The following is a 288358-nucleotide window of genomic DNA, read 5'->3' on the forward strand; positions in this document are numbered from 1 at the left end:
GTGCATTCCAGAGGCTCAAAAAAGGTTTGAGTAAAAAACTACCATTTTACTGAGAAGCTACCATTTTCAAAGTAGTACAGTGCTGGGTACTTTAAACATTTTGTTTAACCCCATGTATTTTTCGTTTTTTTATTTTTCCAGATAAATTAAGGGTCAGGAACTTGGTCAAGGTCAGCTACCTATGTAGTTAATCAATCTGAGCCCAGGTTGGTCCAATTCTACTACATCAGTAATGATTAATACCTAAATATGGGAAAAAACGTAAAACATACATTTAATGACTTTTAATACAAAAGAGCAAGAATTACAGTATACATAAGAAAAAAATCTGTCCCCACCTTTAGCTTGTTTAAGAGTGAGGGTCAAGACCATAAGCAGTGTCCCTGTCACAAAGTTTATGTTCTCTAGCTCCCTGACCTTTAAAGTTCAAGGTTGTGTAAAAGTAATCTGTACCAAGCTAGGATTACTGATTAACTACATCAGGGCTTCCAGCAGGTCTCCTACCTGTTAATTTAAGAGAAACAGAGTTGGAAGGGACCTTGGTTGGTGTCCTGACCCCAGTGCCTTCATATCCACATGAAATTGAGTCACACACAGCACAAGCCAGAACCCGGGTCTTTCGAGGCTCCATCCACCATTTTCACTGACCCATGTGTTTCTCTAGAGATGCCGCCACCAAAGTGCAGTCTATCTACTCTTGAGAGCTGGAATGCTCACTGTGACAGGGTTCCTCAGAATTCATGAAGCATGTGTTTTACAGACTATTGCCAAGGGATATGGAAACCACAGAAGACCTCTGAGCACTTGCCTGGGGACTTTGGCTTCTGTTCTGTATGCAGCCAGGAATCATCAGAGCTGTAATATAGCCAGCGTTGTGCTGTGGCTAGATTAACCTTGAAATCATTGGGAAGGCAGTGGGGCAAAGCAGAGAAATCAGCAAAGAGGCCATTACCATGTGTGTGTGGAAGCAGTGGGACTACAAAGGACTTGAGCATGACACAGTCTAAATGAAATATATATATACATATATATATATGTATTTTTTATTTTAACGGGGAAGAGCTCCAATTTTGGAGTGCAGCCTGATATGATATGGCCTTGGAGTACAAAGAAAGCCAGAGAGAATGTGTTTAGGGCTTTAAGAGGCTGCTGCACTACAGCAGGCCCAGGACACAGGCCTGAATGTGGGTGATGGTAACAGCAGTGACAAGGCAAGGATACAAGGCTGTGTGAGGAAAAATCAACAGTACTTGACCTGAATGAATGCAAAGGGTAAAGGTCAAAGTCCAGGACTGAAATTCTGAGTCTGAATGATGACAGCACTAACAGTGAGTAAATTCGTAAATGTGTTGAATGTGTGTTTTCAACTAGAATCAATTTGCTGTTCAGAGTCAACAGTGTCTGCTCATCTGTTATATTTCTGTTTATAACTAATTTCTAACATGTAAATATTACACATTCATTTTTAAGTATTCAGAAAAATGATTGGTCTCAATTTAAGTGGAAGAATCTATCTCAGAGATAGGTATATCATGTCACACCGAAATATTCACAATACACGAGCTAGGCAAAGCATTTCTAAAAGGCAGAAGTTAATTTCCGAAAAGTTAATGCTACCTAATCAGTAAAAACAAGAAGTACACAAAAACAAGTATTAAATAAAAGGTTTTGCTTTTATTTAAAATAAAATGCATTTATACAGTCTTTAAACCATGGATTATTGGACAATACTGGTAATCCACCCCTCCCTGGCACCCTTTTGGGCTATGTGAGCTAGGAATTTTCTGACTAGCACCAATGCAGATTGTAATAGCGCAAAAAACTAGAACATGGCCAGCCCAGGCATTAGAGTTAAGGACATTGTGGCAAATCATGACTATAATGAAGTCATTCTTAATTTAGCAGATACTAAAACTGCATATAATTAACTGCTACCAAATTGATATTTATATCTTTTAAAAGCATTTAATTAATGCAAAGATGCTATTATCTAAGCAATTTGCTAGCTGTGAGTAGTTTTTAAAAAACTGTACAATTTTATAAAATTTGTGTTTGTACATTAGTTACACAAAATGCATACTTCATAGACCTTTACTTCATATCGTAATGCAAAAGTTGCATATTTTAGGCAGACAGTGAATATGCTGGTGAATACTAAAAGTGTTGTAATACAATATGGTGTAAAAATAACACAAGACAATATACATGCTCACTGAGGGACAAAAACAAACCAAGCGTAAAGGACTAACAGCATTTCCTTCAAGGTCATTATTAAATATCAGGCATCTTTTGCAGGCCTCGATTTATGCAGGCGGAAAAAAAAAAAAATCAAATGGCTAGCAGGAGCAAGGTATTTTAAAACATGAGGTCAAATTAAATACACATTAAAACACATGCATTAAACATGATAAATAGACTTCATATAGTTTAAGCCCTGGATAGCTTTAAAGTAGATGGCTTGTTTCTTACAGTTTGGCTAGCTCAAATCAGTGATGTTTTCTTTCTGACTTGCCCACTACTTTAGTTTTCAATTCATGGCCCTAAGGAATGTGTGCCACATTCAACTGTCCATATATTGTATCACGATAGCAGATTAAAAGTCGTGCTTGTTAGTGCACATATTAACTGGTTTGGTAAGGCAAAAAAGTTTTCATGATAAAATGATAAATTTCAAGCTTACTTTATTAAGCAGCATATAACAACAGCTTTTAAAGTTAAATATGGCCATGGAGTTTCATTACACAGTACTTCCTACTCACACCCAACCACTGGTAAGTTTGTAGAACATCTCTTCATCTAAACTCTCATTTTGGTCTTTTGCACGTGTTGAGAGAAATATGTAGCCCCCAATGAATTCATGAACCACTTTGCAATCTACTTCAGTACAAATGAAGGACAATCGCACTTCATCTGCAAACTCTACGGTGACCTGGAACAAAGGCAAAGAACAATCAGGCCCAGTTAGACTCAAGCTGGCTGGGTCCATGCAATGCTTTTGTGTTGCTTTAGGTCTAGACTATGACGGAATACTTCTTGATATTCAAATAATTACTTTTTAAAAATCCTAAACTAGTAATGCCTTCAAGTCCAAAAGAAGAAAAGTTTACTAACCCAGGGATGGATTACCCAATAATCAAGGTACATATGGGCTTACCTGTGCTTATTTACTAATCTGTAGTGCACAATTTCATCTGTTTTTCACCACAGATGTGGTGAAACCCATGTGAAGCTGTGCACTACAATTAGTAAGTAAGCACAACGCAGCCCGTGGTGCTTTGCTTACTGGTTCATTTGCCCCTGACTAACCCTCCCCCACCTCCCTTTCTAGGACTGACTGTAAGGGATTTAGGTCATTAAGTTCCCAAATGGTCTCTGGTGGTTCAATTAATGAGAATGTCTCTCTTCAAGTCCTGGGAGAACACCAACTTCCTGTGTTTAATGCTTCAGATATGTAACCTTTAGGTGTCACGTTTGAATAGTCCAGAAATAAGAGATTCTATGGAGTGAACTGATAAACACAAGATGACCCTAAGACTCATTAGTAAAAGATTCTATTTATTTGAAATGATTGTCATGTATTCCGAAGCTAGGATGGCATAGTATATAGTGGTAAATGTGCCAGTTTTTAGAGCCCAAAGGATCTAAGTTTACATCCTGACTCTGTTACTTACCAAGTATGTGGCCATAGATACAGATAGCCCTTAGGCCTCTAAATTTTAGTGTCCTCAACTGTAAAGTAGGAATAATTTATCTAATTTATCTACCTTGCAAGGTTGTGGTGAGGTTTAGAGATAGGTTACAAATGTAAAACATCCAGAACCATGCCCGGTAGAAAGCAGGCAGTCCATAAGCAGAAGCTGTCACTGTTAGCAGAAGGGACCAATCCATTACGGAAAGAGAACCTTAGGAAAGATCAGGCAATATTCTAAGCAAATCATTATGACCTTACAATTTCAGCAGCTGGGCTAGTTATGAAATAAGTTTAAGTGAGGAAAGGAATAACCAACTATATTCTGAGGTTTAAGAGGTAATGGTACAAAAAATTTTCAGAATTTGTTTTTTTTCTTAATTTACTGATTTTTAAAGGACTATGATGGCGCAGTGGTTAAGTGCTACGGCTGCTAACCAAAGGGTTGGCAGTTTGAATCCGCCAGGCGCTCCTTGGAAACTCTACAGGGCAGTTCTACTCTGTCCTGTAGGGTCGCTATGAATCGGAATGGACTCGACGACACTGGGTTTGGTTTTACTTAAATATATCCAAATCACACTGTAACTAGGCTCACCATTTTTATTTCCCAGTTTACATTCCACTGTTTCATGTTGCTGAAACGCCACGTTTTAATTGCATCTCCTGTGCTGGCATCCATCCTAATCAGTCTGTTGTATGCAATTCCAATAAGTTCTTCTTTTTTGCCCCCTTGGAACCTATAACGACGTTAAAAAACATGCTTAATCTTCTCTCTCAAGAAACATGCTTACTCTTTTCCCTCAACACATGCTTTTTAATTCTAAAAAGTGCTGTTCTTGTATAAGTAAAAACGAATGTAACCAGAAACAAGACGCTGAGTTTTTAATGTAAAAATTTTAAGTAGAGAAAATACATTCTAACATTCTTTGAGTTTTACTGTAAAAACAGGTTACCAGCTCTAAGTAGACACACTTTAAGTGTCTGATATCTAATTTCGTGAAGTAGATTAAGTAAAAATCCAGATTCAGGATTACATACAGGTGTTTAGTAGAACCACTGACCTTGCAATGAAGTGTGTGATGCCAAATTCTGGCAGAGACTGCCAAGCTTGAATAAATCTCATCTTGGCTTCAATTAGACTCATCTGAGCTACATTTTGATGGGCTTCCAAGATTCTTGCTGTTATCTAAACATGATTAAATATCACCTTTACCATTAGATGTGATTCTACCATGAAAGAATAAAGTTAAAAAACTTAAAAGATTATACACCCCACCCTCCAAATCATGTACTGCGAAAGTTAAAATTAGAAAATATCTGATAAAGTAATGACTTTTCAAAATAAATACATCTCTTAATAGTATTTTTTGTTTCTTCATATACGGAAACTAAGATTAGGAATACAGAACCGTCACTGTTAAGACATACTCAATGTACACATGTATCTGATGCTACTATAGAACATACTATAATCCTGGTACGCATGATGAGTTTTAAATTCAGCTTCAAGATATATGATCAGAATGACCCTGAATATTAGCTTCTAGCAGGAATATTTGTTAGCAGCTTTAAAGTACTTAAAATCACCATAAACCTGTTGGGGTTGAGTCAATTCTGACTCATAGCAACCCTACAGGACAGAATAAAACTGCTCCATAGGGTTTTCAAGGCTGTTTTTTTTTTTTTTTTTTAATCATTACAGAAACAAACTGCCACATGTCGGCGGGTTGAATCACCGACCTTTCAGTTAGCAGCCAAGTGCTTAAGCACTGTGCTACCCAGGGTTCACCATAATAATTAAAAAAGTTTTCTAAAAGAATTGATGTTAGGTGCCGTTGAGTCAATTTTGACTCAAAGCAACCCCATGTGACAGAATAGAACCCCATAGGGTTTTAGGCCAAAATCTTTATGGAAGCGGAACGCCAGGTTTTCCTCCCATGGAGGTTCTGGGTGGGTTAAAAAAGCCAACATTTCGGTTAGTAGCCAAGCACTTAAGTGTTGTGGCACCAGGACTCCTTTTAAAAATCATTAGAAGTTAATTTTCAAATTTAAATTATATTTATTTTGGGGTGACTGCTTCCACAAGAGGCGGGGAAGGATTAATTAATCTGTGAGGGGAGGTTGTGACTAGGGTTTTAAACATTTAAAAAATTTTTTTGTTTTTTTTTTTGGTAAATGTGGAGAACTTACCAAATCTCTTATATAGCCTGGCTGTAGATGGCAATGCGAGGAAAGAAAAAGAAAGCAGAAAGAAAAAAAAAGGCGATCAGAAAAAAATGGCAATGAAGCAAAGAAAAAGTTGTGGTCACCTGCAACCCAAAATTCCAGCCAAAAATCATGCAAAAAATGACTTTAGATGGAAACCAGGCAAAGTAAATGCAAGCATGAAAATGAAAATGAGGAAGGAGCAATTACTTTCAATTCAGAATACTGAGAAACACTCCACATTATTTTAGAATGTTAAGAGTTACTAGAATTAAGTGTAGACATAAAATAGAGCAAATAACTCTGCCCCCCTTACATACCAGTTCTTACTAGTTAAAGCTAATTGCCTTAGTAGCAAAACCAAAATTAATATTCAAAACCCTTAAATGTTGTCTTGGATTTAGTGACCGAATATGACTCATGCACTGCTTTTCAGAAATAAGTCGAAGTTGAGGGCAAAAAATAAGTCCAACGACCATACTATTTACACAAGAAAAGCAAAGTCCTCAATTACCATCTGCTTTTTACATCCTTTTTCCTGGAAGGGAAAATAAAGAGATGCCACACACTAAACTAGGAACTATGGCTAAAATGTGTTAGTCTATCTCAATTTGAGTTAACATAGATTAAAAATGTAGAACTTTTCTATAAAATTTTAAAATTCAATTTGGGAGTCATACTCATTTAAAAATATTCACAACAAATAATTAACTGAATACACGTACGTTGTTATTAGCTCCTGCTCATGGTGATCCCATGTACAACAGAACGAAACACTGCTCGGTCCTGCCCCATCCCCACCAACTGTTGGGAATCAGACCATTTGATCCATAGCATGATTTTTGGGCGCAGATCGCCAGGCCTTTCTTCCTGGTCTTAGTCTGGAAGCTCTGCTGAAACGTGTTCAGCAGCATAGCAACACGCAGGCCTCCACTGACACAGCGTGGTGGCTGTACATGAGGTGCATTGGGGACTACGGCCAACAACCAGCACAGCATCTGACACACAGTAGCAACAAAACTAGCAGCACTTACAGGCTGTTCTCAGAGGGTACTGGCCGTGTATTATTGCCCTGGCACCTAGTAAGTCTAGTCAGGGAAAGGGATTAAAAGAGAATGTGCATTTCGTAAGATGCCAACGTGGAAGATAAGATGCCAACGTGGAAGATAAGATGCCTTAGCAGGATCCTGAAGCATGGACCCCACATGTACCGCCCTCCTGTCAGTTAAAGATGAGTAAGACATGACCTTCATCCTTAGGAGAAGTTTTCATTGACCATTTAGTCCAGAACTCAGATGGAAAACTATATAATTTTAAAGTGAACACTATCATTTTAAAGGCTTCTGGTAAAATAAGTCAATACATATCTTTGATAGCTAAACCAATGTTTGGCAATCCTCACAATTAATTCTGTAAGCTTTTTTTTCCCTGGAATCAACTCGACGGCACTGGGTTTACCTGATAGTGAAATGATAAAATTGCTAAGATTTGAAACTCACTGTCTTTAAGGGCAAATGAATTCACTTTTACAAACCAGTTTTTTTTACAAGTAACTTTAAGTGAAATAACTAAGAGTAAAAAATGAAATTGATACTTGATTCACTTTCCCTTTTTAACTTACAATCTGCATTCCACAAAACTCCCCAGGGCAGCATTTCCTCCATTCCTTACTACTCCCACATCGTAGAACTGTGGGATAAACAATTCCCATGTAGCTTACACAACCTCTGAAACTTAAAGACTTTGTGACTAAAACTTCTGCACAATTCCACTTCTGAACAATTCCAACTAAGTGATTTCAGACCCATATAAATTAACATATTTAAAGTATATTAAGGAATTAATGTTCTGGGTATTTCATTAGGCTTTTTCAGTATGTTTTAAAATTATTCCTTAAAGATAAAAATGAAACTAGATAAAAATAAAATACTTATTTTAAAGGTTTTCTTTTCCCTCCCTAAAATGAAGCCTTTTCCCTTTTATGGCATGATGTTTGATGTGGAGAATACCGAGGGCTATCCCAAGTGAAATTCCCCTGCAAAGGGCCTTTTATGTTGTACTGACGAACCATTTTCCTAAACAGCAATCCTTTTATGGTATTACTTTCCAGGAAAGGAATTCTAAACAGAGGGGACAGAAACAGTGAATTCCAGTGAGGTAATTTACCAAACTTCTGTCACCTTATACAAATTGTGGTTAGATCTTGACTGCTGATGTAAATAAAAGAATATGTTAAAATGTAGTAAATGTATGAACCCCTGTAAAGTGTATTTCCAATGCTAGAAAAGTTCATTTAGACAGCATGAATAGGTACTGTAGATTTGTCGGGAAATGTTGGCTGTTTTATATCACCTTTACTTAGTAATTACATAACGAATAAAATTGAATGAATTAAGGAACACAAAGCATTAAGACACTGAAATGTTTTTTCCTCAGGTTGTTTAGAATAAACATGCTTCCAACCACTATAGTAATTATCTGTCCTACTAAAGATATAAATCTTTTAAAAAATGACCAATTTAAACTGACTTAAGGCTATTTCCTATTTTTATTCTAACTACCTCTAACAGAATTGACTAAAAAGTTTTGCTTAAGAAAGAAAACTAAGTTTGCTTATGTCTGCAATTATAAAACAAACAAGCAGAGTAGATGCAGTAAAATGAATCGAGTACCTGCTTGTTCTTGTACTTTTTTAGATAGCGAGGGGACACCAGACATTCAGGATTTATATCAGTTGCGATCTGCTCTGGTATTAACTGAGGATCTGGGTTTAAATGCTGCATCTTCAGAAACGAAAGAATGTTTTGAACTTCCAAGTTATAAGAACTGTCCGCCATGGTCTTGCCTTTGGAAGCTAACCTGCAAGCTGCCATCCAGTGTGCATACTGCTTTTCCTATTGAAAAGAAAATAGTGATGTATCACATGATGGGTCTTTTGAGTGTTAAAATATAAGGATGACTGGTCAATTTCACTTAGGAATCAAAGAATATTATGGTTTACATTTTAATTGGAAAACTTACATTGTCGCAACGAAGCCAGATTTCATTCATGCCCTCTGCAACTGGAATCAGGAGTTTAATGTTAAATTTCTGGCCTGAAATGTTTACATCTGGGGTAACTTCACATCCTGTAACAAAAGATAACTCCGTTATTAAAACAAACTAATTTACTTTTAAGAAATTCCAAACCGATATACAACCTTCATTTTATGACATCTTAACATGTTGAATTTTGCTGTTATGACATCTATAAATCAAGGACTAAATTCTTCATGCACAGAAATTTTGTTTGAGGTGGATGTCTGATGTAAACATTCTATTCTGATCACAATCTCTAATCCTCCTAAGCCGCTTCAAACTCTTTGAGTGACCCTATCTTGCAACCCTGCCCCTCAGTGTTCTCATCTGCACCATGTTTTCACCTCTCCCTTCTCCAGTCTGGACCCTATACATTGGATATAATCTCCAGCTGTCTTTAGACTCAACTGTCTTTGCATTATATCCACTCAGCAAAACCTTAACCTTAGCTCAATCTAAGCATCTATCTTTTACTTGCCTATACTCAGTCTGCTTAGCATTGCAAAAATATCACAGAACTAAACAAATAGGTTTTACTAGAAACTCATGGATCCCAAATCACCGGGCTCTCGAAACTGGCAACCCTTCTGTGTTTATCAACACGTTGTCAGGAATGTCTACTGTATTTTTATACAAATAATGCGCACCTTCTACGTTTGTTTGCCAACCGCACCCTCCCCCATGAGGTATTTTCATAAGTGCTGCTATGCCAATTTTTTTTTACATGTTGCTGTATTTAAAAAAATTAGCATAGCACACGTAAATTCCTCATGGAGGGAGGGTGCAGCTGGCAAACAAACACAGAAAGTGTGTTATTAGTGTAAAAACATTGTATTTCAAACCTCAAATCTCCTACAATGCTGCTCACTCTCAGGGGACACCTAACCTCTTCTCAAAGAAAATGAGACCCATGAGATAAAAAGTCCCTCAGCTTCGTGCCACCACAGCAGATGAAACTAGCTGCCTTTGCTTCCACGCTGATGCGCATCCCTCCTCCTGGAGCTCTCCTATCCAAATGGACTCTACCATCTCAGGAATCTTGCTCCATGGAGGAGATCTTCTCTTGCATACTGAACTTCTTTTTCTCTACTGTCACTTTTCCATTGGCCTTTAACTTGCATCTCTCCTATTTTAGACACCACCTTTCCCGTCCACGTTACACCTGCCTCTTTCTTCCCTCTTCCTCATCATAGATAAAAAAAAAAAAAAAAAAATTTTTTTTTTAATCTAAGGTTCATTAAAAAGCTGTCTTTGTTTCCTATTCTCAATGACTGTACTTTGCCCTCCATACTCAACTCTGTTGAACTTTAAAATTAAAAAGTTTTGTGCAGCAAAGTTTTTTATCAGGAAAATGAAGAGACAGAATGGGAGAAAATATGTGCAAATCATTTATCTGATAAGGGTTTAACATTCAGAGTATACAGGAACTCATACAACTCCACAAAAAGAAACAACCCAATTTGAAAAATGGGCAAAGGACTTGAATAGACATTTTACCAAAGATATACAAATGGCTAATAACTAATAAGCACATGAAAAGATGCTCAACATCATTAATATTAAAAACCAGACCAGCTGCTGTTGAGTCGACTCCAACTCATGGCAACCCCATGGTGTCAGAGCAGAACTGTGCTCCAAAGAGTTTTTTTTCTTCGTTATGATTAAAATATACACATTTGCCAATTCAATAATTTCTACATGTTATAATTCAGTGACACTGATTACATTCTTCATGTTGTGCAAGCCAGTATTGCTAGCTTTTTTCAAATTATTCTACCACCATTAACATAAACTCAATGCTCCTGTCCCCATCCCTCCCAACACTGATAACCACGAATTATCTCTGGTTTCTATATATTACAGTGACTGCATCATGTGCACAGAGTAGAACTGCTCTATAGGGTTTTCTTGAGTGTAATCTTTACAGAAGCACATTGCCAGGTCTTTCTTCCACAGTGCTGGTGGATGGGTTCGAACTGCCAATCTTTAGGTTAGCAGTTGAGTACAAACCATTTGTACTCCCCAGGGACCATCCGAGTCATCACAAGTTGGAAATGACTCAACGACAACCGGTTTTATGTAGATTGCTTTATTTGAAATAAGTGAAATTGCATGGGTATTTCGTCTGAGACTGACTTATTTCCCACAGCATTATGTTTTCAAGGTTCATCCATGTTATAGCACACACCAGGACCTCATTTCTCTTTATTGTTGTTGCTGTTAGGTGCCATCGAGTCTGTTCCAACTCAGAGTAACTCTATCTAAAACAGAACGAAACACTGCTAGGACCTGTGCCATTCTCATAATCATTATGCTTGAGCTCATTGTTGTAGCCAATGTGTCAATCCATCTTGTTGAGGGGGCGTCCTCTTTTTTGATGACCCTCTACTTTACCAAGCATGATGTCCTTCTCCAGAGACTGGTCCCTCCTGATAACATGTCCCAAGTACACTATATGAAGTCACACCATCCTTGTTTCTAAGGAGCATTCTGGATGTACTTCCAAGACAGACTCGTTCGTTATTCTGGCAGTCTACGGTATATTCAATATTCTTCGCCAACATCATAATTCAAAGGCATCAATTCTTCTTCTGTCTTCCTTATTCATTGTTCAGCTTTTGCATGCACGTGAGGCAAATGAAAACACCATGGTCTGGGTCAGGTGTACCTTAGTCCTTAAAGTGACATCTTTGCTTTTTAACACTTTAAAGAAGTCTTTTGCAGCAGATTTGCCCAAATGCAATGAGTTGTTTGACTTCTTGACTGCCGCTTTCGTGGGTGTTGATTGTAGATTCAAGTAAAATGAAATCCTAGACAACTTCAATCTTTTCTCCGTTTATCATGATGTTCTTATTGGTCCAGTTGTGAAGATTTTTGTTTTATGCTGAGTTGTAATCCATACTGAAGGCTGTAGTCTTTGATCTTCAAGTCTTCACTTTCTGAAAGCAAGGATTTGTCTTCTGCATAGCTCAGATTGTTAATAAGTCTTTCTCCAATCCTGATGCAGCATTCTCCTTCATATAGTCCAATTTCTCTGATTATTTGCTAAGAATATGGATTGAATAAGTATGGTAAGAGGATATAACCCTGATGCACACCTCTCCTGATTTTAAACCACTCAGTATCCCCTTGCTCTGCTCGAACGACTTCCTCTCGATCTACGTACAAGTTCCTCATGAGCACAGTTACGTGTTGTGGAACTCTCATCCTTTGCAATGTTATCCATAATGTGTTATGATCCACACAGTTAAATGCCTTTGCTAGTCAATAAAACACAGGTAAACATCTTTCTGGTATTCTTTTCCTTCCAGCCAAGATTCATCGGACATCAGGATTCATATCTCTGGTTCCATGTCCTTTTCTGAATCTGGCTTGAATTTCTGGCAGTTCCCTGTCGATGTACTGCTTACAACCACTTTTGAATAATCGTCAGCAAAATTTTACTTAAGTATGATATTAATGGTATTGTTTGGTAATTTCCACATTCTGTTGGTTCACCTTTCTTTGGAATGGGCACAGACGGATATCTTCCAGGCTGCTGGCCAGGGAGCTATCTTCCAACAGAGTGAGCACTTCCAGCACTGCATGCATTTGTTGAAACATCCCTACTGGTATTTCGTCAATTCCTGGAGCCTTCTTTTTTACCAATGCCTTCAGTGCAGCTTGGACTTCTTCCTTCAGTACCATTGGTTCTTGATCATATGCTACCTCCTGAAATGGCTGAATGTCAACCAATTTTTTTGGTACAATGACTGTGTATTCCTTCTATCTTCTTTAGATGCTTCTTGTGTCACTCAATATTTTGCCCATAGAATTCTTCAATATTGCAACTCGAGGCTTGAATTTTTTCTTCAGTTCTTCAGCTTGAGAAATGCCAAATGTATTCTTTCCTTTTGGTTTTCTAACTCTAGGTCTTTGCGCATTTCGATACAATACTTAGTCTTCTCAAGGCGCCCTTGAAGTTTTCTGTCCAGCACTCTTGCTGCATCATTTCTTCCTTTCGCTTTAGCTATTCTGCATTCGAGAGCAAGCTACAGAGTCTCCTCTGAGATCCATCTTTGTCTTTTCTTTCCTGTCTTCTCAATGACCTAGCTTTCTTCATGTATGATGTCCTTGCTGTCATTCTGCAACTCATCTGGTTTCAGGTCATTAGTGTGCAATGTGTCAAATCTATTCTTGGGATGGTCTCTACATTCAAAAGGGATATACACAAGGTAGTACTTTGGCTTTTGTGGACTTGTTCTAATTTTCTTCAGTTTCCACTTGAACTTGCATATGAGCAATTGATGTTCTGTTCCGCAGCTGGACCCTGGCCTTGTTCTGACTGATGATAAAGCTTTTACATTGTCTCTTTCCACAGATGTAGTTGATTTGATTCATGCGTATTCATCTGGTGAGATCCACATGTATAGTTATTGTTTATGTTGTTGAAAAAAAGGTATTTCAAACGAACAGATAATTGGTCTTGCAAAATTCTATCATGCACTCTCTGGTGCTGTTTCTATTACCAAGGTCATATTGTCCAACTACTGTTCCCTCTTCACTGTTTCCAACTTTCGTACTGAAATCAGTAACTATCAATGCATCTTGATTGTATGTTTGATCAATTTCAGACTGCAGAAGTTGGTAAAAATCTTCAATTTCATCTTTGGCCTTAGTGGTTGGTATGTGAATTTGAGTAATAGTCATATTTACTAGTTGTCCTTGTACGTGTATGGATGTTATCCTATCACTGACAGCGTTTATTTCATAAAAGCTCCTGAAATTTTTTGGACAATGATTATGACTCCACTGCTCTACGATGTCATTCCCAGCATAGTAGACTGTATGACTCAAAATGGCCAGTACCAATTCATTTCAGCTCACTAATGCCTACAGTATCAATCTTTATACATTCCATTTCATTCTTGAAGACTTCCAATTTTTCTAGATTCATACTTCGTACATTCCATGTTCCTATTAATAGATGTCTGCAGCTGGTTCTTCTCATTTTGAGTCATGCCACATCAGCAAATGAAGGTCCCGAAAGCTTGATTCTGTCCATATCATTAAGGTCAACTCTACTTTGAGGAGGCATCTCTTCCCCCATCGTATTGAGTGCCTTCCAACTTGAGGGACTCAACTTCTAACACTATATAAGACAATGTTTCACTGCTATTCATGAGGTTTTCACTGGCCAATTTTTTTCAGAAGCAGACCGTCAGGTCCTTCTTCCTAGTCTTAGTCTGGAAGCTCAGCTGAAATCTCTCTACTATGGGTGACCCTGCTGGTATTTAAAATACTGGTGGCATAGTTTCCAGCATTACAGCAACATGCAAGCTACCACAGTAGGTGTTTCTTTTTATGGCTGAGTACTATTCCATTATATGTACATCGCACATTTTATTTATCCATTCTTCTGTTGACAGACATTTCAGTTGTTTCCACATTTTGCCTGTTGTGAAAAGTCCTGTAATGAACACTGATGTATGTATTCCACAGTTTTTTGCAAATAGCTTGCCAGGCCTTTCTTCTGAGGTGTCCCTGGGTGGACTCAAACTTCCAGTCTTTCAGTTAGCAGCCAAGTGCATTAACAGTTTGCACTACCCAGGGACTCCAACCTAGCTGCTGCTGAGTCGATTCCAACTCATGGTGACCCCATGTGGGTGAGAACACAACTGTGGTCTAGGTTTTCAGTGGCTGATTTTTGGGAGTAGATCACCAGGCCTTTCTTCCAAGGTGCTTCTGGGTGGACTTGAACAGTTAATACACTCAGCTGCTAACCAAAAGGTTAACTGGTTGGGCCACCCAAAGACTCCATTAGTCATTGTTGATGTGTGCCATCAAGTCGATTTCGACTCTCACAGAAATCCTATGGGGCGGAGTAGAACTGCCCCATAGGGTTTCCTAGGCTGTAATCTTTATAGGAACCCTGGTGATGCAGTAGTTAAGCACTCAGCTGCTAACCAAAAGGTCAAACAAACCAGCTGCTCTACAGGAGAAAGATGTGGTAGTCTTCTTCCATAAAGATTACTGCCTTGGAAACCCTACGGGGTAGTTCTGCTCTGTCCTACAGCATCACTATGAGTCAGAAATGCCTCGATGGCGCGCAACAACAGTTCTTACAGGAGCAGGCTGTTGGTCTTTTCTCCCATGGAGCCACTGATGAATCTGAACTGCCAACCTCTTGGTTAGCCAAGTACTTAACCATTGTATCAGGGATCCTTGCATTAGGCATTAAAAACCCAAAACCCATTGCCATTGATTCAGCCTCACAGCGACCTTATAGGACACACTATACCAACAGGGTGTCCAAGGAGTGGCTGGTGGACTCACACTGCCAGCCTTTTGGTCAGCAGCTGTCGCTCTTAACCCCTGTGCCACCAGGGCTCCTGCTGTAGTCATTAAGGAGCCACAAATCAAAACCACAATGAGATACCACTTCACACCACTAGGGTGCCCATTATCAGAAAAAGGAAAAATGACAAGTGCTGGCGAGGATTTGGAGAAATTAGAGCCCTCGTCCATTGCTGGTAGAATTGTAAAATGGTAAAACCACTGTGGAAAACAGTATGGCAGTTCATCAAAAAGTTAAACGTATGAAGGATAAATATCATATGAAACCACTATTATAAGAACTCCAGAAAACGTTTAAACACAGAAGAAAACATTCTCTGATGGTTATGAGGGTGGGGAAGGAGGGAGAGGGGAGTTAACTAGATAGTAGACAAGAATTATCTTGGGTGAAGGGAAGGACAACACACAATATAGGGGAAGTCAGCACAACTAGACTACATCAAAAAGCTAACAAATTTCCTGAACACAACCAAACATTTTGAGGGAAAAAGTAGCAGTGGCAGAGGTCTGGGAACCATGGTTTCAGAGGATATCTACGTCAACTGGCATAACAAAATTTGTTAAAGAAAACGTTCTGCATCCCACTTTGTTGAGTGGCATCTGGGGTCTTACAAGCTAGCAAACAGCCATCTAAGATGCATCAATTGGTCCTAACCCACTTGGAGCAAAGGAGAATGAAAAACACCAAAGACACAAGGGAAATATGAGCCCAAGAGACAGAAAAGTCCACAGAAACCAGAAACTCCATTGGCCTGAGACTGGAAGAAGTGGATGGTGCCCAGCTACTACCAATGACTGCCCTGACAGGAAACACAACAGAGAATCCCTGATGCAGAAGGAGAAAACTGGGATGCAGCACTCAAAATCATGTAAGAAGACCAGACTTAATGGTCTGACTGAGACTGGAGGGACCCCAGAGGATATGGTCCCTGGACTCTCTGTTAGCCCAGAACTAAAACCATTCCCAAAGTGAACTCTGCAAACAAAGATTAGACTGGACCATGAGACATAAAATGATGCTGGTGAGGAGTGTCGTTCTTTACATGAGACTATATGGGCAGCTCCTGTCTGGAGGTGAGATGAGACGGTAGAGGGGCACAGGAGCTTGCTGAATGGACACAGGAAATAGAGGGTGGAAAGAAGTGTGCTGTCACATCATAGGGAGAGCAACTAGGGTCAAATAACAATGTGTGTATATGTCTTTCTATGAGAAACTGATGTGAATTGTGAACTTTCACTTAAAGCACAATAAAAAAAGAAAAAAAAAAGTGTTCTGCATCCCACCTTGGTGAGTGGCGTCTGGGGTCTTAAAACATTGCAAGTGGCAATGTAAAATGCATCAATTGGTCCCAACCCACCTGGAGCAAAGGAGAATGAAGAACACCAAAGACACATGGAAAATATTAGCCCAAGAGATCAAAGGGCCACATAAACCAGAGACTCCATTGGCCTGAGACCAGAAGAACTAGATGGTGCTCGGCTACCACCAATAACCACCCTGACTGGGAACACAACAGAGAGCCTGTGACAGAGCAGAAGAAAACGGGTGCAGAACTCAAATTCACGTAAAAAGACCAAACTTCATGGTCTGATCGAGACTGAAGGAACCCGCAGAAGACACGGCCCCCAGACTCTCTGTTAACCCAGAACTAAAACCATTCCTGAAGCCAACTCTTCAGACAAAGATTAGACTGGACTATAAAACGTAAAATACTTGTGAAGAGTGATGCTTCTTAGTTCAAGTAAATACTTAGACTATATGCACAGCTCCTGCTGGGAGGCAAGATGAGAAGGCAGAATGGGATAGGAGCTGGTTGAGCGGACATGGGAAATCCGGGGTGAAAGGGGGGAGCGTGCTGTCACATTATAGGGATTGCAACTAGGGTCACATAACAATATCTGTATAAATTTTTGTATGACAAACTAACTTGAGCTGCAAACTTTCACCTGAAGCACAATTAAAAAAAAAAAAAAAAACTACCATGAGACCCTGCAATTCCAATCTTAGGTATATACCCAGAAGAAATGAAAGCAGGAAAAGCAGAGATACTTGTACACCAATATTCATCGCAGCATTACTCACAATAGCCAAAAGGTAGTGTCCGTTAACAGGTGAAAGGATAAACAAAATATAATATATATATACAAGAAAAAATTAAGCTTTAAAATGAAGTTCTAATACTTGCTATGATATAGATGAACACTGAAAATATTACGCTGAATTAAGTCAGACAAAAGGACAAATATTAGATGATCCTACTTCCATGAAATATCTAGAATAGGCAAATGCATAGAGACAAAAGTTTATTAGTGGTTATCAATGGCTAGGGAGAGAGGGGAGTTACTGCTTACGCAGTACTGAGTTCCTGTTTGGGGTGATGAAAAAATTTTAGAAATGGATAGTATTGATGGTTGTACAACACGGTGAATGCAATTTATGTCACAGAATTAATACACTTAAAAATGGTTTAAACAGCAAATTTTGTGTTATAGTCCACCATCATTCCAAGGCTCTCCTTACCTCTTAGGTTCATTTGATGAGCTGGTGTGCCACTGGATTCTTCTTTGCTTTTATAGCAAGAAATAGATGTATCTTTAAAGGTGCACCAGTACTGCTTATAACCTTTTAGAGTTAGTTTTTTTGGCCTGTGTCAAATAGAATTAAGAGAAAAACCATTTTTGAAGTAACTTTATCAATGCTAACTACCACAGAATATACGCTACTGCATAAAAAAAAAAAAAAAACTGCATAGCTGAGTTTTAAAAGCCCGAGGCCAAGTTTTACATATGCTGAATTCAGTTCCCTTTGGCCAGAATCTTATATTCAATGTTGCTCCTATTTATCTGCCCCTCCTTTCTAAATCTAACCTATCTACTCAGGAAGATCGCACACACAGTAAGCCAGCAGCAGAAACGAGTAGGGCCAACATTCTAGTACTTCTGTCAGTTGTATCCATTTCACCTACCATGGAAAGGACAGGAAAAGAAAGGTAACTTCAATTTTTGGCAGTTTCCTAGGTCCCATAATTATCTGCAGGTTCATGGGTGTGCTGTAGGGCTACCTGTGGCGCCTGTGTTTAGTTGGCATGATTGGAAGAGGGGGAAGTACTTACAGCCCTCGGGGATATATCTCAGTGGTGACATCAACTTGCTATTTCAATGTCAAACACAGGTGACAGAGCCATGTGGAAAGGGGATAAGGAAAGTACAGGTAGACAAAAAGGCATATTAAGGGAGAAGGAAAAGGGGGTAGGGTAGTAGCATCTGAAATCTTGCACTTATCTCAGAAATGTTTCATATTTTGAGCTGTTTTATATTCGGCTACATTGAATGATTTATTCCATAATGCCTTTAAACCTTACGTAGTAGAAAAAAGTATATTCCACATCACCTCTTTTCCTTTTCCCTCTCCCTTAATTCCCAGCTCTCTTGATTCTGTGGAATATGGCTGCATTGATTGTTTACAAGTCTAAATAAGATACCCTGGAACCTTACTATAATATGCCTCATGAACAATTCAATAGAATCTGGGGCTCTGAACAAGCCCACTGGAAGTAACAGGTCATTACTTACTGCTGTCACCTGAGGACCTGGACAGAATGCTTTATACTAATATGCCACTGCAGTTCTATGTTTCAGCTTCTCTAGGATACAATCTAGGTTTCACAATTTTTTTTAAAGAAAAATGTTTATCAGATGAAAAAGCTTAATGAGTAGTATGCCTAATTTGTTAAAGATGGTTATTTTCTCAAATTATACTTTTGGTATTTATTTAATTGGTAAATACCATCTTTTACAATGCATTTGTCAAACTTAAGTGAATTTCAATAATGGGAACATGACTGTGTAACACTTATTCATTAACACTTGGGATCCTTTCCTTTTTTGTACTTACTTGAAAACTTTAATATAGTCAGCAAGTTCAGGAATGGAAGTGATGTCACCCTAGGAAGAGTTAAATCATTAAAGAAAATTTTTTTTAATTTGCAATTTTTTTCTGTTTAGTATCTGATAATCAAGAATCAGTTTATTTAGTAAGCAAAATAGAATTACATAAAATGCAGACCATAAAGATAAGGCCATATGGATCATATGATCATATGGACTGTACCATTTTCAAATGGCAGAAAAAGCTAATAAAAATAGCAATTTATATAACCCAGAGGAATATATTATGATATTACTTCTAATACAATCAAAACTGTAGTTGGACATGGCAATTTTTCAAATCATAACCGCCCTAAGTGTTTTCTTTAAAACAAAAAACCCACTGCCGTTGAGTTGATTCGAACTCACAGTGGCCCTACAGGACAGAGGAGAACTACCCCATACGGTTTCCAAAGCTGTGATCATTACAGAAGCAGACTACCACATCTTCCTCTCACAGAGCCGCTGTTGGGTTCAAGCCACTGACCTTTCGGTTAGCAGCTGAGCACTTAACCACCGCACCACTGGGGCTCCTTCCACAGTAACTAATTCCTAAGCTTTAAAAACCAAGCTTAGCATTTAAAATTTTTCCTGAGGCCTATATTCTCTCCTTTTCTGTAATATTTCAAATGTGTGTGTCACTAAATTTACTTAAGGTTTTTACAATGGCTTGAGATTAGGCCTTCCTCTGCAGAAATGTTCTTCCACTTCTAAAAGAATGTACAGAGTATCAGAGTAAGGATCTATCTTTACTGTGTTGGGAGCAATAGAGACTTAAAGTACAACATTCATTAAAAAATTTTCTCTGAAAGTTCCTGAAAACTCAATGTCTGACTTCTCTAAAGCATTAAGTGTTGTTCCCCATCCTGTTTGTGAGAACCTAATCTACAAAGAGACAAGCATCAAACCTAAAGTCACTGTTCAAACAATGCTTAGACACCATCGACTCAAATTAGTAGGTAAAAAGATTGACCCTACCAAAATTGTTGATGTTTTACCCCCTTCCAAAGTAATCTCCAGGTCTGAAAGGGCAGCATCAACTTCATCGACTTCTTTGTCACTGTTGTTCAAATGATTCTCTGATGTCATGATTGACAGCTTATTGATATGATACTAAAACCAGAAATGACATTTCATTAAAATGACTGTAATAACTGTAAAACAACTTTAAAAGGCAATTATTATCTATGTTGAACACTGTTCATGACCTGATTTTAAAAGATAAGTGTACAGGAACTAGAACAATAAGAAAATCAAGGGTACAGCACCAGAAATCAATGTCCTAGGCAGAGTAATAAACATTTTTCACAGGATGTTGGGTCTCTGGACATACACCAATGTGAATTACTAGTTTGGGAGGCCTTGGGACTTAACTGACACTTTTCCACTAAGCTCTGGATGAGCAGCGATATTCCCTGTGCCTAGAACAGGGCCTCGTTATCAATGAATATTGAATGAATGAACAGAATATGCAGAAGGTCTTTTGTAGAAATGGTTAACTTTGATTACATTAAGACTAAAAGTGATCACCATTATGTTGAAAGCTAAACTTCGCTTTTCCCGCATCTTCACTTCAAGCTGCAATTATGCCAGATGGTGTTTACATTCTCAGTTACATAAGAATGATAAAGATGGATTATGTGTGAAGACACATACACATGAGTAGTGAGTGGTAATCGCCACCTCTACATATAAACAGAAAAATCTTTGAGTATAAAAATAACTAGTCACTGCTTTTAGATGGGAGTCCCTGAGTGGTGCAAACGGTCAACGCACTTGGCTGCTACCTGAAAGGTCCGTTTTGTTTTAAAGCATTTAGCTTAAAATCCACCCAAAATCACTTGGGAAGAAAGGCCAAGTGATCTACTTCTGAAAAATATGCTACTGAAAATCCTGTGGGGCACGGTTCCATGCTGACACACACGGGTCGCCACGATTCGGCATCAAATCAACAGCAAGTGGTCGCTGCTTTTAAGCACATTTGGGTAAGTGACTTAGAACAATTAATAATTTATTAGGATTCGGTCTAAATCTTAGAATTTACAAAGAAGCAATTAGACCTCAGGTACATTTCAAAGCACTAAGTAACACGCTCCAAATTCTTGAAATATTCATTCACTCAATACAATCTATTCAAGGGAGTATTTAATGAACTAATCTGAGGCCAAATAATTATCAATGTTTCTCTGTGTTTTAAGACTTAGTGAATTTATGATGAATAGTCTTTGGCTGTACCTTTAAAAACCAAACTGTTTCTGTCGAGTTGACTCTGACTCATAGTGACCCTATAGGACAGAGCAGAACTGCCCCAGGGGGTTTCCAAGGAGCGGCTAGTGGATTTGAACTGCTGACCTTTTGGTTTGCAGCTGAGCTCTTAAAACACTATACCACCAAAGCTCTAGGTATACCTTTAAAAAAAAAAAAAAAAGTTGTGCCAAAATGAGATCCATACAGTAGTAGAAGCTTCCATGTTCACAAATCATGGGAAACAAGGTAGGCTGGGGCCCTCAGTCAGTGGGCCCTCAATTCAGAGTATATTAAGAATCATATGCAGAGTAGGTTAAAAATACAGATCTCTAGGTTTACCCCAGAGATTTTGATTTAGTAAATCTGGGGTCCAACTTAGAGTGTTACTACTAAGTGCCTTAGGTGATGCTGATGCAAAAGGTCTTTAGGAGTCATACTTGGAGAAAACCTGGCTGTGAATGTCATAAAATCCAGCTTGGCTTTGAAAGATGCATGGGACATCTGTTAAAAATTACACTACATACTTGGATCTAAATGCTTTTAAAACAATGTTACTAACTTACCCACTTTTTATCCAGTTTCTCACTTTGAATAAATTTTCTTTTTATTATTGGTTTACCTATATTTCTTTTACAGGAGGAACCAGAAGCCCCAAGGGGAGGATAGTTTCGAGTCTAGGCTATTTCTCAGACAAAAAATATTACGTATTTCCTTACCATACTTCCAAACAGTTTTCTGGTACTAGGTGGCTTTCTATGGCCTTCAGGTCAGTCTCTGTGATGCCTTCTAACAACTCAGTGTATCTGCTGTCTAAAATTCTATTACATCTAGATTTAGGAGGGATATGCTTTGAGACCATTCAGTCTCCATAAATTAACTGAGGTATTTCTACTGTACTAAAATAGAATCTCCGCTATGTATTAGTGGGCTGGGGGCTGCTGCAGAACTTTCTGTAAAAACACCACGATGTATACGCTCATCCAACATTCTTTTTTGAGCATCTACTATGTGCCAGGCATTGTATGTATCTGTTGACTTTTTAAAAAAATGCATTACTTTTATAATTAAAAAAAAAAAAAAGGATAAAATGAAGCACAATATAATAAACCTTTGGTCTTTAATATATTTTACATGTAGTATTCTTCTGATACGGGTCAAACTTCCACTGGAAAATTAGAAGCCCTTTTTCAAAGTGAGAAAGATATAGGTAGAAAGTCATAACCAAAGGATGGACTCTCAATATAGCTGCTCCGTAATTCAACTCAAGAAATTCTTCAGTGAGTCTGAATGATCTGGAAACACAATAGGATTCTTAGGCAGTTGACTCCCCTCTTTAAATCCAGTCTCTAGAAAAGTGAGTACACTAATCCATTTGTCAACAATGATTTCCCTGCTTCTGCTTCCTCTCGACTTCCTTCTTGCATCATGTAAACTAAGGAAAAATCAGCTGTTCTTGTCCTATAAAGGATTTTTTAACTGAAAATATTTTCTAGGTACATAAAAACATTTAGAGGATTGAGACCATTTTGTTTTCTAATGAAAAAATAATGGAATCACTTTTATGTCATAACTCAATGTCAACTTTGCTTCCTGTACTTTTGTTATTTAAACAACATTAAATTTACCAGAACTTTAGGCAAAACCAGAATTCTACCATAATTCTTAAGCTGGTAGTCACTGGACCACAGTATCTCTTAAGAATGTTGACTAGTGGACAGTGAAGTAACTAGAGGAGTATGGAATGCATCCCCTGACAATGGCAGAGAGGGTGACACCAAAACGACCCTAGGGTCCACGGCACTGCCGGTGGAGGGGCCATGAAGGCAGTGGTATCACTTGGATCAAATGTCACCCATCAGTCACTAGGGTTGATGTCACCGAGGGCAGTAACTTGTCACCAACCCCCTTCACACTCCCTCTCCCCGTCACCTGCCAGTCAGGGTGGGCTGCAGGACCAAGGTGACCACCAATGGGTGGAGAGAAGATCTACACCTTGGCCAATGGGGAGGGCAGGAGCTGCTGGGACAGGGCCAGGGCTGCCCAGCCCTGTGGAGGGGTGGGTTTGCCAGCTGGCCCCATCCTTCCCAGGCGGGACTGTGTGTGTGTGTGTGACACTGAGTTACCACACAGGGTGACACCAAACGTAATGATGCCACTGCTTGTGCTTCCCTCCAAAGCCATTTTAAAGGGAGCAGTGGTAATGAAGCATACAATTCATTTTTTAAACAGATACCACCATCCATAATTCTGAAGCAGAGGGTATGCAAGGACCACACTTGGAGGAACATTGGTTTAATCTAAGGAAAACAGAAACTACTCATTTCTTTAAGTTCTTTATGTAATTTTATCTCCAAGGAAAAGGAGGTGGGAGACTAGTTTTTCCCTTACAGAACACAGATAAGTAACTACTAAGTATGCCACTGAAGTCTTAAGAAAAAAAATTCACCTAAATTCACATACTTTTTGTTTTCCTAAGTACTCACTTTCTACACAGCGAAAAGTAAATGCTATCTATCAAAAAACTACTGGGATTACTTTGCCACTTCACTATTTAAAAATAGTCCCCTGCCATTTCCCACCAAAAGTCCCATTTACCAATTCTCTCAACTACCTGCAAAGCTGCAAACATCATCATTTCTTCTTCTGTGCATTCAATTTCTTCTAGGAGAATAGCCCATTTGGCTTGCTCATAAAGTTGATTAATTCTGATTGCATCATACTGCAGCAAAAAAGACACAGTGCATATGTAATATATCTTAAACACTCAAATGTATGAAAATTCCAAATATTCATATTTAAAGCTTAACAAGAGAAATTTAACATATAAATTTTTTCTTGGATTTTTATTCACTATCAAGTACCCAATTATAAAAAAGACAGGTCCCTGTAGGGTTTTCACACATTACCCACATCCAGTCTTCTATTAAAGGTAACATTAAAATATGCCAAAAGATAATTTATTATTCAGTATTAGAAATGGGTACTGTATATGAATTTCCAGGGAAATAGCCATTAGATATTATAGTCCTTAACATAAAAAAACCACCACTTGTCTATCAGTTCATTGTACTGTGGTGGCTTACGTGTTCTTGTGATGCTTGAAACTCTGCCATCAGTATTTCAAATACACGCAGGGTCACTTATGGTAGAAAGGTTTCAGCAGAACTTCCAGACAAAGACAGACTAGGAAGAAGGACATGACGATCTACTTCTTAAAAAGTTGGCTATTAAAAGCCTTATGAATAGCAGCGAAACACTGTGTGATAACAGCACTGGAAGATCAGATCCTCAGGTTGGAAGGCCCTCAAAATACGAGTGGGGAAGAGCCGCTTCCTCAAAGTAGAGTTGATGTTAATGACATGTATGGAGTCAAGCTTTGGGGACCTTCATTTGCTGATGTGGCATGATTCAAAATGAGAATAAATAGCTGCAAACACTCATTAATAAGTGGAACATGGACTGTACTAGGTACGAATCTAGAAAAACTGAAAGTTGCCAAAAATGAAATGGAATGCATAAAGACCAATATCCTAGGCATTAGTGACCTGAAATGGACTGGTATTGGCCATTTCAAATCAAGCATACGGTCTACTACGCCGGCAATGAAAAACTGAAGAGCAATGGGCATCACATTCTTTATCAAAAAGAACGTTTCAAGATCTGTCCTGAAGTAAAAAGGCTGTAGGTGATAGGATAATATCCATATACCTACAAGGAAGGTCAGTTTATATGACTATTATGCAAATTTACGCACCAACCACTAAGGCCAAAGATGAAGAAATTGAAGATTTTTATCAAATTCTGCAGTCTGAAATTGATCAAACATGCAATCAAGATGCACTGAGAATTACTGGTGATTGGAATGAGAAAGTCAGAAACAAAGAAGGATCAGCAGTTGGAAAATACAGACTTGGTAACAGAAACAAAACCGAAGCACACATGATAGAATTTTGCAAGACCAACAATCTGTTTATTGGAAATACCGTTTTTCAACAACATAAACAGTTACTATACACATGGACCTCACCAGATAGAACACACAGGAATCAAACTGACTACATCTGTGGAAAGAGACAATGGAGAAGCTCAGTATCATCAGTGAGAACAAGGCCAGGGGTCGACTATGGAACAGATCTTCAGTTGCTCATATGTAAATCTAAGCTGAAGCTGAAGAAAAGTAGAACAAGTCCACATCTAATCTTCTATTAAAGATAACACTAAGATAAATGCTTTTGGTTGAGCTAAAGTACAACCTCTTTGAGTATATCCCACCTGAATTTAGAGACCATCTCAAGAACAGATTTGATACATTAAACATTAGATTAATGGCTGAAGACCAGATGAGTTGTGGGATGACATCAAGGACGTTATACATGAAGAAACCATAAGGTCATCGAAAAGAAAACAAAGACAAAAACGGATGTCAGAAAAGGCTCTGAAATTTGCTCTTGAATGTGGAGTAGCTAAAGCAAATGGAAAAAATGATGAAGTAAAGGAGATGAACCGAAGATTTCAAAGGGTGGCTTGGGAAGACAAGATAAAATATCATAATGGAATGTGTAAAGACCTGAAATTAGAAAATCAAACGGGAAGAACATGCTCAACATTTCTCAAGTTGAAAGAACTGAAGAAAAAATTCAAGCCTCAAGTTGCAATAGTGAAGGATTCTATGCGCAAAATATTGAATGACGCAAGAAGCATCAAAGAAAATGGAAGGAATATACAGGGTCACTGTACCAAAAAGAATTGGTCAACATTCAACGATTTCAGGAGGCAGCATATGATCAAGAACAATGGTACTGAAACAAGGAGTCCAAGCTGCACTGAAGGTATTGTTGAAAAACAAGGCTCCAGGAACTGACCAAGTACCAACTGAGATGTTAACAGATGCATGCAATGCTGGAAGCACTCACTTGTCTATGCTAAAAAACTTGGAAGACAACTACCTGGCCAACCGAATGGAAGAGATCCGTATCTGTGCCCATTCTAGAAACAGGTGATCCAACAGAATGCAGAAATTATTGAAAAATTTCATTATTATCACACACGAGGAACATTTCGGCTGAAGATAATTCAACAATGGCTGCAGTAGTACACTGACAGGGAACTGCCAAAAATTCAAGCTGGATTCACAAAAGGACATGGAACAAGGGATATCACTGCTGATGTTAGATGGGTCTTGACTGAAAGCAGAGAATACCAAAAAGATGTTTACTTGTGTTTTACTGACTTATGCAAAGGCATTCAACTGTGTGGATCATAACAAATTATGGATAACACTGCAAAGAATGGCAACTCCAGAACACTTGATTCTTGTCACGTGGAATCTACACATGACTAAGCAGTCATCTGAACAGAACAACGGAATACCAAGTGGTTTTAAATCAGGAAAAGTGTGCATCAGGATTGTATCCTTTCACCATTCTCATTCAACCTGGATGCTTAGCAAATAACCTGAGAAGCCAGACTATGTGAAGAATGCAGCATTAGAATTGGAAGACTCATTAACAACCTGTGATAAATGCAGATGATACAACCGTGCTTGCTTGAAGTGAAAAGGACTTGAAGCACTCACTGATGAAGATCAAAGACTACAGGCTTCTGTACGGATTACACCTCAACATAAAGAAAATGAAAATCCTGACAATTGAACCAATAAGCAACATCATGATAAGCGAAGAAAATATTGAATTAAGGATTTCATTTTACTTAGATGCACAATCAATGCCCATGGAAGAAATCAAACGACATATTGCATTGGGCAAATCTTCTGCATAAGATCTCTTTAGAGTATTCAAAAGCAAAGATGTCACTTTGAGAACTAAGGTGTGCCTGACCCAAGCCACGGTATTTTCAATTGCTTTGTATGCATGCAAAAATTCGCCAATGAATAAGGATGATCAAAGGAGAAGCGATGCATTTGAATTATGGTGTTGTTAAAGAATACTGAATATACCATGGACTGCTAGAACAAACAAGTCTGTCCTGGAGGAAGTATAGCCAGAATGCTCCTTAGAACAAAGAATGGTGAGACTTCATCTCACGTACTTTGGAAATGGCATCAGGAGGGACCATTCCCTGGAGAAGGACATCACGCTTGGTTAAGGAGAGAGTCAACAAAAAAGAGGAAGACCCTCAGTGAGATGGACTGACATAGTGGCTGCAACAATGGCTCAAACATAGCAATGATTATGAGGATGGCTCAGGACCAGGCAGTATTCCGTTCTGTTGTACATATGGTCGCTATGGGTTGGAACCAACTTGAGGGCAACTAACAACAACGCAAAAAATCTAACTTGAAGGCGTTAAAGTACTATTGAGTGCTTTTCAGTATGCTTATTGCATCGGGCCATACTAAAATGATGTGATCAGAGAGTGATTCAAGTGTGTTTGGTAACATCTTGCTCACTGTGGAAAAGCTTACCCAAACAAAGCAGCAGGTCTTAGAAATAAGCTATCATTTTAAGTACCCAAAATAGAGAGTATGTTTATTTTATACTTTGTGGAAAATAATTTACTTATGGATTTATCCATTTAAGAACCAGCCAAACCAAACCCACCGCTTTCGAGTTGATTCTGACTCATAGTAACCCCACAGGGTTTCCAAGGCTGTAAATCTCTACGGAAGCAGACTGCCACATCTTTCTCCCGTGGAGCTGCTGGTAGTTTCTAACTGCCAGCCTTTCAGTTAGCAGTCGACTGCTTTAACCACTGTGCCACAAAGGCTCCTTTAATAAAGAACAGTAACATCTTTATTAAAATACTTTCTTAGGATGTTGACAAAATACATGCCACCTCTCCCCAAATATAACTTTGTTCCTAAAACTGCTTTGGGTTTTACTAAAATTGGATATGATATTACCTTAAAGTAGAGTAAAAATATTTTTACAGTTCTATTACATAGACATTACTCTTTTATAAAGAATTAATCACATACTAAAACATTGTAAATTGGTAAGAGGGGACCCAAGAGAAGTGTTTTCCCCAGGATGATAGGGAAGAAAAGGATCTAACCCTCTGTGCCAAGTCTTTTCTGGGGGAAAAAATTCAGATCTCTAATAGCAAATTCCAATTTTATCAGAAAAGCAAAGCACAGATGATGCCAAACAGTGAAAACATATCCCAAACAAAGGCTGCTTATTACATAGAGAGAAATGTAAACCTTAAAAACATGTGATTAAAAATTTTTTATACCAAGATCTTTTGGTATATAATTAGAAATATGAAATAGAAATATGAATATGAAATATAAATAGAAATATGAAAGTAAGTGAAAAAGGTAATCGTTCAGGAAAAAAAAATTAACCTAAAGTACAATTGAAACAAGGTGTACAAAAAACTAACTTTACTAATTTTTTAGTACACACACACAAAAAAAAACCCCAAAAACTGTTGCTGTTGAGTCCATTCCGACTCATAGTAACCCTACAGGGCAGACCAGAAGTACCCCCATGGGTTTATAAGGAGCAGCTGGTGGATTTGAACTGCCAACCTTCTGGTTAGTAGCTGTAGCTCTTAATCACTGTGCCACCAGTGGTCCAATAGTACCTTTAAAACACAAAAAATAAAGTAAAAAAAAAATCTTAAAAAAAAAGTTTAAACAATGGACTTATGTAAATTACTAACACCTCTGCCTTAAAGCTTTGGGTTTTTAATGTTATTCAAGACTTGCTATATAAAAATAATTCCTTACCCACTAACTTCCAGAAACAAATATCCACATAAACTGAACAAATCAACAAACCAAAAAAAGGAAAGAAACAAAATCCCTCTAAACCCTCGGTACCTTGGGATTCAAATCAAAAAAGCTGTAATACTTGAATCGGAGCAGCAAGGCCTCATTTTCCTTCACATCTTGTTCCATGAGAGATCTTGATGAATCAAGCCACCTGGTTAAATTAACAACAGTGAAAGATAGAGTTAATACAATACTTCTATCTCTAGTCAGATACAGAAATTCTTCAAACGTATATTTTAAAACTTACCCTTGGTTGATTTTTGCTTTATCGAGAAGAGCTTGAGGCTTGAACATTTTGGCCAAGATTTCTGGTGATGTGATTGGTTGACTGACGGCAAGTATACCGGGATTGCCTTCTGACAAAGCACTGTCACCAAACCAAGCAGAGGTTGGTGACAAGGGACTTCCATCATTAGCATCGTAAGTGGGGGTCATGGTTTTACTATAGAGTCCTGGGCTTGAATATATACTTCCTAATAAGTAACATGAAAAACAGGTAGTAAGCACGAAGTACAGAATCTTAGTTTTCAATAATAAATGCTCTAATGATATATAAAGCACATTGTGAAACACAAGCTTCGTTCTGGAAAGAAAGCTTAGTACATTATTCTACCTGTCTCGAAAACATGTAAAATTAACATAAATCTATGTATATAACATTAGAACACGTAATAACATACCATTAAGAACAGAATTAGGCTGGTGGAAATTCTGGGGAAAAAAATCAGTTCAAGAGAATTAGGAGGTAAGTTAAGGATATAGCTGAAGTAGACAGACCAACACTTTGTTTTTAATTGTGGCAAGGCTCACCTTTCAGAGGGCCAATGTAAAGAACATCAGTGCCTATAGGAAAGGAAAGAAAGGAATTCAGAAGGTAAAGGAAAGGCAACAATAGAGGACAGCAACAAAAGAATGAAAATGAAAGGAAACGTGAGAAAAAGAAAAAAAAGTTTCCTAATTGTGAATCATAAACTGAAGTACATCAAGTGGGTTTACGACTAAAGAACAACCTCGCAAGCTACAACAACTTTGTCCAGTTCACTGGACTCTGGTCTAGCCCCTACTGACAAACATGTCCACAACATTTATCACCCTTTGAAGTCCACACTGTTTAAGACAGTTCAACGTAACTGAATAAACTCACATGAACCAAGAGAACAATCCTGTTTTCTCAGTGAGTAGCTAAACTGGTTCTGTCAGGTTTACAAATACAGAAAGAGGCTAAGAAAGGTACATTTTACAATTAATCTCATGAAGAATGGGTATTGTCTTATTTATCTTCCAATAGCTCAGTATGACAGTGCTGGGCATACAGCAGAGATCATATATAAGTAAAAATTTGTTCAATTAGTCTGATGATGCAGCCTCCTTTGTTTAAATTACAATTAAAGAGATTGGGTTTAATTCAGACTTTTTAAAAAGTTCAAAATGACAGTTATTAAGTAAAAGCACTTAGCGCCCCCCCGTCCTAACTCTGTTGATATTTTGTCCTTTAGTCATAATTAAAAAAAAAAAGCATGTAATAGGTAGAACATGTTAATGGATGATGGAAAGAGAATAGCTTATTCTCTTACTGAATTTTAGGAATATGCTTAGGAACCCCTCTATTCCTCTGTATTTCTTTTTTCTCATGTGATAAGAGAATTATCTGTGAAAAAGTGGTAGTTAATGCTAAAGATTTCTGTAGTTGCCATGCTAGAACAAAAAAAGCGACCTCTTCTTGGCCACAGACTATCTGATTTATGTCTCTAATATGTGTTCTTCCAATGCTAGTACTGAAAGAACTTGTAGAATGTAACACTGTTCACCAGGCAGTAAGGAATATTGTGAACTCTCCTTTTATAGGATTTAAAAAAGAATAAAGGAATACTGGGATATTTATTCATGACTTTGTTTAAAAGCTGGAACCTGAAACTAGACTGATATTTTTCAAACTTACTACACCTGTGTGGCACCTTTGTGAAAGGGTTAACTGGGCACCCAGACCTACTAAAAGGGCTGAAAACATTACTACAGCTCAGCTGGGCAAAAAATAATTCTGCAAAAGAGAGTACACATGTAGATAACATGTGGAAACTCATTAACTTTTATCATGCAGTGGCAGAATCTTCTAATTATTTATTTCAAAGATCTACTAAATAAATCTTTTTATTAAGAATGCCAGAATATGGAAGATTTGTTCCTAGTGTAATGAAATTACTATTTAGAGTGAAAACTGACAATTTTCTTTATAAAGTTTCTAGAACAAACAAAAAACATGTTCTCCTAAATCACATATTTACTGGAATCAGCCACCCACCCAAATCTCTTCCCTCTGAACTTTTACACAGTGTGTACAGTCTGTCTACATTTTGCATATTATCATTTCACAGTTCTAATTTGTTCTTGTTCAGCACTACATGGTACTAACTCATCAAATGTTCCCAACAACCCTATTATTCTCATCTTGGTTGAGAAAAATGAAGCACAGAGCAGCTAAATAACTTGTCCAAAGGGTCAAGAGCTAGTAAGTTGCAGAGCCAACCTATTAATCAGGCATATGGGCTGCAGCTACACAAACTGCCTCCCATGTATCCTTACTTATTCCCAATTGGTGTGCAATTATTTGTTTAGAGTTTTGTTACCGACGTTACTGTTGCCATTACAGTGTGTCAATAAACATTTTTTGTACTTATTTCCCAATTCTAGCAGCATTGCTGGGTCAGAGGGTACGTGTATTTTAAATTCCTTTTAAATCTCAGTTGGGTATCAACCCCAACTAGCACGGTTTACAATTTAAAATTTAAAACAGATTTGAAGCAGAAGGGATAAAGTGAAGTAGCATACAGGTTTTTGCTGCTACAGCATTCCTATGAAATCTTTCATAAGCCAAAATGGCGTAAAGACAAGACGCAATTACCACTAATTTAACTCATTGCCATGAAGTCAGTTCTAATTCACAGGGACCCAATCGGACAGAGTAGAACTATCCCACAGTGTTTCCAAGGAGCTGGTGGATTCGAACTGCTGACCTTTTAGTTAGCAGCAGGGCTCTTATCCACCACACCATAAAACCTAAAATAATGCCAACATATAATAAAAACTGAGATGCTGAGTGAGCAGGTAAAGTTAGTCTCCAGGGAAGGAGCTTGGTGATACCCCTCACACTCAGCGCGCTGCAAAACAAATGCTAAAGGCTATCTCTGCTTTTCACCTCTTTTCTTAAAAGCAAATATCCTCTTCAGATTTCTTTTGATAAACAAAAATAGGTGCTTTCCTAAGTCTTTACTAAAAGTGAAGTGGTGTAAAACAAACTTTCAGAAAGCGGGGAATGCCAGTATTTAGTTTACCTGGCAACAAAAAAAGATTGCTGAACTACACGGAAGGACGACCAAGAAACCAAAAAAAGGGGAAATAAAGAGTTTTGCGCCATTCTACATATTGAATTGTTTGCAAAAAAAAAACTGTAGCACCAACCAGTAAAAAGGTCTTAAAAACCCTAGTTGCACCTGAGTATGGATATATTTTAACACAGTAAAGTGTACCTGATAACTCAGTTATTATAAACTGTACTCTCATACATATCCTTTCTATAAGAGAATACACTAAAGCAACACATTTAAAAAAATTTTCCATCAAAATACCTATCTTATACCATTCATAAAAACAAACTACAGGTAAATGAAAACATAAGTATAAGAATAATAAAAATACTGAAAGATCTAAAACATTCAATACTGGGAAGAATGTACGAAAGGAACATTTTCATATAACGTTGATGGGAGTGTAAAACCACAGAAGCTTTGTAGTAGACAGAAATATTAGACACCACCTACGTAGAGAAACAGGTAAAGATACTTTTCCTGTATGGAAAACTCTGAAGCCATTTATAAGAACTAGGGAAACCTCAGGAGCCCTGGTGGCTCAGTGGTTAAAAGTGCTTGACCGCTAACCAAAAGGTCAGTAGCTCAAACCTACCAGCCACTCACTCCGCAGGAGAAAGATGTAGCAGTCTGCTTCCATAAAGATTTACAGCCTTGGAAACCCTAAGGGCAGTTCTACTCTGTCCTTCAGGATCACTGAGTCAACAGCAGGGAGTTTGCTTTTTTTGGTAGGGAGGTCTCTATGTTCTGACACAGAAAGATCACCAAAACATTGTTCAGTAAAAAAAGCAAGTTACAGGACAATATACAATATATATTAAGATCTTATGTATTAAAAAAAAAAAACTAGACATGCAATATATTCCCACATATGTATATAAGCACATATAAAGGGTACTGGTAAAATGTACTCCAAATTTATACAACATAATTTTACATAGCAGTCAAGAAAAGTTGCTTCTTGGGAGGGAGTGCTCGGGCCGTTCAGGAATAGCACAAAGATGGAACCATCACAAAGGCGCGAGTTAGTGCCTAAAGTAGAGGTTAGCTTCTAAAGGCAACGTATAACGCAGGACACAATCAAAATTATCCTTGAAAAATCTCTTAAATAGCTATAAACTACACTATCATTGAGCACCATATGAAGTGCAGCAAAAGCCCTTTTAATCACTTCACAGACATCTGTTTTATCTATTCACCTCAATACCAAACCAAAACCAAACCCGTTACCGTTGAGCTGATTCCGACTCACGGCAACCCTACAGGACAGAGTAGAACTGCCTCAAAGGGTTTCCATGGAGTGGCTGGTGGATTCGAACTGCCGACCTTTTGGTTAGCAGCCATACCTCTTAACCACTTCGCCACCAGGGTTCCCATTCACCTCAACAGTCCCTCTATAAAAACCATCACAACACCTTAAAATTTCCAACTGGTAAATAATTGTAAACCTACCGTTTATGTCAGTTTTATTTGTTACTGTAATTTAACTGACGTGAGAACCATAAATACAAAAGGAAAGTTGTAGCTCCTGCGATAGCTAAAGTTGAAGATTCTGAAAATGTGATGAACAGTAGCTAAAATAACATGTTGAATTAGTTGTTGTCCAAGAATTAAAAAGGAAGGAGAAGTAAGGGATGGAAAACATCTCTAGATTTTAGACTCTGTACTCAGATTGCTTCACAAAGGCTCTGAACTTTCACTCAACTTTAAAGACACCTGAACTGGAAATCAAAGAACATGGACTACAGATGTGGTTTATGTGAGAAAGATTCAAAACTCCAACCAGCAGGCCCATACTAAGAGAAAAGGCCATTAGCCCTATATGAAGCTGCTGACAAATGTATATTTATGCTTTCAAGATAAACTGTTTAAGATATGAATATACCTTTTCATATTCTCTGCTTTATCTGACTTTGTCAAAAACCCAACCAAAAACTGTCCCTTTTGGTTGCAAAAAACAGTTTCTACTGTATCTTTAAATAGCAGAATCACATGCTCACAACTGGTATGTCCACAGTTCAAGCAGCAATGTAGGAGGCTAGGGAAACTGTTTCCTCATTAGCAAAATGAAGATAGTATTTAATCCTTACCAAGAGCCTACAGTAAAAGAGCCTACAGTAGGAATATCTGTAAAACACTGAGCATGGTGTCTATCATCTCAAAGACATCATGTATGGAGATAGAGGACCTGTTGCTATTTATTATGGACACAATATAGAACTGAGCTTATTTTCCAGTATTTGGTCCAATAAATGACTAGAGTGCTAACACATTATAAAAGTAGATAGCTAATATTTCTTTTAAAAATTGTTAGTTTTTACTTGTATATGGCACTCAGTGGACTTTTTCCCTACAGATCATCAGTCTTCCATATATCACTATCTTGGTATACTTTTTTTTTTTTTATTAACTTTTATTGAGCTTCAAGTGAATGTTTACAAATCAAGTCAGTCTGTCACATATAAGTTTATATACATCTTACTCCGTACTCCCACTTGCTCTCCCCCTAATGAGTCAGCCCTTCCAGTCTCTCCTTTCGTGACAATTTTGCCAGCTTCCAACTCTCTCTATCCTCCCATGCCCCCTCCAGACAGGAGATGCCAACACAATCTCAAGTGTCCACCTGATATAATTAGCTCACTCTTCATGAGCATCTCTCTCCTACCCACTGTCCAGTCCCTTTCATGTCTGATGAGTTGTCTTCGGGAATGGTTCCTGTCCTGGGCCAACAGAAGGTTTGGGGACCATGACCGCCGAGATTCCTCTAGTCTCAGTCAGACCATTAAGTATGGTCTTTTTATGAGAATTTGGGGTCTGCATCCCACTGATCTCCTGCTCCCTCAGGGGTTCTCTATCGTGCTCCCTGTCAGGGCAGTCATCCATTGTGGCCAGGCACCACCTAGTTCTTCTGGTCTCAGGATGATGTAAGTCTCTGGTTCATGTGGCCCTTTCTGTCTCTTGGGCTCTTAGTTGTCGTGTGACCTTGGTGTTCTTCATTCTCCTTTGCTCCAGGTGGGTTGAGACCAATTGATGCATCTTAGATGGCTGCTTGTTAGCATTTAAGACCCCAGACACCACATTTCAAAGTGGGATGCAGAATGTTTTCATAATAGACTTATTTTGCCAATTGACTTAGAAGTCCCCTTAAACCATGGTTCCCAAACCCCCGCCCTTGCTCCGCTGACCTTTGAAGCATTCATTTTATCCCGGAAACTTCTTTGCTTTTGGTCCAGTCCAATTGAGCTGACCTTCCATGTATTGAGTGTTGTTTGGTATACTTTTTAAGATTTAGCATTTCATATGAATTTGTTGGAATGCCTCAATTTTTTTTTTCTTTTCATTAAACTGCTTGGATATAGACAACTAAAATCTATTTTTAGTTCTCTCACTCAAAATACAATCACTTCAGACAGAAGACAAGTACATAGTTTATGGCTCCAGTCATATGAGTTTCAAAAACAGGCAGCACTAATCTGTGGTGATAGAGGCAAGAAGTGGTTATATTTGTGGGACAAGATAGAGGGACATGTCATGCTACATCATGACCTGGGTAGGTACAATGATGTGTATGTATATGTAAAGATTCATCCATCTGTAATTTAAAATTTCTTTACTTCATTGTATGTAAAACCTCAATTTAAAAACAAACAAAAACCCTGTTAGTCCAAAAGATATTTGACCTTCATCTTAAGTCATCAACTTCTTAATCTCCACACTGCCTTCCCTTAAAGCACTGTATAAAATCTCTCTTCTTTGCAATTCTAACATGAATCCTGTCTGATTACAATCAAACAAAATCATCCTATAAATATACTTTTATATGTAGTTCTGAGAATTAAATGAGTTTTCATTTAAACTATAAAATAACTGAAAGCACGGATTGTGTATACTGTCCAATGCCTTTATAAGTAGAAACTCATGTCTGAATCAAATTCAAAACTAATGTTATCCTAAGGATAAGCATGTTCTTTTACCTCCTGCTCAGTCTGTAGGCTTTTACCACTGTTCCCAACCTTTCCCCTCATTCCTTCTTTCACATTTATTGACTGGAAGCAAATGTCACATTCTTCCTAAAATAATGATTTGTTCATTTTGTAATATGCTCAGAAACCAATGGCTCTACAATGAACTAGTCTAAATTCCTAAGCCTGTCAATAAAAACTCTCCAATTTGGTTCCAAACTACCTTGTAGGTCTTCCCCCCATGAATTGTCTCAAATGGTCTATACGCGTGCCTTGTACTTTTTTTCTGTTTTGGGGCCAGGACATTCTTTGTCAGTATGATTCTTTCTGTTTAGATTGCCTTTTCTTCCCATCAAAATCCTATCTACCAGAACTTAAAAGCTTAATTTACAAACCTACTTCTTCAGTCCATAAAAATGAATATAACCTATTTGGGATTAATCATTTTATTTTCTGAATTTTTTAAACCTTATTTTCTACAATGTTCATTTGGCATTTCTGTAATCCCTCTTAAATATGATAACTACTCTATCAAGTAGCCTGCAAATTACTTAGGAGTCCGTGGGCAGCATAAACGGTTACGTACTTGGCTACTAACCAAACGGTTGGTGGTTCAAATATACCCAGAGGCACCTTAGAAAAAAGCCTTGGCAACCTAATTCCAAAGGATCACAGCCATTGAATACAGTTCTATTTTGAAACACGTGATGTTGCCCTAAGTCAGAATTAATTCAATAGCAACTGGTATAAATTACTTAAGAATAGGGACTGTTTTATTTCTTGTAAGGAACCTGTGGTACAGTTAAACACTCGGCTGCTAACTGAAAGGCCAGTGGTTCAAACCCACCAGCCATCCCACAGGGAAAAGACGTGCCAGTCTGCTTCCATAAAGATTTACGGCCTAGGAAACACTATACGGCAGTTCTACCCTGTCCTATAGGGTCAGTGTGAGTCAGAATTGACTTGATGGCCCTGAGTTTTTTTTCTTTCCATCTTCCAAAATGCAATCAGTACATGACTAAGTACAGAAAAGTTACAAGGTCTTTGTCCTTAGAAGTTCCTAAGCTTATTGTGCCATAACTTCTTCATTCTTAAAATGTGGAACTACTCTTCAAAAGGTTGTTGTGAGAATTAAATGAGTTGCCATGGGTAAAAGTACATGGAATAGTTCTGGGCATACCTTAAGTACTATGTAAGTGCTATTACATCCACCACCAAAGAGCTTATAAAGCCAGGAATGAACTAAATCAGTAAAAATTAGGTATTTGCTGAGGGACCCACCCTAAGAAATGAATTTATAAATGTGTAGCCAATTCTGGGTAGCTGATGGAAGCATAGGAAACTGTACTGTATGGTCTAGGACTAACTGAACTACATAACTTAACCAGTCATCTAGCTACCCAACAAGGTATCTCCTACATCCGCGTCAAATGCTAAATGCTAAGTTAGATTCTGATAATAAAGAGGTAAAAAGACAGTCCCTTCGTGCAGGGAGCTTACAATTATTACAGGAGCAATTCTTAGAGGAAAAGAAGGTAGAGAGGCAAAGGCAGCAGCATGTACAAAGCACAGAGAAGGTTTTAAAAAGTAACCTGACAGAATAAGAACACATTAAACTAAATAGTAGTGGTTTTCACAGAACACAGAAAAAAGGAACTAAATACTTAAAATTGTTCAATTTCTGCAAAGCAAAGAACTAAGCCCAGTTAAGGTACTGTTCCTTTTTTGACTCTTTTTCCTCAGCAGAGAACTAGCCTTCATTATTGTTGGTACAACTATTAACACTTGACATGAGAATCTGCACATGATAGATACTGGTGACACTGACAGTGACTTGATGATTGAAAAAAAAAGATGCTACGGAATTTTTTTTTAAACTTGTACCATTCTCATGACCTCAGTGATCTATTTACCCAGCTATCAAGAAGACACAGGCACCTAGCTCGTCTTTCTCACACTGAGTTCTTGTTTAGTCAAAGTCTCACCTGATCCAGGAGTGATAAGAGGTCCCTCTAATTCAAGTGCCTCATCTTCAGACTGGTCATCTAGCTTTTTCTTTTTTTTCTTTGTTGGATCTCTGGGTTTTTTCAAGAGAGAAAGTTCTTCAGGGTGTCTGATATCTGTTAAGATTTAAAAAAAAAAAGCTTATTTTACTAGAACAGAGGAAAATGGAAACACTTTACACTTGGTAAATCTATTGATCTATTTTCAGATAAGAATCTAGAATTTCCTTCTGTGTACACGTGCTTTTGTTTTCTGTTTTGATGCCACGCAAAAGTTATAACTATATAATACAACGACTTCAAAGTGCAGAGAGATAACCATCTGCTGGGGTGACAAAAGAAAATATTAGAATCCTTATTTTTATTATTTTTTTTTTTACCTAAAACAGTTAAGAAAGAAATTAAGTTTTACAGTATACGGCACCCCTCACTCATTCTGTGTGTCAGGAGAGCTACATGATACATGCGGTAAAGGTAATGGTAATACTTTCACATCACTGTCAAAGCTCAAAATTTTAAATGATTCAAATTTTTCTGTCTCCTATGGAATGACTACAGGTTTCTGTGTTTGTGTATATCCTCTTTGTCTTCATGTAAGGAGTATGGTAAGAAGTAAAATGATTAAAAGGAAAGCAGCAAAAGAAACCAGAGAAGGCTTAAATAGATATATATTACATTACGTTATATATTTTATATATGTATTACATACCATGTTTGTGAATTTCCAAGACTCAATATTGTTAAGATATCAATTCTCCTCAAATTGAAGTAAAGATTCAATAGAGTCCCAGTCAAAATTCGAACTACTTTTTTGGTAGAAAATGACAAGCTGATTTTAAGATGTATAAAGAACTGAGAATACCCCAAGAACAGTGAAAAAAAAAATTAAGAAGACCAAAGTTAGAGGATTTACACTACCTGATTTTAAGACATAAAGTAACAGCAATGAAGACAGTATGGTTACTGGCTAAATGACAGACATATGTATCAACGGAACAGAAAACAGGGCCCCAAAATAGACCTCTAGATAGAAGTGGTCACTTATTTTCAACAGTTCTAGAACAATTACCGATTTGTATGTGAAAAGAGCATTAGCCCTTACCTAAAATATGCAAAAAGTAACACTAAATGGATCATAGATGTAAATGTAACAGCAAAAACTACAAAACTTCTAGAAAACATAAGTAGACAAATATTTCCTAGATAAGTCACAAAAAGAACCATAAAAATTTTCTTTTTAAAAAATAAAAAATCTGCGCTTTGAAATATACTACTGAGAAAGCCAAACCGTGTAATAAAATATTCATAATACATATATGTATATACGACAAACGTATCCAGAATATATACAGAACTCTTAAAAACGCAACAGTAAGAAGAAAAATGGGCTAAAGGTTTGGACAGGCACTTCACAAAAGAACATATAAGAATGGCCAAGAAGCACATGAAATGATCCTCAACATGATTAGTCACTGAGGAGATGCAAATTAAAACCACGATGATACAGCTTTACATGGTATCAGTGTGACTAAAATTAAAATACCAAGCGTTGGTGAAAATGTGGAAGAACTGGTACTCTCATATCCATCTGGTAGGAATGTAAAATGGCACAATTTTTTGAAAAAGTTTGACAATTTCTTATAAAGTTAAACATATACCTGCCATAAAAATACGACCCAGATATTCTACTCAATAAATATTCTTGAATATTTATTCAAGAAAAATAAAAAGTATGTTTATAATCGCTTTATTCAAAAAGCCAAAACTGGAAACAACCCATATGGATAAATAAAATGCAATATTTTCATATCAACAGAACTCACACAATGGAAGACTGCTGTTAGTTGCCCTCAAGTTTACTCCAAGTTATGGTGACCTTATGTATAATAGAACAGAACAGAACATTGCCTGGCCCTGTGCTATCTTCCAGCACTGTATCAGACAATAGTCCACAGGCATTCATAGTTTTCACTGCCTAGGTCTTTTCTTCCTAGTCAGTCTGTAAGCTCTGCTGAAACCTATCTACCGTTGGTGACCTTGCTGGTATTTGAGATTCCAGTGACAGAGCTTCCAGCATCACAGAATCATGTAAGCCACCACAGTATGACAAGACAAACCGACGGTTAAGTGGTGGAATGGAATACTATTCAACAGCAAAAACAAACAAACTACTGATACATGCAGTAGCAGGATGAATCTCATAATCATTATACTAAGTGGAAGAAGCCAGAAAAGAGTATATACTGTACTGAACGAATCCATGAATATAAATTCCAGAAAATGCTAATTTATAGAGACAAAAAAGCAGGTCAATAGTTGTCTGGAGTAGAAGTTTGAAGGGTGATGGAAGTAAACATTCCACATCCTGATCATGGTGGTTTCAAAGGTCTGAACATTTGTCAGAACTCATCAAACTGTGCACTTTTAAGTGGGTGCATTTTATGGTACATCAATTATATCACAATAAAGCTGATTAAACAAAGAGTGTGATGAGAGAGAGAGCCAAGAAAAAAAAAATCAGCAGAAAGGAGAAACTGTCTATATATCATAATGTTTGGTGGCTGTGGTGCTATGGCTCCGGAACCAGGAGGCAGAAAGAGAGAACTGTAACACTGAAGGTGGCAGAAGCGCGGTGGGGTTCCCGGCTCAGGAGCAAGAAAGCTGCGTGCCTTTGAGCAGGAGGCTTGCTGAAAGAGTAGGGTGCCTTTGGGAACTTGAGCTGAATGCCTTAGGGCCGAGGCTTACTGACGGAGTGGGGTGCCTCAGGACACTTGTCGGCAGAGCTTAAACGAGCTTTGTAAATACTCACCTGAGCAGGGCAGAGGTCCAGGGACCAGAGGGAGGTGTGCCTGCCGGCATGGCTAAGAAGAGGCTGCCCTGATAGAAGAACCGTATCCTCAGTGTTCCTAAACTTGAGCTGTAACCTGTTACTTCCCTAATAAACCTCATAACTGTGAGTATGGTCTGTGAGTTATTACTGAACCCAGCAGAGAAGTAGAGAGTGCCATGGGAGGGACAGTTGGTATGAGAACCGGTAAAGATGGCAGAGAGAGGAGGTATGTCTGACCTCTGTCTCATAGGAAAGAGCCTTGGGCTATTGATTCTCCTTGTAAAGTTCGTGGAGGTCAGATGCCGTCTTCACGCCATACGTCACATTACGAACAGAAAAGGCAACAAAATGCAAGTTACTGTATACCTTGTAATGCCACAGATTGCTAAATTACTGGAGCAAAATATAACACGTAGCAGTCTGTACCTTCAGGAGCCCACAACAACTACTAGATTCAACCTAGTATTATAACCTGAAGTTACAGTATTTGTAGGTGACCTGAAATTAAGACCAACCCTACTGCTGTAAAGCTGATGAGGCACAATTTAAGTAAGCCAAACTACCTGGATTCAAAAATCCCAGCTCCACCATTTACTAACTATGTGACTTTGGGCTACTTATTCAGCCTATATTTCCTATCTGTAAAATGAGGAAAACAACAGCACCTTAGGAGGCTGTTGTGAATATCAAATGATTGACATGCAGAAATTTCTTTGAATACAGCCTGGCATAAAATAAGTGCTTTATCAGTATTACGTATTAATACTTTCCTCAAATTATAAAAAAAAATACAATCATGGTAGAAATTTGGAAATGACAAAAAAGTATAAATAGTGGAATCATCTAAAATTTGTTTTTGTAGAATGGAATATGACTATGTAAATAAGCATAATATTCTGCTGGTAAATATAATTTAACCGTTCTTCCAGTATATTGAGCTCATCATGAACAGTGGTTCTACAAACATCTGTATATGTACTTTTTTTCCATATTTTATTTCCTTAGAAATTCACTGGGGTGGAATTTACTGGATCAAAAGCTATAATAATTTTAAGTCATATTTTCTAACTTTCAGAATGGAGCCGTCTTGCTCCACTTTTGTGCCAGTAAAAGTGGAGCAAGATAGGCACATGTGCTATTTCTTTTTAAAACTTTGCTCATTTGAAAAACATTATTTTTCTTATCTCCTTGTCTTACTTTACATTTTTATTAGTAGTGATGTTATATATTTTCTCAGAGGTTTTTAACCATTGATATTTCTATCCTTGCTCATTTTTAATGATTTTTGTCTGTCTGTTGGCTGAGCATTACTATTAGGAATACTCTGTCACACTGTTACAATTATGTAGATGCAGAAACTCCAAAAAAAAAAAAAAAAGCCTTTGAACTATACATTTAATTAACAGAATTGAATCATTTCCTAGACCACTTTTAAAAGGAACAAGATTTAACATACAAGAGAGCTAATGTATGAGTTGCACTTTCAATTCTCAGTGTCCCTTCAGTTTTAAATGCCACACGGCTAAGCCATACTGGGAGAAAAGGAGGCATTAGAGAACTTCAAGCCTCTGAATAATCAGTATATATACTGTTTCAGCATTAAATGGGAGCAGGATGGTGATCATAACCTCTCTCTTCACCCATTCAACCCCCAAAGTAAATCATGTACACTGTGAAAAATCCAAAAAGTACAGAAGAACATAAAAATGAACCACAGCTGACAGATACGACGTGCTTCTGTCACAACTCACAATTCACATTTAGTGGGAGAAGGGAAAGCAAGCATGTATAATTTGAACAAGCCTACCAAATAGATCTGGTATGTCCCCCACAGCTTGAGAATCACCTCACTACATGATTCATACTTAGAGATTTTTGTTCATAAGTCATTTCCTGCCCAGCCCCCAAACCAGCTATTAATACAATTAGAAGAGTGAATACTGATAACATTCAGGCATAAGTATATGAAGTAGTTCTTAAATAGATGTGTTCTTGAGAATTGCTTGGTATCTGTGAGGGGTGGGGTACTAGAGCCAACTGGGAACCCCTACTAATACCAAAATTCCTGAATGCTCAAGCCCTTGTATAAAATGGTGTACTATTTACATATGGACACCCTGGTGGCATAGTGGTTACGAGCTACAGCGCTAACCAAAACATCAGCAGTTTGAAACCACCAGGCGCTCCCTGGAAACTGTAAGGGGCAGTTCTACCCTGTCCTATAGGGTTGCTATGTGCTGCAATTGACTCAACAGCAACGGGCTTGGCGGTTTTTTGTATTTGCATATAACCTATGCACATCTTCCTGTATACTTTAAATCATCTCTAGATTACTTCTAATATCTTAATACAATGTAAATGCTACGTAAATAGTTGTTTCATCACAACTGAAGACCTGTTCTAGAAGGTAGCCCTTCTTTCTAGGAATTTTTTGAGCTCTCCTAGGAACACTGATGCTGCCTGGGCCATCAGTGATGCTGATTATCCCATGATCTTGAAGTTCTGGAGCCTGCAGCACTTTACACAGGTAGCCAGCCTCCTGTACTAGCCTTAAACACCTTCCTCTCTCGCTTGCCTCAACCTCCTCACACTTTAGCCTCTGCAGGATTGCTCTGACTGCTTCATAGCTTTTTAGGAGCCATTTTGCATAATAAGGGTGCATGCAAGTGTCAAACGAAGGAGACAGCAGGTGAACAATGCTCAAACAACGAGCGCTGGAAAGAGAGACTGAGGATCTGTGAAATGGTGGGAGGCTACAACAGGGTATGCCCACACATCACTTCATTCACATGGAATCACGGTAGTGCTTGGTGCACGGCAAATTCAAGTTTTTCTTTTTGGAATCTTCCCCCCCCGCCCCGAATATTTTCGATCCACGGTTGGTTGAATCTGCAGGTATGGAGGGCCTTCTATAATATGACAATCAACCCAATTAAAAGAAAAAAGGGCAAAGGATTTGAACAGATACTTCACCAAAGAAGAAACATGGCTGGCAAATAAGCACCTGAAAAGATGCTCAACATCACTAGTCATTAGGCAATACAAACTGAAACCACAAGGAGATACTACTACACATCCACTAAAAAAGCTAAAAATAAAACAGTGGAAAGGACACGGAAGCAAAGGGAACTCTCAAGTAATGCTGGTCAGAATGCAAAATGGTACAACCACTTAGGAAAGCAATCTGGCTATTTCTTACAAAGTTAAACACCCATTTACCACATCCCAGGAATCCAACTCATAGGTATTCATCCAACACAAATGAAAACTAGGTTTACTCAAAGACCTGTAAGTGAATGGTCACAGAAGCTTTATTCACAACAGCCAAAAACTGGAAAGAACCCAAATGCCCTTCAACTGGCAAATAAATAAAATATATGGTGGTATATCCAGACAACATACTTAGCAATAAAATGAAACGAATTGATACAATAACCTTGGATGAATGTCAGAAGCATTTTGCTAAGTAAAAGAAGCCGTACACATTTTAGAAAAGGCAAAAACTAGAGTGAAAGAAGGCAGATCAGAGGTTGCCAGGTGCTGGGAGGGGAAACAGGACTACCTTGCAAAGAGGCAAGAGAAAACTTTTTAGGATGATGCAACTGTTGTATATCATGATTCTGGTGATTGTTACATGACTATACGCATTTGTCAAAACTCACTGAATTCTACCCTTAAAATGACTTTACCTTAAATTACACCTATTCAATAAACCTGACCAAAATATAAGTAAAATTAAAAAACATAGCCTATTAAGCCCCTAAACCCACTGCCATCCAGTCGATTCCGACCCATAGTGACCCTATAGGACAGACTAGAACTGCCCCATAGAGTTTCCAAGGAATGCCTGGCAGATTTGAACTGCTGACCTCTTGGTTAACAGCCGTACCACTTTAACCACTATGCCACCAGGGTTTCCATTAAGCCCCTAGGTAATCTTATGCAAAATATCACTGAGCCTTTCACTCAGTTTGATTAACTAGACATTTACGAAAGTAGCTGTGGCATATCTGCTGGCAGGCTAATTCACCAGCCATTTCTCAAACTTCTCCTTTGTTTGCCTCCAGTATAAGGAAATTGGATGAGTTAAATAAATATCCATGTTTTCTCAGTTGTCCTTGCAGCTAGGGATGGCCATATGATCCAAGGTGGGCCAATAAGATGTGAGGGGAGCTTTGAGTTAAGTTTTGCTTTAGTGGTAAGACACAGGTATGAGAGAAGAACTCAGTAGCTCCTTTGCCTCCTGGATACAGCTATATGCCTGAGGTTCTAGGAGCCATTTTATAAACATAAAGCCAAGCCAACATGCTGAGGGTGGGGAACTAAACGATTGAAAGAGTCTGTCCTTGGAGACACAACTGAATAACCGAATTCCTGTAACCACTTTTTCAAGGTTTCTCACATACCTTCTTCTTATGTGAAAAACTAAGTTCTTATTTGTTTAAAACCAAAAAACCAAACCCACTGCTGTCGAGTCGATTCCAACTCATAGCGACCCTACAGGACAGAGTAGAACTGCCCCATAGAGCATCCAAGGAGCGCCTGGCAGATTCAAACTGCCGACCTCTTTGGTTAGCAGCCGTAGCACTTAACCACTATGCCACCAGGGTTTCCTTATTTGTTTAAAAAAAAAAAAAAATTTTTTTTTTTTTTAAGCTACTGCTAAATGTGGATTTCTGTAGCCAAAAGCACTACTAACTAATAAAGGGCTAAACGTATATGGAGAGAAATAGTTTGGGAAGAAAGTAACAAACTTTAAGCAATTTTTTAGAATCAAGAGAAAGTATAATCTCTCCCTTAGGGGTAGAGACAGGATAGATAGAAAGCCCAAAAAGTGGTTTAAGTGATTCTCCGTTTCCTTTTCATCTTTATAGAAAAATAAATCTTTACTGTTACTTGGAAAACAAACCTTTTGTATTAAAGTTCTTAGATACAACTTATCTAAATCAAATTACTTTTATAATTAAAAAAGTAAAAACATACTAAGCTTCAGTTAATCGGAGTTCTGTTCCACTACCACCGCCATGTTTCTCTATTTTTACCAAATACAGAGTCTTCTTCACAAGGGTAGGACAGAGATAGGAAAAATGTTAATTAATTAGTATATGTGTCTAATGCCACTATCAGAAAGATCCAAATTACATGTTCTACTGACATGGAATGGTACTAGTCTTCAGTAAAGAATGTGTTCTTTTATAGCCATCTGTATCAATTAAACTTTGGGAGAAAAAAAAATTCCGTTTCCTTTTATAAAGTTCTTCATTTGCCAAGCTTGCATGCTAGAATACATGATACATAAAAGAATCTGGCATGCTTTGCCAACAAATGTGTTTCTTTCAAAAAGGAAAAGGAAAAAGGAAACTTCAATTAAAACCTTATTTAATCATTACACAGAAGCATTTTTTAAATTTATTATAAAAGAAAACCAAGATAATTTTTACCAAAAACAAACAAACCAAGGAAATTTGTCATTATTTAGCAAAATCAGTTACTTCCCTTTAAAAAAAAAAAAGTTGCATTCTGCCTGTCTTGCATCACTGTCCTTTTTCAGGAGCTAGCTTACTCTTCACATTCCTTGACAATCTTGGCTAACAATATGTTTTGGTAGTATTGGAAATTTCCTCACCTTTCTTTCTGAGTTCTAATTCTATTGCTCTTACAGTGAGCAAGAGCCAGAAGAGTAGACAACACAGGAGAGTTTAATCACGGTGACCAGTACTCAAGTGAGTTCACTGTAATTTGGGGAAACAGTCAATTGCCTGGCTTGAATATTAAGTAACCTAAAATAGTTAACAGAAAAAACAATTATTCCTGGAAAGACTAACCAAATATACCATCACTTCAGTGTTCAATTTCTAGCAGTGAAAAGAAAACACACCACTAGAGTAGCGTCTCCCAATAACTAAATTCAGGTTGGCAAACTTTCTGCAATGGGCCAGATAGTAAATATTTCAGAATTTGCCAGTCTATTCAAATCTGCTGCTATGGTATGAAAGCAACTATACACGACATGTAAGTGAACGAGCACAGCTGTGTTCCAATAGAATTATACTTATGGACACTGGAATATGAATTTCAGATCATTTTCACATGTCACAAAATACTACTTTTCTTTTGATTTTTAACCATTTAAAAATGTAAAAGTCATTCTTAGTTAATGAGCCATAAAAAAAGGGCAGTAGGCCAGCTGGCCAATCTTGCCTTTCCATTTTCCTAATACAGAAAACATTTTTATCATGTTTCCAAAGAATAATTAATAGCAATAAGAACAGTGTAATAAAAGCCTAGCATTATATTTAATTTAAGAGTTTAGAATTATTATTTAAGGCCAATTAGGAGTTTATTTCTGTAATTAAGCTCCAACTTGAATCATTATTTCTAGTAAGTGGAGCTTCATGCCTGAGAGTCTTTCTGGTTTTCTACAAATGGTGAACCTGTCTTACGACCCCTGCTGTGCAGATGGGACTGTGATATCCACCCCCACCCTACCCCTGAATTCTCCACGATACTAAGCAGACTGCAGCACAGAACCTGCTCCCAGATAAGGCAACTTCCCTGTAGTGCTGCCAGCTGACTAAGGCATCTATCTATTCCCACATGTTAAATACCTACTTGAACTCTCACCTATTGTCAATCACCAAACTCTCTGGTCACCTGAATTGTACAAACCACCTGGATTTCTGAAACCTGTGCCCTCAGTACTTACTCCTTCAAGTTAGACATGTCTGATCAGTAAAGCTCAACCTCTTTTGTTTTGCACAATTTCGTTCAAGTGTCTTAGTCCCTGCTTTTTAACATATGTACAAATAAAATTACCACTCATTAAAATTCTCTTCTGCAAGCAAGACTTTCAGCCTTACAACCTATTAGAATATTATGTAAACTCCCACCCATTACTGATGGTAATTCACAGGCCCTTAACAACTGTAAAACTGTTTAGAGGAAATCTAATTTAACCGCCCAATGAAACAGAAAGCCCCTGAACATTCTGTAATAAATTACTATTTTCATATATACAATTCCAACGATAGGAAATTAATCTTTATTTACATGTTTCTTTTATTCAATTTAATTTTTAATAAGGTCACGTCCTAGACTGAGAATACGAAGATGGAAGGACATGGTTGTGACCTGAGTATCAAAAGCTAAATGTTTTTGCTCCCCAAATGGAAAATAGCTTTCTTTTCATAAAAACATTACATGCTGAGTTTTTTTTTTTTAAATAAAATCAATTTCAAAAGAATAAAGTAGTGGAAATAAAAAAGAGCACTAGAAATTAAATGAATAGCTACTGAGGATAGCCTGTTATTATCCCTATGCAAATATATTTTAACGTAAGCAAGACACTACATACATTAGGTACTATACCTAGTAGTTGGTATGTTGAGAACTTACTGAGTGCCCTGTACTTTATGCTAGTTCTGAGGATATGCTATTGTGAACCACACGGACCTAATCACTGCCTTCATGGAACTTAAGTTTTTCACTCCGTGTGTCATACACACCTTTCAAGTTCCAAAACTCTGCACAATCACCTTTAAAAGATACAATAACGGACAAAGCATAATGCTCCACTGAAGGCCATTTGTTTCCAGTTTTTTGACAACTTTTTGTGTAAAGGGGCAGATGGTAAATATTTTAGGCTTTGTAGGCCATACAGTCTCTGTTGCAACTACTCAACATTGGCGGTTCTAGCATAAAAACAGACACAGACACCATGGAAGTGAATGAGCATAGCTGTGTTCCAATAAAACTTTATTTACAAAAACAGACACTGGGCTAATTTTGGATCTTAGTTTGTCCACAACCTAAACCAGCCTGCTATCTTCATCTCTGAATTTGTCCTATTAGTTATTCTAGAAATGGAACCGTGTGTCAAAGGATGGTAAACACATTTTAAGTTTTGATAAATACTGCCAAATAGCCCAAGAAGGTTTTACCAATTTATAATCCCAAAAGACTGTTGTATGTGTGCATGTATGTATGAGCATGGGAAAAAAAAAATCAGCTAAAGAGTAGAAAGTATACTCATTATTTAAGTATCCTTTGTCCAGATCTTCCTTCCACATCTTTTCAGCTATCTTAAATCTTAAAAAGATACATGAATACACAAAACATAATTTAACTGTTTTCCCCTCAGTTTTTGCAATTAATAGTCTACAGCACCAACAGTCAAAATGTTCAAGTTACTTCCTTCTTAGAAGCCATCCCCTTCTTGTTGGGGTTTTCAAGCACCTTTAATAGCTGACCAACAATGTAAAAGGCCATGCTGGCTGAGGGCCTAAAACAAACACACTGATGACATCTTTCCCTCGTCTCTGCCCAATACACACTTTTAATCAAGCCTGTGGTAGTGTATAGATTATTATTATTATTTTTTAAAAGGCAACATATAACATCTTTGATATTAATATAAACTGAGACAACATCTACAGAAGATACCTGATGGGGCAACAATTTCTAATGTCAGTAATATCAAAAACAAAACAAACTGGAGAAGGTGAATTTGCAGAGGAGCAGAATATATATGTTGTCTTCAATTTCTCCACACAGATTGCCTATTAATTTGCAAGGGGGAAAAGAGTAACCCTACAGTGAAAAAAACCAAGCTTTGCCTTGACCAGATAATGACAAATAACATCACCAGTGACAGGCAGGTGAACACTGTATATGTGATTCCCTGAGATGGACATAACGTTATTTACATAATATTCTGGCTATGGATGTATTACCTAAATCTAATCACAAGGAAACAAACATAAATGAGCAATAGTCTATTAAAAAATAAAAACGAACTAGTTTGTACTCTTCAAAAATGTCAATGCCAAGAAGGACAAAGAAAGCGTGAGTTACTATGGGGGGCACCAGAGAGAACGGACAACAAAATCCAAGATCCCGTACTGGAAGGAAAATGCTATAAAGGGCGTTGATGGTGCAAACGTCAAAACTGGAGCATGGATGTTAAGTGTCATATACTACTTTTATCAATGTTGTATTTTCTCAATTTGGTAACTATGGTTAGGTAAGAAAGTATCTTTAATCTTAGAAAATATACACTACGTTATTAACGCGTAAAAGAGCATAATTAATCTGCTTTCAAATGTTCAGAAAAGAAATTATACATGCACTGAGAGAATAAAACAACGTGGCAAAATGTCAAAACTGGTGAATCTGGGTAAAAGGTATACATAAAAAAAAGAGTTCTGTAATTTTTAAGTTTGAAATTATTTCAAAATAAATATTTAAAGAAAGGAATGAATAAAAACTATTCTTTACCATTCTAATCGAATGATTTTCCAGGATGCTTCTGTTTTTTTCTGTTAGATTTTAAAACAGTTGATGCTACTCACAAATATCCCCTGAGAGCTCATTCATCCGTTCATTTTCCCAGCTTTGGTTACTATCACTCTTGTATTACAACCTAATAATATGAGTTCAGTCCTCATCAATTGTCCCATGACATTTTTAGCTGGTATGTCCCATCACATTTTAAAATATGTTCAAAACCAGTTGTATGAAGTAAAATAAAATAAATTTAGAAAGACAGAAAGGAGGAAAGATGGGGGCGTGTCAAATGACTCAGAAGCCAATCTGAAAGTGCGCCCAATGGCCAAAGCTAGAACAATGTGAACAACAAAATAATGATAAAAATGATAGTACTGGATTAAACCAAAAGAACACCAATTTGAGTAAGTCTGTCTTTGTAAAAGGATTCCAAATAATATATGTAGAAAGAATAAGAGAACTATTAAAAAAAAAAAAAAAAAAAGCACCATTAGAACACCACAGCAATAACCGCTGCAGGCAAGGTGATTATGCTAAAATTAGTAGGTGAAACTTAAAAACAATATTTGCATAGCCCCAAAGTATCTCTACCAAAATATTTATTAACTATTGTGTTAGTTTTAACATATGTAGATGAATTCTTTGATACTCCTTTCTCCGAGAAGTGGAACTTCATTCCCTTCCTTTTGAATGCTGGCAGTCTTGTTAATGACACACTTTTAAGAAATGGACTGTTAAAAAGGAAAAAATACTAACTTTACAGTGGAGAAACGTGGAAGACACTACCTTTACCAAGTGATCATGACCAACATCACCAGTGACAAGCAACACTGATATGGTGTACACCTGATGTGATGTGATGACAAGGGCACTTCACCTCTGTGGTACACGTACCATACATTCACAACTTCAGTCTAATCATGAGAAAACAGACAAACCCAAATTTAGGAACAACTACAAAATAACTGACCAAAAGAATCAAGGTCATGGAAAAAAGGAAAGATTTCCAAAACTGTCACAGACTGGAAAAGACTAAGGCGGTATGATGACTAAATACAACATGTATCTTAGATTAGAAATCCTGAGAACAGAAAAGAAGCATTAGTGAAAAAACTAGTGAAATATGAAAAAAGTCTACAGTTTAACACTGGTAATGGTAAACACTTAGTTTTGATAAAATGTGCTGTGTTTACATAAGATATTAACACTGGGAGACGCTAGGTGAAAAGCATAAGAAGCTCTCTCTCCTACCTTTATAACTCTTCAGTAATTCTGAAGTTACTTTGAAATAAGAACCTAAAAAAAAAGTTGTATCATCTATTCATAAATCAAGTTTCTCTCCTAACTTCTTTGTGTAAGAGAGTATCACCATTCTTCTTATAATCTAAATTTCAAACTTTGCAGATACAAAATTTTAGTATGATGAAGAGACCCCAGGGTTAAAACGGGACAATATAACCCATTGCACAGATGAGTAGAGTGCTCTCACTGGCACTATGCTACTCTGCTCTTAAAAGCTGCCTATGGCTGCCACGTAACTAGAATGGACTGCTTCAGCTTATTTAAGTCACTAGTTTCTCAGAGTCCCAGGATAACTTCTGATGGGCATGTTATGTGGGGTCTGGCCAACTGCCTGCACCCCAGCTGTGAGGAGGTCTGGGGACAACTGGTCTTTTTGGTTTACAGACAGAGAGTTAGGCAGGCTGTGTCTCACACCATGACTCATAAGGTAGAAAATCTCCAAAACACAGGTAGAGACTTAGAGGTGTTAGGTAGCCAAAATAAATAAATAAAACAATAATAAAAGATAAAACCCACTACAAGTATATTTAGGAAGGAGGCATAAATATTATTTGTGTAACAACTTGAAAATCCTAATGCTCAACACTTAACCTCATTTTTATAGTACAGTGGAGACTAAATGATGTGTAAAACATCAGTAGGAAAAATCGATGAGATTTGGTGATTGCACGTGGGCAATGAAGATTAGGTATAAATCACAGTATGGTATAAAGAGCTATGAGTTAGGGCACTTAGGTTGGTTTTGTCACTCTGCAAGACTTTGGGCAAGTCACTCCCTGAGCTCCATCTGATTAAAATCTCACATACATTTATAGTTTAAAACCATAAACAAGCAACAAACAACTCCCAAAACACAACAAGTATTAAACATAATGTAAATTTTTAAAATGTTAGAGGCATTCCCATTAAACTCAAGAACAATACAATATTCACGATCACTACTACTATTCAACACTGTACTAGAGGTCTGATCAAATTCAAGAAGACAAATATGATGTACGAAAATTGGAAAAAGAGGGAAAACTTATTTGCAAGAAATAATGATCACTTACATAGAAAATACAAGGGAGTCAATAGTTAAATTATTAGAATTCATTAAGAGTTCAGCAAGGTATTACAGATCAAATTAAAAGAAAAAAATCAACAGCATTCTTACAAAAAACTGTATCCAATTAGAAAAAATATAAAGCATCTAGAAATAAACCTAAAAAAAAAAAAAAAGTATAATACTTTTTTGGATAAAATTATATAACTTTATTCAAGGACATAAAAGACCACTTCAAGAAATGGACAGATAAGGTGTATGTAAGTTCTTATGTGAGAGACTGACCTGATTTGTAAACTTTCACTTAAAGCACAATAAAAATTATTAAAAAAAAAAAAAAAAGGACAGATAGGCCTTGTTCACAGAGGGGAAGATTCTACAGAAAAATAGAGGCGGGGCCAACTTGGCACCCCAGAAGAACACACCATGCAGTCCCTCTGTAGCAAACACCTGAAAAACTAAGTGAAGCAGATATAAATGTCAATCCTGAACCCTGAGCGTCAAATGAAGGAATAAAGAACTAGATCAAACCCTGAGTGGAATAAGAAACTGACAGAAAACAGAATGAAGGGACATGGAGGTCCCCTACCAGCTAATACAGCACAGTGTCACCATCTTGGAACACAGACAGCAATAACCCAGGACAGGGTGTACTGGAAGACAACTCCACAGAGCTCTCCACAGAGGACAAAGCACCTGGTAACCAGAGGAACATGCTTTCCCACCCCCAACCTACATCATGGCAGTCCCCACACCTGGGGTCTACAACATGTTATAAGCTCCTGTCTCAGCCTGTCCTACGCCCTCCTGCTGTGCAATTTTTTTCCTGTTTCTTCCTTTCTCCCTCCCACCTAGCCCTATATGCTACTTCTACCCCTCCTGCCAACCCCCACCAGGCTGCCACAGCTACAGGGTCACCAGCCCACTGCTGCGCTGGGTCTGCACCACCCCCACCCACCAACTTCTTCCACACCACAAGTTGTTTTTTTGCTTTTTTGTCTTTCTCCCTCCTACCCAGCCCCGTACATCACCTCCCCTCCCTTCCCACTGGCCCTAGGGTCTGCCCTTCCCCCACTCACAGGCCCCAAACATGCTGCCAGTTTTATTTATTTTTCCTTTTCTTTTTCCCTCCCACATAGTCCTGTACACCACCTTCCCCTACCCCATGACCCCAACCACACTAATGCGGATAGTAAACCACCGGATCACTGCTACCCCAGGTCTACCCCACCCCCAGCCATAAACTCCCACAGTGCAAATTTTTTTTCTTCTCTTTCCCCCCTCTCACCTAGCCCTGTAAGCAACCTCCCTCTCCCTTCCCAAGGGCCACTAGATCTCCCCCACCACCACCTGCCAGCCCAAACCGTGTTGCCATTTTTTTCCTTCCTTCCTTTTCTTCCTTCCTCCCACCCTTCCTGTTAGTCCCCTGCTGCATGGCTGCGGATAAAGTAACACCAACCTGTTGCTGCCCCAGGTCCACCTTGCACCCACTTGCCAGCCCCTACCGTGCAGTCATTTATTTATTTTTTGTTCTTTCTACCCTACCCCCCCACCTAATCCTGTATGTCACCAGCCCTTACCTCCTGCCAGCCCACAGGTCTGTCCCACAACCCACCCAATCTTTTTTTTCTCTCTTTCCTTTCTCCCCTCACCTAGACCTGTATGCCACCTCTACCCCCTTCTCACTGGCCCCTGCCACGCCACAGCAGCTAGAGCATCCCTGGTGCACAGGCCTGTCACCACACTGGGACCACACTGCCCTTACCCTCCTGTCACTCCACCAGCTACCGAATGGTATGAAGTGAGCCCGTACCACTCCCCGTCTGACATCCCTGCCCATCTGGCGATGAGCTGTGAATGCTCCCACACTGCTGCTGAACCAACATAGGGCAGACTGCACCTGCCCAGTCCACCCTCAGCCACCTCGCCAAACCAGTGTACAGTGAAGTAGGTTTGCATTGCCTGCTGCTGCCTGAACACCCAGGCAAGGTGGTGGGCTATTGTGCCCATGGAGGAGCAAGCAGCAAAGCAAGTCTGGCCTACCTTGACATAGCAAACAAAACAGCAAGAGGAAACAAATGACATATGATCAATAAATAAAATAATACCTTAATGTCTCAAAGACAGCAGACATATCAAAACATATAAAAACAAGCCAAGATGACTCAAGCCAATGACCAAAATAAAGAATAAGATAAACTTCCAGAGCAGAAGAGGCAGTGGAATTACCGATATGAAGAGATTGGGAAAGAAATCAAGGAAAGCACAGACAAAATCAAATAAAAAACAGAAAACAATAATAGAAAACTTAGGCAAAATCAGAGAAAACATAGCCAGAATCAAGGAAAAAACAGAAAAGGCAATAAAAGAATTCAGAAAAATAATACAAGAATATAACATCAAAATAAATAATCAGAAGTTATACAAAAACAGCAACTAGAAATACAAAAGATAAACAACAAAATTTCAGAAATGGACACCTCGATAGGTTTTAGGAGCATATTTGAAATAATGGAAGACAGAATCAGTGAGACTGAAGACTAATCCATGGACACCACTTTGTTTGAGGAATCAGAAAAGAATAAAGAAAACCTAAGAATTATGTGAGACATAATTGAGAGCAAAAATTTGTGAGTGACTGGAATTCCAGAACAGGGAGAGAAAAATGGAAACCATAAAAAAGACTGTTGAAGAAAAAGGTGACTATCCAAGAAGCTCAACGAACCCCATATAGGATAAACCTGAAAGGAAAGTAATCAAGACATATAATCATACTTGCCAAAAGCAAAGACAAGGAATTCTGAGCAGCTCAAGAGAAACTAAAAGTCACTTATAAAGGGGAAACAATTTAAGACTAAACTCTGATTACTTGGCAGAAACTATGCAGGCAAGGAGTCAATGGGATGACATAAAAAACCTGAAAGAAAAAAAACAAAACAAAACTAACAACCAAGACTAATATATTGTGCAAAATGCTCTCTCAAATAAGATGGTGATATTAGGATATTTCTAGATAAACAGAAATTAAGACAGTATATCAAAAACAATCCAAACTTACAACATCAGACAACAATCGGAGGTTAGGTCACAGGACAGCATCAGCCAGGTACCAACCTAGGTAAATAACTCAATAATCAAATAAAGCTAAAAGAATTAAAACAGGGAAACGACATCAATTTATAAATGTCAGCAAAGTCAAAACAATTTAAAGGAACAACATAGGTATAGAATCGTCAAATGGAAAGGAAGTCAAGGCTATATCAAATAATAAAAGACTGGTTCAAACTCAGGAAGATGGGGGTAAATTTCAAGGTAACCACAAAGAAAGTTAACAAACCTACTCATCAAAATTAAAAAAAGAAGAAAAACATAAAGACTCAGTAAACACAAAATCTGTAATAATGAAAGAAAAGAAAATCCAAAAAAAAAAAAAAAGGAACTCAATACAGAAAGTACGAGGCACAAAGAAAATGTCAGCACCTCACACACACAAAACAACACTGTAACAGGAATAAATTCATACCTATTGATAACCACAGCAAATATCAATGACTTAAATATATCCATAAAGAGACAAAGAATGGACCAAAAAAAAACAAACAAAAAAAACTCACAACCCATCAATATGCTATCTATAAAACACACAGCTTACACAAAGACATAAATATATTAAAAATCAAAGGATGGAAAAAAAAATATGCTAAGCAAATAAAAACCAAAAAACAGCAGGAGTGGCAATACTAACCTCTACTAAAATAGACTTTAAGGCAAAATCCGCCATAAAAGACAAGGAAGGACATTATATGATGATTAAGGGACAACCTACCAAAAAGATATAACCTTAATAAATACCTACGCACCCAATGACAGGACTCTGTAATACATAAAACAACTTCTAATACCACTAAAAAGAGAACTAAACAGTTCCACAATAACAGTAAGAGACTTCAGCACACCCCTCGGTAAAGAGAACATCTAGAAGGAAACTCAACAAACATAGAGAAGGTCTAAAGGTGACATTCAACCAACTTGACCTTACAGACATAGAACACTCCACTCAACACCAGCAAAGTATACATTCTTTTGCAATGCACATGAAACATTCTCCAAAACAGACCACATTTTAGGCCACAAAGCAACCCTCAATGAAACTGAGAGAGCTAATCACAATGCCATAAAAATCAGTAACGGGAAGAGAAAGAAAAACAAATACAAGGAAACTGAATAACACATTGCTTAAAAACAACTTAGCAACAGGAGAAATCAAAGGAGGAATAAAAAAAATTCCCAGAATCAAATAACAATGAAAACACATACTGAGACCTTTGGGATACAGGAAAGGCATTGCTCAGAGGCCAATTTATAGCAATAAATGTACACATCAAAAAAGAAGAATGGGCCCAAATCAAAATGTTAGCTCTACAACTTGAACAAACTGAAAGACAAAAGCAAAAGAGGCCCATAGCCAACAGAAGAAAGGATAAAGAACAGAAATAGAGAATGGCAAAACAACATACAGAATCAACAAGACCAAAAGTTGGTTCTTTGATAAGTTGAACAAAATCAACAAACTATGGGCAAAACTGACAAAAGAAAAACAGGACAGAAAGCAAATAACCCAAATAAGAAATGAGATGGGATATTACAACAGACCAACTGAAATAAAAAGGATCATAACAGAATACTATCAAAAATTGTACAACAAATTTGAGGTCCTAGACAAAATAAAATGGATAAATTTCTAGAAACACACTACCTACCTAAACTAACACAAATTGCAGTTGAAAATCTGAAGAGACCCATTACGAGATGTTGAAGAGGTAATAAAAAAACTTCCAACAACAAAAAAAAACCCTAGCCTGGACAGCTTCACTGAAAAATTCTACCAAACATTCAGAGAAGAGCTCGCACCGATACTACTCAAACTATTTCAGAATAAAAAAGAAAGGAATATTCCCAAATTCATTCTATGAAGTCAGCATAACCCTGATACCAAAGGCAGGCAAAGACACCACAAAAAAAGAAAATTACAGACCAATATCTCTCATGAATACAGATGCAAAAATTCTCAATGAAATTCTAGCTAATAGAATTCAGCATCATTATCAAAACATATTACACCACAACCAAGTGGAATTCATACCAGGTATGCAGGGATGGTTGAATGTAAGAAAATCAATCAACGTAATCCTCTACATAAATAGAACGAAAAAAAAGAATCACATGATCACCTTGATCAACACAGAAATTAGATTTGATAAAGTCCAGCACCCATTCCTGATAAAAACTCTCAATAAAATACAAATAGAACGGAAATTCCCCAACATAAAAAAGGGCATCTATAAAAAATCAACAACTAACATCATTCTCAACAGGAAGTGGCTGAAAGCATTTCCTGACAACGGGACTAAGACAAGGATGCCGTTTACCACCAGTCCAACTTAACATCTTGTTTGCTAGGAAGTCCTAGCTAGAACAATTATAAGGCATGAAAAAGAAAGGGCATCCAAACTGGAAAGGAAGAAGTAAAACTATTCCTATTCAAAGATGATATGATATGATCCCATACATAAAGAACCCCAAAGACTCCACAAGAAAACTACTGAAACTAATAGTTTCAGCAGAGAAGTAGAAGACTGACATGCAAAAATCAACTGGACTCCTATATACCAACAAAAAGAACCCTGAAAAGGAAATCAGGGCAACAATAACATTTGTAATAGTCCTTAAAAAGATAAAATACTTGGGAATAAATCTAAGCAGTGACAGAAAAGACCTATACAAAAAATACTACAAAACACTACTGCAAGAAACCAAAAGTCAAAAAACACACCATGCTCATGGATAGGAACAGTCAACATTGTGAAAATGTCAATTCTACTCAAACCAATCTACAATTACAATGCAACTGTGATCCAAACATCAACAACATTTTTTAACGAGACAGGAAAACTAATCACCAACTTTATATGGAAAGAAAAGAGGCCTGGGATAAGCAAAGCATTACAGAAGAAAAAGAGCAAAGTAACAGAGGGGCCCTACACTACCTGATCTCAGAACCTATTGTAGTCCAAACAGCCTAGTACTAGTATAAGGACAGACATACAGACCAATGGAAAAGAACTGAGAACCCAGACATAAAGCCACCCACCTAGGGTCACCCAATCACTGACAAGGGATCAAAGTCCATTAAATGGGGGAAAAGATAGTCTTTTTAACAAATGGTGGAGGCAAAACTGGATGCCCATCTGTAAAAAAATGAAACAGGACCCATACCTCACACCATACACAAAACTAACTCAGGATGTATCAAAGACCTAAATATAAAACCTAAAATGATAAAGATACCGGAAGAAAAAAATAGGGAACATGCTGGGGGCACTAATACACAGCATAAATTCAATATAAACCACAACCAACAACACACAAACACCCAAAGATAAACTAAATAATTGGGAGCTCCTAAAAATTAAACATTTATGCTCATCAAAAGACTTCACCAAAAGAGAAAAGAGAGAATCTACAAACTGGAAGAAAATTTTCGACTGTGACATATTTGACAAAGGTCTAATCTCTAAAATCTGTAGAATACTTTTAACACCTCAACAACAAATGACAAATAATCCAACTAAAAAAGGGGCAAAGGATATGAACAGACACTTCACCTAAGAAGACATTCAGGCACTAACAGACACAGGAGGAAATGTTCGTGTCACTATCATTAACCCTTACAGGTACGCAAATCAAAATTACAATGAGATACCATCTCATCCTGACATTACTGGCATGAAAAGAAAAAAAAAAAAAAAAAACAGAAAATAACAAATGCTCAACAAGTTACGGGGAGACTGGAACTCTTACGCACTGCTGGTGGGAATGCAAAATAGTACAACCACTATGGAAAACAGTATGATGTCTCCACAAAAAGCTAGAAAGAGAAATACCGTAAGATCCAGCAATCCATTTCCTAGGAATATAACCTAGCGAAATGAGTGGTCACATGAATAGATATATGCACACCCATGTTCAGTGCAGCATTATTCACAACAGCAAAAGACAGAAACAACCTAAATGACCATCGACAGATGAGCGGATAAACAAATTATGGTACATATACACAACAGAATACTACGCAACAATAATGAACAATGATGATTCTGCAAAACATCTCACAACATGGATGAATCTGGAAGGCATTATTATGCTGAGTAAAATAAGTCAATCACTCAATCACGAAATGACAAATACTGTATGAGACCACTATTGTAAGAATTCAAAAAATGGTTTACACACAGAAAAAAGCACTCTTTGATGGTTACTAGAGTGGGTAGGTATTGGGTGGGGAGGGGAAATCACCAACTAGATAGCTGACAAGTAGCAACTTTATGAAGGGAAAGACAACACACAATATAGGGGGAAGTCAGCACAACTTGACCAAGGCCAAGTCACAGAAGCTTCCTAGACACATCTGAACACCTTGAGGAACTGAGCTGCTGGGGCTGAGGGCTGGGGACCATGGTCTTGGGAGACATCTAGGTCAACTGGTATACCATAGTTCATAAAGAAAATGTCCTCTATCCTACTTTGTTGAGTGGCTTCTGGGGTCTTAAAAGCTTGGGAGTGGTCATCTAAGACACATCTATTGGTCCCATCCTGTTTGGAGCAAAGGAGAATGAGAAAACCAAAGACACAAGGAAATTGTTAGTCCAAAGGCCTATAAAAGAAAGAGTAACACACACGAAGAACGTGCTTCTTAGTTCATTCAAGTATACGAGACAAAATGGGAAATACTTGCCCAAAAGCAAAGATGAAAAGGCAGGAAGGGACAGAAAAACAGGACAAATCGACACTGGGAACAATGGGTAGAATGGAAAAGGGGGAGAGTGTTGACACAATGTGGGCACTGCAACTCACATCACAAAACAATCTGTGTATAAATTTTTGAATGAGAAACTAATTTGCACTGTAAACTTTCACCTAAAGCACAATAAAATTAACATAATAAAAATAAAATCTCTCCATGTTAATGTATATATTCAAGGCAAGACCTTGGGCACTGCCAATCAATCACTGTGGAATTTTTTTTGGAAATTAACAAACTGATTCCAATTTTCACACAGACTTGTACACAGCTCCAAAAGCAACCAAGTCAATTCTGAAAAAGAACAAGGAAAGGGTACTTTCCCCAGCAGATAAAAAGATTTATTATAAAGCTACAGAAATTCAAATAGTATGGTATTTACATAAGAAAAAATATATTAATGAAAAAGAGTAGAAATTCCAGAAACAAAAGCCTACACAACATGGAACGTTGGTATATGACCGGACTGACATTACAGATACGTGGGAGAAAGGTCCCTGGTGGTACAAAACGTTTGCACTCAGCTGCTCACCAAAAAGTTGGCAGTTCAAACTCACCCAGCAGCACTGCAGAACAGTCCTGGTAATCTGCTGGTAATCACAGCCAAGAAGACCTATGGAGCATCTGTACTCTGTAACAGATGGGGTCTCTCCAAAGTCACACACCAGCAACACAACAAAAACAGAATCAACAAAAACAAATATGTGGAGAAATCACGGACAATTCCGTTAAGTGTTGGCTAGAATGGTAGACTATTTGTACTTCGTAAAACATGCAAAAGTATATTCCAGGTAGACTAAAGAGTTAAATATGAAAAGCAGAATTTTAAAACTAAAAGAATATAAATGATGCCTATAATTCAGTATACAAAAAGTTTTCATAAACAATACTCCCCCCCCCCAAAAAATCCCGCAAAGCTAATTTTTATAGCTTCTATATTACAAATAAAATCATGAACAAAGGTTAAAAACAAGGAACAGATTGGGAGAAATTACTTACAACACATGTAACTTTCAAAAATTAGAATTTACAAAGAACTCCTAAAATCGATAGCCAAAGATAAAAGGAAAACGAGCAATTGAGGTAAATACGCAGTTTAAAAAAAGAAACTGAGATGGCCAACAAAGATATAAAGGCACTCTAAACTTTATACTGTAGTTTTCCAAAGAGAGAAGCAAACACTAAAATGTGAAGTATTCAAGTGTCAGTGAGACTGTCAGGCAATAAGTATTTTTATATGCTGCTGGCTAGTTAGAATGTAAATTGGCATAACCACTTGCGAAAGAAATTTGACAGTACGCTGCGAAATGAATTATGTGTATACTTAAAACACTCAAGAAAAATTCTTGCACATATGTATAAAATTGTATTAAAAATACCCAGACAGCAACGGCAACATCATATACTGTTTATGGACATATACACACAAAGACTAAGATACACATGTACACGTGTGTGTGTGTGTGTGTGTGTGTGTATTTTTTTGATATTTTTTAAAAGTACTGAACCTGTTGCCATTGAGCTGATTCCGACTCATAGCGACCCTATAGGACAGAGTAGAACTGCCCCACAGGGTTTCCAAGGAGAGGCCAGTGGGTTCGGACTGCCGACCTTTCAGTTGGTAGCTGAGCTTTTAACCACTGCAGCACCAGGGCTCTTTTAAGGTACCGAAAGCATACAGAATAAATTTATGACAGTAGCTGCTTTGTGAAGGGAAGTTAGGAGACTTAGACTCAGGAGCTTTGTATGGTCTTGCCTTAAAAAAATTTGGCAAGGAAAACTTGTCCGAAGCAAGGTCACAGAAGTTCCACAAACACATCCAAACTCCGTGAGGGATCAAATTACTGGGCTGAGGGCTGTGGGGACCATGGTCTCAGGAAACATCTAGCTTAACTGGTACAACATAGTTTATAAAGAAAATGTTCTACAATTCTACTCTGGTGAGTGGTGTCTGGGATCTTAAAAGCCTGTGAGTGGCCATCTCATCCCATCTGGAGCAAGGGAGAATGAAGAAAACCAAAGACACAAGGGAAGTATTAGGCCAAAGGACTAATGGACCACAACTACCACAGCCTCCACCAGACCGAGTCCAATACAACTAGATGGTACCCAGTTACCACCACTGACTGCTCTTACAGGGTTCACAACAGAGGGTTCTGAAGAGAGTTGGAGAAAAATGTAGAAAAAAATTCTAACTCACACACACACACAGAAGACCAGACTTACTGGTCTGACAGAGACTGAAGAAACTCCGAGAGCAAGGCCCCTGGACACCCTTTTAACTCGACACTGAAGTCACTCCTGAGGTTCACCCTTCAGCCAAAGATTAGACAGGCCCATAAAACAAAACAAGACTGAATGGGCACACCAGCCCAGGGGCAAGGATGAAAAGGCAGGAGGAGACAGGAAAACTGGTAAGAGGGAACCCAAGGTCGAGAAGGGGAGAGTGGTGACATGTCGTGGGGTTGGCAACCAATGTCACAGAACAATATGCACATTAGTTTTTAAATGAAAAACTAGTGTGCTCTGCAAACTTTCATCTAAAGTACAATAAAAGTAAAAAAAAAGCTGGCAAAATGACAAAAATATTAACAGCTATTAATTCTAGATAATGAAAATTAATTGTACTTTTCTCTACATTATTTCTGTTTTCTTAAAAATGCCATTAAATACAAAAGGCATTATTTTTCCAATGGCATTAGATCAAAATGGTAACTTAAAATCTACCCATATTTTCCCTCCCACCCCAAATCCTCTGAAATGACAGAAAAAGATACTTAAAAATTGAGGGTGAGGGTAGAAAGTCCTAACACCGCTAGAAAACAAGAAAAATCACAGTAAGAGGGCCAAAAATGATGAGTGATCCTTAAAAGACAAACAAGTTACAAACGCTCAAAGAAAGAGACGGTCTAAACCATACACAAGAGACGGAAGAGGATCTGATTCCTCCAAACTCTAAGTCAACAATCATAAAGGGCAGGAGAGGGTCCTGGATTGAGGGGAAAACAGTCACAGCTGCTCCACGCCATCCTCAGCTAGTGTTTGAGACATTGCACAGGAGCCAACATTTGCTCGTAGGCTACAGCCATGAATGTGTGGCTAATGACAGCAAGAAGACTGTGAGCCCCTGTAACTATCCCAAACCAAAGACTTTCAAGTATTTTCAACGATAAGAAAAAAAAAAAAGCTCACTGCAGCATCTTCTTTAGTAGCAGCAGTAATTGTGTACCATCGAGTCCATTCCAACTCGCAGCGACCCTACAGGACCAAGCAGAATTGCCCCACAGGGTTTCCTACGCTGTAATATTTACAGGAGGAGATCATCACATCTTTTCTCCCATGGCGCCACTGGTGGGTTCGAATCGCTGACCTTTTGGTTAGTAGTTGAGTGCGTAACCATTGTTCCACCAGGGTTCCTTTCTTTAATAGTGAAACAACCTAAATGTCCGCTAATAGGGAAATCAGGGTGTAAATAGTACATCTAAACTGTGAATTATCGTGAGACAGTTTAAAAAAATAATTTCTAAGACAGTACTGAGCAAGAAAAAATATATACACAATGGTCCAATTTATGAAAAAAAAAAACAAAAAATCTAATATATGTGAATAAATCATATAAATAAATGAACAGAAAAACACCAAACTGTTGACAATGGTTACTTATGGGGAGGAAAACCTTCCTACTTCTGTATTGTTATTCTTCTACAACAAAGGGTATATTCATAAATTACTAGTATAATTTTAAAACACAACATATGCTTAAAAAGCTATAGTCTATTTGAAAAACAAATATGAAAAAGCATGAAGCATTTTTAACCAAGAATTTTAAAAAAGAACAAATTCATTAAAGAGAGCCACGTACTACTAGTGATGATAATAGTTTACATTTTCTCCAACGGTTGGCTACTTTCTGTCATACGACATAACCGGGTCAGCCTAAAGTAATCCACAGCTCATCTCAGAAAGTACAAACAATTACTATGAAAGTGCTCGAATTGTAGCCTGGTTAAGGTATACAACACTCATAGCCATGTCCTTTGGAGCTGTGCCAGGCCTTCAATGAAGGAAGTGACTATGAGCCCCTGAAATTACTAAAATCAAATAGTGGCTCATGTGAAGGAAAGAGTGCAAAAGCCATATATTCATCTCAAAATAATGCCTGTTCTGTAGAACTACATAATAATTTAAAATATTTGATCTAATTCTAGCAAGGAAAGAATCTCTACTAGATTCCTTTTTTCCACCTCAATCCAGTATTTATTTATCCTAAATCAACATAAAAACTTTAAAGAATAAAGTACAGTTTTCACACGCGTATACACAGATATCTCAACCCAATTCCCAGCCCTTGGGATAAGCTAAATGTCAGTTATCAGTCATGTAAACATCATCACAACTCATAATTTACAGAAAGAATGTATCTGATACTTACTAAATGTCTTACAGATGTCAGAAACTGCTTTGAAGACTCTATCAGAGAAATTCACTTTCACCTTCACATACTTCATGTTGGGAAGTTGTAGACGGAGCAATTTGTGCTGAGGAGTGAACTGAAGCTTAGCATCTGCTTGAATACCGTACTTATCCAAGGTCCAGTGCGTTTTAAGAAGCCAAGTTCTCTTCTTTTCCCACCAGAGAGCGTGGTCAGACCAATCTTTTTTTACATCTATAAAAAGGAAACAGTAAACAAACAAGACCCATAAGAATCAACAAGGCTACCCTGAGAGAAATTAAAAGCAGAAAACTAATTAGGTACTTAACGTAAGTAATTAATTAAATACCAAGTGCCTGTTATACGATAGATTATACACACAAATACAGAGCCAAGAAAAAACACTCTCTTGCCCGGAAAAGCCAGTATACAAGGTAGCTGAGGCAGAATACACAGGATAACTAATAATGCTATGTCCCATACAATAAGAAACATGTGGATGACAGAGAGAGTAAATACTCTCTGTAGTTGTTTAGAAAACAAACAGAACCCTGGGGGCTAGAATGGGAAGGGTTAATAAAGAAGCAGCATTGGTGGATTTTGAGCCTAACTTGAAGAATGGATAACACTCTGATGATAAAGTAGGTGAGAAAAGCTGGGGTTTATGAGGTCAGAGCCATGTGTAAAGGTGGGTAAAAACCAGCTGCCATGGAATCAATTTCAACTCATGGCAGCCCCGTGTCTGTCAGAGTAGAATTGTGCTCCATAGGGTTTTCAATGGCTAATTTTTCAGAAGTAGATTGCCAGGTCTTTTTGCAAGGTGCCTCTGGGAGGACTCAAACCATCAAGCTTAACCATCTGCACCACTCAGGGACTCCAATAAAGTGGGCAAGGGATGGTAAAAAGATCGGGAACAAGTAAATAAAAAACAATATCCTGGGTGAAGGAAAAGAGCATAGAAAAGAAAACACCCACGAGTACATGCTATAACCTAATAAAGAGCTTTTAAAAAAAAAAACAAACACCCCAACCATACATGCTTTCCCAAATACATTCCAAGAAAAGTATGTAAAAACATCACACTGTCCAACTTTTTTCTCTTCCACATATTTTGGTACAGGTGTAAAAGGAAACATTAAAAACTAACAGCTTTATGCAAGCAAATAAACTGAAATCAAATAAAGAAAACAATGTTATTTACATAAGATTTAGCTATCCACAGATAAAGCAGATCTAACAATAAACTTACAGCAGTAAAATCCAACTTCGCCAAGTTTTAGAAGCAATAAAAGTAAAGACTTTTTGGATCAATTATATTTTAAACTTACTAAGAGCCAAAAAAGAAAGAAACTGGTGTTTCAAAAACAAGAACAGCAGCCAAACAAAGCCTTCTAGGGCAAGAAAGGAGGATATAAAAACCCTGAAGAATATCTTTGCATATAAAAAAACTATTGTCATGATTCTTGTATAAAGCTCATTTTAATGTAACAGTGGCTTTTAAAAATTGACAATTTATCAACTACCCTGAATCTTAAATTATTTTCCAGGCAGAATCTGCAGAATGACATTTGAAAATAACATCTAATCTGGCTCACAGAAGACAACCATGGTTGGAATCTTCCTATACAGTGGGTTTGCTTTCCGCAGTGGTCTCAGTTACCTGCGGTCAACCACAGTCTGAAAATATTAAATGGAAAATTCCAGAAATAAACAATTCATAAGTTTAAAATTGTGCTACTTTTTGAGTAGTGTGATGAAATCTTGTACTGTCCCACTTCGTCCCACCCAGATGTGAATCATCCCTTTGTCCAGCATATCCAAGCTTTACCTGCTACCCACTCGTTAGTTACTTAGTAGCCACCTAGGTTACCAAATCGACTGCTGTAGTATCACAGTGCTTGTGTTCCCAGTAACTGGGTGACGGCCATCTTGTTTATGAAATGGCTCCACCAATGCTTTAGCCCAGAAGTGAAACTGCTATAACAATTGTTATAATTGTTCTATTTTTAGTTATTACTGTTAATCTCTTACAGTGCCTAATTTATAAATTATCATAGGCTCCTATGTACAGGAAAAAATATAGTACATATAGGGTTCAGCACTATCCGTGGTTTCAGGCATCCACTGGGGGTCTTGGAACGTGTCCCCCGCAGATAAGGGGAGACTACCATACAATAAAGTAATTGGTTACACATATTACAGATGATATACTTTTCTCTTTAAGAATAGAGAATTACCAAGGGCAGAAAATTTGCAAAGACTAACAAAGGTTGAGACTTGTCACTTCTGCTGTACACTGTGTCCATGTCAACCATTACGGAAGTTAAGTCACACACTCCTAGTAGGGGGGACATGGGAGGGAGAGAGCTGTATCCTGCTAATAGTAACATGATACAATCTGTAAGCACTGACTTATATTGTTTGGGTTCCGCCAAAAGCCAACCCTAAAATAAGAACTTGGGTGCAAGTAGTTTATTGTGAGGGGAGTGGTAGTAGCCCATGAAGCACATCTGAGGGAGGTGGGAAAACTGAGACAGGATAGAAAGAAAAGTCAATAAAGGGTTTATAAATTGCTATAGACAGTAGTAAGGCAAAAGATATGTAACGACATAAGAAAAGACAGACTCAAATAATATGGCCCAGCAGTGAAGCGTTAAAATTCAGATGCACAGACACCAACCTGACAAGGCGCTAACAGCTCTGTGAAATAAAATTTACAGGTAAACTTTTTATTACAGAGGCAATTAGCCACCAATCACAAAAGTTAAAACACTATACTGTGCAGTGCGAAAAAAGACTATTGGTCAAGAATCTGATATCTCAGTCAAAATTAAATAAATGGATGCCATTACTGACACAAGGGTTGGCAAACAATTTATGTATGACCCAAGTGCCAAATCTTGCCTACCTCCTGCTTTTGAATGGCTTACCACCTAAGAATGGTTTTTCTATTTTTAAATGGGGGATCAAAAGAATAGTATTTTGTGGCTGAAAAAAAGTTTTTTTTTAATTTTATATGCTTTTTATATAACATTCAACTTTCATTATTCATAACTAGTTTCACAAACACAATCCTGGAAGATGAGCCTCTCAGGTTGGAATGCACTCAAAATATGAATGAAGAAGAACTGCCTCCTCAAAGTAGAGTTGACTTTAATGACGCGGATGGAGTCAGGCTTTCAGGACCTTCATTTGCTGGTGTGGCATGACCAAAATGAGAAGAAACAGCTGCAAACATCCATTAATACTCAGAAACTGTAATGTATAAAATGTAAATCTAAGAGAACTGGAAGTCTTCAAAAATGAAATGGAATGCATAAAGATTGATATCCTAGCATTAGTGAGCTGATTTGTACTGATATTGGCCATTAAGAATTGGACAGTCATACGGTATACCATGTGGGGAAAGACAAATTGAAGAGGAATGACATTGCATTCATCATCTAAAAGAACATTTCAAGATCCATCCTAAAGTACAAAGCTGTCGGTGATAGGATAATATCCATATGCCCACAAGGAAGACCAGTTAATACAATTATTATTCAAATTTATGACAACCACTTTTGCTGAAGATGAAGAAACTGAAGAATTTTACAAAATTCTGCAGTCTGAAATTGATCGGACACATAATCAAGATGCATTAGGAATTACTGGTGACTGGAATGTGAAAGGTGAAAACAAAGAAGATCAGCAGTTGGAAAACTTGGCCCTGGTGACAGAAATAACACCAGAGACAACATGACAGAATTTTGCAAGATTAATGACTTATTCATTGCAAATACCTTTTCAACAAAATAAATAGCAATTATACATGTAGACCTCACCAAACAATACACAGGAATCAAACTGACTACATGTGTGGAAACAAAGGATAGAGAAGCTCAATATCAACAGTCAGAACAAGGCCAGGGGCTGACTGCAGAATAGACCATCAATTGCTCATATGCAAGTTCTAGGTGAAACTCAAGAAAATTAAAACCAGTCCGTGAGAGTTGAAGTACAACCTTGAGTATGTCCCACCTGAATTTAGAAACCACCTCAAGAACAGATTTGAAGCAAATCAACCAAAGACAACACGAGTTGTGGAATGACATCAAGGACATCAGACGTGAAGAAAGCAAAGGTCATCAAAAAAAGTCAGGAAACAAAGACCAAAATGGATGTCAGAAGAGTCTCTGAAACTTGCTCTTGACTGTACAGTAGTTAAAGTGAATGAAGAAATGATGCAAGTAAAAGAGCTCAACAGAAGATTTCAAAGAGCAGCTCAAGAAGAAAAAGTAAAGTATTATAATGAAATGTGCCAAGACCTGGAGTCAGAAAACCAAAAGGAAGAATACGGTAGGAATTTCTCAAGTGGAAAGATCTAAAGAAAAAATTCAAACCTTGAGTTGCAATACTGAAGGATTCTACGGGCAAAAAGTTGAATGATGCAGAAAGCATCAAAAGAAGATAGAAGGAATACAGTGTCACTGTACCAAAGGAATTGGTCGACGTTCAACTATTTCAAGAGGTAGCATATGATCAAGAACCAACAGAACTGACTGAAGTTCAAGCTGCACTGAAGGCACAGGCAAAAAACAAGGCTCCAAAAATTGATGTGTTTCAACAAACACATGCAATACTAGAAGTGCTCACTCATCTATGCCAAGAAATGTGGAACACAGCTATCTGGCCAAACAACTGGAAGACACCCATATTTGTGCCATTCCAAACAAAGGTGATCCAACAGAATAAGGAAATTATTGAACAATATCACTAATATCTTACACAAGTAAAATTCTGCTGAAGATAATTCAACAACAGTTGCACCAGTACATCAACAGAGAACTGCCAGAGATTCAGGCCGGATTCAGAAAATGACCTGGAATGAGGGTATCATTGATGCTGCCAGATGGATCTTGGCTGAAAGCAGAGAATACCACAAAGAGTTTACCTGTGTTTTATTGGCTGTGCAAAGGTATTCAACTGTGTGGGTCGTAACAAATTATGCATAATATTGTGAAGAATGGGGATTCCGGAATGCTTCACTGTGCTCATGAGGAACCTGTACATAGAAATCCTTGATAACTTCAATATTTTCTGTTTATCATGATGTTGCTTACTGGTCCAGTTGTGAGGATTTTCATTGAGGTATAATACATACTGAAGGCTGTAGTCTTTGGTCTTCATCAGTAAGTACTTTAAGTGTTCTTAGCTTTCAGCTAGCACAACAGTGTCATCTGTATATCATAAAACCCAAACCCATTGCCATCGAGTCGATTTCCAACTCATAGTGACCCTACAGGACAGAGTAGAACTGCCCCATAGAGTTTCCAAGGAGCGCCTGGTGAATTTGAACTGCGGAGCTTTCTGGTTTACAGCTGTGGCACTTAACCACTACACCACTAGGGTTTTCCTGTATTTCATAGGTTGTTAATAAGTCTTCCCCCAATCTGATGCCACATTCTTCTTCATATAGTCCAGCGTCTCGGATTATTTGTTCACCATATAGATTGACGTATGGTGAAAGGATACAGCCATGAAGCATACTTTGCCTGATTTTAAACCATACATTATCTCCTCGTTGTCTGAAAAACTGCCTCTTGGTCTATGTAGAGATTCCACACGAGCCAATGAAGTGCTCTGCAATTCTCATTCTTCAAAATGTTATCCAAAATTTGTTATGATTCACACAGTCGAATGTCTTTGCATAGTCAATAAGACACAGGTAAACATCTTTCTGCTATTCTCTGCTTTCAACCAGTATCCATCTGACACCAGCAATGATATCCCTTGTTCCAGGTCCTCTTCTGAATCTGGCTTAATCTCTGGCAGTTCCCTGTCGATGTTCTGCTGCCAAGTGCTTTTTGAATGATCTTTGGCAAAAATTTTGCACGTGTGTGATATTGTTCGATAATTTCCACATTCTGTTGGATCACCTGTCTTTGGAATGGGCACAAACATGGATCTTTTCCAGTTAGTTGGCCTGGTAGCTGTCTTCCAAGTTTCTTGGCATAGATGAATGAGTGCTTTTAGCATTGCATGTGTTTGCTCAAACATCTCAATTGGTATTCAGTAAACTCCTGGAGGCTTGTTTTTCACCAATGCTGTCAGCACAGCTTGGACTTCTTCATTCAGTACCATCTGTTCTTGTATCATATATAACCTCCTGAAATGGCTGAACGTTGACCAATTCTTTTCGGTACTGTGTGTTCCTTCTATCTTCTTTTGATGCTTCCTGCGTTGTCCAATATTTTGTCTGTAGAATCCTTCAATGTTGTAACAAGAGGCTTGAATTTTTTCTTCAGTTGTTTCAGCTTGAGAAATGCCAAGCGTGTTCTCCGCTTTTCATTTTCTAATTCCAGGTCTTTGCACATTTCACTAAACTTTATCTTCTCGAGCCACCCTTTGAAATCTTCTGAACAGCCCTTTCACTTTATCATTTCTTCCTTTCACTTCAGCTACTCTATGTGCAAGAACAATTAATGCTGACTACCAATCTAGTCAGCACTAATTACATAGTCACTACTACTGAATAAGAACATCTCACAGGGTCTATATAACATTCATTAATTCAACAAATATCTATTAAGCACCTGTGTGTGCAAGAAGGCACTGTTCTATTACAGAGATACAGTGACAAAGAGAACAAAGTTCCTGTATCTTTCCAAAAAGGGCAATGTGACTCAAGTGGAGTGAGTGAGGTACAGAGATTAGTAGAAGATGGTATCAGAGAGCTAGGTAGGAGCCTTGTAGATCAAGGAAAATTGTTCACATTTTATTATGAATATGAAGGAAGCCACTGCAGCATGGTTCTCAGCTTGATTTCACATTAGAATTACATACGCAGCTTTTTAAAAATACCAAAACTTTTACACACCCGAACCAAATGTATCAGAATTTCTAGGTGTGAGTCTGAAAATTTGTTTTAAGAAGAGGAGTGACTTATATTCCAAAATCATCACTGATCATTTTAAAAAACTGCAGGGGGCAGAAGAGGGCCTGTGCAAGAGTGAAACTGGAAGACTGTGCAAGGTAAGAAATTAACGTGGGAGCGAAAATGATGAAAGCTTGAACTGCAATGGTTGCGAGGTGAAGAAGGAGAGATAAAGAATATACAAAACTTTTCCTAGATATTTTTCTATAATGAGGGGCAGAATGAGTGGTAGATGAACAGAAAGTGGATAGTGGATCCAAGGAGTAGTTTCAGTTTTGTTTTTAAGGAGGGAAAGCTATTTTAGCATTATTTAAACATAGGTGGGAATGATCCCATAAAGCTTAAAAACATTTATAATTATTATCATTCTTTTGTTTCATACTATGTGTCTTATGTATATAAGTATATTACCGTAAATACTATATATATATTTATATACATAGTATATACATACATATACTATGTGTCTTAAGTATCTAAATGAATATACTTCCACATCAAGGCAAGAATTTATTCTATTTAAAGGTACCAAAAATGAAGTACTAATTGAGAACCACTCACCTAGGGAAACATACCAGCCAAATGCACATCAAAAAGCTCTGAGCTGTGTGTGTGTGCGTGTGCACGTCCGCAGGAGTATATTTCAATGCAAAAGCTCTTGAAAGCACCCAAATTTATCTATTACTTCTTAGCTTACCTCTACAGCGGCAAGTTAAACCATAACACGCTATGCAACTGTAACTTGTATAATCACTATGGGCAGAATAGATTTCATATATCAACTCATATATTTAAGTATTCCTCTAGACAGAGTAGAAGCATTAAAAAAAAAATGATGCTGACTTTAAAGGAAAGCAGACATCTATAAATAATTATACCATTAAGCAAAGGAAAACACTATCAGGTCAGTAATGGTTCATTTTTAGTGTATGGTATCAGGATTGTGAAAGGAAGTTATTGAAATTCTCTGCATATTCTAAAGCTTTAGAATAGCTTTTCACGTCCCAATCTGGGACCCAGACCATGTTCTAAATAAACATTTTCACTTTTCAGAATGGCAAGCTTGGTGTTTCAAACCTGCATTAAGCAAATGAATGCCTCTCTCTCTCTATCTCACACACACACACACACACACACACACACACACACGCTATTGAAGTGTATACTTCAAATGAGTGAATTGCATGGTAAAGGAATAATCTTAATAAAGCTGTTTAAAAACAAACACACAGAAAAATGCCATTGTGTATTCTATGAACAGAAAGACGACTTGGGGTATTGCCACTGAGGGCAGCATATACAAATATTGCTTATTCCACCAAACTGCTTTTGGTATCACAGCTTTCAGCCACTCCGTAAGTCACAAAAGCAAAGAAATAAAATATTTCAAAAAGATTTTTGCTGCACATAAAATATTATGCCCCTCTTTACAATGACAGCCAGCTTATCCTCTAGAAAATTTAAGCACAGAGAAGAGGATACTACTGAAAACACCCCCTTTAATCTTTTTCTAACAGGATCATCAATTCTACTGTTTTGGTAATGACTTCTTAAATGGAGTTGTTTTCCTTTAAAAGTTTTTAAAATGAAATTCTTTAAAATGTTTAGAAAAATAATAAATAAAAAGTTAATCAAATAACATTCTTTTTCTTAAGTATCCACATTTAAAAAATAAATAACTTTTATACCAACAGTTTGGAATGAAGAGGAAACAAGATATTTTTAAGTGGCTTAATTAGATTTTAGTTGTGAATATTTAGAAAATATTCATTCAGGAAAAAAATATAAAATTTGTTCAGCATACTCACAACTTCCATAAATCATAAGCTGTATGTATTAGGTAATCTTTGATAAGGTGACACTTCATTTTGACTCAGAAAAAGTTTCTGAGCACAAACCTTATTTCTGGTAGACATCTATTTTTGTATTTTGCTAATATCATAACACTTTGTTTCTTTTGTGTCAGAATCCTTTCGAACCCCAAACGATAACAGCGTAACCGTCAAAGAGTTTTAGCCTGTCTCTACTGATGGTAAAGAACACGACAACCCTAGTGTACTCGTAGTAAAGCTACTCAGCAGGTGGTCCGACATCATCACAAACAAGTCACGCAGACTGACCAGACAACATAAGCCAGTGACCTCCTGACTTCCAAAATACACTTTCAAACTCTTCCCCCCCTCATGCCATTTACGTATATCACCTAATCACTCATCTACCAAACTTAGAGGAATTCCCCTCCTTCATTTCACAACCAGACAGACTGAAACAATTACTGTAAAGTTATGGTCAATGGGGCCCGCAACACTATCAGGTCATCTTGTTATGTTTCTCTGGTTCCCCACTATATTTCAAATTTTTCAGCCCCCCTCAAGCTCCCAAGGATCTTCCTCCTTCTTGGTAGACAACCATGGATTCTACTTCACAAAAATAGAGAAGCCAGATTAGAACTATCTCACCTTCGTGCCCATCAAATCTACAAACCTACTTGCATCTTGTACCCACACAGGCCTCTTGCCTTTGTGTTACGGTCCTATCCTTCCCACCTTCCCAGGAACCCATACTGTCTCCTTACTGTCTCCCTAAGGTGACTGAGTCCATTCCCATGGCTTTAAATGGCACCTACTCATCTTCCATCCTAATTTTTATCTCCAGTCCAACTTTCTGCTCAGAGTGCTAGCTTATATATCCTACTGCCTATCCCACATCTCCCCCTTGGTATCTTACAGGCATCTCAGAAGAATATAACCAAATCCGAACCCAATTTTCACTCTTTCCCTATTGCTACTAAATAGCACCATCGATCCAGTTGTTCAAGCCAGAAATCTTAAAGTCATGGATTCTTCTTTTTCTCTTTCCTGTATCTATCAGCAAACCCTGTCAGTTCCAATTCCAAAGTCCTCACTTCACTCTCTGCTGGCACCACCCTCTGGTCATCAACATCTCTTCCACTGAATACTGGGACAGACTCCTAGCTGGTCTCCCTGATTCTGCTCAGCATTCTCCAACAACAGCCAAAGCGATCTTCTGTTCAACCCTTTCATGTCATTCCCTGCCGAAAATCTTTTTCAACAGCTTCCAACTAAGAATAAAATCCAAACATCTTATCATGCTCTACAAAGCCACACATAATATGGCCCATCTACTCTTCCAAACTTATCCTGTGCTGCTTTTCCTCTCCTCCTGCCACATAGCCTTCATTTAGTTCCAAGAACAGTCTAAGTAAGCTCTTTCCTGCCTCGGTGCCCTTGCACATGCTATTCTACTCTTTGAATATGTAATTCCCTCTCATCTTTCAGATTTTAGCTTAAATTCCATGTCCTCTGAGAAGCCTTTCTTAACCACTCTGCCTAAAATGAGCCCTCCAATTTCGTATGCATCCCCCATTATTATCTATCACAGTGCCATGGGATACCACACTTACCAAATTTGTATCCATTCTGTTTACAGTTCATCGTGGGGAGGGGTGTGTTTCTTCCCCAGACTATAATCCCTGATTGAGAAGACAGGGGCAACGTCAATCTTAATCACTATTGCATCTCTAGCACCTAGCACTGTGCTGGGCATACAACAAATATTTGATAAATGAATAAATCTCATTTTGAAAAGTTTAAAGATCCCTCATTACTCCAAGAAAACATTAATCCCAATTGGGAAATTATTTTTAAATAATCAATAAAAATAATGTAAACTATTTAAGCTTTTAGTTGTATATTTGAAAAATCCATTTATCTTCTTCACCTTCAGAGTTAAAATATGTTTCTACCACATTAACTAGACAACTGGCAGAGACTGCCCTAGACACGGGAAGTCAAACTGAAACAACTTCCTCTTCTCTCTCACATCTTCTAAAAAACACAAATTCTTTCATTCGAGACAATCCCCACTGTACAAAATGATTATGTTCCCTTCCTTAATTTGGCATCTGCCATTCGTATCTCAGGGTCCCACGTTGACTCCACACAGGTGACAGAGGACGACTAGTAATCCTGAAGGCAAAGGGCTATAACAGAGACTAACATTCTGGTAAGAGTTCCACAAACTTTTCAAGTAAAGTCTGACATTACCTGACCTCAGTGAAGCTTGCTTAGTTTGTGGCTTTCCTCCCCCAGTATCACAGGAATGCTATGAAGCCTATGCACATTAGAAAAATAAGTAAGCTGCCATCAAGTTGATTCCAACTCACGGCAACCCCACGTCTATGAGAGTAAACTGTACTCCGGAGGATTTTCCATGGCTGATTTCTTGAAAGAAGATCACCAGGCCCTTCTTCAGAGGTACCTCTGGGTAGACTCAAACCTCTAACATTTTGGTTAGCAGTGGGAAATGAAAAGGTACACAGAATCAATGCAATCTGAATTCTTCTTAGACATAAGGAAATTAGGTCCTATGGGGTTAAGTGACTTGCCTGAGGACCAACATTTCCTCCGTGGTCAAGAACCGAATCAAGTTCTTAGAAATCTAAAAGATATGTTAACTGAATAGAAGTGGTCGGCTCAAAAAATGGTTTAACAGACTAAATTTATGTTCACCTAGCTCTGTCTAAGGTAAACAAGCACTGCTCCAAAGGCACAGAGCAATCCTGTCACCACAGATTGCTATTGTTGTCTGGGGCTATTTCATTAGGGTTCCCCAGAATTACGGCGAAATAATCACTCAAACCATTCCATTTCGCAGTTGTGATACTATCATACATTGGAATGTCAATTTACTGCTAATAATGGACCCTGTCACTCACCATACACTTAGCAGTTCATCACCAAGAAGCTAATCAATTTGAACTACCCCAAGAAAGATTATTAGACCTGAAAATTAAGGACTGGACCATGAAAATTTTAACTCAAGCAAGGGAGGGCTGGTCCTAAGTGGCCCTGCCTGGAACCAGTCAACACTAACAAATCATCAGTTCACACCCAAAACACAAAATGTGAAGTAATATTTTTATTATGTCTGTTAACTGATTTAATAGTAGCAACTACAAACTATAAACTCAAGAAGATCAGGGTTAGCAGCTATGTAACAATTTGAAGAATGCATATACTAACACGGAAAATTAAACTGACCTTTATAGCAACTGAAATACATAGACAGCTATCAATGCAAAGAAGCAATTTAGAAAAAAACTTAAATAATGTAACCACTTTAGGTGTTATATTGGAAATTAGAGACACATGTTAATATAAAATGAATGCTCCATTATCTAAAAATAATTGGGATACCTTCCAAGTCATTCCTCTCTTAAGACTGTTCATTGGTAATCAGATTATTCTACAGAGACCAGGAATAAATTCCTAAATTAATCTTATTTCGAAGGGGCTGCCCTGTCCTTCCAGAACTACCTCTTATCCTAGGGGACAATTCCCAAATGAATTCACGGCAGTGCAATGTATAGCCCTATCACCTAAGACTTAATTGAAGTTTTTATAACATGGTTATTAGTTTACCAAAAAGATATGTATTCTTGACTTCCCACAGCTATGAAAACCAGAAAAAGAATGCTTTAAAAAAGAAAAAACAGCCCAACTCAATTTAGCTGACATCTAATTTTGTACTCTGCTGGACCTTACACTCCCTTGTGGAGTTATTATTAATCAATAAAGTGAAAAAAAGAACACTGGCAATGAAACATGCAAATATTTCATAACGTCAGTAACTGTCTCTTGCCCCACCCCCATCCTATGCAGCAAATTAAGGGGAAGACTATATGCAGTACTTAAAGTGCTCTGCTGATAACCAAAAGGTCAGTGGTTCGAACCCACCAGCCGCTCTATGGGGGCAAGATGTGGTAGTCTGCTTCCATAAAGATTTACAGTCCTCCAACCGTTCTAACCAGAGACACAATAGAAGGTCCTGGATAGAAACGGAGAAAAGTGTACAGCAAAACTCAAACTCCTAAAAAAAGGCCAGATTCACTGGACCGACAGAGTCTAGAGAAACCTCAGAGACTATCACCCGAAGATACCCTTTGAACTTGGAACCAAAGCCATGCCCAGAGGTCTCCTTTCAGGCAAATAACAGACTGGCTTATAAAATAAAAGTTACCACTCGTGAATACTGTGCTTCCTTAAATAACCAACTACATGAGACCCAATGGTCAACATTTACCCTAAAACAAAGGTGAGATGCCAAAGAAGGGCAGGGAAGTTAGATTAATGGAAATGGAACCAAAAAAAAAGAAATAATGAGAATGTTCACACATTGCGAAAAATATAACCAATGTCATGGAACAAGCTGTATAAAAATTGTTAAATGGTAACCTAATTTGCTATATAAACTGTCACCTAAAACACAATAAAATATGGGGGGGGGAGATTTACAGCCTTGGAAACCCTGTGGGACAGATCTACTCCGTCCTATAAGGCCACTATGAGTCGAAATCGACTCTACAGCAATGGATTGGTTTCACACCAAGGTCACCACAAACAGTAATTAATATGTAATCTTTGAAATTAAATCTCTCTCTCCAAGTCATATTTTACTTCTTCCTCTCTCCGTTTTTCTTTCCATTAAAGAACTAGCTGTTAAAACTGTCCCTTCCTCTCCTTTCACACAGCCTTAGTTCAGGTTATCAACATCTCTTGCCTGGACTACTACAATCCTGTTTTTTACAACCATTATCAGAGTTATCTATTAGAGCACAAATCTGATCATTTTACCTCCCTACTTTAAAAGTTTTCAAGTCTCTGTTGCTAAAAACAAACAAACAAACAAAAAACCCAAACCTGTTGCTACCGAGCTGATTCCAACTCACAGCAACCCTATAGGACAGAGAACTGCCCCATAGGGTTTCCAAGGAGCATGTGGGGGATTGAACTGCTGAATTTTGGTTAGCAGCCAAACACTTAACCAGCGCACCACCAGGGCCCACTCTGTTGGTAAAGTGGTTTATAATCCCTTAGCAGGTTATTCAAATCTTTATCTGTGCCCCAAATCTCCTTTAGCTAGGGCCCCGAGCCATCCCCCAGTACACCTCATGTTCTGGCTTCCTAAACTACTTAGGGCATAATTTGGCATTTTGGGCCTCCTTGCTCAGATACCCTTCCCTTCCAGCTTTGTCAAGCTGGTAAAATTCTACACAAGAATATCTCAACCATTATCATCTCCCAGTCTTCACTGACCTACCTGTCAAAGCAGTAAGGACACTCAGCACTCTAAATAAAATCACACTTCATTATTTTTTATGTAACTAACTCCCTTCCTAGACTAGAGGTCCCTTGAGGGCAAGGGCGTTTGATCTTATCCTGTATCTCAAAGGCAGAGTCCAGGGCCTGGCACATGGAATTAAACCAACAGATACATGTAATATACAGAAATGTGTTATGGGGAATTAGCTCAAGTGACAGAGTGCTTGCTTAGCATGTGAGAGGTAGTGGGATCAATGACCACATTCTCCAGATTTTGCACTCTGGAAACCCTGGTGGCACAGTGGTTAAGCGCTACAGCTGCTAACCAAAAGGTTGGCAGTTTGAATCTACCAGGCACTCCTTGAAACTCTACGGGGCAGTTCTATTCTGTCCTATAGGGTCGCTATGAGCTGGAATCGACTCGATGGCAAAGGGTTCGGGTTTTGGTATACAGAAATGTGCACAGATATTCAATGAGAAAAAATTACAAATGTTCTGTGACCTTCAAATTTTTTTTTTCAAACATTAAAAACTCTTGCTCTCTCTTAAAACCTCGAGAGTGGCCATCTATGATACATCTATCCATCTCATTCCACTGGAATAAGGGAGAATGGAAAAAAAAAAAAAAAAAGAAAGAAACAATTAGTCCAAAGGATCAATGGACCACATGAACCTCAGCTTCTACCAGCCTGAGCCCAGAAAAAAAGGAACTAGGTGGTATCCGGCTACCCCTACCTACCACTCTGCAGAGATCACAATACAGAGTCCTGGACATAGTGGAAGAAAAAAATGAAATTCACAAAAAAGACCACACTTACTGGTCTGACAGCGACCAGAGAAACCCTATAGTCTGTAGTTCCCTGACACTCTTCTAACTCAGAAATGAAGCCACTCCCAAAGTTCACCTTTCAGCCAAATATCAGACAGGGCTATAAAACAAAAAATAACGCCTGTGAGAACATGCTCCTTGGATCGATCAAGTATACAAGACCAAATGCGCAACACCTGCCCCAAAGCAAAGATGAGAAGGCAGGAAGGGGCAGGAAAAGCAGGCGAATGAAAACAGGGAACCCGGGTGGAAAGGCTGAGAGTGCTTACACACTGTGTGGTTTACATTCAATGTCACAAAACAATTTGTGTATTAATTTTTGAATGAGAAGCTAATTTGCTCTGTAAACTTTCACCTAAAGCACAATAAAATGTTAAAAAAAAAATCAGTTACAAATGTATAAGGAAATTTAAAAAGTGGTAAAACTAATATTTACCGTATTTAAGTTGTTTTACTTTCATTTTAAACATATTTAAATTACACTATAATTAAAAAATTAGAAACTGAGAAGTAAAGTTCTATTTCTTTTTAAGAATGTTAACAAGAGTAGCTCGCTCTCTTTTGGGCTTCCTGGGTTGGTGAGAACATCCATGCCTGAGAGGGTGCTGCCTGCCTCTGTGAACAACGGAAGCCTAGTGCTGCCGGGACCTCTCCCAGACCTTGCCTGATATATCTCTTCACTTGTATCCTTCCTGGTTATAATAAATGGATAACCTTCTTCTTCCTATGTTGTTGTTGTTAGGTGCCATCAAGTCGGTTCCAACTCATAGCAACCCTATGTATAAGAGAATGGAACAACACCTGGTCCTGCGCCATCCTCACAATCCTTATGTTTGACCCCGTTATTGCAGCCATTGTGTCAATCTATCTCATCGAGGGTCTTCCTCTTTTTTGCTGACCCCATACCAAGCATGATATCCTTCTCCAAGGACTGGTTCCTCCTGATAACATGTCCAAATTACATGAGACGAAGTCCTGCCATTCTCGCTTCCGAGGAGCACTCTGGCTTTACTTCTTCCAAGACAGACTTGTTGGTTCTTCCGGGGGGGTGTGGGGGGGGGGGTCCATGATACATTCAATATTCTTCACCAACACCATAATTCAAAGGCATCAATTCTTCTTCACTCTTGCTTATTCACTGTCCAGTTTTTGCATGTCTATGAGGCGACTGAAAATACCATGGCTTGAATCTGGCACACCTTAGTCCTCAAAATGACATCTCTGCTTTTTAACATTTTAAAGAGGTCTTTTGCAGCAGATTTGCCCAATGCAATATGTCATTTGATTTCCTGACTGTTGCTTCCATGGACATTGATTATGGCTCCAAGTAAAATGAAATCCTTGACAACTTCAGTATTTTCTCCATTTATTATATGTTGCTTACTGGTCCAGTTGTGAGGATTGTTTTATGTTGAGGTGTAATACATACTGAGGCTGTACTCTCTGATCCTTATCAGTAAGTACTTCAAGTCCTCTTCACTTTCAGCAAACAAGGTTGTGTTATCTGTGTATCACAGGTTTTTCATAAGTCTTCCACCAATCCTGATGTCACATTCTTCTTCACATAGTCCAGCTTCTTGGATTATTTTCTCAGCACACATGGTGAGAGGATACAACCCTGCTACACAACTTTCTTCATTTTAAACCATGCAGCATTCCCTTTCTCCGTTTGAATGACTGCCTCTTGGTCTATGTACAAGTTCTGCATTATCACAATTAAGTGTTCTGGAATTCCCATTCTTTGCAATGTTATCCATAATTTGTTATGATCCACGCAGTTGAATGTCTTTGCACAGATCATTAAAGTTGTGTGTCAACCTGGCTGGGCCATGTTTCTCAGTGGTAAGGCAGTTATGATGCAGTCTGTCAGTCATATGATGATGTGACTACTTCCATGATGAGATCTGATATGATGTGATCACCTACATGGTGAGATCTGCTGTGAGTGGCCAATCAGTTGAAAAGGAGTTTCCTGGGGGGTGTGGCCTGCATCTAATATAGGTGGACTCTGTGGCAAGACTCGAGGGCTTTTTGCTTGCTCTGGATCCTGCAGCTGGCTCCTGTTCATCTGAGCTTCAGTTCTTGGGACTTGAGTTAGCAGTTTACCTGCAGTCTTGCCTGCCGATCTTGGGCTCACCAGCCCCTGTGGCTATGTGAATCAGGAGAAGCGTCCTGCCTGACCTAAGGACTTAGGATGTTCCAGCTTCTACAACCACACGAGCCATTTCCTTGATATAAATCTCTCTGTATAAATATTTGTACGGTTTGCTGGTTTTGCTTCTCTAGAGAGCCCAGCCTAAGACAGCCAATGAAATACAGGTAATCATCTTTCTGGTATTCTCTGCTTTCAGCCAACGTCCATCTGATATCAGCAATGATATCCCTTGTTCCACGTCCTTTTCTGAATCTGGCTTGAATTTCTGGCAGTTCCCTGTCGATGTACTGCTGAACGGCTTCTGAATGATCTTCAGCAAAATTTTACTTGCATGTGATATTAATGACACTGATAATTTCCACATTCAGTTGGATCACCTTTCTTAGGAATGGGCACATATATGGATCTCTTCCAGCCAAGGGGCAGGAGAGCTGTCTTCCAAATTTCTCGGCACACACAAGTGACCACCTCCAGGGCCGCATCCATTTGTTGTAACATCTCAACTGGTATTCCGTCTATTAATAAATATAATAAATGAGTAACTCTTCCTATACCAATTGTCTTCCAGGTTTCAAAAAATTCTAAATGAAACAAGAGAGACCACCCATAAGGGATCAACTATTGGAGAAAGAGAGCATGTCAGGTGAAGGGTCACTGAGGGTATGGCTCTTGGTGAGATAACTGACACAATGGTCCCATAATGGACTCAAACAGGCAAGAGAGCCTAAGGATGATACAGGACTAGGCAACATTTCATTCCATTGTATATAAGATTGCCATGATTGAAGTCAACTCAACAGCAGCTCTATGTATCTCTCTATTCTAGCTTTACTTCTACTTTTGCCCCTCCTCCCAGCCACTTCAGTAATAATTATTTTAAAAAAAAGAAAAAAAATATTTTTTTGTAAAACCAAAAAAAAAAGTAGTTTGAATAGCACCTGTTTTCTCTGCCTTGGCAAAATGTCATAGCCATTTCTAAGTCTGGATCAGTTTCCAGTATTTTATCCTTTGTACTTTCAACATCACAATGTATCTCTGAGAGTTCCCTTAATGTACAGTTTTTTGGTTGGCATCACTTCCTCTGGGACATCTTCATCCTCTTCATCACAACCACTTTCCTCATTTTTGTCAAAAAGTTTGCCTTCACTGAATTCCTCTTCCTGCCTATGTAGTAACTCTCCAATGGCAGCAGTGTCAACATTCCCAGGGCAGCTTTTCATCTACAACGCTAATTTACACTTTATTGAAATTCACTTCCAACCTTACTACTTTCTGGTTTTTGCTGCACTTCTATTTTTGTTGGTCAATTCCCTCTTTCAATTATCTATGTTTATAAAATATCAAGTGAGTTTATTACTGAAGACAGCACAACTATACACTTTGCTGCCTACGTGTGAACTAACATGCATGGTAACCAATCATGGGCAGATTCTGAAATAAATGACATTACTGGTCACTAATCAGGAGGTACATCTATTGTTTATGTGGTGATCAGTGAAGAGCTAGCAGCACAGTTTGTACTTTATGTAATTACTCACAGTAAAAACATCAAGATAACTAAAATGTAAACCATGTTTGCGGGACAACTGGTGTTATTTAACTGAACAATGGTTACTAAAATACATGCACATTGGAACCATGAAAAGCATAAAATTGTCCCAAAATCTTGTGTGATGTTCTATTTCCAAAATAATAATCTGTTAGCAGATCTGTAAACTACTTCAAATTTATATAGGTATTAATCCCCATCATTCAAATTTCCGACATATATCAATTAAAGTATCCTATGCAACTTCAGCTTAAGAAAACTTATTATTTTACATTAAGATTTCAATGACTGACTAAAGTAGATGGATTGCCCAATTACAGAAAACATTTAGTAATAGAACTTCTCACAAAAAGTGACAAATCATGTTATTTCTTCCACATAGTTAACTGATAGAAAATTTGGGGTTTCACTTTTCAAAACAAAAGAGGTCAATTAAGTTTACAAATCACCTTCTGAAGTTACAAATCTAAAATAATGTCTACGAATCTCAATTTATTATTTGATATTTTTCATTATTTGATAACTCCAGGTAGTTGGGAATCTTTATCAAACCACATAAGTCATGCAAGCAATTACAGAGGGCACACAGATAGAAGGTATGCCAACTATTCACTTTTAAGGGAGTTAGTAACTTTCTGTCCAATCCTCAAGGCTTACTACTAATTTGGCTCTACTTGGCTCAGTTCCAAGACTGAACTCAGAGCCCATTCAATGTCACGAAGCTTGTAAGTAATGAATACAGTATTCAAACCCAGGCAACCTAGCTTCAGGGAACATGTTCAGAGGTATCAGAACCATTTATCAGAATTTAACAAAATTATATAGAAAGAATTTCTCGTTAAACACTATGTAAATAAAATGAAAATAAATCAATTAGCTGGAATACTTCAATCCAAAATTCAAGTTAATGTTTTAGATTTACTGTAAGTATGTGGAGGACAACTATGGGTAACATTCTATTGAGCTCTTACTATAGGCCTTCTGCTAACTACCAGAGATTCTGTTCATCCTTTTAACACCATGTTATTTGGTTCTTATATGAACTCCAAGGAACAGGTAAGGAAACTAAAATTAACATAGATTAAATAATCAAGAGAGGTTACAATAACTTGCCCAAGGTCATATGTAACTAGTAAGTAGACTTGTCTTAGACTAAGTTCTTCACCCACTAACAAAGTTCATCTTTTAAAGAAGGCATTTGTCTAAGCCAGAATATTAAATTTATGGAAATACTCTCATTTTTGCATGGTTTATAATTTGCTCATGTTGGAGCATAAAATCTATGGCTTCTAAAACATCTTCATACTTCCTTTGAAATATCACTAATAGTGATGGCACAATAACACAATAAAGTTAGAATACATTTTTACCATGATAAAGTTAGCACTACTCAGCTTGCCCATATAAAAGGAACATTCTCAATCTTTTATAAAATACTCTTGTTTCTCTAGAAGGGGAAATTTTACAGACTGCTAAAATAGCTTGGACTGCAATCATCATTATCATAACTACATTTAAAAACCCTATTCTACACACTTTCTATGTACTAACTAACATAATTCTTACAACAGTCCCATAATGCAGGTACTATTACTATCCCCATTTTACAAATGAGGAAACAGACACCTAGAGGTAGGTCACACAGCCCCTGGTCACATAGGTAGCATATGGTAAAACTAGAATTTCGATACAGGTGGGCTACCCCACCTCCCACCCCCAGTCTGTGCTCCATAATAAGAGTATCCTATCACAGCACAAGAATTCACCAACATCTTGCATAAAACCTTTAAAACTGATACAGCAATAGCTGGCTTTTTAAAATTTATTTTTAATTTCGATGGTCATGAAATTCTTAAACTAAACCCAGGACCTGCAGCACTGAATTAAGCAGGAAGCACTCATCTAATAGACAACTCCATCTACAGTCAATAGTGCTGGCACTTTATTAGTGTTTTATTCATAACCCTGAATGTTCTATTAAGAAAAAAAATCAAAAGCATCATTACAGTGATGCTTTGAAATTACAATTGATCTTTAAAATACCTAATGTATTTTTTAGTTATATTTTATTTACATTTTTTAGTTATAGCATGGTATAAAATTAAGATAGCTAAATACCTTCTTGGCCAACTGACTTGAAGAGAGCCATATTTATGCCTATTTCCAAGAAAAGTGATCCAATTGAATATGGAAATTATAGAATATCATTAATATCATATGCAAGCAAAATTTTGCTGAAGATCATTCAAAAACGGCTGCAGCAGTACATTGACAGGGAATAGCCAGAAATTCAGGCCGGTTTCAGAAGAGGACGTGGGACCAGGGATGCCACTGCTGATGTCAGATGGATCTTGACTGAAAGCAGAAAATACCAGAAGGATATTTACCTGTGTTTTATTGACTATGCAAAGGCATTTGACTGTGTGGATTATAACCAATTATGGATAACATTGGGAAGAAGAGGAATTCCAGAACACTTAATTGTGCTCATGAGGAACCTTTACACAGATCAAGAGGCAGTTGTTTGGACAGAACAAGGGGATACTAACTGGTTTAAAGTCAGGAAAGGTGTGTGTCAGGGTTGTATTCTATCACCATACCTATTCAATCTGTATGCTGAGCAAATAATCCGAGAAGCTGGACTATATGAAGAATGGGGCATCACGGTTGGAGGAAGACTCATTAACAACCTGCGTTATGCAGATGACACAACCTTGCTTGCTGAAAGTGAAGAGGACTTGAAGCACTTACTAGTGAAAAGATCAAAGACCACAGCCTTCAGTATGGATTGCACCTCAACATAAAGAAAACAAAAATCCTCACAACTGGACCAATGAGCAACATCATGATAAATGGAGAAAAGACTGAAGTTGTCAAGGATTTCATTTTCCTTGGATCCACAATCAACAGCCATGGAAGCAGCAGTCAAGAAATCAAAAGACTCATTGCATTGGGTAAATCTGCTGCAAAGGACCTCTTGAAAGTGTTGAAGAGCAAAGATGTCACCTTGAAGACTAAGGTGTGCCTGACCCAAGCCATGGTATTTTCAACTGCATCATATGCATGTCAAAGCTGGACAATGAATACGGAAGACTGCAGAAGAACTGACGCCTTTGAGTTGTGGTGTTGGGGAAGAATATTGAATATACCATGGGCTGCCAAAAGAACTAACAAATCTGTCTTGGAAGTACAACCAGAATGCTCCTCAGAAGCAAGGATGGCGAGACTGCGTCTTACATACTTTGGACATGTTGTCAGGAGGGTTCAGTCCCTGGAGAAGGACATCACGCTTGGCAGAGTACAGGGTCGGCGGAAAAGAGGAAGGACCCTCAACAAGGTGGACTGACACAGTGGCTGGAACAATGAGTTCAAGCATAGCAACGATTGTGAGGATGGCTCAGGACCGGGCAGTGTTTCATTCTGTTGTGCACAGGGTCGCTATGAGTCAGAACCAACTCGATGGCACCTAACAACAACAACAACAACAACAACAACAGATACCTAAGAAATGATTCCTTATAGAGTCTAAACCTCTTTTGGGCTAGAGACTGTCAGTTCACTAACCTTGAAACCTGAAAAAGGGTCACTCCAAGGATGCGCTGAAGATGGCTGGTCCTTATATAACTAGATAATAGATGCCTGAGTCTGAAAACTGAATGAGGAAAGGAAAACCAAATGTAAACCTCACTTTGTAATCATTTACTGCTTATTCCCTTCTCTCTTCCTATATGATGACTTTCTATGAAGCAGAATTATTGAAAGTTGAGAGAAAATGCCAGAAGGTATAATTTTCAAAACATTTTACTATGTAACTCTAGTTGAGTTCGCTATGAATAATTAAGTATAATATACTCAACAAGTGAAAGGAGAGGAACATTTAGATATGACCACAACAGTACTGTTTTAGAATGATACTTCTGGTTTACAGAGTTCCCACATTTGAAGAACTTTCAAGTAACTCTAGCGCATCACAAAGGGAGCAAACCTAGATGATGGTTATTCTGTAGTTATCTATGCAGTACAGATTAGGAAACAGATTCTGAACACTGAAAAACCTGCCGAAAAAAGTCACACAGTTTTAAGCGGCACAGCTAGGATCTGGACCTAGACTTACCTAATTCTTTCTACATCATTCTACACAATAAACCTTAAAATCTTTCTTTCATTATTCCAAGATGCTTCATTTTAGGTCCACTTTTAGGAACAAATTTCTAGAAACCTGTTTTCTAGTTAACTGACAATAAATTTGACTCTTCATTGAACTACTATTTTATATCACAGATTCTACCAAATTAAAACTAATTACATCATTTTAAAATGATATGATGCACTTATTGCCTTGATACATGATCAATTCTATACTTCAGATTTTTTTTTCAGTATTGATCAACTATTTTATAATTGTATCAAAATATTTTAAGCGATTCAAGATACTCCAGGTTAAGATATTTAAGACATTCTTATATGTAATCTCTTTTATTCCATGCTTAAATGGCAGCCTCTCAATGAGGCCTTCCCTGGCCATCTTGTTTAAAATTGCAACTCCCTCCCCGAATCTACAACACTCCTCATACTTCTTTTTTTCATAGCATCATCACCTTCTAATTTATTACATAATTTACTATTTTTTGATGTTTACCTATTTTAAGTTTTGTTATGGAATATTTTAAACAAATGCATATAGAAATATTATAGTAAACCCTTAGGTATCCATCATTCAGGTTCTACAATTACCATAGTCTGTTCATGCTGATTTTTTTTAAAATAATTTTTATTGTGCTTTAAATGAAAGTTTACAAATCAAGTCAGTCTCTCACATATAAACTTATATACACCTTACTACATACTCCCATTTACTCTCCCCCAATGAGTCAGCCTACTCCCTCCTTCCAGTCTCTCCTTTCGTGACCATTTTGTTAGTTTCTAACCCCCTCTACCCTCCAGACAGGAGATGCCAACAAAGTCTCAAGTGTCCACCTGATTCAAGTAGCTCACTCCTCATCAGCAACTGTCTCCAACCCATTGTCCAGTCCAATCCACATCTGACAAGTTGGTTTTGGGAATGGTTCCTGTTCTGAGCCAAAAGAAGGTTTGGGGAGTGTGACTGCTGGGGTCCTTCTAGTCTCAGGCAGACCATTAAGTCTGGTCTTTTTATGAGAATTTGGGGTCTGCATCCCACTGCTCTCCTGCTCCCTCAGGGGTTCTCTGTTGTGTTCCCTGTCAGGGCAGTCATTGGTTGTGGCCAGGCACCATCTAGTTCTTCTGGTCTCAGGATAATGTAGCCTCTAGTTCACGTAGCCCTGTCTCTTGGGCTCATAATTACCTTGTGAGCTTGGTGTTCTTCATTCTCCTTTGCTCCAGGTGGGTTGAGACTCATTGATGCATCTTAGATGGCCAACTTCTAGCATTTAAGACCCCACACGCCACACTTCAAAGTGGGATGCAGAATGTTTTCTTAATAGATTTTTATTTTGCCAACTGACTTAGATGCCCCCTGAAGCCACAGTCCCCAAACCCCTGCCACTGCTTGGCTGACCTTTCAAGCGTTCAGTTTATTCAGGAAACTTTTTTGCTTTTGGTTTAGTCCAGTCATGCTGACCTCCCCTGTATTGAGTATTGTCCTTCCATTTACCTCAAGTAGTTCAAATATTTTTAATACATAAAAATAAACAATTTATAAAACTTAAGAAGACAAAATCTTTGTGGCCTTGAGTAAGCAAAGATTTTTTACATATAGTCAAAAAAGCAAAATCTATAGAAGAAAAAATGTTGATAAATTAGACTTTATCAAAATCACAAACTTTTGCTCTTTGAAAGACACTGTGTTAAGAAAATGAAGATAAGCCATAGACTGGGAGGAATTATTTGCAAAACACATTAGCTGATAAAACACTTGTATCTAGAATATATGAAGAACTTTTAAAACTCAAGACACACACACAGGGAAACAACATAAATTAATCTCAAATGTATTACGCTAAATCCAAGAAACCAGACTCGAAAAGGCTATAAGTATACCATGCCACTGATAAGACATTCTAGAAAAGGCAAAACTATAGGAACAGAAAACAGAGCAATGGCTTTCAGATGTGGTTAAGAGGAGGGGTTGATTACAAAGGAGCGTAAGAAAATGTCTTGGGTGCTGGAAAAGTTCTTTATCTCGATGGTGGTAGTGTTTACATGACTATATGCATTTGTCAGAACTCAGCATTATTATAAAAAGGGTGAATTTTACTGTATGTAAATTATACCTCAATAAGCCTAACATTTAAGAAAAAAAATTAACAATTACGCAAATGATTTAAAAATAAATTGTAATGAGTATGATGTAGCCACAAATCCAAGTATACAATGTCACATCTCTTAATTTTTAAAAATTCTTTCAGAATATTTATTTACCTCTTCACACTGAGCATGCATATGTATATTTTTAACATATTATGGCATCGACATTCTTAAATTTTATTTCAGTAAGATAATTATCATTTAATGAGAAGCTAGTTTGTTCTGTACACCATCTAAAGTGCAATTAAAAAATAATTATCATTTCAATAAAAATACTGCATACATTAGTCTTCTGAAACCACTTTCACTAGTTTCTAAACAGGCTGATGTTTTTTTGTGTTTGTGTGTGCTTTAAGTGAAAGTTTACAAATCAAGTCAGTCTCTCATACAAAAATTTATATACTCCTTGCTATGTACGCCTAGTTGATCTCCCCCTAATGAGACGGTACACTCCTCCTCTCCACCCTGTATTCCCCGTGTCCATTCAACCAGCTCCTGTCCCCCTCTGCCTTCTCATCTCCCCTCCAGACAGAAGCTGCCCACATAGTCTCACGTGTCTACTTGAGCCAAGAAGCTCACTCCTCACCAGTATCATTTTCTGTCTTACAGTGCAGTCCAAACCCTGTCTGAGGAGTTGGCTTTGGGAATGGTTCCAGTCTTGTCTAATAGAAGGTCTGGGGACCATGACCTCTGGGGTCCTTCTAGTCTCCGTCAGACGATTAAGCCTGGTCTTTTTACAAGAATTTGAGGTCTGCATCCCACTGTTCTCCTGCTCCATCAGTGATTCTCCGAGTTGTGTTCCCTGTCAGGCCCATCATTGGTCACAGCAAGGCACCATCTAGTTCTTCTGGTCTCAGGCTGATGTAGTCTCTGATTAATGTGGCCCTTTCTGTCTCTTGTGCTCATAATTACCATGCGTCTTTGGTGTTCTTCATTCTTCTTTGCCCCAGGTGGGTTAAGACCAATTGATGCTTCTTAGATGGCCACTTGCTAGCATTTAAGACCCCAGACGCCCTCACCAAAGTGGGACGCAGAATGTTTTAATACATTTTGTTGCCCATTGACCTAGATGTCCCATGAAACCATGGTCCCTAGACCCTGGCCCCTGCTACTCTGGCCTTCGAAGCGTTCCGTTGTATTCAGGCAACTTCTTTGCTTTTGGTTTAGTCCAGTTGTGCTGACCTTGCCTGCACTGTATGTTTTTCCCTTCACCTAAAATAGTTCTTGTCTACTATCTAATTAGTGAATACCACTTCTCTCTCCCTCCCTCCCCACCCTCGTAACCATCAAAGAATATTTTTTTCTGTGTTTAAACTATTTCTTGAGTTCTTATAATAGTGGTCTCATACAGTATTTGTCCTTTTGTGACTGATTAATTTCACTCAGCATAATGCCTTCCGGTTTCTTCTATGTTATGAGATGTTTCACAGATTCATCGTTGTTCTTTATTATTGCATGGTATTCCATTGTGTGAATATACCTTAATTTATTTATCCATTCATCCGCTGATGGGCACCCTGGTTGCTTCCAACTTTTTGCTATTGTCAACGGTGCTGCATGGGTGTGCATATATCTGTTCTTGTAAAAGCTCTTGTTTCTCTAGGATATATTCCAAGGAGTGGGATTGCTGGATTGTATCATAGTTCTACTTCTAGTTTTTTAAGGAAGTGCCAAATCAATTTCCAAAGTGGTTGTACCATTTTACATTTCCACCAGGAGGGTATAAGTGGTCCAGTCTCTCCACAACCTCTCCAACATTTATTATTTTGTGTCTTCTGGATTAATCCCAGCCTTGTTGGAGTGAAATGGTATCTCACTGCAGTTTTGATTTGCATTTCTCTAAAGGCTAACGATTGTTGAGCATTTCCTCATGTATCTGCTAGCTGCCTGATAAATGGGCCAATGTTTTTTATATGCCAAGAAACAAATTTTTTATCATTCCTTTGTTACAACTGAATTTTAAAAATTGCTCTTATAAATTGTACTAAGGAGAGAATTTACTACTGAAACCTTCATGGTTATAAATTTTTCAAATCCCTGGAATACCATCATCTACTTAGTGACCCACTGCATTTCAGAAATCTTGTGAAAACAGTAATTAAACAGCTCCTTGTTACATTACAGAGGCAGGAGTGTATGTACGTGTGTTTGGAAAGGGAGTGTGGGGGTGGAATGATAGCTATTTTTCTTGTTTAGGGGGTGGGAACACAGTCAAACTAAACTAAAGCAGTCCCAAACTAAACTTCTTTTAAGGATTACAATTACCCACTGTTAATGTTGGAACCTGTTAAATATTCTAGATTTCAATTCCCCCTCTTCCTTTTTACTTCAGTTGGTATATTAAGAGACTTTACATGCCACTCTCATTTGTACAGCACTAATTGTTTATATGAAAGGTGCTCTGGTGGCTCCTAGCTGCTTACTAACTGAAAGGCTGGAAAGGTTGATGGTTCAAACCCACCTCACAGCTCTGCGGGAGAAAGACCTGGTAATTCTGCTTTCGTAAAGACTACAGCCAAGAAAACCTTACAGGGCAGTTCTACTCTGCCACACAGGGGTGCTGTAAGTCAGAATTGACTCAACGGCACTCAAGAACAATTGTTTATATAAAGCATTTTGACGTGTATTATCTCATTTGATCATCACCAAAAGTTATGAGAAAGTTTTTTTTTTTTTTAAATCTCCGTTTTACAGAAGTCAAAACATGTTCGGAAGGTTGAATTACTTGTCCAAAGATTACACAAACCATCAAGCGGCCAGGTCAGAATTTGAATTTAGATCTTCTGACTTCAACTAGAGACACGCTGCCTTTTACTAGTCTGTGCATCCATTAGCACCTACTATAGTCTGATGACAGCCGACACTAAGGGACATCTATACCCAATGATGTCTAAAATGTAATGAATAGTTTATTTAATGGTAAGGTAAAAAGAAAATTGAACTTTAAGGATAAAGTATATAAAAAATAACCTACAAAAATATCATAAGTGAAATTTGTACCGATAAAGAATCTTACATGTAAAAAAAAAAAAAGGTAAAAGAATGTCTCGAAAAACAAAGAAAGGATCTATAGGGTAGTCAAAGCCAGAACTTCTCTAGAGGATTGGCCATAATGTCTGGAAACAAATACTATTATTTAACATATACGTTAAAACCAATAAACAATATACAGGTAGTCCCCAACTTGTGACGTATTTAAGTTACAATGAGCCACCACTTACGGCCATCTGGCCTTTTTTGAACATCTTATCATTTTTTTTTTTCATTAGCAATGTGTACTACATACAATGTTGCAGTGTGTAATCTGTTGATGTTATCATTCTCACACCAAGCCCCAAAGAAAAATATAGATCGGATTTATAAAGACACTGATAATAAAAAGCAACAATAATGAGAAAAAAAAACGGTATTCAACTTATGTCAGACCTGGCTTATGGAAGAGTCAGAATCAACGTAGGACAGGATTATCAGAACGGAACCCCATCATAAGTCTGGGACTATCTGTATATATAAATACATTCTGCTGTGGTTCCAGAATTGGTGCCCACTCTGTAGATAAAATGGGACTAAAAGAGATAGGTGACACTAAATGAAAAGTAAGATCGTGAATGAGGAAAAACAAAGGCCATCACTGGAACAACTGACAAAATTTGAATATGAATGCATATTAGACAATATGTTGTGGTTCCTGGATTTGCTAACTGTAACGCAGTTATGTAAGAAAAGGTTCTTGTTCTTAGGTGATGCATATGTAAGTATTTAGGGATGAAAACTCATGGTATCTGCACCTACTGAAAGAATTCAGTAAAAAAGTGTGTGTTATGTATAGAAGGGAGAAATCAAATGGCAAAATGCTAACTGGTGATCTAGATGATTATACAGTGTTCACTGTATTATTCTCAAACTTTCTTCTAAGTGTGAAATTGCAAAAAAAAAAACTTGAAGAAAAGAGGTAAAACTTTAAATATTTTCTTCAATACTTATTAGACATTTCCAACAAGGTCTTTTGTAAGCAACTGAATAAACAGGTATATTCTTTTAAAGTGTCTACATAAATAAACTCTAGTTGCAATCAAATAGTATTTGCTGACTTAAAAAAAAAAAAGCATAAACACAGCACGAACCAACACGTAAAGTATCCAGGAATAGCTCAAGGAATAGCCCATGCTTTACTAGATGACACAGTGGTTAAACTGCTTGGCTGCTACGCGAGAGGCTGGTGGTTCAAACCCACCAGCAGCTCCATGGGAGAAAGATGTGGCAGTCGCCTCCATAAAGATTAGCCTTCGAAACCCTACAGGGCAGTTCTACTATGTCCTATTGACTCACTGGCAACAGGATTTTTTTTTTTGGTTTATGAAGATTACAGTAAAATTTACATACTATCTTCTATTTTTATGGAACTTAATATTTGCTGAGAAAAAATTCAATAGCCATTTCCTATAGATAGTTAACAGCATGGATTTAACCAAGACCTGATTCATCGTTAAGTGTTTTTCCCAAGCCCTCACGAGATTTTTAAAATTTTTTTATCATCTTTGTATGGTTTTTTCACCCTGAATGCAGCAAAGGTACATCATTTAGATATTTCCATGGGTTCAGCCATAAGCCCTCAGAGGGAAATATTAGGAATTTCAATAGTCTAGACACCATTCAACTACATAAGTATATGGCTTCCTCAGGGAGAAGAAAGCGTGAGCACAAGAAGGAAACTGTCCAGTTAAATATGCCTCTCTCCCTGTGCACATCTTGCCAAAGCTCTGATCATAAAGTTTCAAGTATTTTTTGCAAAATAAAGTCCTTAATGTAAGCCAACTTCTTCACCTGGTGCTCAGCTAGAGAACCTTGTTTCTGTTCTACTGTTGAAGAGGGAAAAACTAGCTATGGTGCACTTCTGTGCAACGATGGAATGAACATACCGTACTTAATAGGCACTTCGGAAGATTTTTAAAGGGTAATTTTGACAAAAATCCTTTTCTCTTTTTTTAATAATGTGTGCTAACTTCACAACCTTACTCAACTGTAAAATGCACTACGACATAAAGATTCTATTTCATCATTACGGCAAGGACATAACACGTTTTAAAGCAAGGCTGACTTCTTTCTAAAGACTGAAAAATTACATTCAGAAACACACTCCTCAAATGTTCTAAGTCAACTCCATAAATTTATTTTTAGTTATTACTGAGTCCCTCAACTTGCATTTTTTTTCCCTAGATTATTATTTGGCCTAATCTAACCCAACCCCTATAATTTCTTCTACTCATAGAATCTGAGCTAGAAGAAACCTAGAAATCAAGTCACCTAGTCTGCTGTCCAAGCTCACGGAGGTTCGAAGTTTTCATTCAGTGAGCTCTGTTATAACAAATTCCTTATTCTCCATCTAAAATAAAAATTTTATAGAAAGATAAAGATTTGATTGTACACAGCTTACAAAAAGATCGTTTTTATAAGGTGATACTAGAAAGCAGTGAAATAATCCACTGAGAATTAAAACTAAGCATCTCTTTAATATTTAGAATCTGCAATGCTAAGATCTGAATCCCATCAAGTAGAATGGTTTTGCTTACTATTTCTCCAGTGGAACATCATGGAATTCCTAAAACTGGGCTTCTTCTTTACATTTTGAATTATTTTAGCATTTTATTCTCTGCCATTTTATATTTTATAATCCTTATCCCTGCTTCTTTATATTTTAACTCTTTTCTTTTAATAAAAAAATATAACTTAAATCCTAACTCACAAAAAAAAGACCAGGCTTACTAGCCTGACAGAGACTGGAGAAACCCCAAGGGTATGGCCCCTGGACACACTTTCAGCTCAGTAATGAAGTCACTCCTGAGGGTCACCCTTCAGGCAAAGATCAGACAGGCCCATAAAACAAAATGCGAGAAAGGGGCACACGAGCCCAGGGGCATGGACTAGAAGGCAGGAGGGGACAGACAGGAAAGCTGGTAATAGGGAACCCAAGATCGAGAAGGGAGAGCGCTGACATGTCGTGGGGTTGTTAACGAATGTCATAAAATATGTGTACTGTTTAATGAGAAGATAGTTTGTTCTGTAAACCTTCATTTAAAGTACAATAGAAGATATATACATAAATTTAAACATGTTTAAAATGTTCCTTAAGCGCAAAAAAAAAAAAAAATTTAAGATTCTATTTAAAGCTTTCAGTCTGACTTTTTAACAGATAAAAAGGATGTAATTCCCTAAAACCCACTACTTCAGGCACACATTCTTTATTCTCTTTTAAAAAATGAATACAATGACAAACATGTTTTGTATTAATATTTAAAGGGAACTTTCAGATCTTTGCGTTAGAGCAATAAATCACCGATTCATGTTTTAATGACCTTCACAGAAGTATAGAAGTTCTATACGAAATACTAAATACAAAGATATTGCTGACACATACTAAGAAGTATCATTTACTTTTTTGACGTGCTTAATTACTTTCAAGTGCCAAACTTACTGATCTGTGTCACAAGCTTTTTTGATCACAGATCTCTTTAAGAAACTAATGAAAGGTTAAGTATCCTCTTCCCAGAAAGTTCCACATTTGCGCAAACACACACAATTTTAACACAATGTTCAGAAGGGGTTCTTATAGGATCTACCAACCCCCAGGGAAATAACTGTTGCCACTAAACATTATATGAAAATATTAATGCTTTTGGTATTTGTACAACCTCTGATGAGAATAAGGTTTTTATCAGATCTGCCGTTTTTAAGTCATGGAGTTTAAAGACCGATGAATGCTGCTGCACCTTCAGTCGTAACTGTCCCAAGACCACAGTAACCTAGTTCTGTTAATTGTCCATTACTGCTCTGCAGCCCAATGAGACATGAGACCCTGTGCCATCTCATTCCTACTGTGATCTCCACCTCTTACCATCTAGACTCTGCAAGCTGCTTTGATCTACTTTAGCCACTGTTAACAAGCAGCCATCCAGTCTGCTCTTTATTACCTTCAGTGACACAACTCACAGGACATTCTGGTTTTAGGCAAGTCTTAAGAATTAAAAAGTTCTTTTCTAATTTGATTAGCCTCGTTTACAGAAGTCTTAAATGCTACCCTACTGAATTTCTCCTCTATTTACTTGCCAGTAGGTAACAAAATAGTCTGCAATTGAAAGTATCTATCCTTTTTTTTTTTAAAACCAGGAGCCAAAAATCTCATTTACAAGCTCTACTTCTACAAAAACAGGAAAGTCAGAACTATGCTGAAAAGCACTTTCTAACTGGAAGACAAAACACACAAAAGATAGTACTAGTTCAATTCCAGAAAGATGCAAAGCCTTGAGCATTACGCTCTTCTTTTAAGGTCTGCCTACATGGGATCAAACTGACAACGGCAACTAAAGATTAAATAGGAAACTTAGGGTGAGTTTATGTTAACAGAGGAGGAACACGGAGAAAGGGGCTCAGAATGCTTGTGCAACTCGAAAAATGGAATCAATGTCACTGAACTGCACATGTAGAAACTTGAATTGGTGTATGTTTTTGCTGTGTATATTCTCAACAACAAAATAAATTACTAAAAAAAGAAAGATGCAAGGTTTCCATATGCACAGCATTTCCTACCTCATTGGGCTTCTTGTCACTGCATAAAAAAAATTAAAAATGCATCAGCATTAGAAGATTAAGATTACAGTCACTTAAAAACATTAATTCTGTCTGTCAATAGTTTATTCTCTTTATTACTATTTGTGCCTATGATTCTGTGATAAACAACTGTAATCAATGCAATATAAATATAGTATAAGCCATTATTTATTCATTAGACAAGACCTGGCTTTTGGGAACTAAAAGTTGTCTCATTCACCTTCAACAGCTCCTTTTTTGCAATAGAAAAAAAACTCCTACCGAAACTAGTTTATTAATAAACTCCATTAATCATATATAAAGCAATTTCTGATACAAACACCTGATTCCCTTGAAAACAAAGTAAAAATTATATTCGATACTTTTTTTTTTCCTTAAATAATTTCACACCAGTGCTGGACAAAAAAAGATCCAAAAATATTTTTCAAACTATGATTAAGGTTTAATCAAATCAGATCTGAACAATGTCAACCAACAGTTAACTGGCTTGACAATACAGAGAAATCTTATTTTCAAAGGGCTACTCAGGAGGTCTCTCTTTCCTGGGCTGTCTCAGGGAGCCAAACAATGCACAATCCTAAGGAGGCTACCTTCTAAGAACCTACTCTTCGGTCCTTCAATAATTAAACTTCCTGCAAGGGCACAAAGCAGATCCACCTAACTGAATTCTGCTTATTTTGCAATGGGGCTTCAGAGCACTGTATTTCAGTAAGTTTATATGGTAGGTATAAAATACTCTTAGTAAGATATCCATGTCCCAATACATAACAAGTTCTCTACTTTTCCAGAGTGGCTTGAAGAATGAATACTATGTTTTATAAAACAAACAAACAAACAACAGGTTAAGAAAACAACAATACCTTGTCACAGTTGTATTATATACAAGAGACACATTAAAGCCCAGGAAGACAGTCCTCTGAGCACTTTCTACAATAAAATCGTCTAACGAGTCATTTTAGTTGATTCTCCCAAGTGAAAACGGTTTCATCCAACACAAACGAAATATGTAAGCACAAAAACTTCTTACACGTTATATGGTAGGATACTTACAGCTGTATCAGATCAGTCTAGTATACATTTGCACTCAAGCAAATACTGTCAATCTCGAATTAAAGTCTGCTTCTTAACACAAAGGCTTTCCCTAGCTTGTTATTAATATAAAATTGGACGCTGGAAAGAGCGTACTTCAAGAAGGGATTATAGATACCAAGTTTGTCCCACCCACCCCTTGTAAGGTTGGATGACGTGAACATTTAAATATACTTCACCACGTAGTAACACAACTATATATATATATATATATATATATATATAAACCAAACCCATCAGCATCGAGTCGATTCAAACAACTGTAGATAAATTCATACTGGCCCGAGAAGTTGCACATACCCAAGAACAGTTTATTCTTAAACAGATTTTACATCATCCCCAACACCAAATGTCACCAACATTCAGGTACACTGAAGATAAATAAGTAATGGATAGCCATGGCCTGTAATATCACCCTCCCAACATCCACTTGAACACTTTTCTCATTTTTTTTAACGTGAAGTACGAAAATGTAAAGAATTAAGTTTTCCCTCGTGATGACGTAATTACGTTTCTAATTGGGAGGTCCTGATCACTACTTTATGAAAATTTCCGAGAATAACAAAACAAGATGCAAAAGACCAAAGCTCTAAATACTGAAAGATTTACATTTTTTGAAAACAGTATTTGCGGGATGCCGGGAGTTCCAAAATCCACCCCTCCCCCCGCTGTAAGTCTCTTTCCTCTCCCGCCCCCCGCCCCCCCCCAAAGCCTGGGAAGTCTTGATACTTAGGCGCCGCTGGGGCTGTACTCACCGAGTTTTTCCACCAACTTGAGCATCACCCCTCCAATGTGCACCTCCCCGGTCACTCTCAGAGTGACATCGCGGTTCAGATCCGTCACATGGACGCTCAGTTCCCACGTCCCATCCGCATAGCAGCCATCTGGCATCCTTATCCCGTCCAGAGCCATGGCTCCTTCCTGCGAGCGGGGAGGAAATGGCTCTTGTAAGCGTCACTCCCCCAAAGGAAGGCAAATTCCCCCGAATTCACACAGTGGGCCGTGGGGTGGAAGAGGGTGGAGGCCGCGAGGGTTTCCGTGCAAATTCGGAAACGAGCGGGAGCGCGGTCGGGCGGCGGGCAGCGCGGCGGGCAGCGCGGCGGGCAGGACTGCGCCCTTTCCCCGCGGCCGCGCCGCGCGCCCGCCCCGTAGCGGCCCAGCCCCCGCCTAGCGGACCACCGGGGACTTCACCTGCCGGCCGCACCCTGGCCCGGAGACGCCGCCCGCGGACTCAACGTTCCTCCTCCCCACCCGCGCTCCCCGTCAGCTACCAGCCGGGACCCCGGCCTCTCACCGCGCGCTCCTGGCGCTCCCGGCCTGGGGCTCACCCAACAGGCGCGGGGGCGGCGGCTCGCTGGGCGGCGTCCCTCTCCGGCGGCCGAAGCGCTGCCTCCCGGCCCGAGCGGCTAATGGAGTCCTGTGGTCGCGGCCCCTCGCTGGGCTCTCCGCGCCCCACCCCCTCTCCCCGCCCCTTCTGTCCGAATCCGGCTCGGGCTGGGCGCGCCAGGGCCGTCCTCCTCCGCCCCGCAGAGCCGCCCGGAGCGGGTCGGGCCGGCCTCGCCCCCTACCGCCACCCTCCCCCGCGGCCGAGCTCGGGAGAGGGGACAGCGCGGACGCCGGGCTGGGGGCGGGGCAGGGCGGCGCGCGCGGCAGGGGTGGGAGCTGCGCGGGGGAGGCGGGGGGCGCCGGCCGCTGCAGCAATCTCGGCCCCGCGGAGCCGCTGCCCTTTTATGGAAATGAAGGACCCGGCGCAGGGATTGCATCCAACATCCGGGCTCTCGGCGGCGGGACCTGAGGAGGGGGAGCTTAGGAGGCAGCTCCGGTCTCCCCCCGGGGTGCGAGTGAGCTCGCCTCTGCCAGCGGGGCTACGGCTTTGCGAGGGCCCGTGGCAGTGGGTGTCTGTGCTTCCAGCCGGAGGAGGGGGTTTGTCCATGAGACATGGCAGAGGAAATTTTCAGGGCAAAGTCGATTTCAGGGAACAAAGTCCCCCGCCCCCTCCCCAGACCTCGAGCTAGTCTGTAAGTCTCGGCCCGGTGAAGGATGCCGGACCCCAGGAGCTGGAGAGAGGGGTTTGGGATGTAAAAACTTTAAAAAGCAAATGCCCAAGCCAGCTCCACGAACGTGCCACAAAAGAATGAGAAAACCCAGAGGGAGGTGAACCACAAAAATTGCTTTATGAGCAGTGTCCGACACAATCAGCAACTCCTATGGGACTCCCAGGAGCTTGCGTGCGCTCTTAACCCATTCTGAAGTTGGGACAAGATGCGAAGCCAAGTAAGTCCTACGATGCTCTTGCTTGAGCAAAGTTAATTAATTGTTAATTGATTAAAATAAAATTCAGGGCTGTGGGTTTTACTCAGAAACAGTTTGCCCAGCTTCCTCGGGTCTTTGTATTTGTGTATTTTTATATGCAGTTAAGAATAGTCTACTAAATGAATATACATCCTCTACCCCACCCTCAGCCACGCCTTGAAGGAATTTTAATAGCACTGGCAGGTACAGGGACAAGCTAAAGAGCCTTACCTGCTGAAGATTGACTAGTGATGGAGAAATGGTCCTGCTTCCCACTTGACTCCCACTTCCCCCATCTACTGTTGCGTACTGTTGAGGGGACTGGAATCAGAAACAGCAAGTCAGGGAAACTGCCTCGCTAGCAAACGCAAGCCTCAAAAACTCTGTGTCAGGAAGACTCAGATAAGATATCCTAGGTTTCTGGAAAAGACCCCAGTTTTAAAATCCCGTCTTCTCAGCTGTCTCAAATACTTCGAAGAGGAAGCCACCAGGCAAATAACCTTTTGTTCATCAACAAATGGAAAAGAGATTGGAAATCATAGAAAAGGGGTGGGACCCATAAAGAAGTGAAAGGAAAGCAGCAAAATTTAGTCAGATGCCAGAGGTTTGGCACAAAAAATAAGGAAAACCACTACAGCGTTTTCAACTAGTCATCATGGAGAAATTGATGCCTCAAGTCTCTAGTCACTCCACTCTCCAGTTATTTCTTCTCAAGAAAGTTCAAAATAGTTCGCTTGGAAGCAAAATAGGGATGTTCACAGAGAAGGGGATGTTTATGTAAATTATGGTGTTGAAAATATATACGAAAGCTTTTTAAATAAAATAGAGAATCACTTGTTAATGTAAAAAAAATGTAGAAAACTGTATACACGCAGCTGTATAATCACAAGCTTATCTGTTTTTAAATATTCAGAGAAAAAGACTGGAAAGAAATACACCAAAATGTTAAGAATCTGCTTTTGGTGATGAGATCATGGGTAATTTTTTTTCTTCTATTCTTTACTTGCTACAAACTGAAAATCTTTGCATCCAGGATTTTTCTACCACCTTGAATTGCATCCAGCATTTCAGTGTCTTTGTACATACGATTACACTCTAAGTGATACAACTGATAGAGCAGCTACTGGACTCCTGGGCAGGAATTTCAGAAGTTTGTGTTTTTTAATATCCCCCCCTCCCCAAATATGAGTTCAAATTCTATGCATTGTCTGCAAACTTACAAATAGCCTGGCACAAAGAAAATCAGTAACAAATGATTGCGAGGAAAACATGCAAATCAACATAAATGTCAAAGAACCAGATCTGTCCCATGGAGAAATCTCATTATTGGGGAAATATCCACTTTTAAAATTTATAGCTTTGTTTATTTTTTTCCCCACCTCATTCCAAATTTCCGGTAATGTATAAGAGTGCATAAACTATAAGATAGCATACATTGCAAACGGCATGAAACAAGAAAAAAAGCAGGGAGGGGTAGAGATTTTAAATGGAGCTGGGAAAGAGGCTAAAAATTATACCTTGATGACTTTCACACGTCCTCCAGGAAGCTCCAAATAACTACCCGTTCTCAAACACACCTTTCTAGAACCAAAAATATCCATCACCTTTCTTAATCTTCCCCTTCCTTTAGACAAAATTGTCCTGTCTCAGAAACCCTTTTTCAATACTCAGGTTTCCACGTTTTTGTTCTTTTCTTATTCTCCAGTGAGAATTACTTTCTAAACAGCCTCCTACCATAGTGTTTATTGCCCTCTGACAACTGTCTGTCTTTAATCCACTTCTATGAATGTTCCCTATGTTTAATGACAGAAGGGGAGATAAATACTGTAAATAACTGCCCTGTTTCTCAACATTCAAAATAGCTTAAATATAGCTTTATCAGAGATTTTTACCAGCTTTAATAAGTTAGCAGTTTGAGCAGTATAATGCACAGGAAAACAGTGACCCTCAGTCAAGTACCATTGGGAAATAATTAGATTAGGATGGGTACAGCTGGTCCCTTTAGGCCTTCTTTTTGAGTATTTCAGACTGTTGCTTGATTTGAATATTAAAGAGAAGTCAGACTCTGAAACTCTGTTTTTTTTTCCTAGTTTATTAAGCAAAGCGTTCAAGTGTATTTCTTAAATGTTTACTTCTACCTAAAGTTTCCCAATGTAGAATCTTATCTGAAATCCCCTACTAGAGCCTCTAAGATAATGCAATACTTGTGGTACTTACATCATACTGAAAAGTAGCCGAGAACTCCAGTGTTTGGAAGAACAGCTCAAGCATTGAAAGCAGCAATATCCAAATAAGGTACCAAGCACTGGACTTAGATTTAGACCAAATGATATCTCACAGATCTGCCGTCAAATGCAGCCCTCGGGCTTGGTCATCCTGGGGTTGACTTCAGCTTTTTTGCTGAGCCTACTTAGATTGTGCTTTATATTTCTAAAAAGTTAATACAAAATATTACAACTATTGGGTTTGAAAGAAAGACAGATTGGGGGTAGGAGAAAGTAAGAGGGGGTTTGTGTGAGTGTAAATGTGTAAAGGGGAGAGGATTAAAAATACAATATGAGGCCAGCAAGATGAAATGCAAGGAATTATTCCTATTAAATACCAGGTGAACAGCATTCTCTCTCTGTTTCAAGGATTATTAAGAATGGGACATACTAGTAAAGCAACTAAGGAGATAGAAAGCAAGAGGCATGAGGCGTGAGCTAAGAATGGCAAGGAAGGTTATAAAAAAAAAAAAAAAAGGAAGGTTATAGAGGCCGCTTGTTTTGATAGAAGCGGGCAGTAGCTATAATCATCAAGAAAATGACTGGCAAACTGAGAAACAAGGAAGATTTGCTATGAGTAGGGCTGCTTTCCTGGAGCCCTGGTGGCGCAGTGGTTAAAATCTACGGCGACTAATCAAAAAATCAGCAGTTCGAATCCACCAGCTGCTCCTTGGAAACCCTATGAGGCAGTCCTGTAGGGTCTCTACGAGTTGGAATTGACTCAAAGGCAATGGGTTTTGGTTTTTTTGGAGGGTTGTTTTCACCACAGACTAAAAGAATGTTGAGATAACAATTACATCTCTACTTCAAGGGAAAAGAAATGTACGGCTTTTGTTTAGCGTTTTCTGCTCTAGATTACAGAAAGCTCTTTGTAGAAAACTGCACTGGGTAATACTTCAGGGCGTGTGTGTGTGTGTGTGTGTGTGTGTGTGTGTGTGTGTGTTAGAATTTCCCCTGATTTAAGTTTGAATACCAGACCATTTTGTGAAATGTTCTGAACCCTGAAAAAAAAACAAAATGCTCACACATATACTCACACAAAGTGCTAATTATGAGTTTAGCACAGTACAGAACACCGAGACAGACATGTAGACATGTAACACATGCCATATTATCTTAAGGAGCACCTATCTAATGAAGCAGGTTTATATTGAAAACATCAGAAGAAATATCCACATGTAAACAATGAAGTCAGATGCCTACCTCACACCATATACAAAAATTAACTCCAAATGGATCATGAGCCTAACTGTAAGCTGAAAAACTATAAAATTCTTAGAAGAAAACACAAGAATAAATCTTTGTGATCTTAGATTAGGCAATGGTTTCATAGATAAGATACCAAGTCACAAGCAACAAAAGAAATAATAAATAAAATTTTATCAAAATTAGAAACTTTTATTCTTTAAGAATTGCATCAAGATAGAGAAAAGACGACCCACAGAATGAGAGACTTCACCAAAATTTTAAAAATTATATTTCAAGAATAGCATCAAAATAGAGAAAAGACCTGCAAAATGAAAAAAAAAATTGTAAATCATAAATCTTAGAAGGGGTGTCTAGAATATATAGAAAACTATTACAACTCAACAGTAAGAAGACAACCCAATTAAAAATGGTCAAAGGATCTGAATAGACAATACACCAGAGACATACAAATGGCCAATAAGCACATGAAAAGTTGCTCAACATCTTTAGTCATTGTTGTAAAAAGATGAATAATAACAAGTGTTGGTAAGGATGTAGAGAAATTGGAACCCTCATACTTAGCTGACGGGAATGTAAAAAGTGTAGCTCCCTTGGAAAACAGTCTGGCAGCTCCTCAAAAAGTTAAACATAGAGTTACTACACCAAAACCAACCCAAACCTGTTGCTGTTGAGTCAATTCCGACTCATAGTGATGCTACAGTACAAAGTAGAACTGTCCCATGGGGATTCCAAGGAGCGGCTGGTAGATTCAAAGTGCTGATCATTCGGTTAGCAACCAAATGCTTAACCACTGCACCACCAGGGCCCCAGAGTTACTATATGAACCAGCAATTCCATTCTTAAGGAATATACAGAGAAAAGAAAACACATGTTCACACAAAATTTGTACATGAATGTTTATAGTAACATTATTCATAATTGCCCAAAAGTAGAAACCCAAACGTCCATCAACTGAATGGATAAACAAATTGTGGTATATTCATATAATGCAGTATTATTCAGTCATAAAAAGGAATAAAGTGTCCATATATGCTAAATGAAAGAAGTCAGGCACAGAAGTCCACATATTGTATGATTCTATTCATGTGAAATGTCCAGAGTAGGCAAATCCATACAGACAGAAGGTAGATCAATGGTTGCCAGGGCCTGGGGAGGGGCGGGGGTAGGAAGGGACTGCTAATGGTTTGAGGTTTCTTCAGGGGCTGATGAAAATGCTCTGGAATCATACAGCGGTGATGGTTCCACAACCACCAAATTGTATACATCAAAAGAGTGAACTTAATGGTATGTGAATTACAGCTCAATAAAGCTGTTATTTAAAAAATGATTCATTAAAAGCAGGAGAAAAACTCAATGGATCTAAAGACTAAATTGTAAAGTACAGATTCATTTTGAGGACTGTGATTATCTATTCTCTGAAAGAAGTTGTTCATCAGTGAAGTCACAGTTTTATGAAAAAGGTAAAGCTAGGCAGACCCCGAAGGAGTAGATGGATTGAGACCTATTGAGAGGAAGATGAGAAATCATAAGGCAGAAGTGAGCACAGTGAGGAAAAAACGTGGAGGAAATGCTCTGGGGAAGAGTGAGGATTGAATGAGGCCAGGCCAGGGAAGATGGAAGTTTAGACTCTGAGGTAGAAAATAGGAAGACATTTAAAAGTTGGTGCACAGTAGTATCGTCATGAAAGCAATGTTCAAATAAGATTAATCTGGTAAAATGTGCATGAATTAAAAGAGCTAAGGACTAGAATCCCAAACATTGATCTGAATCTGCTCATAAACCAAACGTACGAAAAAGCTTTTGGCTTGATAAGGTAAGCAATAGGAGGTGGGTGAAGGGTGGTAGTGAAAGGAATGTCACAAGAATTATTTTTAAAAACTTCTGAGCATTTTTGATGTTTCAGGTGCCTGTGGGGGGCACTTTAAATGTTCCTCACAATAACCTGGAGTTATTATTTTTATCCTTATTTAACTGATGGTTATCTGGTTATACGTTGTTGTGTGCCATCCAGTCGATTCTGACACAGCAACCCTGTAGGACAGTAGAACGGCCCCCATAGGATTTCATAGGCTGTAATCTTTATGAAACTCCTTGCCGTGCAGTCGATTCCAACTCATAGCGACCCTATAGGACAAAGTAAAACTACCTCATAGGGTTTTCCCCATAGGATTTCCAAGGAGCAGCTGGTGGATTTGAACTGCAGACCTTTTGGTAAGCAGCTGAGTTCTATAGGTTGCTATGAGTCACAGTTGACCTGACGGCAACGGGGTTTGGTTTTTTGGTAACCTGTATGGGAGCTGATCACCAGTTTTTTCCTCCTGACCTTTTGGTTAGTAGTCTCCATTAAGCATTGTGTCACCAGGGCTCCTTATCTGGTTATATAACTTGTCCTAAATTACACAGCTGGTATGTGGAAGAACTGGGATTAGAAACTAGGTCTGAAGCGAAGGTCTTAAATTCTTCGAAGTTTTCACGTGACCACTTGGGTGAACAGAACAGTGGAGTGACTAAACTGGGAAATGGAAGTTGCGAGGAGCTCTTCAGGGAGCAGAAGAAAGATAGGGAGTTTTTTAAAAGAAATACTGAACCTATGGAAACATTTAGAGGGCAATTAGATAAACAAGGCTGGCAGCCTTGTGAAAGGATCAGATGACACAGAAAAGTCATTCACATAGAGGCCAGCCTAAATGGGTAGTTCAAACCCCCCAAATAGGACTGACCTTGGGGTGACAGCGCCTCAAAGGCAGAAGCAGGAAGAAGTAATTTAAGGTGATAAAGAGGAAGAAGGCAGCTAAGGTAATAAAAGGAAAAGAAAGAGGTTAGTTCAGTGTCAGGCAAACCAAAAAAAAAAGGGAAAAGAAAAAGCGATTTCAAGAAGGAAAGGGTGGTCAGCAGTATCAAATGACAGAGAGAAGTCCAGGAGAATAAACAGTGATTGAGGAACATGAGGACCACCAGGAGAACGTAACTGTTAACCTCACAGAGGACAATTTATAGCCTCCTGAAGTTTTCGAGGAACCCCTGGTGGTGTAGTAGTTAAGTGCTACAGCTGCTAACCAAAAGGTCAGCAGTTTGAATCCACCAGGTGCTCCTTGGAAACCCTAAGGGGCAGTTTTACTTTGTCCTATAGGGTCACTATGAGTCAGAACTCACCTGAAGACACTGGGTTTTTTTTGTTTTTGTTTTTTTTAAGTTTTCAATGAGTTAAAGAAGAAAAATGGAAGTTTGTCAGTGAAAGGAAAGCAAGAAATAGGATGCTAATTTGGTGGTGCAGCAGGAGTAAACACACTTTTTCAAAATGAAGGAGACCTGAGTACAAGTTAAGACTACGGGAAATATAGGGGGGACTGGGGTTTCCATGAGTCGGGGGACTACTTGACAGCTAATGACAACAAATCAAAACCAAGATACCTTACTAGAATAAAACAAAGATTCATGGGAAATTGGAGTAGCCCTGACAAGCCGGAAGAAATATACCGGTTTGCAAGGATAGGCCTTAACCATCTTGTAAAAGTAGAAAGGTGAAGCAGGATAAAGTAAGTCACTCCGTAAACGTATTTAAAGAAATCCAGTCAATATTAGTCAATGAGAGGGTGGGGTTGGTTGGGTTATTGTGCTGCTCAGATGGATGCCCTCCCAGGAGGTCGAATCTGGGCCAGGATGTAAGAGAGGAAGGATGTGATTGAGAGATTATTTCAGTATGACTCTGGCCCAGATTCAGAGCCTGATAAGACAAAACCAATGGTGACAGCACAGATGCCAATTTGCCCAGCCCAGTGGTGTTGCTGGGGGTCAGCTAGGCTGGGCAGCCACTTGCAAGTCAATGGAAGGCCACAGGTCAGAGAGGTCAGTCCCCACAGCTGCCTTCACTAGTCAATTTCTACAACACAACAGTAACTTGGACCTGGACCTGGACCTGGACCTGGACCTGATCCGTGTTTCCTTGTTAATAAACACACTAGGCTCCCCTCTGGCTTTCAGTGTTATTTGTTGTCTGGCAGGTAAACTGCTGACTCCCAACGCCCATTCTGAGAAATGATCCCTACATTTTGTCCTGTGTATCTGTCCTCTTCAAATGCATAAGCCCTCTATTCTTCCAAACTAGAAGTTGCAGTTCCACTAAAAGAGCCAAACCAGAAAAACACCTACAATTCCAATTGCCCCAGGCCAACTCAGTCCAACTTGGAGGGACAAAAGTGTTTTTTATCTACTAGCTCTAAAGAAGGTGCTTTCAGGTGAGAGCGAACTAACTAGCAGCTGAACATCGCCATCTGGTGCCTGGGAGGTGTCACTGCAAATGCTTTCTCTCCCTTCCTTGAACCAAAGTCAACGAATAATTCATTAAGAACTTAGTAAGCAAATGGAAAAAGTGTCCCTGCACCTATTAAAAGATAATCTCTCCATTTTGGATTCCAGCCTCTCTTTAGAACTGCACCCTTAGAGTATACACTCTCTTCCCACATCATCAGTTTTTCCTGCTGCATCTGATTCTCCCCTTGCTTCCAGATCTTCCCAACACCATAACTCTCACGCTTTTAAAGAAAAAAAGAAAATTCTCTATTGATCACACAGATCCCTCCACTACCCATTTACTGCAATTGTCCTCTTGAACAAAACACTCAAAAGACATGCCTATAGGCAACATCTCCAGTTCCTCAATTTTAAATTACTTTTCAACTCACACCCAGTTGAATCTCTTGCCATTACTCCACTGAACCTCTTCTTATTACCAATGACTTCCATGTTGCAAAACAAATGGTGCCGTTTCCATCCTCTTCTTGCTCAACCCCTCAGCAGCATTTGACAGTTGTTCACTCTCGCCTTCTAAATGCTCACCCCTCTTGGACTCTGTGGAAATCACCATCTCCTTGTTTGTCTTCGAAATCTCTGGCCTCTGTTTTCAATCTCCTTTGTTGGTTCCTTCTCCACTACCTGTCTTTAAAGTCAGTGTGCTGTAGAACGCTTTCAGGACTTCTCTTTTTCTCTGTATGCATTCTCTCCCTAGATGTTCTCCATCTATCTGAAGGCTTAAAGTACTATCTCTATGCTGATAATTCCTAAATCTCTGGCCCTTTCCTTGAAGCTCCAGACTTGTAGATACATGTGTAATAGGCATTCAAAACTAACATATACCAGAGGAAACTCTGACTTTTTTTTTCCTCCAATATTTGTATCTCCTCCTGTATTACCCATCTCAGTAAATGAGCCATTTGCTCAACCAAACACTAGGAGTTAGCCTTGATTTTCCACTTTCTTTCATTGCCCTGCCCACTCCAATGACTAATTTAACACCGAGTCCTGCTGGTCTATCTCTAAAATAGATCCCAAATTGATCCACTTCTCTCCATCTTCACTGTTGCTGCCTTCTCACTTGGATTATTTATTCAATAGCCTCCTAAGCGGTCTCCCAGGTATTTCCCTCCCCAGTTCATTTTCTACACAGGAGCCAGAGTGCTCCTTTAATTATGTGAATATTCACATCACAATTTTACCCCTGTCTGAAATCACCCAGTAGCTTTCCATCACACTTAGGATAAAAATTCAACTCATTACCATGGCTTCAAAGACATCGCATAATCTGGCCCCAACCTACCTCTCTGACTTACTGCTCACCCAGTCACACAATCCTCCTTATTCTTCCATCTTAGCATTTGCCATTCCTCCTGCCTGGAAAGTTTTTCCCTGGCTCTTCCCCATGACTCTATTTTTCATCCCCAAAGTCACCTCCTCGGGAAATCTTAGCAGCCCTTCCCTCACCCCATAGTTATTTTGTATTTCTTCATCTGTTTTTTTCTTCCATGAAACTTACCAAAACTTTGAAATTTTCTTGTTCAGTTGTCTCTATCCCATCCAGCCTTCCTCTGCCACTAGAGTATACGCTCCAGGAAGGGAGGGACCTTTCCCTTCCAGCATGATACATATAGCTCATGGGGCACCGTATTGCAGTCCATGTGGACAGAGCTCTCTCTGGCTGCAGCCCTGACCTTATCCCTCCTGTTCATAGCCATATCCTCAGCACCTAGCACAGCACCTGCCACATAGCAGATGCTCAATAAATATTTGTTGAACGGATGAAAGAATGAAAGGTAGTGTGCCATACGATCCCATATGCAAGTCTTAGAGCCACGCCTCCGAGAAACTTAAACTGTAGAGACCATTAGAACGAAGAGTAAAAACATCACATATAAGTATTGATGTGTTTTTCAGGTCCACATGCGTATTTAGTAGCCTTGAGCCTCTGAGTTTTGTGCTGTTGACAAGTACAGCCAAATCTCGTTATAAAATCATCTGAACACTGAATCAGCCAACACGGAACCAACCTAGTTCTACCTCAGCTGGGAACCAACGTCTCTGGCAACACAAGTTTTCTGCTGTTTTGTTGGTGAATGACCAGGAAAGAGGCAGGAGTATTGATTATGTGGTTACACATAAATGTTAGTGAGTAGCCCAATTTGTAAACACAATCCCAAATAATGAAGATCGATGTATCAATGTACATGGACACTGTCCTCATCTTCACACAAGGAGTGTCCGTTTAAGAATATGAGTTTGAATTTAAGCTACGGTTTTTTTTCCTCCCATTTTAAAAAACCATTCTCCAATCTTCTCCACTGTCCTTGAACTATGTACTCTTGTGCCTTCCAACCTAACGTCACTCCTCACTCGCCCACGACTTCATTTTCTACTTCCCATTGAAAATTGAAGCTATCAGAGCAGAACTTACACTACTGAGCCTTCAGTCCTACCGGTATCTTCATGAGATATCCGCTCCTCCTTTCCTGCCTTTAGGCAGAGGAGGTTTCCATGTTCTTCTCTAAGATTAATCCATCTGTGTCCTGCATCTTGTTTGCTCCTATCATCGATTAGTAAATTCTCAATTATTCTTCTTCACTGTCTTCAGGCTCCTTAACCCAGAGACTTCTTGTCAGCATTTAAACATGCTCAAGTCTTTTCTCATCCTTAGGAAGGCCCAATGGAGATGCCTGAAAGGAAGCCCTTCCTGAACTTCACTATCTCCTTATTTCTGTTCTTCACTCCATAGCCAAACTTCTCAAAAGCATTTTAAGCATCACCTATATTGATAGGGCCCTGGTGGAGCAGTGGTTAGGAGCTGTTCTGCTAATCAGATGGTCAGCAGTTCCAATCCACCAGCTGCTCCTTGGACACCCTATGGGGCAGTTCTATTTTGTACCATAGGGTTGCTATGAGTCGGAATCAATTCGACAGCAACAGGTTTGGTTTTGGTTTATATATTCACAGTCTCCATTTCCTTACTCTCTTATTATTGAACCCACTTCATCCTTGTTTCTGCCTCCTTACTCCACTGAAACGGCTCTTATTGGGGTCCTGAATTGCCTCTATGTCACTAAATTGAAAGGGCATTTTTGACTCTCATTTTACTTGATTTCTTGACAGCTTTTTGATACTGGTAATCACTCCCTCTTTGCCGCATTTCCCTTGCCTCCTATGACAACATATTTTCCTGGTCTTCCCCTGCTTCTTCTCAGACTCCTTTGCCAGCTTATCTTCCTCATCATAGCCATTATTTGCTGGAGTCTTTGAGGCTCTGTCTGAATCCCTTTCTCTTCTCACTCGGGGATCTCTCTCTAAGGGTCTCATCCAGGTTCATATCCTCAATATCAGCTATTTGCTAATAACTCCCAAATTTAAATCATCAACCCAGATCGTTCTCTGAGCTCCAGTCTTGTGTATCTAATTTTTATTCCAGTTCTGTACTTGGATGCCCCACGTGAACCTTAAACTCAACATGCACACTACTGAAACCTGGGTCTTTTCTCACAGGTGTGGCTCCTCAATCCGACTACACAGACCAGAAATTTAGAAGTCATCCTTGGTACTTTTCTCACCGTGCTCTTCTTAATCCATCATATATGTTGGTTGGTTTTATTGCCTACACATTTACTGTTGGTTTTATTGCCTACGTATTTACTAAATCCATCATCCACTTCTTTCTATCTCTTCTGCTATCACCTTAGTCCAAGCCATCATTGTCTGGCATCTGGATTTGCAGTAGAAGCCTTAAAGGGGCCCCACATCTTCCTTGCCTTTTCTAGTGTTCTCAACACTGCAGCCAGAATAAAAATTTAAACAATGCAAACTTGATCAGACCACTCCCCCATTTAAAACCAATGCCTTCCTCTTTCTTTTAGGAAAAAGACCAAAATCCTTAACATGTCCCCAGAGCCCCATATGATCTGATTCTTGAACACTTTGCCAGCCTCATCTTGTTCTACTCTCCCTCCTCCCTTTAAAAAAAATTTTTTTTGTGGTAAAATATATATATATATTAATACAACTTGTCATATAATTTGCCATTTTATCCATGTTTAAGGATACATTTCAGTGACATTAATCGCATGCACAGTGCTGTACAACCATCACCACTATCTTTTTCTAAAACTTTTTTATCACCGTAGGGTGATTCTATTCAGCTATATGCACCCCCTTCTAATGGAGTCAGTTTTGCTCTTCCCCAAAGCATGCTGGGGATGAATTTGGGATGGACTTGGGCTAAGGTACATGGCCAGGAGTGTCGTGACTGGGCTGGTGGCCAAGGCCAAGGAACACCTTAGCAATAAGAAGGAAAACATCTGGGCCTGGACGTGAAGCCCCTGAGAATGTTGACTGCCCAAGGATGTAGGAGAAAAACAGTGAGCCTTGGTCCCAGCTGGAACAGTATATAAGCTTGTGCCCCCTCCTAGGTGGTTGCAGAGTGCCAAACTGGTCCATCTGTTGCACTGGGCTGACAGTCAGGTAAGTAAGCTTCCCGATAAAACATATGTCATGATCACTGGTTCCAGAGTCTTTGGTCTCTTGGAGATGCTGCTGAACTTGGGTTCAGGTGCCACTGAGTTGTTACGAAACAATCACCAACCACAAACAGAAACTAAGTACCCTTCAAGCAGTAACTATCCCTTACTCTCTCAATCTAGCCGTTGATAAGCACTAATCTACCTTTGACTCTCTGCATTTACCTATTCTAGGTATTTCGTATATGTGGAATCATACAATATTTGTCCTTTTGTATCTTATTTGTTTCATTGAGCAGAATGTTTTCAAGGTCCATCCATGTCATAGCATAAATCAGAACAGCACTTGTTTTCATGTGTATGTACTACATTTTATTTATCCATTCATCTGTTGATGGACACTTTGATTATTTCCATCTTTTTGCTATTCTGAATAATGCTTTTATGAACATTGGTGTACAAGTGTCTGTTTGAGTCCTTGTTTTAAAGTCTTTTGGGTATGTACCTAGGAATGAAATTGCTGGGTCATATCATTCTATTCAACTTTCTGAGGAATCCCCAAACTGTTTTCCACAGAGGTGGCACCATTTTATATTCCCACTGGCAATGTACCCTTACCAACACTTGTTATTTTCTTTTGGCATGTTCAGTGAAGTTTCTTTTTATTTTATTTTTTTACTATGCTTTAAGCGAAAGTTTACAAATCAAGTCAGTCTCTCATACAAAAATTTATATATACCTTGCTATGTACTCCCAGTTGCTCTCACCTTAATGAGACAGCACACTCCTTCTCTCTACCTGTATTCCCCATGTCCATTCAGTCAGCCTCAGTCTCCCTCTACCTTCTCATCTCCCCTCCATATAGGAGCTGCCCACATAGTCTCATGTGTCTACTTGAGCCAAGAAGCTCATTCCTCACCAGTATCATTTTCTGTCTTATAGTCCAGTCCAATCCCTGTCTGAAGAGTTGACTTTGGGAATGGTTCCGGTCTTGGGCTAACAGAAGGCCTGTGGGCTATGACCTCTGGAGGCCTTCTAGTCTCAGTCAAACTATTAAGTCTGGTCTTTTCATGAGAAATTGAGAACTGCATCCCACAGCTCTCCTGCCAACACTTGTTATTTTCTGCTTTTTTATTTAGTGGGTGTGAAAGGAGCCTTGGTGGTGCAATGGTTAAGCACTCAGCTGCTAACCAAAAGGTTGGCGGTTTGAACCCACTCAGCTGCTCTGCAAAAGACCTGGCTCAGTGAGAGAAAAATTACAGCCAAGAAAACCCTATGGGGCAGTTTTACTCTGTCACATGAGGTCAATATGAGTCAGAATTGACTCCATGGCACCCAGCAACAATAGTGGATGCAAAGTTGTACCTTATGGTGGTTTTAGCTTACATTTACCCAATGACTAAGGACCTTGAGGATCTTTTCATGTGCTTATGGGCCACCTGCGTATCTTCTTTGGAGAAATGTCTATTTAAGTCCTCTGCCGTTTTTTAATTATCTTTTTGCGGTTGAGTTGTAGGAGTTCTTTATATATCCTGGACATTGAACTCTTATCAGATATATGATTTACAAATATTTCCCCCCATTCCGTAGGTTGTCTTTTGACTTTCTTGATAAAGATCTTTGATGTACATCTTCATTCCTTCTGAAATCCCCTTTCAGTTTGTTTAACCGTGCTTACTCCCTCCTGCCTCATTCCACCTCTCTTAAGTACTTTGCATAGGAAGTTCCTCTACCTAAACAAGTGTCTACTTTGTCTACTTAATGACTCTCATCCCTTAAATATGTAGTAATACTGCTAAACAGCCCTGGTGGCGCATTGGTTAAAAGCTCCACTGCTAATCCAAACCTTCGAAGAAGAAAGATGTGGCAGTCTGCTTCCATAAAGATTACAGCCTAGGAAACCCTATGGGACGGTTCTACTATGCACACAGGATGTTACCACGAGTCAGCAATGGTTCTTTTTTGTTTTTTTTTCAGTGGATACTGCTGACGTCTCAGCCCCACAGCTGGCGTAGAACTGATTCTCACAGTGCTGTCCCTGAATCGGCAGCATCAACATCATCTGGAACTTGTTAGAAATGCAAATTTCTTAGGGTGGGGTCTTGAAATCTGTGTTTCATCAAGCCCTCCAAGTGATTCTGATAGTTTGATAACCATTGGCCTATACTGTTGTTAGATTATACAATAAAAGTTCTTGTTGTTGTTGTTAGCTGTCATCCAGTCAATTCTGACACGTGGTGACCCCATGAGTGCACAGTAGAACGTGCACCATACAGGGTTTCCAAGTCTGTGACCTTTTGGAAGCAGACACCAAGCTTGTCTTCCTAGGCACCTCTGGGTGGGCTGGGTGGGTTCTAACTGCCAACCTTTCGGTTAGTAATACCACTTAGCCACCAGAGCCTATAATGTCCTCATAAGCTTTTTGTCTCTCTGCCTAAGGGGGAGGCTGCTAGTGCTAAAGACTTAACCTCCCCCCCACCCCCCCGTGACCCTTAACTAGTGAGGGACAGGAGCTGGTGGATAAATATTCACATCCCTTAGTGAGACTTTCTGCAGGATCTCTCAGACAGTTCCCAGCAGGACTGAGCCCTAGATACCCACAGTGGTACTCACTCATTTAAAAAACCAAACCAGTTGCCGACTCCATTCAGACCCATAGTGACTCCATGTGTTGTAGAGTAGAACTGTGCTCTGTAGGGTTTTCAAGGCTGTGATCTTTTAGAAGCAGATCGCCAGGTCTTTCTACCGAGGCACCTCTGGGTGTGTTCAAACAGCCTACCTTTCTGTTAGAAGTCAACCACTTACTTAGTGGACCTATTATGGGTTTTCCTCTCTTCTCTGTCTCCCTTCCCTACTCCTTCACAGTGCTTTCTGAGGTCACCTCTCAAATACATCACTGATGCCCAAATTCTTGTCTCAGGCTAGGCTTTTGGGAGAGATCAACCGAAGACACACAATGCAAATACTCCATGCAAAGGATGCTTTCTCTCACCCACCAAACTATATCAGTTCCCTGTTACGTGCTCTTTTTTGCCCTGCTCTTGTGTATCGAGTCAGAATCGACTCGGCAGCACTGGGTCTGGGCTTTCTTGTGTATCACAGCATTTATCAGTTTGTAATCAGGTATTTATGTGATCCTTTGATTAATGGCCAATACCCCTACTTTGAAGGAATGAATAGTGTCTATTTTGCTGCTGCCCCCCAGCCCCCCCTCAACTGTTCTCAACATCTACTCTCAACACCTACCAGAGCCTGGTACAAAAATAGACCCCCAGTAAATATTTGTTGAATGAATGATTGAATGGATGGATAGTGTTCTTTCGCATATGACTTGCATAAGGGCTATCTGAGAAGTCCTCAGATTCTTAGTCATCTTCATGCCATCTACATTTTGGCATTTTTTAATTTTACATTCCTTCTAGTTTTCTTTTTCATTCATGTTTAGGACAATGTCATTCTCCATGTAATGCTACTACTCTACCTTAATAGTCTATATTTTAAAGTGTTTCTCTTCCAACTAAAACATTTGCCCTCATAGCCTAACTACAGACATGTCTCCTTTTGTAACAAGCCATAATTTTCCTTGACATCTATCCGTAAAGTCTATAAAAGCTTTCAATCACAGGTTTCCATTGGTCTTCTCACTTCTAAAGGAGGTGAACATATCGATAAACATTAAATAATTTTGCATTTCTGAGAGTTAATCAGCCCTTACACGTGGGTCATCGTAAGTTAGAATCAACTCGACGGCAACTGGTTTGATTTTATAAATAGTACATTCTTTTGTGAGAAAATGGGAAACTTCTTTCCCCTTCTTTACCTATCTCTATTGTCTCCATACCCCAAGGGAGGAGCTGCTGATCTATCGAGCCCAGATTATTAGTTTTGTTAATGGGTAGGGTTACTGTACTTTGGAGTCCCTGGGTGGCACAAATGCTTAAGAGCTTGACTACTAACCTAAATGCTGGCAGTTGAAACCCACCCAGAGACACCTCAGAAATAAAGCCTGGTGATCTACTTCTGAAAGGTCACAGTCTGGGAAACCCTATGGAGCAGCTCTACTCTGCATACAAGATGTCATCATGAGTCAGAATTGACACGAGGCAACTAACAACAACAACATGGTACTTTACAGTTTGCGCCTACATACCGCCTGCTTTTTTCTGTGGTAAGTACAGCATATTTTAAGACATTTAACCATTTCAGGAGGTAGCATATAATCAAGAACCGATGGTACTGAAGGAAGAGGTCCAAACTGCATGGAAAATGGCGAAAAACAAGGCCCCAGGAATTGGTGGAATACCAATCGAGATGTTTCAACAAATGGATGCAGCTCTAGAAGTGCTCACTCATCTATGCAAAAGAATTTGGAAGACAGCTACCTGGCTAATTGACTGGAAGACATCCATATTTTTACCCACTCCAAAAAAAGGCGATCCAACAGAATGTGGAAATTATTGAACAATATCATTAATATCACATGCAAGTAAAATTTTTCTGAAGATCATTCAAAAGTGACTGCAACAGTATATTGACAGGGACATGCTAGAAATTCAACCCAGATTCAGAAGAGGATATGGAACAAGGGATATTATTGCCGACGTCAGATAGATCATGGCTGAAAGCAGACAATACCGGAAAGATGTTTAACTGTATTTTACTGACTATGCAAAGGCATTTGACTGTGTGGATCATAACAAATTGTGGATAACATGGTGAAGAATGAGAATTCCAGAACACTTAATTGTGCTTACGAAGAATCTGTACTTAGATAGAGACAGTCTTTTGAACAGAACAAGAGGATGCTGCGTGGTTTAAAGTTAAGAAAGGTGTGCATCACTGTTATATCCTTTGACCATACTTTTTCAATCTCTATGCTGAGCAAATAACCCAAGGAGCTGGACTATATGAAGAAGAACGTGGCATCAGGATTGGAGGAAGACTCGTTAACAACCTGAGATATGTAGATGACACAACCTTGCTTGCTGAAAGTGAAGAGGACTTAAAGCACTTACTAATGAAAATCAAAGGCCACAGGCTTCGGTATGGATTACACCTCAGCATAAAGAAAACAACTGGATCGATAAGCAACATGAGGATAAATAGAGAAAAGATTGAAATTGTCAAGGATTTCATTTCACTTGGGTTCACAATCAACGCCCATTGAAGCAGCAGTCGAGAAATAAAAAGATGTATTGCATTGAGCAAATCTGCCGCAAAAGACTTATTTAAACTGTTGAAAAGCAAAGATGTCACTTTGAGGACTAAGGTGCACCTGACTCAAGCCATGGTGTTTTCAAATGCCTCATATGCATGTAAAAGCTGCATAAAGAAGACCAAAGAAGAATTGATACCCTTGAACTATGGTGTTGGTGAAGAATATTGAATATACCATGAACTGCTGGAAGAACGAACAAATCTGTCTTTGAAGAAGTACAGCCAGAATGTTCATTAGAAGCAAGGATGGCAAGACTTCATCTCACATACTTTGGACATGTTATCAGGAGGGACCAGTCCCTGGAGAAGGATATCATGCTTGGTGAAGTAGAGGGTCAGTGAAAAAGAGGAAGACCCTCAACGAGATGGACTGACACAGTGGTTGCAACAATGGGCTCGAACAACAACGATGGTAAGGATGGCGCACAATCAGGCAGTGTTTGCTTCTGTTGTACACAGGGTGCATATGAGCGGGAATCAACTTGATGGCACCTAACACCAAAGACAAGAAGTCAGGCTCACTAACTTTCCTCCCTTTCATTCCGTGAGGCTTGGTGTTACAGAGGCTTGGGCTTCTTTTATGGGGAAGGGGAGAGAGGGAACAGGAGATCTCACCTAGACCTGAAACTGAAGCCACAGTCTTCAATCCAGCCAGAGACCTTCCCCCTCCTCCCTTCCTCTTTGTGGGAGTATCTAGTGCTTGCTCAGCTATTAATGAAGTAGAACTTTGTTTTGCATTTGGCTCTTTTTTTTTTTTTTTTTCATGTGGCTGAAACCAGGTGAGTATGAAGGATGGGTGGCAGTGCAGGGTTTGGGCATTCCTGGGTTTCTGGTTTAGTACACTGAAAATCAAATGAAAATCTTACCTCCAACCTCTAATAACACAGTTGTTTCTTCAGTAACTCTCCATAGCAATTTCAGAGTTAACGCCATATGGGTTTTGCCTCTTGGCAGAATCTTTAAAATAAATAATAGAAAAGCCCCAATAAGTCTGTCTCCCCAAAACCAGAACAGGATCATTTCCTACATTAGGCCCATCTACTGTTTTATCTGATTTAATTTTTAATATTTTGGATGATGACTTTCACAATTTCCCCAAGGAGACCATTTCATAATTTAATATTTATCTCCCAGACAAGGGAGTGTTTCCAGTAATCAAACCAAATTTTTAAATTTCATCTTGTTCTCTTGGAGATTAAGTATTTCCCCTCTGTGAAAGTTAAAATTTTTAAAAATGGTATTAGTATACCAGTGATATCCCAGTATATGATCTATTTCTTTTGTCTCTTCAAAGAAATTAATACCCCTAACCATATGTTTTTATTGCTTTTCTGAACACCTGCCATTTATTTCCTATTCTTCTTTTATTACCTATATGAACTAACTTTCTACTTGTGGTTTCATTCTTGTTTTTTAATGGAACTGTTGCCTCTGAACTCTAACGTATAAAGTGATTTTAAATGATGAAAAAGTGACAATAACCTTATTACAGTTGTATTAATTCAAGGGTGGTATTCAAATATTTAATGACTGGCATGGGCACTGGAGCCCAAGGAATGTCACCAAGCTTTTTGTACTCCCACATCATGTCATCCTGAAACTTCAGCATATTGACCTGAGATACTCACAAAATCTGCCTTTAACAAGTCATGACATCTAAACCTGACATTTGGGTTCCAGGTACAATTTCTTACTATGCTACCTGTGCCAAAGTAAAGATGCAAGATGGTACCAAACAGTACTATGAGCACCCATGTGTCCTTTGCTTAGATTCACTAATTGTAAATTTTGTAAATTTCCTTTATCTCTTTCTCATATTCCCATGAATATATTTTGCTGAAAGGAGAATGAAGAACACCAAAGACACAAGGTAATTATGAGCCCAGGGGGCAGAGAGGGCCACAGAAAGCAGAGACTACATTAGCCTGAGACCAGAAGAACTAGATGGTGCCCGGGAGGGAGGGAGGGAGAAGGGTCTTCACTAATTAGGTAGTAGATAAGAATTATTGTCAAGGATTTCATTTTACTTGGATCCACAATCAACAGCCATGGAAGCAGCAGTCAAGAAATCAAAAGACGCATTGCATTGGGCAAATCTGCTGCAAAGGACCTCTTCAAAGTATTGAAGAGCAAAGATGTCACCCTGAAGACTAAGGTGCACCTGACCCAAGCCATGGTATTTTCAATCACATCATATGCATGTGAAAGCTGGACAATGAATAAGGAAGACCGAAGAAAAATTGACACCTTTGAATTGTTGTGTTGGCGAAGAATATTGAATATACCATGGACTGCCAAAAGAACGAACAAATCTGTCTTGGAAGAAGTGCAGCCAGAATGCTCCCTTAGAGGCAAGGATGGCGAGACTGCGTCTTACATACTTTGGACATATTGTCAGGAGGGATCAGTCCCCGGAGAAGGACATCATGCTTGGCAGAGTACAGGGTCAGCAGAAAAGAGGAAGACCCTCAACAAGGTGGATTGACACAGTGGCTGCAACAATGAGCTCAAGCATAACAACGAATGTAAAGATGGCACAGAACCGGGCAGGGTTTCGTTCTGTTGTGCATAGGGTTGCTACGAGTCGGAACCGACTCGACGGCACTTAATAAGAACAACAACAGCAAGAATTATTTTAGGTGAAGGGAAAGACAACACACAATACAGGAGAGGTCAGCACAACTGGACTAAACTAAAAGCAAAGAAGTTTCCCAAATAAACTGAATGCTTTCAAGGCCAGTGTAGCAGGGGCAGGGCTTTGGGGGCCGTGGTTTCAAGGGCATCTAAGTCAATTGGCGTAATAAAATCTATTAAGAAAACATTCTGCGTCCCACTTTGGAGAGTGGCTTCTGGGGTCTTAGATGCTAGCAAGTGGCCATCTAAGGTGCATCAACTGGTCTCAACCCACCTGGAGCAAAGGAGAATGAAGAACACCAAAGACACAGGTAATTATGAGCCCAAGAGACAGAAAGTACCACATAAACCAGAGACTACATCATCCTGAGACCAGAAGAACTACATGGTGCCTGGCTACAACCAATGACTGCCCTGACAGGGAACACAACAGAGAACCCCTGAGGGAGCAGGTGAGCAGTGGAATGCAGACCCCAAATTCTGGTAAAAAGACCAGACTTAATGGTCTGACTGAGACTAGAAGGACTCCGGAGGTCATGGTCCCCAGACCTTCTGTTAGCCCAAGACAGGAACCATTCCCAAAGCCAACTCTTCAGACAGGGATTGGACTGGACTATGGGATAGAAAATTATACTGGGGAAGAATGAGCTTCTTGGCTCAAGTAGACACATGAGACTATGTGGGCATCTCCTGTCTTAAGGGGAGACTAGAGGGTAGAGGGGGTCAGAAGCTGGCCAAATGGACACGAAAAGAGAGAATGGAGGGAAGGAGTGTGCTCTCTCATTAGGGGTAGAGCAGTTAGGAGTATATAGCGAGGTGTTTAAAGATTTTTGTATGAGAGTCTGACTTGATTTGTAAACTTTCACTTAAAGCACAATAAATATTAAAAAAAAATATATATATATATATTGTTGAATCATTGGAAATTCCATTCCTAAATACTATAGCATGCTGTTCCAAAAACAAGAACTTTTTTTTTTGTGTGTGAATACTATGATGCTCTGCCCAGATCCTCCTTCAGGAATGAATGACTTACTCCCCCATATTTTTCGAGTGCCATTGGCAGATAGCCCTTAGCTGTTGGCCTTCTTTGGAAATTGTCTTGGCTGCAAAAAGATTCCTGGCCCAAGGTCACACCCTTCCCCAGGGCCATTTGCATTCATTAGTTGATAGATGTGGAGGTATAAAAGCCTCGACTCCTCAACTCAGGACAACTCTGAGCTCCCCATGGGGTCAGCTGAGACCTTTGCTGAGACTGCATTGCAGCCCAAACTCTCTCTCTGCCCAATCCTGCTTTATTTTTCTTCCTTTCTCTTCTATAGGTCTTGATGAAAAGCACTTCCTCTAAAATTGCTGCATACTCATCTTCATTTCAGAGTCTGCTTCCCAGGAAACCCAACCAGCACATTTGGTGCCAGTAGTGGTTTGAGAGGCCAGAAGTAATATTATCAGTTTTAGTGACTCATGATGGTTAAAAAGTACTCTCTCATGTCTTCCTTAAAACTCACCTGTTTCAGCAGTCTCCAAGACATATTAAGTGGAAAAAGCAAGACAGACAAATATTGTATATTGGGAGCTTCCATCTGTGAAAAAAGAAACAGAAGAATACATTTACGTATATACTTATATATGCATAGAATATCTTTGTAAGGAAATACAAGAAGCCCATGGTTGCCTCTGGATGAAAAGATCAGGGGCCTGGGTACGTGGGACTGACTTTTCACTGTATGCCCTTTGATATGGTTCTATTTTTTATCATGTACTGTATGATTTTTTTTTTTTTTTTTTAAGGCTAGAAAAAAAATAAGACAAAATGGTAATGATTGCCAGTTCTGGGTACCAGGAATATGGGTTTTGTTTTATCACCTGCAATTTTCTGTAGTTGTAAAAGTTAAAGTTTCTAAAACGAAAGACCCACCTGCTTCAATTTAATTTATTTCTTCCTGTGGGCAGAGGAACCGTCCTATGTATTGAAACACTTCATTTACTTGAACAGAGTAATCAAATAATTTCTTAGCCTTTTCTTCCATAAAGAAATTTAAACTTTCATTGTAACAACTTATTATGTATCAATTTGATTATCTCTGTCACTTTCCTTAGAACCCTAAGCACATTCACTACACCTTTTTCAAACTGTAGTTATCAAAACGAGAGACATGATGTTGTCTTCCAAAGCATCAGACCTAAACTATGCGTGGGACGGTGCTGATTTTTTACTAATGGCCCAACCTGGCAGAGTCATGTTCAGCTAATGCTCAATGATCTATATTCAATGTGAGCATAATCTGAAACTTTGATTAATCTGTTGGGATTTTTCTTGATTAAGAAAGTAAATAAGGTCCACAAAACTAGGTTTATCCTGCTGAGCTTATCAAAGAGGGCATACTCTCTGTGGGCAGGCAGAGCTGGAAGAGGAGAAAGAAGGGGCTGAGATAGGTGTAGATAGTTGCTTTCCCAAACTCACTATCACATCATTCGGGCCTCCTCCTGTTGAGCAGAAAGTAAGGGTGTGTAGATAATGGTTCCTACCTCATAGAGTTGTTACTGGGATTAAATATGCTAATACAGATAAAGTACTTAGAAGAGAACCACGCAGAGCCAGGCATATGGTATGTGCTCAATAAATGTTAGATATTCTTATCTTTGCATCCCCAATACTTAGCACTGTACCCGCCATGTAGTAGATGCCTGGTCAATGTTCATTCACTCATGCATTCAGCTACAGAGTCAACCATTTATTTATTTGTTATGGGTAGAATGCATCTTATCCACTCCCCTGGTTTTACAATCTTGTATACTTACTGCACTCTTTATTCCTTCCCAACCTGACTGGTGAGCTTGGGAAAGGTCCCAAGGGCAGTGGAGGAGGGGGGGGTGGGCACAGCCATTTCACTCCTCTTGGATATTCTGTTCTTCTCTCAGGAGGTGAGTTCAGTGAGGGACCTTCCCCACATGGGAGCCCTAAGTTTTCCAGCATAGCCAGTGACTGGGTAAATGAAGCCGTGTAATTCTGGGATTCTTTATTGGGTATACCAATGTTACTGCACAACTAAGCCTCATTTTCAACAACTCTATTGGTCATAAAACTGATAATTTGACTACCTCCTGCTTGTTTCCACCATGTCTTATCTCTCTGTTGGTTCTAAACCCCAGCAGGAGAAAGAGGTCTTATTTATTGATCCCCACTCAAACTCCAACATCATTTAATATTCTTGTGCTAAGTGCTGTGGAAGAGAAAGATGAGCTCTGAAGGAAGAATCAGAGCAAATTCGGAGAAGAAGGTATGGTAAAGATTTCCAGGTTAAAGGACAATGGCCCTGTGGTAGGTGAGGCATGCAGGTATGAGAGCTTGAAAGAAGACCATGGGGGTTGAATGGAGAGAGTGAGAGGGAATGTAGATCAAATGAGGGCTGATGTTGTAGGTAGAAAACAAACAAACAAGCAAGCAAGCAAGGAAGCAAGCAAGCAAGCAAACAAACAAACACACCAAACCCATTGCCATTAAGTTGATTCTGACTTACAGCAACCCTATAGGACAGAGTAGAACTGCCCCATAGTGTTTTCAAGGAGCCCTTGGGGGATTCAAACTGATGACCTCTTGGTTAGCTGGTGGACACTCAAACGCTGGGCCACCAAGGCCCTGGGGGGCCAAATTTCTTCTAATAGCGGTGGTGAAGCCATTAGAGAACATCGTATTTTGAATTATCTATTTGGCTACTCTGTGGAAAAATGCCTTTTAGGAGACTAAAATGGATGTAGGTGAATCAGGAAGAGACAAATCCAGAGAATGTAAGATCTCTGTGTGAACTGAAGTGAAGGGGGTAAATAGGAAAAGAGGAGGACAGATTTGAGAGATAGTTAGAAGGGAAAGTTGCCAAAACTTGGTGATAGATTAGACATGGGTAGTAAGAAAGATACGGAAGTGTCAAAATAACTCCTGCATTTTCAGCTTGTGTAACTGAGTGAATAAGAAGCACCACTCACTAATATCAGGAGCAGCAGAAGATCAGGCTTTAAGGAGGAGATTATGAACTCCATTTTGACATGTTGAGTCTATGGTGCCTTTGAGACTTCCAAATGGACATGTTAAGAAGGCATTGGATGTGTGGATCTAGAGTTCAGGCCTGGGCTGAAGCTCTATACATTTGTGAGTGTAAAAATGGCATGGGGATAGTGTCTGACCTTCTCCAACTTCACAAGGGGAAGGAGAATCAAGGTCAACAGCCCAAGGCTGATTCTTATGAGGCAGAGGTCAGATGTGCCTCTTCTCTCCACCATCTTTACCAATTATGACACCAACTGTCCCTTCCACGACACAATCTACTTCTCTGCTGAGTTCAATAATTCATCGCAATGGCCAAACAGAACTCACAGACAATACTCACGATTATGGGTTTTCAGGAGAAGTAACAGGTTACAATTCAGGTTCAGGAATGCTCAAGATACAGTTCTTCCATCAGGACAGTCTCTTCCCAGCTGTGCAGAAGGCACACTTCTCTCTGGCCCCTTGGCCTCTCCCCCACTCAGGGAAGTATTACAAAGCCCTTTTAGCTCTGCTAGTAAGTGCCCAGAGGCACCCCACTCTACCAGGAAGCCTCGGCCCAAAAGCACTCAGCTTTCTTGCTCTGTGGGCTGGGAAGCTCATTGCACCAGCATCTCCTGCCAGTCTCTCCTGCCTATCTCTCTTGCTGCCATTTCTCTGCCACCATTTCTCGCTGTTTTCAGTGTTACAGCTCTCTCTCGGTCTCCTGGTTCTAGGAGATTTTCCATATACCTTATTAGCATGGTCCCACCCAATCGTTTGGTGGGAGTTACAAGACCATGGCAAAAAAGGCCACACAAAAGCAATCCATCATACCGCAGTGAGTGATTGCAATATATATATAATAATTAAAGACGAGGGTGTGGATAAGATCTAAGGAGAAAGTGTAGATCGAGAAGAGAATCTGGCCCAAGACTGGGCCCTGGGGCTCTCCAACTAAAGGTCAGATAGAGGAGGTGCAACTGACAGAACAGGCTGAGAAGAAGCAGCCACAGAGGTGGCAGTAAAGCAGAAGAATGTGGAGAAGAAAGCCAAGGAAAGAGAGTGTTTCAAGAGAATATTTGTTGCACTGAACTGAAGATTTACCAAATGACTCTGCCTCATCCATCCTAATGTTTATCTCTTTTTATCCAGGTTCTCAGAAGTTGTTTTAATTTTTGTTCATTACCTATGCTGGAAAACACCTCGCCTCACATTCTGTGTGCTCAATGCTTGCTAAAAGCCAACTGTATTCAAGTTTTCTGAGATTTATTTAGCATTAGTTCCTCAACTTCAGGGAAGAGAGCGAAATCCTGTAGCTTTGTAGGCAGGACTCCTCAAGGAGCAAATAATAGGTGGAAAACAAAGCAAGCTCCAAAGCTCTGGAAACTTGATGGGCTACACCAACTGAACAGGATGGGAATGGTAAAAGAAAACTGTTTGTAAATATATACAGAGAGAGAGAGAGAGAGAGAGCGCACACTCCCTGGTGGTACAAAGGTTAAGAGTTACAGCTACTAACCAAAAGGTTGGCAGTTCGAATCTAACAGCTGCTCCTTGGAAACCCTATGATGGAGTCCTATTATGTCCAGTACGGTTGCTACCAGTTGGAATTGACTTGGCAGCAATGGGTTTGGTTTTTGGAATATATACATACATATGTGTGTGTATAGCATTTAGGCGTTTGAATTTTATGATGAGGAGCTGCTCCAAATACAACATTTACAGCCCTTGAGACCCTGCTCACAGGGTATATCTCAGTAGCAATAGCTCATAACACAGTAGGGAGTCCTTGTTTTGGGAAAGGCACATAACAGTGAAGAGCTGTTATGGGGTTACAGAGGCCTCGAGTGAGAAGGCAGGTAAAATGACATCTACTCACATATTTTCAACATGTCTGAATGACGCTTACTAGGAATATGAATAAGAATTGGGGCACAGCTCCCCTTTCTCCTTTTTTTTGGCCCAAGGCTTTTTGGGAGTCATAATAGTGCCAGTCATCAACAGTCTGAGGTGTTTTCTGTAGATGTTTGTAGTTATTAAAGCAAGAACTGTAGAAAGGAATATATGACTAGTTGTAAGCTTCCTGAGAGCTGGAACTTCGTTTTGTTCAGCACTAGAAACACAGCACCTGGTGTAGAGTAGGGGCTCGATACGTATGTGTTGGGTGAAGGAATGAATGAATGGGAGGTGGTCTTCACTGATTATTACATAAACAGGAAACTATGTTTTCAACTGAAATAGGGCCACTGAGATTGTGCCCCCTGCCAGGGACGAAAATGTGGAAAATCACGTGGAGTTTGCTAAAGCCCATGGATCCTCTCCATTCTGTCTCTTTCTGTTCGCCCAGTGTGCAAACGGCAGCACCTGATTAACTCCTCAGTTGGTGTCACACCCACTAATGAGAAGGCAAGAAGAAAAACCACAGAGAAGAACTAGCACAAGCTTTGCACACTGTAGACACTTAGCAATGATTTTTGACTTGCTTATGAAAGACTATTTGACACTATCAAGGTATTCAAGGTTTTGCCTTCTACGATACATCACAAACTAGTTAAGGCCTCTGTAGTGCTGCTTTGCTGTAGCAGTTTCTGAGAACTAATACATTCCCAAAAATTGAAGAAAGGCCAACTTAACTTCTTTCTGAATAAAGGATGAAAGGGATGATCTTGAAAATTATGAAGCTAGCAGCAATACTTTGAAAAGTTATGCAATAAACTGGCAAAATATCAATTTAGAAATGCTGAGAAGAGAACAAAGTATAAGATATGGTTTTGAAACAAATGATCCTTGCTCGATTCATTGAATCTCCTCCTTTGGCAGATAAGCCTGGTTGAAGGAAAAACCCCAAAAAACCAAACCCGTTGCCATAGAGTCAAGTCTGAGCCCTGGTGGAACAGTGGCTAAGTGTTTGGCTGCTAACCAAAAGGTCGGCAGTTCAAATCTACCAGCCGCTCCTTGGAAACCCTATGGGGTAGTTCTACTCTGTCTTATACGGTCACTATGAGTTGGTTGAAGGAAAAGAAACAATAAATTAAAAAAAAAAAATTTAACCTGTCAAAAGTTTTCATTTTATGTGTATAACAATTTAAAATGAGAAAAATGTACTCTAGGCAGATATACTGGTAGGAGGATTAAACTCTAAGAAGAATCATTGTCAACTGGATACCATGGAGAGGCCAAGGAGAGTCGGAATGTTAACCAAAAGCCGAACCCACTGCTGTCAAGTTGATTGTGATCCATAGACCTTCTAGGGCACAGTAGAACTACCCCATAAGGTAGCTCAGCTCCTAACCACTGCACTGCCAGGGCTCCCTCCTTCAGCAGTGATTCACTCTAATTTAGACCTCTAATATTACTTCCATCTTTTTCTTTTATTTTCTTAAATCAGAAAAAGATCTACTTGGAAAGTATAAAATAAACATGTGAGGACATAAGATAAAAGAGAGTATCTTACTGCTTTAAACGTTTCAATCTTTAGGCTTGACAAGAAAGGTTTGGCCAATGCCATTGCAGCCTGGCTGAGCATTCTGCCTCCGAGGCCCTGGGGGTCCAGCCCTCCTGACTTAAGACGTGTCTGTGTCTTACAGGTTTGGTCTTGAGCCCAGGCATTGTCTAGGCTGAGTGGCTTCATAATGATTCCCACCACCCTCCTTGGAGGAAATGATATGCTGAACCCTGTCCCTTTTTATAAACATCTGCTGAAATCAATGTACTAGCATTCCAAATAATATTAAGAGCGTTACTGATCATCAGAATTACCAAAAGCCTTTAAGAAAGCTCCAGTAGTATTCAATTGGCCCCTTTCAACTCATTACTCTGCCCTCCAGCAGATGTAGCACATGCCATGCCTGAGGGCTATCCTCACTTGGCAATCTATGGATTCAATTGTGTCCCCCCAAATTTATGTTACAGTCCTAACCTCTGGTACCTGTAAATGTGACTCTGTTTGGAAATAGAGTTTTTGCAGATGTTATCAGTTACCATCAGGTAATACTGGAGTAGAGTGGGTCCTAATCCCAGCTAAGTGGTGTCTCTGTAAAGGAAGAGAAGAAACAGAAAGACACAGCAGGAAGACAGCCATGTGATGACAGAGGCAGAGATTGGAGTGCAAGATACAAGACAAGGAACCCAAAGGATTGCTGGGAGCTACCAGAAGCTAAGAGAGAGGCTTGGAACAGATTCTTCCTTTGAGCCCCCAGGAGGAACCAATCCTATCGATACTTTGATTTTGGACTTCTAATCTCCAGAAGATTTAGCTTTGAGGACTAAGGGGCACCTGCCCAAACAATGGTATTTTCAACTGCCTGATATGCATGGGAAAGCTGGACAATGAATAAGGAAGACCAGAGAAGTATCGATGCCTTTGAATTTACAGTGTTGGTGAAAGATGTTGAATATATCATGGACTGCCAGAACAATAACAAATCTGTATTGGAAGAAGCACAGCCAGAATGCTCCTTAGAAGGGAGGATGATGAGGCTTGGTCTTACATACTTTGGACATGGTACCAGGAGGGACCAGTCCCTGGAGAAGGACACCATGCTTGGTAAAGTAGAGAATCAATGAAAGAGAGGAAGAACCTCAACAAGATGGACTGACACAGTAGCCGCAACAATGGTCTCAAGCACAATGATTGTGAGGATGGGTCAGGACTGGGCATTCTGTTGTACACAGGGTTGCTATGAGGTTTTCATTCTGTTGTACATAGGGTTGCTATGAGTTGGAACTGACTCGACAGCCCCTAACAACAACGACGACAATCTCTCCAGAACTCTGAGACAATAAATCCCTGTTCTTACAAGGCACCTAGTTTGTGATATTTTGTTACCACAGCTCTAGGAAACTAATACAGCAAACATCCCAACCAGCCCAGCACCGGACCTAGCCACATAAGAGGGGTAGCTGAATGGAGTTTCTCTATCGGTCAAATGGAACGCCAGCCTCCACAGCAGCAGATCTGTGCCAGATAAACATACACTATCCCACACATGTCTATTCTGTACTGGGGAGTAGCCAAGGAACCCCCAAGCGACCGCTCAGCTCTAGAATGAGCAGGTCTTGAAACTAACACATTTTTCCTGCCTCAAAGGCCCTTGGTACTGTAATTGCAGGTAGACATGCTGAAATCTGCCCCTTTTTATACACCTCTGGTGAAAACAATGCATCAGCACCCCAAATAATATTAAAAGCATTACTGATCATCAGAAGTACCAAAATGATGAGCTTTTTCCCAAGGGGAATTCCAGAATGCTGGTTTGTCCAAATGACCTTGGCAGAAATTGCAAAGTTTACACATACGCTGCCTGCTCCATTTAAATGAACTCATACCCTGCTATATCGTCCAACATTCTTATGGATAATTGCCCAGAAATGAACTCATAAAGTTAAATAACTTTTCAGACCATTGATCTATTCTGTAACCTTAATTTACCCTTTAGCAAATGTTACATATTGGTTAACCCACAGATTAAACGTTTTTTGAAATAAAACGCAAAGTCAAAAAGTTAAAAGAATTGTACACCGACTCATACCAAAATTGAATGTGCATTATTATAAACACTATTTACAAAAAAAGGATTAGAAGTAACTCATATGTTTATCAATAAAGGCCTAGTTCATACTGGAATACTATGCAGCTGTACAAAAGAATGAAGAAGCAAGTTATGAGCAGGTAAGAAGAGGTTTCCAAAACATATCAAATAAAAAAAAGCAAAGTTCAGAAAATATGTAAACCATGCCATGCTTCGGTAAAAAAGGGAGAAACGTAAGAATGTATATTTGCATTTGTCTGGATATGCATTAAACAACTCTAGAACTAAGTATATGTAAGAAATTAAGAACAGTAATTATCTATGTAGTTTGGGAACTGGGCAAATGAGAGACATGGATTGAGGTGGGGAGAGACTTTTCACTATATAGCTTTTTATTCTTTTTGGTTTTGACAGGTGAGAATGTGTTACCTACTCAAACAATCTAAATTTTTTCAAAAAGAATAAATGTGTATAACAGCAAGGCTTCATTAATTCATATCCTACTTGTCTTAGCTTCCTAGTGCTGCTGTAACAGACATACCATAAGTTGGTAGCTTTAAAGAATAAAAATTTATTTCCTCACAGTTTAGAAAGCTAAAAATCTGAATTCAAGTCACTAGCTATGCAGAAAGGCTCTCTCTGTCCGCTTCTGTAGCCCTGGGGTTCCTTGGTGATCTTCACACGGCATCTGTCTTCCCTAGTTGGTGCTTCTTGTCTCTGTGTCTACATTGCTCCTTAAAACTCAGAAGTGATTAGGTTTATGATACGCTTTACACTGATATGGCCTCATTAACATAACCAAGAAAATCTTATTCCCAAATGTATTTACATGCACAGATATTAAAAACAAACAAAAGAAACCAAATTTGTTGCCACCTAGTCCATCTCAACTCATAGCAACCCTAAAGGACAGAGTAGAACTATCCCATAGTTTCCTACTCTGTGATCCTTAGGGAAGAAGATTGCCACATCTTTCTCCCAGTGAGAGGTTGGTGGGTTCAAACTGCCAACCTTTCAGTTGCAGATGAATGCGTAACCACTACACAGCCAGGGTTCCTTATCCACAGGTGTAAGGGTTAGGATTCCAACACATATTTTGGGGTAACACAACTCAATCCGTAACACTACTCATTGGGAATTAGTGGTGAGTTGAACACGTTAAAGGCGAGGTGATGAGTCATCTCTTCATTCCATGGGGAGGAGGGAGGTGTAGAGGCCCTGGAAGAGAAACAGGACTCTTTCATTCTTCCTCCAAGTTTGCAGATTTTGTAGCGAGGTGAATGGGAAGAGAAGAGGGACATGTCCCCACTTCTACCACAGTTTTACCTAGGTTCCCTACAGGAATTTCAGTGTACCTACTGGTTTTTAACAAAAGCCTAAAACCACTGGAAACGTGTCTTAGGCTGGGTTCTCTAGAGAAGCAAAACCAGTAAAGCATATAAATATCTATATAGAGATATTTGTATAAACGAAATGGTTCATGTGGTTGTAGAGATTGGAATGTCCCAAATTGTGGGTCAGGCTGGAGGCTTCTCCTGATTCACATAGCCACGGGGGCTGGAGAACCCAAGATGGGCACGTCAGACATCAGGGCTCTTATTATAGGCTGCAAAGACCAACAAATTCCAAGATTGGCAGGCAAGGCTGCAGGTAAACTGCTAGCTCAAGTCCCAAGAACCAGAGATTAGATGACTAGGAGCCAGCTGCACGATTCAGAACAAGTGAAAGCCCATGAGCCTTGCTAAAATGTCCACTTATATTCGACACAGGTCACATGCCCAAGGAATCTCCCTTTCAATTGATTGGCTACTCATAGCAGATTCCATCATGGACGTGATCACATTATGTCAAATCTCATCATGGAAGTGATCATATCATCACATGACTGCCCAACTACATCATAAGTGCCAAACCACTGAAAATCATGGCCCAGCCAAGTTGACACACAACCATAACGATCCTAAGACTTATGCATTCAACAAACATTTATTAAGTAACAAAAAGGGCAGTGGTTCAAACTTACCAGCTGCTCCGTCGGAGAAATACATAAAATATACCCTTGGAAATCCAATGCGGCAGTTTTACGCTGTCCTACAGAGTAGCTATGAGTTGATAACGGACCCAACAGCAATGTGTTATAGGGATACAGAGTCCCTGGGTGGTGCAAACAGTTAATGTGCTTTGAGTCCACCCAGAGACACCTCAGAAGAAGGAGTCAAAAGGCTGATGTTTTAGGTCTATGCAGAGGTACCTTGGAAGAAAGGCCTGGCTATCTACTTCTGAAAAAATCAGCCACTGAGAACCCTATGGAGCACAGTTCTACTCAGGCAGAGATGGAGTTGCCATAAGTCGTGGTAGAGCTCAGCGATTCTCCTGGCTTATGTGTTGAGGGAGGAGTGACAGTGGCAGTCGGGGAACACAATGCTGGAGAGAAGGCAGGGGCCAGATTATGCAGGGCCTTGAATGCCAGGCTAAGGACTTAGAAAATTTGCCTGTGAATTATTACTGACTAAAATTATTCATTTTCTCCATCACGTGTCTGTCAATTTGTCGTACTGTGGTGGCTTACATGTTGCTGTGCTGCTGGAAGTTATGCCACCGGTATTTCAAATACCAGGAGAACATAGAGTAGCTAAAGTGAAAGGAAGTAATAATGAAGTAAAAGCTAAACAGAAGATTTCAATGAGTGGCTCAAGAAGACAAAATATAATATTATAATGAGATACGCAAAGACCTGGAGTTAGAAAACCAAAAGGGAAGAACACGCTTGGCATTTCTCAAGCTGAAGGAAAAATTCGAGCCTCGAATTGCAATACTGAAGGATTCTACAAACAAAATATTGAATAAAGCAGGAAGCATCAAAAGGAGATAGAAAGAATACACAGAGTCACTGTAGCAAAAAGAATTGATCAACATTCAACCATTTCAGGAGGTAGCATATGATCAAGAACCTATGGTTCACTAGAGCTAATAGAGGAATTTAGCAAAAGTTGCAGGGTACGAGGTCAACAAACAAAAATCGGTTGGGTTTCTATACACCAGCCATGAGAAATGTGAAAGGGAAATTAGGGAAACGATTCTGTTTACAATAGCAACTAAGAGAATAAAATACCTAGGAATAAATCTAACCAGGGATGCGAAGGACATGTATGATGAAAATCATAAAACACTGCTGAAAGAGATTAAAGAAGACTTAAATAAAGGAAAGAAGTTCCGTGTTCATGGATTGGAAGGCTTAATATTGTTAAGATGTCAATACTACCCAAGTGATCTACAGATTCAACAAAATCCTTATCAAAATTCCAATAATCTTCTTTACAGAAGTAGAAAAACCAATCCTTAACGTTTTATGGAATGGTAAGAGGCCCTGAATAGCTAAAACAATGTTGAAAGAGAACGAAGAACCAATCACATTTCCTGATTTTAAAACATATTATACAGCTACGGTAATCAAAACAGCCTGGTACTGGTATAACAATAGACATAGAGATGAATGGAATAGAACTGAAAGTCCAGAAATAAACCCACACATCTATGGTCAACTGATTTTTGATAAGTGTGTTAAGCCCATTCGATGGAGAAAGAAGAGTCTCTTCAATAAATGGTGCTGGAAAAATTGGATTTCCACATGCAGAAAAAGGAAACAGAATCCATGCCTCACACCATACAAGAAAACAAATTAAAAATCGATAAAGGATCTAAATGTGCAAGCTGAAACTATAGAATTCTTAGAAGAACAAGCAGAAGCAATGCTGTCGGGCCTAACTTGTAACAATGAATTATCTAATAAAATAACAAAAGCACAAACTGCAAAAGACAAAATGAATAGGATCTCATAAAAATTAAAAACCTTTGTTCATCAAAAGGCTTTACCAAAGAAGTGAAAAGATAAGTTACTAACTGGGAGAATATCTTCGGAAAAGAATCTAATAACCAAAAATATGTAAAACTTACAAGTTAACAACAAAAAGACAAATAACCCAACCATAAAATGGGAAAAGGAAATGAATAGACATTTGACCAGAGATAACATTCAAATGGTCACCAAACACTTGAAAAGATGCTCAGTGTCATTAGCCATCAGAGAGATGCAAATCAAAATCACAATGAGATATCACTTCACTCCCACTACGATGGCTAAGAAAAAGGAAACAAACAAACCAGAAAATAACAAATGTTGGCAAGGATGTGGGAAAATTTGAACCCTTATCCATTGCTGGTGGGGATACAAAATGGTAGAGCTATTGTGGAAAACAGTGTGGCAGTTCCTCACAAAACTAAAAATAGAACTACCATATGAACCAGCAATTGCACTTATAGGTATATACTCAAAAGACTTGAAAGCAGAGACTCAAACAGAGGCTTGTACACCAGTGTTCATTGCAGCACTATTCACAATAGCCAGAAAGTGGAAATAACCTAAATGCCCATCATAGATGAATGGATAAACAAAATGTCGTACATACGTACAATGGAATACTAATCAGGCAGTAGGGAAAATGAAATTTGATATATGCTATGGTATGTATGGGGCTTAAAGACATCATGTTTAGTGAAATAAGCCAATCACAAAAGGACAAATATTGTATGACCTCACTTAGATAAAAAGACAAGAAAAGGCAAATGTATAGAGACCAGAGTTTATTAGTGGTTACCAAGGGTGAGAGGCAGGAGAAAAAGGGGGTTAACAGTGATGGAAAATTCCCATTGATTAAAGGTAGGGTTGCACAAATAGATTATTGTAATTGCTGTCGATAAGTTGTACACCTGTAAAAAAAATTGAGCTGTCAGAAGTTGTGCATGAAATATATTTACAAAAAAAAAAAAAAAAGAATAGTTGCTGAGGCTGCTTATGTACAACCAAACAACTCATGGGGTTTGGTTTCTTGGTTTGGAGGTTTAGGAAAATGGTTTCATGGGACATCCCAGTTAATTGGCATAATAATGTGTTTAGTGCTTCTGCTCTGCCTCCTAGTTCATTGTGTAGTGCTAAGGTCTTAAAAGCTTGCAAGCAGACATCCAAGGCTCAAGAATTGGTCTGTATTCACCTGCAGCAACAGAGGAAGAAGGAGAGTCAGGAATAGGAGGAGGATATGGAATGTGTGGTTAATTTCCTCATGAACAACTGCGTCCTCAGCCATGGAACCAGAAGAACTAGATAACGCCCAGTTACCATTACTGAATATTTTGATCAAAGATTCCATAGACAAATCCTGATCAAAAGGGGGAAAATGCTGAACAGAATTTTGAATTCTCATGGACTCTAGACTGTTTGGAGCCATGGAGGTTGGATGAACCCCTGAAATTATTGCCCTAAGATAATCTTTAAGCCTTAAACCAAAAATATCCCCTGAAATCATCGTAAAACTGAACAATAGCTCAGCTTAACTAGGAAAAAAGGTCTGCCTTGAGCATACAAGATTTTAAGAACTATCAATATGGGATCAAATTGCCAACAGGCAACTGGAAAGATTAGATAGGAACTTCAGGGGGCAGTGAGTTTATGTTAATGAGGGAGGAACAACTCAGAGGAGGAAGGTAAAAATGGTTGCATAACTTCATATGGAAGGAAAAGAGGCCCCAGGTAAGTAAAGCATTACTGAAAAAGAAGAACAAAGTGGGAGGCCTCACTCTACCTGATTTTAGAACCTATTATACTGCCACAGTAGTCAAAACAGCCTGGTACTGGTACAACAGATACGTAGACCAATGGAACAGAATTGAGAATCCAGACATAAATCCATCCACATATGAGCAGCTGATATTTGACAAAGGCCCAAAGCCAATTAAGTGGGGAAAAGACAGTGTTTTTAACAAACAGTGCTGGCGTAACTGGATATCCATCTGCAAAAAAATGAAACAAGACGCATACCTCACACCATGCACAAAAATGAACTCGAAATGGATCAAAGACCTAAATACAAAATCTAAAAAATAAAGATCATGGAAGAAAAAACAGGGACAACGCTAAGAGCCCTAATGCTGGCATAAACAGGGTACAAAACATTACTAACAATGCAGAAGAGAAACTAGATAACTGGGAGCTCGTAAAAATCAAGCACCTGTGCTCATCCAAAGACTTCATCAAAAGAGTAAAAGATTACCTACAGACTGGGAAAATGTTTTCAGCTATGACATTTCCGATCAGCGCCTGATCTCTAAAATCTACATGATACTGCAAAAACTCAACTACAAAAAGACAAATAACCCAATCAGAAACTTGGCAAAGGATATGAACAGGCATTTCACTAAAGATACATGAGGAAATGCTCACAATCATTAGCCATTAGAGAAATGCAAATCAAAACTACAATGAGATACCATCTCACTCCAACAAGGCTGGCATTAATCCAAAACACACAAAATAATAAATGTTGGAGAGGTTGTGGAGAGACTGGAACACTTATACAATGCTGGTGGGAATGTAAAATGATGCAACCACTTCGGAAATCAATTTGGCACTTCCTTAAAAAACTAGAAATAGAACTACCATATGATCCAGCAATCCCACTCTTTGGAATATATCCTAGAGAAATAAGAGCCTTTATCCGAATAGATATATGCACACCCATCTTCACTGCAGCACTGTTTACAATAGTAAAAAGATGGAAGCAACCAAGGTGCCCATCAACGGATAAACAGATAAATAAATCATGGTATATCCACACAATGGAATATTATCCATCAATAAAGAACAATGATGAATCCGCGAAACATTTCGTAACATGGAGGAATCTGGAAGGCATCATGCTGAGTGAAGTTAGTCGGTTGCAAAAGGACAAATATTGTGTAAGACCACTATTATAAGAACTTGAGAAATAGTGTAAACAGAGAAGAAAATATTCTTTGATGGTTACTAGACGGGGGAGGGAGGGAAGTAGGTAGAGAGGTTTTCACTAATTAGATAGTCGATAAGAACTATTTTAGGTGTAGGGAAGGACAACACACAATACAGGAGAGGTCAGCACACTGGACTAAACCAAAAGCAAAGAAGTTTCCTGAATAAACTGAACACTTCAAAGGCCAGCGTAGCAGGGGCAGGGGTTTGGGGACATGGTTTCAGGGGACATCTAAGTCAATTGGCATGATAAAATCCATTAAGAAAACATTCTGTATCCCACTTTGGAGAGTGGTGTCTGGGGTCTTAAATGCTGGCAAGCAGCCATCTAAGATGCATCGATTGGTCTCAACCCACCTGGAGCAAAGAAGAATGAAGAACACCAAAGACACAAGGTAATTACGAGTCCAAGAGACAGAAAGGGCCACATAAACCAGAGACTACGTCAGCCTGAGACCAGAAGAACTAGATGGTACCCAGCTACAACTGATGACTGCCCTGACAGGGAACACAACAGAGAACCCCTGAGGGAGCAGGTGAGCAGTGAGATGCAGACCCCAAATTCTGGTAAAAAGATCAGATTTAATGGTCTGACTGAGACTGAAATGACCCCAAAGGTCATGGTCCCCAGACCTTCTATTAGCCCAAGACAGGAACCATTCTCGGAGTCAACTCTTCAGACACGGATTGGACTGGACTATGGGATAGAAAGTAATACTGGTGAGGAATGAACTGCTTGGATCAAGTAGACACATGAGACTATGTTGGCATCTCCTGTCTGAAGTTTGGATGAGAGGGTAGAGTGGGTCAGAAGCTGGCTGAATGGACATGAAAAGGGAGAGTGGAGGGAAGGAATGTTCTGTCTCATTAGGGGGAGAGCAATTAGGAGTATATAGCAAGGTGTTTATAAATTTTTGTATGAGAGTCCGAATTGACTTGTAAACTTTCACTTAAAGCACGATAAAAAAAAAAAAAAAAGAATGGTTGCACAACTTGAAGAATGTAATCAATGTCACTAAATTGTACATGTAGAAAAAAAAAGAAGAGACTATAGTACTGAAGGAAGAAGTCCAAGTTATACTGAAGGCATTGGTGAAAATTGCCATGCATACTGCAGTGCATGGACAAATCACTAAACAGATGAATTAGCCAAGGATGTCAAATTTTAATATCAAAGTTTATAGGTGCTCATGGTCTTGGGGAATATCTAGCTCAATTAGCATAACAGTTTATAAAGAATATGTTTTACAGTCTACTTTGGTGAGTAGCTTCTGGGGTCTTAAAAGCCTGTGAGCGGCCATCTAGGATACCCCACTCTCTCACCCCTCCAGGAGCAAGGAAGAAGGAAGAAAGCTAAAGATGCAAGTGAAAGATTAGTCCGAAGGACTAACGGACCACATCTACCACAGCCTCCTCCATACTGAGTCCAGAACAACTAGATTGTGCCCAGCTACCAGCACTGATTGCTCTGACAGGGATCACAATTGAGGGTCCCTGACAGAGCTGGAGAAAAATGTACAACAAAATTCTAACTCAAAAACAAAGACCAGACTTGCTGGCCTGACAGAGACTGGAGAAACACTGAGAGTATGGCCCCTGGACACCCTTTCAGCTCAGTAATGAGGTCACTCCTGAGGTTCACCCTTCAGGCAAAGATTGAACAGGCTCATGAAAAAAAAAAAAAACAAGACTAAAGGGGCACACCAGCCCTGGGGCAGGATCTGGAAGGCAGGAGGGAACAGGAAAGCTGGTAATACAGAACCCAGGGTTGAGAAGGGAGAGTGCTGACATGTCCTGGGGTTGTTAACCAATGTCATAGAACAATGTGTGTAGTAACTGTTTGGTGAGAAACTAGTTCGTCCTGTAAGCCTTCATCTAAAGTACAATTAAAAAAAAAAAAATTATAAGTCCTGTATTTTACTTCCCTTTCAGTAAACCTTCTCTCTGCTTCCGATTTATTTGTTTTTGGCGGTTGTCTTCCTCCCTTGGCATATGTAATTAACCCAATTAGGTCTTTAGAAGTTGCTAAGAGAACATCAAAAATATACCACCAATAATCAAAGAAGTCAATAGCATAAGGGGACGAAACTATTCAGTTTAAAAGGCCTGGAACTATAGTTACAGTATTATAATATAGTCCATCGTGGATCCATTGGCAACACTAATAATCCATATGACTCTAATTGTACATTTTGCATGCTGTCCTCTTGAAGCTTCCCTGGCCTCCGCAGCATGTTACTGCACCCATCATAGTGAATCACTCTCACTTATTTACATCTCTGCCACCATCTTGAGAGCAGGCTCCCTGCTTTAGTGCTTTTATCCTTAGCCTCTAATGCATTACAAGGCAATACATTTGAATGAAAGAATGAATAAATATTAATGACTGAAATTTTATTTTGGGTCTTCAGAAGTACTTACTAATCAAGACAGAACAATAATCATTACCCTTAGCTGTAACATTCACATGTTATCTGGTCTGTTTTCTATTAAAAAAAAAAAAAAAAGGTATGTGTTCTGGGGTCATTGTTCCCCCATCCCAAAAAAAAAAAAAAAATAATCTAGGTGTAACAATCATTAACAACATGTTCTAACTTTCATTCAGCCATATTTAGGGAGGTGCAAATATGCCCTAACAATCCAAACAAAGTTATAGGAAAGAAATTAAACAAGTGGAGAAAGAAAAAATTGATTTGCAAACAGATTCAGGTCATAGCAACATAACGAAGCACTACTGTTTGGCAAATCATTACGAGTAGTATCATTTTTTTTTTTTGTAAAAACATATTAATAGCTTGATAGATGTTTGATTTTGGTTACGGAGTTGTTGGCTAAAAGATACTTTTATGTAACTCTGTGGAAACCACATCACAGTTTATAGAAGAAATAGGAACTCCATGTTGTTTCTTTTCTCAATTGTCTGGATGTGTATGTTGGATTTAAGAAAGCAAGAAAGGCACAAGGTAAAATTTCAAATAGCCCAAGAGGGTATAAACCCATTGCCACTGAGTCAATTCCAACTTATAGTGACCTTATAGGACAGAGTAGAATTGCCCCATAGGGTTCCAAGGAGTGGCTGGTGGATTTGAACTGCTGACCTTTTGGTTAGCAGCCTGAGCTCTTAATCACTGAGCCACCAGGGCTCCCAAAAGGGTATATATTTTTAAATGTCCCCCTCCAACATTTTCCTCCATCATGTCGCCTTTGGAAACCCTGGTGGTGCAGTGGTTAAGTGCTACAGCTGCTAACCAAAGTATTGGCAGTTCAAATCCACCAGGCACCCCTTGGAAACTCTATGGGGCAGTTCTATTCTGTCCTATAGGGTCACTATGAGTTGGAATTGACACGATGGCAAGGGGTTTGGGTTTTTGTTTGTTTGTTTGTTTGTTTAGTCCCCTTTACCAGGAGTGTCTAATGATATGATTTCTTGTATACCCTTAGAGAGAATTTTTTAGCATATAGAAGCAAAGTTCTTTTTACAAAGTTATACTCGACGGCACTGGGGGTTTTATATGTAGTTACCAATATGACTTTAAAGGATTTTTATTTTGCATATAGGATCATAAAATGACCTTAGATACCTGATTTGTATGTAAGTTAAGGAAATGATCCTTATCGATCACTTATAATTTGAGGTCCAAGGGACAGGGTCTCAAAGAAATGCTTAAACTCCCATATGTAGAAAAACCACAAGTTCCTACCTGGCCTGCCACCCAGGACCTGGGATTCCCCTAGATCTCCAAGGAGCTGGTCCAGACGGATATTTCACTCTAGATGATGTGAACCAGGTATCCCTCTGAAAGACATCAAAGAGTCGGGTCTCTATTCTGGAATTGCCTCCCTCTTCCCCTCTCTCCTCTTCTTCCCTACAGCTATTTACTGAATGCTTCCCATATGCTGAGAGGAAACCCTGGTGGCATAGTGGTTAAGTGCTACAGCTGCTAACCAAAAGGTCGGCAGTTCGAATCTGCCAGGCGCTCCTTGGAAGCTCTATGGGGCAGTTCTACTCTGTCCCATAGGGTCGCTATGAGTCGGAATCGACTTGATGACATTGGGTTTGGTTTTTGGTTTGTGTACCATATGCTGGAGCCCTGGTGGTGCAGTGGTTAAGAGCTCAGGCTACTAACCAAAAGATTGGCAGTTCAAATCCACCAGCAGCTCCTTGGAAACCCTGTGGGGCAAGTTCTACCGTGACCTGTAGGGTCACTATGAGTCAGTATCAACTCAACAGCAGTGGATTTTTGTTTACTCTATGTCAGGCATAAGTCTAGGGTGCTGGAAATTTAGCAGCAAGTAAAACAAAGTTCCTGCCTGTATTAGTTTCTTAGGGCTGCCATAGCGAAGTATTTTAAACAACAGAAATTTATTGTCTCACAGTTCTGGAGGCTAGCAATATAAAACCAGGGTGTGACAGGGCCGTGTTCCCCCCAAGGCTCCAGGGGGGGATCCTTTCTTGTCTCTCCCAGCTTTGGTGCCCCAGGTGTTTCTTGGCATTCCTTGGCTTGTAGATGGCTTTATTGTTAACATGGTCATATTCCTTCTGTGTGTCTTTCTGTATCTGTTTTTTTTTTTTATAAGGATGCCCCTTAAATTGGATTAGGACCCACCCTACCCTGGTTTGACCTCATGTTAAGTGATAACATCTTCAAAACTCTATTTCTAAACAAGGTCATATTCACAGATCCCAAGGTTAGGACTTCAGCATATCTTTTTGGGGACATGGTTCAATCCATAACACTGCTTTTATGAAGTCAATATTTTAGTAGGGAGACAAATTATAAACAAATGAAACCTAATACATCAGGTGGTGATAAGTGCTATAAAAAAATAATGCAGAGGAAGGGGATAGAGAATGATGCTATTTTAGATAGGATGGGTGCAAGAAGCCTCTCTGATGAGCAGCAATCTGAATGAAAGAGGAGGAAAGCCATGCAGTGATCCCTGGCAGAGGGAACAAGTGCAAAGGTCCTGTGGTGATTTAAAAAAATACATCCTCAAATCCTTTGATACTCTTCAAGAGGTGGAACTTAACTCCCCTCTTCTTGAGCATGGGCTGAATTTGAAGTGAATACAATTTGGCTGAAATGATGGTATGTCACTTCCGAGATTAAGTTTTAAAAAGATTGCAGCTTCCATCTAGGGCACTCATTTTCTTTCAAACAACTCTCCCTTGGGAAAGTCAGATGTTAGGAGAGCTGTTCAATGCTCTTTGGAGAGGCCCATGTGGCAAGGAACTGAGGGCAGTGTCTGGCTAATATCAGAGAGGAAACAAGGTCCTAAATCCAAACACCCATGAGGAACTGAGGTCTACCAAAAACCGTAGAGTTTAGAAACGGATCCTCCCACAGTTTAGTCTTCAGATGAAATTGCAGCAGCGGCTGAAAGCTTAACTGCCATCTCATTGGAGACCTTGAGTCAGAACCACCCAGCTAAGCCAGTCCTGGCTTTCTGACCCTCAAAAACTTTATCATAAATGTTTGTTGTTTTAAGCTGCCAAGTGTTAGTATGTTATGCAGCTATATATAGCTAGTACAGGCTCTGAGGCTTCAGCTTGCTTGCCAAGTTTGAGGAATAGTGAGGAACCCAATGTGGGGGGAACAAAGTGAACAAGAGGGAGAGAGGTAGATAATGAGAACAAATGGATGACTAGCTCAGGTAAGGTCTTGCGTGTCACAGTAAAGACTCTGGTTTCTAACTGAATGAGAGGGAGGCAGTATTGCAGAGTTTTGAGCAGAAGAGTGACATGATAAAAGGATACATACATGTGGTAGGACGGACTATATGGGGGAGTGTTGAATCTAGGGGACCACTGGGAGGCTACGACAACAGAGGAAGTTGCTTCGATTAGAGAGGTAGTGGTAAAGATGGTGAGAGCTGAGTGGGCTCTGTGTATATTTTGATGGTGAAACTCATCATAAAGGAAAGAATGACACATTTCTGAGGCTGGACTTAAGCTAGAGTTAGGATAATTCTAGAAAATTCAGGGGGAAAGATGCAGTAACAAAATTGGTTTCCAAAGCATCTTGCAGCTCTTTTCTTTGTCTTTTCAGTTTCTTGGAGAGCCTCTTGTCCTTGTATCTTCATGTCCTTTGTTCCTTTCCTCCTTTCTACCTATTAAAATCTCCTCCCAGGGAAGAATCTATGGAACTTGTTCCCAGTAGGGTGTAAATAATTGATGAGACAAAAATCAATGGCATTGCCCTGCACTAGCAATAAACAACTGGAAAATAGAAAATGAGATACCTTTCATGATAGCAACAAAAACAATTAAAGTATCTAGGAATTAACAAAAAATACCCTAGAACCATACAAAAAATATTTTAAAACTTTATTAAAGGACATGAAAGAAGATCTGCATAAATTATATGCTCACAAACAGAATGACTTAATATAAAAATGCAGGTTCTCCAAATTAATCTATAAATTAAATTTAGTCTCCATCAAAATGGCAGCTAGATCTTTTTTTTTTTGAGAAACATTGAAAACTCTAAAATTTATTTGGAAAAATAAGGCCATGAATTAGCTAAGTCTATTTTGAAAAAGAAGGGCAAAAGTGGGTATTTAAAACTACTAAGCCATGGTAACTGAAACATGATACTTCTGGTTCAAGAACAAACGGACAATTGGAACAAAATAGATGGCTCAGAGAGCTGTGGTTTTATTGGAAATTACTTCCTATACGTCAGTGGGGGAAAGGACAGACTGCTTGATAGATGGGAAAATTTGTTCACTATATAGAGAAAAATATAACCGAATCCCTACTTACTACATGAACAAATGTTGGCTCCAAGATGAATTAAAGACTAATTGTCAAAGTTATCATGAAGCAAATTAAAAAAATATATAGATTGTGACCCATGTATGGAGAAGGGTTTTTTTAAATCGCTAAAAGTACAAACCATAAGATGAAAAAGTAACAGATATGATTGACATTGTTGTGGTTGCCCCTTCTGCTCACCCACCTTCGTGGTCATCTGCTCAGACAGTTTTATCAGGCCCAACTTAGGAAGCTCTTCAGAATGGACTCCTCTGCTGATGGGTAAACTTAGCTAGATTTTTTTCTGCCTCTCCCTGCTCTTGTCCATAGCATTAGTCCAAAGGCTTGTTCCCCTTGTGATTCTAAAATGACTGCCAATAGCAATTGTGGTTACATGATTCCTCTTTTGCATCCCCTGGGCAAGAGAGAGAGAGAAAGCACCCTTCAGCCAAAGATTAGACAAGTCCATAAAACAAAACGAGACTAGATGAGCACACCAGCCCAGGGGCAAAGATGAGAAGGCAGGAGGGGACAGGAAAGCTGGTTATGGGGAATCTAAAGTCGAGACCGGGAAAGTGTTGACATGTGGGGGGTTGGCAACCGACGTCATAAAACAAAATGTATATTAATTGTTTAATGAGAAGTTAGTTTTGTTCTGTAAACCTTCATTTAAAGTACAATAAAAAAAAAACAAAAAACAAGAGAGAGAGAGAAAGTCCTGATGAGCCACCTCACTTCACATGCCTGCCTTGGATCAGTATCGCCGAGGGGAGGATCATGCGCCGTTTGGCTCAGGTCCCTGAATCAAACATTGAAAAAGGGGTGGATTACTGAAATTGGGTTAGGCCATTCAGAGCCCATTCCTTGAGTAGGGGTAGAGCACCTTCCCCTAAATCTCCTGGGCTGCATGTGGAGGTGTTGGATGCCTGAATAAAGTTGGAGTTCTGTTAGGAAGGAAGGAAAAAGGGATGGATACTGAATGGGCAACAAAAGTGACAACTACAAACCCTAATCTACAATACGTGAGCAGGGGCTGCCAGATTCAGTAAGACCAGTGAGGACTGGTGAAGACACCAGAAAGGGACATCTCCAGTGTGGGTCTTAGACAAATCCTCCCAAGTGATATGCCAGGAGGAGGAACTCAGCGATCCCTTGTTAGAAATAACGGGGCCAGGATGTATAAGCAAGAGTTTCCAGCTGGCACCGAGGAATGGCAAGGGAGGTGCGGTTGACTGAAGAAATGCACGTTATTGCTATACTTGCAGGAAGCAGTCTGTCAGTGAAGCAGGGTAGAAAAAACCCAAAGAACTCTATGGATTGTGACTAGCCCTGCAGTTGTTGATCATGACTAATTAGAGAGAAGAAAAGGCTAAAGCATCACACACACACATGCACACGTGGCTTTTAAATTTGGGTAAATATGCTCATCCTCACTCGAAACAAGAATCCAAATTAAAATTACAATGAGTACCATTTTTTAACCTATCAGACTGGCAAAGGTAAAAAGAAAGCTGGATAACGCTGCTGATAATACTGCTGAGGAACAGGGGAAATGGGCGCTCAAGCTCTCATACAAAGCACCCTCATAAGCAAGTATAAATTGGGTAATCTCTATGGAGGACAATTTGACAAGATATCTATCAAAGTGTCAGATTTTGACATAGCAATTCCACTTCCACGAAGTTTTCCAACATGCATACTTGCTTGTGATATATGTTCAAAGATATTTACTGAAGCACTCTTTGTAACAGGGGTAGACTGAAATAGCATGCTTATTAGCAGGATACTGTTTAACCATTCAGCTAAAATGAACAAATAAACAAGGCAGCCCTGTACTGATACGGAACAATTTCCAAGGTGGTTCAAAGAAAAGCAAAGAGTTGAAACGTTGTGTAATATATGCTACTTGTATAAAAATTTTTACATGTATTGAACATGTTTGTACATGCAAAGAACATTTCTGGAAAAATACACAAGAAACAAGTAATAGCAGTTGCTTCTGGGATGGATAGCTATGCGGCTGGGGTGGGCAGAAGCAGGAGGGACACTTATTTTTTATTCTATTCCCTTTTGAATATTTTGAATTTTTGTACCTTATCAATATATCCTCTACTCATAATTATTAATAAAAATTAAAAAGAGAAACTTTAAAACCCAAATGCTATCTCTAGGTTTTAAAAGGAAGGAGTACTTTCAGGCAGAGAGAAGAACAAGTAAATGCCCCCTCTGTTGGCATAAAAAGAGACTGCCCACTGCATTTTTAAGTACATCTTAAAATAGTGTGTTGGAAAGTTCAGTGGGCTCAGCCCTTTATGATTGTTGGTTACAGGATTGTCAGGGATCATTTTCCAGGAGTCCACTATAATCCAGAAGGTTGTGCTCCTTGTGAAAATTTTTAGGATTTAGAGAATGTGGCTTGAAAAGCTGACAGGCCTAGATCAAAGCAGGTGGGAACACTTCAGCTATTTTCTCCTTGTTTTCTTTCCTCATTCCTATGGGTGCTACCACTTCTCTCTCCTGGGTCCTGTGGCGACTGACCCCTCCTCCCTGCCCCCTCTCCAAGCCTGAAACAGCCCTTGCTGGCACCTCTCTGCAGCTGTGACTAACTGCAGAATGCTTCACATTCTGGGATGTTCGGCAGGGCTTTGGGTCTCCCCTGTGGCTCCGAGCGCTAGGCAAGTTGAAAGGGAGGAAAAAAAGAGGCCTCACAGCTGCCAAAACATTTCAGGGATGAGAGGAAAAATTGTTAGGAAAACTGAGAAGACTTTGTGCCGGGGGAAGGACTCCAGCCAGCCTCTCCCTCCTTTGGGCCTGTTGGTAACTTGAGCAGGGTGAGGGGGGCCTAGGGGTTGAGTCAGCTGGAGTGTCCAGGCCCCAGTGAACCTCCATTCACAGATCCCTAAAGCACTACATGTCGCCTTTGGGAGACCATCTCCATCTGTCCGTGAAGGACTGGACTGAGGTCACTCTGGAAAGCAGAAATGTTGGTTTGTCTCATTCAGAAATGTTGCTTGTCTCAAATACTCCAAACCAAAACCCAGTGCCGTGGAGTTGATTCCGACTCATAGCGACCCTATAGGACAGAGTAGAACTGCCCCATAGAGTTTCCAAGGGGCACCTGGTGGATTTGAACTGCCGACCTTTTGGTTAGCAGCTGTAGCTCTTAACCACTATGCCACCAGGGTTTCCATCTCAAATATTAGTTTACCTTTAATTCACCGGAAATATTTCATTAGCTTATTCTTCTTCCCCACCACTTTCAGTTGTACAGAGTTTATATCTAGGTCAGGGGAAGATTAACAGGTAAGCGAGGTAGACACAGGCTTACTTGTGTTTACTTACTAATCATAACAGGTGAAATTGTGCACTATAGATTAGTAAGTAAACACAAGTAAGCCTGTGTCTACCTGGCTTATTGGGTAATCTGTCCCTGATTCAGGTCAATTGACAACTACTTTTTTTTAAAAAACATTAGTGCTTTTTATGTTGAAGTTCTTTATGTAAATGACAAACTGCCCAGGTTAATTAAACCAAGAGGGGTGAGAGTTAGGGGAAAGGAAAAGCCTTTCCCATTCACCCCCATCTTCATTTCCTCCCTGTTCCCCAAGTTTAAAACAAACTTTGTCGCGGTAAATTTATTTATAATAAAATGCACTTATTTTAAGTGTTCATTTTGATGAATTTTGGCAAATGTATACACCCATATAAGGCATAATTTGAAACTATCAGTTTAGTAGGTATGAACCCAATGAAATATATATTATTTGGGGAGTGAAGAGGGAAGCAACAGTATTTAATATTCACCCATATTGACCTAACCCCATGGGTGTGACAACATCATATGTTAAGGCTCCTTTGCTGTCAATAAATAATATTATTTAATTTTACTTGGATTTCACAGAAGAAAATTTGGATTTAATAGAAAACAAAATTGAAGTGCAATGGAAAGAATTACTAAATTGCAAATAATTTTTTTCTTGATAAGAAATGTAAACTCCTAAAAGGACTAAGATTAAGGAGAGATTTTGAAAGTGTTATTTTTTTTTAAAAAGTGTTTCAGTTTTATACATTGATTGACCCCTTTTACGAAACATGATCATAACATTCCCATATCTTCTCCCATTTTCACATCCCCTCTTCTCAATTCTGATGTCATCTTTATATTGATAAATTCGTGACAATAACATTCTCTTTAGTGACAGTCCAACAGTTTATTCTTGGTCTATATTCAGATGGATTTGGTGTTCACCAAAAGTCTTTTATATGGCTTCTCTGTTCTTTGTTCCTTATTTGAATTCATCTCTTAATTGCCAGGATATAATGGTTAAGTAGTTTTTTGGAGAGAAACTCATGGTTGCTGTGTTTCCTGAGTTTGTTCATGTTTGGGAAAGTCTGTTACTGCCTTTCAAACTGAATGACAACTTATTTGGATAAAATATTTTTGCATTACAGTCCTTTAGTCATTGCTCCATTGTCTTTTGTCATTGAATGCTATGGTAAAAAAATTCTGAGGTCAGTCTGACCCCTGCAGATAATTTGATATTGTTGGTCTGAATGCCTGAAAAATTTTGTTTACCTTTGAATTTCAATAGCTAGCTCAGTATTGTTGAATTTTTCTAAAACTCAGTGTGGTCTTTAATTCTGCGGATTCACTTTTGTTTCAGGGTTATTCTCTTGTATCATGTCTTTGAAGACTTTTTCTGTTCAATTTGTTGGGCTTTCTACTTCAAGAATACCATTTATCATTATATTAGATAATATTTATCTAGTCCCCACTACCTACCCTCTTCTTTTTACTTTTTTTAATCTTAGTGGTTTTTTTTTTTAAATCTGCATTTACTGTGATTACTTCAAGCCATGTTCTATGTCAATAATTCAAGTTTTAGCTATTTCTACTCTATCCCTTGCTGTTTTTATTAGTTTTATAATTACGTTTTGTCCTCATTTTGTTACAGGGTGGCTATGAGTCGGAATCAACTCGATGGTACTGGGTTTGGTTTTTGGGTTTTTTGTTTCTTTCAGCTCATTCTGCTTTTTTTCTTATTATAGGATATTTAAGTTCTTGCCTTATTTAATTCATGTTCTTGAAATGTTTTGTAAAGCATTTTGTAAGACATTTCCTTGTCTCTAGGATTATCCTAAGCTGGGTCTTTTGTCTATCATGTTCATGCTCTTTTCCTTTCTTTGATTTTTTAAAAAAGTGTATTTGTAAAATTGCTTTGCCTTTTTTTTTTTTCATTCTGCTCACACTCTTATCTAGGTTTTCTACTTTCTATTTGCTTCACACAGAATACATCTTACTCTAAAAATACCTGAAAATAGCACAACTTTTTTTTCCCTCTCCATACCAGTATGAGGGCTGGAAATTTTGTATCTTTACACTTTTCTGTGATTTGAGGTGATGACGGGGTGGTGGAGGTAGACATCAGCTGAGGCAATATGCAGTCTTGGTTAGAATATTTGGGCTCTGCTTTCCTGAAATTTTATTAAATATTCTGTACCAGTTTTATTTCATACAGTTGGAGGTTGTAGCCTATTCTTGGCGAGGGGAAGAAAAGGATATTCCTGGGTTTAGGAGTATTTAACAATTAAGATTAATCGTTTTAACTGGAGTTTAATAATTAGAAATGTTTTAATAATTAGAACTGTTTAATAAGGGATGGCTTGTGAGGCTTACTTAGCAATTACTTACTGAAATTTGTGGCATTTGGCTAAGCCTCTCTCCTTGATTATTGTAAGTAGGTATTTATTTTACTGTTTTTAAAACCTATGTGTTCATTTCACTGAACAGTGGGGTACTGTTTTTACTTGAAAGTCTCTAATAGCCTCTATTTTTTAAATGCTAAAAATAATTTTTATATTGAAAAATTTCACACTTATAGAAAAATGGCAAGAATAGCCTCTCTAAGCCGTGGGAGAGTAAATTGTCATGGAGTTTACCTCCTTGATGTGGTATGAAAATTCCTCTTACACGGTATCATCTGGAATGAGATAGGAAAATCTGATTTCTTCCTTAATTATACTTATTCTAATAAGACCAATAAGAAAAAAAGTAAAAAGAAAAGACATTAGAAGAACATAATATGTGAAGTTAATATTTCCAAAAAGTTCAAAAATTTCCTTTTTAGTTCTCATTACCTTTTGGATATGAAGAATACAAAATTTGTGCTTCAAATCCTTGTTGTCTGACCTTATTATCTTCATAAGTCTAACTGGACAGACACTGTTAATATAATTTTCTTTATTGAAAGGTTTGATAGATTGGTAAATAAGAGCACTGGTATAAATCTAGTGTATCCTTATTTTTGCAAGACATCTAACAAAATCTTTCTTAATATCTCTTATTTAAGTGGCAGGATGGAAGGTGTGTACTGGTGATTGGGCAGTTAGGAGAACCATAACTGTTTACATTACCATTCTCTGAAGATTAACACATGGTCCTCAAACCTGAGGGAAGCTGGGTCATAATGTTTACTTCTGACTCTATCCTAGGCAACACTTTGACTAAGTCTGTAGGAACACAAAAGACTTGATTAGAAAGTTTGTAGCAGCAGAAACCTGGGAATGAAACTCACTACATGATAGAATCATTACTTGAAAGATATTATATTCTTAAGTGATGAGTCCAAATGACAAAACAAAAATGTATATGTAGTAGATGTTAATAATTTTGACTGCCCAGCATGCAAATGCTTCCTATTTGAGGGGGAGAGGGGGCCTTAAGATAATAATAGGGAAGTAAGCTTGCCCTCTGCTAAGGAGGCCAAAAGGGCAGATATAACCCCTGTATTGTGAGTGAGGACAGGACCAGGGCAGAGTCAGTCAAATGCTGCCACCTGGGACTTCAATCCTGAGGGAGTGAGGGACAAGGCTCAGGTCAGTTAGGGGTGTCTCAGGGTGGCTCTAAGGGGAGGAGAGTCTGGAAGAGTAGAGGTGCATGCCCAGTGACAGCAGGGCCAAACACAGAAGTGGTATTTGTCCAGTGGTGGTGATATCAGCCTTGGGGTGGTGAATGCCCTGCCAGTGAGTGGTACGTTCTTGCTCTATGGCAATAGTCCATCTGGGTCTTGAGTCCCTTGAGTCCTATCTGATCCATTTCTGCCTTTCTTTGCTTATAGGAGCTACCAGGTATCCATCTATTATAGATTGAATTGTTCCCTCCCCCTCCTCCCCCCAAATATATGTTGAAATCCTAACCCTCCTTCTATGAATATGACCTTGTTTTGGAAATAGGGTCTTTGAAGATGCTAACATGAGGTCATATAGAAGTAGGCTGGGTCCTAATCCCATCTGAATGGCATCCTATAAAAGAGAAGAAACACTGAGAAACAGAGGGAATATGGCCATATGAAAATGGAGTTACACTGCAGCTATAAGCCAAGGAACACTAGAGGCTACCAAAAGCCTGCAGAGAAATCATGGCCCTGCTGAAACCCTGAATTCAAAGTACTAGCCTCCAGGTGGTGAGACAATAAATTTCTGTTCTTTTAAGTCACACAATTTGTGGTACTTTGTTATGGCAGCCCTAGGAAACTAATATACCATCCAATACATCCCATTTCTGCTTAAGTTAACTGTAGCTGGTTTCTGTTATTTACAATGAAGAACCTTCACAGGTACAATAATTTTTGAGTTCAGGATCCAAAAATCAGCTGAGGATGTAATGGGTGTCAGTGTGGTGACATGGCTGCCAGAGGCATACAGTGGGCAAGACAAAGGAGGTGAGAGGTCTATTTCTTCATTCTTCTGCTCTTGTCTAACTACAACTGCAGTATACTTTCTTGTTCAAAGTGTTTCATTTATGGGAAACAGGGACAAACTGGAGTGCATAGAGTGGGAGACTAACCAGGAAGGTGATAAGTCTTTATCTATGGACCTGGAGAAATTTGACTTACAAAGGCCTGGTGATATGCTTCTGAAAATTAGTCAATGAAAACCCTATGGATCACAGAATATTGACCGAGACTACAACAAGTTGCTGCTTTGGACACATCATCGGAAAGGATTAATCACTGGAAAGGACATTATGTTTGGTAAAGTGGAGAGTCTGTGAAGGTGAGGGAAACCTTCAATGAGATGGATTGACATAATGGCTGCAATGGACTCAAACATACCAACAATCATGAAGATGGCACAGGACTGGGCAATGTTTCATTTTACTATACATGTTTTTTTGGGTGGTGGTCATCATAAGTTGGAGCCAACTTGATGACTGCTCACAACCACCACCACCACCATGATAATTTTATAAAAATGTAATGGTACAAAGACAGATGTAAATGGCCTTATAAATAGAACATCTCAGATACAAGCCCTGTGTGGATATCACAAAAATTGAGAGATGAAAATTTCCAGATAGGACTAAAAAGGAAAATGAGTGTTGTTTGGACTAACTTCTACCACTAGTAGGATGATCCTAAGAAGAGAACTTCCTTGGTTCAGGCCAATCAGACTAGCAAACACTCCCCTTTCTGAGCTCTTCCTTCATGGGATGCGGATATCTTCCTTTTTGTCAGTATTCATAAAATAATTAGCTAGTTATTCCAGAGAATCACAATGTTTGTCTCATTCCAAAATCCAGATATCTCCCCTTTTCCTTTGGAAAAGAAATATAAAATCTAATTTTACTAAAATATTCTAAAGGTATATTGTATTCTTATCTACACTGACATTTCAAGTTGAGTTAAAGACTGTTAAAAGAAAATTGCTTTGCCTTCTGGTTTCTAATATGTTCAAACGAGTAATAAGGCAATAATCCTGTTCTTTCATTGCAGTATCATGACAAATCTAAGGCCATTTCCATCACCAGAGTGTCACTGAGGATAATGTACAATTATTTTCAATGAACTATTTCAAGTAAGAAACAATAAAAACTTAGTTTATATGTTTATATTTATATTAATTGTACATATTGTACATTTCTTCCAGCTTCTATGTGAAATCATTGAAATAATTAAGGATATTTTGCATTTGCAAGAAATAAAAACTTAGCAATCAAAATCCCTGAAGGTAATTAAATTCTTTGGTTGGCTTGTATATAAACTTGTTCAACCACTCCCAGGACCCAGTGGCAACAAGGACTGAGAGAAGTTGTGGGGAAATGGAGGCCTCCTCACCTTCTACTCTCCTTGGCAGAGCACACAGGATCAAGGCTTCTCCCTGGGAAATACTGGGTACTGAATACTGGCAGGATTTGGAGAGCCAAACAAGAGCTCCATTGAGGCTTATAAGGGCTGCTACAAGTAATGTCTGCTGTAAGGATCCTTCTGACTACTGACTACTGAGCATGCATATTAACCAGCTTAACTCTTGTTCCTTGTTTTTGCAGTTATGGCTAGACATCTGGGTTGAGCCATCCCCTACTTCTCCCTATCTGTTCCTAGCACCTAGGACAGTTACAAGAACATAGTGAATGACTCGGGTTGCATTTAATCAAAAGGAATACAATTAATTGATCTATAATATGAAAACCATACACAAATGGAAAATAAAAACAAATTAATAGATGGGTCAACTTTTTGGTAGGGAGAGAAGCTAAGTATATGTTTTTCCTTTATTTTCACATTATAGCTTGAATGATTGTATAACATTTCATTAAGAATTAAGGGGTCACCATGAATCAGAACCACCTGCTCATCTGTCAGTTTGTCATACTGTGTTGGCTTGTGTGTTGCTGTGATGATGAAAGCTATGCCACTGGTATTTCAAATGTCAGCAGGGTTACCCATGGTGGACAGGTTTCAGTGGAGCTTCCAGACTAAGACAGACTAGGAAGAAGGATCTGGTGATCTACTTCTAAAAATATTGGCCAGTGAAAACCTTATAAATAGCAGAACATTGTCTGTTATAGTGCTCAAGGATGAGCCCCTCAGGTTGATGGCACTCAAAATACGACTGGGGAAGAGCTGCCTCCTCAAAGTAGACTCGACCTTAATGACATGGATGTAGTCAAGCTTTCAGAACCTTCATTTGCTGATATGGCATGACTGAAAATGAAAAGAAACAGCTGCAAACATTTGTTAATAATCAGAACATGGAATGTATGAGGTATGAATGTAGGGAAATTGGAGGTCATCAGAAATGAAATGGAACTCATAAAGATCAATATTCTAGGCATTAGTGAGCTTAAATGGACTGGTATCGGCCATTTTCAATCAAACAGTCATATAGTCGTCTATGCTGGGAATGACAAATTGAAGAGGAATGACATCACATTCTTTGTCAAAAAGAACATTTCAAGATCTTTTGTGAAGTACAACCCTGTCAGTGATAGGATAATATCCATATGCCTACAAGGAAGACCAGTTAATACGACTATTATTCAAATTTATGCACCAACCCCTAAGGCCAAAAAAATGAAGAGACTGAAGATTTTTACCAGCTTCTGCAGCCTAAATTGATCAAATATGCAATCAAGGTGCACTGATAATTACTAGTGATTGGGTCGCAAAAGTTGGAAACAAAGAAGGACTGGTAGTTGGAAAATATGGCCTTGGTGATAGAAACATGCTGAAGATCACATCATAGAATTTTGCAAAACCAACGACCATTTTATTGAAAATACCTTCTTTTCAACAACATAAATGGCAACCATACATGTGGACCTCGCTGGATACACAGGAATCAAATCGACTATATTTGTGGAAAGAGACGATGGAAAAGCTCAATATCATCAGTCAGAACAAGTCCGGGGCCAACTGCAGAACAGACCACCAATTGTTCATTAACAAGTTCATGTTGAAGCTGGAGAAAATTAAAACAAGCCTACGAGAGTCAAAGCACGACCTTGAATATATCCTACCCAAATTTAGAGTCCATCTCAAGAATAAATTTGACGCATTGAACACTAATAACCAAAGACCAGATGAGTTGTGGGAAGACATCAAGGACATCATACATGAAGAAAACAGAAGATCATTAAAAAGACAGGAAAGAAAGAAAAAAACAAAATGGATTTCAGAAGAGACTGAAACTTGCTCTCGGATGTAGAGTAGCTAAAGTGAATGAAAGAAATAATGCAGTAAAACAGCTGAGCAGAAGATTTCAAAGGGTAGCTTGAGAAGACAAAGTAAGTATTATAATGAAATGTACAAAGAGCTGGAGTTAAAAAACCAATAGAGAAGAACATATTTAGCATTATTCAAGCTGAAAGAACTGAAGAAAAAATTCGAGCCTCCAGTTGCAATATTGAGTGATTCTATGGGCAAAATATTGAAAAAATGCAGGAAACATCAAAAGAAGATGGAAGGAATACACAGAGTCACTGTACCAAAAAGATTTGGTTGACATTCAACCATTTCAGGAGGTAGCATATGATCAAGAGCTGGTGGTACTGGAGGAAAAAAATCCAAGCTGCACTGAAGGCACTGGCGAAAAACAAGCCTCCAGGAATTGAGGGAACAGCAATTGAGATATTTCAAAAAAGGGATGCCACACTGGAAGTGCTTATTTGTCTATGCCAAGAAATTTGGAAGACAGCTATTTGGCCAAGTGACAGCAAGAGATCCATATTTGTGCCCATTCCAAAGAAAGGTGATACAACACAATGTGGAAATTAGTGAACAATATCACTTTTTTTTAATCACTAATATTACACACAAGTAAAATTTTGATGAAGATCATTCAAAAGTGGTTGCAGCAGTACATTCACAGGGAACTGGCAGAAATTCAAGCCAGATTCAGAAAAGGAAGTGGAACAAACAAGGTATATCATTGCTGATGTCAGATAGATCTTGGCTAAAAGCAAAGAATAGCAAAAGATTTTACCTGTGTTTTACTGACTATGTAAAGACATTCGACTGTGCAGATCATAACAAATTGTGGATAACATTGAAAAGAATGGGAATTCCAGAACACTTAATTGTGCTCATGTGGAACCTGTACATAGACCGAGAGGCAATCATTCAAGCAGAACAAGGGGATACTGTGTGGTTTAACATCAGAAAAGGTGTGTGTCACGGTTGTATCCTTTCACCGAATTTATTCAATCTGTATGCTGAACAAATAATCTGAGAAGCCGGACTATATGAAGAAGAACTGGGCATCAGCGTTGGAGGAAGACTCATTAACAAACTGTAATATGCAAATGACACAACCTTGGTTGCAGAAAATGAAAAGGAGTTGAAGGAATTACTGATGAAAATCAAAGAGTACAGCCTGCAGTATGGATTACACCTCATCATAAAGAAAACAAAAATCCTCACAACTGGATCGATAAGCAACATCCTGATAAATTGAGAAAAGATTGAAGTTGTCAAGGATTTCATTTTACTTGGATCCATAATCAATGCCCTTGGAAACAGCAGTCAAGAAATCAATCAACGTATTTCACTGGGCAAATCTGCTGCAACACTTTAAGTGTTAAAAAGCAAAGACGTCACTTTGGGAACTAAGGTGTGCCTGATCCAATCCATGGTATTTTCAATTGCCTTACATGCATGTGAAAGCTGGACAATGAATAAAGAAGACCGAAGAAGAATTGATGCTTTTGAATTATGGTGTTGGCGAAGAATATTGACTATACCATGGACTTCCGGAAGAAAGAACAAATTTGTCTCGGAAGAAGTACAGCCAGAACATTCTTTAGAAGGGTGGATGGCAAGACTTTGTCTGATGTACTTTGGACATTTTATCAGGAGGACCAGTCCCTGGGGAAGAATATCATGCTTGGTAAAGTAGAGGGTCAGTGAAAAAGAGGAAGACCGTCAACAAGATGGATTGACACACTGGCTGTAACAATGTGCTCAAACATGCAACGATTGTGGGAAATGGCTCAGGACCAGGCATTTTTTCGTTCTGTTGTACATAGGGTTGCTGTGAGTTGGAGCCGATTCAATAGCACCTGACAATAACAACTTGAGTGAGAATCAAGCTGACAGCAACTAACAAAACAACAACAGCAAAAGGAACAGAGGAAGGCTAGTTTAAACAAATCCAATTAAAAGGGCATCTTTTTTAGCCCTATTGTCACACTAGGTTTGCTGCTTAGGAAAAATAGAATTTTCAATAATCCCAGAATCAAATACAAAACAAACTTTTAATTAGATTTACCCCAAGAAAGAAAAAGAATTAAGAACTTCGTTTTTTCTTACTAAACTCTCTTGCTCTCTCTCTTAATTCTTCATATACAGGGCAACAGAAATGGAATATTAATTTTTATTTTTTTAAGGAGTTTCCAAAATGCAAGGGAAGGCATGATTGGCTTTATTGTACCTAATACAGCAAAAGGAAAGAATGAATAAAGATAAAAGTAGGCATTAAAATTTAGATAATGAAACAATGACAGTACTAATAAAGAAACACCTGCCCCCCCCGAAAAAAAAACAGCAAGGTTGATCGTTATCCCATTTTTTTAATGGTTAAAGCATGTGTACTAAAAATAGAAAATGAAAATGAATAATCACACAGTGACATAGAGGAAATGAAGACTTCTAAAAGACAATTTTACTCAGCTCTATGCAAATAAAACATTTTAAAACGCATCAAATGAATGATTTCGTAGTAAAATATGAACCGCCAACACTGTCCCCAGAAGAGAGAGAAAATTGAAACATATAATTACCACGAGAGAAATATGGGAAGTTGTTACCTTCCCTATAAAATATAAACAGATAAATAACGCCCTAGCCACTGATGATTTTACTAGTCAATTCTACCAACTTTTAAGTAACAGATGACACCAGTTGCTCTGGCGTATGCAGAAGAGAAATGCCTCCAGAGTCTTACGATGAAGCCAGCCCAGAGCTAATACCAAAACCTGACCAAGGTAATAAAAATAAATAAATAAAAAACCACAGACCAATAACCAGTAAAAACCAGTTGGCTGTCAAGCTGATTCCAACTCATGGTGACCCCATGTGTTTCCGAGTAGAACCGCACTGCCATGGTTTTCAATGGCTGTGCTCTTTTGGAAGCATATTGCCAGGCCTTTCTTCTGAAGGGCCTCTAGTTGGAAGCAAAAAGCCAACTTTTCGGTTAGCAGCTGTGCACTTAACCATTTGCACCACCCAGGGATTCTACCACAGACCAACAACTCTTAGGAATATCACTGTAAAGACTCCAAAGAATGTATTGGCAAACAGATCCAACATCGCATAAATAGAAAAGCACACCACGATAAAGTAAGATTCATATAAGTAATGCAAAGATGATTCCATTTGAGAAATATACCTGTATAATTCATATTAAAATCATACTATTGTCTCCATAAATGTGAAAAAGCATCTGAAAATTTTAACCATTCTTGCTTAAAATGCTTAATAAAATAGGAATATGTTAATATATCTATCTGTCTATCTATCTCCCAATCACAAAGTCTGTGATTAATAGGGAAATACTAGGGCATTCCCATTAAAGTCAGACAGATACAAGGATGTCTAATATCACCACTATAACTAACCATCGTTCTGGATGTAATTGCCTATGTAATTAAAAAAAAATGTAATTAGACAAGATAAATAAGATGTATAAAAACTGGAAAGATAGAGTTAATCATTATTTTCAGATGATATAACTGCGTACCTAGAAAACGCAAGTCAATTACCTGAAAAAGTAGGACAATGAAAGTATTCACCAATTATGAACAAAGTTAATATACAGAAACCACTAGCTTTCCTCTTAGAAAAACTATGTGAAATTGCCAATATCTAACTTTCTTTGACTTACAGAAATAGCAATTTTATATGATTCAATCTAACATATACAAACAGCAACCACTGAGGAAACAATGGATAAAAGAAGCCATTTATAATGGGCATAAAAAAGACAAAATGCCTTGGGATAAAATTCAGAAAACTTCCGTACAAAGAAAACTTCCAAAAGCTCTAAGGGACACAAAACCTAAATGGACAAGTATACCTTTTCTCAGAAAGGAGGCTTCAATGTCAATAAAGATGTCTGCTTTCTCCCAATTTATCTAGAAATTTAATACAATCCCAATGAAAACACCAAGACAAATTTTTTAGAAGCAGAAAAACAATTTTAAAGATCTTATTGGAAAAAAAAGTAACGGTGAAGAGCCTTACTTAAAAAAGAGGACAATAATGAGGGAAGGAAGACCAATCTATAAGAGGTAGTATACAAGATAGTATAACATAAAACTGCAGTAATTTACAGCGTGTTTTGTGAATGAAGTCAGTGGAATAGATTTGAGAACCCAGTAATAGATGTATACATGAAGAATTTTAGCATGATAAAAGTGGCATCTTAAGTAAACAGGGAAAAGATTGATTGGACAGTTAACTGAATGGCCATCTGAAAAAAATAAAAATGAGATGGTATCCCTGCTTCGCTATACCAAAATAAATTTGAGATAGATCAACAAAAATTTAAATGTAAACAAACTAATTAATAAACGCTCTAGGAAAAAACACAGGATCCATAGACACATCCAAACTCCCTGAGGGGCCAAATTACTGGGCTGAGGGCTGTGGGGACTATGGTCTATGGGAACATCTAGCTCCATTGGCACGACATGGTTTATAAAGGAAATGTTCTACATTCTACTTTGGTGAGTAGCGTCTAGGGTCTTAAAAGCCTGTGAGCAGCCATCTGAGATACTCCACTTGTCCCACCCCATCTGGAGCAAGGGAGAATGAAGAAAACCAAAGACACAAGGGAAAGATTAGTCGAAAGGACTAATGGATCACAACTACCACAGCCTCCACCAGACTGAGTCCAGCACAACTAGTTGGTGCCCAGCAACTACGACCAAATGAATGCTCTGACGGGGATCACAATAGAGGATCCTGGACAGAGCTGGAGAAAAATGTAGAACAAAATTCTAACTCACACACACACCCACAAAAGACCAGACTTACTGGTCTGACAGCCTGGAGAAACCTGGAGAGTATGGACCACAGACACCCTTTTAACTCAGTAATGAAGTCACTTCTGAGGTTCACCCTTCAGCCAAAGATTAGACAGGCCCATGAAATAAAACGAGACTAAATGGGCACACCAGCCTAGGGGCAAGGATGAGAAGGCAGGAGGGGACAGAAAAGCTGGTAATGGGGAACCTAAGGTGGAGAAGGGGAGAGCCTTGACATGTCATGGGGTTGGCAACCAATGTCACAAAACAATATGTGTATTGTCTAATGAGAAACTAGTTTGCTCTGTAAACTTTCATCTAAAGTACAATAAAAATTTATTTTTAAAAAATGGGAGGATTTTTATGAGTAATGTTTAGGGAATTCTTTGGAGAAAGAATTTAACAAGTTTTTTGGAAGAAACAAGTATTAAACATAGTTTAGGAGAAATTAAATCAAACTAAACCAAACCCATTGCCCTTGAGTCTATTCTGACTCCTAGCGACCCTATAGGACAGAGTAGAATGGCTCCACAGGGTTTCCAAAGAGCGCCTGGTGGGTTTGAAGCATCAACCTTTTGGTTAGCAGCCAGAGCTTAACCGCTGAGGAACCAGAAGAAATTCCTGCTGCGTCGAGTCGATTCTGACTCATAGTGACCCTATAGGACAGAGTAGAACCGCCCCGTGGACTTTCCAAGAAGCGTCTGGTGGATTCAAACTGCCACCCTTTGGTCAGCAGCCATGGCTTTTAACCACATGCCACCAGGGTTTCCCAGGAGTTAGAGGCCTTAAAAGCCTGATTTCCTGCCCAAGAGTTGGAGACTGGGTTAGTTAAAACCTCTGAAAGTTTAGTTTTAGAGGAGGGAGTGGGAAATGCTGTGTACTCCTTTTGTGCCTATGTAGTGCTGTAGATATACACATGTATCACTTACTTTACAGTCTCATTGTTTGAGTCTTTACTGGAGGGAAGTATAACCCAGAAGTCAATTGAAAATCAAAGGAAATTAGCTTGAACTCACCTGTCCCTCCTCAGGGGAATCTGGGCAATTGATCATTTTTCCAGTTACCTCAGGATTGGAAGAACTACTTTATAAACTGCTTTGACTTTCTATTGCCATTACTGTTCTGCATTGCTTTGTCCCAAGAGAGCGATATCAGACCTTTTCCCTTCATCCTTTCTCAAAACATCACTCACACGAGGCATTTATGTATGGAGCAAAGTTTACTGAAGATTGCTTGGTTTCCTTTTCCCTTAGACGCCCTTTTTGCAGTTTTCTACCCTCCTGAGCTCCTTACCTTAGGGTTTTTTACCCACCAGCTCAATCCCCCCTTTACATGTAAGACCATGTTGCTCTCCTCCTCCTTAGTTCCAGTCCTAGGACTTAGCAAGTCCCAGGATTCATTGGTTCATTTTATAAACAATGGCTCATCTAAGGAGGTGTGAACCTTTAATAGCACAGTGAAGAACTGGCAAAGGCTTTTCTTTTTATCCTCTTTGTGTGAGGTGGTGCAGTGGTTAAGCATTTCAAATCCACCATCCACTCCTTGGAAGCCCTATGGAGCAGTTCTACTGTCCTCCTATAGGGTCGCTATGAGTCAGATTTGACTCGATGGCAATGGGTTTGGTTCTTTTTTTTCTGTGTGAAGAAGGGAGATGATATTTCCCCACTGATAGAAATTATTCCACTGTCCTTCGAAGGCAGAAATGGCTATAGTCTGTTTTGGTTTTTAGTAATTTAAGTAATTTTTCTCTATCATAGAACTTTGCCAATGTTGTAGGTAAAACATGTTATCTCATTGTAGGTTAGATACTTCTTGCTGAATCATTTGAAACGTCATCTTTACCATACACTAAATTGCCCAGTATTTCATCTACTTTCGGACTTTGTAGTCTATTCCATTGAGCTCTTTCGTCTCTTCATATATTATTACTATACTGTTTTGATCACAGTGGCTTTATAATTATGTTTTACTGTATAGTAGGTCTAACCCTCCTCATTACTTCGCCATCCTTACCCCCCAAATTTCCTGGTCACTCTTGTTTACTCTGTATGAACTTGAGAAACAGATTGACTGGTTTTAAAAAAAAAAAAATCCTGTTGAATTTTTACTGGGATTGCATCACATTAATAGATTAGAGACTAGTCCTCACTTTTTAAAGCTTATTATTATTGAAGGCTTACCATTTCTTGTGAATTGTATCTTCCTTGTGCTTATAAAAACAATGCCTTAAATAAAATGTTATCTTATTAATTCTTCACAGCAACCTTGAAAAACAGGGCAGATAGAAGGCAAGGGGTTAATTAGCCCAAGATTATATTTGGTAGAAAGTCTGAATCCAGTTTTCTATCTACAATTTTATAATGCCTCAGTAGTAGATTTTATGCAAATTAAAAAACAAACTACTAAGGGTTAAATTTTCCTATTGCAAAAAACTAGCAATATGCAAGCACAATTGTGCAGTGTATTTCTTGCTTGATGATCTGTGGCAAAGCACTGTGGAATGTGTTCCAATCATGGAGTAAAAATTTCAAAAGAATTTTGAAACCGGAGTTGGCCTTAATGTTGTACAATGACACTCAGGATCTTGGTCCATTTCCCAGATTTTCTCCTTTTGGTCTTCTTGCAAGTTTGTCATGCCTAGGAAATTGCTGAATATGGTACTTGGATCAATGACACCCTAAATGTGGCATTGGGATCAATGGCTCTTGTCTGCCCAAGGGTTTTGGGACTATAATTTTTAGACATAAATGCCATTGTAAGTAAGCTCTCTACAGAACTGGTGCTCAGGAAGACTTGGCACTGGCGTGCAAACAGGAAGGGCAGTTTGTGAGTTGACTATGGAGAAAACAAATATCTTGAGAATGTTCTTTTGTGAATATTGAGTTGCATACCTGGGCACACTGGAGTTTCAGCTGGAGGATCTTTAAGTCTTTAAATAAAGATCTAATGGATTTAAAACTATCTTTAATGCCTCCTTAACAAACAGCCACTCACTAAAAGTTAGCCAGGTCTTGATAAACTCACAGCTGATTAACTGCAGCAATCTGGGCGCCTCCTACCTTCACCCTATGTCAGTTAACATGGGGAGAACTAAAAATCTGCGTTAGTAACTGAATAGTTATGACACAATATGTGTTGACATACATCTGAGTGCATTTTTGGATTACACTTCTAAAGCAAATATTGTACTTGTCATTTTGCATTAATCAACACTCCTCTTATTGCCATATGTAATTAGGAGCTGAATTATGTAAGATATTTAAAAAATGTATATCAGCATGATATACGTACCTAGATAAGTGTCTATCAGTATGATATACATACGTACATAATGTCTATCTTCTGCCATAAATGTGAACATTCTTTAGCTTGTCTCTCTGCAACAAAGACTACTGTGTTCTAAACTAGAATGTTACGCACGAATCTGAATAGTGTACGGTTTACTGAATGCTCAGCCTGTTTAGTGACGTAACCAAAAAGTAGTACAAAGGCTAAAAGCAGAATTTGGAGCAAGTTCCAAGCAATGAAGTTAAAGGCATATGGATGATGAAATATTTAATTATTAAGGCAGAGACCAGGTTATAAAATCTGGGTAGCAAAAATATAAAGGGGAGCTGCGAATGGAATAGCTGTTCAGTTCAACAATCTCACTGGTCTATTGAGCAATAAGATTGTTACTAAGCTTCTGAATTAGACCTCTCTGATAGAGAAGTCTCATGGTTGTGATGGTGTCCTCTATCACTCACCTTTTATTCCCACTATAATGACAACACCTTGGGCTATAAATATTATTTATACAGGAGAAATTAATGAAAGGTGAGGCAAAACGGGCAGCAAAAGAGTAATGCAATAAATTAAGCATATGACATACATTACAAAAACAGGAAAATGACGTTACACAAATTTCATGATTCTTTTTGTCAATTTGTCTCAACCAAGTTCTAGGAGGACTACTTTTTACAAACATGACTGTGATCCCGAGTCTTGAAATTTGCCTTAATTATTATTAAATGCTGCGGTTACAGGCCTCAGCAAATCTCAGATGAATGAAAGTCTGAGAGTCTTAAAGCCTCTCAGTGAAATACAAAACACGATTTAAAGTAAAGGTAATTCCAGTTCCTTTGATGACAATTTATGGACTCCTGAGGGACCTCGGTACAGCCGAGAACTTGAGTGCCTTAGTTATATATATACATACACACATGTACAATTAAATATATACATATATGTATATTATATAAACGTATACGCATACATGTATATACAGACATATGTGTGTATAATGACTCCAGAGAACTGTTTGGAAAATTTTAGGGTCTCAATTCTGGAAAACACTTCACATTGTTAAAAATGTGTTTCCAGGATGATTCTATGACAGATTACAATATGTGATAGTTTCAGATTTCTTAAACCTAGGTAATACGGATTGACCAGTTCCGGGACTACTTTACTCCTAAGTAAGAATATTTAGCTGCTGTCTGTCCTGGAGGAATACAGGAAAGGTTATATTCATTGGGCAAACTCACTTGTCAAGACACCAGCCATTTAGCCCAAAGCCCTGAAGGAGGCAAAGCAGAGAATGATCACCTGGTTCACTCTTTCTTGTTAAATATGTGTATTTCTCTCTCACTTGGAAGTGTTGAGGTTATTTTTACCAGCAATCCAGACCAGAAGCAGGGGAGTAGGCTAGAATCTTGGCTGAGTTACAATCATCGGGCTGCTACCTACAGATATTTATGTGGAGTCTGGTTTCAAGGCCCATCTCGAATGCTTTCACACACATTAAACTGGAAGGCGCAGCAGAGCACACGGTTAAGCATATACACACTGTGGCTCCACCATCATCTCTTAGTTGTGTGACTGTGGTCTGGCTACCAAACCTTTCTGTGCCTTGTTTCCTTATAGTATAATAAGGGCTAGCAACAGTATCTACCTAATAAGGGTATTGTGAGCATTAAATTAGGTAATACATCTAAAGCACCTTGAACAGTGCTAGGTAGATAGCAAACCTTCAATATAAGATTTATTGATTGTAATAAAAGCTATAAGACTGAGAATTTAATAAATTTAGCAAGCTAGTAAGCTCCCATTCCTATGTATATAGACATATCCTTAAATATTTTTACAGTTGATAGGTGAAAAATTTAGGCAGAATCCTTTGAAATGGGTGGTGGTAGCAAATCTTTAGACCATCAGTCTAATTGAGAAAAATGCCCATGGCTTTAATGTAATTGTTAGAAATGAATGTTCATCAATTTGGCATTACTATGAAGAGCCTGACTCGCCCCTCAAACAAGCTGCCCCAGCTCTTCCTGGTGCTTAAGTAACTTTTCACCGTCACTACCTGTGAGAGCATTTCCTTCCCAGGCTCTTTGTTGTGTTGTTCTATTCCTTTCTCCACGAAAGTCATCTTTAGCATAATATGTGATCAGTTTCCATCAGAGACAAAAGTTTTGTGTTCAGGAGTGACACATTTAGATATTGGTAGAAACTGGTGATCCTCAGTCTCCAAAAAAATTGCGTTCCTAAAGTTAATAGCTATTTATTTGAAACTTGGACTACATCCCCTCCTTTAAAAACAAAATACGGCAACAAAGTGTTATAGTGTCTCTCACAAAAGCAAATTAATTGGCCAACTACCTTGAACCCCATCTTTTTCTTCTTTCCTTGTTTTCCCTTCCATTATGTTTCTGTTGCAGGGTGGCTAAATCATAAATTACTGGCTGGTATAGAGAGAAAATCATCTGCAGCTGGAAGGCATTAGGCAAACACTAGGAATGTGTTTGAATACTGTTTTCAAAGTAAGTAAAAGTTCAACAAATGGAAAACAAGAAAGAAAAAGAAAAATGAAACAAAACAAAAAACCCGGAACCAGTTGAGGGGAGAGCAAGTGGAAAGGCAGAGAGATATGAACATGCACTGTTCAGGGAACAGCCAGAGTTAGATGTTACTTTGGGGCACAAGTTGGGGAGTGCCTATAAGTATAAATATCAAATATCTCATTAGGCATTTTAGTTTGGCATAGGCCAATACAACAGACTTTTTAAAATAGTAAACTCAAGTTCTATTTTCAAGTTCATCCCATCAGTACACTTCCCACCCTTCTGCCCCACCCCAGCATGGTACGGTACCAAAACCAGTTCCCATCCAGTCGATTCTGACTCATGGCAACCCCATGTGTGCCAGAGTAGAACTGTGCTCCCTAGGGTTCTCAGTGGCTGATTTTTTGGAAGTAGATTGTCAGGTCTTTCTTCCGAGGTGCCTCTGGGTGGACTCAAACTTCCAGCCTTTGTTAGCAGCCAGCTCATTAACTGTTTGCACCACCCAGGGACTCCAGTGTGGTACAAGAGCTACTGATCTTGCTTTCTTTGATTATAGAAAAAGCCTCTTGGTTCCACTTAGGGTTACCTTTCCTCAAGGCTTCTCCCAGCTTAGCACTTCCCTTGAACTGTGGTCACATAATTTTCCCACTAGAATGTAAACTACATGAGGGCAAGGATTTTTAAATTATTTTATTCATGGTTATTCCCAGCACTTAGCACACAGTACCAGTCTAGACATAATTCAATAAGTCGTAGAGGGTCAAACGGTCATTAAGATACGCTTCCTAACTTTAAAAAGTTTGCAAACAAGTGGGAAAGCGGTGTGTAATCAAACCCCAAATCAAAGCAACTATAGAGGTATACACTGTTAGTGGGGGCTCACAGGTAGTAACTAATGTCAACCAGGAGAATGAGGAAGGGCTTCACAAGACATTGTCCACAGACAGAATTTCATTAAAATTAGGGATGTGGAGGTTATTCTTGGTTGAACCATTAACTTGAACTCTTTTGGATCCAAGAGACAGAAACACATCCCAAAATAATTTAAACAAATAAAAATAGTGTAACAGGGAAATCTGGGGGTGACATTTGCTTCCATTCTCCAGGACGTCTTGGCCCTGCTCATCCATGTGGCCTTCCTTCTCTCTCATGGCAGATGGCCATCATCCATGTCGCAGGAGGAAGAGGTGGAATGTGGTTACAGATGGCTTCATGCTCATCCCATGTGCCACAAGATTTTGTTTAACGGCCAAAGAAGGCTATCTGCATCTGGACACCTACAAATAAAATCTTAGGGAAGGCCTCGGTCTTCTCTAGTTTGGGTCATGTGCCTAACTCTGGGCTAATTAATCATTGTGGCTCATGAAGTGGGAAATATGGTCTGGCCCGAGTCATGACCCATCTCCTGGCCATGGGTAAAGATAGCACCATCACTGGGACTCATGCATAGGAGAAAATAATATTAACCAGGGGTGGGAAAGGGTGCATGAAGAAAGACTTCTATGGGATTGGTAGCCCCATTAGAATCAGAGTAGGTAAGGCTAGTGCAGTGCTTCCTAAGGAAGCGGGGAGGATTGGACCCAAAAGGAGTGAAAATAGGATGCTGGGAAGACAAAAACATGTCACCACAATGACAAAAGTGCAAGGCATTTGTAGGTGAATAGCATGTAGTTTGCTGTGACATATATAGTCTGACTGCTGGGAACAGGGGGTAGAAGGTCAGGCAGGGTGGGTTGTGGGGAAACTTGAATAAATGAAGCCATCAAAAGGCTTTGATTGAAAAAATGGTGTGCTCAGACCTGTACCACCGTATTTCCCCTTTCTCAGAAACACAGAGCACAGACTCTGGGTTAACTTTCTTGCATTAAACTGCCAAACTATCATGACCATGTACCAAGTCTCTTTCCTTCCGCACATTTTTGCCTTATTCTGAATTGTCCACTCAGTGTTCCACCTCAATTCTGCAATGTGGCCACTATATTCAAGTCGTTTATTTTCCAATCTAGGGTCAATATCACTTTAGGGAATTACTTTCGTTTAGCACTGGAAATTCCTGGACTCATACAACACATATCTAAAACACTCTACTTTTTAGTCACTCTGGAATGGACCAACAGGGGCCCTGGCTGGTGCAGTAGTTAAGAGCTACAGCTGCTAACCAAAAGGTTGCCAGTTGAAATCCACCAGCCGCTCCTTGGAAACCCTATGGGTGGCTCCACTCGGTCCTACAGGGTCATTATGGGTCAGAATTGACTTGATGGCAACGTTTTTTTTTTTTTTTTTTTGCACCAACCAAAGGGTGAGGGAATGGGAAGGTTAAGTGGAAATGTACTTGGTCCAAATCTGCATGGTTTCTTAGGGTTAATTTTCTATCAGCTACCACATATTTAGGTTAGCCTAAAAACTTAGGAATTATGGTTATCTCTTGAGTTCTAGACAGAGGAATTGTGAATGGGTTATACTCTGTAAGATTATAATGTGCCGCTGTAGCCACCAACCTTCCTAGAACAGGGTGTAGTAGCCATAGACAGCTCACTACTAGGTAGATCTTAAGATCTTCCAATCATCATAAACCCTTTGGGAATCTTATCACAGACTGGGTAGGATCAGGACTATGCTCCCTAGAATGCTCGTAACAGCCTAGTCTTTGGGGTTGTTTACTGTAGGGCACAATCACCTGTTCCTGAGAATTGGCAGGGCTGGGTAAAATAGTACCTGACAACTTAAGAGGGTGTTCATCTCATTGACGGTCATTTAATTCAACCAAAAGAAGGAACTTTAGGGGGATACTGGAACTAGGGGTAAGGGAGAGAGAAAACAAATAGATCTGTTCAGCCAGAGAAACACAGTAAAATCCAAGAGAAAACACTACCTTTACCTCTTGCTCCCTTGAAAGTGTTAAATGCGCACGCACCAAAGTTCAAACTGAGAATATGCTGAACCGGACAATGCTAGAAGTCAAGGTTATAAGGTTTTTTTTTTTTTTTTTTTTTTAACCATTCAAGCAGATCACTGCAGAGACAGAACAGAAATAATGCATGCTTTTTTTCAGTAAAGTTGGAGATGCTGAGAAAATCAACTTGCCATGACTACAAAAAACAAGAGATAGCGAAAGAAAGAAAAACCAAAAAAGCCTTCTAAGAGTTGTTAGTTATTAATGCAGTCACTGAGAGAATTTAGTGCTGTTAGGGAGAGTGAACATACAGAAAGTGGCACAGAAGTTGAAAGAAAGGAAACAGTTCAAGGCTCTCAGGAAAGTCACAGTGCTAGCTGCTTCTGAGAAATGTACAACCTGAGAGCAAAATGCAAAAAATCTCCCGGGCTCTTACTAGAAGAGTAGGGATTTATTGTGACAGTCTTAGAACCAGAAAATGGTTATTTTTTTTAATCACAAAGGTCACGAGAAATCAATTAAGTATTTTTAGAGAGCATGCAGAGATGGTGGTGGGTGTGGGTGTGGGTGTAGTCAAGGGAATGAGTGGTGCCCATAGACATTCGATATATCTTCCAGGAAAAGGCATTAAAGGTGAAGTATTAACATTTGTTTACCATCTTACTCCAACGGAAGACCAGATGTAATCTTCCTAAAGAAAAATTTCCCAACATATCCTGACAACTGTAGGGTGGGGAGGAAACAAGTTGCACCCTGTTATGTATAAATGAAAAACCATAAGGTAACAGACAATACTAAGCACATTCCCACTCCTATTCAAACACAAAGGCAGAGGAAAAGTTTATCCTAGCCATCTGCCAAGAGATTATCTTTGGGGAACACACACACACAAATTAACAACAAAAACTCTTTTTCTATTTCCAAAAATTCCAGCAGTTAACTTTTAAATTTTTATCAGTTAACCTAAGTTGGAACAGTTTTAGAAGTGACCTACTTGTCATGAATTGAGGCCAATTATGGAAAGAAATGAAAAGGAATATTAAACATTTAACATGGCAACTTGTTTCCCTGTCAAGTTAGCATTTGTCATCAAAATGGGGAACTAACAAAATTTTCCTTTTTGCTCTTGCCTTTCCTTTTTCCTGGGTATTTTGACTCTGAGCCATGTAAAGAAGTTTGTCCAGGCCTGGTAGGACCCTCTGCCGTGAGGGCCTGAGAAGAAAGGAGGAAGACCAACTGGGAAAGAACTCAAACCTACAGACATTTGTCAAGTGCTTGGTGCAAGTAAAGCATCAAGTTATAAACATGGGGGGAAGGGAGAGGCACGAAAAATGAAGAGAGACAGTTTCTCCCCTGCAGGAGTTCCCCGTCTATTAGAGCAAACAGTAGTGGTACAACAGGCATAGCTGGGAATCAGGGGACTAGGTTCTAATTCTGGCTCTGTCACTGGCTGGACATGTGATCATACAGGGTGTGAGCGGTCATTTGTAAAATGAAGGATTTTCATGTGAGGGGATGAAACTCTGTAATATGAGAGAATTAAATCTGATCAGCATTTCTCTAAGTATATTCCTAAGTCACATGCAATACTCTAATAAAAAAAAAAGTCTTGTTAATCAAGTTTGGAAAAACATATACCATAAACCCCATACCCAAAATAGATTCACAATGCATTCAGTATATCAAAGCTTCCAAAGCTCTGCTATTAAGAAACCTTTTTAATTTGGCATTTCCCAAATCTATTTTCTGAAGTGACATCTATTAACATCTGTAGAATATGTTTTGGAAAATGATCTCTACATCCCTTCCAGCTTTCAAATTCTACTATTGCTAACGGTGTTTTTCCTTTGAGATTCCATCCCTTCCTCCTTTGCCTCTGCGTTTATTTGGTCTTTCACTGAGTCTTTGGGCTGCACCCAAAAGGCCACTCCTTACTTTACTTTCCACTACCTTTATTGCTATTTAAACCTTTCGTGAAACTGTAACATGTGATTCCGACTCATGGCAACCCCATGTGCACAGAGTAGAACTGCTCCCTAGGGTTTTCAAGGCTGTGACATTTTGGAAACAGATCGCCAGGTCTATCCTCAGAGGTGTACCTGGGTGGGTTCCAACCACCAAATCTTTCTCGACTACTAGCTGAGTGCTTAACTGTTGGTTGAGTGCTTAACTGTTGGCACTACCCACTCTAAAATCCCTGCAAATTGTGAAATTTTATGAATTTTTTGAAAATTATCACAAGCATCAACTGAAGACTGAAACAGGTTGTGTAAGATCCAGGTAGTCACCATCAGTCACTTGTTGTTAGGTGCCATCAAGTTGGCTCTGACTCATTGCAATCCCACATACAGCAGTACGCACTGTTGCCCAGTCCTGAACCATCCTATCGTTGCCATGTTTGAGCCCATTGTTCCAGCCACTGTGCCAATTCATCTTGTTGAGGCTTTTCCTTTTTTTTTTTTTTGCTGACCCTTTACTTTACCAAACATGATATCCTTTTCAAGGGGTTGGTCCCTCCTGAAAACATGTCCAAAGTATGTGAGATGGCCTTGCCATATGAATGTTTGAGATGAAATTCTATATCCTGCCATTCTGTACAATGCTCTAGGTTCCATACTATCAATATTTCCTTGGCAACTTCCCTTCCCCTTGACTAACCCAAAAGGAAAATGTAGGGAGACAACCTGAGTTGTACTGGCTTCCTAGATCCAACATAGATCTAACAGAGATAAGCATTCAGTGGGGATGATACCTACCAAATTTGCTGTTTGTAGATACAAGTTGTTTTTTTTTAAACATATGTATTCTAAAATGTTAGGGAACTACTCGTACTTCCCATATCTAACCATAAAATGGAAACCCTGGTGGCATGGTGGTTAAGAGCTATGGCTGCTAACCAGAAGGTCAGCAGTTCAAATCCACCAAGTGCTCCTTAGAAACCATATGGGGCACTTCTACTCTGTCCTATAAGGTTGTTATGAGTCAGAATGGACTCTACGGCAATGGGTTAACAATAAAATCCTCCATGCGTCTGTCAGTTTGTCAAACTGTGGGGGCTTGCATGTTGCTGTGATGGAAGGATGGGATATCATTACCGATGTTAGATGGATCATGACTGAAAGCAAAGCATACCAGAAAGATGTTTACCTGTATTTTATTGACTGTGCATTTAACTGTGTGGACTGTAACAAATTACGGATAACATTGTGAAGAATGGGAATTCCAGAACACTTGATCGTGCTCATGAGAAACCTGTGCTTAGACGAAGAGGCAGTTGTTCGAACAGAATAAGGGTATACTGAGTGGTTTAAAATCAGGAAAGGTGTGCGTCAGGATTGTATCCTTTCACCATACTTATTCAATCTGTATTCTGGGCAAATAATCTGAGAAGCTGGACTATATGAAGGTTGGGGCATCAGGATTGGAGGAAGACTCATTAACAACCTGTGATATGCAGATGACATAACCTTGCTTGCTGAAAGTGAAGAGAACTTGAAGCACTTACTGATGAAGATCAAAAACCACAGCCTTCAGTATAAATTACTCAACATAAAGAAAACAAAAATCCTCATATAACTGGACCGATACGCAACATCACGATAAACAGAGAAAAGATCGAAGGTGTCAAGAATTTCATTTTACTTGGATCCACAATCAACACCCATGGAAGCAGCAGTTAAGAAATCAAAACAACACATGGCACTGGGCAAATCTGCTGCAAAAGGTCTCTTTAAAGTGTTAAAAAGTAAAGATGTCACTTTAAGGACTAAGGTGCACCTGACCCAAGCCATGGTGTTTTCAATCACCTCAGAAGCATGTGAAAGCTGGACAATGAATAAGGAAGACCAAAGAAAAATCGATGCCTTTGAATTATGGTTTTGGTGAAGAATACTGAATATACCATGGACTGCCAGAAGAACGAATCTGTCTTGAAATAAGTACAGCCAGAACGCTCATTAGAAGTGAGAATGGTGAGACTTCAACTCACACACTTTGGACATGTTATCAGGAGGGAACAGTCCCTGGAAAAGGATGTCATGCTTGGTAAGGTAGATGGTCAGTGAAAAAGAGGAAGACCTTCGATGAGATGCACTGACCCTGTGGCTGCAACAATGGGTTCCAGCATAACAATGATTGTGAGGATGGCACAGGACCAGGCAGTGTTTCGTTCTGTTGTGCACAGGGTTGCTATGAGTCAGAATCAACTTGACAGGCCTAACAACAACAACCATAAAATATTTAATGCATGTGTTCCAAGTTCAGCCAGACAACCATCAGGTTTCTATCCGTGAAGGCATCAGTAATAACAGGATTCCTGGTAGAAGGCTTCAGGGCCCAGGAATGACAGTACAATCAGGATGAGAGATGGAAAACTTGAGAATAATCACAGAAGTCAAGTATCTAATACTCAGATGGGTTTAGTCAAATTCTAGTTTCCTTTTTCAGTATATAATCACTACATTCTCTTTTTAGCTGTCTTGACCCTGGCTTTAATACCGTCTTTGGCCTCATTTGTAACAAGATTATTCAAAAATAGTTCTAAATATACACTCAAATTGGTTTTCTCAATTGTCAAAATGCCTTAGTCATTAATAGTGAAGACAGAAATACAGTACTGACCAATCTAATCAATCAGAAAGAAATATAATTATTTTTCTCTACTATAGACCTGTTTATAGACCTTACAGTAAAAATCTGTTGGTCTGGTCTGACTCCACCTCGAGGGGTTCAGGTGCTATCACTATCACTGCAACGAATGGTTGAACTAGCTGTGACACTACATGGATGATTTCTTTTCCTCTCTCTATATTTTGCAAGAAATGCCAAGCTGGGTGGGGAATGGATGAATACATGCTTATAGACTACGATGCTTCAGGCCCAACAGGAAAACAGACTGAGGATTAATGTCTGAGGGCTTCTATTGAACATATTCAGTTTGAGTATTTAAAAAAGCTAACAGATGCTGTTTAATAGGAAGAAGTAAAACATGTAAGATTCCTAAGGCTTGTTTCACATATAAAGGAGTAGTTGCTGGAAAAACCAGTATATTTTGTGATTATATCCTAAATTACAACAACACTGGATTATAAAATAAGCCCAATTACTACCAAAAATAACCCAGCAAAAACCCAGTGCCATCCAGTCGATTCCGACTCATAGCAACCCTATAGGACAGAGAACTGCCCCACATAAGGTAATAAACTAATAAAAGGCCTTAGCAAAGGCAAATTTTAAACTAAAAAGGCAAGACTTAACCCAAAGACATTCTCCTTATTCTAACCTTCAATAACTTTTGGGAACCTAAGTAGCTTAAAACTGAATGATCTACCCAATACTCAAGAGAATCAGCCTAGTATGTATGCAAAATAGAGAATACAATTTTAATGGTATAAAAAATATAACTTTTTAGCCAATTTAGTACTTGCTAGAAAAAAGTTGCAAAACGCTACTTAGCTTCTAAATCAAGTCAGAATTACACATACTCTGTATACTACTTGAATATATACAAACACATCCCATGACAACAAGCAGAGACACGGAAACAAGAAGAGTACCATAACATCAAAACCACTCTCTCTCTTGATGAAATAATGTATTGGTGGAAAAACAAAACACCTGCCTGGTAGCTCAGAAGGTCTCATTTTGAAATGGGATTTTGGATGATGTCCTTTCCAACAATTAAAATGAAACGAAAGATTAAATTTGATTTTGTTTTCTCCAATGAAAAAAGGGAACAGATACATTCCTATGGCTCTGAGAACCTACTTTTCTTCTTATTCAATGATACTAAATCAAAAGATGTGATAGACTTCCTCTCTTCTCAGGTAAAAAGGGCTCTTCACATTCTAATGGTGAAGGATCAGTACCATAAAGCTTTTGGGCATTTCAGTGTCACATCACCCAAAACAACATATGCTCAAGTACCTTTAGTGATACAGTCATACGACATGAGCTTAATTTTCCTGAGAACTAAATTAGACCTATGAAATAAACAGGTTATGAAAATGATCTGAGTTCACAGGAATCTCTAAATTTGAAATCAAGATTACTTCAGCTTTGCTAAGACCTGATTAAAAGCCTTTAAAGGCAAGAGTTAGTGAGTCACGTACTTGGTCATGGAAGTTTAGGATTTTTTTAAACACTAAAAAGAAGTGTTTTATTTTGTGCAAACTCAATTAAAGGCCTAAAGAGACAAGAGTACTGATGGTCCAGAGTAAAAGCTACAGTAAGCCACAGACTCTACTTTCTTATAAAGAAAGGAGTAATGAGATGTGCAATGGATCAGCTTTGCTCCCAGTTTGAGAATGATTACTGGAAAACTAAGAAAATTCTTACAAGACAAGCAAAGACAGCACCTTAAGTGGAATCTAGTGGGAGCCACTCAGAAGTGAGGGTTGGTCATGGCAGAGATGGCTGCTAATCCCCTCTAAGCATTTCTTTGTGTCTGACAGCCCAAGAATGCGTAAGACAAGTGGGGTAAGATATTGGCTTCCTAGCCATTTCTCCAAACCATGGATTGCAACTTCTATTATTATTACTGTTTACAAACTTGTAAGAGGTCACCTGTGAATTATTCGTCACTGAATAGCATATAGAAGAATACAGTCTGACTTCAATCTTAGCTCTTCTGATCTGCTATGTAATCTAATTCAAGGCACTTAAATATTTGGTGTCTTAGTTTATTAACATGTAACATGAGAATAACACTCATTTACTTACCTCCTGGAGCTACTACATAGACTACTGAATGTATACTTTTTAAAGCACTTTGAGCTCCTCAGATGAAAAGCACTGCGGAAGCAATTATAGTTGAAGGAAACCCGCCCAGTGCTCCAGAAGCCTGATCTACCGTGCCTTACTTCTCCATCATGTTTTCCTAAACATTTTAAAAATAAAATTTGTTAGTGGCACTCTATCCCTTCATTTATGTTAATTGTTTGGCACATGACTATGTATACATTTAAAATAATTGTCACACTCCATACTCCAAAGAAATTTACTAATTTTTCCATAAAGTTAATGTACCCATTTTGGATTACTGGGTTGAGTTTACTTTAGCTTTCTCTGAGGTACATGTGACATAATAAAAAGTTTATTTTTTTTCAGAATAACTGAACTAATGTTATTTGTGTGAAACCACAAGTTTTTAATGAAAAAAATACTGAAGGTATGCCACAGTGTCTATATATTCATCTGAAGAGTACAAAGATGGAGTTCTGAGAAAAAAGGGTCTTAACACCATAGAAAATAAATGTGGTTCTTAAATTATGTTCAAAGGAAACAGTAAAAAATATGTAATGTTTCATACGCTGAAATAAACAGAGATAATAAATTATAAATACAGTAGTTCAAATATTGTTTCTTTTTTAGCATTAGTTTTCCTAAAGTTAAATTCAAAACATTTTAAATCTGTTATACTGCATTTTCAATTAAATAGTGGAAATGGAAGCTTTCATAGAAATCTAAAACAATATCACCTTGTGATCTTTACATAGAATACACTGGACCTTGGCCATTTTAGATTTACAACATATTTTGGTTAATACATTAGATCCAACCCATTAGTATACTTTTACATTTGGAAAAAATGAGATCGTGATTTATACTGTTTACATGCAGTTCGCCCAAACCTTTCCCACTTCTAGGTCTTGCTTGATGCTCTGCAAAGGGTTCCGTCAGATTCATCATCAAAATGATTAAAACCATAAATAACTCCTTTTGGTCTGAAAGTTTCTTTCTTTCCTTTTTTTAAATAAAATAAGGTGCTTTTAAATTCAAATATTCCTTGTCCTAAACAAAAGTGAAACATATTTAACTGGAAATTTCCACGTCCTGACACACATATTTTAACAGGAAAAAAATCAGTTTGGGGCCATTAATGTCCTTCAAGAGTTCAGATTGGATCTAAATTGGGCTTTGCATCATTATCGTGCTCCTGTTTGTACATGAAGGTTAAAAGAAAGAGGGCAACATCCAAGGATGACCAATAGGCAGTGTGCGATGTGACGGCTGACCAATAGCGGCTCTCCACCAGGCCTTCTCTGAGTTCAAAATCAATCCTGTGATCCAGTTCCACTAAAAAAAAAAAAAAAAAGTTAAACAAATAAATAGTCTAGTAAGATCTGTTCTACATAGACCTATTAGAGAGTAAAAATTCAGGCAGTAGAAGTGATTCTAACCGCCTTTTTTCTTCAAATAATTTTCCACTCTAATCTTATAGGGAAAAAAAACACTCAAAAGAATCTCAATAGCTCAGGACTCTCTCTGGTGGAGTCTTTTCCTATGCTCTGGTCAATATGGCTCATTGACTTAACAAAAGAGAAAAACAAAAAATTAATTTGCTTGCAACATGGATCATAGAGTATATTTGGAGTCAAAAGGCAGGCCTCAAATCCTGGCTTTATGACTTAATCTTTGTGCCTAATCTGTAAAATAAGGAAAACATTTCCTCAAAGATTGGTGCAATGATGCTGCGGGAGTACAACAGATTACTCAACAGCTCCTTAATCAGTGAGGCCTATGACTCTCTGGGTGGTGAAAACTGTTAATGATCTCAGCTGCTAACTAAAAGGTTGGAGGTTCGGTTCTACCCAGAGGGACCTCAGAAGAAAAAAAGCCAAAAGGCTGGAGGTTCAATTCTACCCAGAGGCACCTCAGAAGAAAGGCCTGGTTATCTACCAAAAAAAATCACTCACTGAAAAACCTAAGGAGCAGAGTTCTACTCTGACACCATGGGGTTGCCATGAGCTGGAGATGACTTGAAAGTAACTGGTTTTGTATAGCAACTGGCTCTGTGGGAGGCACGTTAGAAGATAACCATCTTTTTATAGTCGCAGACTGTTTCCTTATCCACTAGGCTAAGTTCCTCAGTGGCAGGCACCATACACCCTAGTCTGCATCCCATTAGTGCCCAAGACTGTGCTTGGAACAGACAAGTGCTCCTATAAATGTTTTAAAAAAGAAGAATCCATTGGGTGGCTAGGGAAGTTAAACTGGGAGAAATAGTGATTCTTGGAAGGAAAGACTTTGCTTATAACACTGCTGTCCTCAAACAATTCAGTGAATTAAATCATCTTTTCTAAAATCCAGAGTTCTTGCAATCCCTGTTAGAAAAGATTATGTCAGCAAATCAAGGCTATAAAAGAATCTCAGTGGTTTCACTTAATGTATCCTTAGAGGTAAACATTTAGAAAGTGATTATCTGATCTTTAGGAAGGCCTTTAAAACTGTCAAGGGGCCATATACTATTTTGAAAGGTCTACCTTAAAAACAAAACAGAACAAAACACTCAAACCATTACCGTTCAGACACTTCACAGTCTGTCCTTTGTTTAGCGTGCCAAAGATGTAAAAGGTAAAAGCCAGCAAAATTAAGAAGGGGACTGGAGAAAAAATTGGGTTTTGCTTCACACTGGGAATTTGGTAATCACACATGAGGCAATCATGATACACTCTAGGGAATGATATATAAACGTTTAGCTACATGCTTATTAAACAGATATTTTGTGAAAATGCCATTTGGTGATTTAAAAATGCTTATACAGTTGTTACTTTTCAATTATGCTTTTCTGGGAATGAATGTCCATGGATCTATGTACACATTTTCAGAGGTTTTACGAGGTATAAATACCAATTAGGCCATAAAACACTTGTAAAATACACTGAGATATGCTTTTACAAAAGTTTTTTAAACTCTATTTTTTCTCATTTAAGTTACAATAAGCTAATCCCTAACAGGCCAAAAAGCTTAAATCATCATGTGGACCTGTGGGGTAATGCCCCCATCTTTTATCTTTTGCATGCCATACACCGTTTGTGTTAGATTCGTAGGTATATTCTGGCACAACAGATGGGAAGATGAAAAAGGAAGAGGGAATTGGAATTCTCAAGCATGATGAAGAAGAATCAAGACGAAGTTAGTTAAAAAGAAAAAAGAAGGAATAAGAGGAAAAACAGAAGACATGAGAAACATATGTGTTAATATTGGTGAAGACCACCAAGTTACAGTTTCTAAGAATTCACTTTTGAATGCCCCGGTATAATGTCATCCTAGTCCAACAATCTTGGCTTGAATTATTGTGTTTTAAAGCCAAAGAAAGGGAGATTTTTCCTATTATAACAAGTGTTACTCTGCTTTGATTTTATGTCCCGGGAATTTATTCTTAATATGCTATTACTGTGGTGCAAACTTGCCTTTCATGTAATAGTCACTCAAACTTTAAATTTAATTATTGTCCTATTATATAGCATGTGCCCTTGTCATTCTTAACACCTATAGGGTATAATCAATGATATTAACTAGATTAGCCCTCCCATCCCTTTCTATTATCTTTAGGTTGTCCCCATGAAAATGGGAATTAGGTAGCCAGCTTGTACCTGATAAACTTGTTACAAGCCTATCATCCTTAAAAGTTTACTGCAGGCAGTTTGGCTGCCAGTGCAGTTGACCTTACATTATCTTGGTTTTGCAGGTGGATAGATGGTACGGGGTGGGCAAATGTCCCATCTTCTCCTTCCCGTTCATGTACATCACAGAATTCCCAAGGGACTGAGGTTCAACGTGGCAACATCACTCTCTATGTGCTGTAAGATCTGATCTTGGCTTAAGTAGATCCAAATCTACATGGAGTTGTCTTGGGCCTACTTTCTCATTATTACATATTGAGAATGGGTGACCCCATGCAGGCTGGTAGTTTCCCCCTAGCTTCTCTCACTGAGTTGGGTCAAAGAGAAAGAACACAGAATCATCATTTCTTCTTCTATCTGTCTCTTGAGTAGCTAAGTGCTAGAATCACTCTATCCATAAAGAGAAGAACAAGGTTCTTGAACAGTTGAAGAGATGTAAAAATGAGAAAGACAGCTGGTTTTTAACAATCACCAGGAGTTTGCTTATGTTGTTTTAAAACATTAATTTTTTTTGACGGGGGGAGTGATGCATATAGGCACATTGCCCCCACCCCCCAAAGGTGAATGTTCGCAATCCACATATTGTGAAAGGAAGCTGCCATTAGTAATGTGCTTTCATTACGGAATACTTCTGCACACAAGGCTCGTCAACATGCACAAGGTATTAAAGAATAATTAATATATATAAATAGAAAATAAGCATCTTTGTATTATAACATGTACTAATTGGTCAGGTTTTTAATACAAAAACTTAACCAAAGCATCTGAACTTCCCTGAAGAGAAATTTTAAAAAATTTAATGAATCTTAAAAGTTATCTTATTTGTAAGTAACAATTATGGTCATAATTACATGATTTTTGGCTCCAGGCAGACATCAAGAAAAGTACTTAAAGTACCAGCAGAGGATACACTGATTATGTTTCCAAATGATTGGTAAAACATTCACTCATAGTAAGAAAGATGATATTCAGAGTTCTTGTTGGCAAATTATGCCTTATTTTGTGCTGCCTCAGAGCAACTATACATTTTATGTGGTGAAGCGTTTGATAGTCAAGGAATATTTGCTTTAAAATTATCATCGTTTCAAATATATTTAGGAATACTCTCCTCCAACTAGCCTTTATCTTAAAAAGGTAACAAAGACTCTAAAACAAGTTTAGTTGTCATATCTGCCAAAAAATATTTTCTAACACCCATTTACCCATACAGACACTGAAACACCTAACATTTGACAACAGATAGACTATGTGGGAAAACAGGGACTCTACAGGTAAATCTTGAATACAAACAACTCCAGAGATGGCCAGATTTGTTGGGCCCTCCACAGTCTGGTTTAACAAACTTTGCCAGTCTTATTGAGAACTACTCCTCTCTACTCACCCTTGGCTCTTCTCAAGAAAACTAACTTATGGGTCTCTACATACTCCATGCTTCCCACCTCTGTGCTTTTGCTCATGCTGTTTCTTCTCCCTGCAATGTGTTCTCATTTCTGCATGTCCAAATTCTACTTCTTCCTCATAGCCTTTCATGACTTCTCCAGCTGAAAGCAGTTTCTCATTCCTCAGTCCTTTATCTGCACTGCTCTTATGTAGCTTATCACATTTAAAAAAAAAATCACATACTACCATATAATTATTTATGTAGTTATCTACATTTGCTAGAAGAGTGAATATATGCTCTTTAGGAAATACTTATTTTATACCAGTATTTAATATCTTTTTGGGCAGTATTGAAGTCTGTTTCATCTTGGCATCTTTTCTAGGGACTAGCATGGTATCTTGCTCATGGTAAACATTTAATAATTGTTGAATGAATAAAAACAGGGTAAGAGAAAAATAGAAGTCTTATGCATATCATTGCCTGAATCACTTGGGTGTCATTATGATTAGTAGTAGTCTAACTATTTAGGTAGTTGGGATGGTTTTGACATAGTGTATGTAAGAACAATCACTACTTGATTGCAGGACAAATGTATTAGTAGATTAATTTTCCTTTTCCCTACTAAAAACACAAAAAGCACAAAATCAAATTATATCTTTATGGACGTGACTGGCTATTACATAAGCCGCTATTACATAAGCCCAAACCAGAGAGAGTAATTATATAAGATCATTCCTGGAGGGGAATTTATTGAGTTAGAGCAACACAAACTGTTGCTATGGAATAAAAAACAAAACAAAAACCAAACGACAAAAAAAAAAAAAAAACCCAGCTTGTTATACTAAAATATTGTTTTGGTATATCAAGTAACATAATTTTTTTGAAAACTAGCGATCAAATAAATTAATTGCAAAATTAAATATGGTTAAAATATCCAAAGAAAAACCTGCATGATGGTTTTTGTCAAAGACAAAATCCAGTATTTAAGAGGGGAAAAAAAAAGAGGAGCTGTGGGAAACGGAATGAGAAGTGAGTGATAAAAGTAACTTTAAATTGCTAAGATTTATCCTTGGTGATACACTTAGAATCTGCTGAAAATTAAGAGTGAAAATATATTTTGCATCCAACAATACAATAAAAACAAAAAAGGATCTACCCTTAAGGTATATTAAATATTTGAATATTTATGTTAAAATCAAGTCTCAGCTACGGCATACCTAAACCCTAAGTGGTAATGTTACTGAAATCGGAAATAACTAGGAATGATTAAACTTCTTGTACTACGAAACCCCTTTATATCTAAGTGTATTACATGAAAAGAACAGTGAATCTCTTTGAAGCCTTCAGGAAAATAGAGAAGAAAAAGAATGACCTAGTACTTTCCTCCCCTCCTCAAAGGTTCCTTCTCTGTAGGAGTATATGGGAATCTCATATATTTTTGCACATTTAATGGCTAATCAATAACCAGGTTTCAGGATTACTAACATTGAAGATTAGAAAGTACATATCAAATTGTCTGCAATGGTAACATCCAAGCTGATCACATAGAAGAACTGATCCAATTTTTCAATGAGCAGAACTCTAAGTAGATCATTTTCATAGTATTCTGAACGCTATTCCTGTCATATACCATACCGAGGGTATTATCTTTATTCTGCATTACATTTTCCGGAAAAAGAAGTTGTGGGAGATTAAAGAACGATTCCTGAAGTCTGAAATCTGCGAAAAAAAAACATAAGATGCTGTAAAGGGTTCGCTGATGGTTAAAAATGGCCTTCAGTGATGTAGTGGCCAAAAGTTAGAACAATACTCCCGAGTAAGCTGATTAAACCTAGCATACATAAAGATGCACAAACTTTGGTTTTTGTGAAGAGCTTTCATGGAAAATGTAAGCACAATTAACTCTGAAGTATAATGTCATAATCTGTAAACATCCAGACATTCCCAAAATTTATAATCATTTAGGTTCTAACCTAGAGGCAAAACAACACTAAAAGGAACTGATCTTTTCTTTCCATAATATGTTACAAACACAGGAGGGCACAAAAATGAAACAGTAAAACCACAGAAAATAACTTTTCCAAACTTTTCAAAAGAAATGAAGAACACTATATAAGCTTCAGCTTAATGACGACAGAGTAGGTTTCAACTGACAATACTTATTCTTCAAAGAGAGAAACCCTGATTGATCATGAATTCAGCCTGTGTCCACCTTACTCTGAAGTATTGAGAGATTCAAAGTCAAAGCTTCAGAATAACTGAAGCAATCAGTGTGAGTACAAGGAAGAAAGACAAGAAAGGAAGCCAAAATCACCTAATCACAACAACCAAATTCTAGAAAGAAGATTTAAGGAAGAAAGGTTTCATGATTTGTCAGATACAGCCAAAACAGCAATTGCGACGTATTTGCTTAAATCAGGATTACATAGAAGGGCATATTATTGAAGCAACTCAAAGAATTAGTAAGGCAAGTCTTAGGGATGTGATTTAAAAGGCAGAATCCTACTGCAGGAATAGTCTAATTTTAATGGTCACATCTATGTCAAGAGATGGATATATGCAACTAAGACACATGATTAGCTCATATTTAGTTGAATCTATAGTTAACAAGAAATTTACCATCAGGAACAGGAAAGAATGTATATGGAAGAATGACAGAAAATGTATTTCATTAATCTACCAAAATATAATGATGTAATACAGCTAAGTACCTCTATAGTCTACTATACTCAAAGAAGAAACTGGAGGTTTCTCTATAATCATTTGGAAACTATGTTAAGTAGTCAATATTTAGCTGTTTTCTTCCCTCATGTCCTATAGATTTTATATTGTCTTCACTATCCTTTCTCTGGGGCTCAAATCCTACCCTGCTCTCCTTGCTCCTTCATTTACCCTAACGTTTACTAGCATCGCTGTTGTGTACTGACAACATTAAAAGGAATCGTAACTTTTACCTGTCATCTTACCAAATTCTTTGAAATTAATTTTCCCTAGAAGTTTAGAGTTTTCTTTTGACTTCTATGTGCCACAACAAAATTTTCACAATCATATTTCTGATATTATGTAGAAATAAGAGCTTAAGTCAGCAACAGTATAAAAATTCTTAAAAGAAAACTAAAATATGAGTTTTTTTTTAAATATAATGTCAAAGTCTAAAGAGAAATTTTCTAGGCAGTTTTCAAAAGGCTGCCATAAGAAGATTTCCAGTACTCAGAGTCTGACACAGAAAGAATTAGGTTAAAAATGCTGTTGGCCCAAATAGGAATGTCCAATCCTACTGATAGTTCATTCTGGACTGAGGTTGACTATGAAGGAAACATCCAGCCTCTGGGACTATCACACCTGAACTATTCTAACTTACTTCCTTTTAAAGCAAGTTTTATGGATAGCAATGGATGCTGGTCATTTTCAAATTGAGAACAGTAGGCACAGTAAGAAAACAAGGATACAAGTATCTAAAATTAATTCTAAAATTTTTAGCAAAAGAGAGTAAAGTTTTCTCTTGCTCTAGTTACAGAACGTTAGTAGCTACCTTCAGAATCTACATTTCCTTTTTTTTTTATATAAGTCAATGGAAAAACAGAACTTGATTTATTAATCTTATTTTACTGGGCACTCAGTAATAATGCTTAAGTTTAGATCCTTGGTAGTAAATATATATATGTATACTAAGTATATTAGTGTTTCACAACTATTCAAGATTTTATATGCTACATTCAATGTAACTACCAAGACCTCAAGTCCTATTCATTCATTGATTCAATATTTCTTGAGTAATGACTTTATATTAGGTAGCTGGGATAGAACTGAAAGCCATACAGGGAATTCAATAAAGTGTTTAAGCTTTAAATGTCTTATAGTTAGGCTGGATGAAGGGATCTGTGGGATATGGAGTAGGGCGATATTGGCAGAGCCAAAAAGTTTTTTTTCAAGTCTAAGGACTAGATACAGTATAGAGTTGAAGCAACTGTGGCTATCAGAATTTTTAAGACTGAGGTCATATTAAACAAAACAAAACAAAACAAAACAAAAAACTATAAAAATCAGATGGGTGCTTACCCAAAAGAGATTTGTTTTATGCTTGATGTTTAAGACCCCTGTGCCACAAGGTCCTGATTATTAATGTTTGTAATTATTAATTCACCAGTGCAGAGAGCAAAACTTAATTTACCTGGAAATAATTCTTAAAAATGTAAGCAGAAGGAAATTTTTTTTGTTGTTGTTAAAGCTTAATGTATGTTTTAGATCTTAGAGTTGACTGCTAGCATTAAGATCTTCACCCTCCCTGCCCTTCTCAAGTTTTAGAAAGATACAATATAAACTTAAAGAAAGAACAGTATGAACTAACATGCAGAATCAAGAAAGCCAGAGCTGCTGTGTGGAAGGGTCTGTGTTGCCACAGTGGTAGCAGGAGGCGAGGCAACTGACTTCTTCTCATCTTCCATTGAGTCTTTTGATGTCTCAGATGGCTGTGCAGATGAACGTCCAAATCTTGAGAACAACATTCCTCCAAGTCCCTTTCCAATGCTAGCAGCCCCTGTATTTAACGAAACAGGAGAGTCATTGTGTTGAATTACACCACATACCAAGCTAAAAAGCACCACCCATAATTACAGCCAATTGGCAGCGGGACTAAGCTCTAGTCATGTTTTTCCAGGGTGGGAACATAAACCTTAAGAAAACGACAATTTATATTGTAGTTCTAAATAGAAATGGTGTAAAATAGAATGAAAGTTGTACTAACTCTAGGAATATAGTTTATAAACTAAGGAATAAAGATTCTATTTTTATTCAAGTGATCACTGTTTATTAAAATATTTGGCAAGATTAAAACCTTTAATAAAAATACCATGCCATTGACATGGGTAACCCAGAACCCAGTGCCATCGAGTCGATTGTATATATTTACTATTGATATTTTTATTATTGAAGTTGAGCGGATAAGTTATAAAAAGCCATCAGTAAACAATCTGTGTGGATAACAAAGTAAAATATCAAATGAGTCCAGCAGATAAAGACTATTTATAGTGCCACCTTGTGGCATTTTATATTAAGGCAATGGACAAACTTAAGTGGCACATAACTGAGCTCCAGTGATACACCCAACATTGCGCTGGTACTGAGATTCATTCAGAGAGAAATGAGATGTCCTTGCTGCCCTCAGGAAGCACACAGTTTCAGAGACACGTAGAACATCAGAGAACTCACCTGGGGGACGGCATCCTTAGAACTCAAGCACTCCTTTATTTCACAGATGAGGAAGGGGAACATTAAAGACCATGTGGTTTGCCCAAGATCTCAAAGTAAGTAGCAGGGCCAAGAGTAAAGCGAGGGACTTGACTCTCAGACCAATGCTTTTTTTGTCCATCCAGCTCTCTCATATTCTGAAACTATAGGATCTGATCTAATTAGAGAACTTTAAGGCTTTCTGCCCTCAAATATAAACAGTGAGAGGGCAGTTAATTCTAGACACAGGGGTTAGCTGTTAGAAGTCAGAGTATTTCAAAGTACCTAAAATTTAATGTCTACATAAAAAGTGTCTATATTCACAGATAAGAAATACTTAAGAGAGATTACCTAATATGCTTGCTTTGCCTATATTTGTTATAGATTCCCCATAGTGTCGGCGGGACAAGACTGGTGAGGTCACTGGGCTTGGTATGGTTGAAATGCCTTCATTCTCTGAGACTGAGGTAGGTTCTTTTGCTGGGTTGAGAAAGCTTGGCTTCATATGCTCGTAAGGTAGAGGATTTGAAGTATTGTACCAGTGGATCTGGACAGGCGAAATGTTGCTGTAGTGTTTCAGTATTAATGGTTCTAATCTATAAGCCTTGATGACAAAACAAAAATCAAAGAAGCACAACATTAGAGCACAATCCTTGGATTTTAGTAAACTGTTCTTATCTTACTGCACAATAAATAGACCTTAGAGAAGGAACTGATAAAATGGATATTTCAAACATATATTCCTATTTGTTTACTGTTAACAATACGTTGTTGACTTATATATTCTTAATGAGGATATTACCATGTTAAAAAAAAACAAACTCTAGGATAATGTGCTGTGTGCAGTCAATTGACTTATAGTGACTCTATAGAGGTCAGAGTAGAACTGCCCCATAGGGGTTCCTAGGCTGAAATCTTTACGGGAGCAGATGGCCAGGGCTCTTCTCCCGTGGAGTGCCTGGTGGTTTCGAAACTCTGAACTTTCAGTTAACAGCTGAGTGCTTTAACCATTGTGCCACCAGGGCTCCCTCCTAGGATAATCCAAAAAGCCAAACCAAGCCCATTACCGTCGAGTCAATTCCAAGTCATACCAACCCTACAGGACAGAGGGTTTCCAAGGCTGTAAATCTTTACAGAACCAGGCTGCCACATCTTTCTCCTGTGGAGCAGCTCATGCGTTCAAACCACCAACCTTTCAGTTAGCAGCCAAGCACAAACTGTTTGCACTACCCTGGGACCTTAGATTTTATTAAACTCTATTTAGTCCATGAGGAATTTTCAAATAGCACAAATAAGAGTCGGACACAAGGCTATTTGTCTAATGTGAAGTAGGGGTGATTTAGAAGAAAAGGCAATGGACTTGGGTGGTGTCAGAATCCCCTAAGTTCATATTCTAGCTCTGTTACTTATTGACTGTATGATGCTTGTCAAGTTACAAGGTCTCAGTTTCCTTTTCTTTATCTGTGGAAAGAAGATAAGGAATGTTGGGAAGAAGAGACAACGTCTGTAAAAAACTGCCTAGCACAGTTCTGACATAAAGTATTAAAAAAAGAGTTATTAAAATATTTTCTATAAAACAGAAAAACTACAAAATGAGTAATGAAAATAATTTATAATAATAAAGTGATTTGGAACCTTCTTTTAAAATACAGTAAAGGTTAAGATATAAAGGATGGGGTATTCACTGAAAGCTGAGCATTCATCCCAAAAACCCAAGTTCACCTTCAAGTTATAAGGATGAGTAAAATGAAATGTATATTAATGAAATGCTTATACTACAGCTGAGTTGCTTTCATGTGTATTTTACTTAATCTTAATGACTGCGACATAAAACATTGTCATCTGCATCATATAGATAATAAAGTCTCAGAAATGACTAAGATCATATAGTCTGTATTTGAATCTAATATTAGATTCCCAGTTATTTGTTAAATATAGCAATTTTTATTCTTTAACAAACGGGAAATTTTCTAAAATTCTAGTGTTTATTCAATGTTATATTTACTTGGTACTAGCAGAAGATCCCTTATCTCAGAATGAATGCTGTTTAAATTAGTTTTAGTATTTAGCTATACCCAGTCTTATTCTGAAAAGGATTTAAGAATGCATTTTTCTTATCTAAAAATCTTATTTGGCATTCAACTGTTTAACTGGATGCAAAATCTCTGGAGTGCTTATGTTAAAAAAAAAATTATTTATTGCATAAACATTAAAAAAAAAACCTAGTGCCGAAAATATAAATACACAAAATTTAAAAACTTCCCCATGCCAAAATACACAGTTGCAATATTTGAGTATTTTAATTTCCAAGAGGATCTATCAAACACATTTCAATATTGTACCATGCTTTAAAGAAAAGAATTTAAAGTGGAATTTTTAAAATTTATGGTTGCTAGGTTACTGGTATTATAATTGGTTAAAGCTTAAAAGTCAAACAGACACTAGTCCCTTGTATTAATTTCCAAAGATAATATTTTTACATTACGCTCTTACATTGCAAATACAACATAAACAGATCATTTGTGTATGTGTGTTTTATTGTACTTTAGATGAAGGGTTACAGAACAAACTAGTTTCTCATTAAACAGTACATATACTGCTTTAAGACACTGGTTAACAACCCCACGACATGTCAGCACTCTCACTTCTCAACCTTGGGTTCCTATTACCAGCTTTCCTGTCCCCTCCTGTCTTCTAGTCCTTGCCCCTTCGTTGGTGTGCCCCTTTAGTCTCGTTTTGTTTATGGGCCTGTCTTATCTTTGGCTGAAGGGTAAACATCAGGAGTGACTTTATTACTGAGCTAAAAGGGTATCTGAGGGCCATACTCTCAGGGTTTCTCCAGCCTTTGTCAGGCCAGTAAGCCTGGTCTTTTTCGTGAGTTAGAATTTTGTTCTAGATTTTTCTAATTTAATGCAAGAGCCCTAAATTAACCAAAACACAAATGTTTTAAGAATATAAACTTTTTCAAATAAAAGTAGATAAATGAAATATTTCTCATTAATTCACTGGTATCTTTCAACATTTTTTACAGATTCTTTTAGGAGCAATTTAATATCGAGCAAAAAATGTCTATATTTGCAACTCACCACTGGATCTGTTGGATGAAAAATATTTAGTAACCGGTTACAAATCTCTCTGGGCAAAATATGGTCTTGACTTCCAGTGTTCCCTGGGCGGATGCCACGCAATGCCAAAAAAACTGCTAGTGGAGATCCCATACAGAAGAAATTTTCAACCTAAAACGATAAAGTCAGTCATCCTAAATTATAAAAAAGGTTAAGTGTCATCTTACAAAGATTTTGGGCACAATGCAATCTATGGTAAAATACAAATAACAAAATTATCTCCAAATAATAGCTTTGTCCACATGGTATATCTAAATTATTTGCTAACTACATTAACCATTAAACATTCTGAAACAAACTATTTTCAGGAGCAATGTCCTTATCTTTAAATCTAGTCACACTATGAAGAATGAGATGAGGAGGAGGATAAGGAGAAGAAAGATCATTTCATTGTGTGTACATGTTTACTTATACTGATCGAGGGTTTATTAAGCTACTATTTTGTGTAAAGTAATACGCTAGGTGCTGTGAAGAATATAAAGACCAATAAGGCAGAGACTTTTGCAGTGGGGGTGGCAGAATAAAATAAGTACATACTAGAGGGAAAGAGTGCAATAAGACAGCGGAGAAAGGAATAATTTCGACTCTGTGGGCTTTACAGAGGAGGTAGCATTTGCACTGGCAAAAGATGAAAACAATTTCCACAGTCGGGGTTGGGGCATTGGGGCTGGAAAGGTGACATTCCAGACTGATAAAAACACATGAACTAAAACTAAAGCAGAGGCAGAAAAGAACGTGGCTTAGTTTAGAGAAAAGAAATAGTCTGATATGGCTGAAAAATTGTGTATGGTGAAAATGTAGCCTGGAATGAGAATGTATAGACCCCTAACTGTGTGACTGAGAAAGCTGGCCTTTATTTTATAGGCAGTGAAGGACAACAGGATTTGATCTATGTTTGAGGATGTTAAACCTGGTAATATTGTGTAGACCAATTGGAACATTGAGAACCTGGTGACGTAGAGACAAATTAGGAACTGCTGAGTTTGTTGTTAGTTGCTGTGGAGTTGATTCTGACTCATGATGGCCCTGTGCTGCAGAGCAGAACTGCGCTCTGTGTGCAGAGTAGTCTGCTCCACAGGTCTTTTAAGGCTGTGACCTTTAGGAAGCCCATCACCAGGCCTGTCTTCTGAAGCACCTCTGGGTGGGTTCAAATTGCCAATCTTTTGGCTAATAGTTGAGCACTCAACTCTTTATGCCAGGAACTCCACTGAAAGAGTTTAGGGCAGAGATAATCTGAACCAGGGCAGGGCAAGCTGTTCCATTAAGAAATAAAAATGTGAAAGGATAGGGTAGAATCAACATGATTGAATGGAGGTGGAGATGACGAATGCATCAGAAACAATTCATAAGATTTGTGTCTAGCTGACTAGAAGGGCAGTGGTTCCATTACTTCTAACAGGAAACTCTAGGTAAATCTTGTTTTGCTCACACTGAGTTTTAACATCTAATATGTAGCTGAAAATTTAGGTCAAAAGATATAGAATTGGACGTGTCACCATCTAAGTCCACATGTCACCATCATAGAAGTGACATGTAAAACCAAGAGAATGGGTGAGATTACCTAGGAGAGTAAGAGGATAATTTTAGATAGAGCTATGAAGGATGTTTCATCATTTAAAAAACAGGTGAAGGATGTGGAGCTACAAGAGAGTAAAAGGAGAAAGAGGACCTGGATAGTATTTTTATCATGGACGTCAACGGCAACCCTTCCCTGAATCCCTGGCAATCACTTATCTTTTTACTGTTTTTTTTTTTTTTTTCCCAGAATGTCACATAGTTGAAATCATGCAGTATGTAGCTTTTTCAGACTGGCTTCTTTCACTCAGCTTTATGCATTTAAGGTTCCTCCATGTATTCTTCTTTTTATGTATTTTTGTAGCTTGCTAGCTCATTTCTTTTTATAGCTCAACAATACTCCATTGTAATGGATGTACCACAGTTTATTTCATTTACTTATTCGAGGACATGTTGGTTGCTTCCCATTTTTGGAAATTATGAATAAACCTGCTATAAACATTCGTGTGCAGATTTTTATGTCGACATATGTTCTCAACTTGTTTGGGTAAATAACCTAGGAGCATGATTGCTGGATTATATGGTAAGCCTATGTTTAGTCTTGTAAAAAACTGCCAGAATGTCTCCCAAAGTGGCTATACAATTTGGCATTCCTACCAGTAATGAATGAGAGTTCCTGCTGCTCTCACAACCTCACCAGTATCTGGGGGTGCCAGTGTTTTGGATTTTAGCTATTCTAATCAGTGTGTAGTCTTACATCCTATTTTGTATACCTTTAAATCCCTTCCCCACAATGTCCCCGGAGTCATTTTTTCCTTTTTTCAAAATGAGTACACGTTTTTGTTTTTTCCATTTTGAGATGGTACCCTTTATGTTAAAGAAGGTTTGAGGAAAAAAAATTTTTTTTGGGGGGGTAAGGATTAGGTGACTTCAACATGTTTGAAGACTGAAGAAAATGAATTGATGTTAAAAAAAAACAAAAATATAAGAAAAAGCATTTGGAATAACAGATAAGGGCACAGATCAAAGCACAGATTTCTGAAATCTGTAAAGAGAAGAAAGAATACAGGATAGAAAAAGATACAGAAATAGCTGAGATGGGGAAAAAGCTACGTAAATTGTTTTAGCTTGATTTTGGAATAACAGGTAAGGGCACAGATGAAATCACAGATTTCTGAAAGGCATATGGCAGGAAAGAATAGAGGCTAGAGAAAGATACCGAAATAGTTTAGAGGAGAAAGCTATGTAAATTATTTCTGCTTGCTACACACATATGTGTGAGAATGCACACATCCTCTCTCTCTCCCTCCCTCCCTACCTACGAAAATGCTTTATGCATTGGCCAGGTACTCTAAAAATGTATGTTAAATTGTTAAACCCATGGAATAAACAACTTTCCTTCTTTTGTTTATGATGATAGGACTGCAGTTTGATGAACACACAAGGAAATTATTCAGTCTCAGAAAAGGCTAATGACTGCTTTAGTGATATCTAAATCTGAAGACTTTCAAAGGTAAAAGATCTTTAAACATTTAGCCTAACCCTCTTGCTCAGAGATGAGTAAACATATGAGTTCAGAAATGTTAAATGATTTGGCTAACGTTCTATAACCAATTAGTGGCAAAGTCTCATGATCAGAAAGCAAGTTTTCTATTCTCCAGATCATTGTTTGTCAACATTTCTCTCTCTCTCTCTTTTTTAAGTTAAAGGGTCAACTGTGACAGATCTAACACCTGTACTCTGCACATAAGCCCATCTGTTGGTTAACAGGCATGGAAAGACTTTTGTTCCTTTTAGAACCCTGGAGTCCTAAATATTAATTTGTCAATTCATCAGATATTCCTTTTTAAATTTTTTCTCTAATTAAATAACACTTAAAAAACCCTATATTAAACTATACCTGACTATGTATCAGAAGAATACAGAATTATAGGGCATAAGCTGTAGTGATGTGATACTGGATTTTTAGGTCCTAATAGGCACCGGGCACTGGGTTTTAATATACTTAACAGATCATTCCTAACTCACCAGTAATAAAATCCAAAACGTAAAATAGAAGGGTTCACTTTTTGTACCAGATCAATTCTGTAAGTTCAACATTGATTATATATAGTAATGGTGATAGAAATGCATCTAAAATTCCAGGCTGCGATGATCTGAAAGAACATACCCTTATCTCTTATGGCTCTTTAATGTATGGTATAACTTTACTGCATGGCTGTTAAATGTGTAAGTTTAGGAAAAAAAAAAAAAAAGCTTATAAGTCGTGGGGACAGATTCAGTAGAAAAATTCTCAGTGTTCAAAAAAAAAAAATTTGCATCATACTACTTCTTAACCTGTATGTTAAATTCTTATGATAAAAGAGATTTCAAGAAATAGTAATATATAACACATTAGACATTAGCATATACCCATTGTCACTGAGTCAATTCCTACTCGTAGCAACCCTATACGACATAGTAGAACTGCCCTATAGAGTTTCCAAGGAGAGCATATAGTCAACAGGAAGTGAGTATTAAATTTATAACATCTTACACTTAATAGTGTAAACAAGTTAACTGTTATTCAGCTATTCAGCATCCTTTTCACTAGTCTAGTCAATGTTGACATCTCTCTGCCAGATTTTATCCTTTTAAGCCCCTGCTTTCAAAAAGTTATTCTGAAACTCAACAACCTAAAAAGCTGCTCAAAATCAAATAGAAGTGCCCTATTTCTAGCTATTTCTGCTCTCCCCCCAGTTACCCTGCCCTGAGTCCTATATATTCTAGCCAAACCGGTTTGCTTGCTCTGCTCCAAACTGACCATGTGCATCCTCTGCTTTGTGCTTGTGTCATGTACTTCTCATTGCTTGAAATGCCAACTTTCCACCCCTGGAGTTATAATTCCATTTAATTTTCTCACCACATACAACCAGTTGGTCACTTGTTGTTGTTGTTGTTAGGTGCCGTCGAGTCGGTTTCAACTCATAGCAACTAACTCCATGCACAACAGAACGAAACACTGCCCGGTCCTGAGCCATCCTTACAATCGTTGTTATGCTTGAGCTCATTGTTGTAGCCGCTGTGTCAATCCATCTTGTTGAGGGTCTTCCTCTTTTCTGCTGACCCTGTACTCTGCCAAGCATGATGTCCTTCTCCAGGGGCTGATCCCTCCTGACAACATGTCCAAAGTATTTAAGACGCAGTCTCGCCATCCTTGCCTCTAAGGAGCATTCTGGCTATACTTCTTCTAAGACAGATTTGTTCGTTCTTTTGGCAGTCCATGGTATATTCAATATTCTTCGCCAACACAATTCAAAGGCATCAATTCTTCTTCGGTCTTCCTTATTCATTGTCCAGCTTTTACATGCATATGACGTGATTGAAAATACCATGCCTTACCTTAGTCTTCAAGGTGACATCTTTGCTCTTCAACACTTTATTTTTTTTTTTTTGCAGCAGATTTACCCAGTGCAATGCCTCTTTTGATTTCTTGACTGCTGCTTCCATGGCTGTTGATTGTGGATCCAAGGAAAATGAAATCCTTGTTAACTTCAATCTTTTCTCCATTTATCGTGACGTTGCTCACTGGTCCACTTGTGAGGATTTTTGTTTTCTTTATGTTGAGGTGCAATCCATACTGAAGGCTGTGGTCTTTGATCTTCATCAGTAAGTGGTTCAAGTCCTCTTCACTTTCAGCAAGCAAGGTTGTGTCATCTGCATAACGCAGGTTATTAATGAGTCTTTCTCCAATCCTGATGCCGCGTTCTTCTTCATATAGTCCAGCTTTTCGTATTATTTGATCAGCATACAGATTGAATAGGTATGGTGAAAGAATACAACCCTGAGGCACACCTTTCCTGACTATAAACCAATGAGTATCCCCTTGTTCTGTCCAAACAACTGCCTCTTGATCTATGTAAAGGTTCTTCAGGAGCACAATTAAGTCTTCTGGAACTCCCATTCTTTGCAATGTTATCCATAATTTGTTATGACCCACACAGTCGAATGCCTTTGCATAGTCAATAAAACACAGGTAAACATCCTTATGGTATTCTCTGCTCTCAGCCAGGATCGCTCTGACATCAGCAGTGATATCCCTGCTTCCAAGTCCTCTTCTGAAACTGGCCTGAATTTCTGGCAGTTCCCTGTCGATCTACTGCTGCAGCTGTTTTTGAATGAGCTTCAGCAGAATTTTGCTTGCGTGTGATATTCATGATATTGTTCTATAATTTCCAAATTTGGTTAGATCACCTTTCTTGGGGATAGGCATAAATATGGATCTTTTCCAGTCAGTTGGCCAGGAGGCTGTCTTCCATATTTCTTGGCATAGATGAGTGAGCACCTACAGCACTGCATCTGTTTGTTGAAACATCTCAATTGATATTCCATCAATTCCTGAAGCCTTGTTTTTTGCCAATGCCTTCAGAGCTGCTTGGACTTCTTCCTTCAGTACCATCGGTTCCTGATTATATGCCACCTCTTGAAATGGTTGAACATTGACTAATTCTTTTTGGTATAATGACTTTGTGCATTCCTTCCATCTTCTTTTGATGCTTCCTGTGTTGTTTAATATTTTCCCCATAGAATCCTTCACTATTGCAACTCGGGGCTTGAATTTTTTCTTCAGTTCTTTCAGCTTGAGAAACGCCGAGCGCATTCTTCCCTTTTGGTTTTCCATTTCCAGCTCTTTGCACATGTCATTATAATACTTCATCTTCTTGAGACAACCTTTGAAATCTTCAGTTCTTTTACTTCATCAATTCTTCCTTTTGCTTTAGCTGCTTAATGTTCGAGAGCAAGTTTAGAGTCTGCTCTGACATCCATCTCGGTCTTCTCTTTCTTTCCTGTCTTTTCAGTGGCCTCTTGCTTTCTTCATGGATGATGTCTTTCCACAACTAGTCTGGTCTTCACTCACCAGTGTTCAATGCGTCAAATCTATTCTTGAGATGGTCTCTAGATTCAGGTGGGATATACTCAAGGTCATACTTTGGCTCTCGTGGACTTGCTCTGATTTTCTTCAGTTTCAGCTTGAACTTGCATATGAGCAATTGATGGTCTGTTCCACAGCCGCCCCCTGGCCTTGTTCTGACTGATGATACTGAACTTTTCCATCATCTCTTACCACAGATGTAGTCAATTTGATTTCTGTGTGTTCCCTCTGGCGAGGTCCATGTGTACAGTTGCCGTTTATGTTGGTGAAAGAAGGTATTTGTGATGAAGAAGTTGTCGGTCTTGCCAAATTCTATCATTCACTCTCTGGCATTGTTTCTATCACCAAGGCCATATTTTCCAACTACTGATCCTTCTTCTTTGTTTCCAACTTTCACATTCCAATTGCCAGTAATTATCAATGCATCTTGACTACATGTTCGATCAATTTCAGACTGCAGCAGCTAATAAAAATCTTCTATTTCTTCATCTTTGGCCCTAGTGGTTGGTGCGTAAATTTGAATAATAGTCGTATTAACTGGTCTTCCTTGTAGGTGTATGGATATCATCCTATCACTGACAGCACTGTACTTAAGGATAGATCTTGAAATGTTCTTTTTGACGATGAATGCAACACCATTCCTCTTCGAGTTGTCATTCCCAGCATAGTAGACTATATGATTGTCCGATTCAAAATGGCCAATACCAGTCCATTTCAGCTCACTAATGCCTAGGATATCAATGTTTTTGTGTCCCATTTCATTTTTGACGATTTCCAGTTTTCCTAGATTCGCACTTTGTACATTCCAGGTTCCGATTATTAATGGATGTTTGCAGCTGTTTCTTCTCATTTTGAGTCATGCCACATCAGCAAATGAAGGTCCCAAAAGCTTGACTCCATCCACGTCATTAAGATCGACTCTACTTTGAGGAGGCAGCTCTTCCCCAGTTTTCTTTTGAGTGCCTTCCAACCTGGGGGGTTCATCTTCTAGCACTGTATCAGACAATGTTCTGCTGCTATTCATAAGGTTTTCACTGGCTAATGCTTTTCAGAAGTAGACTGCCGGGTCCTTTTTCCTAGTCTGTCTCAGTCTGGAAGCTCAGCTGAAACCTGTCCTCCATGGGTGACCCTGCTGGTATCTGAATACCAGTGGCATAGCTCCCAGCATCACAGCAACATGCAAGCCCCCACAGTATGACAAACTGACAGACACACGGGGGAGTTGGTCACTAAGTTCTGTTATTCTAAATGCAAAATATTTTCTAGATGTGTCTCTATTTCTCTATTCTCACTAGCCCAGATTATTTGGTGCTTCTTGAAGGTGCTATAATGTTATATCCCTCCATGCCTTTGTTTATGCTGCTCCATTTATTATATACATAAATGCTATATATATGTAGCATTTCTCCTTTTCTCCATTTAGCAATATTCAACTTACTGAAATCAAGTACAAAATGCCATTCCTTTGTTAACCTTTCCAGGCAATATTAAAAACTTCCTCTCTTGTGTAAACCAAAGGAAGAGCTTGCTTTTCATTCTGTAAACTGAAAATAGTATCCATAACACTGTGTTAAAGTAACACACATAGTTATATAGAGTTATATATCCTGAGAACTAGGGTACTGTTTTGTTCAGTCTTTTCTCAGTAGAACTCAGAAACTAGTAGCATCCAACATGTAGCATGTGTTCAATAAACATTAATTTGAAAGAATAATAATTAAGTTTTCATTTGAATTCTAATGATGTGTTTCAAATGATGCTCAGAAAAAAAATTAAGATAAATAATAAGAATCTCATCACTCTCTTACCTTAAATTTTAAGGCAGGTGTTTGTGTCATAGATGATGCCTTCAACCCATGCAGCCGTTCTTCTATTTCCCTCAGCCTACGAAGAGGTATGAGATTATATATACACACATATTTATAATTTAAGAAATATTAGATGTTCACTAGTTCACTAAAGTATAAAGAAAATGATGACCCATTATTCCATCTCTCAGATAAATAATCCCCACTGACAGTATTTGATAAATGTACCTGCTGTAGCATAGGAAGCCTATAAAAGTTTATAAAACAATTATTAAAAGTATCCCTACTTCTCAGAAAACCTACTCATAGCTTTTTTGGGGGATCCTTTAGTAAAATGTGAGGCATATACAAATCTACACATCTTTTAAAAAAAAGACACCAAATGGTTAATACCAAACACACAATTCTATGTCTTCAATCTTTATAAAAGCTGTGTAACTGTCCATCATATGGATGAACCATAATTTACAACCCTCCCTGCTGATGACACATGGGTTATTTCAATTTTTCTCCCATCACAATTTTTTGTATTTACATTAAATAAACAATAGAACTAAGTAAAAGAAATGTACCGTTCATTTCCTAAGTCTATTTAAAGAAAAAGTTTTACTGGATTTTATAAATCTAAAATGCTGCTGAGGCTTGCCAAGTATGAAAACATGACATTTTCTTTCAAAATTAGCAATTATTTTGACACTATAAAATTTATTTATCTAGCCTATGGAACTTAAGATTCTAAATGAAGTCCTTAGATAACTTCTGTAAGACTAAAACAAAACCAAGGCTACCTGAAAGTAAAAAATTTAGTAAATTTAACTGGCTTTTTTAATATAATGCCAAAACTATCCAAATACGTGGTTTCTCACTGTTTCATTAGCATTGATCAGATGAACTTGTGTTATTGATAGGACAAAGAAGACAGGGTACGTAACTATAGGTGAAGATAGGAATGTAGCAAAGAATTAAAGAGTACCAGCAAGTCCCCAAAAGACCCAATAATTTTAGAATCTACCAAGTATATTTGCCAAGAATAATAAAAAAGGTTTTGAAATGATTTTTAGAGTAATAAGAAAGGCAGTGGTCTACCTCTAAACATCAGTAAAACTACAAAAGGAAGATGACAAAATAATTTATTTTATGATTTAGGAAAACCACATGTAATTAGCATGAAAATTAACATATACTTTCTGGATTACTGGATGCGTTATCTATTGCACTCTGAACAATATATGTATTTTTTATCATGGAAATCTTAAGTTTCCCCTTTAGAAGTCCATGAGGACATTTTTCATTCTTTTTAGAGCACTGCATATCTTACCGTCGTTTTGTTATATAGAGCTCATCAAGAAGATGTCGTTTTTCATAGCTCATCCATTGTTCATCAGGCAACTCTTCTTCTTTCTGCAGCAACTGTTCATAGAGTCGAACTGGATTCCAGCCAGTCATTATGTCATAAGTGATTACACATCCCAAGGAATGTGACACTATTGAGACTTTACCCCCTTTTTCTTCAAAGTCTGGATTCCGAGAACAGAAAAGGGAATATAATCGATTCAGCTCTTGCTGAAGGCCTTTAACTAGCTGTTTGAAATAAGAAAACATCATATTAGAGTTATCACTGACTGCTACAAACATTTCTAAACTCAAATACATTAAGAAAGAAAAACAGACATTACTGACCTAATATACCTAGGTTATTAACATTAACTTGCGTGCCTTAACACCTCACAAGAATGAAGTAAGGTATACATAATATTAATGAGCCCTGGTGGCACAGTGGTTAGGCATTCAGCTGCTAAACCAAAAGGTCAGTAGTTCAAACCCACCAGCCACTCCACTGGAGAAAAAGGTACAGTCTGCTTCCATAAGGACTACTGCCTTGGAAACCCTATGGGGCAGTTCTACTCTGTCTTATAGGGTTGCTATGAGTCAGAATAGGCTTGATGGGAATGAGTTTATATATTATAATCCAAATCATCACTAAAAGAATACTGGCAGATGTTACCCATGTAGATCCTTGCACAGCCCTATATGAGCCACCAGTTTCACAGGTTAATATTGAATATTTCAGTAAGATTTCCAGTGTGTTCTGAAAATGTCTTCTTTATTGCATCTTACCAATATGTAACTCAAAATTTTTTTATCTTTTGGTTTTTAAACCATAGTAAATTTTAGAAAAAGAATGTTTAATGATAACAATTGTACTATCACACATGCATATCTCTATATCTATATAACGTATTACGACAATAACGAAAGGCCATTGTATGATTGAAAAAAAACCTAATGTTGACCTACTTGATATTCTAAAATCTCATCAAGTTGGCATTATAGATATGAGAAAAAAGTTGTTTTCTATGGCTGGAAAGCTGGTTTTTTTTTTTTTTAAGTTTAGGTTTTAATAATAAGAGAGTATCTTATGGTTAAGTGCTATGGCTGCTAACCAATAGGTTGGCAGTTCAAATCTGCCAGGGGCTCCTTGGAAACTCTATGGGGCAGTTCTGCTCTGTCCTACAGGGTCACTATGAGTCAGAATCGACTCGACGGCAGTGGGTTTTGTTTTGTTTTGTTGGATCTTAGTAATTTTATTTATAAAATTGGTTTCTTTGAAATGTAGCTTTAACAGGTTTTGCTGAAATATTCCATTAAAGGCGTAAGAATAAGGTTCGTTCCTCAAACCCACAGAGCCCTGTCTTGAGTTTTAAAACAATTCCTTCCTTTTGCTATCATTACTTATTGCTATTTATAAATTTCACACTTGATATTCGCTTTTTTCATTTTAGTATTTATTTACTATGCCAGCTGCTTCTTTGACATACAAATTAGTTAACTATTGCTTCAGTTTTTAATTTATTTTGTCTAAAGAGACAACTAGACTCCATTAGCTTTTACTGAGCATTTTTAACCTACTGACATAAACTGAAAATCATTTGAGCTCCTCATGGCAGGGTTAGGAATGACATGAAAAAAGGCATAATGCTCCCTATGTTGACATCTTAGAGCTCTGTAATGCAACACTGAGGTCTAAAGCTACTGAAACCATGTATCGTGGCCAGTGAATGTATTCAGCCAATGAAGGGAGAGAAGGATAAGACAGGGTAGTAGCACGTGGAAGGATGATAAGCTGCTTTTCATCTAGGGACGAATTCAGAAGTTTTAAATTTATTGAACATTTTATTTTCTTCCCCAGGAAAAGCAAAAGAATCCCATCCCTTAAGTGCAAGGGTCCTGTAACATTTAGCATGCATAAGAATCACCTGCAGGACTTGCTAAACACAGATTGCTAGGCCTCATCTCATCCCTGGGTGCTGCAAATAAACGTGCTCAGGTTCGAGTCTACCTGGAGGCACCTAGGCAGAAAGGCCTGGTGATCTACTTCTGAAAAACCAGCCACTGAAAACACATGGGGTCGCCTTGCATTAGGATTAACTTGATAAAAAAAACTTGATGGCAACTGGTAAAAAAAGGCCCTATCCCAGAGTTTTCGATTTAGTAGGTCTGGTTGGGGGTGGGGCCTGAGAATTTCTAATGTTTCCGGAAGATGCTGATGTGACCGGTCTGGGGACCACACTTCAGCAACTGCTTTAGTGGCAAAAGCACATAAAAACCTTTGACGGCATGGGTTTTTAGTAAAATTCTAGTCAATATAGTTTAAGGAGTGCGCAGTATGGCATGAAATTACATGACTTTGTTTAAAGGGGAGATGTAATGTTTTGGACTTGCTTTTGATAAGATTATCAACTAATCCTTAAAATTTAGCAACTTTCCTAATCTACAATCTACCGTAAGGGAGGTAAAGACAAAGCTAGTGCTTAGGTAAAGTAAGTTCTTTTAAAAACCTTTTTGAACAGTTTTTATTTTTGAAGGCCTCCTTGATTTTAAGACTCATACCATGTAAATCTAGAACCACAAAAGGTATATACTTTAGTACTCTGGCAGAAGGTACTCAATCTTTTTTTTTTTTTAAACAACTCTCCAAATTAAAATTTAGAAATTAAAAAAAAAGTAAGAAAAGAATAAGTACTTCTACAGTGATTAACCTACTTCATATTAAAAAAATTGAAAGGGTCTCTCACTAAGTTGAATCCTTCATTAGTCTGGTGAGCACACAGAGATAAATTTACAAAGGTAAATCCCTAAGACAGAGAAAGCCTGGCTTTTCAAAACAATTTGTTTCTGATAGCCACTGCTCATAGGTTAAAATTTCCAAAGAAAATCAACTCAAGGTAAAAACACAGCATTTTCAAGGGTGAAACCAAACACAAAATATAGGTGAGGACTATAATTAATTCTTTTTCTTTCTACCTGCTTCCAGAAATTTTAATGATAAAGAGTAATTCAGAGAGTTTGTCACATACACCAATTAAGTAATTTTCAAATAACAATGACAAGCGGAGACCATGACTATTCTCTCTATAACTTTTCATTTTTAAAACTCATTGAAAACACAGTTCGGATATACACAAAATGCACAACTCTCTTTGAAGCTCTTATGTTACTTTATTTAGAGTGAAATAAGGGCCAAACACAGGAGGCCTGGTGGAGCACTAGTTAAAGTGCTCAGCTGCTAACCACTGCTAACCAAAAGGTCAGTGGTTCAAAGGCGCCAGTGGCTCTGCGAAAGATGTGACAGTCTGTTTTCGTAAAGATTTATAGCCTTGGAAATTCTATAGGTCAGTTCTACTCTGTCCTAAAGGGTCACTCTGAGTCAGAGTCAATTTGATGGCAGCAGGCTTGGTAAGGGCCAAACCACAACTTCCCAGTTTGTTGAACTGTGGTGGCTTGCGTGTTGCTGCGATGCTAGAAGCTATGCCGCTGGTATTTCAAATACCAGCAGGGTCACCCATGGTGGACAGGCTGCAACAGAGCTTACAGACTGGAAAGAAGTCTTCCAGTCTGAATTTACTTCTGAAAAAATTGGCCAGTATAAACCTCATGAATAGCAGTGGAACACTGCCATAGTTAAAGTGCCAAAATATGAGCCCTGAGGTTGGAAGGCACTCAAAATACAACCAGGGAAGAGCTGCCTCCTCAGAGTCTGCCTTAACGGTGTGGATGGAGCAAAGCTTCAAGACCTTCATTTGCTGATGTGGCATGACTCAAAATAAGAAACAACTGCAAATAACTGTTAATAATTGGAACATGGAATGTATGAAGTCTGAATTGAGGAAAATAGGAAGTTGTCAAAAATGAAATTAAGATTGATATCCTAGACATTAGTGAGCTGAAATGGACTGGTATTGACCATTTTGAATCAGACAATCATATGGTCTACTATTCCGGGAATGACAAATTGAAGAGGAATAGTGTTGCATTTACTGTCAATAAGAACATTTCAAGATCTATCCTGAAGTATAACACTGTCAGTGATAATATCCATACACCTAAAAGGAAGACCAGCAGTTAATACTATTATTCAAGTTTATGCACCAACCACTAAGGCCAAAGATGAAATTGAAGATTTTTTTAAATCAATTCTTGCAGTCTGAAATTGATCAAACATGCAATCAAGATGCATTGATAATTACTGGTGACTGGAATACCAAAAATAGAAACAAAGAAGGATCAGTAGTTGGAAAATATGGCCTTGGTGACAGAAATGATGCCAGCGATAGCATGACAGAATTTTGAAAGACCAATGACTTCTTCACTGCAAATACCTTTTTTCAACAACATAAACAGCGACTATACATGTGGACCTTGCTGAATGGAATACACGGGAATCAAATTGACTATATTTGTGGAAAGAGATGGTGGAACAAAATATCATCAGCCAGAACTAGGCCAGGGGCCAAATGCAAAACGGACCATCAAATGCTCATATGCCAAGTTCAAGTAGAAGCTAAAGTAAATTAAAACAAGTCCACGAGAGTCAAAGTATGACCTTGAGTATATCTCACCTGAATTTAGACAGCATCTCAAGAATAGATTTGACATACTAAACACTAATGATCCAAGACCAGGTGAGTTGTGGGATGATGTCAAAGACATCATACATGATGAAAGCAAAAGGTTATTAAAAAAGACAGGAAAGAAAGAAAAAATGGATTTCAGAAGAGACTCTGAAACTAGCTCTTGAACACAGAACAGCTAAAGCGAATGGAAGAAATGATGACGTAAAAGAGCTGAACAGAAGATTTCGAAAGGCGGCTTGAGGAGACAAAGTAAAGTATTATAATGAAATGTGCAAAGAGCTGGAATTAGAAAACCGAAAGGGAAGAGTATGCTTAGCATTTCTCGAACTGAAGAAAAAATTCAAGCCTTGAGTTGCAATACTAAAGGATTCTATGGGCCAAAAAAAAAAAGGAACCCTGGTTGCACAATGGTTAAGAGCTCGGCTGCTAACTGAAAGGTCAGCAGTTTGAATCTATCGGCTGCTTCTTGGAAACCCTACGGGGAAGTTCTACTCTGTCCTATAGGGCTGCTATGATGTGGAATCGAGTCAATGGCAACAGGTTTGGTTTTCACAGGTTTTATGGATAAAAAATTGAATGATGCAGGAAGGATCAAAAGAAGACATAAGGGAAGACGGCCCAAGATGACAGCTTCGTCACACACACCATGCTATTGTCCTACAGTAAAAAAAAAAAAAAAAAAAATAGGAGCCTAGAAACCAAGTGAAACAGATACAGATGACAATCTGGGAAACCAGAACAGCAAATAGATGGATGAAGAATTAAACACCGAAGGGAAGGAGAAAACTGAAAGAAAACTGTGAACAATGACTTACAGACTGTAGGCATCCTGCCAGCTGGCCTGCTGCAGCGTGGCCATCTTAAGACAAAGCAAGCAGCGTTTCCAGGTGAGGAGCACAGAAGGCAACTTCAGAGAATCCCCAATAGGAGACAGACATAACGAGTAGACAAATGCAGAGTGAAGCAAGGTGAACAGAACATGAACTGGGTCTCAGGAGGGAAGGTGCCAGAAGGCAGATGAGACCCCTAGGGATCTTGGTGACCACAGAGCAGGAGAAAGCCAGAAAATAAGGACAGAACTACCCACCAACAACAATATCTGTTCCGTGGTCCCCACCACCTACTAAGATGCCAATTCATGCACGCACAGCGGGCCTACCCTGTCCATCTGGGTAGCACTCCCTCACAACAGATACAGAGACATCCCGCTTTGACTGCCAGAGAACACACTAACTACTAGCACCAACCTGGAAAGAATCCACGGTCCCACAAGGGCTGTTGAGGACCCTGACTTGTCATCCAATATCAGGGAAAGAACCTGCTCTCCCTTTCCACTTAATCCAGTAAGGGAAGACATACAGCCTAACCACAGAGGACTTGCACGTGGGTGTGACCTACCATATCCACTAATAAGAGGAAATCACGCTCAGCCAACAGACACCACCAAAATCACACATAGACCAGAATCACAAAATAATAACAATTAAAATATTATAAAAGAAGAAATACATTCTAAAGAGAAAGAGAAGAAACAAAGCTCCAGATACATCAAAACAAACAAAATTAATAAAAAATAAATCAGCACAAGACATACATACAATCAGTAAAGAAATACATAAATAAAGAAATAAACACCTTAATGCCTCAGAGACAGCACACAATAACAAATCATATGAAGAAACGGGATAAGATAATTCAAACAAATGAGCAAATTAAAGAGGCAGAAAGCCTTTATTTGAAGAAATGGTAATGGAACTACTTGATAAGGAATTCAAAAGACTTATATATAGAATCCTCAAAGAGATCAAGGAAAACACAGATAAAATCCTAGAAGAATTCTGGAAAACAATACAAGAACAAAATATCAAATAAACAGATAATTAGAAACCATACAAAAACAACCAGAAATCCAGAAGATTAACAATAAAATATCAGAAATAGATAACTCAGTGGAAGGACACAGAAGTAGAACTGAATCAACAGAATAAAGAAACAGTGAAATAGAGGACAGATCTCTTGATATTAATTTGTTTGAGGAACAATCAGAAAAAAGACTGCAGAAAAGTAAAATAAGCCTAGAGTTATGTGAGACATTATCAAGAGGAACAATTTACACATAATAGGAATTCCAGAAGAGGAGGAGAAAAAAAAGCACAGACTGAATTTTTGAAGATTTACTGGAAGAAAACTTCCCTAATATCATGAAAGACAAAGTTTCCATCCAAGAAGCTCAACAACCTCACCCAGGATAGTCACCTCAAAAGAAAGACACCAAGACATATCATAATCAAACCTTCCGAAACCAAAGACAAATAAAAAATTCTGAGAGCAGGTTGTAAAAAGCAAAATATAACCCACAAAGGTGCACCAATAAGATTAAGTGCTGAGTTATCTATTTCTGATATTTTATTGTTAATCTTCTGGATTTCTGGTTGTTTTTGTATGGTTTCTAATTATCTGTTTATTTGATATTTTGTTCTTGTATTGTTTTCCAGGCAAGAAGGCAATGATATGACATATATAAAACTTTGAAAGAAAACAACTGCTAACTAAGAGTCGTATATCCAGTAAAACTGTCTTTCAAATATGATGGTAAAACTAGGACATTCCCAGAAAAACAGAAATTAAAGGAATTTGTAAAAACCAGATCAAACTTACAAAAAATATTAAAGGGAGCCCTTCGGACAGAGAACCAATGACATTAGACAACAACCTGAGATTAAGACACATGACTATCACCCAGATGGCAACCCAGATAAAGAGTTCTCTAAAGAAAAATAAAACTGAAAACAGGGAACCAGAGATGTCAATCTGTAAGCAATGACAACTTCAAAACAAAAAAGGGGAATAAATGCTGTAGACATAGGACTTCCATATGGAGAGAAAGTCAAGGCGGTATCAAGATACAACAGACTGTTTTAAACGTAGGAAGATGAAAGTAAATTTCAGAATAATCATAAAGAAAATTAAAAAAAGGTTTTTAAATTTTCTTTGTGGTTATTTGGAAATTTACTTTATCTTTCTAAGTTTAAAACTCACCAAAATACAGAAGAAAATCAAAAAGACTCAGTAAACACAAAATCAACAACAATGAAGGATATGAAAAGAAAATCCATAAACAAAAAGAACCCAGCACAGAAAATTAAGTGGAACAAAGAAACTGTTAACACCATCAAAAAACAAAACAAAACAAATAAAAGCCTAGCAAAATGGTAGCTGTAAATTCGTACCTGTTGATAATCACATGACTGTAAATGGTTTAAATGTACCAGTCAAGAGACAGAGAGTGGCAGAATGGATAAAAAAACATGACCCAACAGTATGTTGCCTACAAGAGACACACCTTAGACAAAAATAAGCTAAAAATCAAAGAATGGAAAAAATATATAAAGCAAACAGTAACCAAAAGAGAGCAGGAGTGGCAACAATTATCTCTGATAAAATAGACTTTAAGTCAAAATCCACTATAAGATACAAAGAAGGGCATCATACAATGATTAAAGGGTCAATGCATGAAGAGGATATAATCATAATAAATATTTATGTACCCAATGACAGAGCTCCAAAATATATAAATTCCAACAGAATTGAAAAGAGAAACAGTTCTACAATAACAGGAGGAGACTTTAACACACCACTTTCGATGGACAGAACTAGAAAGAAACTCAACAAAGATACAGAAGATCTAAATAACACATGACCAACTTGACCTCATAGACAAATACACAACCCAGCACGTTCTTCTCCAATGCACATGGATCATTCTACAGAACAGATCATATTTTAGGCCACAAAGCAAGCCTCAATAAATTAAAAAACACCAAAATAATACAAAGCATCTTCTCTGATCATAATGCTAACCTAAACCTAAATGTTAAAGCTAAAACTATAAAGTTCCTGGAAAATAACATAGGGTCAAAACTAGGATACCTAGTTTTCGGTATAAATAGCCTATCGAACAAAACTAAAATGCACAAACAACAGAAGATAAATTAGATAACTATGACTTCCTAAAAATTAAATACTTATGCTCATCAAAAGACTGTATCAAGAGAGCAAAAAGGGAACCTACAGATTGGGAAAAAAATCTTTGGCAATGACATAACTGATAAGGGTCTAATCTCTAAAATATATAGAAAACTTCAACAACACAAAGATGAACAATTCAATCAAGAATGGGCAAAGGTCATGAACAGATATTTCATCAAAGAGGACATTCAGGCAGCCAACAAATACATGAAAGATGCTCACAATCATTAGCCACTAGAGAGATGCAAATCAAAACTATAATGAGAAACTGCAAAAATGGTAGTGATCAAAAAAACAGAAAACAACAAATGCTGGTGAGGTTGTTGGGGAACTGAAAGTCTTATACATTGCTGGTGGGACTGTAAAATGGTACAATCACTACGGAAAACGGTATGGCGCTTCCTCAAAAAGCTAGAAATAGTAAAGCCTTATGATCCAGCAATCCTGCTCCTAGGTATACATCCTACAGATACGCCTGGGAATTCCAGAACACTTAATTGTTCAAACAGAGTAAGGGACAGCGTGGTTTAAAATCAGAAAAAGTGTGTGTCAGGGTCATATTCTTTCACTATACTTAAATTCAATCTGTATGCCGAGCAAATAATTTGAGAAGCTGGACAATATGAAGAAGAATATGGCATCAGGATCGGAGGAAAACTCATTAACAACCTGCAATATGCAGATGACACAACTTGGACTTGTGGAAAGCAAACAGGGCTTGAAGGACTTACTGATGAAGATCAAAGATTAAAGTTTTGCGTATGGATTACATCTCAACATAAAGAAAATAAAAATCCTCACAATTGGACCAATAAGCAGCATCATGATAAATGGAGAAAAGATTGAAGTTGCCAAGGATTTCATTTTACTTGGATCCATAATCAATGCCCATGGAAGCAGCGGTCAAGAAATCAAAGTACTGCACTGGGCAAATAGGCTGCAAAAGACCTTTTTAAAGTGTTCAAAAGCAAAGATGTCACTTTGAGGACTAAGATGCACCTGACCCAATCCGTGGTATTTCAATTGCCTCGTATGCATGCAAAAGCTGGACAGTGAATAAGGAAGACTGAATAAGAATTGATGCACTTGAATTACGGTGTTGGTGAAGAATACTGAATACACCATAGACTGCCACAAGAATGAACAAATCTATCTTGGAAGAAGCACAGCACCTTAGAAGTGAGGAAGGCCAGATTTCATCCCACGTACTTTGGGCATGTTATTAGGAGGGACTAGTCCCTGGAAAAGGACTTCACGCTTGGTAGAGGGTCCGTGAAAAAGAGGAAGACCCTCAACGAGATGGAAATGGCACTGTGGGTGCAAACACTGGGCTCAACCATAGCAACAACTGTGAGGATGGCACAGGACTGGGTAGCACTTTGTCCTGTTGTACACAGGGGAGCTATGTATGTGTCAGAACCGACTGGATGGCACTTAACAACAACAAAGGGCCAAAGGCTCTCTGATAATCTCTTGATAGGATTTTTTTTTAACTCATCCTCAGAAAGTGTGACCTGAGAAGTACTGATCCATAACCAAAACTTTTCCCAAACCATGGCTTTTTAGTAATTATTAGCATAATCATTAATTAGTGTCCTCCCCCTCAGAATCTGAGTTTAAAGGAACCTCAGAGTTGATCTAATTCAAATTGCTATGAAGGTAGAAGTCCTTCTAGTATCACCCCGATAAGTGGCTGCTTAGTATCTTTTCCAATGAGTTATCCATTCTAAAGTGGCCAATTCTATTTTTTAGGCAGCTCTAGTTACTACAAAGTTCTTCAAGATAGTAAACAAATAAGCATATTTCTTCCCATATTTTCTATTCACTAATCCTTATTCTGTTTTTTAGTGTTAACAGGATGAGAATCCTCCCTCCCTTTTTTTTAAACACAGTAAAAAAATACCCCGGTAGTCCTTGGCATATGTAAAGACAGAGACCATATACATAATCACATCTTCAGTGTCTTACTAAAGATCAGAAATTATGATGGGAACTTCATATATATTTTATCTTTAATCCTCATGACAACCGTCATCAGTAAGCATTTTATAAGAGAGGAAGCTGAGAAGGTGAGAAATTTGACCTAAGGTCACATAGCTGGTTAAGTGGCAGGTTTCAAATTTGACTCCAAAGGCTCAGACAGAAAGGGGAAAAAAAGGGCTCTCTTAGTTTGTTAGTTTGTTAGTCTGCCTCTGCCCATACTATCCTTAAGAATATCATGGGACCTTGCCTCAAATCCAGATGTGCTAACCAAAAACCCAACCCAACCCAACCCACTGTTTTCAAGTCGACTGCAACTCATAGCAACCCTATAGGACAGGGTAGAACTGCCTCCTAGGCTTTAAAACTTTACGGAAGCAGACTGCCACATCTTTCTTCTGTGGCCAGATGTGCTGGGATATAAAACTTGCCAGTTCTACCAATGTTATAAAACAAACGAACACAAATGAAGATCATTCATCAGGCATAACTTATTACTAATGAAGCCATTCTGGCTATCATTTATCATTAGTTTTCTAAGAAAGTATAAACCAACCTTCTAAATAGTATCTTCTAGGCACTGGGTTTTCTGGGTTTTTAGAATACTGCCTAACACTAACCTAAATGGACTTTAATTTGCAGAATAAACTTCCCTTTTTTGAAAACAAGAACAATTTTTGCACACCTCTCACTTTTTTTTTTTTTGTTGTTCCTTTTTGTTCTTCACAATGCCTGAAGCAGTGTTTTCCAGACTTCCCTGATGGTATTACCTGGGGAACTGTTAAAAATACAAATCTAATCTCAGACTCACTGAATCAGAATTTTGAGTGGATAGGCCTCGAGAAGTGTTGTTTGTTATTTTTTCTCTTTCCATTTTAACTTTTTATTTGGAAATAATTGCAAAGTTAGAAAATGTTATAAATTAGAAATAGTAGAAATATTATCCCTATACCATTTGGTCAGATTTTATAAAATTTTATTCTATTTGCGTTATCATTTATTCTCTAACACACACACACACACGTACGTTACTTTGGGAACCACTTCAGAATACATTACATATGTCATGGTCCTTTATCCCTAAATACTTCAGTGTATATTTCCTAAGACTAGGAATATTCTCTTCCATAATTAAAGTATAGGTAAAAACTTCATAAATTTACACTGATATAATACTTTCATCTAATCTACCATCAATATTTCAATTTTATCAGATGAACTGATAATGTCCTTTATATCATTTGCCCCTTCAGTACAGCAAATGGTCTAGGATCAGATATTTAGCCATCATTTCTCTTTAGCCTCCTTTCCTCTAGAACATTTTCCACAGTCATTTTTTATCTTTTATGATACTGATATTTTTAATGAATGCAGTCCTCCACTGGAACGTTCTCATTTTGTGTTTGCTGTCTCCTCAGGATTAGATTGAGGCTATATATTTTCAGACAGAATACTGTGTAAGTGATGCTATGTCCTTAGGGGATCACACCTGGAGGTAAATGATGTCCACCTGTTCCTCACAGGTACTGCTCATTTTCTCCTTTTTAACTAATAAGTGGTCAGTAGGGATACCCTTTAAGACCATGCAAATATGCTGTTCATTAAAAATTTTCCCTAGATTTAGCATCTGTTGATGATTCTTGCCTAATCCCATCTTTACTATGATGGCTGGCAAAATGACTTTCCAACTCTGCCTCTCCCTCAACATTCACCAGTCATACCTAATTTGCGTTAAATTCTACCAATTTTATACGCCTATCAAGAAAACGAAATGAGGTTCATTCACCAGTCATTGCTCACTTCTGGCAGATTCTAGGAGGCTGAAATCTCTTTGCTCTATTTCAAACCTAGACCAGTTTTGTTAAACTATGTGGAGATTCCCTCAATGTGGCTGGAAAGTTCATTGCTATACTGCTTCTACAATATCACATCCTGGCCTCTACTTTTACCTTTATCTTAATGATCTCAAGCTGTCCTCCACCCATAAAAAAAAAAAAGCAAAATTCTGTGGAGGCACACCAATCATCAACATTCAGTGGTATTTCACTTTTCCTTCTAATGAGCTCATAATTTTTAAACAGTGTGGAAGAGATAATGATTTGGCTTGAGGTACCTAGAATCTTGCTTTGTACCAGTTTCTTCATCCTTCAAATGAGGACAGTAATCTTACCTACACCTCACAGGGTTTTTATGGAGATTAAACAAGCTAATACATGCTAGGCAATTAACAAATGTTAGTTACTCCTATGAAACAGAATTCTTTTTCTTTTACCAATAAAGTGACACAATGCATTTGGTAGAGATGCTCTCATTCTATTGTATAAACCTTCACCCCTCAGCTCCTCCAGGGTTATATTTGTGTAGCATCAGTAATGCTACCACTTGAGGCTGATATGAAACCACCACAGAAATGAGGCAGTAAAAGTCTGTTGTTTTTTTTTTTGCAAAAAAACTTGAAGGAAATTTCCAAGTGCCTAACACTTTGTTGTGAGGACAATAATCACAAACATAATTAATCAAATATAAGAAAACTGATATTCTTCAAATAACTATTTTCGAACCCACCTCCCACACTCATGACTATCCATTTTATTAAGGGTCCCAAAGCTAGTTTGAAGACTATCAAATTCACTATTAAATACCAGTATTTATAGATTAATGGATGCCTGCAATATCCCATTTGTTTTTAAAATTCAGGACATTTATATGTTATCACTCCAAAATACTCAACGGCAACAAGATATCACGATACTTACTTCATCTCTATAAAGTGGGCTAGTGTAATACATTATGTCCATTGCACTGCTGTTCAACATATCCCTTAAACCTCGTACTTTGTCAGGAGTAATAGAATCAACAGTGTCTACAAATAAAACAAACAAATTTAAACTTACAAAAGATCTGTTTTAGAGAAAAAATATCTTGTGAAAAAAAATTACATTCCCTGAATAACCACTCTTTAAGTTAACAACATTTGAATATTCAAGGCTAGCTTTGGGTCTAATGGACCTTTCTTTCCTGGAAGATTATTTCAAGAGAAAAAACAGTAAAAGACCACCTTTGGCACTTACATCTGCTGCAACATTTTTTTCCAGTTTGTGGCTTGTTCTTCATTCTTTTTATGATAAAAAAGATATCTACTGATAAAGTTCTTACTTCCAATCTAATGAGATATATCCATATGCTACTTCATAGTTGTGTTTTTCATGTCTTGTTTAAAAATTTCTTTCCTATCCTGAAGTCTTTATGATATTCTCCTATATTTTTTTCTAAAATTTTTAAAAGTCTTGGCTTTCATATTTATGCCCTAGATCTATCTGGGACGTGGGGTAAGGATCATTCCCATTTTTTTCCTCATAAAAATAACCAGTTACCCAACACCCTTTATAGAATAGGCCACCCTGTTGTTAATGATCTATGATGCCAGCTCTGTTATAGATCAAGTTTTCCAAACTACGCACAGGTCTTTTTAGAGACTCTTTAGTCTGGTGCACTGGTCTCTTTGCCTAGCCCTGTACTAATACTGGAAGCCCTGGTGGCTTAGTGGTTAAGAGCAGGTTGGCAGTTCGAATCCACGAGGTGCTCCTTGGAAACTATGGGGTGGTTTTACTCTGTCCTATAGTATCCCTATGAGTCAGAATTTACTTGACGGCAAAGGGTTTGGTTTTGGTTTTTTGTACTAATGCTAAACTTTCTTAATTACAAAAAGTCACATAATATAATCTGGCTCTCCAGTAGGACATGACTCTCATCTCCATCCCCCCTTGGTTATTTTTGGCCCTTTGCTCTTCTACAATTATTTTAGAATCAGCTTACCAAGTTTCATGAAAAACCTATTGGGATTTTGATTGGAAATGCATGGAATCTATAGATTAATTTTGGAGAAACGACATCGCTAGGATAATGAAACATCCTAAGAGAATGGCGTATCTATTTAAGTTGTATTTAATAGTTTTTTCATTTTTAATAAAAACATGTATCTTTTATTATATTTATTTCTACAAAACACACTAATATTTATTTCTAGGGACCTTTTATTATTTTTTTTAATTAACTTTTATTGAGCTTCAAGTGAACGTTTACAAATCAAGTCAAACTGTCACATATAAGTTTATATACACCTTACTCCGTCCTCCACTTGCTCTCCCCCTAATAAGTCAGCCCTTCCAGTCTCTTGTGACAATTTTGCCAGCTTCCAACTCTTTCTATCCTCCCATCCCCCCTCCAGACAGGAGATGCCAACACAGTCTCAAGTGTCCACCTGATACAAATAACTCACTCTTCATCAGCATCTCTCTCCTACCCACTGTCCAGTCCCTTTCATGTCTGATGAGTTGTCTTCGGGAACGGTTCCTGTCCTGGGCCAACAGAAGGTTTGGGGACCATGACCGCCGAGATTCCTCTAGTCTCAGTCAGACCATTAAGTATGGTCTTTTTGTGAGAATTTGGGGTCTGCATCCCACTGATCTCCTGCTCCCTCAGGGATTCTCTGTTGTGCTTCCTCTCAGGGCAGTCATCGATTGTGGCCGGGCACCAACTAGTTCTTCTGGTCTCAGGATGATGTAGGTCTCTGCTTCATGTGGCCCTTTCTGTCTCTTGGGCTCTTAGTTATCGTGTGACCTTGGTGTTCTTCATTCTCCTTTGATCCAGGTGGGTTGAGACCAATTGATGCATCTTAGATGGCCGCTTGTTAGCATTTAAGACCCCAGACGCCACATTTCAAAGTGGGATGCAGAATGTTTTCATAATAGAATTATTTTGCCAATTGACTTAGAAGTCCCCGCAAACCATGGGACCTTTTATTTTTGATGCTATTTTAACTGTACCTTTTTTAAAAATGGCACTTTCTGTTTGTTGCTGGCATGTAGAAATGTAATTACTTTCATAAACAGATCTATTTTACAATCTTGACAAATTATTAATTTGATTAATTTTTCTGTAGATCCTTTTGTATAGTCTATATAGACAACCATATAATTTGCAAATAAAAACATCTTTTTCAATCTTTGGAAACCCTGGTGGCATAATGGTTAAGTGCTACGGCTGCTAATCAAAAGGTGAGCAGTTCGAATCCAGCAGGCGCTCCTTGGAAACTCCACGGGGCAGTTCTACTCTGTCCTATAGGGTCGCTATGAGTCAGAATCGACTCGACGGCAGTGGGTTTGGTTTTCAATCGTTATAATTTCTTTTTCTTATTTCAAGGATAAAGTTTAAGTGTAAGAATAGGCATCCTTAGCTTGTTCTTTTTTTAGCCTTTCACTACCAACGAGCATCATGATGTCTGTGTATTTGGTAGATAAATTATTATTTAAAAAATTTATATACAGTAAAATTGTTTCTTTTTAATGCATAAATTGAGTAACCACTACCACAGTCAGGATACAGAACAATTCCATCACCCTAAAAAACCCCCACACGGTGTCCTTTTTAAGTCAAACACTATTCCCCACCTTCTAACTGCTGACAACCACTAATTTGTTCTCTGGTCCTATAATTTCAAGCTTTTCCAGAGTGTCATATAAATGATATCTTTTAAATATCTGTGGGGTCTACAGTGACAACTCCTTTTTAATTTCCCGACGTTGGTCATTTGCGTCTTCTCTTTTTTCCCCATGAACACTCTTTCTAGAGATTCATTAATTTTATTGATATTTTCAAAGAATCGGCTTTTGGTTTCATTTATTTTCTCTACTGCTTTTCTGTTTTCAATTTAAATGATTCTTTGTCTTTAAACTTTCTTCCTTCTGCTTGCTTTCGGTTTATTTTGGCATACATATTTTTTTCCTAATTTCTTAAGGTGGAAGCTTACTGATTTGAGACCTTTTATTTTTTTTAACATAAGCACTTAATACTATATATTTCCCTGTAAGCACTGCTTTAGCTGCACCTCACAAAGTTTTATATGTTGTATTTTTAAAAAATATTTTATAGTGTTTTAGGTGAAAGTTTACAGAGAAAATTAGTTTCTCCTTCAACAAATTGTATACGAAGTGTTCCATGACACTGGTTGCAATTCTCATACTGTGCCAGCCCTCTCCCCATTTCTACCTGGGTGCCCCATTTCTTCTGGTTTTCCTACCCCTTCCTGCCTCCTCATCTTTACTCTTGGGCAAATGTTACCCTTTTGGTCTCACATAATTGTTTGTTCTATGAAGCATGTTCTTTTTTGGGTGTTACTGTTTATTTTATAGGCCTGTCTGTTGTTTGGCTGGAAAGTGGCTTCTGGGAATGACTGCAGTTCCAAGTCAGAGGGGTACCTTAGGGTCACAGTCTTAGGCTTCCTCCAGTCTCTCTCAGGCCAGTAAGTCTTGTCTTTTATTTTTTTTATGAATTTGATTTTTTTTTTTCCTACATTTTTCTCCCGCTCTGTTTGAGATCTTCTATTGTGATCCCAGTCAGAACAGCTGACAGTGGTAGCCGGGCTCCATCTAGTTCTTCTGGTCTCAGGGTATGTGTTTTATTTTCATTTCTCTCCAGCTTAAGATATTTTCTAATCTCCCTTGAAATTTGTTTGACCCATTGTTGAGAAGTGTGCTATTTAACTCCCAAGTATTTGGAGATTTTCTAGCTACAGATTTCTAGATTAATTCCATTATTCCTAGGTAATCACTTCACATGATTTCAGGTTTTTAAGTTTTTTATTAAGGTTGTTTTATGATACAGGATAGGTCTATCTTGGGGAGTGTTTAACATGTACTTGAAAAGATTATGTACTTTGCAGTTGTTGGATGGGATATTCTATAGCTATCACTTAGACCTAGATGCTTGATGATGTTGTTCAGTGCTTTTATATCCTTGCTAATTTTAATCTGTAACTGAGACTGGAGTATTAAAAGTATGCTAGTACAATTATGAATTTGTCCATTTCTCCTTTCAGGTTTCTGAGTTTTTGCTTCAGGTATTTTGAGGCTCTCTTAGTAGGAGCATATACATTTAAGATTGTTATGTTTCCTTGGTGAATGGATCCTTTTATAATAATGTCTCTTTGAATACATTAAATAGATCTTTTGTGTCTGATGACCTAAGACATGTGGCCTTTGTAGATCAGATTATGTAGTTTGTAGTTTCTATAGACTCTTGCTCATAGTGACTTGTTTTCTTCTGTATTCAATTATGAATTCATTCTCCCCGGAATCTCATCTATAGGAAATCTATGAGGCTTGAGGTTAAAAATATGTTCTTGAAGGATCTGTGTTTGCTTCGGCCAGGTGCCTAAGGATACAACTGTCTGGGACCATTTTAAAGTATTTGGCTTTCACAGGTAGGAAGATTCTGGCCCAAGTAAGTGCAAGCTTGTTATTAGGAATCCTCAGATATCATTCTGTTCTTTCTTGTCCTCCCAAGATCCAAGACCAAATGAAGCATATATCTTTACTGTCATCCACTGTGGGGTGAACTTTTTTTTCCTAGTACCCACCAAAGGTGTCACCTTTCAGGTATTCTAGTATTACACTGGGGTTGCTCATCCGAATTCTGAACACGCCTAGGTCACAGGCTTCGTCTTCTGTTCCCTGTGCTTGTGGTTTATTAAACCCAGACCCTCAAGAAAGAAAAAAAAACTCTGGTCTTGCTTAATTCTCTGGCACAGCACTCTGAAAGGAATTTCATTACTTTACCACAATTTCAATCTTAAATGGAAAAAAAGGAACTGAACAAGAGGTGTCTCTGAACATCTAGTCTGAAAAGTTTTCAGAACTGGCAGTCCATGATGCATTTTTGACTCAGGCAAAATTCTAACTGTGCGAAAATCATCTAAAATGACACTAATGTTCACTGCACTTTCCACAATGGCTAAAATGTTTTAACAACTTAAATGTCCATCAACAGATGAATGGATAAACAAAATGTGGTATATACACAGAATGGAATATTACTCAGCCATAAAGAGAAATGAAGTCCCGATACACGCCACAGGATGGATGAACCTTGAAAACATGCTGAGCAAAATACATCAGTCATGAAAGGACAGATCTTATATTATCTCACAGATATGAAATAAGCAAATGTATAGAAATCAAAGATTATTAGTGGTTACCAGGGGTTGGAACTAAGGGGAAAGAGGGTGTTTTGCTTGGGGGACATTGAGTTTATGCTAATGGTGGCAGCTTAATTAGGAGAAAGATAGTGATAGGGGTTGCACAACATGAAGAAAATAATCAATGCTATTGAATTGTACATGTAGAAACTGTTGAATTGGCAAATATTTTGTGTATATATTCATCACAATAATGAAAAAAAATCTAAGATGGGACAAATGCGTGAGTCAAGAGTGTCAATTGTAGCTTATCAAATCCAAATGGCATGATAATATGTAATGAGTGAAAAAAATTGCTAACAACCAAAGAAGAGGTGTCAGCAGCAACAGTTCATATGGAAAGTTCTGGTGTAATTAAAACACTGTCCTTTGGGCTTTTCCCACCTACCCAGATAAATTTCTTAGGCTCCTCAGGAATATGGGCAAAATTAATGACTTAATATTTAATAAAACCCCAGAGTTCACAACTTTCTGTTAGATTTAAACTACTGAGATAGGATCATAGATCTGGAAGGATTCTGAGAAATCATTCAGGGAGGTAGCTTAGCACTGTGATAGGCTCAGGTGTCATAGAGACCTGGATTCTGCCTGCTATTCTAAATTGAGCTGAATTCACTTTTTATTCAGTTTTAGTTTCCTCATCAGTAAAATGGAGAAAATAAAGTATCTGATAGATTTGTGAAAAGATTAAATGAGATAATCCATGTGAAATGCACAGCAGAGTGCTGGGCACATAGTACAGGTTCTACGAATGGAAGCTGCTAATATATCCAGTAGAACTCCCTCATTTCCCAGATTATGTAAATAATTAACCTAAACATTCTATTTTAGTGGTTTTAATATTCAGAGGATACAACTTTCTGTAAAGGGAGATGTATATTTTGGTTGGTATCAGCTCTTTAAGGAATGAAACAAAAATGATTTTATTTAAATACATACAATTTCTCTATGCTAGATTACGATTCACCAACCCAGAGTATGCAAGAGTCATATAACAAACAGAAAAAAAACCCCAGAGACTTTATCTTCCAAACATAGGGAGGAAAACTATTTTGAAGAAAATATAAACTTACATGGAATTGTGGACAATTTTTTTTTATAGTATTGACAAATCACTCTTCTGTCAAAAGATTCAGAAAACATTTTGTTCCTTCCACATTATTCCCTGCCCCCCACCAAAAATACCCATAAAAGACACTCACGAAAACAGTACTATCTGTGAAATCTATGTGGTGATCCAAAATGACATAAGTAAATAAAATTATTTTTTAAATCAACAATTTTTATTTTCTTAAATAATCTAGAACAGAGAGTATACCTCAAAATGGCTAAATTGAAGACACCTTGTTTCCAGCAAGGAAAAAGCGTTTTCTAAAATTTTCCACATTACCTTAGTAAAAATTTGCCACTGGCTAAATCATTCAGTTTTTAAACAAAATGTACCTCCATCAAGAGTAAGTTTTGACCGCCACTCAACAGGTAGAAACTCAACATGTGTTGCATGATTGGAAAAATGCTTTTCTTCTATTTTTCTTGCAGCTTCTCTCATCCTAAAAAAATAAAAACAAAACTTTTTCAGAGTAATTTAGCACATGGATTTATATAGTATTAAATGTCTTTAATCATAACACTTCCATTTCCTTATGACATTCTACTTTTTCTAATTATATTTCAATTACTGCTACACTAAGCAATAGTTTACAACACTGGAATACATTAATCTCAAAGTTATTTGCCTAAATCTGCCACATAGGAATTTCAAAATTTCTAATCTTTCATATTATAAGTAATTATACACTTAAATTTTTTTATTATGAAAATTTCAAATACATACAAAGGTAGAAAGAATGGTATAATGAACACCCATGTGCCATCACCCAGCTCTAAATATTGGCAAGTTATAGCCCGTTTTATTTATATCTAGTGTCCTAGTCTTTCTCTCTATAATATGTACTTCTGAATTATATTTTTTAAGATATCATATAAAAAAATTGACATTTTGTTTCTCCTTTTTGGTGTCACTTATGTGACTTTCAACATATGTATAGATTTGTGGTTACCATCAAAACAACCAAGATATAGAACAGTTCCATCACCCAAAAAACTCCCTTTGCTCTCTTTTTATAGTCATATCCATCCCCCATAAGATTTTAAAGCAAATTTCAGGCAACACATCATTTCATGTATGAATAGTTTAATATATATTTCTAAAACTAAGGACATAACCCACTCAGTACTATTGTCACACCAAAAATTAATAATTCTGTAATTTCAGCAAATATCTCGTTCAGTGGTCCAATTTCCTGAATTGGATTATGTTATTTTATAATAACATAAAACAATTTTTTATAGTTATTTGAACTAAGATCCAAATAGAATCTACGCATTTATAATTGGTTGATATGTCTAAGTGTATTTTAATCTGTAGGTTCCTGTCCCTCTTTCAGGTTTTGCAATTTTTTCTCTTGGTCCTGTAGAGTTTCCCAAAGGAGCCCTGGCGGCGCAATGGTTAAGCGCTAGGCTGCTAACTGAAAGGTCAGTGATTCGAACCCACCAGATGATCTGCTCCCATAAAGATTACAGCCTAGGAAACCCTTTAGGGCAGTTCTAGTCTGTCCTTTAGTAGGGTCGCTATGAGTTGGAATCAACTTGACGGTACACAGCAACAACAATTTCCTAGAGTCTTTTACTGACTGCATGCCCAAGGTGTTAAAGTATCACTTTGTTGCTGGATTCAGTTTGCAGTTATCTTGTTGGGGATTTTTGCATTTATATTCATGAGGAATACTGGCCTATAGTTTTCTGTGATGTCTTTATCTGATTTTGGTACTAATTATCTCAGAATGATTTGGGAAATTTTCTTCCACCTTCTGTATTTTGAAAGAGTTTTTGAAGAATTAGTGCTAGTTTTTCTTGAAACACTTGATGGAATTTGCTAGTGAAGCTATCTGGTCCTGGCCTTTTTTTGTGTGTGTGTGAAGTTTGATTATTAATTTAAAATCTTTACTTGTCTTAAGTCTAATCAGATTCTCTATTTCTTCTTCAGTCATTTTGGTAGTTTGTCTTTCCAGAAATTTGTCTATTTCGCCTAGTTTATCTAATTTGCTGGCATACAATTGTTTACAGTATTTTCTTATAATCCTTTTATTTCTGTAAGATTGGTAATAATGTCCCTTTTTTCATTCCTGGTTTTAGTACTTTGAGTCTTCTCTCTTTTAACATCAGTCTAGCTAATGGTTTCCCAATTTTGCAAATCTTTATAAGGACCATGTTGTTAATAGGTGCCATTGAGTCAGTTCCGACTCATAGTGACCCTATGTACAACAAACAAAACACTGCCCGCTTCTGCACCACCCTCAAAATCATTGCTATGTTTGAGCACAGTGTTGCAACCACTGTGTCAACCCATCTCATTGAGGGTCTTCCTATTTTTTGATGACCCTCTACTTTACCAAGCATGACGTCCTTCTCCTTCTCCAGGGACTGATCCTTCCTGATAACGTGTCCAAAGTACGTGAGATGAAGTCTTGCCATGCTCGCTTCTGAGGAACATTCTGACTATGCTTTTTCCAAGGCAGATTTGTTTATTCTTCTGGCAGTCTCCAGTATATTCAATATTCTTCGCCAACATCACACTTTAAATGCATCAATTCTTCTTCAGTCTTCCTTATTCACTGTCTAGCTTTTGCATCCAGATGAGATGACTGAAAATATCATGGCTTAGGTCAGGCACACCTTAGTCCTCAAAGTGACATCTTTGCTTTTGAATCCTTCAAAGAGATCTTTTGCAGATTTGCCCAATGCAATACGTCATTTGATTTCTTGACTGTTGCTTCCACGGACGTTGATTACGGATTCAAATAAAATGAAATCCTTGACAACTTCAATCTTTTCTCCTCTATCATGATGTTACTTATTGGTCCAGTTGTGAGGATTTTTGTTTTCATTATGTTAAAGTGTAATCCCTATTGAAGGCTGTAGTATTTGATCTTCATTGGTAAGTATTTCAAATTCTCTCCACCTTCAACCCTGGTGGCGTAGTGGTTAAGCGCTATGGCTGCTAACCAAAGGGTCGGCAGTTCCAATCTGCCAGATGCTCCTTGGAAACTCTATGGGGCAGTTCTACTCTGTCCCGTAGGGTTGCTATGAGTTGGAATAGACTTGACGGCACTGGGTTTGGTTTTGGGTTTTGGTTACTTTCACCAAGCAAGGTTGTATCATCTACACATTGCAGGTTGTTAAGGAGTTTTCCTCCAATTCTGATGCCGCATTCTTCTTCATACGATCCAGCTTCTCGGATTATAAAAATATATTAGTATATAGAACTATAGTAGTATACAGAAGAACTATAGTAGTATATAGAGATCTCCCTTACTGCTTTTTATAACTTCACAGTACTCCATCATATGGATAATAAAAAAAAAATAACCATAGTTTATTCAATCATTCTTTTACCAATGAGTATTTGGGTAGTTTTCTATTACAAGTAATGTTGCAATGAATAGCATTATACATATGTATATCTTTATAATTCTGCTGATATTAGCTTTGGGATAGATTCCCAGAAGTTGAAAAGTAAATATGTATGTAATTTTGATAGATATTACCATATTGTCTTCCACTGCGTTCCACTATCAGTGTGAGACTGCCTATTACCTACAGCTTGGGCAAAAGAGTACGCTGTCAAACTTTTTAATTTTTTGCTGATCTGAAAGTCAAGAAATGGTATCTTGGTGTGATTTTTTTTTTTTAATGGACCCTAACATTTTATTTGGCAAGATATGTAATAAGCAAACATGTAGCATAATGCCAGTTAGTTTCAATCACAGGAAAATACACATACACACTCATAAATTAACAACAGATTGGCATAGGGTTAACAAAATAAGGGTATCTAAACAAATACTTCAGATTCAAAATGAGTTGTGAGATGATGTGTTTTTCTTCCATTCGATTTTTCTTTTTTTTAATTGCTCTTCAGGGGAAAGTTTACAGCTCAAGTTAATTTCTCATTCAAAGATTTTTACACACATTGTTTTGTGACATTAGTTGCAATCCCCACAATGTGACAGTACACTCCTTTCCACCCTGGGTTCCCTGTGTCCACTAGACCAGTTCCTGTCCCTTCCTGCCTTCTCATCCTGTTTTTGGACAGGAGCTGCCTATTTGGTCTCATATATCTGATTGAACTAAGAAGTACATTCCTCATGTGTGTTATTTTTTGTCTTATAATCCTGTCTAATCTTTGTCTAAAGAGCGGGTTTCGGGAATGGTTTCAGTTCTCGGTTAACAGTGCGTCTGGGGGCCACAGTTTCGGGGGTTCCTCCAGTCTCTGTCTTGGTATAATTTTAACATACATTTTGTGAGCAAGGTTGAACACCTTTTCATATTGTTAGGAGACATCTGCATGTCTTTTTCTTGGCATTGGCTATTCACATCTTTAGCCCATTTTTCTATACTGGTTGGTCACTTTTTTCCTTTATTTAAGAAATCTTTTTAATACCAGAAGATAAGCTAGATAACTGGGGGCTTCTAAAAATCAAGCACTTATGCTCATCCAAAGACTTTACCAAAAGAGTAAAAAGACAACCTACAGACCGGGAAAAAATTTCTGGCTATGACAAATCAGATCAGCATCTAATCTCCAAAATCTACAAGATACTGCAAAATCTCAGCAACAAAGAGACAAATAACCCAATTAAAAAAGGGAGAAAGAATACGAACAGATACTTTACCAAAGAAGACATTCAGGCAGCTAACAGATACATGAGGAAATGCTCATGGTCACTAGCCATTAGAGAAATGAAAATCAAAACTACAATGAGATACCATCTCACCCCAACAAGGCTAGCATTAATGCAAAAAACACAAAATAATAAATGCTGGAGAGGTTGTTGAGAGAATGAAACACATACACTGCTGATGGGAATGTAAAATGGTACAACCACTTTGGAAATCGATTTGGTGCTTCCTTAAAAAGCTAGAAATAGAACTACCATACCATCCAGCAATCCCACTCCTTGTAATATATCCTAGAGAAATAAGAGCCCTCACATGAATAGATACATGCACACCCATGTTCACTGCAGCACTGTTTACAATAGCAAAAAGATGGAAACAGCCAAGGTGTCCATCAACAGATGAATGGATAAACAAATTATGGTATATTTACACGACGGAATACTATACAACAATAAAGAACAATGATGAATCCATGAAACATCTCATAACATGAAGGAATCTGGAAGGCATTATGCTGAGTGAAAACAGTCAGTTCCAAGAAGACAAATATTGTATGAGACTACTATTATAAGAACTCAAGAAATAGTTTAAACACAGAAGGAAACATTCTTTGATGGTGATGAGGGTGGGGAAGGAGGAGAGGGGAATTCACTAACCACAGAGTAGACCAGAATTATCTTAGGTTGAAGGCAAGGACAGCACACAATGCAGGGGAAGTCAGCACAACTGGACTAAATCAAAAGCTAAGAAGTTTCCTGAATACAACCAAACATTTTGAGGGACAGAGTAGCAGGGGCGGGGACCTAGGGACCATGGTTTTTGGGGACATCTAGGTCAACTGGCATAACAAAATGTATTAAGAAAACGTTCTGCATTCCACTTTAGTGAGTGGCGTCAGGGGTCTTAAAAGCTAGCAAGTGGCCATCTAAGACTCATCAGTTGTTCTCAACCCATCTGTAGCAAAGGAAAATGAAGAACACCAAAGACAAAAGGAAAATAAGAGCCTAAGAGACAGACTGGGTCACATAGTCAGAGGCTACATCAGCCTGAGACCGGAAAAACTAGATGGTGCCTGGCTACCATCAATGACTGCCCTGACAGGGAACACAACAGAGAATCCCTGATGGAGCAGGAGAAAAGCAGGATGCAGAACTCAAATTCTAGTAAAAAGACCAGAGTTAATGGTCTGACAGACTGGAGGGAACCCAGAAGACATGACCCCCGGACTCTCTGTTAGCCCAGAACTAAAACCATTCCCGAAGCCAACACTTCCGACAAAGATTAGACCGGACTATGAAACATAAAATGATACTGGTGAGGAGTGTGCTTCTTAGCTCAAGTAGACACATGAGACTATGTGGTCAGCTCCTGTCTGGAGGTGAGGTGAGAAGGCAGAGGGGGACAGGAGCTGGCTGAATGGACATGGGAAATACAGGGTGGAGAGGAGGAATGTGCTGTCACATTGTTGGGAGGGCAACTAGGGTCACATAACAATGAGTATATAAGTTTTTGTATGAGAAACTGACTTGAATTGTAAACTTTTTTATTGTGCTTTAACTTTCACTTAAAGCACAATAAGAAAAGAAAAAGAATTCCTTATATATTAGGGATATTAATCCTTTATCTGTGATATAAAGTTGTACATATTTTTCTTTCTTTGTGATAGCGTATTTTTTTAATGATATAATAATTATATTTTCCCTTATTGCTTCTGGATCAAGTCATAGTTTTCTCTATTCCCAAGGTACAGAGGAATTGCCCTCTCTCCTCATCGACTTCTTAAATTCCTAGTACCTGCACGGTTTCAATTATTACATTTAAATGTGATCCAGCTCAAGTTTATCCCAGTGTGAGGAACGGGTTCAGTTTTATTTTTTTTCCATATGGCTATCTAGTTATTCCAACACTATTGTTAAAATGTCTATCTTTCTCCATATCCAGCATATTTTAAAAGGCATAATTTAAAATATACTGATATTTTATTGATTGCATAGCCCCCAATTTGCCATTTTAAAAGTCTAAACAGATTCTAGGTTGCAAAAAAAAAAAAAAATTTGCTTCCCTTATCATAATGATGTAATGACAATAGTCAAAACTTCAGATCTCTTTATTACTCACAAAGCCTAAAAGCTCCTTGTTCACAGCAAACACTCAAATCATGGTTACAAATATACTTTTTAAGCTTCTTTGCCATCTTTTCAAATGCTTCCTTTTTGACAAATATGAGTATATGCAAGAAGGAACATATTTAAAATTTCTAATATTTTTCTAGCCAGTTACTCATCTTTGCTGTATAATACTCACATATTTCATTGTGGTGTAATAATTAGAAAGTAGTATGCATGATACTGAATGAATTTATCAAAAAAGAAAAAAAAAGTTCATTTAGTCTAGTGATTCTCAACTGTGGGCAAACCTCCACTGCCCCTCCAAAATAGGGACATTTGGCAATGTGTAGACACGATTTTGGTTGTCACAATCAGGGGATTGTATCAGAATCTAGTTGGGGAGAGGCCAGGGATGCTGCTAAACATTTTACAATGCACAAGACAGCCCCCAATAACAAAGAATTATCTGGCCAAAAAATGTTAATAGTGTCAAGGTTAAGAAATACTGATTTTGAGTTATGAACTGAGAAATACCATGTCTGCTTAAAACTGTCCTTTTCTAGGGCAAACTCACATAATCCTCAAATCTATCAGCTCACCACCCTAATTTTGACATGGTCACATAAGTAGATGCTGACTAGGCAATTAGTTATTTTTCTGTTTTATGAACCATTTTTAAAAAAACGAAAGGGAAAAAAAGGACAGATGAAAGAAAACAGCGAGGGAGGAAGACTGACTTACTGACTGGACTGACTGGACGGACGGACGGACGGACGGACTGACTGATTTGTGGCTACCTTCCCAAATGTGCCTTACCAAAAATGGTTAAAATACATTTCCTAAGTTTGTCAGTCTTCACTACATGAGAAACACAGAGACCAATGAGAAAAGAGAATGATTTAAAAACATTCTACTACAGCTCAGACTATGGTCTATTATTGTGCAGCTGTACTGACATGCACAAAACTGGTGGCACAGTGGTTAAGCAGTTGGCTACTAACTGAAAGATCGGCAGTTCAAACCCACCAGCCGTTCTGCAGAAGAAAGATGTAGCAGTCTGCTTCTGTAAAGATTTACAGCCTTGGAAAACCTGTGGGGCAGTCCTACTCTGTAGGGGCTGTTATGAGTTGGAGTCGACTCAATGGCAATGGGTTATAAGGTTATTAAATTTACATGTTCTCCTGCTGAGCAATGCATGTTTAATTCATATTTTGAAAAGGGAAGAGATTAACAGCATCTGTGAATTCCTATCCAACTAAGGATAATTAAATAGCTCTGAAAAAATATGTCTTTATGATTCTTCTCAATTAGAAAAATCAATTCATAAACTTAATAGTACTAAAATATACAGAGAGAGAAGGGAGGGAAATAGAAATTGTAAGTAATAATCTCCAAGATATATTTTTTTAAACAAAAAGGCAAGGCTCATAACAGTATGTGTATTATGCCACCTTTTGTGTAGAAAAATTTACACTTGTCTAAAGAAACTCTGGAAGGAGATAAATTAATAACTGTTTTGAGACACAAAGACAAGGAGTAAAAAGGGAAAAATGGGAACAAGGTTGAAAGTCAGCATTTTCACTCTATATATTTTTATATTTTCTTGAATTGATGAACAATGTGAATGATTATTTAAAAAAATAAGCCTTTGACAATGTCTGCTGTTGTCTCTTCTTCCATTCTTTCTGTACTTACAGATGCATGCCTTTTTTCTTTTTAAAATTTCTTTGCTATCATTTTTAGTGAGGTTTCAGGAGGGAGTAGGATAAGCTTTTATGTCTGACCTGACATGTTTAATTGAAATTCTCTTTATATTCTTCCAAAACTCACAGTTTAAAAATTACTAATTTATGGCATTAGATATATAATTTCAAAGAAGACCTCCTTTGCACTAAAACTCTGTAACAAGTAAATCCAGTTATATTTTAAATGTATTTATCCCTTTAGTAACCCAATTCTGATACTCCCAGAAAACTGTCTATAAACTTTCAACCTATGTAAATAAAATCATGCTATGCTGGAACAAAAGTGATTAAAATAAGTTTAAATTCATTAGCAAATTTACTAAAATAAGATAAAAGGGGAGGAAAAAAACTCTATTTCAAGGCATCTGAGACATGATTTCAAGACATCCTCAGAAAACAGAAGGTTGCCAGTGGAGTGGAGTGTGGTAACCCCTTAGTCTACCTTGTTTATTTCAACTGCAGTCTTATAAATCAGCTCATGAGTGTGAATAAGCTTCAGAATGGCACTGACAAGGATGAAATGAATTTTACCTTCTTCACTGTCCTAGACAACTACCTTAAGAATAGTAGAAAGCAGGGAAAGGGTAGGAAATCTTGATGTTCCTATCATTAAGCAGAATTTCTTTTTGTTTGAATATAACTCTGATGGGGACTTTTCCATCGAATTAACCTGACTCTGACTCTGTCTTGGAAGAAGTACAACCAGAATGCTCCTTAGAAGCAAAGATGGCAAGACTGCGTCTTACATACTTTGGACATGTTTTAAGGAGGGATCAGTACCTGGAGAAGGACATCGTGCTTGTTAAAGCACAGGGTCAGTGGAAAAGAGGAAAACCCTCAATGAGATGGACTGACACAGTGGCTGCAACAATGGGCTCAAGCATAACAACAATTATAAGGATGGCGCAGGACCAGGCAGTGTTTTGTTCTGTGGTACACAGGGTTGCTATGAGTCGGAACTGACTTGATGGCTCCTAACAACAACAACAACCGAAGAAATGATGGCAAACCTCCTTGCAGTGGACCTTAACTTTTTTTTTTTTGAGTTACCTTTAATTCAACCACTCTACTTCCAATAATAGTTCCTGATTTTTATCTGTGGCTATATCACTCTCTCTGCAGTTGTAATGAAGCCAACTTCTACCTGATTATAGGGTGGGATTGAGTTACTAAATCCTCTTTTTGGCTTAAGTTTTCCTAGCCCAAATCAAAGAGATACATTCTCATTTACCAATGGCTCCAGAGAGAACATGCCACCAAACCTAGCTCTTAGGTTCCCAGATATCCAAGCAAAAAACATGCCTCCTGACAGAAGAATTTCAGTATTATGGGAAATAATGTAGAACTCATCAAAAATAAAATCAGGATTAGAAAGAAGCAACTCCTGTAATACGAGCTATGGAGATTGACAAGGATCAGGGTAGCTTGGGAGCCTCTGACAAAATGTTTTTGTTTAAGATGAATTTTACTTTATTCCATCAGCTGGTATTAAGGATGTCACTAAAAAATGAAACAAAACATCATCATATTATTATAGAGATGTTATTGAGGATATAGTTCATGGTATCATGTATTAGTGCCTTATAAAGACTCAAGAAATACATTTATTTGAAACCTCAGTGCCAGATAAACTGCTTCTCACCTGCAACTGGTTTGTTCTCATCATATCATAAATCTGTAACTGATCAGAATTTTCTTTATACTGGTTGCTAGCTCAGAGAGAAATCTGTGGAAATCTTAATATCCTAATACTCCCTTATAACACAACTCTTTACATTTCTGTAAAACAACAATCACACACAATAACATCTTAACAATTATTTGAATAAAGTTGAGTATAAATAAGTTAATGAGGTAAATAACCTGCCTGACATGTGCTCCACTGTTTAATTTCCTCTGGTAGCAATTAATTGCACAGCTTAAGCTGCTAACTAGCAATTTAAACAATTTTTAGCTCTCCAGAGTTATGCAACTTTGCAGTATTCTCAGTTTCTATAGTTCACAGAGTAAAATACAAACTTAAAACTAGATCTTTTTCTTGTTTTCAATCTTAGTTCGATATAAATTAACTTAATATACTAAGTTAAAAAATGATTTCTTAGGCCTTTCTCCAAACTGCGTGTGTGCTGGGGGTGGGGGATCAAGCAAACAACAATAAAATCATCTAGATATAATTACTCTTAAAATTTGTCCAGAAACTTGATCTATACTTAAAGAGATATAAATTAGTTGGCACTAGGGAAGCATGTGGTAGAATGAGTAAACCCTCTGTTACTATCTGCTATAGCATGGACAAAAGTTTGGATTCTAGACTATAGAATATATACAGATTTAGAAGAATATATACAGATTTAGAATGTATTCATCAAAGAACTCACATGGCTGTATTTTTGATAATTCTTCCTTGGTCCATTTTCTGCCCAATGCCATGCACGACAAATACAATATGGGTAGTCTGTGATGGCTTGTCTTCTAATGTGGCTTCTTCTACATAACCTCTATGAAGTCTGGTCCCACTACTTGATGCTGTAGAAAAATTATGATTCTAAGTTTAATATTTTATTCTGAGAAACAGCAGCATTTTCGCAATATGTTGAAAGAAAAAAAGAAGCAAAAGGAATACTGAGAAAAAATTTGAGTGGGGATGGGATATAAAATCTATAAAATAATGTATATTGATTGGCTCTGATATAAAATGCTGAACTTGACATGACACCAAAGCCAGAACTCATAGGGAAAAGATAAGGAAGAAAGGATGAACTGGATACATAAAAATTAAAAACTTCCCCATTAAATAATACTATGAATGAGGGAGGAACACTTCAGAAAAAGAGGGCGAGAATGGGCATAGAACTCAAAGAATGTAATCAATGTCACTAAACTGTACATGTAGAAACTACTGAATTGGTGTATGTTTGGCTGTATAAAAACAATTTAAAAAATACTATGAAACCAAGAAAAAAAATGGCAAACTGGGGAAATTTTTGCAAAACATGACACACAATAAGTTAATCAACTACACATTCAAAGGGAGCTTACTAATCAAAAAATAAAAAGATAACCATTCAAATAGCAATGTAGATTAAAGATATGATCAGACAATTCACAAAATAAAAAATATAACTAATAAACATATAAAAGATATTCAAGTACATTTGTTATCAAAGAAATTAAAATAAAAATGGGATAGTAAAAAAATTATATCAGACATAATAAAAATAAAATTTTTTTGATAATGCTCTCACATTTTCCCCACACACCATCCTCTATCTCTTTTCTTTCAGTCAAACTTCTTTAAAGAGTTGTCTGTTCTAACTGCCTCCATTTCCTCACCCTCTACTTAAGCTTCAACCCATGCCAATCTGGCTTCTGCTCCATCAACACATTTAAAGTCACCAATGACCTCCACATCTGGTGGGAAAATTACAGTATTTTTCTTTCTTGACACTATGAATCGCCATGTTTTATTTTCACATCACTGCTTCAGCTTGACTGCTTTTGTGCTTTTAGAAGTATAAAGGTATTTATTAATCTTGTCAGATCATTCTAAATACATATTTATTGATGAATCCATGTCAACTCAATCAGCTTAATAAAATTTTCATTTAACAGGACAGTAACTGCTAGTAAATTTAATACATATTTAAAATATACTAAAAATAGAATTTGTATAGTCTATTTTGAATGTATAAGACAAAAGTCAGATTCCCAAAATTTTGACAAACTAAAATAATATACAATGATTACCTTTAGAAAACCCCAGTTTTTGAGTAACTGTTCTTGCAATTTTAGATGTTGTTGCATCACTGTAAAGATACACTTCATCAACACTGTGCCAGTCCACATGGTTTCGACTCAACTTGAAACTATGAATAGCTGTTACAAAAAGGAAAAACTAATTTGAAGGTTTTCAAAACAAATTTCATTTGTGTGGAAAATTACGGTCCACAAATTCTTGAATCAATATTATCTAATTCAACTTAGATTTTTAACTCAGTTCAATAGAAAACTATTTCACTGAAACATATTTATGTGATGCAAGTAATGGATACCAAAAACCAAACCAAACCCAGTGCCGTCGAGTCGATTCCGACTCATAGCGACCCTACAGGACAGAGTAGAACTGCCCCGTACAGTTTCCAAGAAGCGCCTGGTGGACTCGAACTGCCAACCCTTTGGTTAGCAGCTGTAGCACTTAACCACTACGCAGTAAGTAATGGATAGGGACTTTATAAATGATAAACCATGCTACAGGGGATGACAACTTGTAAAAATAACATAGATTGACTAAAATTACCTGTACTTATCTACATGACTGGATGAATTACCATAATTTTAACCTGTAACACATAATTAATATGTGTGCTGATTATTAAAGAACTGCTTTCCTAGGTGATTTGACCATTTCTTAGGTTTAAGGGATATAAACTACTTGATAGTTCTCAATAGCTTCGACACTTAAGTTCCATTCTTCTGTTGATTTTACTAAATATATTGAAATCTTTGTGAAAATTCTGCTCACTTCAAGACAAACTAAGACTTGGAAAAAATTACCTTTAAACTAGGAAGAGAATAATCTAGTTTATTAGAATATAAGGCATTTTTGGAATGCATATTAAAGCCAATTATTACTGGGTATTGCTCACCACAGCAGAAATCCAACCTTGGAAGATGTTTTAATAATACAAAAATAAAAGAACTTTTTTTCTACCATGATATTCAGAACAGTATGGTTATTAATTTCTATTACTGAGGTTGGGGTATGCTTTGTGAAAAGGAGCTCTTAAAAACAAACAAACAAACCTATATACTTAGGAATACATAAGCTCCTTGAGGTCAGGGGCTGTGTCTTAATCATTTTTCTATCCCTAGCACCAAGCACAATACACCAGCACAATGCCTAGCAAACAGCATAGCATTCAATAATAATGTTTGTGGAAGCAATTAATTGAGACAATGCCATCCACCAGTTCATAATTTGTTTGTTTTTGTATTCTGAATGCTTTTAACTTCTCTTCTATACCTCTTATACAGGTTAGAAAAACTCACATACCCATCTTCAGAAAACCAGGCATCTTCTAATCACTATGCCTGATTCATTTTCCTAAAATCCTCTTATGGCAAATATTACCCTCCCCCTCTTTTTATCTAAAGATAGAGATACAAAGTGACTTCTCCCAAAGTTAGTTACTGGCAGAACTATACCACAGTCTAACTTTTCTGATATGAAAATGAATAAACTTTCCTCTAGAAAATTAAAAAACAGGTTGAAAATAACCTCAAGGTATATACATAAAAGGATATGGCTCTAGTCAAGATCTAAGACCACTGAAACATTTTTATCAAAACTTAGTACACAGACAAGTAAACCCTCTATGGGAAAAATGTACTACTTTTTAGTTATATTACAAATGTAATTTCAAAAATTTATGAAAAATCAACTCAAATTTTACTTACCTGCAGGGTACAGTACTAACACTGAACATAAGACCAAGAAGCAATTAACATAACAAACATTAGTAATATCTAAGTTCCAAAGAAAGCAATGTACAAACTCAGCTTTTTAAAAATGAACTTTTCATAAATTTTTAAATCTTTTCCAAGAGTTTAAAATTACTTTTCTAATTTCCTGTCTGATGCACGACACTGTTTTTATTTTAAACCAGTTTCTAAACCACATTTTGGTTAAAATACTTTTGAGCAACATACATTTAATTGTTGCTGAACTACAATTAGTTCACTGAAACTATACGACCAAGATATTTAGAGAGGAGCCAACGAAATTTTGTTCTTCCTTAAATCACCCACTACAATATACACTGTTTAAGGTTCATCATTTTAACATTGGCTATGTACAATATTCATAAATGTTTATACACAGTTATAGTTAAGTAAAGCGAAGCAAAATAGCATAATGGATATATTAAAAAAACTAATTTCTATGACTTAAACACAGTCTTTCAACACATTTCATAGCAAAATAACTGCTATACTTAGAAATACGACTACATGGAGAACTAAAACTACAATTACTGTACCTTGGTAACGCTTTCTTTTAAGACCTGTCGCATCTGTACTCTCCTTATATCCTCTCCATTTGAACAGAGAAGGGAGGGAGAAGGGAGGGAGGTGGTAGACAACTAAGAGAGCAAAAACACTGAGCTTCAAAGTAATTTTTAAATGAGGTTTGTCATTTTGCCTTTTTGTTGCAGTATTAACTTTAAAAACGAGTTGTATTTGACAAACATTATTCTAAATGCTTTATTTATATAATTTCTAATTAAAAACCAGTAAGCAAAACATTTTTTAGCAAAATTCTTTTTTGTAGTAAAACATTTTTAATGTTTATCAAATATATGCTCTACTTTTACTGAAAGAAAAAAAGGCAAATGATATCTAAATTTATCAGTTAAAGATTGATTATCACATTTAATGTCTTTACACAGATTAAAACAAAAACATAGCAGTTTTGAGCACTTAAGAGATTTATAAACCCTATTTTCACAAAAATAAGGTTATTTACTCTCACCAAATTTAGGACTACAACATAGTCGACATCTGATGTACCAATCAAAAATGCAATAAACATTTTAAACACCTAATACATCTTTCCTGAGACGATACCACAGCATACATTCTTCTAGATGATTTTTTATTACTGATGTATAATGGAGCCTTTCCCAAAGAAATGAAATATTCTTCTAACAACTCTGTTCAAGTTGTTAAAAGACTTTTAAAAATGAAATTTCAACTAAAAAAAAAAATGGCAAGTTCTACTGTTAACTGAAGATCTATTAATGATAAAATAATGGAAAAAATGTCATTGGTAAAAATGTATGCTATGACATCTTTTAAGCATGAAACAGACAACGTAATAGCCAGGCATAGACTTGGTATTTGGCAAATCAGTAGATAACCTTAAAGTCAACATTTTGTCTGTCAAATTTTACTAGTTATACATCAATAAATTTCTTTACAATTTTAAGTAAGGACCTATTTAAAAATCTACTTGAAATACATCCTTACAAGTCAATTTTCCAATGAACTATAGAATAGAAGCTTTATGGTTTAGTTTAAATTTATGTTCTAATATGTTTGATTTTCATCCTCACTCCCTTCTATGTGAATGTGACATTCAAAGGTTAAATGCTGCTCGAATATGAAAAGAGTTAATTCCTACTGTACGGTACCAGAGATATAACAAATCTTTTGCATATATATGAATGATATGCAAAGATTTGTGTAATAAAGTGATTTGAAAATGCTTACAAGGCACTCTAAAATACCTATACGTAATCAGACAGCTATAAAAGACTATAGGCTATGACTAAAAGCTGAGTTTTTACATCAGGATTATAAAAACATTTCAATGCCACAGAGAGGTGGAAAATAACAACTGAAGCAATTTTCTTCACTGAAAATGTTTCTTCTTTCATGTGCCTTCTGGTCAGTTACTGAGGAGTAGGTCTACTATTTAAATTAAACATTTTTAAACAAAGAATTCATTAGGAAAAAGCTGCTAACGTATCAAAGTAGATCAAACTGGCACAGACTTGAAATTTTACCACCCAAAGAAACAAAAACTAGGTTTTGTCAATCTAGTAGGTTTTGTCAATCCGTATGGACTGATTCTACATTTACTAAAAAAAAAAAAAAACACTAACGGGAAACATATGGACCATTTGACCACATTTTAAAGTTATGCACACACTTCCAGAAAGCTAGTGAAGTTACAAAAATGAGAGGTTTTTCTTTCTAAAGGCATAGTATAATTTAAGGATTAAAAAAGACAAACACCCAATATACTAAAAACAGAGAAGCATGTTTACTTAGACATTTTCACAAAATTAAACAGACACGGTTCTTTAACTTCTTTTGAAATTTAATTCTTATTTTCACTGGAAAGTTATTTATTTATTACGCATCCTGTAGCACGGTTAGAGAGCTTAAATTTAAGGAATTCTTAATCCAAACCACAGAATTAGGGATATTATTATAACTATAGCAGAGAAAAAAAAGTGCTACTATTCGTCAAATAGGGAACGCTGTTAAAGGAAATTTAAGTGCTAGAAAGCATTATTTAGTTTTTCTTTTTTAAGCTTTAGTTACCCAGTGCTATCTAGTCGATTCTGACTTATAGTGACCCTATAGCTTCAGTTAGAAATTCTTATATAGTATGCACAAAAGTACACATGAATTCAAAATGCAACCGAAATGCTAATTTGTTAAATGCTAATATTAAGATATACTTTTATGTATTAAAGTCTTACACAGTTATATTCACTGTAATTATTGATATGGTTGGATTTAGGTCTATCATTTTCCCATTCATTTTTTCTTTGTCCCATCTGTTTTTTGCTCCTCTGTTCTTTCTTTCCTATTTCTTCCACAAAATTGCCTAGCACAGTACTCTTTGCACATGGAAACATTACAAATCTTCTGACAATAGGAAGAGACAAGGCTTCATTATATACATGTGAAAAAATTTAGGTGGAAAAGGTATTTTCCTTCTCAAACTAATGAAATGTGAAATTTCAGAAGCGTGGAGGTAAAAAGCAAAATAATCAAAAGATTTATATTTTTCATCTTTACACATGTGGTAAGTTTGAGTTGTTTTCTTGATAATGGTGGCTTGTTAGACTGTAAAAATTCTTTCCTAAGGCCAGTTATAATTTTCAAATGTACAGCAAAATTCCCCATAATCTTCGAAATTAAATGTCACATCTCAACACGTAAATGTATATTCAAAATATTCCATAACAAATATAATGTCTGTAAATCTTTAACAATATATACTGAATTAAATTTATACTCTTTATTAATAATAAAACATACTCATGCTTTACCTAATGCTGTAATACTTAAAAATTTTTTTCTTCTAATGAACCTCAATGAATCAATCATAATTTTGAAAAAATACAATGCAAAAGCACTTTAATAATTTGACAATTTTTTGTTATTACTAATTAAAATTTTACCACCCTTAAAAAAAAAAAGTAAAGCTTATAAAAAATGTAATTATTGTAATACCCTACAATTGACACACACATACACAAAGACATACTAAAAAGATCTACTCACACAAATAAACCATGTTCTTACCAAAACCAAAACCAAACACGCTGCCATGGAGTTGATTCTGACTCACAGTGACCCCACAGGACAGAACAGAACTGCCCCACAGGGTTTCCAAGGAATGGCTGGTGGATTAGAGCTGCCTATCTTTTGGTTAGCAGCTGAGCTCTTAACTACTGTGCCACCAGGGCTCATTTAAGAAACTGGCTCATAAAATTAGGATACTTTGAACAAAATATAAGTATTCTGCTATGGCTAACATTTAGGTAGGGAGCAGAAGTAACAAAGACACATGAAATTCTAATTTTGTTTTTGTAATAGAAACAAGATTCCAAGCAGATAAGATCTAGAGATGAAAAAGCTGATGACTAACCTCCACAGGATGAATTAGCAAGCAGGAAAAAGTGTTTTGAACACAGTGTCAGAAAGGGGAACAATCTACTTATATTTTTAACACTCATTCTTTTTCTTCTCCAAGCTCCTGGATTTTTTTCATACATTAATTAACAGTAAAGAATTGGAGTGGCTAAACTGGGTTTGTTAAAGTGAACTGTCATTTTTGAGGCAGAAGACTTAAGGAGAAGAAATAGAAGGGGAAAAAATTCAGAGATCAATTTTATCAAATAGCAATGAAATTAATTCACAATAAAAAATCTTTTGAGACTATTCTGGTAGTGGTGATGAGAGGTTACAAAATACTTCCGTTACTAACAAAAGATCAGGGATATATCAAATTTGCTATAAGAACAAAGTATTATTTCTATCGTAATCTAAAGGAACGAAGATTTGGCAGTTATATACAACTTTTTCTTTATATATTGATATATAAGAAACTTCAGTTTGAATTTCACAGTGAAATAATACTTGACTGTACAGATTAAAGAAATTAGATAGTATATTAAATATGCCTAGAATACAGTATCTGGCACATAACAGACAACTATTATTATACAAACCTGTTAAATTTAATTGCCAATTCATATAGAAACCACAACTTTCCTCAGTTACATAAATTTTTAATGAACCTGATATGAAAGATATTTTAATTTGGTATAAGTTAAACTATACAGTTTCCTTGCTTGTGACAAATGTGTATATACATTTGTTCAGAGAGAGAGAAGGCTGGAAGAGAGAAAAGACTTGGGACGTAGCTACTAATAAGGAAAAAAAAAAAAAAAAAAAACCCAACCAGTCTATAGATTATTCCTCTGCCATTAATTATGTTATACTGTAAAAACTGTGAGAGCTGGAACTTGATGGGCTTGCCTTTTTTTTCTGGGTCTTACAAGTTTTCCATCTTTGTCAGGGTGCAGTCTTACCACTTTTCTATCGCTCGTTTTAGTGGAAACTATTCTGAGTTTCCCTTCTCTGATAGGTGTCTGCCTTACACAGGTTCCAGCTTTCACAGGTGTTTACTGTATAAACAATTACTTTCAACTACATAATTCATTTTTTCAAGCTACATTCTGTGGATTACTTGATCAATGTTATTTTTTTCTGTTTGAGATATTTTATAAGAAGAAAAAAATAATTTGTATTTTAATTCACTAAACTCAGCAGAACTTGCCAAGAAACCTCCCAAAAAAGGCAAGCATGGATGAAGAAACACTTAAAAATATATATTTTTAGAGAAATCTATAAATTCTAATCTATCTGCACTGTTATACTCACCAGAATAGTTGATCCCACTGCCTGCAGTAAATGGAACAACAGAAGCGTTTTTAACTTGACCATACATTTTGAATTTTACACAAGATTCAGAAAACATGGCCATCTTGGCTATTATTAAAATGTCTACTGCAAACATATTCAAATGCTGAATAAGGAAATGTAAGGAACAGATTGTTTCAAACTAGACAGTGATGGGGTTATCAGTATGGAGACAGGTAAGAGGCACTTATGCAAAGGTAACTGAAGGTTTTTTTTTAGTTTCAGGAAAAGAATCAACATTAAAATATTAATCGTTGTTCTATTAGAGTGGCAAGGGATTTTTTTTTATAAGTTCAATTTGCTTTGATAACTGTAGAAACTACTAAAAAGGACTAGTTTGGGACTATATTATAACAATTTAAACATTTATAGCAGATTGTGTTAGTGTTATGCCACTGAACATATATCTTACTTAATAAAAATTGAAAAAATTTGCTTCAGAAATTCATAGTAGTTTATTACTCTAATTCTAAAATAATAATCAAAATGTTAAAAAAAATCAGTTGTATGAATTGTAACCTTTCTGAATTACTGTATCAAACTTAGAAACTACTTTAAACATTACCAAAATGCTTGGTTTAAAGAATGCATTAATCGGTCTTACCCTCTTTTCCATCTATGGGTTTTGACACTTCAATATCAAAATTTTCCTGCATCTGCTGACCCCTAAAACAGCTGAGATGTTCTTGCTCAATTAAATTACTTTCTTCTTCTTCTAGAGGTTGCCAAGTACCATCAATAAACCACTGTCCACGCATTACTGGTATTTTATCAGCCTCTGAAAAAAAGAAATCACAGGATTATACATTTTTACAATAAAAAGACACATGGTAATTACATTTTTATATTTTGCTACCGCTATGGCAAAAACAGACTTTTATGAAACACAGAATCATTTTAAAGTTTTAAAATGCAGAGTTTAAGCCAGATTATATAATTTTACTTATATTAAATAAAAATACAAAAAAATTACTTTGACATTAACAAGGTCAATGAACAGTTACCTATGTGACGGAGGTCCTGAGTATCCAAAATTAGTAGGATAAGGGGTTAAGTTTCATGCAAGGCTCTAGTGATAGTTCCAACACCTTGGAAGATACTAATATTATAAAATCCCAGAAGTAGAAATAGTGTGTGTTGTAGTAGTGTGTTGCACGTTTTAGGGATACCTTGGGGATTATGAGTTTCCAGTTAACACATGGCAATAGCTGAAACCTTTAGTTATACTGCAGTGACCTCAGTCATTTTAGGAAAAACTGAGAAAAATTTCCTTGAATAACTTAACATACCCTTGACTAACATTGTTCCTATAAGCCTAATTAGCTCTATATTTATTTAAAATAAATCACAAATGTCAGCTAAGCCATCTCAAATCCTTTAAAAAATTATTTTAAGTCAAGCAAAAATAAATCAAAATGGAAATAATGAAACCCTAAAAGTAAAAAGAGCAAGATGAAATGAACACCCTAGTCAAGCTGACACATAACATTAACCATCACAGCAGGTAACCAAGAAATGATTCTCTTTATTCCTCGTAGCTGTGTGTCACAGTGGAGGGACGAGGGCTCTTTCTGAATTATAAAGCCAAAAAGTAGGTGACTTCCTTGGCATCTGTGTACTTGTAAACTTTGACTTTCCTGTACCAGGTCACAAAAAAGCTGTTAAGCATTAATAGGAAAGGGCTAGATATTTTAGTATTTTGGTAACTATCTTTAAATTTGGCTCCAAAAACAGAACATTAGATTCAGCAAAACTAAAATTTTCATTTAAATGCTTGACATGTAATACACACTAGAATAAAATGCATTTTATAGAAATACAAAGTTTCAGTTATTCAGATGCAATTCCTTTGCTTGATGCCCTGATTAAAATTAGTCTAATACAGTAATACCTTGGTTATCCAAATGTAGTATTCTAAATAATTACGGCATCTCAAAAGTTGAACATCCAACTGTGGAGTTCACATTAACTTTGTCCAAAGAATTTGTCTTTGCCCTTGGTTTTTAATCTCTAAAAAATAATCCTTGGAATTTAAGTGTCTCTGATAAGGACTCCATACTACACCTGGCTAACAGGTTATGCCAATGAGGTAATGAGGTGACTCTAGGGTGAGGACTGGCGAGGCCAGAAAGACCTACTGTGTGAGACCTCATAATCACCTAGTGATATCAACCAATCTCAGGGAAGAGGGGCTGGAGTTTGTATTATATAATGAGACCTACAATAAAAGCTCTGGACACTGAGGCTCCATGGGCTTCCTTGTTGGTGAAAGACATTGATGCACTTGGGAGGGTAGTGTGTCCCTTTCTGAGATGTAGAAGCTGTGCTGGGAAACTCCCCGGATCTTACTCTATGCATCTCTTCTTTATGCTGATCCTGCTTTGCATCCTTTCCAATAAAGCTATAATCACAAAGTGCATTCTGTGAGTTCTGTGAGTTGTTCTAGTGAATTATTGACTCTGAGATAGTAGTGAGAACTAGCACATCAGAAGGGGTGGGGGGTGGGGGGAGGAGGGTTGGGAGCCCCTTAGCTTACAGCTGGTATCCTGAAGGAGTAGATAGAACCGTTGAAGTTATAGCCATCAGGTCAAAAGTAAGGGAGCTCAGGGGGGGAACCCCCAAGCTTGTGGCTGGCACCTGAAGGGGGCATGGGAAAACTCTGAATTTGTAGCCAGCAGGTCAGAAGTGAGGGTGTCACATGGATCCCAAACTTTTGGCTGGCATTGAAGTCTCAGACCTACTTGGCAGTCTGGAGGACTGTGTCCCTTTAACTTGTGAGATCTGACCTAACTCCAGATGGACAGGGTCAGAAGAACAAGTGCTGCATGGGCAGCTGGTATCAGAAATGAACAGTGAAGTGTAAAGTGGGAATTTGTCATACGCTTGTAGTAGGTATCAGGAAAAAGTAAATTTGATATTTATTTCCACACACCAACCTTTAAAGCACAGAAAATTTCCTAAAGTATCTAACATTGTCCCTGGTAAACAGAATATATACTAAATATAATTTTACATTTCACGTCTAACTGCAGGGTTCTCATTAACTTTGTACAAAGAATTTGGTCTTCACCCTTGGTTTTTTTTATCTCTTAAAAAAAAAAAAAGCCTTGGAATTTAAGTGTCTTTGATAAGTGAACTTCGCTGTAGAAGCTACAGATGATACAGCATAGGACTGAATGGGCTCTGAGCATAGAAGATACACTAAACACTAAGTCTCTAAAATCAACTTGGCTTTCTAGTTGGCTTTCTAGCATCGCTGTCAGTTTAGTTCAACATGAATGGAACTTTGTAAAATTGTTATATCAAAGCTGTTGAAAACAGCTCTTTTCTCAAGTGATTTTCTCACCATACATAAAAGCATCTTCTATGGTAATTATGCTTTTTGCATGTTATTAACATCCATAATTTTCAACACATTTTATTTGTTTTTCTTCATTAAAACTAAAACCCATTGCCGTCGACTCTATCCTGACTTATAGTGACCCTGTAGGACAGAGGACAACTGCTCCATGGAGTTTCCAAGGATTGCCTTGTGGATCTGAACTGCCGACCTTTTGATGAGCAGCCGTAGCTCTTAACCACTACGCCGCCAGGGTTTCCTATTCTATATTACTAACATAATATACCTATCAATCTGCTTACCAAAACATCTACCTCATTTTCTATTATTTTCCATTCTTATTATTTGTATAAATAATAGGTGAAATAGTCTCTATAGCGTTAGTCATTTATACTAGTGTAATCTGCACAAATTCTTATCATCAGAAGACAGTGACAAAACTTTGTCATATATATTACTAAGCTCTGCTTGACTTTCAACAGAATTGTCTGCATGCTGTTCATCAGACTGAAAATCTTGGACTGCCTGAATGTAAAAAAGGTAAATTTGAAACACTTGATAGAGAAATGCATTAAGAATTTAAACGTGATATAAACTGTAAAAATAATGAGTTAGACTGGGAGAACTTATTTTCCACGCATATAGCCTTTAAAAAAAATACCTTCTACAAACCAAATAAAAAAATACAGCAACTAAATTAAAAATATGGGCAAAGGATTCTGTGTAACTTATCAATTTATTGCCTCTCAGCTCCAAATCTACCCTTCCCTAAACGCTCTACACAAAGGTATGCCTCCCTTAGCAGCTGGCCTAATATTAGGCTTTGCCAGCAGAGGGCACTGGAAGGACACTCGGAAAAGAAGGGGGTTTCTCTTCTGGGTCCCAATGCACTCACTCAACTCACTGGGCTCCCACAGAGGGTGCTCCTGTTAGGCGCCTAGCAGCTAACAGCAGTGACACTTCCCATGGGCATTCCCCTGTCATTCCCTCTCCCCCAGGCAGTTTCACAACGGAATGCCACCTGCTAGGCATCTCCCCTTGGACTACTTGTCGGGCACCCTTCTAGCAGCCTGCAGTGAGTTCTGAGGCTAGGTACCTCCCTGTGTAAGACACCCCCCAGCACGCCAGAGAGCAGAATTACAGCAACTTCTACTGGTTCAGCACCTCTGGGAACCACTGCCGTACCCTCCCTCCAGTCAGGTCTGAATCTCACCCCTTGCAAAGAATAGGCTCTTCCTTGGGTGCTCTATCTCAGTCCCAAGGAGCAGTGGCTGCTACCTATATCTGCTATTTCTGTATTCTTGACAGAGTTCTCTTTGCTCTGTTACATCACACCTCTGTCAATAATTCTTTATATTAAACTTTCTCTGCTGAAATTATTGTGTGGTTTCTGTTTCATGACTGGGTGCTAATATACAAAGACTTTCAAAGAAGAGGAAACCCAAATAGGTAATACACTTATAAAACATGCTTAGATTGACTGGTAACGAGGGAGATGGATGAAATTTGAAACAGTTCCATCCTAGCTTTATACTTAAACTGTGGAATCTCTTTTGTACAAGGAGGTATATATAAAAATGTTTATTACAGCAACGTTTATAGTATCAAAAATTTGCAAATAATCTAAATGTCCAAAAATGAAAACAAAGTGTAGCATATACACGCAATGGAATACTACTATATATAAATATACAGTGAAAATAAATAGATGGAGTTACATGTGCCATCATGGATAAATCTCAAAAACCTAACACTGAACCAAAAAGCAAGTTGCAGAATACAAACAGAATGGCACTGTTTATATAAAGTTAAAACAAGTAATGATAAAAAAAATGCCACTGTCACTTATTGATACATATACATATGTTCTGACAATCTAAAAAATACATGGGGATAAACATCAAGTTTAGGATGATTTTGATTCTATTTCTAATGTTTAATTTTTTAAGCTAGGTGGGGGGTCCTGAGTGTCAGTTATGTTACCTATGCCTTTTACATGCTTGAAATATTTCAAATACAAAATCAATAATTAAAAATAAGCAACTGGTAGTTCTCAGAAGGTGGGTGATAATAATATACTATGTAGAAAATTAATTAAATGTTTAATTGGCAAATGGAATTAATTAACAGTAGAAAATTAGGAACTAGATATCAAAATGTTACCTTTCATTTGAATACCTGAACACTTGCTCATTGACCAGGCAGAAACTAACCTGGAGGAATTATGTAGGACAAACGCAATTAAACAATCACTATGTCAATCATCATTTAGCTTGGTTGCAATACCTTAACTGCAGAATTGGGTTAGTAGTTAGCAATCATACAGAATTCTACTGTATCAGAGAAATACTTATACCTCAAAATATACCTGGGATCACCTTTAAAATAACAATTACACTAAGAAAACTAAACTACGCTCAGGAAAGAGTTACTATCAATAATACCTGTCACTGATCAAGTTCCTATTTTATAGGGGTGAGAAAGTATGGACAATATACTTTATACCCTCAATAGTTTGCTTCTTTTGATTAAAGAGTCAAGGATGTAAGGGTTTTTAAGCCTGTATATATTTCTTAGTTCTTAAGCAATATAGCTAAAAAATTGATTTACTGTCCTGAAAAGCTTTTATTACATGATCCTTTCAGGAATTCATATTACATTCTCATCCTTTTCTCAAATTTTAATTAACAGGCATATTTTAGATTTTGTTAGCAATCCCTTTCATTTCAAAAGGGAGAACAAGCTTTAAGTGACAGGTCCTTTTGTCCTAAGTCTTCCAACTTTAATATTCTGGTGGATCTAGGCAATGCAGAATTTCACGTAGTGATCAAGTGCTATACCAAGAGGTCAGCAGTTCAAATCTGCCAGGCGCTCCTTGGAAACTCTGTGGGGCAGTTCTACTCTGTCCCATAGGGTCGCTATGAGTTGGAATCGACTCGACGGCAGTGGGTTTGGTTTTGGTTCTATTAGGAAAAGAGTTCTCTTTAGGTAATTGGCTAGTCAAAAAATGTTCTGTATCATTTTGATAGAGGAGTCTGTAGCAGAACCCTGATCAAAAGGGGGAAAACGCAGAACAGAATTTCAAATTTTCATGGACTCTGACTTTCTGGAGTCTGGATGAACCCCTGAAACTACTGCCCAAGATTATCTTTAAACCTTAAGCCAAAAATGTCCCCGAATCTTCTTAAAACCATAACAATTGTTTAGCCTAATTAGTAAAGAATGTCTACCTTGAGCATTATACTCTTTTAAGGAATATCTGTTGTTGTTAGGTGCCCTCGAGTGGGTTCTGACTTATAACCATCCTATATACAACAGAACGAAACAGTACCCGATCCTGTGCGATCCTCACAATTATTGCTGGGTTTGAGCACAGTGTGTCAATCCATTTCTTCGAGGGTCTTCCTCTTTTTTGATGACCTTCTACCTTACCAAGCATGATGTCCTTCTCAGGGACTGGTCCCTCCTGATAACATGTCCAAAGTATGTAAGATGAAGTCTCGCCATCTTCCCTTCTAAGGAGCATTTTGGCTGTACTTCTTCCAAGACATATTTGTTCATTCTTCTGGCAGTCCATGATATAGTCAATATTCTTTGCCAATGCCATAACTCAAAGGCATCAATTCTTCTTCAGTCCTCCTTATTCATTGCCCAGCTTTGCCAAGCACAGTAGGCAACTGAAAACACCATGGCTTGGATCAGGTGCACTTTAGTCCTGAAAGTAATATCTTTGCTTTTTAACACTTGAAAAATGTCTTTTGCAGCAGGTTTGCCCAAAGCAACACATCATTTGATTTCTTGACTGCTGCTTCCATGGATGTTGACTGTGGATCCAAGTAAAATGAAATCCTTGACAACTTCAATCTTTTCTCCATTTATCATGATGTTGCTTATCGGTCCAATTGTAAGGATTTTTGTTTTCTTTATGTGAAGGTGTAGTCCATATTGAAGGCTGTAGTCTTTGATCTTCATCAGTAAGTGCTTCAAGTCCTCTTGGCTTTTAGCAAGTCAGGTTGTGTCATCTGCATATTACAGGTTGTTAAGGAGTCTTACTCCAATCCTAATGCCATGTTCTTCTTCATATAGCCCAATTTCTTGGATTATTTGCTCATCATACAGATTGAATAAGTACGGTAAAATGACACATCCCTGACACACACCTTTCCTGACTTTAAACCACACATATTTCCTTGTTCTGTTCAAATGACTGTCTCTTGGTCTATGTACAGGCTCTGCATGAACACAATTAAGTGTCCTGGAATTCCCATTCTTCACAATTTTATCCATAATTTGTTATGGTTCCACACAGTTGAATGCCTTTGCATAGTCAATAAAACACAGGTAAACATCTTTCTGGTATTCTCTGTTTTTAGCCAAGATCCATCTGACATCAGCAATGATACCCCTCATTCCACGTCCTCTTCTGAATCCAGCTTACAATTTCTGGAAGTTCCCTGTTGATGACGTACTGCTACAACCATTTTTGAATTATCTTCAGCAAAATCTTACCCGTGTATGATATTAATGATACTGTTCAGTAGTAATTCTACATTCCATTGTATCACCTTTCTTTGGAATGGGCACAGAATGGATCTCTTCCAGTTGGTTGGCCAGGTAGAAATATCTATATGGGATCAAACTGACAACAGCAACTCAAAATATTAGGCAGGAACCTTAGGGGGCAGTGAGTTTATGTTAATGGGGGAGGTGCAACTCAGAAAAGGAAGGTGAAAGTGGCTGTACAACTTGAAGAATATAATCAACATCACTGAATTGTACACGTAGAAACTGTTGAGTTTGTGTATGTTTTGCTGTGTATGCTCAACAAAGGAGCCCCGGTGCCACAGTGGTTAAGTACTTGGCTACTAATCAAAAGGTCAGTGGTTCGAACCCACCAGCCACTTCATGAGAGAAAGATGTGGCAGTCTGCTTACATAGAGATTACAGCCTTGGAAACTCTATGGGCAAGTTCTACTCTGTCCTATAGGGTCGCTATGAGCCAGAATTGATTCGACAGCAACGGGTTTGAGTTTTTCAGTTATTCTCAACAACATAATAAATTAAATAAAATAAAAATTCGATGTAATCTGCATATACATGGGAAATAAACCTGTATCAGAAATGAAGCATACGTTAAAACAGACATTTGAATTTTTAACTATAGCTTAATGGTGATCATCAATTCAATATGGACTATAGCCATTTTATCAGATGATGAAAATCAAAAGAATATGTACTAAATATAGTTGGAACTTTTAGAATTAGTACAGTATCAATCCAACCTATCTATCTTCTCTTCATCATCTCTGTCTGTATGTTTTCCATAGTTTTAAAGTGGCCATAATCAGAATCACTTGAGCAATTAAAAGAAAAGGTAGACCTTCAGGTTTCTTGCTACACAAGTTAAAGACCTAAGAGTCTCTGAAGATAGGGTTCAGAAAGACATATTTTTAAAAATGTTCTCCAGGTTATTATTGTAAAGCAGAATACCTATAAGGGACCATAGGTTCCCAACAAGGTTAAACCAGTACTCTCCGAATCTGATCAAGCACCAAAGGAAAAAATATTTTGAGCATATCACGTATACACACTTATTTATAAGTTAAACATGTATATTACAGTTTTGTAATATATATGTAATATATTACATATACATTACAGTTTTGTAATATATATGTAATATATTACATATATATTACAAAACATACAAAAAATGGCAAATCAAAAGGATGAAACAGAAAGTAAATATAAATTCAAACATTTCATCATATACCTGAATGAAGCCTGCATATGCCATTCTAGAGACTACTGGTTTAAATTACTGAGGATCTTTAATTCCAGCACTGCCCTCTTCTGTGTTTCACACTGATATATATCCAACTGCCCACTGGTTGCATCCATCTGGGTATGCAACAAATACTTTAATTTTTTTTAATTGAATTTTAGATGAAGTTTACAGAACTAGTTTTTTTAATCAGTTAGTACACATATTGTTCTATGACATTGGTTAACAACCCCACGACATGTCAACACTCTCCCTTCTCAACCCTGGGTTCCCTATTATCAGCTTTCCTGTTCCCTCCTGCCTCCTAGTCCCTGCCCCAGGGCTGGTGCACCCCTTTAGTCTTGTTTTGTTCCATCTTTGGCTAGAGGGTGAACCTCAGGAATGACCTCATTACTGAGCTGAAAGGGTGTCTGGGGGCCATATTCTCAGGATTTCTCCAGTCTCTGTTTGGCCAGTGAGACTGGTCTTTATTTTTGAGTTAAAATTTTGTTCTACATTTTTCTCCATCCGTGTCCAGGACCCTCTGTTGTGATCTCTGCCTGAGCAGTCAGTGGCAGTAGCCGAGCATCATCTACTTGTACTGGACTCAGTCCAGTGGAGGGCATGGTAGATGTGGTCCATTAGTCCTTTGGGCTAATCTTTCCCTTGTATCTTTAGTTTTCTTCATTCTTCCTTGCTCCTGAAGGGGCGAGACCAGTGGAGTATACTAGATGGCCACTCACAGGCTTTTACAGCCCCAAACACTACTCACCAAGTAGCATGTAGAACATATTCTTTATGAATTATGTTACATCAGTTGAGCTAGATGCTGCCCCAAGATCATGGCCCCCACAGCTGTCAGCCCAGCAATTCGGTCCCTTGGGGAGTTTGGATGTGTCTATGGAGCTTATCATGACCTTGCCTTGTACAAGTTGTGCTGGCTTCCCCAGTATTGTGTATGCAACAGGTACTTTAAATGCAATATATCAAAATGAACTCTTATTCAGCATCCCTCTGCCACTCCAACCAGGAGAAATGGGGTTGGGTGGGAAAACCTGTTCTTCCCTCACAACCCACCCAAGTCAAAACCATTGGAGATAACCTAGACTACCCTTCCCCTTACTCATACTGAACTGATATGGTACATTCTGTTTCCTTAACATCTTCTTCCACCCTTCCAATAACCATAGTACCACCCCAGACCCTAACTGTTTCTGAGTTCGCATACTGCAGTAACACCCTTAAACTAGTTTCCCTGTCACTGTCTCACTTTCCCAGCTTTCCATTTATATTCTACCGTGTTGCCAGGGTAAAACTCTAGAAATGCAAATCTGATAAAGTCATTTCCCCCATTTTATACTTTCTGATGCTTTTTCCTCATAGGATAAAGTTTAAATTTTCAGTATGAAATGGCATGTTCTGATCCATCTTCTACCCTTTTTTTTTTTAACCTTATTCCCAATGCTCCTGCCAAACAGAACCTCTTGAGTCCTCTGAGTGCATTATCCTCCTTTGTGCCTTTAAACATGCCATTTCCTCTGCAATAATGACTTAAGATCCAACTCAAGCATTAATTTCTCTGGAAAGATTTTTGTAAACTCTAGGTAGAGGTGATCACTCCCTTCCTTTACCTCGTACAGACTAGGTAAATATTTGTCGCATGAAAGCAATAAAATGTGACCTTCCAAATTTAAAAAAGATATAGAGAGAATGAAAACAACTTACATTACAAAAGAGAAATACAAAGCTTAGGAAGATGGCAAACAAACAGAAACTGCCAAAACAGTTACTCGTCAGGAGGATTAACTACCTATGAAAGAAATATAACCATCTCTTACAATTTAAGCTCTAAGTTGGGTTCAAAATCAAAACTAAAGCCTTAAAAACAAACAAACAAAAAAACCAAGGAACAAATGGAGAAAAAGTTTTGTGTAGGCAAAATTCAGAATGCTAACAAAAATAGAAGCAAAAGCTTGAACACGTGCAAAAAAAGAAGCTGAGGAAAACATTTAAGAAACTCCTAAGACCAAAGTGACAAGAAGCTTATTTGAGGAATATATTTAGAAAATCATCAAACAGGAGGAACAAGTGGCAGTAAGAGCAAACAAGGAAATCTTACATAGGTTACAAAATAAGATACAGGGTACCTTCATATCTGCTGTGAGGTCACAGGTAGTATACAGCAGAAAAAGAACTGGTTAAGGATCCAGAAGCCTGAGGCTCTAATCTCATCTATACCTTAACCTCTCTGAGCTTGTTTATCATCTCTAACATGAGGCTATTCTGTCTCGCTGTTGGGTTATGATGGGGACTAGTGAGATACCGTATTTCCAAGTTATGGCACTGTTCCACAATGTGGAATATTTTTTAAAGTTTCTAAAACCACATGCAGTAATTACACCTGGTTTTAAGAGAATCTTGTAGAGCCCTCAGCCATTTATTTGGCTTAATTAAACCTCCTTTTTCTTGCCACCTCTTCCAATATGAAAAACTTCACAGCGTGACAGAGGAGAAGCAGACCCAGAGAACCAAAAAATAATTATACACTAAGACCTGATGATGAGACCACTCCAGGCACACTGTGACTGGAAGTTAACCCAGTGCTTTGATTTACTTTCTGGTGTTATCAGTAAAAGGTAGGTCCTTTGGTGTGAAAACAAGATCTTTAAGAGCTGGTTTTTACATCTGAGTTGTGAAAAATAAGACATAAAAAGGGGGAGACTAGGGAGCATGCCACCACCTCTCAGTATTGTGGTGACATGCGTGTTGCTATAATCCTGAAAAATATGCCACCAGTATTTCACCTACCAGTAGTGTCACCCATAATAGACAGGTTTCAGTGGAGCTTCCAGACTAAGACAGACTAGGAAGAAAAATCTGGAGATTTACTCCCCAAAATTAGCCAATGAAAATCTTATGAATAGCAGCAGAACACTGTCCAATATAGCGCTGAGCCCCTCAGGTTGAAAAGCACTCAAAACATACCTGGGGGAAGAATTGTCTCCTCCAGGTAGAGTCGACCTTAATGATGTGGATGGAGTAAAGCCCTCGGGACCTTCACTTGCTGATATGGCATGACTCAAAATGAAAAGTAACAGCTACAAACACCTATCAGTAATCAGAACATGGAATGTACAAAGCATAAATCAAAGAAAATTGGAAGTCGTCAAAAATGAAATGGAACGCTGGAAGATTGATATCCTAAGCATTAGTGAGCTGAAATGGACTGGTATTGGCCGTTTTTAATCCAATAATCATACAAATTGAAGAGGAATGGTATTGCACTCAGAGTTAAAAAGAACATTTTGAGATTTATCCTGAAATACAATGCTGTCAGTGATACGTTAACATCCACATGCCTACAAGAAAGACCAGTGAGTACAACCATTATTCAAATTTACACACCAACCACGAATGCCAAAGATGAAGAAATAGAAAATTTTTATAAACTGCTGTGGTCTGTAATTGCTCGAACATGCAGTCAAGATGCATTGATAATTACTGGTGATTGGAATGCAAAAGTTAGAATGAAGACAAAGGACCAGTAGTTGGAAAATATGGCCTTGGTAAAAAAGATGCCAGAGATAGAATTCTGCAAGACCAAAGACTTATTCATCAGAAATACTTTTTTCCAACAACACAAGTGATGACTATACATGTGCACATGGCCAGATGGATAGCAGGCACGAAACAGGCTACGTCTGTGGAAAAAGGCAATGGAGGAGCTCAAAATCATCAGTCATGACAAATTCAGGGGCCAAGTGTGGATCAGACCATCAACTGCTCATGCGCAAGTTTAAATTGAAGCTGAAGAAAATCACGGTAAGTTCACAAGAGCCAATGTATGACCTTGAATACATCCTGCCTGAATTTAGAGGCCATCTCAAGAACAGATCTGATGCAATGAACAATAATGACCAAAGACCCGAAGAGATGTGGGATGACATCAAAGACACAATACATGAAGGTAAAAGGTCATTAAAAAGACAGGAAAGGGAAAAAGGACTAAAGTGGATGTCAGAAGAGACTCTGAAACATGCTCTTAAGGGCACAGTAGCTAAAGTAAATGGAAGAAATGATGAAGTAAAAGAGCAAAACAAAAGATTTCAAAGGGTGGCTCCAGAAGACCAAGTAAAGCATTGTACTAAAATGTGTAAAGACCTGGAGTTAGACAACCAAGAGGGAAGAACACGCTTGGCATTTATCAAGCTGAAAGAACTGAAGAAAAAATTCAAGTCTTGAGTTGCAATATTGAAGAATTCTATGGAAAAAAATTTGAATGACACAGAAAGCATCAAAAGAAGATGGAAGGAATACAGAGTAACTGTATCACAAAGAACTGGTCAGTGTTCAACCATTTCAGGAGGCAGCATATGATTAAGAACTGCTAGTACTGAAGGAAAAAGTTCAAGCTGCACTGGTGAAAAACAAGGCTCCAGGAACTGATGGAATGCCAATTGAAATACTTCGATAAAGACATGCAACGCTGGAAGCACTTACTTGTCTATGTCAAGAAATCTGAAAGAGAGCTACCTGGTCAACTGACTGAAAGAGATCCATATTTGTGCCCATTACAAAGAAAGGTGATCAAACAGAATGTCGGAATTACTGGACAGTATCATTAATGTCACATGCTAACAAAATTTTGCTGAAGATAATTCAAAAACAACTGCAGCTGTACATCAACAGGGAACTTCCAGAAGTTCAAGCTGGATTCAGAACAGGATATGGAATGAAGGACATCATTGTCGGGTGGGTCTTGGCTAAAAGCAGAGAATACCACAAAGGTATTTACCTGTGTTTTATCAACTGTGAGAAGGCATTTGACTGTGTAGATCATAAATTATGTTAACAATATGAAGAATGGGAATCCCAGAACACTTAATCATGCTCATGTGGAACCTGCACATAGATCCAGGGGCAGCTGTTTGAACAGGAACACGGTGATACTGTGTGGTTCAAAATCAGAAAAGATATGTGGCAGGGCTGTATCCTTTCACCATATCTATTAAATCTGTATGCTGAACAACTACTGCGAGAAGCCAGCCTATGTGAAGAATGCAGCATTAAAACTGGAGGAAGACTCACTGTCTTAGTGTCCTAGTGCTGCTGTAAAAGAAATACCACAAGTGGGTAGCTTTAAAGAACAGAAATTTATTTTCTCAGTCTCACAGTTTAGGAGACTACAAATCAGAATTTATGGCACTGGCTATAGGTGAAGACTCTCCCTGTTGCCTCTGGGGGAAGAGCCATGTCTTAGCTTCTAGACATGGCGCTGTCAATCCTCACATGTATTTCCCTAGTTTGTGCTGCCTTGTCTGTGTATAGGCTGCTCTTTGTGTCACTCAGAAGTGATCAGATTTAGGCCACACCCTATACTGATGTGGCCTCATTAACATAACAGTGAAAATTCTGTTTCCGAACAGGATTACATTCACGAGTATAGAGGTCAGGGGATACAACTCCATCCATAACACTAATAACTTGCAAGATACAGATGACACAATTTTGCTTGCTGAAAATAAAAACTTGAAACACTTACTGATGAAAGTAAAAGACTACAGAGCTTTCCAAACAGATTATGCCTGAATGTAAAGAAAAAAGAAGTCCTTGTAAGTGGACCAATAAGCAACATCATGATAAATGGAGAAAATATTGAAGTTGTCAAGAATTTCATTCTACCTGGATCAACAATCAACACTCATGGAAACAGCAGTCGAGAAATCAAACGGCATACTGCACTGGGAAAATCTGTTTTAAGAGACCTCTTTAAAAAGCAAAGATGTCACTTTGATGATTAAGTTTCACCTGACCCAAGCCATGGTCTTTTCAATCACCTCATATGCATACGAAAGCTCGACAATGAAAAAAGAAGACAGAAGATAACTGATGCATTTGAACTGCAGTATTGATGAAGAATACTGAATATACCATGGACTGCCAGAAAAACAAATAAATTAGTCTTAGAAGAAATAAAACCAAATGAAAGCGGAATGTTTCTTAGAAGCAAGGATGGCAAAACTTCACCTGGTTACTTTGGACACATCAGCAGTAAAGACCAATCCCTAGATAAGGACACTATGTTTGGTAAAGTAGAGGGTCGGCAAAAACAAGGGAAACCTTCAATAAGATGGACTGACACACAATGGTTCAAACATATCAAAGATCATGAAGATGGTGCAGGACCAGGCAACATTTTGTTAGCTGCCATTAGTCAGAGCCAACTCGATGGCAACTAACAACAACAGGGAGCATGAGAAATCAAATGCAGCAATTGGGAGAAGTGGCCACAGGCATTATTTCAGCAGACAGTTTTGACATCTGTGTAAGTCTAACAATTACTTCCACCCTATAGCTAAAGAAACATTTCAATTATACACTCTGTGTAGTAAAAGGAGCCCTAGTGGTGTAGCTGCTAACTGAAAGGTTGGTGGTTCGAACCTACCCAGCAGCTCTGCAGTCAGGGAAGCGGGGGCGTAGGAAGGTGGAGGAGGGAAAGAGCTGGCAATATGCTTCAGTAAAGATTACTGCCAAGAAAACCCTATGGGGTAGTTCTCCTCTGTCACAAGGGGGTCCCTATGAGTTGAAATCCACTCATAATGACACCTAACAACAACTGTGTAATAAGTAACTACTTGATCCATATCAGCTTGGTAAGAAAGACCAAGGGTGGAGAGAGTAAACCAGTTTGCTAAATTGGAAGGACTAACTTCCACTTCTAGCTATGATGGAGTAATAGGTACTGGACTCACTGAATCTACCTTAAACAACTAGAAACTCAGACGAAATATAATTCAATGATTTTTAGACACTGCAGAACAGGCAGCAGAAGACAGCAGTCCCTCAGAAAACCCCTAATATTGCCCCAGCTTAGTGCCTTGGAGTTTCCAGGCTGCAATGCAGGGAAGGGGAACCTATAGCGAGTCTGGCAGTTTTGCTAAGTTGCAAAACAAAGCTCAGAGTTTAGGGGGGCCAAAGTAGCTAGAATTTGTAGGGAAAAATACTAGAAAGGAGAGGGCTGTACAGAGATATTGCCAGAGATTACTAGAGGGGCTTCCCTGAGCCTTTTGCTGAGTAATAATCTATACACGTGTGGGAAAAAACCACCCAAGGCCAGGGAAAGAACCACCAAAAAGCAATAGGTGGAACAATCTCCAGAGCTCATATAAGGCTGAGTTAGAGTTCATATAAGGCAGAGAATAGTTTGTGTTCCAATCAGCCAGAATATAAGGACCTAACCCACAGGGCATTGAGTGATGCCCTCATAAAGGCATTCCTCCAGTTAAAACGCGCGCACACACACACACACGCACACACACACACAGAACCAACCAGTTGCTGTCAGGCTGATTCAGACTCATTACAGAACAGAACTGCACTCCATTGGTTTTTCATGGCTGTGATCTTTCAGAAGCAGATTGCCAGGCTTTTCTTCTGAGGCACCTCTGGGTGGGTTTGAACTGCCAATCTTTCATTTAGCAGCTGAGTGCTTAGGCGTTTTGGCCACCCAGGGACTCCATATTGCCTCAGTAGTGGAGATAAATTATCCCCAGGCTAAAGGCTGCCCTGGACTCACCTTAACAAAGTTTAAAATAAAGTCTAAAAAGTTGATTTCAAGTAACTTAATTGTATATTAGAACAAATTACAACAACGTTAAAGAAATACTATAAAATCCAGCACACAACAAAAATTTTCCAATGCTTGACATCAAACAAATTACCAGGCATTCAAAGAAGCAAGATAATATAATTCAGAACCAAGAGAAAAGTCAATCAATAGAAACAGACCCAGAAACAACAGAGATAGTAAATTTAGCAGAGAAAGATGTTAACACAAATATTATATTCACTAATTTAAGAAGGTAGAGGAAAACACGAACATCGTAAGGAGAGAAATGTAAGATATTAAAGAATACCTAAATTGGACTTAGAAATACAGTATCATAAATGAAAAATATACCAAATGATATCAATAATAGATTAACCAAAAAACCAAACCCCATTTGCCGACGAGTTGCTTACGACTCATAGTGACCCAACGGTACAGAGTAGAACTGCCCCACAGGGTTTCCAAGGCTGTAAACTTTATGGAAGTGGACTCCCACATCTTTCTCCCATGGAGCTGCTTGGTGGGTTCCAACCACCAACCTTTCAGTTAGCAGCCTGCACCATCTTTTATCTCTCAAGAGAGAAAAAGGAAAGGGAAGCAAGCAGAGAAGGGGGACCTCATACCACCAAGAAAACAGTGCCAGGAGCAGAGTGCATCCTTTGGACCTGAGGTTCCTGTGCTGAGATGCTCCCAGATCACAGGAAGATTGATGACAAGGATCTTCCTCGAGAACCGAAATAGAAAGCCTTCTACCTGGAGCTGATGCCCTGAATCTGGACTTCTAGTCTACTAACCAAAAAAACCAAACCCAGTGACATCGAGTAGATTCCGACTCATAGTGACCCTATAGGACAGGATAGAACTGCCCCATAGAGTTTCCAGGAGCGCCTGGCGGATCTGAACTGCTGACCCTTTGGTTAGCAGCCGTGGCACTTAACCACTACGCCACCAGGGTTTCCTCTAGCCTACTAGACTGAGAAAATACATTTCTCTGTTAAAGCCAACCACTTGTGGTATTTCTGTCACGGCAGCACTAGATCACTAAGACAAAGAAAAAGGATACTTCGGTACAAGGAATATTATCAGGGGTAAAGATGGGTATTTCAAAATGATAAAGGCCTTACTTCATCAAAAGGATATAACAATTCTAAATGTGTGTACCTAATAAGATTCAAAATACATGAAGCAAAAAACAAAATTAAAAATAAAGCCACAATCATGGTTGGAGACTTCAACGTCCCTCTCTCAATAATTGACAGAACAAGTAGACAGGAAAATCAATTAGGATATAAAAGTTTTAAATGGGAAGGACAGAGCAGAAATAGGTAAGTAGAAAGAAAAACAGGGATGAAATAAACATGGGTTGAAGGCTAGTTGCCCTAAAAGAAAAAAAAAATTTTTTTTTTTTTCCTAGCACTCCTTGAAATTCAACCTTGAACTGGCTGAAGAGGTAATTTTCTGAGCGTTTTCTAAGCACAGATAACTGCAGATCACACAGCTCCAAGCCATTCAGACTGGGGTTGGGGTTATGAAATAACAATGTTATTAAAATGTGGTCTTATAAAACCCTTGCAATCAGAATTACTTGGGATACCTAGTGAAGAAAATTCTCAAGCCCCTACTCAGATCTCTTGAATAAAATCATCAGTGATGAGATCTGGGAACTTGCATTTTTAACACACTTCCCAGTGACTGTCAGGCTCAATGAAATCTGTAAACTGCTGATCTAAGATAGGATGGCATTCCTCAGACCCCAGCAGAGGCAATGCAGAGACTGCCTTTACCTGACCTGGAAAAGTCTTTATTTTGGTCAACCTGAGTTTACAGAAGGAATTAAAGTCCCTGCAATGTGACATTTCATTGTGATTCCCAGAACTCTCAGGGAGTGATTAAACAGGTTTAACATGAGCACAAGTATGTATATATGTATCATACTGTATGTATACATGTGTGCATGTGTGTGTCTATACATGGTAATCAAATTTAGGCTGAAGTAATTTTGGTAAGGCTTCCCACTCATCATTTTCACAAATAAGACAGATCCACCCACATGTTTTTTAATGTCCAGAAGCTAGGTTTCTATTTCAAGAGCGAATATACCAGCCTGGTGTAGATATGGTAACTAACACTTATTGAGCCAGGTACTATGCAAAGTGCTCTACATACATGCATTTCAACTGAATCTTCGTAACAACCTTGTAAAGCAGGAATTATCTCCATTTACAAAGGAGAAACTGGGCCACAGAGAGATTATAACTTGCCCAAAGTCAGCTAGGTAAATCAGGGATTCAAGATAAGGGAGTCTGATCATAAAGATCTGTCCTCTGAACGCACATGGCTTTTATTGCCAACATTAGATAAGGGATGGCTGCCTTAAATCCCTAGACTAAGTAAGGGTGGATTCAAGACTACTTCAACTTACATCGCGTACTAGGTACCGAAACCTAGCTGCCACCCCCACCATGCTGTTAACACTGCAGGTCAATTAGGAAGAATCCCTCTAAGTTTTCATGCTGAGGTCTCCTTCACTGTAAGAGGGCCATTTATTTCTTGCCAACATGGCAGAAAACCAAGAGCACTACTGGCTCTGCCTCAACTGAAAACTGAGCAGTCTTTTAGAAAATTGTAAAGTCCTCTGTTGTTGTTGTTAAAAAAAAAAAAAAAAATTTTTTTTTTTAGGTGCCATCCAATCGGTTCTGACTCACAGTGACCCTACGTACAACAGAATGAAACAGTGCCCAGTCCTGTGCCATCTTCACGATTTCTGCCATGTTTGAGCCCATTGTTGCAACCACTGTGTCAATCCATCTCGTCGAGGATCTTCCTTTTTTTCACTGACCCTCTACTTAACCAAGCATGATGTCCTTGTCCAGGATCTAGTCTCACCTGATAACACATCTGAAATATGTGAGACGAAGTCTCGCCATCCTCACTTCTAAGGAACACTGTGGCTGTACTTCCTCCAGAAGTCCTCTACTGTTTCAAAACTCCTGGTAGCTGGAAGAGATCTTCTAAATGAGCTTTTGGGGTAGAGTTAGCATCTTCCATATCTGGTGACAGGGTCCGCATACCTCCAAAAAACAGATATGCTCAAGAATTTTGAATGCTTTTGTGGAGAAGAATCCCTTCTTTCCCACAGGTAACAGATCTCTAAGAGAATGACTGGTTGAACTCCTCTGGGGTTCAAGTCAGGAAGACTCAGAAAAGCACAATTCTTTCTGGTGCCTGAAACACCAGGCCAAAATCAGTCACAGCTTCTCACAAGGGGAGGCAAGTTACACAGGTTCTAGAGCTGTGCCTAATTGAGAGTCGATTACCAAAAGAGCAGGCCAAGAAAATGCAATGTCAGGAAAGAGACTACAAATCAAAGTAGGAGAGTTGAAAGCCAAGAATGTCAAGTGGACTATAAATTTGGAAGGCCAGAAGAGGCAGGAAAATGAAGAAATAATAATAGCTTGTAGTTATACAGAACTTACTATACATCAGGGGACATTTCAAGATCTTTAAATATTTTAACTTGTTTATTACAACAATCCTAAGAGGCAGGTACTATTATCCATGTTTTACAGAAGCAGCAGCTGAGGCACAGAGCATTTATGTTTCCCAAGGTCATAGACGGTATATAGCAGAGCTGGGATTTGGGCCTAGGTAGCCTGGTTCCAGTGCTGATTCACATGTTTTACCACTACACAATGCTGCCTCCCTAGAAAAACCAGTAAGAGTTGAAATGCAGGGGGCAGAAATGACACTGATAAGCTACAGTCGGGTCAGAGTTGATTTGAAAACAAATGTAAACCAGGCTCACCCTTTATGTGTGACCTATCATACTTTGATGGGTTGTAGGTCTTTCCAAAAAAGAATTCAGAATTCCAAACAATTCAATCCAGCATCCCAGGATTAGAGACGTTCCCTATATACAAGGTACGCATTTCTCCCCCACCAAAAAAAGTGTGAATAGATAATGCAGTCTACACAGAATAGTGTAACAAGGCTAACGAGCAAACAGATTAAAGAATAAACTACAATTATACCCAAAAAGACACTCTAAAACATAAGGTTCTGATTTTTTTCCAGTGAAAGGCAAACAGCAGAACCATGAGGAAGTTTTGCTAATCTTAAATAAGAAGGCTGATAATGGCTGGATGTATTTGGAAGAGCTAGGATGTGGGCCATAGGAATATATCGACACAGGCAAGTATCTGTTCACAAGAACACCTGTCTCATTTAATGCTAGCCACATAGTAAGGATTCATTACGGTACTGAAGAATAAGCATGGAAGAGTGAGTGTCATGACAAATGCGTGAGCAGCCATACTGAGATTTCCTCAGTTTGAATGGTGTTAAACAATCAGTTTGGTTTAGTTCCAAGTAGGCTCTCCATACTATTTTTCCCTGACTGTCTTTTGATTCACAACAAAGACTTTGTTTTCAAAACATACACAAATGTGGGAGAACTAATGTTTAAATCCTCTACATATCTGTCAGTTTGTCATACTGTGGGACCTTGCACGTTGCTGTGATGCTGGAAGCTATGCCACCAGTATTCAGATACCAGCAGGGTCACCCATGGCGGAGAGATTTCAGCTGAGCTTCCAGACTAAGACAGACAAGGAAGAAGGACCCGGCAGTTTACTTCTGAAAAGAATTAGCCAGTGATAACCTTATGAATAGCAGTGGAACACTGTCTGATATAGGGCCAGGAAGATGAGCCCCCAGGTTGGAAGGCACTCAAAACACAACTGGGGAAAAGCTGCCTCCCCAAAGTAGAGTCAACCTTAATAACGTGGATGTATTCAAGCTTTTGGGACCTTCATTTGCTGATGTGGTATGACTTAAAATGAGAAGAAACAGCTATAGATATCCATTAATAATTGGAACCTGGAATGTATGAAGTATGAATCTAGGAAAATTGTAAATCATCAAAAATGGAATGCATAAACATCAATATCCTAGGCATTAGCAAGCTGAAATGGACTGGTATTGGCCATTTTGAATTGGACAATCATACGTTCTACTTGCCAGGAATGACAACTTGAAGAGCAATGGCATTGTATTCACCGTCAAAAAGAACATTTCAGAATTTATCCTGAAGTACAACGCTGTCAGTGAGAGGATAATATTCAGGCGCCTACAAGGAAGACCAGTTAATATGATTATTATTCAAATTAATGCACCAAACACTTAGGCCAAAGATGAAGAAATGGAAGAATTTTACCAGTTTCTGCAGTCTGAAATCTATCAAATATGCAATCAGGATGCACTGATAATTACTGGTGATTGGAATGGGAAAGTTTGAAACAAAGAAGGATTGGTAGTTGGAAAATATGGCCTTGGTGATGTAACCAGTGCCAGAGATCACTTGATAGAATTTTGCATGACCAAGGACTTCTTCATTTCAAATACTTTTTTTCACCAACATAAACAGTGACTATACACATGGACATCACCAAATGGAATACACAGGAATCAAATCAACTACATCTGCGGAAAAAGACGATGGAAAAACTCAATATCATCCGTCAGAACAAGGCCAGGGGCCGACTGTGGAACAGACCATCAATTGCTCACATGCAAGTTCAGGCTGAAACTGAAGAAAACTAGAACAAGCCCACGAGAGTCAAAGTATGACCTTGAGTATATCCCACCTTAATTTTAGAGACCATCTCAAGAACAGATTTGACATGTTGAACACTAATGACTGGAGACCAGACGAGTTGCGGAATGACATCAAGGACACCGTACATGAAGAAACCAAAAGGGTCATTAAAAAGACAAGAAAGAACAGACCAAAACGGATGTCAGAAGAGACTTTGAAACTTGCAGTTGAAAGCTGAACAGCTAAAGCAAAAGGAAGAAATGATGAAGTAAAAAAACTGAACAGAAGATTTCAAAGGGTGCAGCTCAAGAAGACCAAGTAAAGTATTATAATGATGTGCAAAGACCTGGAGATAGAAAATCAAAAGGAAGAATATGCTCAGCATTTCTCTGGGTGAAAGAAATGAAGAAGAAATTCAAGCCTTGAGTTGCAATAGTGAAGCATTCTATGGGGAAAATATTAAATGGCACAGGAAGCATCAAAAGAAGATGGAAGGAATACAGAGTCACTGAACCAAAAAGAACTAGTCCGTGTTCAACCATTTCAGGAGGCAGCATATGATCAGGAACCAATGGTACTGAAGGAAGAAGTCTAAGCTCCACTGAAGGCACTGGCAAAAAACAAGGCTCCGGGAATTGACAAATACCAATCGAGATGTTTCAACAAATGAATGCAGCACTGAAGTGCTCACTCATCTATGCCAAGAAATTTGGAAGACAGCTACCTGGCCAACCTACTGGAAGCGATCCATATTTATACCTATCCCCAAGAAAGGTGATCCAACTGAATGCGGAAATTATCGAACAGTATCATTAATATCACATGTAAGTAAAATTTAGCTTAAGATCACTGAAAAGCGGTTGTAGCAGCATATCGACAGGGAATTGCCAGAAATTCAAGCAAGATTCAGAAGAGAACATGGAACCAGGGATAACATCACCGATGTCAGACTGATCTTGGCTGAAAGCAGAGAATACCAGTAGGATGTTTACCTGTGTTTTATTGACTATGCTAAGGCATTTGACTGTATGGATCATAACAAATTACGGGTCACACTGCAGAGGATGGGAATTCCAGAACACTAAATTGTGCTCATGAGGAACCTTTACATAGATCAGGAGGCAGTTGTTTGGACAGAAGAAGGGGTACTGCATGGTTTAAAGTCAGGAAAGGTGTGTGTCAAGGTTGTATCCTTTTATCATACCTATTCAATCTGTGTGCTGAGAAAATAATACGAGAAGCTGGACTGTATGAAGAAGAACAGGGCATCAGGATTGGCAGAAGAATAATTAACAACTTGTGTTATGCAGATGACACAACCCTGCTTGCTGAAAGTGAAGAGCACTTGAAGCACTTACAAAGAAGATCAAACACCACAGCCTTCAGTATAGATTCCACCTCAACATAAAGAAAACAAAAACCCTCACAACTGGACCAATACATAACATCATGATAAACAGAGAAAAGACTGAAGTTGTCAAGGATTTCATTTTACTTGGATCCACAATCAACACCCATTGAAGCAGCAGTCGAGAAAAAGATGCATTGCATTGGACAAATCTGCTGCAACGGACCTTTTTAAAGTGTTGAAAAGCAAAGATGTCACCCTGAGGACTAAGGTGTCCCTGACCCAAACCATGGTATTTTCAATTGCTTCATATGCATGCGAAAGCTGGACAATGAATAAAGAAGATCGAAGAGGAGTTGATGCCTTTGAACTGTGGTGCTGGCGAAGAACACTGAATATACCATGGACTGCCAAAAGAACGAACAAATCTGTCATGGAAGAAGTACAACCAGAATGTCCTTAGAAGCAAGGACGGTGAGACTGCGTCTTACATACTTTGGACATGTTGTCAGGAAGGATCAGTCCCTGGAGAAGGACATCATGCTTGGTAAAGTAGCGGGTCAGTGAAAAAGTGGAAGACCCTCAAGGAGATGGACTGACATTGACTGTAACAATGGGCTCTGGCAAAACGACTGTTAGCATGGAGCAGGGGCAGTGTTTTGCTCTGTGGTACCCAGAGTCGCTATGAGTCAGAGCCAACTAGACGGTACCTAACAAAAACAACAACGTTTAAATATACGGTAAATATTTAAATGCAAGTTTTACTAAAGGTGGGTGAATCAGGTGGGTATGGGACATTCTGGGCCTACCTAGAAGCAATTTTATAGAATGGGAAGAAAATAATGGATGAGGTCAATAATAAACCAAGTGAAAGTTGATCATTTGTAACAGGTAGTAAATTACAAAGCATTTAACTATGCCTGTGTCTCTTTTTTTTGTGTGTCAAGGTGCAGACATAATTCCTACTTAGCTCCCTTTGTGTAGTCTAAAGTTGCTGAGCAGCACATTTCATGGCATATAATGTAGAATCTTATGTCTTAGCATAGAATATTCAGTTCTTTGTCCCATATCATCTGTCTCAAGAGCTATCTTGCATCAATGTTTTGTTCAAAGTCCATTGAGAAGTAGTCAAAGGGAGAGTTAGTAATATTAGAGAAATTTTCCATTCATAGTTAAAATTATATTCCAGCAAATAAAGGTGTAACTCTCAGGTATTTGGAAGAGCCATCCATTCTGATGGAATTTATATTTCTCTAAGGTTTCCAGATTATCTGAGGTCACGGGATACAGAAGTACCAAGAACAATGTAATTTCCAAAGGCAATCCTGGCCCCCAGCAGGCATTCGACAGAGCTTATTTGAACGTATAAGAAAAATGATTATAAAGATTATCTAGATAAAGTTTAATGTAAGAAAACAGTAGAGAAAATATTAAGGAACATACAATTTATTATTGTATGGTAATCTGGTAAAATTGGAAAGCAGTGCATAAAATTAACTAAAATTGCTTTTATACAATCAAATTTTCCCAGTTTCTCTTTGGTTCTCTGGTACAAGCAATTCCTACTTTTCATCACCTTGAATTTCACCTGTTTCCTATCAAAAAGTACCTGTATTTTGCTTTTCATTCCAGTAATCCATTCATTTGTCACTGATCCAACATCTTTTGTGGGCACAATTTCCCTTTTCCAATGCAGACTCAAAAGAGAAGAATTGTAGGTTATAAAAAATGATGTTTTTCCTTGTTCCACTTTTTAAATGAGCTTTTAGGAGTATACTGTGGCTAGAAAGAAGGGACTGCCTTCATCTATACCCCTTACCGGTGCTGAAAGTTTTTCTCGATAACATGCACAGTTTAAACTCCATCACCCTCATGAAAAGATAAAGGTCTTAGATTAGATTCCCCCACACTCAGGGATTCCAGAACTATCTGCCTTTCTATTTCGTCTGCCAATAATCTCAATCGTAGGCTTCCTGTGAGCACATTCCCCATTTCTGTCGTTCCTCCCTCTTTCCTTACTCCCCCCTTTCCCAGTGTCCATAATTCTCAGGATTTCTTGATTGGTGCATCCAGATTTTTCTTGCTGTCTACAGAAAATGGTCAGCCCTAGGGTTCCAGACATCAAAGGTCTCAAAAAGGCAGAAACTGTAGAGTGGTATGTGCGGATAAAAGACCCAGGAAATAAAATTTGGAAAAGAGCACAAAAGGTCTCTTTTATGACAAAATGGTAAAGGAAAGAAGATATTGACAGAGGAAAGAAAACAGCACTAATTACCTTGAATATTTATATAAAGCATTTGTATAAACATGCATAATTACAGTTGAGCCATATATAAACAAGGTGGTCAAATAACTGGTATTAGATCAACTTTTAAACTAATGGTACAATGCAAAGGGAAAAAGAAGTCCTCAATGCCTTGGCCAGGTAGTGTCAAGTCCTTTCCTCCATATATGCCACACTAGACATTCATATCCTTGTGCTGTTTTATTAAGTCACTGACAAGTGCCATTAGTCTAAAGCCAATTTGAACTGGGATGGGATGGGTTTTCAGAAGACTGCGGCCAGGGTTCTGCAAACTTGAACAGCTAGGGGCTCCGATGCAAGTCAAGGTGGCTTTCCATTGTGGGCTGGAGGGGAGGGACGGATACTGCAGTTAAAGGAGTAAGAGATTAAAGTCTGCAGCACTTACTCGGGGTCAGGCATGCCAATGCCTGGCCTCTATCCTCTACCCCTGCTGCTGTCCAGTCAATTCCAACTCACAGCAACCCTACAGGACTGAGCAGAACCGCACCATGAGGTTTCCAAGGCTGTAATCTTTTACAGAAGAAGATTGCCGCATCTTTCTTCCACAGAGAGGCTGGTGGATTTGAACTATTGACCGTTTGGTTAGTAGCTGAGTGCTTAGCCACCCGGGATTTTTGGAGGTAGAAGCTGATCCAGAATCTTTCCACCCCTTGGGCCTCATTACTTTCTCATGATGCCCTGAGCCTCATAAATGACTGGTATTAACCCTTGAATGGAAAAGGCCTAACAGATTGTTACATCTACGAGTTAATAAACATTATATAATTTGGGTATTTATGAGAAAAGCCTTATTTTTTCTACCCGATTTTATTGGGAATATTATTTTCCTTTTACTCCAATGTACTGTGAAGACAAGTGATTAGTTTTAAAGTATTTGAAACAGAAAATGGTCTGGAATTATAATAGCGGCAAGTAGACCTCATATGTATACCAGAACGGGAAGGAGGAAGCTGTGGCTTATAGTTAATGACTGCTTTTGGAAACTACACATTCATATAAAAATTTGGTCAATTAAATTACTTTGGTCAATGAATGGAAGTTATATACTCCCTAGTGTATACCAAACATATTACTGCCATCAGAACTACTATGAGACTATGCTTTCTAAACTCCTCAAATTTCTCTAGAATGCTCCAAATGTGCTCCCATCAGCTATTACTAAATGTTTCTTGCCAATATTCTTCACAAATATACGTTTACCTCTGATGAGGTGTAGGTCAGTAACAAACGTGGCACAATTTTGCACTGGTCAACCTTACTAACCTTCATATGAACATCTACAAATAAGGTATACTGTTTTTTGAGATCCACACAGATACAGTTAACACTTGACCAATACTTACTATGTGCCAACCACTGTTCTAAGCACTTTACATATAATCATCCTCAAAACAAGCCTATGAAGTGGATACAAATAGCTTAGGAAGAAGACTGGGAGCAAGGCAGTTCACTTAGCCATTACTCGGCAACAATCAGTTTTTATCTAAAATGTCTACATGCAGCCAGAAAAATATCTGAACATATAATAAAACGAAAACAAATTTCGTATAACTAATACTTTTTCATATGTAATAAAATTCGCCCCCTATCTACAGAAAACAAATACTGTTTCCCTTTCTATTTGTGTACCCCAAACTGATTTAAATTGTGACTGCTAATAAGAGATTAAACCAGGCATAGCCCATACCCACAAGCAGGGCTCAATTAGGTCACGAAGTCTAAATGGATACTTGAATCCTACCACCAAGCTATAAAGGAACTTGTTGGACTGTTTTTTTTTAGCCTTTCATAATCACTATCCAGAAAGTTTCCAGAAAGGTTAAAAGAGTAAAAATGGGGAGAAGTCAAAAGCTCTGACGTATCGTAAGAATTCTTCCATGTGAAGAATGGTTGGGGAGATCATACTAGACGGAGCCCTCCAAAGGGGTGAGAAAATTTACATAATACACATAGACTTGAAGAAACAATTAGAGCAAAGTTATAAGAGATTTTGTAAGAAGTGGCAAATTATGGGATGCCACAAAAAGCACTATTGTATTTTCACCGTAGCTTTTTCTATGAGGACCTTGGATACCCACAGGATTGTACCGTACAGAAAACTATTTAGAAAATGTTAAAATGGAGCCAAAATAGTGTTGCTGTCATGTTAATTGACAAAAATGTATTTACAATCTATAATAAGCCTACTAGCTATCTGCATCAGGAAAGAAGATTCCAAAAGACTAAGTTCATAAGCCCTTTCAGGGTAACTTATTGTAAGGCACTCACTATTTCTCACCTGATTTATGATGCTAGCTTTCTAATGATACTGTGTTTGCGACCTTCCAATCCAATCTCCACATTGTCACCGATCACATAAGTAACAGAGAACCTTCAACTGTTTCGTTCTCCTTAACTCACTGGGTAAAGTCCAAACTCCTTAGCACTGCACATCCACCCTTGTCCCTTTTCCAGCTACTCTCCTAAATGAGCCATGCATGTACTAGTGCTCCTACATGTTCTCCATCCTGTTCCCCTACCCACCCAGGTGCATCTTGGCCCCTGCAAGCACAGCCACCGTTTCCTCGAAATGTCATGCAGTTTCATGCCTCTGTGTCCTTGCAGATGTTACCCCACTTGGTTGGAATGCCTTTCCTTCTACCTTCCCCGTTTCTTTGCCTTATAAATTCATTCTTTAGGACTCAGCCTCACATCTTCTGGGAAGCCTTCCTGACACCCTCAACCTTGGATGGGTCAGATGCTCTTTGAACACTGCACTGTATTCCCCCATTAGACTACAGATTGCTTTACCACTTTCCAGCTGATTACTTCAAACAAGTTCATTAATTCCAGTGATCCCATTTGTTCATATACAGAATTTTAACATTAATTTGATACCACTGGGAAATAATGAATGTGAAAATCATTTTGTAAACAGGAAAGCACTATGTTAGCATTAACAATTTTATCATAAACCAATAGAGCATTCTAGGTGAATATACTTAACTTTGTTCTAAGGGTAAAGATTCATCTTTTGGTGTTCGGTCCCCTCTCCAAGGATGACCTGCATTTTACACAACTGTCTGGCTCCATTAAGTCTTTGTGCATCCATCTTTAGGAAAAAAAAAAATCTACACAGTGATGTTCTGATCTTATGAAGAAAGCTCCTAAAGGGTAAGGATTTTCCTTTTTTCTACCTTTCCTAATGCTTTTATAGGAGTAACTGTACCACGCATGCACAAATACTCAGTAAATATGAACAAAATGAATGAACGGAAACAAGAATATCTGACCCTTGTTAAGTTGCTGTTGAGTCAGTTGCAACTCATGATGACCTTATGTGTAATCCTGCCCTTAGTGAGCTTATAATCAAGAGGAGTGATGTGACAGGTCTTACATGATTCTGACCTTGTGAAAATGGTAACAAATGCCTTCAGTGCCATCTTAAATTGTACTAAGAAATTAAATTTCCTGCTATGCTTATTTAGTGATTTGACACATGCTGTCATTACCATCTTAGTGACTCATGCTTACCACGAATTTTTTTTTTAACATTATCAGAATCCCTGATGCAATTCAACACCAATTTCTTGAATATCTATTGCACTATGGGCCCTTGTGGTGCAGTGGTTAAGAGCTACCGCTGCTAACCAAAAAAAGGCTGGCAGTTCAAATCTACCAGCCCCTCCTTAGAAATCCTATGGGGCAGTTCTACCCTGTCCTATACGGTCACTGAGTCAGAACTGACCCGAGGGCAATGGGTTTGGGTTTTTTTTTTTTTTTTTGAGGCTTTATTAGAATACAAAGATAAAGGCAATAGACTCTGCCCATAAGAGCCTAAATGTATAAAAAAGAAGCTAAGCCACAAACACAGATAATTAATACAAGGCAGAATATTGTAAGAAATATGGAGAACCTAAGTCTAGCGACAATCAGTGAAGATATCTGAATTAGGATGTTGGATCCATTAGAATTAAAACCATATATTACAAAATATTGGTGGCCAATAGCTTCTGTTAGCACAGAATATCTGCTATATATTACATATGTAACCTTTGCTACAGGCACTGACAGATATTTCTGGTCACCTTATTCGAATTATAATAATAATTGTGTTCCTGTCTAATGATAAGGGCCGAACACTAACCTCATAAAACACAAATGTGTACAGATCCAAGTCCTTTATGAGGTAGGTACAACTATCCTCATTTTATGCATGAGGAAATCGAGGGACGGGCCTTATAATTTTGTAAGATTAACATGCAAAAATAAAAATATAAAAACAAGCACTTAAGGGGCAAAAACGAGTATTCCATAAAGAGAATGAGCGAGCCCAATTACCAGAACTTGGGTGCTTCATGCAGTGCTTTCTACCTTTCCCAAACGTAACCTATTTCCCCCCCCTTTCCCTCCAGGGATTAATCTTCTTCTCCTGAGTCCATAACTGAACTATTGATTCTCGTGCAGATCCTCTCAAATCTTCCCACCCTAGAGCGCACGCTGCTATTTAAAGCAGTTCAGGGTAAATGAGCCCGAATCAGATCCCCAGTTGGACAAAGCTGTGGAAGGGACAAGAAATTAAACCTTTTGGGTTGGGGATACCTTCCTGGATCACCTCTAGGGGATGGCAGCAGCACCTGGCTCACCAAGGAGACGCTACCCCGGCAGTCTGCTCTCCCCTAGATCCCAGGCACCTTGGGTTTTGCCATCTGCTCGTTTACCCTTCACTTGCCAGCTCTCCCCGCACGATCTCCATTCTGCCCTCAGCAAACGCCAGGCCTCACGCGCCTCCCTCTCCGCAGCCGTCAAGTGCCAAACGCACCCTGGTGCGTCTGTAGGTGCAGCCCGTCCCGCCCAAACCCCGGCCTCCTCCTGACGAGGGGCCGCCGCGAGCCCTCCCCCGGCCGCTACTCACGGTTCCAGTACACAGGGTAGCACTCTCCTTGGGTTACATCCACCTCGTAGAGTCCGCCCCGCACGCACACCGGCTCGATGTTCACCACCTCCTCCATCTCTGGCTCGTGCCTCGCCGCGCGCGGGCAGAACCCGCAGGCGCGGTCCTCGTCGTCGTCCTCCCCGGAGCTGGAGGCCGGGCCTGCGAGGGTACCCGAGCCGCACACATGGTCGCCGTCCAGGTCCTCGGCCTGGGGCCGGGCGCCTGTGGCCTGCAGCAGGGTCCGGAAGGCGAGCTCAATGCGGAGCGAGTCGTAGCCGATGAAGGGCTTCCAAGCCTTCTTGTCCTCTTTGTAGAACCAGCGCACCTCCTCCGGGCCCAGCTCCGTCACCACCTCGTAGCGGTGCCGAGCGGCCGAGCCGCCCAGCCGGCTGCGCTTCCTCTCCCCGGACCCCCCTCCCGCCGCCCCGCCGCCCCCGGAGTTCGACGGGACCAGCGGCGGCTGCTGCGGCGGATGCAGTGACAAGGTGCTGCCGCCGCCGCCGCTCTCGCCCTCGCTGTAGTAGCGTAGCGAGGAGCCTGACTCGGCTGAGCTGAAGTCATAGTTCTCGTCACTGAGGCAGGAGTCCAGCGCCAGGTGGTGGTTGTGGTCCTCGGCGCCGGACGCCAAGTGCAGTCCGGGGTCAGCGCGCAGCAGGGCCAGGGGCACCTCGCCGTCGCCTGGGTCCCCGCCGGGCAGGTGCTCGAAGCAGCAGACGCTACCCCCGAACGCCGGCTCCGCATCCGAGCCCAGCTCCCAGGCGCCGCCGCCGCCGCCGCCGCCCCGGCCGTTATGTTCCGGACTCCGCGGTGACCCGCGGCCCGGGTAATTCATGGTGCGGAAACACCGCCCGCTGCCCGGCCCCGCGCCGAGCCGTGGCCCCCAGCGCTTCCGCCACACATTAAACGCCGCAGCCCTCTGAGCCCGGAGTTTCTAATCTTTCAAATCCCGAACCCGGCTGCGCAGGCAGCGGCGGCGTCTCCGCCCCCCTCGAGGCCCGCGGTCGCCGCACGCGCGTTCCGCGGCCCGCCTCATTGTCACGCAGCCCGACGTAGGCGGCGCTTGGGCCGTCGGCCCCGCCCCGCCGGCCGCGCGCACAGCCCAGGAGACCCCGCCCCTGCCGGCGCTGCGCGTGGGCCCCTCTGTACTTCCCCGCCTCGGGTGTTGCGTCGGCGGGGGTCACCAGGCCACCTTTTGGCATCTTCAACTCTCTTCCGCCTTCTCCAGCTCCCTTCCGCCTCCTCTCTCTTCTCCCTGAACAGCTGCGTCTGCACCGCCCTTTTGAGATTCAGAGCCCAGATGCAGAGTGTTTACCCCACTCATCCTTGCACTCACCCCGGAAGTTGGGTTCTCCCAGCATTGCTTTTGTGGCCTTAGGCCCACATGCAACTTCAGCTGGACCTCTTCGGTCACCTGGTTCTGGTTCCTTCCAGAATTGTCGGCCTACATGAGGGCGTTGCACCCTAGGCCTACCGATTTCTCACCTCAGCGGCACCACTCCCACTCAGAAGCCTGAGCCTAAACCTCCCTCCATATGCCACCTCGTATTATTATCTTTCAATACTTATTTCCTGTTTTCTCACCCTCATTGTAAACCCCATGAGACTGGTTTTGTATGTCTCAGCTTCTCCCTCACAATGGGGACCTACTTAATGTTTGTTGGTTATAATGATGGCAAATCCACCAGGTGTGGCAGAAAGATAATTAGATTGAAAACTAGGTTGTAGACTCAGTTTTAAGGAGCCGTGGTGGCGCAGTGGTTAAAGCACTGAGCTGCTAACCTAAAGGTTGGGAGTGGAACCCATCACAGCAATTCCGAGGGAGAAAGATGTGGCAGTCTTCGTAAAGATGACAGCCTAGGAAACCCTATGAGGCAGCTCTACTTTGTCATACAAGGTCATTGTGAGTGGGAATCGACTTAATGGCACACAGCTAGACCCAGTTTTGCTAACTAGCCAAAGGCAAGTCACTTAATCTCCCTGATCTTTTTGGTGTCCTCATCTGTAAAATGAAGTGATTATTGAACTGGATGATCTCTAAAGTCACTTCCAGCGATGAAATTGCTTTTTTAAACCTGCAAGGTTTCTCTTAGTTCTTTAGATGTCTCCGATTCTGTAGCTCGCTTTCTGGAGTCAGGTTGAATGCTGAGGTTCCCTTATGTGGTTCTTTTGTATTTGAGAAGGATTTTATTTCAGCATCACCTTGTGTTGAGAATCCAGAGAAACACCATCTCCAGTTTCAGTATTCTCAATTCAAACTCAGACAATCTTCATTTCTTTCAGTCCTTTTGTGGTGGAATCAGATTGGCAGAGCAGTTTCTCTTTTCCTGGGTACCTAACCTGTCAGAGGTTACTCTAAGTCATTACTTCAAGCAGAATCATCTCTAGCTTTTACAAGCTTTTGTACAATTTCAAAATAAGGCATTGCTTCCAGTGGGCCGATACAGACCTATGCTGGCGTTCATGGTTTGATGAGCAGAGTACAGTACGGATTTCTGCCCCAGTTTGCCCCTTGGACTGAATAATCTTGTACAGTGAACAACCTGCCTCACTGTACACTGCAGCCCTCTTTTCTATTTATACTGCTTTCTGTGTACCTTCTTATCAGTTTTTCCTCTAATCTTTGAATTGACAATATTGCAGAATATGAAATTGGGTATTAGCTTTGATGTTTTTACGACCCACGAAAGCATTTATTCTATAGTGTTTTGATGGCCACCCATGTGCCACATATTTTAGGTTCTGATACAAAAGAAAATAGGAGAGACTTGGTTCTGTCTTCAAGGATCTTACAGCCTAGTGGTAGATACAAGTAAACAGGTACACTGTTGTACAGTGTGGAAAGTACTATACCCACAGCCATCGAGTCAATTCCTACTCATAGCGACCCTATAGGACAGTGTAGAACCGCCCCATAAGGTTTCCAAGAAATGTAAATCTTTATAGAGTTGCTAGTGGTTTCAAACTGCCAACCTCTCAGTTAACAGCTGAGCACTTTAACCACTGTGCACCCAAACCCATTGTTGCCGAGTTGATTCCGACTCATAGTGACCCTATAGGACAGAGTAGAACTGCCCCACAGAGTTTCCAAGGAGCACCTGGTGGATTCGAACTGCCAACCTTTTTGGTTAGCAGCCATAGCACTTAACCACTACACCGCCAGGGTTTCCAAACTGTGCACCAGGGCTCCAAAAACTACTATGAAGGGGATTAAAGATAAGGGCTATCACAACATTTAAAATATCTCTATCCCTTTAAGTTTCTTGATGGAACATAGCCTAACTATGTAGCTCTTTGGTCAGATTATTTTAGCTGAATTTTAACTCTTAAGAACAGTATAATTCCCATTAATGAATGTAATCCTGTATAAGGAAATCACTTCCTGCTCTTTATGGAATAAATACATTTATTGTTTAAATGTTGTGCTTATTTGGTTATATTGAGAAAAGTATCCTTTGTTGTCCATTGAAAAAGGCTACACTTTATAAGGTAGCATAACCTTCTCTGAAGGAGATGTTGATCCTCAAAGAAGAAGATGAAAAAAACCACAATTTGATTGGCAGGAAAAGGGAGTCCCAGACTCTTGGGCTAGACCTTGGTGAGGAGAAATGTCAATCAATATTTGTTGGGGTTAAAATTGCATTGACCCCCTTGGCAGTGAGCTGGACTAGAAGGACAGATTCATGTGGTGGGCCTCAGAATGACAGTGAGTAAAAGATATTTGAAAATATAATACCTAGTTTCATGTGACTGGATGTGTTTGTTTCCTTTTAATTCCCTAGCCATATCAAGGCCAAGGCACGATGGAGTTCTCCACAACTTTTTGTTTCTGCTTTAAAAAGTCATCCTTATAAACAAAATGTGATATGGATATAGAATGGAATATTATTCAGCCATAAAGAGAAATGAAGCTCTGATACATACTACAACATAGATGAACCTTAAAAACAAAATGACAAATATTGTATGATCCCACTTATATGAAATAGCTAGAATAGACACAGAGACCAAAGTTTATTAGTGGTTACCAGGGGCTGGGTGGAGGAGGAAATGGGAATTATTGCTGAAAAAGTACTGGATTTCTATTTGCAGTGATGTAAAACTTTTGAAAATGGATAGTGTTGGTGGTAGCACAACATGGTGAAAGTAATTAATGTCACTGAGTCGCACATTTAAAAATGGTTAGAATGGGAACCTAGTTGTTATATATTTTTACCAAAAAAAAAAAAAAGATGTCCTTTTATTTGATGCTTCCTGCTACTACTCTGGTCTTTTTCTAGCTCATCTTTTCAGATCATATGATCCTGACAGGCAAGGGAAGGGTTAGGGCCTCCATTCCAGTCCCCACCTGCTGGAACAGGTGTTAGGTGGCTCCTCACCACTTTAAATCATCAGTGGTTCAATTGACACAGCAGTATCTGACCTTCCATGGCTGTATGCATAGCATTCTGTTGTATTTTAATAATTACCCAAGACCAAGCCTCATTTACATAAGGCAAATAATTATGATTGATCCAGACTCCTGCACTTGTAGGCCGGTGCTACAGAAATAACCAGGTGGATGTGGAACCAAGTGGAGGGAGTTCTTGTTGGTGGAAGAGAAGAAAGAGGTAAATCCAGCTGGCTTGTTCTGTACAAGGCTAGAGCAGCTCAGCTGTGCATCCCACCAATCACTATTCCCCATTAGGCATATGACAGAGGCTATCTGGCAATAGGAGTTCCTGGGTGGTACAAATAGTTAATGTACTTGACTATGCTAAAACTTGGAGGTTTGAGTCAATCCAGAGACGCCTTAGAAGAAAGTCCTGGCGATCTACCTCCAAAAGAATCAGCCACTGAATAGCCTATGAAGCACAGTTCTACTCTGACATACATGGGGTGACCATGAGTCAGAATCGACTCAACGGCAACCAATGGAAGTAGTGGATCTGGCAACAACAGCCATCTTTCCTTTCCCACCTTTCTCAAGTTAGCTGGTGTGATTTCATGTCACCTCTCCCTTTTTTCTCCCTTAAAGGTTTTACCTGTTGTTCATTTTAACCCATTTTCATCTCTGTAAAAAATTAGGGGCAGTCTTATGTAATTTTTTCTGAGACAATACTCCACATTCCCACTTGAAATGGCTTCACCCAAAATATACAATGGAATACATATATTCTGAATAAAGGGGAGTGTCATATAACAATACCCCCCATATTCTGTATCTCCTGTTTGATAAACCATCCATTACATTTTAAATTTTATTTAACTCTTTGGTTTTAGGATTATTATTTATCCAGTTTCTTAAAACAAGAGTGTTTTCTTTGGTGCACAGACTAAATGGAACGATAACGTACACTGACTCAGGGAACGTAAATTGAACATATATTAGGTGTCTACTAAGTTTCAGGAGCACTGATGGTGCAGTGGTTAAGAGCTCGGCTGATAATCAAATTGTGGGCAGTTCGAATCCACCAGCCGTTCCTTGGAAACCCTATGGGGCAGTTCTACTCTGTCCTATAGGGTCGCTATGAGTGGGGATCAACTTGACAGCAATGGGTTTACTAAGTTTCAGGCACCATGCTAGTCCCTACAGTGAAGCATACACAGTTTTCAGATATCTTTAAATAAAACCTTAATGCCAGCTTTTAATTCCCGTAAGGAATATAATTACAATGCTAGAATAGCTGCATCAACATCACAAGGTCATTCTCTTCCTATAGACAAATCAATATAGGATGCCAAATAATAAATGACATAGGGAATACATAACAAAGAAAGCCATTCATCCTTCTATCTATTCATTCAAAAAATATTCCTTGCTTAGTGCTATGTTGATTTCATTTTTATTTTTAACTGAAATCACACTTAAGATGTAGAATTGTCAAATGCATTTACTTAAAGATGTGTAAGTGGTCTGCCCACAAAACTGTGCTTACCAAAACCTCATAAAAATGTTTTATATTCCTTTGGACATAAAGGTCAATGGTATTGAAGGTATATATTTAAAAGAGATAAAATATATCAATACAATATTGATACATACTATATCAAGGTAGCCACAAAATACCCATCAGCTTGTTTACATCAGAAGAGAAGATTTGGCTATGTCATTGTCTCTTCATTCTAAAAAAGTGAGTTAGGCCATAGACTACTGTGAGGTTCACATTATAAATCCCATGTAAATATAGTGGATAATTTTTGTGCTCTCGGATTTTTTTCTTACTTTACCCTAGAAGTAAACTAAAAGCATATAGCATATAAATCATATGGGCCTTCAACAAAATTAATTGATAATCATAATATTGTGCTGAAAAAAAACTAAGAAACAGCACCTTGTATATAGGTACTTTATTATGCTTTTCATACAAGTGAAAAATGGAAAAAACAAAAAAAAGCTATGACCCAATAGGAATTTCTACTGGGTAAGTTGCTGAGTTTTTGAAAGGACTGACCAGCAAAGTTGATTTAGTTTTTTTGCAACTACTGCTTAAGAAAGTATGTTTATCCTTATATCATAAGTCAGCATTTCCAATTTAATGTGTCAGCTCACACAAAATAAGATTGTAGACTCACAAATCCCTTCCACAGCTCTCCCATTGTTTTTTGTTTGTTTTAACGTAGACTAAATAGCCATTAGGGTAATATCATTAATAAATTAAAATGGGATGATAGGAAAGCAAAATTCTTCAGAAATTTAAACAACTTATATTGGAAGTGTAAGAAATGAGTAACCATGGTCCTACATGTGGAACTCATTCTTTCTTCAGTTCTTCAGTTTAGAAATTCAGATTCAAATTAATTCTTAATCATCAATGAGAGCTCACAAACAACCTCTCAAGTTAGAGATTATAAACCTTGATTACTCATATTAGTAAAACACTTAGTGTAATATATACTTGGTACGCACTCAGGAACTATAAACCTCAAGTATTTTTGAGATAGTTTTAATGAAAATATATAGGGACAGTGAATGAGAATATGCAAGCACAAGTGTTTAAACAACGTTATTGAGCATATAAACAATTACTAGGTGAACTTTTTCTTGGAGAGTTTTTGTATATTTAAATGAAAATGGTAAATTTAAAGATCATAAACGTAGTTGTAGTAATTCAACAGTCCAAATCAGAAAACAACGTGGGATAAAGAGGTTTTACAATCTATATGCTGTTGTAAAGCCAGTGATGACTCATTAAAAAACAAAATATTTGATAGGTTGTTCAGGAAAAGATGTCTTTTGACTCATTTAGCTTTCTCTGTCCATCTTTCCAATTATCTATTCATCCTCCCACTTATTCAGAAGGAATTTGAAGTGATTTCTAAAAATAAATTCAGAACAAAAATATAAGTGAGAAACTGAGGAAAGGAGAAAGCTGAGGCTAGAAAAGTAAGTCAGGGAATTAACCATACTGGGTAAAAAAAAAAAAAAAATTTTTAAAATCCCATATATTTGCAAAATAGAAATGGGCCACAATTTGACTCTGAGCTTTCCAGTAGCTAATGTAAAGAGAAAAGCATGATTTTAGTTATATGATTCATAGTCTCAACAAGATGAACAAGTTGGTTATTGATATTTGTTTTTCATGTGTGTGGTGGTTAAGGTTATGTATCAACTTGGCTAGGCCATGATTCTCAGTAGGTTGGCAGATACTATGTAATCATCCTCCATTTGGTAATCTGATGTGAGCAGCTGATCAGTTGGTAGGGGAGTTTTTTTGGCGGTGCGGCATGCATCATATATTCTGACAAAGTTCGTCCTCTCTGGATCCTGCATCCAACTCATCATCCTCTGACTTCCAGCTCTTGGGATGCGAGCCTGCAGCCTACTGTCTGACCTGCCAATTTTGGATTTATCAGTCCCCGCAACCATGAGAGTCAGGAGAAGCCTCCAGCCTGACATTTGATCGACAGATTTGGTACTTGCCAGCCTCCACAACTGCATGAGTCATTTCCTTGAAAAATATATGTGTGTGTGTGTACTTAGGTTGTTAGGTGCCATCGAGTTAGTTCCAACTCATAGCAACCTTATATACAATATAACAAAATATTGCCCACTCCTGTGCCATCCTCACAATCATTGTTATTTTTGAGCCATCGTTGCATCCACTGGGTCAATCCATCTCATCAAAGGTCTTCCTCTTTTTTGCTGACCCTCCACTTTACCAAGCATGATGTCCTTCTCCAGGGACTAGTCCCTCCTAATAATGTGTGTCCAAAGTACGTGAGACTAAGTCTCGCCATACTTGCTTCTAAGGAGCATTCTGGTTGTACTTCTTCCAAGACAGACTTGTTTGTTCTTCCAGCAGTCCATGGTATATTCAATATTCTTCACAAACACCATAATTCAAAGGCATCAGCTCTTCTTAGGTCTTCCTTATTCATTGTCCAGCTTTCGAATGCATAGAAGGCAGTTGAAAACATAATGGCTTGGATTAGGTGCACCTTAGTTGTCAAAGTGACATCTTTGTTTTTTTACACTTGAAAGAAGCCTTTTGCAGTGGATTTTCCCAATGCAATACATCATTTGATTTCCTGACTGCTGCCTCCCTGGGCGCTGATTGTGGACATAAGTAAAATGAAATGCTTGACAATGTCAATCTTTTCTCCATTTATCATGATGCTGCTTATTGGTCCTGTTGTGAGGATTTTTGTTTTCTTTATGTTGAGGTATAATCCATACTGAAGGCTGCAGTCTTCGAAGTAAGTGCTTCAAGTCCTCTTTGCTTTCAGCAAGAAAGGCCGTATCATCTGCATAAATGCAGGTTGTTAATGAATCTTCCACCAATCCTGATGCCACATTCTTCTTCGTATAGTCCAGTTTCTCCGATTATTTGCTCAGTGTGTAGATTGAATAAGTATGCTGAAGGAATGCAACCCTGAAGCACACCTTTCTTGATTTTAAACTACACAGTATCCCCTTGTCCTGTTTGAACGACTGCCTCTTGGTCTACTTTCCATGAACACAAGTGTTCTAGAATTCCCATTCTTTGCAATGTTATCCATAATTTGTTATGATCCACACAGTAGAATGACTTTGCATAGTCAATAAACACAGGTAAACACTTTTCTCGTATTCGCTGCTTTCAGCCAAGACCTGACATCAGCAATGATATCCCTCGTTCCATTCCTCTTTTGAATCCAGCTTGAATTTCTGGCAGCTCCCTGTTGATGTACTGCTGCAACTGCTTTTGAATGATCTTCAGTAAAATTTTACTTGCATGTGATATTAATGATATTGTTTGATAATTTCTGCATTCTGTTGGATCACCTTTCTTTGGAATGGGCACAAATCTGGATCTCTTCCAGTCAGTTGGCCGGGTAGCTGTCTTCCAAATTTCTTGGCATAGATGAGTGAGCACCTCCAGCGCTGCATCCATTTGCTGAAACATCTCAATTGGTATTCCGTCTATTCCTGGAGACTTGTTTTTTGCTAATGCCTTCAGCTTGGACTACTTCTTTCAACACCATTGGTATATACATACACACACACATATATACATGTGTATATATATGTACATACATATATGTATATATTTGTATCTGTATCTATACTCACTCATATATATGTGTATATATATACACACACACATACTTCACTGCTTTTGCTCCTCTAGAGAATCCAGCCTAAGAATATGTTATCAAAGAAAATAAAGCATTATTTATCAGGGAAAATTACTTATTTTCATCTTTAGAATTTAGGTGATAAATATATTATTGTAATACTTTCCTATGGATATTCCTTTATGTAACTTCCCAGATAAGTCAAAGATTTTTCCACAAAACTTTTTTGGGGGCAATAGTGGAAGGACTATCTTTCCTATATCCTTATTTATATAGAGGTAGGTAATAGACAATATAATTTAAAGTATATTATCTCTGTTTCAAAAACAAAAACCCACCGTTTGGTAAGAAATATCTTGACATTGGAATGAAAATAGCAGGATTGTTTAACTAGCCTATTGCACACCTCTGAGTACGGAACATTGCAAGGACTAGTTAAAAAGAAGGTACTGGCACAGAAAGATCTTTAAGTGAAAAAAGCAGGTTAATAATGATCTGTGGTTTGATCTCATTCTTACATTAAAAATACTAGCAAATCCACATTCTGCACACATATTTGTATATATATTCATCCGTTGTTGTTGTTGCTGAGTGCCATCAAGTTGATTCCGACTCATAGCAACCCCGTGTGACAGAGTGAAACTGCTCCATAGGGCTTTCTTGTCTGTGACCCTTCTGGAAGTGAATTATCAGGCCTTTCGTCCACGGTTGCTAGATGGGTTTGAATCACCAACCTTCAGTTAGTAGCCAAGCACTTAACCATTGCACTATCAGGGTTCCTACATACATGTAAATCTGTTGGCAGAAGTCTGCATGGACAAGCTCCAAACAACCCATACAGTGACTTCTGTGAGGTGTGTAAGATGGTGGGGGGAAAAAAAAAAATTTTTTTTTTTTTTTTTTTAGGTGGGGAGGGAACAAAAATGGACCTTAAGTTGTATACTCTCTGAACTTTCTATGACTATTATATATTTGTATTTTATTTGTAGGATGAAAAAAGCTCAAAACAAGCAAAGAAAAAGGGAAGTAATATTATTTAACACTGACCACTGTCACCTACTTCAGGACTGTCTCTTCTCCAAGTAGCCTTCTCCTTATATGACCATGTTAATCTGGCTAATCTGTGTATATGAATAAAATCACTATGTACGAGTTTCATAAAAACTACATGTACATTGTGGACAGACCTAGGTTCAGTTCTCAATCCAGTCAAAGACTATCTTTATGAGCTTGAAATTTCAGACTTATCATCCCTAATATGAAAATAATGAGATTACTTGCCTCACTTGGTTGTGGTGAGGATTATTTAAAACAGAATGAGATAATGTATATGAAAGCAGGTGTGGCACTTCCCACCATAGCTGGCCCCAAATAAGTCATATGACAGAAGACCTTCCTGTATTTCAGAAGATTTCCGTATGGTTTTTTTTTTTTTTTGCCCTTGCTTTCTCTTTATTTCTAAGTCTTATAAATTGGAATCAGTAGTAGCAACATCTAAAGTACCTTATTTGTTTACATTCTTACTCTAGTCCTGTGATTCTTCAGTTGCTTACTCTGTTCCTCTCAAAACTCTTGGACAATCTACATAGCAGTCAGAGAAGGGATTGAGCAGTGCCTGTAATTACCCATGTTCTTATCTCTGAAACTATTCATATACCCTTCTCTGCTCCTCTGCCTTGGTGTTACTTCTTGGAGAGGCCATAGACCTGAATTCTAGGCCATGTGGAGTCCTTGTTGCAACTCTGCCTTCTTCTGTACCTGATATTACTTGGCTTGACTACCGTAATTGTAAGGGTCAGGGAACAGTCCAAAGATGGTCTGTGCAGGCGTGTTGTTTGAGGTACAGCTTTGGAAAAACCCAGGAGAAAGGTCTGAATTACTCACTGAATTCTTCCATCCATTATACTGTCTCTCACTAGACCTTGCTGCCTGATAAGGGATGCTAATGTACATGAGACGCTATATAAAACTGGTATCACACCAGAACAGCTATGAACTCATTTTCAAATTGAACAGAGGTGTCCTTTTAAAGAAATTATGTCCTTCCACAAAAATCAGAAGGTATCAGCATCAAGAATTAGGAGACTTCCATTTTCAAAAATGCTTTAAAAAAATTTTTTTTTCCTCACTGTCCATGAAACATGAGGAAGAATTTTATCAGCTGACTTAAAATAACTATGCCAGCCATTTTTTTTATTAACTTTTATTGAGCTTCAAGTGAACGTTTACAAATCAAGTCAGACTGTCACATATAAGTTTATATACACCTTACTCCGTTCTCCCACTTGCTCTCCCCCTAATGAGTCAGCCCTTCCAGTCTCTCCTTTCGTGAGAATTTTGTCGGCTTCCAACTCTCTCTATCCTCCCATCCCCCCTCCAGACAGGAGATGCCAACACAGTCTCAAGTGTCCACCTGATATCATTAGCTCACTCTTCATCAGCATCTCTCTCCTACCCACCGTCCAGTCCCTTCCATGTCTGATGAGTTGTCTTCGGGAATGGTTCCTGTCCTGGGCCAACAGAAGGTTTGGGGACCGTGACCACCGGGATTCCTCTAGTCTCAGTCAGACCATTAAGTATGGTCTTTTTGTGAGAATTTGGGGTCTGCATCCCACTGATCTCCTGCTCCCTCAGGGGTATGCCAGCCATTTTTAAGGGTCCTGCTTCAATACAAAGACAGACTACCACCATGAGACTTCCCTAACTTAGGCTTTACCCCAAGGACAAAGAGTTTTCTGATACATTTTATTTTTTGAAATATTGCAACCTTCTTAGAAGATGCCTTTCCCTAAATGAATATAAATACTGCTTTCTTCTTTCAAAGAAATAACTGAACAATAATTCTGTTTAATTGGCAATAACACTGAGCAACAATTCATTTTTCCTCCCCAAATTGCTTTTGCTTACTTCCCATGCTTTAACCATGTTCCCCAGAGCTTACTAAGGACATAGTAATGTAACGATGGTTGACACTTTCTCCAACTTGCTACTAAAAAAAAATTTGTTCAGACCATCAGCTGTACTTAAATAACTATGCTGTTGTTGGGTGCCATTGAGTCAATTCCAACTCATAGCAACCCATGTGACAGAGTAAAACTGCCCCATAGGATTTTCTAGGCTGTAATCTCTACAGGGTTAGATTTCTAGGTCTCTGTTGCAAAGCTGCTGGGTGGGTTTGAACTGCCAACCTTTCAGTTAGCAGCCAAGTGCTTAACGTGTGTGACACTTTTTACTTATTAGTGCCACCAGAGCTCCTTCAAATAACTACAGAGCTCATTAATTGTCTTTTAACTAATTATTACTATTGCATGGACAGGAAAACAGGATATTTGGGTTATAGTAACTCTTTTTTCTGCCACTCTGAGGGAGAAGGACGTGGCAGTCTGCTTCCAGTAAAGATTTACAGCCTTGGAAACCCTATGGGGCAGTTCTATACTGCCTATAGGGTCACTCTGAGTTGGAATCGACTCAACAGCAATGGGTATGATTTTTGGTTTTAGCTCTCTTTTTCCCATTGTAGGTAGGTGCAGTTGACCTTGCTGGTTCCAGCAGTCCTTGGCAGTACCTTTCACAGAAATGGAAGGAAGAAAGTTGGTACTACTGACAGAGATCAGGAAAGCATGAGTGCTTTAAAATGTGTAGCTGTGGCAGCATGTGGGAATGAAGGATTAGGAAAAGTATGGGAAAGGAAATTGGAAGCTTGGATTCTAGACTCAGCTCTGCCGGTAATTTAACATGTGATCTTTAACCCCCATAAGCTCTGACTTTTTTCATCTGGAATATGAGGAAATTGGGCTAAGGCTATTTCTAGCAATAGCTTTTCATGATTGTTTTTCCTACACCCAAATTCAGCAAATATAACTGCATAAGGTTTTTTGTCTGTTTTCCAAAGGGGGCATCTGACATGTCACTGTTAGCATAATCTAAGATGTAGGTTATTAAATTTTGATATGTCTTGTTAACCCAAAGGAAACTAAAGCTATTGAAATGTTGGGAGTGTTCTGGAGGTGGAGGGTGGTGATAGTAGATGTAGCTTAGAGACTACTTATGTGATCTTATGCATTATCTCTTTTTTTCTACACGTCTCTCATTTTTTCACTCTTGTCTTATTTTCGTGTTTTATATTATTTAATATTTCTCTTCTAACCATGACTCTTTTCTTTCCTTTACAATATTCAGGCTTTAATGTTCTTTCAGAGGAATATTCAGAATTCTGGGTCTGAAAGAAATGTCGTATTATAACTCTGACTACTGAAATGTAATCCCAGCCAACTTCATTCATCACCGCACACTGGGCAAAGCCTTTCAAGCATGCATGTGGGTGGCGCTGCACCTGCAGGAGTTCCTGGCACTGGGGTCCCAGGGATAGGATCCTTACACATGTGATGCAAGCACAGTTGGCTCACATGGTGTGAATAAGGCACTCTATTTGCTTCCTGTCCTTGCTCAGATTGTGACACATTTTGTTGTTGCTTAATGTTTTTATAACTGTTTGGTCAAATTACAACTAGTTGTATTAACCAATGTAGTAGGGACATATTTCAGGCTATGTATGCAATTGCATAAGAAATGTACCTTTTTTTCCCCAACCATCTTATGGAGAAATAGTGGTATATATATATATATATGTGTGTGTGTGTGTGTGTATACGCAAACACACATACATATGGAACTGTGTTCCATAGAGTTTTCATGGAAGCAGATCTCCAGGCTTGTCTTCAGAGGCATCTCTGGGTGGGTGTGAATCACCAGCCTTTCAGCTAGTAGTCAAGAGCTTAACCATTTGTGCCACCCAGGACCCAGTTCAATCCATATTAGACAGAATAAAAAACAAAAAAACAAAACAAAACAAAACAAAAGCACTGCCATTGAATCAATTCCTACACATAGTGACCCTGTAGGACAGAGTAGAACAGCTCCGTAGGGTTTCCAGAGCCATAAATCTTGATGGAAGCAGATTGCCAAATCTCTCTCTCATGGAGCAGCTGGTAGGATTGAACTGCTGACCTTTCTGTTAGCAGCAAAGAGCTTAATCACTGCTCCACCAGGGCTCCTCATCAGATAAGTTAGTGTTTTCCAAAGGCCAATGCTGTTCATGATAACAGCAAAATTGTAGAAGGGGTGATGTTGTCTGGTGCTTCTATTTTCCTTTTCTTCTCTTTCTTTTTTCAGTGTTCTCTCTTCCTTGAGGTGCTTCTGTTATCCTGATCTCTTCTGCCTCAGGGGTAAAAACTGAGATAAATTTATTTGCATTAAAATTTCCTGTGTTTAAATTTTAAAAGAGTACAGTAGGGATAGGCTAACATTTAACATAAAGGAACAGGTCACTATTGGTGGAATTTAAGATAAATGTAACTAGTAACCACTTGCTATCCAGTCACTTCTGACTCAAGATGACTCCTGTGTTTCAGGCTAGAACTGTGCTTCACAGGGTTTTCAATGGCTAATTTTTCAGAAGGAGATTGCCAGGCCTTTCTTCTGAGATGCCACTGGGTGAACTTGAACCTCCAACTTTTCAGTTAGCAGCTGAGTGCATTAACATTTTATGCCACCCAGGAAGGAGATTTTTACATTTTTCTCATTACTGGAGTAACTACGACATGGTTCAGGGTCAAAGAGTGGGCACTTTCTCCCTCTTCCCTGAAAGGTTGTGACAAATTAGGTAAGGGAGGGACAAGTTGGAGATGGGAACAGCCCCCTGAGGCAGAAGTGGCCTGCGAGGGTGTCTACAATGCTGTGAGGTGACGAGGTGCATAGCGGCAGTTGAGAGGAACTAACCAGAGACAGGCATCAAACTGCATGACACACAGGTGTGCTAGGACAGGTTGAGGAGTATGGAGGGCCCTGGGGGTTTCCCAGGTGAGCTCTAAAACAGCAACCAGGAAAGGAGATTTGCTTTGTGTGGTGCTTGGCATGTGCCATAGGCTTAAAGATACTGAGTCAACGGGTTAGAGGTTCCTGAAGATATGGTGAGGGAAGAGGTCTCTCTCTGGTGTCTTTGGAAAATCCCCAGCATGCAAGTGTGCTTTTTCTTTCTTTTTGAAATATAGTCAGCATTCATGTTTAAGAGTAGCTATTTGGAATATTCCTTAAACATCAAGCAAAGTACTTCTTGAGTAATGGCTTTCAGATGTAGCTTCTTGTTACCTATATCCTTAGTGAAAAAGTTGAAAGTAGTCTTACACCTAAGATTTTCCAACATTGTTGGATCCTTTCATTCCACCCTTGGCAGAGCTAAGTAGGCCAGGGCCAGTGCAAAGGGAATCACCTGTAATCATTCAGGCTGTACAGACTTAATCCCTCTGTCTTGCCTGACCTGCCCACACCTGTTTCAATTTCTCCTTCCTTGACTTAGCTTGTCTCCTTGCATCTGTATCTGTTTAGCCAACCTTCCAGGTGATTGGCCTGATTCTTGTCCTTGGCATCATTCTCCCGCCTTTCTGATCATAGGTTTTCGGTCTTAACTGGTGTTATTGGTTGAACTGTGTCTCCCAAAAGATTTTGCACTCCTAACCTCCAGTAACAGTGATTGTGGCTTGATTTGGAAATAGTGTCTTTGCAGATGTGATTTATTAGTGTGAAATCACACTGGATTAGGGTGGACCCTAATCCAATAAAACTCGTGTCCTTGTAAAAACGAAAAACAGAACAGAAACAGACACGCAGAGAAGAATGCCATTTGAAGACACAGACACAAGACAGCCATGTGAAGACAGAGATAGACATTGGAGACATGCTGCTATAAGCCAAGGAATGCCTGGGGCTACCAGAAGCTGGAAGAAGCAAGCAAGATCTTCCTCTAGAGACTGCAGAGAAATCATGGCCCTGCCAACGTCCTGAATTTGCCCTTCTAACTTCCAGAACTATGAGACAATAAATTTCTGTCATTTTAAGTCATCCACTTTGTAGTAGTTTATTATGGCAACCCTGGAAACTAATACAATTGGATTCTAGATGCAAGTGCCAAGCCCTAGTATCTCCCCTTGGAGTGTTATTGCCCAGATCTTGGTTAGGGCTCTTAAGGTGATGGGGTCAGAGAGTAGAATCCAAACATAGACATTTAAGCTATAATTTAAATTTCCCCACATGTCTCCATTTATTGAGAAAGATACTGTATTTTGCATTCTAAATGTAACTCTACAAAACTTATTTTCAATAAGTTTATTTGTAATCCTATTATCACTGATGGCTAGTTCATTGAAATAAAATAAGTAACAATTTTCTATGCTTCCATTTTTTCAGGTGACAAATCAGCAGAACATACTTTCAGTATCAGGTGAGTCTTAAGAATTATTAGCAAAAGGGATTATTGGCTGAAGGTTAACAAACCTTGCTTGGGAGACTTTTCTGAGATGAAGCAAGAGTTAAGATGAGTCAACTTCACACCAAGGAGGAATCAGAGGCACTGAAGCAAATGCAAACACTATGCCTGGCTTTGGATTTTGGAAAAATGACAGCAACAAACAAGTCAGTGAAACACTTAAGAATCTCCGAAGACTTAGCCCTTTCAGAGAAACACTTCAGGACAAAGGTTCATTGGAAACAGGGTTTCAAAAACACCAAGCTAGTCTTGCAAAGGGGTTTTGTCTTGTACACGGCAAGGGGCAGATTGGCACAGTGACTGGAACCTGGCTTTGGAGCCATACAGGCCTGAGTTTGAATCCTGGTCCCTCTGTTTACCAGCTGCATGTCCTTGTGCAAATTCCCAAATATTTCTCAGCTTCAGTTTTCTCCAACCTTAAGACATGAATAGTAATACTTATTAATCATTACTGTAATGATTAAAGATAATACATATAAATCTCTTGGTCAATAAATAATTGCACTTATTTCATGAAAAAATCCAAAAAAGTCAAAAACCATTGCCATCAAGTCAATTCCAACTCATAGCGACCCTATAGGACAGAGAAGAACTACCCCATAGAGTTTCCAAGGAGTGCCTGGTGGATTTGAACTGCTGACCTTTTCATTAGCAGCTATAGATATTAACAACTATACCACCAGGGTTTCTCTTATTTCATGAAAGAAGGTAAAATTCTAGTGACTTCCACATTTGGCAAGCTAATTATCTGGTTATGACGGATAATACACATGTGTTCCTGGATTTGAAAGTGCAGCTCAGGATGGTTTGTGATTGCCAAAATGTACCATAGAGGCCTGTTTTCAGAGTTTCCTTATTTCTCAAGTAGAGATAAATGCTGATGGAAACTGTCACTCGTCACATTCCCAGCAGCCAGATATCTCTCTCATCTCTCTGTTCCTCTCCAAGCAGGACTGTCAAGAAAGGCAAATCAAGAGCCCAGACAACAAGGGACTTTGGCATTGTTCCTTTGCCCACACATCATTTCCTCTCAGAGAGATGTGTCAGACGCTCTGAGCTGACTTGGAGGAACAGGATAGAGGAGCCCAGATACTTTAATATAACATACTTCCTCATATTCATTTGAAGCAGAAGATTTTATGTTTGTAAGATAAATATTACCACTTAAGTCTGGTCATGGTCAGAACTAATCATAGTTTTAATTTCCTATGTTGTAGTGTATGTAAGAAGGGGATCCTGGGAAAATATTCTAGACTTTTAGAATTCGTCTCAATGGAATTTATAGAACTTCTGGGTGTTATTGCTGATATAGGTTCTCACTTCCTTTTTATGGGTTCTCAGTTCCTTATTTAAGTATCGACTTATTTTAAAATATGAGTTTACCTTCTACTAGTGACCATCAGGTGACAACAATTTCCTAAGGACAGGGCTGAAAATAGGAATAAGTTTGGTTCTCACTCACTGTCTCTCAGTCTCTCACAGATGAATAGTTTGTTCATTCAGTGCCTCAACTGCCTCCAGTCAAGCGACAGAGAATGTTAAAAACACTGTCACCACCACTGAGTGGTATTTATCATAAGTTCACCACTGCCTAATGCCAAGCCAAGGCGAGTAGGCAGAATAAATGATCCTAAGCAAAGACTGTTTGACACACAAATAATTTCACAGATCCCTCCAGACCCCTGTGTGAATCCTTTAATGGGACTTTGGTAGGATATCGATTTGCAATGAAGGTAGATATTATGGATAGGGGGACATGAGAGTTGGTTATATTCTTAAATATATATTGTTAAATCATTAAATCGCTACATATATATCTCAATTCCATTAGCTTTAAAGTCTTCTAAAAAGGAGAGTGGGAAGCGGTGTACCATATAGTTCAGTGGCTTTCTGGGTATTTGGATTTCATAAATCAGTTAAATTTAAAAGGAAAAATTGGAGGGACTAATCTAAGGTTGCCAACTTTTAGTTTTGTCTAGTAAGGGAATTAAAAAAAGTAATTTACTATAAAAAAGAGATTTGCAATCATTCCACAGAAGAAAGACAATTGGATAGTGTTATGGGTTGAATTGTGCCTCCCCCAAAAGATATGTTGAAGTCCTAACTGCCTCCTACCTGTGAATGTGACCTTATTTGGGAATAGGATTTTTGCAGATGTCATTAGTTAACATGAGGTTATATTGGAGTAGGGTGGCACCTAATCCAGTATTACTGGTGTCCTAATAAAAAGAGGAAAAGAGACGGAGACATAGAGCAAAGATGGCTATGTGAAGATGGAGGCTGATATTGGAGTTATGCTGCCAAATGCCAAGAAATGCCTTGGGCCACCAGAGCTAGAAGAGGCAAGGAAGGATCTTCCTCTAGAACCTTTGGAGAGAGTATGGCTGTCTTAGGCTGGATTCTCTAGAGAAGCAAAACCAGTAATGGATATAAATACATAGAAAGAGATTTATATTAAGGAAGCAGCTCATGTGATTGTAGGGGTTGGAATGTCCCAAGTCCTTGGATCAGGGTAGAGTCCTTTCCCAATTCACGGAGCTGCAGAAGCTGACGAACCCCAGGTTGGAGAGCAGAGATCCTGCTCACAGGTTGTGATAGTCGAGGAATCCCCAAGTTTGGCAGGCAAGACTGCAAGGTTTCTTCTGAGTCACTTAGCTACAGGAGCTGGCAAACCCAAGGTAGGTAGGCCCGGGGCAGGATTCTTGCTCACAGGCTGTGAAGATCGGCAAATCCCAAGATGGACAGTTAAACTGCTAGCTCAAGTCCCAAGAAGCAGAGGTCAGACAAGAGACAGCTGCTGGATCCAGAACAAGCCAACAACCTTTGCAAGGTGAGCAGAAAGGAAGTAGGTGGCAGAAGGCGGAGAGATGAAGGCTGAGGGGGTGGTGAGCTGCCACAGGCCCCACCCCTGCCAGGACCACTCAGCAGATTCCATCATGAGGGAGATCACATCAAATTTCAACAGGACAGTGGTCACAACATTATACAACTGCCAAAA

General features: G+C 38.4%; 2 protein-coding genes across 9 annotated transcripts; both read right to left on the reverse strand.

Annotated features, from left to right (window-relative positions):
- Window positions 1-1666: 1666 nt before the first annotated feature.
- On the reverse strand, window positions 1667-101476 carry FERMT2 (FERM domain containing kindlin 2). Of its 2 annotated transcripts, none has more exons than XM_049897808.1 (15): window positions 101377-101476; window positions 99609-99774; window positions 65302-65535; window positions 38529-38663; window positions 29467-29692; window positions 29268-29370; window positions 24093-24200; window positions 20213-20347; window positions 19203-19252; window positions 17829-17953; window positions 8915-9021; window positions 8566-8787; window positions 4750-4874; window positions 4284-4425; window positions 1667-2929 (listed from the first exon to the last, which is right to left on the reverse strand). In XM_049897808.1, the coding sequence occupies exons 2-15, from the start codon at window positions 99763-99765 to the stop codon at window positions 2756-2758; spliced, it is 2043 nt and encodes a 680-aa protein (XP_049753765.1). In that variant the 5' UTR covers window positions 99766-99774; window positions 101377-101476; the 3' UTR covers window positions 1667-2755. The 2 variants fall into 2 exon arrangements, with proteins under 2 accessions (XP_049753765.1, XP_049753764.1); XM_049897807.1 differs by lacking the exon at window positions 101377-101476 and adding an exon at window positions 100148-100482.
- A 69749-nt stretch (window positions 101477-171225) lies between these two features.
- On the reverse strand, window positions 171226-269552 carry DDHD1 (DDHD domain containing 1). Of its 7 annotated transcripts, XM_049897796.1 has the most exons (15): window positions 268482-269552; window positions 238230-238403; window positions 237587-237607; window positions 232879-232980; window positions 230588-230716; window positions 229219-229366; window positions 218689-218795; window positions 211967-212073; window positions 198605-198867; window positions 197287-197362; window positions 189013-189162; window positions 186278-186530; window positions 185049-185237; window positions 182336-182419; window positions 171226-176989 (listed from the first exon to the last, which is right to left on the reverse strand). In XM_049897796.1, the coding sequence occupies exons 1-15, from the start codon at window positions 269332-269334 to the stop codon at window positions 176808-176810; spliced, it is 2838 nt and encodes a 945-aa protein (XP_049753753.1). In that variant the 5' UTR covers window positions 269335-269552; the 3' UTR covers window positions 171226-176807. The 7 variants fall into 7 exon arrangements, with proteins under 7 accessions (XP_049753753.1, XP_049753754.1, XP_049753756.1 ...); XM_049897797.1 differs by lacking the exon at window positions 237587-237607; XM_049897799.1 differs by lacking the exon at window positions 232879-232980.
- Window positions 269553-288358: the final 18806 nt, after the last annotated feature.

This window comes from Elephas maximus, chromosome 10 (assembly GCF_024166365.1).
Source record: "Elephas maximus indicus isolate mEleMax1 chromosome 10, mEleMax1 primary haplotype, whole genome shotgun sequence".
In the NCBI taxonomy this organism is placed as follows: domain Eukaryota; kingdom Metazoa; phylum Chordata; class Mammalia; order Proboscidea; family Elephantidae; genus Elephas; species Elephas maximus.

Coding starts and splice junctions, on each gene's coding strand:
- FERMT2 (XM_049897808.1), bottom strand. CDS start 99,765: ATGGCTCTGGACGGGATAAGGATGCCAGATGGCTGCTATGCGGATGGG. Junction 65,536..99,608: donor CAAGTTGGTGGAAAAACTCG/GTGAGTACAGCC, acceptor TCCTTTTTATAG/ATGTAAAAAAAGATTGGTCT. Junction 17,954..19,202: donor GACTATATTAAAGTTTTCAA/GTAAGTACAAAA, acceptor TATTTGACACAG/GCCAAAAAAACTAACTCTAA.
- DDHD1 (XM_049897796.1), bottom strand. CDS start 269,334: ATGAATTACCCGGGCCGCGGGTCACCGCGGAGTCCGGAACATAACGGC. Junction 237,608..238,229: donor ACCCATAGATGGAAAAGAGG/GTAAGACCGATT, acceptor CATTTACTGCAG/GCAGTGGGATCAACTATTCT. Junction 185,238..186,277: donor AGGCAAAGCAAGCATATTAG/GTAATCTCTCTT, acceptor CGTTAAATACAG/GGGCTGCTAGCATTGGAAAG.